This window comes from Neolamprologus brichardi, chromosome 1 (assembly GCF_056152115.1).
Source record: "Neolamprologus brichardi isolate AB-2024 chromosome 1, ASM5615211v1, whole genome shotgun sequence".
NCBI classification, from domain to species: Eukaryota; Metazoa; Chordata; class Actinopteri; order Cichliformes; family Cichlidae; genus Neolamprologus; species Neolamprologus brichardi.
This window is the reverse complement of record NC_142104.1, coordinates 22,615,599-22,903,956: the sequence shown is the minus strand read 5'-3', so window position 1 is coordinate 22,903,956 and position 288,358 is coordinate 22,615,599. Positions and strand designations below refer to the sequence as shown.

General features: G+C 40.5%; 6 protein-coding genes across 7 annotated transcripts; 4 read left to right on the top strand and 2 right to left on the bottom strand.

The window, feature by feature from the left end:
- Positions 1-31,810: 31,810 nt before the first annotated feature.
- On the top strand, positions 31,811-70,988 carry acsf3 (acyl-CoA synthetase family member 3). The gene is made up of 10 exons (XM_006780288.3): positions 31,811-31,863; positions 34,248-35,055; positions 38,190-38,345; positions 42,090-42,244; positions 43,748-43,893; positions 49,062-49,159; positions 49,654-49,780; positions 64,928-65,062; positions 65,297-65,408; positions 69,155-70,988. Exons 2-10 carry the CDS (start codon positions 34,336-34,338, stop codon positions 69,267-69,269), a joined length of 1,764 nt encoding a protein of 587 aa, XP_006780351.2. The 5' UTR covers positions 31,811-31,863; positions 34,248-34,335; the 3' UTR covers positions 69,270-70,988.
- A 32,538-nt stretch (positions 70,989-103,526) lies between these two features.
- Positions 103,527-120,855, top strand: cdh15 (cadherin 15, type 1, M-cadherin (myotubule)). The gene is made up of 14 exons (XM_087839548.1): positions 103,527-103,794; positions 112,179-112,346; positions 113,572-113,727; positions 114,360-114,504; positions 114,728-114,909; positions 114,984-115,112; positions 115,223-115,405; positions 116,508-116,752; positions 116,853-116,989; positions 117,120-117,350; positions 117,448-117,687; positions 118,062-118,210; positions 118,341-118,535; positions 119,980-120,855. The coding sequence occupies exons 1-14, from the start codon at positions 103,744-103,746 to the stop codon at positions 120,178-120,180; spliced, it is 2,412 nt and encodes an 803-aa protein (XP_087695674.1). The 5' UTR covers positions 103,527-103,743; the 3' UTR covers positions 120,181-120,855.
- A 65-nt stretch (positions 120,856-120,920) lies between these two features.
- Positions 120,921-129,513, bottom strand: spg7 (SPG7 matrix AAA peptidase subunit, paraplegin). The gene is made up of 17 exons (XM_006780286.3): positions 128,977-129,513; positions 127,605-127,707; positions 127,438-127,527; positions 127,085-127,326; positions 126,833-126,972; positions 126,180-126,282; positions 125,973-126,098; positions 125,657-125,819; positions 125,167-125,340; positions 124,968-125,092; positions 124,742-124,844; positions 124,259-124,369; positions 124,060-124,175; positions 123,409-123,565; positions 122,547-122,710; positions 122,141-122,218; positions 120,921-122,051 (listed from the first exon to the last, which is right to left on the bottom strand). Exons 1-17 carry the CDS (start codon positions 129,196-129,198, stop codon positions 121,842-121,844), a joined length of 2,427 nt encoding a protein of 808 aa, XP_006780349.2. The 5' UTR covers positions 129,199-129,513; the 3' UTR covers positions 120,921-121,841.
- A 1,723-nt stretch (positions 129,514-131,236) lies between these two features.
- On the top strand, positions 131,237-242,911 carry ankrd11 (ankyrin repeat domain 11). Of its 2 annotated transcripts, none has more exons than XM_006780284.3 (14): positions 131,237-131,657; positions 158,594-158,673; positions 213,634-213,779; positions 220,116-220,248; positions 226,860-227,033; positions 228,019-228,219; positions 228,328-228,470; positions 229,563-229,710; positions 229,836-234,282; positions 234,382-237,052; positions 237,140-237,238; positions 237,561-237,704; positions 237,796-237,888; positions 238,067-242,911. In XM_006780284.3, exons 3-14 carry the CDS (start codon positions 213,693-213,695, stop codon positions 238,250-238,252), a joined length of 8,526 nt encoding a protein of 2,841 aa, XP_006780347.1. In that variant the 5' UTR covers positions 131,237-131,657; positions 158,594-158,673; positions 213,634-213,692; the 3' UTR covers positions 238,253-242,911. The 2 variants fall into 2 exon arrangements, with proteins under 2 accessions (XP_006780347.1, XP_006780346.1); XM_006780283.3 differs by having other exon boundaries at positions 234,379-237,052.
- A 1,985-nt stretch (positions 242,912-244,896) lies between these two features.
- slc22a31 (solute carrier family 22 member 31) lies at positions 244,897-260,334 on the top strand. The gene is made up of 9 exons (XM_087839546.1): positions 244,897-245,337; positions 252,121-252,224; positions 252,394-252,548; positions 255,439-255,607; positions 257,208-257,353; positions 257,591-257,699; positions 258,635-258,849; positions 258,990-259,101; positions 259,281-260,334. Exons 1-9 carry the CDS (start codon positions 244,948-244,950, stop codon positions 259,714-259,716), a joined length of 1,836 nt encoding a protein of 611 aa, XP_087695672.1. The 5' UTR covers positions 244,897-244,947; the 3' UTR covers positions 259,717-260,334.
- Positions 260,335-261,468: 1,134 nt separating this feature from the next.
- Positions 261,469-270,377, bottom strand: dpep1 (dipeptidase 1). Its single transcript, XM_006780281.2, is given in 11 exon segments — positions 261,469-261,657; positions 263,336-263,471; positions 264,264-264,339; positions 264,464-264,548; positions 265,209-265,385; positions 266,469-266,538; positions 268,042-268,149; positions 268,151-268,187; positions 268,264-268,396; positions 269,963-270,089; positions 270,244-270,377. Coding segments are annotated over 11 exon segments (1,272 nt in total).
- Positions 270,378-288,358: the final 17,981 nt, after the last annotated feature.

The following is a 288,358-nucleotide window of genomic DNA, read 5'->3' as shown; positions in this document are numbered from 1 at the left end:
ACAGCAATTTTACACATATATTGTATATTACAGTAAATGCTGCCTTTAAAAAAAGCATTTTTAAAGTAACACACAGATACTAAATATTCTTTTTCTATGTCCAAAAATATTTTACAGTAGCCATATGTCTAGTTGGCCTGTATCAGAGGAGCTTATAGGCTCTGTCTCCTTGTTTAAATATTGTTTCGTTAGATTTTGATTTGTCTTTAACCTTCCACTTTTTGCTGGGTCACATACATGTGACCAGTGACTGACAAATTAATACACTGCTTTTATAGCATATAGCACGTCTTCTCCTATTGACTGAAACCACTTTAGCTTACAAGATGCGTTCATCCTTTCACACAAGGCATTTTCTATTGCATGAATGCACAGAGGGCAGTTTTTAGGTTTTGCATCTTGCATAATGACACGAACATGCAGGCTGTCATGGTTCCTTTTGTGCTGTCAGATCCTGACCCAACTTCTCTCTCTCTCTAGCATGTGTGCGCATGTGTGTTGGGTAACTATGCTTACCACGTCGCAGGTATGAGTGTGATTTCCACAGTGATTGCACTTACACTCACCTGCAGTGTATAACCTCTGATTTCCTCTCCATTCCTCACTGGATTGTTGAACTGCATTGACTGATTTTGTCTTGATGTGACAGCCTGGCTGACCCAATCTTGCCCATGAAGAGAAACTAAACCTGTTAAACCAGAGTTCACTCAAGTAAGCATTCAGTACTAGACTTAATATAGGCTTTGTATTTTCTTTTTTTTTCACTTTTACTTTTGAACTCAGTTTAGTTTCAGTCAGTTTCCTGAGTGGGTTTGCTCACTTCAGTTCATTTTAATTGTTTAAAAATAATTAGTTGATGTTAGTTTTAGTTATTTTAATAATGGGTTGCATTTATATAGCGCTTTTCTAGCCACCCAAAGCGCTTAACAATTCCACTATTCATTCACTCTCACATTCACACACTCGTGGAGGCAAGCTACAGTATTTTAAGTATTATTGTATACACGGCGTATGCCAATGGCAAGATCTAGGAAAATCAGTACAGTATTACAAAAATGTAGACAACTTTTTGAAACCAGCTGTCTTGTAGACAAAGCCCCAAGAAACATGTTCATCAAACCCTCGTCAGAGAAATTGTTATAAAAATTTTACCAATGAGAAAACACTAAAACTACTGTATCATATCCAAGTTCACAAATTTTTTTGTTTTAATTGTTTTCAAGGGTTTTTTTTATAAAAAAAATATGTCTTTCACATATTGAAATGTTTCACATATGTCCTTACCTGCGAGATACTATACAGTAAAAACTTACCTGAGACTACACCAGTGAAATCACTATCAACTTATTAGAGCTTTCACCCACTGTGAAAGCTGTGAACACTTACCTTCCAAACCATCTTGTGATTTATGGACCCATCTCTGCGACGAAATAGAGAACAGTATTACAAACACTCACCTTTGATTAATCTGAATTTGTTCATTAAAATCTTTGAACCTTTTCCAGCATGTTCGGCAGTTTATGTGGCACAGACTGCAGGAGCTGGGGATTTGTGGATGACCTGCTCTACCTCCTGAGCTACAGTCTTTCAAAGGAAGACTAATGAAATCAGCATGGTTAGATGCTGTCGGCCTCACGACCAAGTGAGGATAAAACACTCTGATTTGGCCTTATTTACTTCTTTCCTGTTCCTCTTACATTGACAAATTGGCTTTAAGCTTTTCTGAAGTTTACTGTCAGATCTATTGGATTTTCATTAGATCCATTTTCATGATGCATGTAATGTAGCATGCATCACGAAAAGCATTTGACGTATTGCGGTTTTCAGAGAGCATATAGAGAGCACACTACATGTCTGCTCTACAGCATGCAGGACTGATGGGAGTGGAGGAATCCTCTGGTCCAGTATTCACTGATGGATTGCCTGTTTGACCACCATATCTGCGGTGAGCGACCACATTAGCGCACCCCATCCATCACACACCATATTCACCTTGCCATCACTCCAACTCACATATTTACTTCTCCACCTGAGACCTTTGCACAGACAAACATCTGTCCCTAACCCTTCCTCCACAACAGAAGTGACCCCTCTGTCTTCACCTCTCCCCTTTATACACCCACACACAGCAGGACAAGCAGAATCAGGTCTGCTCCCCCGACCCCCGTGGTTTTGTCAGCGCTTCATAAAATGTGAGTGGTGCATGGCACTCGAGTGTAGTTGGGTGTAACCTTGAGCTATTCAGAACAAAGTCAAAACCATTTTGAGTCGTATAACTGTAAACAACAAAACTGTAAATTTGATTAAATTTTCCACAAAGCCACATTAAATGAAAGGATTTTCATAGAAACTATTCAATATTTTACCGTGGATGTTGCTCTTCATAGTTCATCGAAGCCAAAGTTCTACAAACATAGCGTGCAGCGAGTGATCAAATCGCTTTTGGTTAGCAGTCAAGTAGGGGCAAGAGAATACAGTGCAGTATTTATTCAGCTGCATACTTACAAAGGCAACTTTTCAGTATGTGGAATCGTCTTTGGGCATATTGCTCTTGCCTTTTGTAAGAATGTTATAAAAGAGATTGAAATGACTGGATTGTAGCCCAGCAGTGCGCAAACCTTCATCTGTTTTTGTAACACAACCCAAAGACATGCAGTCTTGTCTGTGTACTTTTGCCACAATAAGTGAAGTCACTTTTTATTTATATAGTGCATTCAGTCCATTTCACTTTCCTCAACTAAGGATTCAAGTGTACAGAAATACAATACAGAATAAGTGGTGCAAGGGACTGTTAAGAAAATACAAAAGACGATAACTATAAAACCAGAGAAACACAATCACATATAGATAATTAAATGGAAAAGAATAATAGTAAAAATAATGCAAGAAATAAATTCTCCATTCTGTTCAGGACAGTAGAGTAGCCTACCTTCACATTAATTCTCCAAGTGCAAATGGATGAAACCTTATTCTTCCAATTATATTCCCCCATACATTCTCAAATATATTCCCTTGATGATGGGTGGTTCTGTATAACATGTTGGTCACAACTGTCCCATAGGTGTTCACTTAGTGGCTGTGAAGGCTCTGGTATATAGAAAACATTATTTTTTAATGTTCATCAGACCATTCAGGGGTCTATCTATTCCTATTATGGGAACATTGTCATCTCATAAGAGAGCATCACCAGTGTAATATAAAGATTTAACCACTGAGAATGATCATTATGGTCACTCTTCCCTTTAGAGCAACCTCTTAGACCGAGACAATACCAGCAAAAAGTTTCCCACAGCATGATGAAGACATGTACATTTACATGTAACCATAACTTGGTTTTGAATTTTATAGCTGTTTCTACATTTGCTCCTTGCCTCTGTATTTAAAAATTCCTGGAATAATCTTTTAATGATTATAAACCAATTATTTACAACAACAAAAACAACAAATTTATGAATATCTGGATTATATGAATACATTTTAGTTGTGTAACCTCAGACTTTCAGCAATTTATTCCATGCAAAATATGTATTATTCATATTATGTGTACATTTCGGTACAGTGCATGCTCCCTGTATCGAATCAGCAATTTAGATAGAATGTTGGTCTGTTTTCACAGCAGACGCAAGAAGTAAATTAAAAGCAGTGGCTGACAGCGAACCATATGGTAGCGCTCTCTGCAAGAGAAAAACACTGCAAAGATTAATTGATAATAGCTGGCAATTCCACCACCTCCAACAGGGACATTAGTGTGTGTACGCGTGTGTGTGAAAGTGAATGTGTATATGCATTGCAGCACATGTGTGTACGCATCCTGATCGCAAACAGCATGCTTTTATTGAAAGGCCCAGGAGGGGGACCTGTCAGACAAGATGGTTTGTATTGTCTGTAGCGTCAACATGCCTACATTTTTAAACTTGCCATCTTGTAAGAGATGCTGAAGACTTAAACAAGCAACACATTACTCATGTATGAGAGCTTTTGGGGCACTGTGTGTGTGTATGTGTGTGTGTGTGTGTGTGTGCGTGTGCGTGTGTGTGGTTTTTCCCTTCTTTTTTTTCACTGTGTCTGTTTTTCTTCATGTAGCATGCAATTTATTCATCTAACAACTTGGTGTTTTCTCCTATGGTTGTTACAACAGGAGGCAAAAGATGCCATTTACTGAACTACTGGGAATGATTGAGAGCATTCGACCAGTGGTTTTCTTACTATAAACTTTTAAAAAAAAATTATTAAATGAAGAAGAGATCTCAATTATTTTCACGTGTCTGTTTGGTCAGTAACCCATCCAACTCAAGACTGTCTGAAATTAAATCTGAATGTCAGACAGCTGAAGCCCCCTGCAGAGGTGGAAAGAGCTGGAAGAGGAAGTGAGGGAGGAAGAGATTCTCTTTGATTGGGTGGACTGATGCAGAGAGAAAAGGAGAGAAAGAAGCAGAGTGAGAGGGAGAGAGGGGGGAAGAGGGAGAAAGACCACTCAGGGGAAATCAGCTCTCTCCACTCATAAACAAATTCATCATCAGCTCTGACAAACCACACGCCGCATAACGATGAGCTTAAGTGCACAGAGCAAGAGGAAGGGAGGATGTGTGTGTGTGTGTGTGTGTGTGTGTGTGTGTGTGTGAGAGAGAGAGAGAGAGAGAGAGAGAGGGAGGAAAGGGGAAGGATTTAAGGAAAAACACAAGGTATATGTATAGAGAGCAGTGGTAACCACCATGCATTTATCCTTGATGTGTTACTAACCCCTGCCTCCTGAAAACAGTTCACATATGTTATGCATGTGTCCTGTTTTGAATACATCCAACCATCCATTTTCTTAACCACAAATGCAACTGATCCATTTTAATATAAGGTGCGGAGCGTGCACGGGGGCCAGAAAGGCAGCACTGTTTACATTTACCTCTAGATCTTACCCTAAAATTAGTTTGAATGGCAAAGATTTTAGGTTAGCCTAATAGTCGATTGGGGATCATGTAGGTGTAAGTCACACTGATATATGTGAAAGTGATGGTAGTAAGTGATGGCAGTCTGGGTGTGGTGAAGCAGAGGGGAGGACATGGACCCATGAGATGGGAGAGCATAAAGGGTGCCAGGGTCTGGACTGACAGCCCATAATTACGGCTCATTTTCAGTCATTAAGCCATGGAGTGTGAGCAGCTCTCACACTTAGGGAAGGGCTCTGATTAATAATGAAGCCCCCCTCTATTTCTTCTAACACACACACAGATATAGTAACACGTGCATGCACACACACACACACACACGTGCTTATCTCGTGACGGGCACTAAAGTCTTTCTTTGGGTCTCTCTCTTTCTTAAATGGTTCAGAATATCCAGACAAAAAAAAACAGATTTCTGTTGAAGACCGAGGGAGCTGTCCAGGAAACTGGTGGTACTGAATCTAAACTGAGCACACAACAGTGCCTCCTTTCCTTACTCCCCTCTTCCCCTCACTTCTCTCACCCCACCTCTTGTCTTACCCCATTCTCTCCTCCTCCTCCTCCGCTCTGTTCTGGCTGGCTGTCAGAAGGCCCGCCGTCTCCTTTGAACTCTTACAGCAGCACCCTGCAACGATCAAACTTCGAGCTGCTCCCTGCCATGAAATATTTACCGCACAGAAGGGACATATTCAGTCAGTGTTGGTCGAGAGCTTGGTACAAAGGTGCAACATGAAAGATAGAGAGAATATGAAAGGAGGAGCAGAGCAGTTTGAAGCTGAAATCATCAAACCGAAAAGGAACATGACTACTCTGTTAGCATTTTATTTAATGATGTAATATTTTGGCAAGGGATAAATAATGCATCATTTTCCCAAAGAGCGGGAGGAAAAACAAGAAGAGGAGGAAGAAGGCGCAGATGAAATATGAAAGGTTCCTCACTGTCATCCAAACAAGACCCATACTCTATTACTTTGTTATCATCTATGTTTTTGATTAAAATCTACTCCACACTATGGAAAATTTAGAACAAAGCCCAACAGTATAATGATGCTCAAACAATGCTTCAGGCCTTGTTGTTGAATTTAAGCATCAAATGTGGGTGTTAATATAAAATTTTGAATCCTAAGACTTCAACTGTCCGTCTGAGAAAGGAACATTAGCTCACAAATCAGAATTCCCAACAGCAACTTTTCACATACTGAACAGAGACACAGTCTGTTTCTCCACTTCTGCAGCATCAGTATCCACCAATGGCGCTTCATCATTGTTATTTGCAGGTGTCACTGTCTCCCTGCCACCACACACATACCGTAAACGCACACACCCACACCAGCAGCACCAGCACGGAAAAGGCACGGGACAGAGCCGGCTGGTCCCAGCTGGTCCCTGCTAACACATTCCACTGCACCCTAATGACAGCAGGCCCCCCAGCTTCTGTGACCCTGGCCCTAACACCCCTTCATGGGCCCCCAGGGATCCCGCAGGGCCAGGAGGGGTGAGGAGGAGGAGGAAGGGTGAGGGAAAGAGGAGGGGGAAGTAGTGACACAGATGAGGGAGGACACTCCAGGTGGTTGGACAGCTCTGAGGGAATTGGAAGTCATGAATATATTAACTGACAGGAGGGGGAGTAATGAATTCAAATTAAATTATATGTGCTGAGCACCACACGAATACGAGCGAACACGCCGGGGATATTTCAAGGGGGTCGACATAATTACACCTTTCAGGAAATCTGATAAAAAGGAAATATGTGTAAGACAATCGGAGATGCCAAGCTTGTGCTACAGTCTTAGAAAGTAGATACTATCAAGCGGAGAAGTTTTACGGGGTACTGACTGCCTGGGTTTTGTTCATTTCTAATATCTAATTTCTTTCTCTAATCTTTTATGACCATCAAAGCTTTCCTTTCAGATTTTACACATTTGTATTCATTAAGTCGCATCAGTTATTGCCACTATAAACAGCACCGTGGCAGTCTTTGTACATACTCCAGTGACCTACGGGACTGTAATCCCTGATCACTCTGGGCTTTGGTAGAAGGCCTCTCTCTTGGCCAAGTCCTATAGGTTTTAGTCATGTTCTAAGCCGGGAACTTGGTCCTTATGGCTGTGGTAACAGGGCTGACCCCCACAAGCCAGGAGGTGAGAGGGAGTCCAGCTGTCTCCCAGGGCTGGAACTGACTGAGGCGGCTATGTAACCCCCCCACCCCTCTTCCCTCCACTTTGTCCATGAGTCTGTCTTCCCTTCGCCAGAGGCTAAACTGTCAGCCTGAAATCTCTTCTGCTGTGGTGTTGAGCCAGGTGACCAGAGGGCAAACAGAGCTGGGGGACGATTGGTCCAAAACAGCAAGCGGGACTTGAAATTGACTACAGAGGTGAAGGGGACAGATTGGAAAGAGTGCAAAAGGACAGGAACAGAGGGTGAAAAGGCAGGAAGGGAGATGTCAAGATGGGGAGCAGTGTTAGTTTGAAGGAGCAGAAGGACTGAAGCAGATAGGCCTGTCTTCCACAATGCCAGAGGCAAAATAGAGAGAGAAGAGGCAAGCTCCCCTGCCTATTGTTCAGCTGATCCTTTAACCGATATCCCAATCCTTGTTATCTGCTGCGTATTAGCCTGTCCATACGGGCCTCGCTCCTTAACACCAAGACAAACCAGCCAAAGTTAAAGATTTATAAAACCTTCTGGACATTTTGTTCTCCTTGCTGAAACCACTACATTCTTTTTTTTAATGCTTTCTTTACTTTAATTAATTCATTTTCCCCTTAAAGAATAGATGTTAAAATAGTTGTCTGATCAGTAAAGGCACTGAATAAATCATCTTTAAGCCTACGTTTGAGCAGAACAAAATGCAACTTTCATAAATTTCAGCAAAGTGTTACATGTGAAAATGTGAGAGCAAGTAATGGCAGCCAGTGTGTTGTTCTGCACATTAAGGAACTGTGTTAATTATGGATTCTGAAGACCAATTAAAAACCACAGTCACACTGGGCTTTGTTTCAAGGTTTCTATTATTTGGGAAGACAGCAAGATGAGGAGAGATACAGCTAGAGGCAGACGGAGATAAGCGTAGAGTGAGATGACGCAGGGATAACCAGTTATCTCAGCTTTCACACGCCTTCAGCTTTGTCCTTCCTTTACCCTCCTTCCCGCACTTTCTATCTCTGCATTTCTATCACTTTTCGATCTTTCACAAGTAATCTGTTTCATTTTCTCCAAACCCATGTCCTCGTGTCTTTCACTATAACATGCTTATTGGTATGTTGCGTCTAATAACCATATCTCACCATCGAAACATTTTAACACACCTATTTTTGCAGGGTATAGCTGGTTATAAATAATGTAGCTTTAGTTGTTTCCTGTCCTCTGGTCGTGTCTTCCTCAATTGCTTCTTGAAGTTAGAGAGAGACAAAGGGGGCGCAAATATATATATATATTGACAAGGATATTTGATTTATTATTATCATGTGTAATTAGTTACATTATTTGTAGTAGGAAACGCTGACCTGGACGTGGATAAGCTGAAGAAAATCAATGGATGGATGGATGGAAACACTCACACACACACTCACTGTGTGTGTGTGTGTGTGTGTGTGTGTGTGTGTGTGTGTGCAGCAGATTAGGAGGTGCGAGACAGCAGATGGATATGTCTACAAAAGCCCCAAGCTCCCCACACCAATCAGCAGTTGCAGGTTGGGATTGATGTTAAGGTGGCAAATTATTTAATTAGTGCAGATAAAAACTGATTACAAGATTATCAAAATCACACCACAGAAGTAAAATTTAGTAAAAAAAAATTTAAAATTTAAAATCTAAGGAAAGACAGCATGAAGACCAAAATCATTTATAATGAGGACTATGATTGGAATATTCTGAATTTTGTTTTTGCTTTAACGAGACAGCTGCTCATCCAGGTTCATCTTTCTTTCATAAAAAAGTATACCACTGTATTTTTGCTGTGCTTGTTCCATGTCTGTGTGTGTGCATGTGTGTGTGTGTGCATGTCTGACAGATGAACATGGACTAGTGTATGAGCACAGTGGCTGATGACAATGACAGGACTTGATGAGCAGAGATAGCCCGTTGCTGATGCCCTGACCATATGGACGGGTATTGTTGTGCCTCCCCCTCACCACCACAGATGGTGCCCGCAGGAACACAACACAACAAAACCTAAGCCATTGTTTTACCAGTAGCAATCATAATGAGGGGAAGGAGGGAGGAAGACAGGAAAAATAATTACTTCTGCAGCCAGGAAAAATCTGTCCTTCTCTCGGAGCTGGTGTCCAGAAGGACAGATTCCTGAGAGAAAGCAGCCAGAGTGGTTGTTGGTAATTGACTGATATGGTAATGAGTGCCTAATTATACCCGGTACACGGGCGCAGAGGGCCGCCTCCACAGTGACTGCCCCATGACCCGCTTTCTGACAAACTGTCACTTTATCTTGCCACATCACTCAAGGGCTTATCAAATATGACCCTAAAATAGACAAGCAGCAATATACACACAGGCGGAGTTGGACATATGCAAAACATACCCTAATATGTACAGTGTGCTTGCAGGCGTGGTTCACACAGACATATGATTGGATTGTCTCAGATTTAAGTACATGTGTGTACATACTTTGACAATCATTGGGTATACTGGCACTGAAAAAGCCCAAACCCTTGAAAAAAAAAGAGCAGTGTTTTTTAAGAAATAACCTATCCTAGGTTGAGCTTGGATCCTGATCTGGATACATCCGCCGGAAAATGGATGATTGCATATCTGTTAATGTTCCCGCTTAGATTCAGTATTCAGTGTGAATCAAAATATATGAAACCTTTTTCAGTCGTATAACATCCTGTCTCACCCCGATCAGCATATTCAGCCATATTATATCTGTGACACATTATAGTCTGTGATTGCAGAGTGATCCAACGTGGGCATGATTTACTGTTTTGATAAATAAAGCAGAGCCCAGAGATGCAGACTGTTATCGCTGTGCTTGTCACCTCTCCTGTAATGAATCAAAATACGTATGCCACATAATTACAAGCCTATCACATAATAAAACTCTCTTTACATGTGACTAATGGTTGCACCACTTCTTATTGAAACCTACTCTACAAAACATTAGCTGTTAAAAAAAAAAAAAAGAAAGAGAAAAAAGAGTAGAGCCGTGGCAGTTTTCAACATTCATTCAAATGGCTTGCTATTGTTCAGAAGGCATTCATGTAGCCTAACATCTGGTTTTATTTTTGACAGTGGTGTGAATGATATTCAAACATACACTGCAGGGGCTCTGAATTAAAAGCCCTCTTGACCAAAAGGGCTTTTAACTCAACAGAGTCCCCACAAGGCTGCCAACATTAGTTAAATTAAAGTTACGTTAAAATTTCATTGAGTTCCTTGAGAAGGTAAACGAGGTGGGGAATTATACTCATAAGGAGGAAAAACTAAAAATCAATCCTAATATTTAAACAATTAAAGATAAAACTGAAGATATAAAACTGAACATATGAGTACGTAGGCCTGTATATAGCTTTTTTGGATTAAAAAAAAATAGACTATAGTATTATCAGAGGTGAAAAAGCCTCAGCCTCGCTACAATCAATTAAAATCATTACAGTCATTATATTATTCCATTTTCTAAATCACTTCAGTCAATCAGCCAGTAATAAAATATATTTTCAAAAAGTTTAATAGAACTAGGTGCAGGTCTGGAGTATGCAAAATGTGCCATTAAAATCCACAGAGAGCATAAAAGATAAATGTAGCTATCGGGACGCCATCCACTGCTTTCGCTAGGTTCTGAAGCCTTGTGGTGAACATTTCTGCCATCTTGGTTGCAAAAAACACAAGTAAGTGTGACTAAGGGTCTGACTGTGGATCCGCCCGCCCATTGGCTGATAACTTGTGACTAGGAAGTCATTAGCCAATAAGTGTGAAGTGTCATACTGCAGGTAATCATTTTCAAACATATTATGACAAAGATGAATATATACAATACAAAGAGAACCTTGTAAATAACTCATGAATGAATAAAGTTACGTTGAAACCAAGCACACCATTGTTTTTCTTGTGACATTACCAATAGGTTTGATGTGTCACATGGACCTCTTCTTATTGAATAAACAAAAGTTGTATCCAAGATGGCCAACTTCTAAATGGCCACCATGGTCACCACCCATCTTGAGGAGTTTGCCCTCTCACATATACTAATGTGCCACAAACAGGACTTTAATATCACCAACCATTCCCATTTTATTACGGTGCATCCATATAAATGGCCCACCCTGTAAGAATTTATTTTTAAAAAATTGTCAGTGCATGTTAATTCACTTATATTGATCTCCTCCTTTACACTGCCATCATATTCATGCTTTTAGGCCCACAGTGTAATCAGCAGATCGCTTTGCATCCCACCACAGTCAGAACAGATGGTAGTCAGCACAGATTATACTTTCTTTTCTTTTTTTTAATTTACTTTCTGGAAAATGGTAACCTAGTACCTAGGCTTTTTTATGTGGAAGTATTTTGCCTGTCACGGTTGTTGACACAGACACACATTTTCACTCACTGCAAATATGGTACAATGGCAGCAGAAGCCTCAAGATGTTGTGGGAAACTGTGTTTATAGTCTTGCAGTGGGTAATGAATTCACAGTGAACAACCCGGCAACTGATCACAAAAATTGCAAGAAATGTTTATGATGACAGTCCTGAAATGCACAAGGAGATAACACTGAAATGGAGACGCAAGTCTTGAATAACAACACATCATATCCTAAAGACCTCATTGTCCCATTAGAGCACTTAGCTCTCAGACTACAGGCTTACTTGTGGTTTCTAGAGTATTTAAAAGTAGAATGGGAAGCAGAGCCTCATCTGTGGAACCAGATTCCAGTTTGGATTTAGTAGATGGATACTCTCTCTACTTGTAAGATTAACTTAAAACTTATAGTTAGGGCTGGATCAGGTGATGGTGACGCCTCTGCTAGTTACCCTGCAACTAGGTTCCTGGTGCTTCCCATTATGCACTGAACGTTTCTTCTTCACTCATCTTTTCTTTTAGACTCCATATAGTTTTTACACCACTATTGCATTTAATTATTAATAATTAATTAAAAATTCTGGCTCTGGCTCTCTGGTGTCTTTTGTCCTGTCTTTCTCTGCTCTCTTCTCTTTTCTCTCACTCCCCATCAGCAGATGGCTGCCCCTCCCTGACCCTGGTTCTGCCTGAGGTTTCTTCCTGTTGAAAAGGAGTTTTTCCTTCCCACTGTCATCAATTTATTGAAGGGTACTTACTTTGCAATGTAAAGTGCCTTTGGCAAACAGTTGTTGTTGGCTTTTGAATTTTGTCTAAAATATGAAACATTATTCTTGTATTAAATTTTACCGACCATATGTTATGTGTAAATAGCTGTAACTGTAAAAATGAACTTTTCTCCAACTACAACGGTTGCCTATAAATTGTCTTTGAATAACCAATGTGTAAAAGACAGTACAGTATGGTGTTTTTTCATTCCTATGTGCCTTTTCTCAGAGCTTCATTTTCTACTTCTATTTTTACTTCTATGTTTCTACTAAAACCAGCTGAAAAACAAAAAGTCTTTAATGTCAGCAAAACCCATTAACTACAACAGGGGCTTCAACACAAACACTACATATGCATTAAAAGCACACACACGCATAGCTGTCATGCAGTAGAGTCAAGCAGAATATGGAAATTTGGTCCTGCAGCAACATCAACTTGCAGGGCTGATTATAAGTGTTGATTGGCTAGCTTGCCACTTGCCAACTCCTTTATCAGTTAATTTTAAACAACTGGAAGTTTGTGTAGGTTACCACCTAATTGTTCGCCAGCAGTGCTGGGGAGTAACAGAATACATGTACCGGCGTTACTTATTTAAAATACAAAATATGAGTAACTGTATTCTGTTACAGTTACCACTTAAATAGTTGATAACTAAAATACAGTTACTTTGTTGAAACAAATGGATTACACAGTGATCTTTTCCTATTTCACATGTTAGGCTATCCCCTCTCTAATTTTGGTAATTCCACACATTGCCAGTGGACCCGGAGCCAGCACAACAGAGCCAGCAGTGCACGGGCAGGAATGCATTTCTTACTTGGAAATTCCAACACCAATTTACATTTAAAGAAGTAAGGGATGGGCGAAATCTGACCGTGCAATGCAAACTCCATTTGCCAGCAACCAAGCTGCTCTCAGCATCAAAAGACTCCACCTCCAACCTAAAGAAACATCTGGAAGTAAGTTCTTTTTAAAAACTAACATTAGCCTTCTGCAACTACCTTGTTTTAGTTGTGGTAGCTACCTGGGTTATGCGCCACTTCAGTATCTTCAATGCACTATTGCTGTGTGTTTTATTACTATTAATGAAGGCTACTCATCACCGAGCTAACATTGTTAGCTGGCATTAGCTGAGGTTAGCTCATAGGCTGCAGACTGTTATACTTGATGGATAGCATTAGCAACCTGCGAGCTGCAAATAATCATGTTCAGTTCAGTAATAGTAATAAATCACACAGCAATAGTACATGCATGTAGTTGTGAAAAGCATGACAATATATTAGTATAGTATATATTAGTATATATATAAGTGTTCAGAATAAGTTACTCGCATTGAGTAACGGAATAAGTAACCTTCCCAACACTGTTCACCAGTACACTATTCTGAGATCAGACAAATAACTTTGAGAGATATTCACTTCAGCCTCTGAACTCACTAACACCATCAAAACTCCAAAGTAAAATAATAGAGAGTATTGCAAACAGGTGTTTCATTATGCTGAGCAACTTTCCATTTTCTCTGCGTTAATTTTGACATAAAAAGAATTGAGCCCCTAGAAGGTGGGGGAAAACAAATGTGAAAATTACACCACCACTTGCGTTAACAGTAAATTGACTGTTGGGAATATGTATTGTAAACACACATTTTTGGAGTTACTGTGCACCACAGCTGGTTTATTAAATGCTGAAAAATGCTGGTGATTTTTTCCTTGCTGGACATAAATGTTTTCTCAGTTACAGTGTGTTACAACAGAGGTAAAGTGCTAACAGATGGAGATCTTAAAGCTGGTGCAGCCATCTAAGCACCTTTCGAATAGTGGGTCCATCACAGGCCACCAATCTGCCACCTGCCAATATTCACATGAAAATGCACTGAAAGGGAAAATATTGTTATATACCCCAGTTTAAAAAAAGAAAGAAAGAAAAGCTGGGACAGCATTTAAAATGTAAATCTCAATTGTGTCAGGCATGGTGAGGCTGGCAGGACAACTGATAGAGCCAGAGGGAAAATAAAAACAGCACAGAAAAGGTGAGAAGTCGCAGGTGAGGGGGAAGGGATGGAGAGAGAGAGACATCAAGTGTGTGAAATTAGGAGAAAGGTAACTAGTGTATGTGTGTGAGAGGGTGCTAAGTAACTTTTTGTTTAATAATAAAATGTGGCATTCTTAGTCTCTGCTGACACTGAAAACATTTAGTGAAATTTACTTTTCTGGACTTGAAAATGTGCAGATTAAATTAATTTAAAACTCTGGAATTATCATTCATTATCTTTGCAGTGATAAAAAACTTATTATTTATGGCATTTTATTTTATTTTTTATTAAAATGAGTAACACTGACTTGTCAGGTGTTGTTCCTGTGACAGCAATGAGGGAGATTTACCTTTTAATTTTCTTGTGATTTTGTTTTGTTTGTTTTTTTACATAATTCTTGGTTTCTTTTGTTGGCTTTTCATTTCTAGCTGGCGACTATCGATTTTGCTGCTAAGAAATTACTTGAAAATATTTGTATTATTGTTGTATTGATCTCAGTTGTCTTCATAGTAACACCAAATATTCAGCTGAAAGGAGACAACAGAAATAAAGGAGAATAAAGGAGACAGACAGACAGAAGGACTCAGACATGCAGAAAGTTCTGTGTGATCATCTGATCATCTATCGTTGGTCAGCATGCTGGGTCAGACCCTTGCAGGATCACACCAGAAAGAGATGGCCCACCCTCCAGATGGCCTCAGTCCAACAGGTGGTCCCATAGTGGGGGTGGGGCTGAGAGGTCTGACATCTGCCATCCTAGGCTAACCCTTCACACACACACACACACACACACTAGCACAGTTTGCAGCAACACATTTTCCTCACCGTTCAGCATATCTGCTGTGGTGAGATCTTGAGGCCTTGGGGCTCAGACTCTGACTGTCTGTCTGTTTCCTCTACAAGATTTCACACTCATCTCACACATCTCCGCTCAGTGTGAGCTCGGTTCCATGGCTCAGGCTTCAAACAATGACAACTCATTAGCATGTATTGTGTGATATTAGATTGCCATGAAGAATGAATATAGATTCAGTGTGCAGGGGCTTTTGCTTTATTCTCATTTGCTGTAGCTGCGCTCTGTCAGAGCTCTACCAGTTACTTTAATGATCTTCGTTAAATTGTAAATCATAAATAAAATATATATTATAAGACGGGTGCTACACACATGATACAACTGACTGGCACACAGTTTGTGTCACTGTGGAATATTTGTGATAAAAAAAAGTAACCCAGAGTCTTGCTGTGTGGATTTGTTGCCATATAAATTGCTGTTTTTGTTATATTTGGTTTTTTGTTTTTAATATTCATTTTCAGCATTCAAAATTCAGTATTCATTATTAAAACGTTTTATAGTTTTTAAATAAACTTGAAAGTAATGGCTGTATGTTATCAGTTTTCAGGATGATTAATATTCCCAAACAGGTTGATTAGTCATTGCTAAATTAGGCGATTTTAATTCAGCATTAAAACTTTAATGAAGCTTCAGATTTGCCTACAGAGATTAACAATATTTAGCTACCTATTATCATGCTTATTTGTAGTCTTTTTCTACTTTATTACTCGTTACAAGAGGTATTTTAACAGCTTAACAAATAAATAAATACTTAAATAACTAAATTTCCCCAGTAGCCTCCTATTTGCTAGTTATTGTTGGAAAGTAAAAAAGTGTGTTATGTGTTATGATCTTGCAGTACATAGTAGGTTAGTACCAAAAAGAGTAGTAATTCTCTAGTAATAATAAATAACTCTCAATAATGTGATAACTAACTAGGTAAATAATGTCCAAATAACCCCAAATTAAGTCTTTCTAACTCAGAATATGTTTCCCATCCAAAAGTGCAGCTTTGCAGAAGCAATCTGAAGCCTATTAACCTCCATTTTAGTAATAGTAAAGTCATCATAGCCCACTTTCTATTTATAAAATCTTCATTATTGGTTACACCATTAAAAAAAAAAGTCCAGTGCACATGTACTAGTTCCACTGAATGGTAGATGAAGATTATCAGCACATGTATTTCACCAGAGATTTTAGTACTTTAAATATTTTCTTTTCTGAGGCTCACCTAATCTTTCACAATAGACTAAACCTAAGCAACGAATGCACTGTCTGCAGAAATCTTGTCTGCAGGACGATTATGGCAAAGAATCAAAAAGAAAATGTTGTCTAAGGATACAGAAAAGTCCAGAAAATGTCACATATTGTGAACTCAAGCTGTGAAAGTTCAGGTGAACTTGCTGCTTAGGTTGAATTATTCATCAGATGTTGCCATTCTTTTCTACCTTCAACTGACTGGTGTCTACAAGTACATATGGCATGTGTGCCTGGATACACACACATACAAGTAGAGCTGAAGGTGCTCCGGGCTGAGAACAGATGATTGGTTCCATGTCATGAGTGTGTGTGTTTGTGTGGGTGTATGTGTTCACATTGTGGAGGTCTTGTTAGCACCACTAGTGCATGGCTAAATTAGTCTCCTCTATCCCATCGCACCTGCTCTCAGACCCTGCAGCTGTCACCATGCAATCCATCTATCTGTTGGGATATAACATATTACAGCTATATTTCTTTTAAATGCAATTGTAGGTAAACATTGAAACATTGCAGTTAAAGTTAAAATACTTGTTAACATACTGTAACAGTGAGGTTTGTATAGATTATGTAAATTAAGGTTACTTTAATTATTTACTGTCACTTGTTTTTTGTTGTTGTGTTTTGTTCGTTTTTTTGGGCACTTTAGGTACGACGTTTTGTTTTCATATTAGCATGAACATGCTCTATGCTACAGTGTTGTTGGGCTTATTTGTGCTGTTGAAAAACTGATATACTTAATCATATTTTAAAAAGTAAATTAAGAAAATGGACGTGATCGATCATAGATTATTGATCATTGAAGCTGGTGCATTGTGGTGGCAACCACCAAGCAATGGGGTAATGGAGTCAAATACAATCATGTATAATTTAGCTTTTGTGGATATAAATGCAACATTATTGTGGTGACATGAAAAAGACAAGATTGTTTTGCAGCGTGTTATAGGTTTATAAATGCTAAAACCTTTAGCTCTTTGCGAGGTGGTTACCAGAGAACATGATTACAGAATAATATCTGATATAGATGAAAACCTTCAGATGCCCGAGATGTACCTGTGTGCCAGCCTTGGTTGCTTAACTCTTGATGGTCTAGAAAGAGTTTGGGGACAAAGAAACAAACACAGAGACAGAGATTTCATGTGTAAAAATTAACCTCCTAGGACCGGGCGTCACATTTTGGGTTATGTAGACCACAATACTAAATCTTGCTCTACAAGGGCCTGATATCCACTTACGAAGACATTATACTGCCACTGTCCTATCGAAATTTAAACGAATATCCTCATATGTGGCTCTCATTTTTCTTAGAAACAAAAATCAGGTAAAACAAAAAACAAAAAAATCTGGTAATTCTTTGTTTTTGCATTCATCAGGTCCCAATCAGCCCAATTAGCAAAGAGAAATTAAAAATGCATGCCATGGAAGAGTTTGGGTCTTAGGAGGTTAAGGTACTGTGTTTTAGAAGTAACTATTACTCTATTTATTGTACTATATGTTTGATAGCTTTAATTCTGAGTCACTTTACAGATTAACTGAGTTAAGGTTTGTTTAACTTAATTAAACACCTAGCTTTGTGAAAAAAAAAAAACGAAATTCCAAATTTGTCGGATCCGAAGATGCCGTGTATCGTATATGCACACCGAATGCAGTATCCTCAAAAAATGCACTGTAAAAAAAATCATGATGAGGTCGTCCTGATGTTTCTGAACAAGAAAAATAAGAAACAGAGATTCTGGATTCATGCAATTCTCAAGAGAAGTCAGCAGCAGGGAGAATTGCATAAATTGATCTAGGAGTTGAAGTTTTATCACGTATTTCAGGATGTCAGTGGAACAGTTTGAACTTGTGTTGTTGTTGCGGAGTGAGCGCACATCGCACATCTGAGGAGGCAGAGAAATAATTTCAGAGAGCCGACTGACCAGCAGCACATGGCTGTGTGTTTGAGGTAAAATAGTTGTATTTTACTATTTCCGTTATTATTGTATACTCAGTACCTTTCAAGGTATAGCACACTTGTTGCCAAGTGCAGCGGTCTGATTGGTCAGATTGATTTATTCGGATCCAAAAAATTGAACTTGGTTTGAAAAAAATCATGCAAATTCTAAAAAATATATTTTTAACGCACAAAATATTAGCATGGATTCTACATGTCCGGGCCTTTAAATCTTATAAAATAATCCCACATGTCTTACATGTTAATGTATTAGCAATAAAAGAGGTTAGTAATTTAAAAAGTGTTTTTGTTGTTTCTCAATTCATATTAGGTTTGCAGGATTTTTACAGCCAGACACTGGAAGGTTAGGTAAGTAGCTACATCTGCTAATGTTGTTCAGACAGCTCTTACTGAAAGTCAAGAATAATTCAAGGTAAACAAGTCAGTAAGCACATTTTAAATATGTTATTTGTATAATGTAGGTCAAAGGAGAAACATTAATATCTATTCATGTTGTTACAGTCACGATAACAAATCATAACTTAATTTGTGACATCTATTTCATCTAACTCATTAGACTCTCAGTAGATGAGAAGAATTTTCCTGTGCTGGGTAACAACTGTCTCTGCTTCACAGTCCTGCTGTTTCTGACCTCAACAGCCCTTTTCTTTCTTTTCCTTGAAACATTAAATTGCTGTATCTTCTTGCTCAGGTCTTTAATGTCTCTTTTGCCTGTCATCTCATTAAAAAGAAATGTTATGCCTGGCCATGGTTCTTCATCCCCTCCCCATATTGTTCAATATTTGGAACAAAGAAAGAACAAAGAAGAGCAAATGCACTGGAATGAAAGTATACAATAGACCACTGAAGTAAAAGGTTAAAAGGTCGCATTGGTCATGACCTCTGTAGTCATTTAGTATCAATGTGGACTGTGCTGCCACCACCTCAGACGCTTGTTATTGCTAGTGAGGTCATCTCTCCCTCTCCTGTTATAGCAGCTTTACAACGTATGAGGAAAATGTTAGAATAGATATAGATCTTTAAATGTCTGAATGTAAAATTATGTTTTTTTGGTGACTTTTTGTATTTTGTGTTACTTTCTTTCTTAATGCCCAGGCAGGCTTGCTAATTGACATGGTGTGACCTCCCTCCAGTACACAAGCTGCCCCCCTAGAGTTTGCAGAGACCTTCACAATATTGCTTTTGAACAAGGTCCAATAAACAAACAATTACAAGAGAGGAAGATGTATCAGGCTGAATTGGTTCACGATGGTGAGGCGTTTAATTTCTGATTTCACAGTCCTTTGGAAGAGGGGACAGGGGGCCAAGCCAAACAGCAGTCACTTTCCCAGAGAAGCACACACACACACTTCTCAGTCTGTTAAGCACACACACACACAGTTATTTCCATTCCCTACTGTTCTTGAACGGCCTGTAATTATGTCTCATGGCCTAATGTCATGGTTCCCCATTTTCAATTTTATGTATAGATGTAATGCGCCGCGGCCTGAGGAAAACATTCATCTCTATCTGTTTTTTTTACATGCTGCTCATAACTGAATCACATATTGAATAATTCAATTTGCAGCCATATATAATCACTACACATTGTGGAGAGTGACCACAGTTTCAATATTCACCTAATGGATTGATTCAGTTATAACAGTGGGCTGGAGTAAGTAGTTTTTCCTACTGGCTTGTCTGACCGCAGTGTAGCCATAAAGACCAACATTAAGCTACACACAGATCAATATGTACCACTGGAAAGGGGGAGATCGTGAGTAAGGCCATGATTAAGCCTTTCCTTGGAGAAAGTTTAAATGTTATTCCACTATAAGAAATCTTTTAACACATTTGCCTCTTGTGTGAGTTTCGTTAATGTTGTGTAACATTAGCTACACCGTCCCTGAATCGAATGTTTGCTACAACAGTGGTCAAAACTCCCAAAGAGGTGACACAAAAAAAGAAAATAAGGACAGCTACATTATTTACTTATATTTTCTTTTATTGAAATGCCAGGTTTTTTTTTTATTCCCTGGGTGTTCCAAAATGACCCTAACAAAACAGTTTGTCAAGAAACTTTTGACTGTGTGCAACTTACACCACCGGTGTAGACTTTAATGGGTTACATGCAAACCACAAATCTACAGCAAATTCATAATATATTAGCCATAAATGCTTATCATCTGTAAAGTGGTGGGAAAAAAACATTCACATCCCAGGCTACTTAAGAAAAAGTGGCAGCACCACAATGTACAAACAGTCCATTAAAAACTCTTGCTTTCAAACTTTATTTGACGAAAATTGAGGAAGCATTAGCTGTAAATTTAACTAATGTATTATAATGACTCATGTAAAAGACCAGTTCCTTTCAAGTTGTTAAATATTAATGATTCTGAGTGTAAGCAGCATTGTAATGGTGTATTTCATCCACGTGCGGCCACATCTAAATAATGCACATCAGCCACTAGTGAGTAGCTGTCATTTTGTATCAAACCACTTTATAAAGGTAACAACTAAAAAAGAGGCTTTATGCACTCTTTTATAAAGTGCAGTGAAAAAGTCTCGAGCCAGATTTTCTTGTAAATTTTCAATTCAGACCATTCAGACCATTTTCAGAGGAACATTTTTTTAATTTGTTTAATTATTTAGCCACTTAACAATGGCCTGTGAATCATTCAAGCATGACAAATGCACCTTAACAAGTGTTGTGTCTACATATTACACAACAGCTGCACACTGTTGTGTTCTTACTTTCAATTGTATATTTCTCCACTTTGTTACTTGAAGCCTGTCCCGAAAAATAATTTGTTCCCCCGTTTTTAGTTGAATCTACAAAAAAGCCGCCAATGATGCAGTTTGATGCGCATGAAGTTGTTTTTACACCAACAAGGTGATTCTCAAGGAGTTATTAGCCAAAACTCTGGCACATCTCAGCATGGTATGCAATGTGTACTTAAAAATTTGAGGAAACTGGAGGACAAAAGAAGATGTGTCAGGCCTGAAAACTAATGAAGAGCACCTGAAAGTCATGTCCTTATGAAAAAGAAAGAATCCAGCAAAGACCTGACAAAAGATTTGAGAGATGAATCTCGCCCTTCAGTTTATCTATCAGTTCACTGAAGTCTCATCGGAAATGGTCTCAGTGGAAGGGTGGCTGTCAAGAAGCACTGGGTTGGCTTCCCCGGAGTCTGGACCTCAACATTATTGAAGCAATGTGACATCATCTTGACAGAGAACAGGACAGAAAGGAAGCCAACAGAGCTTTGAATGTCTTTCAAGAACCCTGAAGACTGCTTAAACAAATGATGAGAGTTCAGACTGTGTTGAAGGATAAAGGTACCAAAAAGGTACCAAATATTGACTTTAAGCTTGCTAGAACTGGTTCTTGTCTTACATTCTGCATTTCCATGTTTGTACATGTTTCAATAAGTCATTGCATTTATTTCAGATTTTCTTAACAACATGTAAGGAAATTAGGGGTGTCACTCATGTAATTTTAAAAACATATGATTTAATTTTAATAGCAGTATTCAAACTTTGCTAAATAACAGAATGTGTGTAACTTATAGACTTATGAGTCCCCTGATTTTTGTCTCTTCCTAGACACACACACACAAACACACATAGACTTGCCTTCCCCAATTATTTCTGCAGTATTGTTCTCAGTGGCTTTGTGCGTATCATTCAACTCCCCCCCTCTCCACAATACATCTGCCAGTCCTGATCCATTGTCCAGAAGCGTGCCACACAAACAGGCCTCAATTAAGCAAGCTGTGCCGCCTTTCTGTAGCAACATGATTGTTTTGATCTCATCTCCATTGCAGCACCTGTCTCGGACATGTTGGAGTCCTTTGATGGGCCGTAACTTAACCCCTGTTCAAATCAAACGGGGTTAAAAATAGCACGTGCCACGCAGGTCACATTCAGCTAATGACTTGCACAGCTGATATCTCTTTACTGTACAAATTATTACTGAAATAATACTAGCGCCATTTTTTTATTGACATCATCATACATGTCTGTTTGCACATATAAATTACTGCTGGTTTCAGGGCGCCTAATGAAAGCTATCATGTTATGGTCATACTCGATGTCCAATAGCTAATACCAGGCTAAAAATAATTATCACATAAGCCAGTCAATGTCCACAGCTTTAAAACAGAATCCTTAAGTAATCTGACCTCATTCCACTATTATTCATCATCTAATCAATCATTACTGCTATTTTAAACATTTGGCAGACAAGAAATGGAGCGAAAGAGAAATGCGGGGACTGGCGAATAGAAGACTGGGAGTAGCTAGTTTACCTTAGTTCAGTTCTTTTGTGGCGACTGATAGAGTCTGTGTACTGTTAGCATGTGTAATTTCAGCTACTAGACAGCAGGGAACCTGGAATTAATTTTATAATGTCAATCTGTTTAAATAACATGGTTTAGTGTCATGGCTTTTTAAGGATGTGTGGCTGACCTGTAGTAATGTTCTCTTTTATCAGTACTTTAGGGACACTTTATGTCTTTATTAGAGAGCCTCCAGAAGAGACATGACAGGAAAGGATGGAGAAAAAAGGACTCAAACCAGAAGAAAATTACAATTCACGATCATTGCTTTACACCTCAGAGGAACCCGTTTCTCTGTAGATCTTAACAGAGGTAGATTTACTCTTTACTTGTGTTCATTAAATTGGCCTGTAAAAGTGTCAAGTCCCAGAAAAGTACATCTACTTCAGGCGCCTATTGTATGACCTGTGTTTAACAAGTGTTATAATGAAATTCAGCGGAGAAGAAGAGAAAAGATTGCTGACAACTGATATCATGTTCTCTTTTTTTGCTGACAAAGCAAAAGATGATTTTAAATATCAGCAATATTTAAATCACAATATACCAAAACACAATTAATTCAAGAAACTCGTACCATTACAGTTAAACAACCTCCTCTTCTTTATGCCATGTGAACATCTATAAGTTTTATTTATATAACAACTTTTTGAGGCACCTTTCAAAGACAGACATGATGAAACAGACTGTAATAAAAGTTTCAAAATTATACATCATAGGGAGGGGGAAACTAGCAGCACAAGCAATAAATAGACACATTTAAAATTAAAAACAAATAAATTAAAAGCAACACGAAATAATTCAAAATAATCAGTAAGAAGAGATGATGAAACATAACAGGAGACAACATAAAAGTAGCTTAAACTAGAAGCACCAAGAAAACCGACTTTTAAAAATACGTCTTTTGGAGAGATATAAAAGATCACGGGGAACTTGTCGATGTGATCTCCCTGGGGAGCTCGTTTCAGAGAGTGGGTTCCCTAACAGAGAAGGCCGCTCACCCTTGATAACTGTCACCTGAATTATTTGGCCTAAACAGGACCATGCTATGTTACTTTGGGTTAATACATTTTCATTTTTTCTAAATTAATATTTGCACGTTTCCAACTCAGAAGGCAGAAAGTGGATGGAGTGATTATATAGACTGTAATAAAATACTGTCCTAAAATCCAGGAAAGTATGCTGCAACTCAAGGTTAAACTTTCACGAACACACGAAGCAATAAGAACTGCACTTCAGTTATTTCATGCCAGTATGTAAACCAGTCTCTAACCTGCACTTTGTTTTATTAATATGTATGTTTCTGTCTGTACCTGAATCAAAATAGTCTTTTTAAGCTGTAAAATGTCCACATTTTGATTTTGTTTGTAAACTCATTCAGGTAATTAAACCATACCTGAGTCTAGTTATTGCAAACCAGCATTTTAATATGAAAACATATGGAAATAAAAGTAAGAGAAAGAACAGACAGGAAACTAACTGAAACTGCTGTTTAAGTACTGTGGATCAAATGGCAGCTTGTGAGCATTTAATGCAAATTTCATGCAAAGCCACCCTGAAATACAGAAACACACAAATATAGAAATTATAGCAGCATCTTGGTGAAACAGAAGCCACTGCGTATTTCTCTTATGATTACATGAAAGAAGCACGAACACAAAATCAAATCTGTGTGTGTGTGTGTTTGTTTTTTATGTGTCAACATCTTCTGATGTGCATTTCATATATGCCTGCATAGATGGAGCACAAGTAAATATTATCTTGTGTACAAAAAGATACTGTTAATCTGTTCTCAAACTTCATGGTTTAAAAGAACCGCAGCTAATTAACCGCACACCAGAACAGGAATACATTTTAATATTGATCCCCTTATGTCCCTGGTGCTTTGTCTGTGTGCATACGTGTGTGTGTGTGTGTGTGCGCGCGCACGTGTGTGTATGCATGTGTGTGTGTATGTGAGTGCAGGCAAGAGTATGATTATGAATATTTTAAGAGCACATTTAACATGGCGAAGCCGGAGCAGGCTCGGTGAGGGATTTGCGCCTACTCTTCAGCTAATGACCCCAGGCGCTTCCAGCAAAGCTTCTTCATATTTTAAAGAAAGTCGATAGAGCTGCAGCCCAGTCAGCAGCATTAAGATTCATACAGACGCCACAGGGACCCTGAAAAAATTAATAACACGCGTGTCTAACAATCCTTCCTGCGATTTAGTGGAGCACCCAAGCTCTCTGCCTAAAATGCAAAGTAGTAATGAACACACAGATAAGATAAATTCTGAACACGCGTCCCCTACCCCTCAAGTCATTGCACAAACGCACTCTTACACCCACTCTTTCCTGCATCCCCTTTCAACAAACACACCCACCGCCACTTCTGACCAAAGGTATCCAAACACTCTTTCCACCGTGCTGCACTCTGTGATTTTACCATCTGTATTTCATCTGTCTCACCTTCACTCAGAAAGAGGAGAAAGCACAAATCCATTGGTTTTAAGAGACCCTGTGTGTCACAACTGAACTCTCTCAAGCTATAATGAATTTTCAAGACTTCTCATCTGCAGATGTGCAGAGGCATTGACAGGTGCTCTCACTTTAAGGTTAGTCATTGTCTAGACTCCATCTCAGCAGCTCTTTACCCCTAGAAGTGTTTGCTGTGCTGCTGCTAGCCCTTTTTATCATCCAGCAAGACAGAGACACACACATGTAATGTGTTTCTACAGAACCTACTCCTTTTTTATTGTAAAATTGTAAAAATTGTACAAATAAAAATTCTTGTTGACATTAGATTTTTGGTGGGCTCACCATATAGTTTTCTTAATTTTTACCCTGCTTTGTTTTGTTTTTGTAAGTGTAAAAAAAAAAGTAAAGGCAAGTATATAAAGTAAATAACTAAAATAAAAGAAATCTGAAGGCGTTGATTATTTCCACAAGTATCAGAAACAGACTTCAACAAAAGCTAATGAGGCTGCCCTGCGTGGATCTCTTTCTTCTGTATGTATCGTGTGAGTTCTTTTCTTTCTCATAAAGATTGTAACAAAAACAAGTAGAATTTTCAAAGACAAACAGTTACAGAGCACTGAACACAAAAAGACTAAAATAAATAACAACATTAAGTGCTATAACAGCTAATAAAAGGATACACTAAGACACAATGAAATAAATAAAAGGAACATTATACTTTGTAAAAGAGTGCATTTGTTGTTTTAAATCATTTTCCCCTGAGTAAACTCCATAAAATTAACAACAAAATAAAAATCTTCACATTTACTTTGGTTAAAAGAAAGAAAACAAATTTAGTCATTGAGATAAACTCTAACACAATATCTCACATTTGCAGTCTCTGTGTAGACTATAGCAAAATCTATTGAATGCACATAAATAGGCTGAGTTTCAGGACTACCAGTAGGTGAGGTGTTGCACTGCAGTGGGTTTCCCTAAGAGTCAGGACACACAGTACAGCGGCAGGCTCTGCCCTCCCTGGGAGGCTAGACAGCATATGGCACTGTCTCCCAGAGAACAACACACCACCCAAGCATCCTGGCAGCCTCCGTGTGTGCGTTTCTCCCTGTGTCTATGTTATGTGTGTAGGGCAAGTGAGGGTGTGTGTAGCTGCTTATGCTGTGCTATGGGCATGTTTGTAGGAGATGGAGCAAGACAGATGGCTGCCAAGTAGAAAAATAAATTCAAGGAAACTCTATTGGAAAGCATGTATTGGAAATCTTTCTCTTGCGTAGTCACTTAAACCACACAGATATCAACATGGCAAACATTTTACAGACTTTGGGAAACAATGCGAACAGCCACCTCCTGGTGTGAACTCTACTTTTATCCAAGTTTCCTTATCAGCATGTTTCTAAACAAAAAGGTGACTGAAGAGAAAATTATTTCAGTTTACATCTGGTTGTAATACAGCACAACAGCATCCTACGCTTGTTTGAATGAGATAATTTAACACTTTGAATGTTCGCAGGCAGCGTAATGTTGACGATGCAGGACAGAGGGAGTGAGGTGAATGAGAAAGCCGGGCTGAGGCCCTGATTCTCCGTCTAGCAGAATAGTTTCCATTTCCATATGAGAGAGTTAAAAGGGAAAGAGGAGAATCAATAAGGCATTAGTGGAAAGCTATCAAAAAATTCTTGAGCAGTCTAAAGCCTATTACAGCCAGTAGGTCAGGAAGTTAGATAGAATTTATTTAGAGGGTGAGTAAGCTTAAGACTACAGTTAAATCAACTTTATTCTGTCCATTTGACCGCGCCGTCTCCCTCGGTTATTCAGAGAACGTGTAAATTCCAGTTTCGGGCATTTTTATGTTCCCTTTTCTGTTCTACAGTGTTTGCCCCCCGGATGGAGCTCGATATTTTGAGTGAGAACATCTATGCAGACAAACATATCTGCTCTCCATGAGGCATGAGTCCAAGTCGTGGTGCCAAACCACACAATGCACATCCACCGCACACAGCCACTTTAAATCCTCTGGTGGAGATATCACTCTCTAAGGCCATGATGAGAGGCTCATATAAGCAGCTCATCAGCAGCCTGTTTGCCCATATGTGCCTCACACCCCTTAGTCCCCAGTGAGTCCTGGCTCTGTGCAATGAAACCATCTCATCTGCCAACATGGACAACTTGAAGGAAAAAAAACTATCCCTCTTCTACTTGGGCAATTTTGCCCTTAAATGGCTAGTGTTATAATCTGCATAGATAATGAAGTCAGTCCACCAAGTCAAGGGCCCACTCCAGAGCTGGCCAGCAGAAACAGAAGAAATATAAAACGTGCACATAGGGGTGGGCGGTATAAACAGTATACGGTAGAAACGATATAAATTTGGCCAACGGTAGAGATTTTGACTATACCGCTCTGCCATGTGATTGCATTTGCCCCTAACCACCAGAAACTCTCACGTTAACTTTCATCGAGTGGAAAAAAGTTAGCGCTCATCCTCCAGCTTCACTGTGCTAATGTAATGCTAACATAGCTGTGTAGCTAGCGATCACATAGCATCATTATATACCAGCTAGCCCAACTTCAGTAACCCTACAAACGTCACTGCTGTTTAGTTTTCTGTCTTCATTTATGTTGGAAGTGATAGCAAAGCTGTATGTTTGAATTTTTCAGAAATCTCTCAGTCAGAACATGCTATATATATTTAGGTGGAAACTAGCGAGCTAACTTCCTTCTAACTCTGTTAAATGTAATAAATTCTGTTTTCATGGATGCCTGGATGTTAAACTTAATTGTTACACCTGGTAAAGCAGCAACGCTGATCATTTTATTAAAGATGAAAGAATTTAGACAGTTTTTAACTCTCAGCAATGATGCCAAAGTGTTCGTTTGACTTTGGGAACTGAAGTTGACGGAGTTTTGGACCCAGATTACTCCGCGAGGCTCCTGACTACGGTAGCCGTAATGCTCCGACAATCCATCAAGCAGTGCGGCTTCGTAGATTACCAAAGTCATACTAAAACATTTTTGACAGATTTCTGCGTGCTGTGTAGCACATAAAATCGGTTCGAGGTCAGTACGCACAACCAGAATTCATACATAAGGCACGCTGTCGATTTTTGAGAAAATTAAAGGATTTTAAGTGTGCCATATAGTGTGTAAAATACATTATACAGAAGAAAAGAATATATCGCGGTATATATCGTTACCGCACATGCTTCAAATTATACTGTGATATGGATTTTAGGCCATATCGCCCAGCCCTAGGTGCACATTCAATAAAAATGAGTTAATGAGACAGATGTAGACTCAGGATGACAAACTGAGGCCAGTATAGAAAAGAAGGATGCACAAATTAATTTCACGTCATCAGATAATCAAATCTGATGAAACACGTCTGACTCAGGGGAGGAAAAGAAGCAGAAGAAGCAGTGATGACATATGCTATGGGAAGCAGACAGACAGGAGAGCAGGGTCCAGTGTCATATCTGCAGAGTGTGTCTGCAGGTCCCGCGCGGCGATGGTTCGCTTATCCCCCTGCCACCACACATATGTTTGGGACATGGAACAGTTGGATGTGGCCGAGGGCAAAAATGGGTCAGACTGACACAGATGGAGAAAAAAACTCCCACTGGGTCACTGTCAGATGACTAACACCCACAGAAAAAAAAAGTGAGAATGTGTGTGTGTGTTTATATGTGTTCAAGTGAGTGATTTATTCAACTTTTGACAGATTTTAACAGCTTGCCAACAACGTTGCTCTCGAAACAAGGATGAAAAAATACTAACACAACAAGTTTTGAATTCAAATTGGGTCAGGCAGTTCTCGAGTAGCCGAGAGAAGAACATGAACTCTGCAGAAAGCGAGGGGATAGCAAGAATTCCTCGTGTTTCATTTGGCCTTTTGCCGTCTTAATGTCTCTTCCCTTCTCTGCCTGCCTTCACTTTACCTAATGTATAAACATAAACAAAAAATATGTGATCGATAACTTGACTGGGTGCCCATAATGTCATTAAAACTCAACAAGGCTCGTTGTAAACACAATGTAATTTTTTTTTCTCCTTCTTCTTTTTGGATCACTACTAACAGCCTTGGATGGAAGAAGAGCTGACATTTGGGATAAACTGAAACATTTGGGGTTTTGCCACGACGTGTTCAGCGCAAGAAAAATCAATTGAGACTTCAGGAAATCCCCCAAACCTTTCTGGAATGATGGAGAAGAGCTGGCATTAAATGCAGCTCAGCTATGAAACAGCAGACGATATGATTTGTGACAAGAGTTTAAAAAAAATACAGAGCTTTAAACAAATTAACATCAGGGAATACTGTCTATCGGCTTTATGATCACATCACCCAAAGATTTTATCGAAAATTCTTCTTCCATTTGGAGGTAATCTTCCTAACCTTTGCCATCAATCCATGATGTCACAGCTGAAATGAATTCAAAAAACCTCAGATAAATGCCCTCAGTTGACAAAACCTCCATTAGAACTGGAATGTAAGGCGGTAATTGTAGAGTTGAAAGGTCCATTTGTTCATTATCAAAACGGTAGTGAGATTCCTTTCAGAGTAATCCTTGGCTTTTCGATTTGCCTATTCAACGCTATTTCCCAACACAATAAGACATGCTGATGCCGCTGTATGAAGATCACTAAGCTCAAATTCCTATGTCCTTCAGAAAGCTGTGTCGCTGCCTCTTAAATGTGTCTTTTTCTCAATTTGCTTTTTCTTATTTTGAAGCTTTCAAATCTGTTTTTGTCAAGCAAAAGCTTCCAGTTGCATCTGCTGTTTCTATCACAAGCCTTTAACTTTCCCTTAAAGTGAACCGCACCATCGCGAAAGGAAACCCAAGTCCCTTTGCGCAGGACACAAGCAACGTCGTCAACCGTGCATTAGCATGTGGATGGAATGTGCTCCGTGAGGCAGTCATATGTTTACATCCAATCTCTTGGATGAAAGTCAAGTTTGCAGCTGCAGCCTCGGAATAATTCATCGCTCGCCTTTTTTACCCAGGAGGAGCCACAGGTAGTTGATGAAGTGGCAGTGCCAAGACTCCCAACTGGCGAAGACGAAGCGCAGCTGCCAGGAGTCAGCGTGGCCAGATGCCGCTGCTGATGTACCATGTGTTCCAAGCAGGGCAACAGTGTGTTTGTGTGTGAGCTGGGGTGGGAGGGGAGAGAACGGCACGCTTGCCAAGACATTCTCACATTGATGCCAACCTGACACATGCCTGGGTACTCCCCACGGTTTGTGTTACCATCTCAGCCACTCTCACAGATCTGTGGGGGGTCCCCTCTTTTCTCTTTTCCTCTGATGCCGTCCCTTGCCAAGATGAGAGTTGGCGCCTGCTTGCGGCCATCCTGCCCATCAGTGGCGAGATCCTTTAAGGTGTTCTTTTTTGAATGGCGCGCTGGCAGGAGGCCACCACAGCAGAATGCCAGCCTCTGCTTACTATATACTGCATCTAACCCTCGTTTTTTGCAATATAGCCAAAACCGTAACTCCTTACGATAGCCGTGTCACGTCCTTACATGACAAGCGTGTCTTTATTATCCTCCCCTGTTCATCCATCCCTGCATGTCACAAGTAGCTGTAAATAAATCTCTGGCTCAGATTTCCGTCCCCACATAATGCACGTCGAAGACATGGCCAACTTCCAGGAAACAAATCCAAAAACACGGGTCTTCTGCGCCTTATTTCGTTACATCAGAGATGACATTCGGTCATTTTTGAGTTGAATCCTTCGAAAATCTGGCAGCGCCATCTGCGTCAGAAAAACACTGAAGACTCCAAATTCCCTACAAATAAAGAATTCTCTGGAAATTACATAGTTGCTGGGGTAGCATAGCATTCCCTTCAATAGCATTTTCCCCGCGAATGGGAACGAGTGGTCTTTGCCACTATTCCTGAGAGTGGAGGGGAGCACTGAGAAACAAAGGCTCCAGTTTTTAGGAACATGCCATCCTCGTTTGCAGTGTAGGGGGTTTGGGGAGGGAAGTGAAAACTTTTTGAACGTGTGCCATGTCTGTACCATTCTCTTATCTGAGGCCCGCGACTGCCAGCTGGCGGCTGAATGTGCCCACTTGCACTGTGATGATGAAGCCAGCCAAGCTAGTTGGCACACTGCGTGGTGGGACTGGCACGTGATCTAAAACACAGCACTGTGTGGAGCGGCTGCGTATACGTCCCGCTCTCCCCTCCTGTGTCCTCCTCTCTGGCGAGCAGCTTCTCCACTGGATCTGCAGGTCCTCAGTAAAGTGGGTGGAGGTTATGCCAACAACTGCCAAGCTGAGTTAATAACCACGGGATGACAGAAAAGCACAGCTCATGCTAGTTTGTTTATAATTAAGGATTTAGTTATCTGAAACTAGCTGTTTGTTGGCCCAATATTTAACTCATTTCTTATTATTGTTTTGCCACTTTAATCACCAAAATGGGAAAATTAATTGAGTTTTAAAGCAGCAGTACAGTGATAGGCAGAGACAAGATCATAGGTTTTGCGTTGCTATATCCAGACATGCTTTGAATGTGTGATTGTCATTTTATTTTATGTAAGTTTTTATTTTGTAGACTAATAAAGTAAGATCATTTAATCATTTAGATGATCTTAAATCATTTAAAACATTGTTCAAGGGTTATTAAAGCTGCGTATTTAAAGTGTCAACCACCCTGCAGAAACTGGCTTTGTGCTGTATACTTACGAGACGGGAACTGTTTAAACCACTATTGTTTCAAACCGGACGCTTAATGCCGTGGCACTGTCCTTCACTTCAAGAAATGCCGACTGTTATTGTAGGTAAGGTGAAAGTGAAATAGTTCATAGAGAAAGGTGTAGACAGTGAAACTGGGTGTTATTTTACGAGATATCGTTGTGTTTGTAGCCGTCAAACGCGGAGGTGTACCGTTCATGTCATGGCTGATGTCCGGTCACCTGTCCTCGGTGAATAAAGTGAAAGTCAGAGACGTTCAGAGTCACCTGGACTGAACACAGTGGCGTTAAGATGAAGAGGTTATTTCGGTCGGTGGTCATCCTCATCATCGTCCGTCCTCCTGTAACTTCACGGTGTTGCTGTTTAAAGCTGTTTAAGTCGACAAGTGACTGAAAGATGTTAATGCTATTAAAGAGTCACGCTGTTGTTCATCATTTATTAAAATAATGTTTAAAATAATATGTTAAGTAACTACTATAACAGTGAAAGCTTAATTGACCGATTTTTAGAATTTTAGAAAAATCCGCACCCTGGAGAAGTCATTTCTCAAGCTTTTTCTTTCTACTCGTTGGAGCCATTTCAAATAGATACATCTAGAGAATTCCTTGAGTAATTTTAAGTATTCGGTTAAATATCCGCTACTGTGACGGGAAATCTGTGAAATCTAGCAAATCTGTAGCAAAGTTCAATATAAAACACCCAGGCCTTGAAATTGGGAACACTGATTTCCACATATGAGGTGCACTCTGTACCATGAAACTATTCAAATCATAATTTCTTGAAGATCAAATCAAAATCAGTTCTTTATGCTAATATGTCATTATTGTTGATGAATTTTCAAGCATAGTTTTACAAAAAAAAAAATAGAAAAAAATATTGTTATTTTTAATTCCAGTTGTAGTTGTTATTTATTTGCGTTCCTGAAAAGAAAAAAATAGTTTTAGTGTGTGAATGTTCCATAATTTCTCTGACTTGGCTCATAGGAAAACATGAATTAGGTTTCGTATTGCCTGATTAATAATAATATATTTTTCGTCATGTTTTCTTGTTTTTATGACAAAAAAACAAGTTATTGTGGTATTCCATAAAACCACCTAAAAAAAATCTAGAAATGCTTTTGTCTTGTAGTCTAAAACTTGTGGTGGTGTTCAGTCCCCCTTCCCATAAATAATTTTTTAGAAAGAGTCATATGTTTAGTTTAATATTAGTTTAATTCATATGTTCAGGCAGCATTCATGATCCCAGAGTGTATAGTCTTGTAGTTTAAAGTATTCGGTCAGCTGACATGGAATGACCCATAAAGCATTAACTATATAGAGTACAAAGGTTATAATGTTCATTGTGTGTTTGTCTCAGACTGCTGTGTGAATGAGATAGATCCTTTATGAGTTATATTTTTTGCATTGCACATCCCAGTACAAGTCCCTGAGGATTAAAGGCCTCAGGACAAAAGTCATTCAGAGCTTTTTTTATAAGAGTGGTTGTGTTACTAGTCTCAGGTATTTGAAATTGTCCAGCATCTGCGGTTTCACAGCGTGTTTTTCAGTACTCTACTTATTTTTAAATAATACATTCAAAAATGTATCTCACAAAATGGGTCAAAACTTCTCAGTTAAAGCATTTTTTTGTTTATTCACAACATTTTACACGTCAAACCAACACCATTTGAAACTGTCTGATAGTGTCTGAGGCTCATGTCACTGTCACAGTTCTTGCACGCTACAATATTAAATAGCATTGTCTATGCTTAGATACTAAGGTTGCAGACACACTATCTAACACAGCGTGCTTGTTTACTGTAAATACCAGGCTGATAAAAAATCTCAGTGCAGCCAGTGTAAAAATGCCACGTTAAAATGTCAGCCAACACAGTGAAAAAAGGCCCGTTTCTCTGACAACAACCGATCCAACTGCCTAATTAATGATCTGAAGAAAATGTCGATGTCTCACTAAAAATTTCATTATCATCATTCACGGGTTCAATTTCTTATACGCTGGTGACAGATGTGCTAAAGTCCTGTGTGTTTTTTGAGTGATGCCACATGGTCTCACTCCCTTTCTTCCTCTATCCCAGATGTGTTCTGCTACCAAACTTTGGCACTGAGTGAAACGGTGCTCAGTAGTACTGATGTAATTCAGCCAGTGACTCTCTGCATTTCTGAGTGATTCCTGTAATTATTTTGGAAAAAATATATGAAAAATTGAAACACTGGTGGAACCAGATCATCTTCTTTGTTGCTTAATTAAACAGTTATTTATTTTATCAAGCTGACCACATCAGTGCGCTCGTTTTGTATTCGTAACCATCAACCAGCAGATCTACAAAAACCCAAAACTAGTGGTTAATCAGGTGGTTAATTGTCACAGAAAGAATCCCTGGTGATCAAAGTTAATCATACAGATTTGGCTTTATGACTTTGTGTGTTGCTTCATCAAACTAAGCGCAAATGTTTTTCACTTCAACCCACAGATATTCACTACGAGCAGATGTAAGATACTGATGATGGAGCCGTAATGAGCTTCTAACTGTGGAGAGTATAAACAACTAAAAGTCAAACATGCTGCCAGGATGTATAACCGCTGCTTGCCACTATTTGAAGTGGGCTTTGCCGCACTGGAAACCTGCCTTTTCCTTAACTTATTGTCCATTAGAGCCAGGGCAATGGATTTTAAGACAGGCAGGTCTGAGAAGGGCTCATAGCTGGACTACAGCACCTTCATCAAGGCTAAACCAGAAGCCGGTGTTTGCCAGAGCTCCAGTGTATGGAGAAAAGCTTGCAGTCATAGACAGCAATGGTAGCCACAGCTACAAGCAGCTGTACTGCCGTAGTTTAGGTCTTGCAAATAGAATCGGTACAGCTCTGAACTCAGACTTTGGAGGTCTGGAAGGAAAACGCATCTCCTTCCTGTGTGCTAATGACGCCTCCTATACAGTAGCACAGTGGGCCACTTGGATGAGTGGTGGGACGGCGGTGCCACTCTACCGAAAACACCCACCGGCAGAACTGGAGTACATCATTTCTGATTCCCAGACTTCGCTGCTGCTGGCAGCGGACTCCTACACTGAAACCCTCGAACCTCTGGCACAGAAGGTCGGGCTGCCGTGTCTGAAGCTGCCCCCTACTTCTGACCTGGATGCTTTATGTGAGGAAGATGCACAGGAGAAGGAGACAGCCATCACAGACTGGGCTGATCTACCAGCTATGATCATCTATACCAGTGGAACAACAGGGCGACCCAAAGGGGTTCTGCATACACACGGCAGCGTCCAAGCAATGGTAAATTATGTCTATTAATTACACTGGAGCCAAAGTAAATTAAGCTATTAGCTTTTTTTTTTTTTTATCATAGGGTTATGGGTCTCTTAAATTAGACCTTTAACAGTGCATTCATGGTTTGCTGTAAGCTATGTTAATGTACAACTAAAATCAGTTTATGTCAGTTATTTATTAAATGTTTAGATGGTTTTTAGTATTCAATAAAAAATAAGACCTATCTTATTGTAAGATTTCATAATTGTTGCTTGGAAAGATTATTTTTTTCTTTTGTAAATTCAGTTTTATTTATACAACTGAAAATTAGTCATTTTAAACAAAGAAAAGGTTAATTAAGCTTCATTTATTGGGGAAAAAATACATTTGACGGAAGGAAGGAATAATTTTGTTTGGCATTAAACTACAAAAGTGCATCTGTTTAAATCATTTGATGTTTTTGGCCATCAATGTGACTTCATAGAAAATAAAAGTTTCTTTGAGGTGGGGAGACGTGAAGGTAAATTTCTGTTTACGTTATTTTGTACAGGCAATCAGATTCAGTGTTCTACATGCATGTTGGTGATGCTCATGTACACAAATGTCAGAATTAATTTAATGATTCAAAGAGCCATAACACAAGCCAGCAGCCATGTACGACCGGGAGACGTCTTTTGTTTTTTGCCCTGATGGCATTTAGTTCTCTGACACTGTTCATGATGCTCATCTCTTTAAATACAATTATGCTCAATATGTTGGACACAGCGCACCTTAATGATCACATTCACTGCAGGCATTTTTTTAAAAATACCTGACGTTACCTCTCAAAAAAACAAAAAACCAGACAGACTCACTTAATCATTCACTCACTCAGTTTTCCAGACCGACCAGATTCAAGCGAAGTTCTGCCTCCTTTTAGAGTGATTTAATTTTCCACACTGCCAGGCATGTAGGTCAGTTTCACTTAAAATTGCACAGAAAAACTTCAGGAGATCTTTAATGGCATAAATTAGTGATTATTCAGGAAGCACAGTGGGGGAAAAACGAGGGTGATGCTAATCAGGGATTATGTCTCCTGGGGGTGTCTAAACAGTTCTTTAATTTAAGAAGAAAATCATAGATACAGTTTATAGATCTGTTAGTTTTGTGATGTTCTCACTGAGATTTGTGTCAATATAACCAATAATAGATAAGCTGAATATGAAGTTAGATGTTTTTCACCTTAAAGATATTTAAGTCCTGGTTTCACAAAGTTTAGACCTTGAAACATTTTAACAAAATTAATAAATAATAATACTTTTGGTGGCATAGTTTAAAAATTACGTGTGTGTATTGTTTACATGACTGTGGCCATTTCTATCTAATGCTAAGCCGGTCCTTAGTCTGATGGTTTCATTACTAGAGTGATTGTAGGAAATGTTTTTGCCTTTCAGTTAGGGCTGTGTGATATGACCAAAATCTCATATCCCGATATAAGAATTCTATCGTCCGATAACGATATAAATCACAAATATATAATATTTTCTGTAAGTTCTGTGAATCTCGGGCAGCTCGTCTTGCGGGAAGTGTTTCCAGCTGCGCGTCATGTAGCTGGAGTCGAGTGTTTTAACCGATGCATGAAACTATACATTTTTAGACATAAGTTGTAACGCCCGCCGTTTTCTTTGTGAGTATTTATTACACGGCGTGCTGCGGGGAAAAGCCTGTTCTAACGTTTGAGTCTAAGGTTTATTTTTTAGCACCTGGCGGCTCTTTTTACTTCTCCTCCGTAAATAATCTGCTGTTTCACGTGATTCAGTTTATTTTGAAAAGTCTCAACAGGATCTTGAGCTTTATTGTGAAAGGTTTATGTGGAACATAAGCGGACACGCGATGCTGTTACCGTCGTTGTTGCTACGACAACGCGTAAAAACAGGCGCTTGTCCGTCTGTTATGTGGTTATATTAAATATAAGAGAAAGAGAGAACTTTAAGAAATTAATATAGCCACTACAGTGACCATCAAAACGATGAAAAAATATTGCCGTAAACAGTTTATTTTGTGACACCACGAAACAAACTATAGCGTAAAATGAAACGATAGACGTTTTTATATCGTCATCCGATATATATGTTATATCAAACAGCCCTAGTTTCAGTGTTGAAGCATCATATAAGAAAAAGTTTCGTTCAAATGAAATGTTTTGAGCAAATCAAACTAAAAAGAGAATTATGGAAAGTAATAATCATTTTTATAATTAGCTAAAGTTAATAGACTAAAAAATAGATGCTTTTCCTTTTTTCAGAATTCAATATTAATAAAGCTCAACACGGTGTTATGTCTGTTTGTCCACTTATATTTGAGTCACTGAAAATGGGGGACAGCATTACATTTAACGATGAAAATCTGCACTTCAGTCTCATTTGTGGTCATCTGTGGTGATGTGAATAGACAAAAATTATAAAATTGTGTCAGTGTCAAAGAATTTATGGACTATGATAAACTTTAGAATATGTTGTTCTTTTTTGTGTTTTGTTTGCCCAGCACAGAGGGAGAAAATACTGTTGATGAGGTGTATACAGATTTCTACACCAGCAGCCACCTCAGTGGAGTGGAGTGGTGTTAGGTTATAATGATTTTTAGTATTATTGTGCTTTTTGGCTGTAACCAGGTTCACAGGGCTCTCTTGACTTTGTCAGACCTCATACGTGCACAAGTGGAAATTAGCTGGGTGCCAAAAGTTCAGCAAGTAAACAACATCACAAAAAATACAGTAAATCAGACACATAATTTTATGTTATTTTTAATAAAATGGCTTTTTAAAAGTTATTTTCCCCAATTTTAATGCAGTAAACAAAACAAATACAATAAAAGAGATCAAGATCAAGGTTGTTAAAACACAGGGATCCTGATACTCCTGTTACTAACAGCAACATGTATACTGAGGATAAAACCTTTTATTTGAAGCTCGCTGTTGTTGGTCTCCTCTCGTTTAGCACACTGTGACAATGGGGAAGAATTCAAATAAGTTACAAAAATCAATTTTGCCATCTGGAAGTGCACCAAATGACAGCTTAGGGGAGATCATTGTAACAAATGTCTGTAACAGTGAAAGCTGACTGAGGTAATTTATTGTAAAGACAATATGACATCTTAACAACCCGCTCCGGCCCACCCCTCAGGTCCAGTGTCTGGTTTCAGAATGGGCGTGGTCCAGAGATGATGTCATCCTGCACACCTTGCCTCTCCACCACGTTCATGGCGTCGTTAACAAGCTGCTGTGCCCACTCTGGGTGGGCGCCACCTGTGTCATGCTTCCCGAATTCCATCCTCAGAAGGTCAGAGATGCACTCTTCTTCTTCTTCTGTCTCTCGGCACAGTACACAGTATCTTTTATTATCCCCCGTGAACAAAAGTGGCTTTTTTTAGGGTTCCATCTAACTTAATCATAAGGCAAAGACAGTTTTCAGATTGAGAGGTCTTCTGCAGACAACCCTGATGGATTAAAAAAGACCATTACCTCTTTCCACATGAATCCCTCTTTCTCAGTTGGTGCTTCCCTTTCCCTTTGCTCTTTTGTTCTTGCTCCTCTCTTCTCGCTTCATCTCCCCTCCGTCTGCATCTCCCTCTCTTTCCCCCTCTCACACTGTCAAAACTAAGTGTTTGGGGCTCAGTGATGAATTGCCCTGTGTGGCTTTGTATCTGACCAATGCCGACACACGGCAGGGGCTTAAGCAGCAGATCAATCGATGAGCTGACATTGAAGGATGATAGTGCTTGTTTGGCCCTGAGAAGGGAGGGGAAGATGGGGTGCTAAGTGTGTGTATATAAGTGTAGCTGTATTGAAGTGTAAATGCACAATTTTTAATGTATGTGTGTGTGTGTGCCTTTCTGTTTTTTGCTCTCTTTGTTTGTACGTCAGGAAGTCTACCACTTCATGACACTTAAGGTGAATGAAAAAGAAACGACCTTAAAGAAAATGTGTATCTGTCAACATGGGTATTGCTAGACTAATATAGCTATCAGTATTCAACTGTTATCCCTGACCTTGTGTGCCAAACCACAAAACCCCTTCTCTCATCTTCAGAGAAAAAAGAGAGCCTTTATTCTCCTCCTCCTGAAGTTACAGTACATTGATGAAGTGATCGATCGTCTTCTATCCCCTAAGATCTCTGAAGGGTACCCTAGGCAGCAGAGGCCAGCATTGATTTCTTTTCTTCTGATTTTGCCTGGAGATAGTGTTGGGAATTTTCAGTGCAGGAATTGTGATCAAGTAAATCACAGATAAGTCTTTTTCAAGTATACTGTATTAGACTGACGGGAGCAGATAGCGTTCCTGGGTTTCAAACAGCATTGCTCGGATTTTTTTTTTCTTTTTTTAAATTTATTTGATTTCTTATTGACTGCTTCATCACAGCAACTACTCAAATGTAATATTACTGTCATTGTTTTTCCTCAAGAGGGATGGCTAAGGCATCAATTTTTAAATTCTAACAGGCAAGGGCATTTTTTTAAGTAGCCTGATTGATGGGAATGCTGCTTGGAAATACTCACAACTGCCTGTTCTGTAATTCAAAGTGAAATTGACTTTTTTGAAATAATGTTTCATGCACCAGTTGTCTAGTTCAGACAGATAAAGCATTTTGAAAGTGTTTGGCTGTAAGAATCCATATGCCACTCTGTATAGCAGGTTGCTCTCTGTTACAGTCAGCCTTCTCTAGGAAGAGTCAACTATTAGGATAAGTCTTATATAAGAACTGATACTACTTATCAATGTCAATAGCAGGAACTTTTATTATCTGCTAATTCAGACACACTGGCAACCTGAACACTGATGTTTTTCACCTCTGCTTCACATGAAGCATTTACGACACCGATAATGTGACACTGCTGTCAAGGACTGTGGTAATCTGCCTACAGCTGAAGCTATTATCCACGAGGAATATAAAAAAGCTGTCTGTTTGTAGGAACCTGCAAACACTAATTAAAAACTTAGCTAACTACATAGCTGATACTACTATGTTAATGACTTGGCTATTAAAACAAGGTCTGCTCCACTGTAAGGTCAGTGAAATGCTCGAACATTAAAATACGATGCAGTTGCTTCTCTAAGATCACTGCTGATGTCTTCCCACCTTGGCATTGTGTTAACACACACCTGAATGCTCCAGACCAGCAAGCTACCAAAATGTCTGCTTAATCAAGTGCATTTGATTAGCAGCATCTGGCTGCTACTTATGCTCTTAATTCCTGTGGTTTTGTAAGGCTGGGCTTAGTTTTTCGCACACTGATTCTGCTGTTTGGTTTTGTTTTGTTTTTTTTAAATGAAACAGTTGAAGATCATATATTGTTGCTCATCTGAGGTGAGTTTAGCCCCACTAAGGACCAGATTATTTAAAAAATTTTCCCAGTACGTAAAACTTTAAAACTGAAAGACATGTTCTTTACTGAGACAGACGAGCTGAGTGAACTTACCTGACAGTTTTTAGGAATCAGCACTGCTGGCACGTTGACATTCAACAATCGGGCCTTCTCGGGAAGAACTGTTTTCGGGTCTTACGTTGAGTGCAGGGCACATGAAGTTGTTTAGGATGCAGGCCATAGCTCTCGGTTCTCACCACATCCTGTCCCCTAGGTGGAGGCCAGCTCTTTGACGGACATAAATTGCCTTCCTCTCCCGCCTAGAGTGGGCTTGGTGGGAGCGCTTCACTGCACTTGATAGACACCACCCAGTATGGTCAGGGCACGCTCAGCTAATCATCCTTTTCTCTCTTCAAACTTTTATTCTGTATCTCTTTGCGTGAACCGCAGGTTGCTTGCAATTTTTAGATCGGCCTGTAACGTTATTCTGGGAGACTGGATTGGGATTTGATTAAATTGTACTGTTGACATATCTTAATCATCTTAGCTGTATTTGTCTGTGTGTTTGAATTGTGTTTTTATTAGAGGCAGAGGAAGTGATTGGAAGATAGTTTAGTAGATAATAGATTGGGTGAGTCTGTGATGTGAGGGTCACACAAAAGAGAAGTGGAAGGAAGAGTTTAGAAATTGCTGGCACATTAAGAAGGATGTGGTGTTACTCCAGGTGAGCGCAATGATGGGAGAGAGTGCATTTTTCTGTGTGTGAGTATGTGTCTAGGTGTGTATGTGTCTGAGAGAGAGAGAGACTGCAGAGGCAGTGAAGCAGGAAATTACGAAATGGAGAGAGAAGGTAAGTGAATGTGAGATAGGGGGGTGAGAGACGAGGAGGGGGGGGAGAGATGAAGGGAGGATGTGGGGTCAGAGATGAAAGTAGAGTGAAAACGGAGCACTTGGAAAATAGAGGCAGAATGAATGAAGAAGAAGTGAGATCGAGTAGCCTGAGAGGAGAGACAGCTTGGAGGGGGGCACTGGTGGTGGGCGGTGGTGCGGGGGGAGTGACTTAGAGAAGCCGTCGTTCACCTTCATTTAATTCATGCTGTCGTCCTATCCTTCTGCCGTCGACTGCAATGTGTGAGCGTGTGTGAGGAATGAGGTTGAGTGGGTGGGGCCGGGTGTGTAAAATGACTTTGTCCTTGAACAAGTGAGTTTATGTGATTTTCATACAGTATGTTTAGATGTGCATGTAGTTGGCGACACATGTTTGCGTCCATTAGTGCCTGCCTGTGTTGAAGGCGGCATGTCTGACACAGCTGAGGATGGGAGCGGCTCCTTTTGTGGCAGTCAAAAAGCACATTTGTCAAAAGTAGCTGCACACGAGGTCTTTTAACTGGCCGGCAATACCGCTCCAGTCCGGGGCAGCCGGCTATTTTCTTCCACCTGACCTTTACAAATCTGGGCATTTTTTGCTTGTCTTTTTTCTGCATTATGTTGACAGGTTTAATATGAGGCTGCTGTCTGGACTTTATTCTGCCATTTACATCAAATAAATGAAAAAATTTCACTTTTTTTCCCTCTAAAACTAATGGAATGAATCTGGATTTAATAATTTAGTCTGCAATGCCCCACTGTTAGATATACTGCTTTTATTTTCCTTATCTCTCCTCCTCCTTCCTTCTTCAGTTATGTGTTGTGCTTATCTCTCTCCCTCTCTCCCCCCACAGGTGTGGGAGATGCTGTTGAGCTCCAAGGCTCCCATGGTTAATGTGTTCATGGCTGTGCCAACTATTTACTCTAAGCTGATCCAGTACTATGATCAGCACTTCACACAGCCTCATGTGAAGGACTTTGTCAAAGCAGTCTGCAAAGAGAGAATAAGGTACTGGTTGTGCAATCTGTGCCACAAGATTTTACTCACAAGTAGCTGTATTTGTGAATACTTCCATGTATATATGAGTACATATTGATTGGTGGCAAAATGGTTAAGAACAGAGCAAATATAATGTAGCACTGAATGGTTTAATGCATGGTTTTTATGCAGTGTTTCCTAAATGTCCTTTTCACAGGGATGTATAGAGCTTAATTAAAGTTAATATTAATGCATTTTGTCATCAGTTGGGAGATTATCATCTTTTTTAATCACCCAATAGTTGGATGCTTTAGGCAATTTAAAGAGGAAATTTAATGTTGCTATGGAGTTCGTTCATTTTGGGCTCTTCATCATTCCTGTTAGTATTTATGTATGTGCAGACAGCCGTGTCCAGATGACTTTGATGGAGAATATTTTTGGTGAAAACTCCTTCAACTTGAAGTTGACTTTACCTGACAGAGCAGGATATGACAGCACAAACGTTTGGCTGTAAGCCAGTCCCTGGGCTCCAAACATCTGTATGTTAGTAGCTCAGCTAACTGACAGATGCATTAGTGATTAGCAATTGGGCCCATTGACCATCACCCTATCCTGGCAGTGTTTTCGGTTCACATTCAAAGAAGACAAAAAAGCAAAATTGGAAAATAAAGTTCATTTGTGAGACAAATTGAAGTTTTACAGTGCTTCAACTACCTCAGCAATTCTGTGTAACAATGACTGATGCAGCTGCAGCTGTTGACCGTGGAGGTGTCTAAACCAAATCTATGCATCAAACCACAGTTAACAATTTCGGCTGCTTTTGGAGCAACAGCAGGTACCTGTCCGACTCACCCCTCTTGCCATCTTTGCTCCTTTTACCGAGCTGAAAACCACATGAAGGTGTGGTTGACGTGCGTGTCAGACTGTGCACCTCCCCAGAAGTGTTGAAGTGTTCAAACCTGAAGCAAAGTCAGTCCCAAGAAGCATTAAGCCTGTTTTTAAAAGTTTATTTTGGCCCTGAGACACTTGTAGTTCTTTTCATTTGTAATTTATTTGTCACCTTTCTGTGTGTATGCACTCGTGGCATGCATTATTATTACATTATTATGTTTTCTTGCTACTTGATAATCTTTTGACCTTTGTGGATGGTGTATTAATGTCACACCACATTTCCAGTACATGTTTTGCTTCTTAATAATTTTCACTGCCACAGTTTCTTTTACAAGAGTGTGTAAAAACATCTGTGTTTTTACTTTGCTTCCTTTGTGCTGCCAATCATCTCTCCCATGCTGCACTCTGTATATTTTCCATAAACAGTCTGCAGTTTATAGAATACTGTGAGGCACAACCCTATGCTTACTGACTCTCACAAATCAGGTCCTTGGAGATGTGTAAGAAGATGCACAAAAATTGATGTTTCTAATTAGCAAACAATTAGCCATTTACATGTTTCACACAGGTTTTTCAGGCAAAATATAAACTGCAGATGTGTTTTTTGGCGTGTGTCCCTCATGCCCGTCCCTTTCTCTCCAGGCTGATGGTTTCAGGCTCGGCTGCTCTCCCGCTTCCCACTCTGCAGCGCTGGGAGGAGATTACCGGGCACACACTCCTCGAACGCTACGGCATGACTGAGATCGGCATGGCGCTGTCCAACCCTCTCAAGGGCCCACGCGTCCCAGGTTGAACTAAGTGGATGCACTTGTACTCTCACACCTTACACACATATGAGTAAAGAAAGAATATGTTTTTACATGTGTATGTGTGTTACTTATCTTAAAAAGGGAAGTCATGGGATCATTAGTTAACTTTCCGGCAAAGTATTTCACAAACAAGTCAGCAACTCGCTGCACGTTGCTTAACTTTGCACCACTATCTTCTTATCTGCCACGTGTCACTGTTTCAGAGTTTTGTAAACAATGGTTGGAGCCACTCAGCTAGATAAACTTGCATTGCACAATTTTAGCTTCATCCAAAAATCTGTATTCTGAATTATCTTCTAAAAAATTATCTAGAATGTCAAAGTCAGTACCGGATACATGTATAGTTTGGGTGCCAGCTGCATATGTTTTTTTTTCTCAAAGTCCTTTATCCCTTTGCATAATGATAAAGTTGTGAAACCTCAGGTGTCAAAATACTAACTTGATAATAAAATGCAGGTCTTGGTGCTCTTCCAAGCAGAATATGGTCAGATTACAAACCAGCTGCTGAAGCAATGGCAGGAAATGAGGCCATACAGATAACCTCTTAAAGATCGGTTTGGCATCTGATTATCAGCATTTTTCTCAGGCTTGAAAACCCTTAATGACAAACCAATGGCAGCGTTTTCTGCTCTCTTTTTAAATCAGGCCAAACCTCCACCAAAATTTGGTGCATTTATCTTTTGGTGCCAAATACTGAGATACTGTACAGCATAACTAGCCAAGCATACTGCCATCAGTGTGTCTGTCAGTCACAGTTTCATTGATGATGAATATTTGATTGGTTGGCAGTCAACCAAGGTTGCCTTTGTGGCTGTGGATGTTGTTCTCTTCTAAAACGAATGTCTCAGATTTGTAGGAAGGAGGGTAAATTATCTTTTTTTCCCTGTGTGTAGTAATTAAGCTCTACATTGAGTTGACATTGCTGTTTACAATTTGGTAACGTATGATTATCAATCAACAAACTTGCAATCACTCATTTCTGCCACTCTATGTTAAAATTATACACATATATATTAGAAATCTGTATCCTGGAAACATAGAAAGGCAGTGTGGTTTAACAGAACGACATAAAATAACAATAATTTAAAAAGCAAACCTTGCTTAATTGAGCCAGTGTTCCTGGTTTATACTACACTTTGAAAATGCTCTCAAAAATTGTGTTCTTCTTCACATATAATCCAAAAACCTCTGATGTTGCTCGACCCTCCCTCATCAGTTTGAGTGAGTACTTCAACTTCACGCGTTGTGCTTTAATCAAAGGTAGTTGTCTCTGGCGTGATGTCAGGTAAAACCCCATGATCCCAACTACACCTCCCTCACACACGCAAAAACAAAAGCAAGGTCTGGAAATGAGGTCAGAGTAGTGGCGGTTGCCATCTTCTCCTGTCATCCCCTCTTCCTCTGTCTCTCTCTCTCTCTTTCCCTCTCTTTCTCTTCCACCGTCTTCTTCCTTTCCTGTTCCCCAGACAACACTTCCTCTTACAGGTAGAGCTAATTAGCTTGCAAGTGGATTTGGTAATCCTCTGCCTGCCTGTTTTGTCAGGGTATTGTTTTGTTTGTTGCTCACTGAATGTTTGGCATGAACCGAGCAGGCTGCGTTCGACTCCTCTCAGGTGATTATTAAGAATGGCTTCAAGAGGTCTGTGTTTTTATTGATGTTTCCTCTCAGCATTTGTGTAAGTGTATGTGTATGTCTGCCTGTATGTGTGTATGACGGTGTGAGCACATGTAGGCACGAGGCTGCGCCTGTTTGAGTCGGCGTGTTCCTATCTTGCCTTTTAAGTAGGTTAAAATGGATCAATAGCAACCACAGGAAACACTCTCAGAAGAGCAGTGGAGTGGTATCTCTCTTTCACTCTCACCTTCTTCTCTCTCCCCCCCCCCCCCCCCCCCCCCCCCCCCCCCCCCGCCCCACAGCAGCTAAACAGATGACATTTCAGCTCTTAATACAACTTATTGACAGCAGTTTCATTAGTGATTCTCTCCTGTATTTAGGCCATGTAACTATCCTGATTTTGCTGTGGTGCTTACACTTTGGGAGCTCTTCATATTAACAAAGCTGAGTGTCTTTCTAGGTCATATTGCCCTTCCTGAGATGTAAACATATGAGATTAGTTCATCCTCATTTTTTTTTCCATCTTATTATTATCTCACGCTGCTGCCCCTTTCATCTCTTTGATTCTTTTTTGTCCCACTTTTCAGGCTTTTTTCCCTGTATTTTCACAGAGAAAGTGTAGATACAGCAGTCTTATAAAAGCAGTTGTTCATAGCTTTTTCCCCACCTTAAAAAGCCAAAACAAAAGCTCTCACATGCCAGCCTTTTTTATCAATCAAAAGGATCCATTTTCAGTTTTAGTGAATTAAGGGTAATCGTGCTAGCATCTGAAAACTGTTATTTTAATAAACTATTCCCAATGACCATAAATCGGATAAGTAGTTAGATAATGGATGAAGTGATGATAAATAGGATGTAGTAGGATTCTCATTCTACCTGTGTAAGAAGTACAGAGTTACTTCACTTGCAGACATTTTCAAGGACAAAACGGATCTTGAGATAAGGAATTAATTTTTACAGGATTTTTCTCCTGATGCCCAACATTTAGATGCTATTATTAGATACCGCTGCAGTGATGTGATTACATTTAATAGGTTCAAATGGTGCACTTTTTCAGTGTTATAATTGCCCTTGGTGGGGGACGGATTGCAAAGTGTGGCTTTTTCCAAGCCAAAGTTCATACAGTTTGAATTGATAGAATCCTTCAAAACCTGACGGTGTTTTTATTGGGCAAATGTTAGTCTGCAAAATGACATAAAATATTCCGTTTATTTCATTTATTTATATTAGAGATGGCACGATACCACTTTTTTATGTCCGATACTGATACCGATATCATAAATTTGGATATCTGCCAATACCGATATGAATCCGATATAGTGTGTTTTTTAATCAATAAAGCTGTTTTTTTTAATATCTTCCTGCATTTTGTATAAGTTTATACTCAAGTTTAAATAAATAACAACACTAAAGCTATTCTGTTATACCTGTATGTAAAAAATACACTGCGCCCAAAATATTTCATAGTTCAGCAATACTGATCAATCTAATAAACTTAAACCTACTCCATCCTCCCTATTCTGGTATTTTAAAGAGTACTTAGCAGAAATATTAAGCAACCTAACTAAAAGGGTTGCAAACTCCCAGCAAAAAAAAAAAAAAGGGAACCACCCTCCACCTCATGATGCTTAATCGTTGTAATCAAATTTAATTTGATGCAGGGGGGAAAATGCACAGAAATAAATTATTTTTCAAGAATAATTAAAGAGATTCAACATCTTTCTTAAACAGAATTGCAGACTGCACAGATGGTATCTTCCCAAAGGAAAAAGTAGTATAGCTTACTAGGGTATATTAGACTTAACAGTTACTATATACAGTAATGGACTTCTATATATTTTACATCAGATTAAAACTTTGGGTGTAAGAGTCAGATAATTATTTATTAAAAGCTAGAGATTTTAAATGAGAATAAGAAAGAAAAGTATGTCTTTGTGCCCCCTTTTCCCTGTTCATGCCCTATCGGCCCCCCTGGCTAAACTTTGCTAGATCCGCCCCTGCACAGTTACCAGCTGTCAGCTACATAGAAAGGGATCCAGGTGTTGAAAGTAATATTAAATAAATTCTAACAACAGCTTATCAAGCTTAAACGTGCTGCTGTTGTTCAGCCACTGGTTTCCTCTTTCTGGTGAGAAGTGGGCCAAAAACTAAGAAGAGAGACGGACTCACGACAGAAAAGCCGATCAGCTGATCATTGATCAGTTTCACGATTGAAGTAGCAGCAGGAGAGGGAGAGAGAGGCAGTCGCTCCATATATCGGTTACTAAGCTTAACGCGGGAATGCTTTACAAACATTCAGAGATGAACTTACACATTTGCTTTACTTCTCTCTGGGAAAACTTCCTCGGAGATGAAATGCTGGTTTGCTAGTGAGGCTACAAATACACACAGCCGCTCTATCACGTGACCACACTGCTCCGACTGCTACGGTTATGAGCCGAGTTACGCCGTGTAGCAAGTTTTGTGAGGTGCTTTTTTGATATTTAATGGATCGGATTACATTTTTTATTTCTCACCGATATCCGATCCAGTATTTTGGGTCAGTATCGGACCGATACCGATACGTAATATCGGATCGGTCCATCTCTAATTTATATAACACTAAATCACAACAACAGTTGCCTCAAGGAGCTTCCTTTTGTAAAGCGAAGACCCAACAATAATCCAGAGAAACCACAACAATCACACAACACCCAAGTACTTGGCCACAGTGGGAAGGAAAAACTCCCTTTTAGCAGGAAGAAACCTCCAGGCTATACAATAAAATATAGGTGCAAATATTAATGCATTATTTTTTTTGTGCTTTAATTATTTAACTCGCCACGTGTCACTTGCACACACACATACAGTATGTGGAGACAGCAGGTGATGTCAGGAAATGTGGAAATCCTTTTTTAGTAACACAGTTTTCTCTTAAACGTTACTGCACCTCACAGTTATGAACACTGGATTTTTTAACACAGACTTCTTACTGTATTTTAATACTTGTCAGCTCAGTTATAACATTTCATGCAGCTGTGCTTTATTAATAAAACATGTCAAGTGCTCAGCAGTAAATTAGACTGAAGGACTGAATCCTGCTGTACCCTTGAGTCCTTGTTTTTTCTTTGTTGTTTTTTTTTGGAGGCTTCAGAAACAGGTTGAAAGTGCAAACAAACGCCTAAAAACAGTTCTATTACTTGACGTTTACTTGAAGTTTGTGAAAACGGCTGCATCAGGCATTGCCCAGAAATCCCCATTACTGTCCGTGTAAGCTGGTTTGTGGTGACTGAGACGAATGGCTTTCAGTTTAGTGTTTTACAAGCTCAGCAAGCCAGTGGCCAGTTTTGGCCTGCAGATGGAGGCTAACGCTGTCTTGGAGAAGATGACTCTTGTGTTAAAAATCTCTCACTGAATGCTTTTGATGGCTTTTTCACTGATTATTGCCAGAATATGTGTTCCACTTCTGTAAAGGCCAAAAATCATCCCATTCTGCTTCGACACAGTGTGTTCTCTTCTCTCTGTGTTCATGGGCTTTCTTTGTGTTTGACAGGAGCTGTTGGGTTGCCGCTGCCTGGTGTGGAAGTTCGGATTGTTATGAATAACACAATTAATACAACCATTGTGGAAGGCACTCACAAAGACACTCGGGTAATCCATAAGTTCAATATATATAGGTTTCATCAGGAAAAATCATGTGAAAACAAAGGTTTAGCATCAGACTCAATGTAATCCTGTTCCTGTTGCTAATGAAATGCACTTGAATAACTGATGACCAACAAGTGTGACACCCAAGGTCAGACTGTATGACGGATAAAGAAAAAGTACATCTTAGACTTTGCAGGCCTGACTTAGCATGTTATATGTTAAAGTTCATGTCAGTAATATTAGGAAAAGACTGAACAAGTGTTCAGGAGAAAGCCACTTTTCTTTAAAAAGAACATGGCAGCACAGCTTATGTTACATCCAAGCAAATCATAACCCTTCTGGGAAAATGTCCTTTGGATAAACAAAATCAGTGTAGATTTTTAATGATAGTATATAAAACGAACACAGTATATCAGCACAAACATCTCATACCAGCTGTTAAGCACGGTGATGTATTTATCCTGATTTCTTCCTTTCTTTCCATGTATATGCATCAGGTACGACCCGGTCTGGAGGGGAAAGAGGGGGAGCTTCTGGTTCGAGGGCCATCTGTTTTTAAAGAGTACTTTAACAAACCTCAGGAGACCAGAGAGTCTTTCACTGATGATGGCTGGTTCAAGACAGGTACCAAACCCTCATCTTCCTCAGCAGTATGCATGCATAGCGAGTGCATTTCACTACCATTTATGGTTTGTGCTGTCAGAGGGATTCACAGGAGATGAAAGATGTCATAAGATTTTTTCATCAGTGTTGCACACTGTACTTTCGGGGCACGATGACATGATTTTAAACACTTAAAAACCAGGAGTCCAATGCTGGAAGCACACACATAGTCACACATTCAGACAGTGTGTGTGTGTGCGCGCGCACATTTTGGGGAACTATGAGGGAGTGATAAATGGACTATGTGTGTTTTTGGTGCTGCAGGGCATTTTTCCTCCTAAGTGGTTGTGACTGCTCCAGGTCCTGAAGAACCAACTATTGGTGTGTGTGTGTGTGTGTGTGTGTGTGTGTGTGTGTGTGTGTGTGTGTGTGCGTGTGTGTGTGTGCGTGTGTGTGTGTGTGCGGTAGCATAGAGGGAAGCTGTCATCAGAGGATGTTCCTCTCTCTAGCCGCCACTTCTCCCCTTGTGCGCCCCCCCCCCCCCCAAACAGACCCATACTTTACCAGCGGGAGAGGCAGGTATTCGGTTAGTTTTGAGGGGGGGGGCTGAGGAGTGCAGGAAGAAGGGCAGAAGCAATCAGAGCTTTGAATTGTCATGTAGACCACAGGAAATAAGAGGAAGAAGCAAAAGATTTGGGAAGGAGCTTGAAGTATTGAGCTTGGAGATGTGTTGGAGGGGGTTAGAAAAAGTCAGCTGCAAAGCTGAATCTGGGGACCAAGAAGGTAGCGATTGGGAGCTGCCGATGGTGGTGGAGGCGGGAGTGGGGAACAGCAAGGAAGGAGTGAGTGATGGAGAACGAAGCAGGGCAAGGCAGAGTGTGTTTAATTGGCTTTGCAGGCTGGAAGGACAGAGATCCAGAGCACAGCACGTTGCTGTCACACTCCATTACAGCCACTGGCCACATAATGAGAGCCTGTGCAATCAGCTCCCCACAGACCAGTCCCTCAAGCCACACACACACTGTGGACTACTCTGTTGGAAGCTATCAAACACCTTACCTGCCCTGCCTGTGTTCGCTGATGCCAGTTTCAACACACATGCAGCTTTTTTTCCTTCGAATTTCAAGTTCAGATTTTCTTCAATTCTCCGGTGAATCGATGATTCAAACAGGAGCAACTGTGTCGGAAATTCACATTGTTTTGTTTTGCTTTCTTTGTTTTTTTTAACTCAGCTCGAAAACAAGCTCAAGTACCTTTTTTTAAAAATCCAGATTTTACCAATCAGTGTGTTCACAGGTCTTTGGCAGTAGAGCAGGACGATATGACCAAAGTATTTATCATGATATGCATTTGAAAATTTGCGATAACGATATAACTGACGATATAATTGAGACTAGACAAAATACTTTACAACTTCTCAACTTTATTAATGCAAAAAAAAAAAAACTGTATTGTATTGTGTTGTAAAAATGTATTTTCACTCTAACAAGCAGCTTTTTATCTGCATTAAAATTTAACAGCACAAATGCAAATTCCTTGCTGGCAGTTTAACCAAAAGGCATTTCCAGTGAAAATTGGCTGACATATCCTCAGCATAACCATGTATAATATCCACAAAACTTAAAAAGAGGTTATACACACACAATATGGTAATATTATGTTTAAGCACAGTACGTATCACTCCGCTAGGCTCCTGCCTACGATAGTCGTAATGTTCCTACAATCCATCAAGTGGTGCGACTTTGTAGCTTAGCAAAGTCGTACTAAAACATTTGACAGGTTTTTGAGCGCCGTGTACCACATAAAATCGTTTCGAAGTCAGTAAACACAACCAGAATTTATACATAAGGCACACGGGATTATAAGGGGCACTGTCGATTTTCAGAAAAATCAAGGGATTGATTTTAAGTGTGCCGTATTTTCCAAAAAACATGGTAATAACAACGGCCCGATAGCACGCTCTACCAAAAATAGTGCTTTGTTGTGTATCTGACGGATGAAAGCTAAACCAGTTCCACACCACTGAAGTTGCAGCATTTTTACAAACCAATTCTGGCTCATCCGTTTCATTCAACGATCTGCTTTCGCCCTTCTCATTCTGCGTCACCGCCATGCTTTTTCCGCCATGTGCGTATGAAAACAAAGGCACTGCGCATGCGCGTTTTACCCATATTCTATTGCGATATTTCATTTTCTTATCGTTGCCCAACATTATACTGGTATTACCGTGAACGGTATGATATGGCCCAGCCCTATTTGGCATGCATGACAAATGCCTTTGAAGCATTTTGTGGTTCCAGAGCTGATTGAAATCTGCAATATTAAAACAAGTCAAAAAATTAAAACATTATAGATTTGTGTTTATTAGTGGGAATTAAATACTGGTAGGTTTATTATGAGCTTTAGATTGAAACAGGCTTACCATTTTATCCTGGTGCCTGCTCAACTTAGGTGAATATTTATTGAATCGATTTGAATCCCCTCATCGGTCATTAAGAGGTGTGCATTTAAAATGTTGGACAGTAACATTTTGTCTGTTTACATCGAAATGATTGTGAATGTTAGATCAGTTCGGTAATTATTCCCACTCACGCTTTTGCTTCTTTTCTGTTCTTCTCTTTAGTACTGAGGAATTTATTTAACACACCAAAGTGACATAAAAACATAAACTTATAATAGTGTTACTCTGTCTTGTGTTTATTTGTTTTCTTTTGGAACATTTGAAATATCAATGATAGAAATCTTTGAAATATGAATTTTTAGTAAGTAAAACTATATCCAAGGTTTGGGTTTACTGAGCAGGTTTGAGGTCATACACATGCAGGCAGGGAGAAGTGGGAAAGACAAAGTCCAAAAATTTGATGCAGACCTTGTGCACTTCATCTTCCTTCCCAGCTTCTTAACTCATTTCTCACGCTGTCTCCTTTTTTACTCTTACACCTGCTCCACGTTTCACACAGCAACTTTTTTCTTTCACAGTTTCAATCTCACGCTCCATCTTTCACTTGCTAACAGTGGGCTGATCTCTTGCGGCCTTCACATGGAGATTTCTGTATCTCACTTTTTCTATATGCTCTGGGATTTAACTGCCTGGTTGGGGGAAAAGGTGGCTGCTTACCAAAATTTCTTTTCAAGATTTTCTTAATGGAGTTGGGCTGTAAAAACGTGGATGTACAAACTTTTAAAGTGGATTGCAAATGGCAAATTTTAGAAGATGCAATCTGAGTAATCTGCTGCAGACAAAAAAGGAACAGAAAACCAGATGTTTTATTTCGTCCTGTGAAATTTTCTTGCAAATGAAATGTGCACGCTACTTTTACACATCCGGTGTGTGAAAGCCTTCATGCCTAAACTAATAAAAACGTATAAAAAATTAAATATTTTTCAAACAAAAACGAAAATCCACTCTGGCAGCTAACTGAACCTGAACTGAAAATGTAATAAAAATGAATAAGAAAATAGAAAATGATAATAACTTTGCATTAGACTTTGTGTAGGTGAAAGGCAATAGAGTTAATGTACAGTGTTTTGTTGGGTTCATTATTTTTAGATTAAATGTATCTCATTAGGAAAACTGTTAGGAAAAATACGCACACCAGCCCTCAATATTCATAATGAAAAAATGCGGTTTTTAGATTAGCCACAATTGCTTTGTGCAAGAGGAGAAAATGTCTTTAAAAAAAATTCTGTTTGAACTTTGCAAAACCAATGCCAACAGGGGAGACTGACAAAAGCAAAGAGAGATGGGGAAAGAAATGTGAAATCTGAGAAGCAGAGAACGCGTGGGAGTTTAGATCAATAGGTTCTCAGCTGGCCAAAGGTGTCTTCTCCAGAGTTAACAGGTGCTGTGTAGCGTGATTGACAGCTCGATAGGGAAGCTGTCACCTAAGCGTTCTCTCTTTCCACTCATCTTCACAAACATCTCTGAGCACATTGATCCCTTCTCACTTTTTTTTTAGCCCTCCTTTTGTGCTCTACAATACAGTCTGTCTGCTGTCCAGAGCTAAAAAGAAAGCTCATCTTGACCCAGTAAGCCTGTAAGAGCATTTGTTGTTCCATCTATTGTACACATATAGATACAGCAAGGCAATGGAAGCAGTGAGAAGAGAGACTGAAGGCGTTGCTTCAGATTTGCTCGTTAGTTGTTAGTTGATGCCAACAAACAAAACCCAGAACTCCTCCAAGAGTAATTTATGAATCCATAAATTAGTCAGAACTCATGGGAAGAAAGAGAAGCTTAAGCATTAGCTGTTTTTGAATTTTTTATTTCACTAATAAGAAGTTTGGCTGTGCTGCAGAGAGCAGTTGGGATAAAACTGAGCCTGGAATCTGACTATTAGCCCCAGAGAGGTTAAATTATTTAATTACATAACTGTGTGAAAGGTGTTTATTAGGGCAACTTTCATGAGCTCCCAGCAGCTTTTCAGAGCTTTTTTGTCGTTTTAAACATTGTGACAGAAAACAAACACGCAAACTAGTCAGCTGCCATATCTAACCCAAATAGTAAAATAAAAACATCCAATTTAAAAAAAAACTGTTGACTGAGCCCCTGGGCTGGATGAGATTTAGGTTTCTTCAGGCTCTGGATGCTGTGGGGCTGTCTTGGCTGACACACTGGAAAAGTGTGGCGTGCCCACTCGGGGTTGGGAATGAGTTGATGCCTCAGTGGAAGAGCGTCATAGGGTCTTGTTGACAAGTGAAACATCCACGAAGCAAGAATCTAACAGACAGATTGATGTGGCATCTGTAGTAACATGGGTGATGTACCAGCCTGTTGCGGTGATCTGGATACGAGCTCTGAGTAGTGACCAAAAGAACAAGACCACAGATACAAACGGTGGAAAGGAATTTAATCTAAAAGGTGTCTGGGCTCTCCCTTATAGATTGGGTCAGGAGCTTTGTCATGTGGGAAGGACTCAGTGTAGAGCCTCCACAAAAGGAAAGGAGACAATTAAGGTGTCTCAGGTTTCTGACTAGGATGCTTTGTAGGTGAGGTATTTCAGGCATATCCTGCTGGGAAGAAATCCCGGGGCAGTCCCAGGACACGCTGCAAAGATTGTATCTCTCAGCTGGCTTGGGAACACCTTAAAGACAGGCATGAAGAGATGAATGGTTGAATGAATAAATGAGTCTATTCTGTTATTGATATGTTTTAGTGACTTTGACCCACCATATAGCAAGTTGATCATTCAGTCCAGCAGGTCTTTGTTTATTCCACTGTGATTTCTGAGGAGCTGAAACATTCAGTTTATCAAAGCTGTTTTTGTTCACAAGACTGGATTACTTGGAGATTTTCCAAGTCTGCCATCAGCAGGTTCCACTTTTTGCAGCAAAGATTTTCCACCTCAAAATTAGCAGCTGAAGAATAACTGCAGAAACATCAGGGGGGTTTTTGAGAGAGGCTTTCTTTCATGATGGTCCTGTTGTGTTACTGCCTCTCAATCCTTTCATGAAGTCTGGTCTTTCATTTGGCAACATTAATGTGAAATTGCTTGAAACGAATGGTTTTAATGTGAGGTAAATGGCTCTTTTAAAAGCTGCAAATGTGGTTAAAATATGAATTTGGACTTGGTTGGGTTTTTTTGGCTTCTACCATATTTGTATTATGATGCAGGGCTTCATTTTTCAGAATCTCATTTCACCAAACATGAGTGTTAGGACACATTTGATTGAGTATGCGTGTGCGTTTGTGTGTGCTTGTGTGTGCTTGTGTGCAACCAAGAGAGATGTAACCTCAGCTTTAAAGGTGAGCTTTAGATCTGCGGGGGAAATTCTCAGCAGACAGACAAACAGGAGTGTGGCTCATATCCTGCAGAGCCTTCACTAGTCATTTGTGCATTGGTCTTTTGCTTCCAGCTGTTCTCTCCTCTTCCCTGCCTCCATCCCTCTCTGTGTTCCCAATGTCATATTTCACCCCAAGTTACATCGTGTCCTCCTAACTCCAATGTCAGTGCTCCCTACGGGATTCATCCAACGCCCCGCTCCCCGCAGCACTTTGATCAAACAGCCATCCGTGCAACTTTACAGCTGAGACGTCGACGCATGTTGGCCATTGTTTTATTAATACTAGTTGCAGGTAAATAAACACCATATCGTGTACAGGATGGGTTTTTTTCTGGGGTTTTTGGTAAACTGAAGATGCATAAAATATTTTTAAAGTTCCCTCCTGATTCTTTTTCTCACCTCGTTCACCTGTCTGTTCTGGGGAAAGGCAAAGAGGCAAGAGTTGGTATGAATCCAAAGTGGCAAAGGCAAAACTGTGTCTTGAATGAGACTAGATTTGTGTGACTCTGTGGCGTGTGGATGCTTGTAAACAGCGGTTAAATTTCCTTGATGAACGTGGCAGATCTGAGACAGACATCAATCCTCGACTTCAGCCTGTTATCTTCTTTGAGAAAGGCAGTCCAGCCAGGAATATAATCAGTAACATTAACATAAAGCAATTCAAGCTCTTTTAATTGCATTATATTAAACAAATTAGATCACTCATCCAAGTGCAAAGTGCTTTCTTGTATGATATTAATTACTAAAAAAGGAGCTGTGACAAAAGTTAAGGATGATAAATAATGTCAGAGCTGAGATTTCGGTGCTTGGCTGTCTGTTATTTATCCTCATTAAGACTTCCATCTAGGCATCGGGGCTTTAATGTGGAACATTAATATTCATATATGCTAAGTGTTTACAGTCACTCTCTGAAGAGGCATGACACATTTAGACCTGTCTCATCTTGTGCAGATAAGGCTCTCCTCTCCACGGTGATGGAGGGCGCTTAGTTTTGACCCGCAGTGTGAGAGTTTAGGTTGTGCTGAATGGGTTGAAAGACCCTGACTCCACTTGTACCTTCCCGCAGAGGAGAAGCGTCTCCTCGTCAGGCTCATGTTCAGCACTTCAGCAATGCTCATGTAGAGGCATGTATAAACACTCTATGTCTGACAAATAACAGCTCTACAAAAAAAATGTCAGAAGGAAAAACACTTTTGGGTTTTGGAGTCTTTTTTGAAATTTTATATCTGTTTTTTGTTTTTGTTTTTTTTAAGTTTGCATCCACCTACATTGGTGTATTCAGAATTGATATACAAAGGACGGGACTATGCTGTAGATTGAAGGCACTCAATTAAAATTAATTAGGTGTAACGCCTACAGAGCAGCCTGTCTAGTGGCTATTGGTGGCTGTAAATAGTGAAGATAGAAGGTCAAAGAGAGGGCAGCTAAAGACGTCACCTTTACAGCATGTGGAATTTTCAGCCATGAGGACATCGAGGTGAAATGTAAGTATTCTTATCACCTTAAACATCAGACTTGAATCGGAGTTCATATCACTTACAGCATTAACTATCCCAACGGTTCACTTCTATATTTTGCGTAAATCTGGAATTACTGCCAAGATTTCTTAAAGCTGATAGGAACAAAACCATAACTCAAATAACGAGTTGTTGCTACCACGGTATGAAGAAGAGCACCTCTGAACCTTAAAAAAAAGCAGCAGAAAAACAGGAAACTAAGAGTACAATTTGCACAAAGAAACCAGTAATTGGACAACAGAAGACTGGAAAAGATTTTCCTTTTTCTGATGAGTCTGTCTGCTTTGACATTCAGATGATAGGCTCCGCATTTGAGCGTCATTTAAATGCTACAGTGTGCCTGAGTATTGCCGCTGGCCATGTCCATCCATTTATGACTTGGATGTTTATATTTAACATGACTCAAGTTTTTAATGTTGAAGTCAGTATTATGTTTACAAGTAAGTCCCTATCAGCCAGAAACTCAGGCTGTTTGAGAGTGTGAATGTCTATAAGATTTATTTATTTATTCCATACCCTTCCCAAGGCTCACGTTCTGTTGTTGTTGTGTTTTTATACCTTTTTTAAAGCATAAACTACAAGCCAGAATGGGCTCAAATGTGAATGTGAACACATTTTCATCTTATCACTGAAAGTGTACACTTACTTACAGGAAGTGAAATGCCAGCCACATCTCCAGGGTTGAGTGGGGCATGCACACAAACACAAGTGCATGGTACTTAGATCAAGGTCGCACTCAAACCACACTGAATTACAAACACTTGTTTCTGTGTGTTCCTGTAGCAGCAGAAATCTCTTATGGTGCTAGAAGGTGCTGGCAAGCTAAGAGATGACTTCTGTCACCTCTACAGAAACTGTTTTTGTGAAATTTTTGTTGTCTCTCTCTTTCATTCTTTCACTCCCCGGCACCTCTCGCAGTGAAGCTAGTGGCAGCAGACTGAACTGTTTCTGCAGTGTTGGCCTTTGTCATATGTCACACTCTGACCTTTTCTTTCGCACGTTTTTTGTCTTAGAAAAGTAACACGTCTAGACTTTGTCTGTATGTCTTTGTATTGTTCTGGATTGTTGTGTGGAAAAAATGGGCGTAATACAAGTGCATCATTTTTAAGGCACAGGCAGCATCGATGAAGGGGATTAATAATAATTTAGGACAAGTTTTAAAAATAGAAGAGACTGTTGAATCTTGTCACATTTCCTGATGTAAGGAAGATGAGTGTGGAGCCCCTTTTCTGCTTCCCTGTCATCACTGAGTGTTTGTTGAGTGGGTACTCTGCAAGAGAGGCAAACAGTTTGTTCGATGGGTTGAGACAACAACCCTGTGCAGGAGGGCCTTTCCTGTCCTTCCTGGACCAAAATTTAAGCTCCAGGCTGAGTAAACTGCATTAACTTCATTTTTAGTGAAACATAACTACTAGGGGTGCAACGATGCACAAAATTCACGGTTCGGTTCGGTTTGATACTTTGGTGTCACGGTTCGATATTTTTTCAATACAAAAAAGTGTTCATGCTTTTTTAATTTGTCATTTATTAAAATTTTAAATATATATTTTAACTCAAAAGTACAGTTTTTAAATTTAATGTTGCTGAAACAACAAAGGGATAAAAAAAAAAATCACTCATCTTTGGAAAAGAGAGTTTATTACAGAGAAATGGCTCTTAGCAGCTTAGAAGCTATACTATACGCTTCTTCTGGGCTATATTCTCAGCAGCATATTAAACATATCAGGTCCCCATAAGGAGAATCATGTGCTAACGGCTGTCTAAATGACTCGGGTAAAGTTTGTAGCATGCGTGCTTGTTGTTTTTGTCTGCTTCCACTTGTCTTTGCACTAGGATGATGTTGGAGTAAATGTGCAGTCATATTCGTTGTGTTCCCACTAGTGCTGTCAGCGTTAATCTGAAATGAGGCTAACGCCACAACGCGGCAAATTTCCGTTAACGAGCTACCGCGGGTGGGGCTGGACGGCCAACACGTTAACAAACTAACTGCGCTAAGGCACTAGTTCCCACCAATGTAATTGAGCATTGCGTGGCACATCTGACATACTGTTTTACTTTAGTCCATGACGCGCTTACCTTCAGGGTCATACGTCACATGAAGACCAAAATAGTTCCAAAGGCCAGATCTGAATGAGGGTGGGGGAAGTTCAATTTGCCATGTTGCAAGGAGCTTAGCTTCTGTCTTGCTAGCTTGCGCTGCGCTCAGTGGATCTGCACTCGACAGTGCAGCCTAGGCGGAGTAGTCGAACGCAGATCCACTGAGCGCTCAACACAGACAGCATCGTCAGAAGAAAAGTTGATAAAATAAATAAAAAATGTTATATTGTTCGATACATATGCGTACCGAACCGAAAGCACTGTATCGAACGGTTCAATATTGATACGAGTATCGTTGCACCCCTAATAACTACATGTCCTTGTGAATGTGCCCTTAATTTACTGCTTTGTCTTTCTTGAACTATAACAACATACAAAAAATATTTAGCCACCTACAGCAGCTTTTATGGCATCCCAATCTAAATTCATAGGCAAATTTGGATGTGACCCCCCTCCTCCTTTTGGATCTGTAACAGCTTCCCAATTCTGGGACACCATCCTGCTGGATTTTTTGAAATTTTCACAATGGCCTGGCTTGCATTCGCCATTCTAGCCCCTTCCAAAGATGTTCGGTGCAGTTGCACAAGAGTCTGTGTGGGGCAGTAAAGTTCATCTTCTCCACCACACTCCAACCATACCTTTAAGGATTTTGCTTTGTGCACTGGGGCACACACTGTGTTCCAAATACCTCGGATTTCAGATGTTGAGACTTGGGAGTGACATCACTCCCAATTTAGCATGTTCCAGAAAAAGGAAGTAAAAGTAGGATTATAAAATCCTATATAGAAATAGGATCATAATACTTGTTTCTGTTCATACTTTTAATTTAAAAACTGCTGCAGCACATTATGGATGGAGGCTGGTCGGTGCGCTGTTTATTGCTTATTTAGGCAGTCATAAATACACAACGCTGGCAGTGCAGATGAACAGTTGTATAGTTTTATGACTGTTCAGTGCCGGCATCTTGGATTGTTAACTCAGGGTTGCTGGGTCTTCTCCGACTTTCCTGGTGGGAAATCCGAGTCGAAGGGGAATTCCAGATTTCAGCTCTGACTGAGAACTCAGAAATTCCAACTTCCAACTTTTTTAGGAACACACCAACAGTCATACTGAGACAGAGAAGGGTAAACTGTTCTCATGAAGTTAGATACACAGAATTGTTTCGAATATCGTGGTAAGGCGTCAGGTAAGAGCTGTTGGCAACCACAACAGAAAAATGTGAATTCCCTAACAGGTTTGTAAGTGGCAGCCAGCGGTTACTGGCAGCTCTGTGAGATCATTCATAAAGGTCTAAACAGATGTCAGTGAATCCCTGATTACTGCGGTTTATTAGTGAAACTGTGCTTTGAAACTGCTTTGTTCGGTAGCACATGATCACCTGCAGTTTGCATGGAAGATACCAACTGGTCTCAGTTTCATTACCACATAGTGCGTGGTAGTGAGAGTCTGAAAAGTGTGAGAATGCTTGCCTTCAAAGTGAAAGTTGCAGCTTTTCGCATGTGTTGGTTGTAGTGGTGAGGCACAACTTTTACTCTGAAGACAAAAACTTTCTCTGTTTTGGTGTAATACACACTTTGCAGCCAATCACCTGGGAACAGCGAGCAGTCTCCAGGAAACACTTGCCAGCCAATCTCAGAATACACATTTTTCCCTAGCAACTGCAGGCCTATGTGACTGAACTAATGGGCCCCGACCAACCCCAGCCTGTCCATACAGTGTAGATCAGCTCCTTCAACTGTATCATACCGTCAAAAACATACACCAGCTTTTTTTAAGTTAACTTCACAAATGTTTGTTTCCCTTCATTTCTCCACTTTTTTTCCTACAGTTTGTTCAGTATAATATGTTTGGTTTTCCTGCATATGTCAAGGATATCACCGACAAAAGCTTATTTTTATTGTGCAAAAATATCACAGCAAGAGTGAAAGCAATTCATTTTTGTTAAAATAAATGAGTCACCTTCCAAAGGCAATTTCTGCTTTACTGTAATCTTGGTTAAATAGTTGGAAATATTGCAGCTGCTCGTAGCTCACCTCTCCTCACGATGCTGTTTTTCTTGTTATTGGTTTGAAATAATTTGATGTTTTCTTTTCTGCTTTTGCAAACCCCTCTAATGTCATTTTCCTGGTTTTCTGAAAGACACTGTGGAAGTTTCCTCTGACCCTCCATCCTCAGTTAAATTCTTGATCTATTTTTATTTCTTTTTTTCACACTGTGTGCCTTCACTTTCTTTAATGCCTCAGAATGAGATGAAAGCCCAGTGCAATTAGGCTTCTTATCGTTTTAATTAGGAAAGCCATTCGGCCATATCTGCCTCAGACGCCATAACACATAATGGCGGAGAGTCTCTGATGCCTGAAGTAGTGATTGTGTGCGTGTGTGTGCGTACGCATGTGTTGTGTGTGAGTACATACAGTACTCACACACAATTGTGTATATTTGTGTGTGTAAATGTACGTCCTAGTAACACAGTTCCCTTCTTTCCTCTTTTATCAGTCTGTGTTCTCCAATCGCTATTCCCACTTGTGCGTCTCTCCAAACATGTTGTTCTATCCCTCGTTACTTCCTTCCCCTCAAAGAGACAAGGTCAAAGAGTCCTGTATAAGTACTTGAAACTCAATTCAACTATGTTGTCTGAGCGTTCCTTTTCAAACCCTTTTGTCAGGGTTTGCTTCGTTAATGCAGCTTTTCTTCCTTGACGCTACAGCTAGATGTACTGATTTTACTGTATGTTTTTATCTGTTTCAATTTGCGCACATACACACGCCCACGTAGGATACACAAACAGTTCATCAGTGTGCATGTAAACTGCTCATTTCTCCATATCTGTTTGCATAAGATGAGAGAGCTACATGGCTGAAACCAAATTATTTCTGCATTTTTTTCTTCTTCTTTTGCCCCTCATCTTAAAGAGGGGAAACTGTAACTACCCTGATAGTGGTGTTAACACCAAACCAGCTCCTCTGCTCGCCTCTCTTCTTTCTCCCCCTCTCCCTCCATCCTCCCTTTCCTCCCTCCTGTTACCCTAGCCTATCAGTGCGGAGCAGTGGTCTGTGAAGAAATTCCCAATATCTAAATTTACACACTGTATCAATCTTGTTTAATAGACTGGAAAGCTTATAGCCGCCGTGGCAAGCCGGCAGAGAGGGCAGCGGTGATAAATTGTCGGTGTGCAGGCGACAGCCGCCCGTGATGTATAATGAAATATTTATGATTTATCCCAGCTAATAAACTGAAATGAAGTGCATGATGTATGGGAACAGATGGGCCCTCTATTGATGCTGAGGTGGAGAGGCAAGAGGGGGGAAGAGGAGACAGGAAGAGAGGTGGAGAGAAGGAAACAGAAGATGTGATGAGAGATGTTTGAGAGGTAGTTGGAAAAAAAATGAAGCATAAAAATAGAATTGAAAACGTAAGAAAACATAGTTTGTTTGTGTTTGTGTGGCACTGGAGCTGGAGAAGCTGAAAACATGGACGTATAGGTAAGACGGATGGAGGGATATGGGGTTAGCAGTACAGACTAAATGATGGAATAGAGGACAGGTGGAAGATGGCAGTAAAAACAGACCACCATCAAAATGTAATCCCTCTCCTACAATGCTTTGTGTTGATTCCAGGTGAGGCAGGTGCAGTTGTTTTCTTTTATTGACTCCATATTTTTTAGCTACAGTCTGCAAACATGCACAGCTTTACCTTAAATGTTCTTAACTGAGCAACACTGAGGTTTTTTGCAATGCTGAGGGGTGCTGTGTAAAGCTTACAAGTGCAACTATGTCCCTCAGAATTGTTCAGCATTTTGGGGAATAAACGTCCAACCATGCCTTTAAGGATTTTGCTTTGTGCACTTTTTTACTGAAAGTTAAACTGCTGACACAATTTTAATCAATATGAAGCTCCAGCCAGCAACCAGTTACTTTAACAGGAACAAAAGGAAAGGCTAACGTGTGATATCATGTGCAGTAACATCATATATGATTTGTGTGGCATCTTTAGGATAGGTTTATACTAACTTGCAAGCTGTGTACACAGATGCTGTGGAGACTGAACAACTGGTGTCCAAGTTGTGTTTTTCCTAAGTCTCGGGTGCAGAGTACACCGGAAGGACACGTGTGTAGCGGGTATATCGTAGTATAGTATGCACAGAAAAGTAACACAAAAAAGCAATCACATGCAGGTTTTCAAGGCATGGCTGTATTACCTCTTTGTGATCAAATGTACCTGTAGATTCTTCCCTAACAACCTGTGGATGTTGGAGGGTTCACTGACCAAGCCCTGTGTGACTGAGGCTTTTGAAATTGGTTTCACAACAACTGCCAGCAACCACTTGCCAACCAGATGGAAACTACAGTTTTTTCCTTAGCAACCCTGGTAGTTGCCAAGGTGTTCCCAGCCAAGTGTGACTAGGACACTAAACACATGAAAAGTAAATTAAAGATTTCTGTGGCCATCATAATAATGTCCTTATAGAGAATTCTTTTGGTCATAATAATTATGTAGTGAAAATCTGAGCTCATGACATCCTCCGGACAAAGTGCTAAATCTGTTTATAAGCACCTCTAAAACTCACTAATGAATATGCTAATAGAAAAAATACGAATAAAATCAAGAGTGTAGCATTTTTACAGAGCATTTACTGAGAGGACTGTTTCTTGGCAGAAAGTAGAAAATTCCCAGAGTTTCTGTTTGCTTAGAAACTTCACAGGGACAGTTTTGAAATTATGAGATATTCAAGTAGTCACGTCAGTCAGTAGTGTGTTTAATGGAAGGCTGAGTGTATACATGGGTCTTTGTGTCTTTGGTTTGGAAGAGCAAACCAAAGACACGCGAGGAAAAGAGGCCAGGAGCCCAAAGAGAGAGAGAAATAACCCAGATGGCAGTCCTTTATGCACTTTGCTCTCTGCTCAGCCCAGATCTTGCTGGTTCATGCAAACAAGCTTCCCAACTCCACCTACCAACTTCCTGGATAGAGAAAAAACCCAGCTGAGCACGATGAAAACTGGAAGATGTGAAAAGTTGTCATAATAAATGGGTGAAAAAGAGTCAGATTTTCTAACATCACAGCTGGCTTTAAGACTTAAAGGTTCACTTTGCATATTTGAACAGTCCCTGACCTTCGCTGACCTTTTAACCTATTCATCCAACCTTAACTGCTATGCTTCACTTCATCACAGTGTCTCACACACTTACGTCCACTCTCTGTTTCAGCTGTGGACAGCCCCAATGTAATTCTGCTAAAGAATATATTCCTGATCCTTATTTTCAGGCTTCCTCTCCTTCCCTCCTCCGTCCATTTTTCTCTCCCTAATCTCTCCCCACTGATCCATACTGACCCATTTCCCCAGCTCGTCATACACGAGCGCAGCTGCGCCCCTCATCCCACGTACTGTACTCGCCTTCCCCCACACCTGTCCCCCAGAAACGTATGTATGAGTGTGCGTGGGTCTGTGGAGGATGTATGTCTGGAGGATGGGGCAACTTAAACACTCATCTATCCACTGTTATCTGACTTTCTGTGTCTCAAACACACACGCTCTCTTACACACAGATACAAGTTTGCATACCCTACATTCCCTATTCTTAGCTATAAAAAAATATTACTTAATTTTTTAATTGAGTTCATTATCAGCCTTGTTTTTAGGTGTATATATTGTAATTGGGCTTAATAACTTCTTGTTATAGAAATGGTGTTCCAGAAAATTATGACTGTATTTTTCCCTGTGTTTCCCTTACATCACATTGTCCTCCTTGTATGGGCCTGTCTGTATTCTAGGAGACACCGCTGTGTATAAAGACGGCGTATATTGGATCATGGGTCGCACCAGTGTCGACATCATCAAGAGTGGTGGCTACAAGATCAGCGCACTCGATGTGGAGCGTCACCTTCTGGCTCATCCAGACATCACGGGTAAGTGGAATGAAGTAATGTCACCACTGTAAGACACATGTAATTAAAGCCCTGAATCAGCACCTCAACCATTTGATCACTGTTAATATCCAGCAGTTATGTGCTGAAGGTAACTCATCAAAAATGAGTTTGGTGTCCTTTTGCTGTTGTAGAAAGACAAAAATAAAGGAGTAGCTGAATCTTACCTGCAGCTTGTCTGATTTTTATTATTATTATTATTATTTAATCTTGTAGATGTTGCTGTGATTGGAGCCCCAGATGCCACGTGGGGTCAAAAAGTCACTGCTGTAGTGCAGCTGAAGAGGGGCAAGAGTATGACTTTGCCAGAATTGAAGACCTGGGCAAGGTACTGTGACTTTCAGCTGAATAACCTTTGCTTTGTGCACTGTTTTTGGAGCTTTCTAATGAATTTTGTCTCTTATTATGCACATACCAACCGGTGTAGTGGTTTATTCACCTAGCAAGTGAGCAAGCTCCGGTGAGGAGATACTGACACCTTTGAGCTTGAGTCAAGAAGGCATCCAGTTTAAAAAGTCTGCCAAACAAACATGTAAGGCAGACAAAAGTAAGCATTATGTGCATAAAATCCATCCACTCTCTTACCCACTTATCCAATTCAGGTCACGGGGGGGGAGACTGGAACCTATCCCAGCTGTCACAGGGTGAAAGTCACTGTGTGTATACCTGCTTTTATTTTGATATTTGATATATTTTCCACATTTTTGCATAAACCTGTACTATTCTATCAGGCTATGCTGATATTAACATCCACACTGCGTGAAAATCCCTGCTGTATTTTCTTTCAGGCAAATATGTGAACTGTCAGAAAAGTTTAAGGTGACTCTGCTTTTGGAGGAATGCACTCTGTTCACCAGATAAACACGTCCAAGTGGAAGCAGACTTTATTAAAACATGGACTTTGCATTGTGAATATTCTAATTGTGCAGTTTTCTTTAGCACTTGTTGAGACTGGTCTATTCAGGGTGATGATTTTTTTTTTCTCACAGCATTATAAATCACTGGGAAATGTGTTTTAGTGTCTAATAGAGCAAAATAATTCTATTCTGTTTTTTATACATATATCGAGATCCAGTTCACAGTAGCAGTTCAGTCTTACAATGTTTATATTGTAACACTGACACTGCAGTATTACAGAGAGAAACCCAGTCATATGAGAAAAAACATGGATTTATTGCTTTAAACTGGTGTTTCAACTGGTGTTGGACTTTAAACAGCAAAGCTTTGGGGTTTTTTTAAGCAAAGTGTTGCTTTTGAAAAAAACAGACAATCCCACTACTAGCCACTGGACCACCTGCCACCTTTAAAAGTGCTTTGCAGCCCAGGGGGACTCCAAGCTCATACCACCAGTGGAGATTGTGACCTGAATAACTTACAACTAATCCATCATCCCGAATCCACAAAAACAAACTCCAAAAAGAGCATCGTATCCCATTATTATTACAGGACTGTGTTTTTGTTAAGTCTTCTTAAGCTGATTTAAAAGGACAATCTTCACAGCTCTTTGTCAGTTCTGCTCAGTGCTGGGGAAACTACTTTAAAGGCATAGCTTTGCAATTAACCTATTACTTCATACTAGAAGTAATAGATCTAAAATAAAACTACCCAATGAATAAGTCTAGTTTTATAAAGCTGCTTTGAAGAAATAGTTCAAATAGAAAATATATAAAATATAACATTACAGTAACATTGTAGCAATAAAATCCTCCTAATCGGGCCTTCTCAGCTGAGGTAGTCAGTGTTATGCATTTGTGTGGCCATGGTGATTTGAGATTCGGGATGTTTTATGCATGATGACTTTGTCACTGTGTGAGCATAAGCAGTGCTAACGAATTAATCACCGTGCCTTTGCAGGAGATGAATAAACAGTGGGTGGGGCTTGTAAAAGGAGGTCCAATTACAGTAGAACAGCAATGTTAAAATAAAAGGTAAAAAATCCTTCATTTAAATAGAGAAAAGAATTGAACTGCTTGAATCACTCCTAAACTACAAGGGACCTCCTTAAAAAAAGAAGAACGGTTAGCATAAATGTTAACATTCATGACAGTACAATTAGGAGCAAACTCAACAAGTATGGCACTGAGTCAACCATGAAAGTATGCTCGAGTCAAATGTGAGGCCATCTGTCTGACAGCTTGGCCCATCCTGAGTCATGCAACAGGACAGGGATCCGGGCTCAGCAGCAAATCTGCAACAGAATGACTGAAAAGATCAAAGAAAGCATTGCAATGGTCCAACGTCCATACTTCGACCTGGTTTAAATACTGGGGTGGGAACTTAAGAGAGCTGTGCATGAATGAATGCTCACTGACCTCAATAAACTGAAGCAGCATTGTAAAGATGAGGGCTATGAGTTCTCCCACAATAATGTGAGAGGCTGATAAAGTCATACAGAAAACCATTGCTTCAGGGTATTGCACTTTATTTTTGCTAAATAAATAATGTCATGGTGTAATATGTCATGTTTTGTTCTTCATCTGACATTGTCATTACCTAATTTCAGGACCTGGAAAGGGCTGGATTTTTGTCTTGACTTGTAAGACCTTAGAACTGAAAGCTAAACTACTAGTTCAATTATATGTAGTTTAGTGGACCAAATAGAGGCACCTAATTCAGACTGTGTGGGTCTCTGAGCAGCACACACATCCCCAGTGACTGGCCTTCAAGTCCCCAGATCGATAGCAAAGGATGTGAGAGAAAGAAAGGCCAGAGATGGACTAATGAGGGAGATGAAAAAGAAGAAGATGTGGAGGAAGCGAACAAATGATTATTACAGAGGACTTTGTCCTGCTACCTAACAGTTTGGTTTTTTTCACCTCGCTTCCTAAATGTCAGCAGAGTTTATTTTGCCTGCTAGAGACAGTTACTGGTGACATTCACCCTCCACATTGCAGTGACACAAACAGTCTTTTTTTATCTCCTCCAGTCTGTTTTCATAAAAAATCTGCTCTCACTCTCTTTTACACCCTTTTCTTCACTTTCCAACCATCTGTTTTTGTCCTCCACACTTTCTACAACCCACCAGTGTCATTTATTTACATCACTGAATTCTTGTAGAGCGCAGTGTGTGTGTGAGTGTGTGTACTGCTGTGAGCTCCATATGGTGTATGGATGTTAGATCCCACTGCTATCGCCTGCTGGTCCAGTATGGTAGATTACAACTACTGCCTGTGACTCAGGTTAACACACACAGACACACACACACACACACACACACACAGTGTTTGCAGCCAGGGGTCCTCCCAGAAGACAGACAGTTCCAGCACACAGCCCTCTGCTGAGGCCTGGGTGTAGGGGAGAGAGAGAAAAAGATAAAATGAGACATAAACAAGTAGATGGATGCTCACTCTTCAGTGCCCTGGCTTCAGCTGTCAGTCTGAATCTCTGTCTCACCCTCACTGCCTCACACTGCCTCGAACGCTCAGGCTTATGCGCGCGCACCCGTGCACGGAGACACACAGGAACACGTTGCCCTGGAGAAATCGGCGACACAAGCACGCAAGCCCCCGTTACAGAGACGTGTACGTATCCGTGTATATTCACACTTCACTCACTCAGTCAGAAACACGCGGACATCTGCTGAAAGGAGTATTTGATGGCGGTCATATCAGTCATTATGCTCGCACACACGCACAACTGGATTGCACACCAAAGCACGCGCACGTCCGCACAAACAAACAAACTAGGTTAGAAGATAATAAAAAAAGCTCCGGGCTTCAAGACTTGACGTAACAACCAGGCATTCAAAACAGAAAAAAATAAAACACTTTTAATTATCACAGCCTTCTGTTTTCCCTTTTTATTATTTGTTTATTTTTATTTTTTTATTTCATCTTGCAGTGATTATATTGTTTTTGTACGAAGGGGGATTGTCTGTGTCTGGAAGGCGAATTGGGGATATTAAGGGAGAAGAACAGCAGAGTGTATGAAGGACGTTTCCTTATCTCGACTACTCCGCCACAGGGCTAGCCTTTGTTTTGCAGTTGTTTGCTGTTTTTTCTTTTTTCTTTTTTTGTTGTTGTTGTTGTTGCGTATTTGTGTGTGCATCCATATTAACAGTGGTGTTTATTGCAGGGAGCACATGGCACCCTACACCATACCTACAGGCCTGGTGGTGGTAGAGGAAATGCCGAGGAATCAGATGGGCAAGGTCAACAAGAAGGACCTCCTGCGACTATTCTTTTCATGACTGGAAAACTTGCATGACAACATACAGGTGCCTGGATAAAGAACTGCAGATGTACATCAGAAACACGGCTGTTTCTCTCTGCACACAGGTAGACAGAGAGGAGGCAGAAAAGTAGATGAAGACATCATGGAACATCGTGGAAGCTAACATTTGAGGAAACTTATTCGCAACTATAAATACACTATAAATATAATTTATATGTAAAATGTAATACACAGCGGAGGGCACATCATAATCAAAGGTTTTGCGACTGTGTGCAATGAACTTGTGACCTCGTGACCTTGAACGGGTATGTAACCACTGCCATCTTCAAAACAACATTGGTGCATCAAGACTGATAAAATGGCAAATAAAAAGGAGGCAGCCAGTTTCACAGTTTGCGAGTGAATGGGGTCAAGTTGGCAAATAAATGCAAAAATCAGATATATCAGGAAAAATTGTAAATACATTGCTGTCTTCAAACACAGAAAGCCAGATTACAGAAATTCACATTAACTTCTTACGTTAAGAAGTTAGCAGAACCTCGCAGGTTTGAAACAGAAATTCCTCCACAAAGTAGTTGTTGCTACGGTGATTTAACTATGTAACCAGAATACAGCCAGCTGGCAACCAGGCGACTCAAGTCCCCAGTTACAAAGAGTTTGTGCCCATTGGTGGAAACTGATGCCGATTGATTGCAATATGTTTGCACCCTGTTATTAATTATTTGCCAAGCTCTCTGAGAGTGAGTGCAGTCAGTCTATGATTGCTGGGAGACAGGTTTCCTCCCATTAGGAGGTCACCTGTGGAGTCACATTGCAATCTGTAACTAACTAAATGCAAGTAGTTGCAGTGAGCAAGTAGTACCATCGTTCAATCACTGGGCAAACATGTTTACTGTCTACCACTTTTTACTCTTCTGTGACAATGAAAAACTGTGGAAATCATCAGTCTGATATTTGTTTAGGGCAGTATTAAACAGAACTTCTGCAAGGAGACACAGTGTTAGCGACACAAAATTAGCCATATTAGCTTCAAAAAGGTGTGGTATAAACAGTGTTTCTGTACATGTTTGCTGTTATCCAGGTCATGACTTAGGTCCAAGAGATTTGATTCAAACTTGAGGGAACTTCTTGTCTTCAGGAATCAAAAAGAAGACCCTTTGTCTTCTACTGAAGTACTTATCATATAAAAAAACCAAACACTTCAATTGTGAGTGTGCTTTCAAATGATGCTACTTTCCCACAATGAAAGGTGCGTAGAGGACCTTTTTAGAGCTAAAAAAAAAAAAGTGAATCGGTTGCAAATGTTTGTGGCAGCTCTTGTTAAACAAAAAATAAATATGAAATTTCAAACACTTTGTGAAGTGTTTTGCACCCAGCGAAACTGAGGGGTCCGCTCTTCAATCTGCATTAATGAGAGGGGAACAGCTAGCTGTGGTGTGCATGCATCGTGATGACTAGGATTTTCAAATGCTCCACTAAAAAAATGCTCAAACCCAGAAGCAGCGTTTGGTAAATGTGCTCTTATTGAAATATTCTGATGTTTGATTAGTGAAAATGGTGTGATCAGAGAATGCACAATGACAGCTTTTTGTGGTAGAGTGGTGTAACCAGAATCAAGGATCATGGTTAATTAAACCTGCACTAAACAAAATGAAAGCCGGTGCAGTGGTAAATCAGGAGAAAGACGATGAACACTGTTGGGTTGATTTAGTTTTGTAAACACACTGATGCACTTGGAATAACAGTTTTCATATGAAAATTAAAAAGTTTTGGAAAATTTTAATTAAAAAGTGTTTTGGAAGTTATTTTTTTCCCAAAGAGTGTTACACTGTGTCTGTGCAGCTGTGGCTATGCAGGTGCAATGAGAGCCTGAAGGCGGATTCTCTAGCAAGGCACAACACCACAGCTGGATGCCCCGCACTCCATCTGACTAACCCTCTCGCTCCGCTCGCTCTTCTCACCTCTCATCGGTTCTCCTCTCCATTCCTGCAATGTCTAACCTCTTCTGTCTTCATCACGAGTTACGACAAATTGCAGTGGTACCGGGACCGACTCGGCTGTGAGACTCTTCTCGGATGAACCCTGGCGTGCCGCTAGAGTGTGCAGAGAGCGTGTGAAGAGATGTAAGTAAAGCCAGGAAAAGAAGACAAAAATACGATGCAGGACTGTCACAGTGATTGGATTCCTAACAACAGCTGTGAAAATGTGGGTGAAAGAAATTAATATGCAAAAAATAAGGTCAGCAAAGGGCATGAAGTAAGTGATACGGCCGGGGCAATAAGCAACGAGGAGAATGAGCCAAGGCGATACGGTTGAGATAAACAGTCGTGGTGAAGAGTCGGAGGACTGAAGATAGAAAGAAATACAAGTGCAGCCCCCAGCTGATACAACCTTCTGTCCACACACAGAAACACACACGCACTCGTCCGCCCACAGTCACCAGAGACCTGATTAAGAGAGCAGAGCTATCGATCTGTGGGCTGGCAGGCTAGGATGGATGAGCAGGCAGGGCTGCAAGAGCACCAGAGGACAGCTTCAGTGCCCCCAAATCCCCACGCCACCCCACCCAACCACCCACGCCAGAGCCGGGAGTCAGCTGGGGCCACGTGCAAGAAGGCTGGGGCTGCCACACGGAGGCTGCAGCGAAGCAGCAGAGGGTCAAATTCAAACTGAAGAGCGTGTGTGGTGTGAAGTAATCAGTGCACCGTACTGTGTGTATTCAGGCAAGCACCAAGGACAGGTCTCGGTGCTCACCTGGTGCACACACGGGAGGGGCCGGGGAAGGTGGTGGCTATTCCCTGGACTCAACTTGATGGAGTACTCGTGCCCTTGAACTGTCTCTACCTCCCCTTTTTGCCTCTCTCTCTCACACACACAAACACAAACGCACTCGCCCATGTTTGCCGAAGCGTGGTGGAAGAGGTTGTCTGCAGATGGCTGCTTATTGGGCCCCAGGGTCCTGGAAGGTGGGTTATGGGGGACACCGATGAGACCGTTTGTGTATTTGAGATACAAACAGTGTTTGTGGCAAAGGTGATGGTACAAAGAAGCTAACACAGAGTTCAAGTTATGCTGATTGTACCCTTTTTTTCACAGTTTCACTTTTTTATGTAAACCTATCTGCACATTTAGCTTCCTTTTCCTATTAACAGTAACTTTTCTTATTGCATCAGGTACACTAATCAAATGCCAAATGATTGAATCACTGCGTCATTTTCTGTGCTGGCCTTTCAGAAACCTATCCCAGCATGGGTCTCGTTGATGGCAGACAGTGTTAGCTTCACTTCAGGGTGGATGGAGACCTTTAAGCAATCAGTTGTGTCTTCTAAACCAAATCAAAAAACATAATCATGTATATTGAGACTTTCAAATTAAAAGTGACAAAGCTTTTCTTTTTCCAGAATTATAGCCATACTATGCTATAGCAGGTCAACATCAACTGCTCTCCATCATCTCACCTTTTAAGAGGGAATGTAACTGTTTTCATTCATAGAGGTGCTAAGTTAGTTTTTATCAAAACAGAGTGCAGCTCCAGCACATCACTGCTGATTTACTCCACTGTAATCTGTTAGAAACAGCAGATCATCTGCCTTCATCTTGAGCGTCGTCCTCCGTCACACCAACTCTCTGCATGTCCTGCTTCGCAGCATCCACAAACCCTGTGGTCTTCTCTTCTACCAGCAATATATTGTCCAATATATCCACTAATCCTTATTTACACATGTCCAAACCATCTCAGCCTTACCTCTCAAACTTTGTCCCTCTAATGTATTCATTTCTAGTCTTGCCCATCTTGTCCACTTGTTATGAAAGTCTTAACATCTTCAACTCTGCCACCTCCAGTCTTTTTGTTATTTAATGTCACGATCTCTAGACCTTTCCTTTCAATCCATTAGAAAGTGTTTGGGAAATGGGCTGATATGTGTTTGATATGATATGTGTTTGTTCCTAAGTCTAAGGTCAAAAGACAACGGCCATTTCCATGTCTGTCTGCTCAGAATATAGACTGGAAAGAGAAGGAAACAGCTTCCCAGGATGTTGGTCAAGGCCGAGAAACAAGGTCTTTTTTATGCTTTTGGGCAGATCAAACATTATGTGATTACTTTATCCCCTCCGCTACCCCTCAAAACATGACTATCCAGAGTTGGGACCAGGAAGCAGAGTTGCAGTCTTACACGCCTCTCTGCAGCTTCTCTCCTCCTGCTACCCCCCCAAAAACCCATCTCCATAGAGACTGTGTCTGCTTCCAAAAAGACAAAAAACAAACTAAAAACCAGCAACAAACAACTTAAACATTTACAAAGAAAGAACAATACAGTATCCACATCTGAACCAAAGAGTAAAACAGTGAAATGTGGATTATTAAATATTAGGTCTCTCTCCTCCAAGTCTCTGTTAATACATGACTTAATAATTGATCAACAAATTGATTTACTCTGCCTTACAGAAACCTGGTTGCAGCAGGATGATTATGTTAGTTTAAATGAATCAACACCCCCGAGTCATTCTAACTACCAGAAATCTCGAAGCACAGGTCGAGGGGGCGGTGTGGCAGCAATTTTTCACACCAGTCTATTAATTAATGAAAGACCAAGACAGACTGTTAATTCATTTGAAAGCCTGATGCTTAGCATTGTCCACCCCAGCTGTGAAACTCAGAAACCAGTCTTACTTGTTATCATCTATCGTCCACCTGGGCCTTACACAGGGTTTCTGTATGATTTCTCAGACTTTATATCTGATTTAGTTCTGAGCTCAGATAGAATAATTATTGTGGGTGATTTTAACATCCATGTTGATGCTAAAAATGACAGCCTCAACATGGCATTTAATCTGTTGTTAGACTCAATTGGTTTCTCTCAAAATGTAACAGAACCCACCCACCACTTTAATCACACTCTAGATCTTGTTTTAACATATGGCATAGAAACTGAACATTTAACAGTGTTTCCTGAAAACCCTCTCCTGTCTGATCATTTCTTGATAACATTTACATTTACAATAATTGATTACGCAGCAGTGGAGAGTGGACTTTATCAAAGTAGATGTTTTTCTGAAAGCGCTGTAACTAAGTTTAAGAATATAATCCAGCCACTGTTATCATCGTCAATGCCCTGTACCAACACAGAGCAGAGCAGCTATCTGAACGCTACCCCAACAGAGGTCGATTATCTTGTTAATAATTTCACCTCCTCACTACGTACGACTCTGGATACTGTAGCTCCAGTGAAAACTAAGGTCTCTAATCAGAAGTACCTGACCCCGTGGTATAATTCTCAAACACGTAGCCTAAAGCAGATGACTCGTAATCTGGAGAGGAAATGGCGTGTCACAAATTTAGAGGATCATCATTTAGCCTGGAGAAATAGTTTGTTGCTTTATAAGAAAGCCCTCCGCAAAGCCAGAACAGCTTACTACTCATCACTGATTGAAGAAAATAAGAACAACCCCAGGTTTCTCTTCAGCACTGTAGCCAGGCTGACAAAAAGTCAGAGCTCTTTTGAGCCAACCATCCCTTTAACGTTAACTAGTGATGACTTCATGAACTTCTTCACAAATAAAATTTTTATCATTAGAGAAAAAATTACCAATAATCATCCCACAGATGTAATATTATCTACAGCTACTCTTAGTTCCATTGATGTTAAGTTAGACTCTTTTTCTCCAATTAATCTTTCTGAGTTAACTTCAATAATTACTTCCTCCAAACCATCAACGTGTCTTTTAGACCCCATTCCTACAAAACTGCTCAAAGAAGTCCTGCCATTGATTAATTCTTCGATCTTATATATGATCAACCTATCTCTAATAATCGGCTATGTACCACAGGCCTTCAAGGTGGCTGCAGTTAAACCTTTACTCAAAAAGCCATCTCTAGACCCAGCAGTCTTAGCTAATTATAGGCCAATCTCCAACCTTCCTTTCATATCAAAAATCCTTGAAAGAGTAGTTGTCAAACAGCTAACAGATCATCTGCAGAGGAATGGTTTATTTGAAGAGTTTCAGTCAGGTTTCAGAGTTCATCACAGCACAGAAACAGCTTTAGTGAAGGTTACAAATGATCTTCTTATGGCCTCTGACAGTGGACTCATCTCTGTGCTTGTCCTTCTTGACCTTAGTGCAGCATTCGATACTGTTGACCATAATATCCTATTAGAGCGATTAGAACATGCTGTAGGTATTACAGATATTGCACTGCAGTGGTTTGTATCATATCTATCTAATAGACTCCAATTTGTGCATGTAAATGGAGAGTCCTCTTCACACACTGAGGTTAATTATGGAGTTCCACAGGGTTCAGTGCTAGGACCAATTCTGTTTACATTATACATGCTTCCCCTAGGCAGCATCATTAGAAGACATAGCATACATTTTCACTGCTATGCAGATGACACCCAGCTCTATCTGTCCATGAAGCCAGATAACACACACCAATTAGTTAAACTGCAGGAATGTCTCAAAGACATAAAGACTTGGATGGCCACTAACTTTCTGCTTCTTAACTCAGATAAAACTGAGGTCATTGTACTCGGCGCTGAAAAGCTTAGAAATATGGTATCTAACCAGATTCTTACTCTGGATGGCATTACCTTGGCCTCCAGTAACACTGTGAGGAACCTTGGAGTCATTTTTGACCAGGATATGTCCTTCAACGCACATATTAAACAAATATGTAAGACTGCGTTCTTCCATTTGCGCAACATCTCTAAAATTAGAAATATCCTGTCTCAGAGTGACGCTGAAAAACTAGTTCATGCATTTATTACTTCCAGGCTGGACTACTGCAATTCATTATTATCAGGATGTCCAAAAAACTCACTGAAAAGCCTTCAGTTAATCCAAAATGCTGCAGCAAGAGTACTGACAGGGACTAGAAAGAGAGAGCATATTTCTCCTGTTTTGGCTTCCCTTCATTGGCTTCCTGTTAAATCCAGAATTGAATTCAAAATCCTGCTCCTCACATACAAGGTCTTAAATAATCAGGCCCCATCTTATCTTAATGACCTTGTAGTACCATATCACCCTATTAGAGCACTTCGCTCCCGCTCTGCAGGCCTACTTGTTGTTCCTAGAGTATTTAAAAGTAGAATGGGAGGGAGAGCCTTCAGTTTTCAGGCCCCTCTTCTGTGGAACCAGCTTCCAGTTTGGATTCGGGAGACAGACACTATCTCTACTTTTAAGATTAGGCTTAAAACTTTCCTTTTTGCTAAAGCATATAGTTAGGGCTGGACCAGGTGACCCTGAATCCTCCCTTAGTTATGCTGCAATAGATGTAGGCTGCCGGGGGATTCCCATGATGCATTGAGTTTTTCCTTTCCAGTCACCTTTCTCACTCACTATGTGTTAACAGACCTCTCTGTATTGAATCGTATCTGTTATTAATCTCTGTCTCTCTTCCACAGCATGTCTTTTATCCTGTCTTCCTTCTCTCACCCCAACCGGTCGCAGCAGATGGCCGCCCCTCCCTGAGCCTGGTTCTGCCGGAGGTTTCTTCCTGTTAAAAGGGAGTTTTTCCTTCCCACTGTCGCCAAAGTGCTTGCTCATAGGGGGTCATATGATTGTTGGGCTTTTCTCTGTATCTATGAAGCGCCTTGAGGCGACATTTGTTGTGATTTGGCGCTATATAAATAAAATTGAATTGAATTGAATTGAATTTATTCCAGATACAACTGTATCATATTTCTTTAAACATATTTCCGCAATATAAAACTATCATGATAGGCTGTGGCTCCTTGGTAAGATACTGAGCCCCATGTTGCTCCTTATGCATCCACTGGAGTTTGGAGTTTAAAGGCATAGAATAAAGTGCTATTTGAATGTGTGTGGGGAAAGCCACTTTATCAACAAAAATAATAAAAGCAAAGTAATGTGAGTATACAGAAGTTAAAATTTTATATGAAAGATACTATAGAAAATTGTTCCAAAGTTTACTGGCAATGGCAGCAAATATACAGGGTGGGCCATTTATATGGCTACACCGTAATAACATGGGAATGGTTTGTGATATTAAAGTCCTGTTTGTGGCACATTAGTATATGTGAGGGGGCAAACTCCTCAAGATGGGTGGTGACCATGGTGGCCATTTAGAAGTCGGCCATCTTGGATACAACTTTTGTTTTTTCAATAGGAAGAGGGCCATGTGACACATCAAACTTATTGGTAATGTCACAAGAAAAACAATGATGTGCTTGGTTTCAACGTAATTTTATTCTTTCATGAGTTATTTACAAGTTTCTGACCACTTATAAAATGTGTTCAATGTGCTGCCCATTGTGTTGGATTGTCAATGCAACCCTCTTCTCCCACTCTTCACACACTGATAGCAACACCACAGGAGAAATGCCAGCACAGGCATCCAGTATCCGTAGTTTCAGGTGCTGCACATCTCATATCTTCACACCATAGACAATTGCCTTCAGATGTCCCCAAAGATAAAAGTCTAAAGGGGTCAGATCGGGAGACCTTGGGGGCCATTCAACTGGCCCACGACGACAAATCCACTTTCCAGGAAACTGTTCATCTAGGAAACCTGGCACCCATAATGTGGTGGTGCACCATCTTGCTGGAAAAACTCAGGGAACGTGCCAGCTTCAGTGCATAAAGAGGGAAACACATCATCATGTAGCAAATATCCAGTGGCCTTGAGGTTTCCATTGATGAAGAATGGACCCACTATCGTTGTACCCCATATACCACACCAAACCATCACTTTTGTTGTTCCAACAGTCTTGGAGGGATCCATCCAATGTGGGTTAGTGTCAGACCAATAGGCGGTGGTTTTGTTTGTTAACTTCACCATTCACATAAAAGTTTGCCTCATCACTGAACAAAATCTTCTGCGTGAACTGAGGGTCCTGTTCCAATTTTTGTTTTGCCCATTCTGCAAATTCTGTGCGCCGATCTGGGTCATCCTCATTGAGATGCTGCAGTAGCTGGAGTTTGTAAGGGTGCCATTTGTGAGTAGCTAATATCCGCCGAAGGGATGTTTGACTAATGCCACTCTCCAGTGACATGCGGCGAGTTCTACGCTGTGGGCTCTTGCTGAATGAAGCTACGTCAGCCACTGATGTTTCTTCATTAGTGACAGTTTTCTTGCATCCACATTTTGGCAAATCCAACACTGAACCAGTTTCACAAAACTTAGCAAGCAGTTTGCTAACTGAAGCATGGGAGATGGGTGGTCTCGTAGGGTGTTTTGCATTGAAATCTGCTGCAATGATCCGGTTACTGCATTCACCAGCATCAACGCAATTTCGATCCGCTCCTCACGTGTTAACCTCTTTGACATGTCAATGGCTGTGAACAAAGAGAAACTTGTAAATAACTCATGAAATAATAAAGTTACGTTGAAACCAAGCACACCATTGTTTTTCTTGTGACATTACCAATAAGTTTGATGTGTCACATGGCCCTCTTCCTATTGAAAAAACAAAAGTTGTATCCAAGATGGCCGACTTCTAAATTGCCACCATGGGCACCACCCATCTTGAGGAGTTTGCCCCCTCACATATACTAATGTGCCACAAATAGGACTTTAATATCACCAACCATTCCCATGTTATTACGGTGTATCCATATAAATGGCCCATCCTGTACTATAATATATATATATAGCTTAACTTTATTAATTGTGTTGATAGTCTGAATCAGAGCGTTGGCATGCCAGATTTTTACAATAAGCAATGGATATTTGCTCTTTCTGACGCAACGCAGCATTTGCACATTGGTCAACACCGTATGCGCTCCGTGTACTTTGAGGATTGTGCATATGGTATCCTACTTTGACACATATCCTCTGTCACTCCGACTCCACAGAAGTCTCAGCCGCCATGCTGCTCTGAACATGAAAGCCATTCATCATGAATAAATCTGGAGGAGAAAGAAGTTCCTCCTTCTTCTCTCTCAACTCTGACTGCATAATAAACAGGTCAGACTGAAGCAGTGAGTCACACAAACACAATAGCCTCTGAATTCAAGGTAAAGTTGTTGTTTTTTTTGTTTAATTCGCTGCTCTTCTGTTCTGTACGCTGCAGACACAGACTGAAAATCGGGTTATAATTATACAGTCAAACATTCACGTGCACACTTTTGACAGTCACAAAAGGCTCTGGGCCTGCGGCTACTTGATCAACATGACAGGCTTATGGATGTAAGTGGGTAGAGAGACGAGTGATGGGAGGATGACAGGCAAGGCTTTCAGCCCCAGGGACGCCCAAATGTTCGCTACACACACATGAAAACACACATCAGTGAATCCAGAACCCCACCAGGCCTGTGTGGGTGCGTATCCGACGCTTGTAGTGGCAGGTTGTTGTTTACATGGAGCTCATGTTTATTCTGAAGCTACTTACACCTCACTGGCTCGGCCTCGGGCTTTGCTCCTGTGAAACTCCTGCCAACTTGCTGTTTTCTCTTTGCCCTTTTCTCTGCTGCCCTTTTCCGCCCCTCTTTCTTATTCCGTTACAGTCACTTCCTTTCTATTCTTCTCTGCCCATCGTTACTATCTGTTAATTATCTTAGTCTCACTGTGATGTTCCACAACATGTTTTCAGCCATACTGGCAGCGTGACTCAAGGGATTGTCTGTCCATCACGTCATTGACTGAATTATCCCAACAACTATTAAGTAGACTGTAATTTGTGAAGAACCAGGGGAGCTGATTTTCTGATTCTCCCACCAGCAAGACAAATCCCCTCCTCTGAAACAGGCCTTACTCCTCAAAAGAAGGATTTCCATCAGGTTATGTCCACAAACTCATTCTTTCCAGATGAAGAGAAATATGTTAATGTTCCAGCTGGCCACCTCCAACCACTAGCAATAGTCAGGTGTAGCGATAGCCCATGTGCACAGCTCCCTCAAGCTCACACTCTTCTGGTTAAATGAACACAAAACCACCTGTTTTGAATTATTTATACCACATAAATATGAAAAGCCAAGTGAACTCTTCTCTACATAAACAAACAGGTAGGGATAACTGTAATAAATGGTCAGGGTAACAAACCAGTAATGTTGAGGTGCATGTGAAGGTCAGCTAGCTTACCTAGCATGGGCTCCACAACACAGTTGTCTAATTAACACCGCCTATACAGTGCCAGATCTCCACTGCACTATATTTACTAATGTAGAAGTAGAAAAACTAAGTACATCTTTACAACTTCCATATGAATTAAGAGGGTAAGCAGCAGTCAGGTGCTGCTAATCAAATACACTTGATTAAATTATCATTAGCAAGTGTGAGTACCTCTATAAAACTAGAAGTTTGGGGATTTTTGCTGGTCAGGTGTGTGATGAGCAATGATCTTAGCGAAACAGTAGTTGCTGCTCATCCGTCTGGTAAAGGTTTTTAGGCCATTGCCTCACAGCAAGAAGGTCCTGAGTTCCATTCGACCATTAGGCCGAGGTCTTTCTGTGTGGAGTTTGCATGTTCTCCCTGTGTTTGCGTGGGTTCCCTCCGGGTATCCCGGCTTCCTCCCACCGTCCAAAAACATGCAATTTGTGGGGATAGGTTAATTGATTAATCTAAATTGTCCATAGGTGTGAATGCAGGAGTGAATGCAGGAGTGAATGTGAGTGCGAATGGTTGTCTGTCTCTGTGTTAGCCCTGCAACAGACTGGCGACCTGTCCAGGGTATACACTGCCTCTCGTCCTATGACAGCTGGGATAGGCTCCAGCGCCCCCCGCATCCCTGAAAAGGATAAGCGGAAGGGAATGGATGTATGGAAGGTGTGTGATGAGCAATGATCTTAGCGAAACAGTTGTTGCTGCTCATCCTTCTGGTAAAGGTTTTTAGGCCATTTCCAAACAATTTGAATTCTGTCATTCTATAAGTAGAAAACAGTCAGGATAGATGCCAATCTTCCAAGGAGTGAACATCCCACCAAACATACCCTAAAGTCAGACTACGCAATGCTCAGAGAAACTGCAAAAAAGAGCTATAACTCCGTCTCTGCAGACTTCAGTTAGCATGCTAAATATAAAAGTTAATGATGGTGCAATTAGAAAATAACTAAACAAGTATGATGTGTTTTGCAGCCTCCAGAACTGGGCACCTTGCAGTCATTGAATCAACAATAGCAGTATAGCTTAGGGTTGTAATGTTACATTTGACCAAACCACAAGACTTCTGGTAGTGGAGATAGTCGGTTGTGATGCACATTGCCACGTTTTGGAGAAAACCTAAGCTTGGCCTAACCTGGGTCATACAACAGGACAGATATCCCAAGCACAGCAGCAAATCTCTAACAGCATGGTCAAGGTCAATGCAATGACCTCAGTGTGATTCAAATGATGTGGATAAACAAACCTCAATGATAAAAAAGCAAAAGCAAAAGACTCATACACATACACATACAGTCACATATACTTCTTGTTATTGCTGCTAAAGGTGGTTCTACAAGTTCATGGGATGAACTCAGTTTTTCACAGTCTTGCATAGAGTCCTGTAAAACTTTTTCCTCATACATGATCAGAATCTCTGTCATTGTCTTTATATGTTTCTAAAGTCAAGACAACAAAAGGAAGAAGGAACAACACAATTCACAAATTGTGTTTTTTTATTTATTGAAACAAATTCCAAACGCAGTACCCCAAAAATGATTTATCCAATCAATTAACTTCAACCTTATTTGTACTCTATGTGCCCAGCTAGCTTAGTTAACTAAACACGTTTTGACACATCTTAACTTTACCAGTAATGTGTTAGCATGTAGATATTAGCAGCTTGTTTTGGAGTGAATATTTGTGTGTAGATTGCTTCACCACTTTTTTGCTTTAAAAAAAAGTTTTTTTGGTTAAAAAAAAAAAGAAAAAAGAAAAAATACAGAATCAATAGTGAATTATGTTCTGGCGCTCATAACTCGGCCCACTCAACAATGGAGAGAGACAAGGTCATGAGAGAATAAATAGCAGGCAGACTAGCTAATGATCTATCATTCTGGACAAGCGGCTGCACCCGAGAGCGGGCTGGCTGACAAGATCATTAATAAAAGCTGCTGGGAGAGTGATCGATCGGCTTGATGGATGATCAGAGCCACAAATACTATAAAACACCTGGATGTCAAGCCTCGTCTCTTTGAAGAGAGGGAGGGGAAGGAGATTTGGAAATATATATATAAATATAAATCACCACCCCAACAGGGCGTCGCAAGAGGGGGATCAAACCCTGATGCTGAACCTCTGAATGAAATCAGCATTGCAGCCGCATGTGGGATTTTATGCATGTGTCCGTGGATATGAATGTTGGGTATCTGTCTATGTGTTTGATACAGCCAGTGGATGTTGTAGTTCACAGAAGCTCAGTGTGAGAGCATCATTGTAATTTGAGGTAGATCAGGGAGTCAGCAGGTGTCGTGCCGTACAGGCTGCGGCAGCAGTCCACCGCGCTGCAACGGGAGGTATTTTTTTATTGACGTGCTGCCCTTACACACTATTACTGAGCTGTGTGGTGGTAATCTGTGTCTCTTCTATGTATCTCGACTCCCTTTCTCTCCTATCCTCTCCCTCCCTGCTCTATCTGTAGTATCTGCCAGCACGCTACAGTGTCTCTTTTGTCATCTACACACACAAATACACCCGCAAACCTTACTCAGCAGTTCATCTCGATTCCTAATCTTTTCACAGGGAGAGAGCGAGAGAGAGAGTGAATGAGTTCAGAAGGAGTATAGTCTCCTTGCATGGCTGCGTTTATCAATATCTGTACATTGATCTGGCCTTGCCTCTCCTCCTCCATTCATCCAGATATAGATTGGTTTTCCCAGCAGGTATCTGTGCCTAGAATCTGACTGATGGGTGGAGTGCATAAGGGAGGGTGTATTGAACCAGGGTGTCCCGCGTGCCACTAGAGTGTGTTAGGCCACTGAGCAAAAAGAGCAGACGCTCGTTCCCAGAAGACACTGAGCAGAGAAGTGACGCTCTTATCAGTTTGTGAATCGATGTAGTGGTAAAGATTAAAGTGTGCAGGCCTGCAACGATCATTTTTATTATCAGTTACACTCTTGATTGCTTCTAGATTTATTAACTTTTCATTCTATAAAATTCCTCATATTAAAGCTTTTTATCACAAGCTTTCCTTTGCACATTGCTCTTTTCCCCTTTAGCCACAGTGGAAATTCCATAGGATTAAATTCAGAATAGCAAACAGCAAATCAATAAATTTAGTGCTTCATGGAGGATTTTAAACACTAATCATTGACGTAAGATGTGAGCTCATTTTCTCTTGATTAGTGGATCAATTGATTGATTTATTGTCTCAGCACTAATGGTGTGTAAACACAATGCGGGCAGGCATTTTTTTAATGAGCATTTGCTCTGGTGTTTTCTCACACATTTCCATGACACACACAGCTCAGGTGAAATTTACCTTAAATAGAAATAACACTGGGCTGTTTTCCTGTGTGTCAATAACAACATAACTCAACAAAATAAATGATTAGCAGTGGCAGTTTGTGCACTTGTAAAGGCATCATTATCACCTGTAATATCTTGTCTGTACAGTACATAGATTTAACTTTGGTATATTTAACTTTAATTTAACATTTCACTTTGAGTGCCTTGGTTTTACTCTTTTTTTAATAGAGTTTACATTTTCTACCTTTCATGTTTATATTGTAAGTGAAATTCCCTATATGTTAACAATAATATAATTCTAACTATTATTAATAACAAAGTATTCTAATTCTGAATACTGCCATAGAGTATATACAGACTTTGGAGCAACAACCAGACATTACTTATTCCTTTCTTTTCTTGTGTTTTGCAGTTCAAACCCAAATGTTCTGTTAAAGATTGTTTTAGATTCAAGATTGTTGTTTACAAATGAGATGAAGTAACACAGTTCCATACAGCGCTGAGCACTGAGGCACTCACACACTACACCTACAGGCTGAGCCACTTGCCACCAGGCAAGGGAGGCAACTGTTTGGGGCCCCGGGCCAGTCTGAAGCCCCCTGAGGCCTGACCAACTTTAAACTATTGTATTGTAAACTATTGTAGAAGAGACTTAACTTCCTTGAGGGGCCCCCTCCTGACTCCACTTACTCCCCTTGCAAATGTTCTTCATTATTTTGTCAAGTCAAACTTAATGACAACAGTTTCAGGAGGAGTTATCCTTCTGGGAGTGTGAAAAGTTTGGTGACTTTTATGGACTCCTGGTGATTATGTCGCTTCCACGCTGCAATAGTACCACTTACAGGTGACCGTGGAATAACTAGGAGGGGAGAAATTTCATAAAGTGACTTGTAGGAATAGTGGCATCCTTTTATAGTACTGCACTTAAATTCAGTGAGCCCCTTTTTTTCACCTTTTTCTGGACTGAATAAAGAGCTGAATTCAAAGATATGGCTTTTTGTCCATGAAGTGTAGGCTGTATTTTTATTACCGTATACCGATTATAAGGCGTATTAAGCAAAATAAAACAGTCAGGTAAGTCCAATTTTACTTAACTCATTCTTCTTGCTTCCTCCACTTCTGTACCATTGATTCATTCATGCTGGATTCTCTCGCAGCTGCTCTATTCCCATGTTGTTGCAGTATATTAATGACTAACCTCGTATTGTGGATGGATTATCTCAGTTGTTCTCCTGACTGAAGTTTGGCCCATTCACAGCATCCTGCCATGCAATTGCATTTGTCCCCAACCATCGGGAACCCTCACGCTAACTTTCACTGCTGTTTAGTTTTCTGTCTTCATTTATGTTGGCAGTGATATCAGAGCTGTACGTTTGAATTTTTCAGAAATCTCTCAGTCAGAACATGGCACGTCATGTTTAGGCAGAAGCTAACTAGCGAGCTAACTTCCTGCTAACTTCTAACTTTGTTAAATGTAATAAATTCTGTTTTCATGGATGCCTGGATGAACTTAATTGTTACACCTGGTAAAGCAGCAATGCTGATCATTTTATTAAAGATGAAAGAATTTAGACAGTTTTTAACTCTCAGTGATGCCTCAGTGTTCGTTTGAGTTTTGGACCCAGATTACTCCGCGAGGCTCCTGACTACAGTAGCTGTAATGCTCCGACAATCCATCAAGCGCTGCGGCTTCGTTGCTTAGTCGTACTAAAACATTTTTTTGACAGATCTTTGAGCACCGTGTACAACATAAAATCGGTTTGAGGTCAGTAAGGACAACTAGAATTCATACATAAGGTGCACCGGATTATAAGGCGCATTGTCAATTTTTGAGAAAATTAAAGGATTTTAAGTGTGCCTTATAGTGCGGAAAATATGGTATTTGTAATAAGTGTAGGTTTGAAATAATTCGTAGATTGATGCAGTCAGTCTTTGTTCACATTGTAGTAGCAAGATTTCTGGATTAACAGTTTAGGTTTGTTAATTTTTTCCCCCTATAAACAGAGCAGTGCACGGTCTGCACTCACTATATTTTTACTATAACAGATTAACTCTGTACAGTAAATAAAAAAGGCGTGTGAGACGAGTTACGTTTGATGTGTGTAAGGATGTGAATGCATTTTGTCTGTGTTGTTGCCATCAGCGCCTGACTATAAATCAGCGGCCCTCAGGCGGTGGGATTGCCCAGCTCGTGGCTCCATGTGTAATTACAAAGCTGACATTTAAACAGCAGCAGCAATATTTCACTCTCGCCAGTGCTGGACGCAGAGTGGTCTACGGATGGAGTAAAAGTTTTCCAAAAAAAAAAAAAGACAGGAGAAAATCAATAAGAGATAGAATGCATTCTAATGTCGTGTTAATGGACCCACATATTAATTATTCAGCAGAGGCCATTTTGTCTGCTCATTAAAGTGGCAGCTGAGATGGGAGAAGAGGAGAAATGTGCAGCATTACTCTGCCCTGCTCTGCTCCAGCAGCATTATTACTACTTCCTGATATCTGCACGTCGCTAGAAACACAACATCTCTGTGTGTTTGTGCCGCTTGTCTTCTCCTAACACTGATTTGTATCATATCACTAATGGGTCTGTTTTACTTATGTCATATACTGTTTCTTTGGGATGGTTTTTTTCTCCATGTGTATGCGAAAAAACGTTTTTAGATGAATAGCTGAATGGCATTATACACCAATCAGGCACGACATTATGACCACTGACAGGTGAAGCGAATAACACTAATGATCTCTTAGTCACGGCACCTGCTTGTGGGTGGGATATATTTCTCACTAGTGATGGGATTTCCGGCTCTTTTTAGAGAACCGGCTCTTTCGGCTCCGAACCGGCTCTTCAGGTTGTTTTGTTGCTTTAATTAATGTATTATTAACAACAATATAAAATTATGCACAAAAGGAATTACTAATATAAAAGAAAACGTGGTTTTATTTATATATGTTTATATATAAATATATGCGATGGTCCCTTGAGACAAAGCACGTACAAACTTGGTACTTGCTGGCTTGTGTGGCCCCTAGGTAACAAAAGCTCAACACTGCGCCTAGCATAAAACAAAATAGTGTTTTGGAGTTTGTCTCTAGGTTACCGTAAATATACTTTTATTTATTCACTCCACATAAAATGTAATAAATAAATCATATAATACAAAAACCAACTATTCACAGTTCAACTTTTAAATATTTACATTTTCAGCTTTTTCCTTTTAAACAAATTTAAAGTGAAACAACACAAAACACTGCAAATCACAACACAATTAAATATAAATTAAAATATGAAAACAAAAAGAAGATGCACATTCTCTGTCATATGGGCCCGCATGAATAAACTTTCTGAATCCTTTATCATCTGCAACTGAAAATAGTTGTGGATGATTACTATACCTTTCTAATGTGACGTTTTTGTCTCTGGGTCTTTCTCTGTCTCTCCCTCCTGCTCTGTTCCTGTGCTACTGCCTGTGTAACTACCGGGCGGTCCCCCCTCTTCCCAGTGCAAAGCACAAGACTCGCATGCGGAGTGAAGCGGAAAAAAAGTGCGAGAGAGAGGGTGAGAGAAAGGGGAAAAAAAACCCACAGCTCGTGATAAGGAGCCGGCTCGCGTCGTTCACTTCAAAGATCCGGCTCTAAGAGCCGTTTCGTTCGCGACCGACACATCACTATTTCTCACTGATGCATGTGGGGAGTGAAGGCTGGCTTGTGTGGTCTGATCCAAAAGACTAGCTGCTGTAGCTCAAACTGCAGAAAACCTTAGGGTGAAGTTTGCTGGTTGTGATTGAATGGTGTCAGAATACTGAGTGCATAGGAAATCTCAGGTCTGGTGCTATATGGCTGCAGACTGGTCAGTCTTCAGCCCATTGCTGCAGAATTGCCAGTAATGGGCAGGTGAGCGTCAGAACTGCACCACAGAGCAATGGAATAAGGTGGCCTGATATGATAGATCATGTTTTCTTTTACATCACGGGGATGGCCTGCTTGTTGCAGGTGTAGCGCTTACCTGGGGAACACCTGGCACCAGGATGCACTATAGCAGGGATGTCAAACACAAGTCCTGGGGGTCAGAATTGGCCCGGCAAGGATTCTAACCAGATGGTAAATGTGAAAGAGGGCATGAACTTTGGACTTTTAACTTCCTTAGACTGACAGAAAGGGGGGTTTCTTTGATACAGTTCACTTAACATCAAAGTGGGCGTAACATGGCTCGTGATGTAACATGAGTTTGACATCCATCAAATGTTCTGTTTGGAAACCTTGGGTCTTGCTATCCACGTGGATGTTGCTTTGCCACATACCACCTACCTAAGTGTTGTTGCAGAACATGCAGACCCTTTCATGGAAACAGTAATCCCTAACGGCTGGGGTCTCTTTCAGTATGATAATGTGTCCTGCCACAAAACCAAAATTGTTCATAAGGGGTTTGAGGACCACAACAGCAAGTTTGAGATCTTGACCTGGCCTCCAAATTCCCCCGATCTTAATCAAATCGAGCATCTGTGGGATGCACTACACGTCATAGAGGACTTAAAGGATCTGTTGCAAACGTCTTGGTGCCAGATACCACAGCACACCTTGGGGGTCTAGTGAAGTCCAAGCAAAAGGGTGACCAACACAATACTAGGCAAGTGGTCGTTATGATGTATGTATGATGTAACTGTAACGTAATGTAACATTTCATCTCAGTCTTAATACTTTGAATTATTTGTGTGAGAATGTTTTTGGTGAAAGGGCTCATTGTTTCAGTTTTTTCCAGCTTAAAAAGGTGCTTTCTTCAGTTGCTACTGCACCACATTGCTGACAGTTTCATTATGTTACTCGGTTAACTCTTACATTTCAAATCTGTAGAAAGAAACGTGCACCATGTCAGGGTCGTTTTTGAGAAGTGTTGAACGGCCATAGATAAATGGCTGAGGCAAAGTGAGTAAAACTATAAACTAACACAAGTTCTGTGTCAGGCGTCATGCCCACTAGAAATACTAGATTAGGTAGAACTAATCAGGTAAATTATGTGTGCGTGTGTCAATATCTGACAAATATCGATCCGGAAGTTTTGTGTGAATCAAGTTTGATCTGTAACTGAAATGTACAGGCTGCAATTGTAATATTGCGAGCACATTTAATGCAAGGATGCAAGTGGTTGATGAGTATGAAGGGTACTATTGACAGGGTGGGTCAATAGTTAGAAAATGTATGTGAGGCTGGAGTTGTGAGACAGGGGGTAAAATTAAAATTCCTCTTTGGCCTGCTGTCAACCTGCGTCTGCTGACTGCTCAAAGGAGCTGCTGCGTGACAAGATTCCTAATGACACTGCAGCAGCCGTTTGCCACCAATGGCTTTGAGTTGATTTATTTCTCCTTTTACAAGCACCCCCCCCCCCCCCCCCCCCCCCCGACACCTTCGCAACCCACCCATCGCTGATCCTCCTTCTTCCTCCCGACATCGCCATCCAACCATTCAGTTTCTTTCTCCATCTTCCTCTCCCTCTGCTATCAAAGACACACATATATACTGTGTCCCCATGGGATCCTGTCCCCTTTTCAGCACCATGCCAGTGGCAGGGAACATCTGTCTTTAGGTCTCCCCTGCCACACAGTGTTAGGCTCAGGGTAGGTCGCTCACTCGACTGGCCAGTCTGGAAAGGCCTATGGGCAGAGCAGGGCAGGGCAGGGCTTGGAAATGAGGGCACTCAGGCGGAAACTTGTCCCCAGGTCTATCCGGCTTTGCCTGCCTCGTGCCATTTGTATCTGTTTGTGTGCAAGATTTTGCAAGCATGGAGCGTGATTTTGTAGGTCAGAGGGCACCAAGGCATCAAAAAACAACTACGGGCTGCTTCTGTGTGGCCTCTTGCTTTGTGTGCCTTTGCCTGACCGTCTCTGGTGCTTGTGTCTTTCTCTTTTACTTTTTGAAATACGCGTGTGTGTGTGTGTGTGTGTGTGTGTGTGTGTGTGTGTGTGTGTGTGTGTGTGCCACACGCAAGCCTGCATGTGTGTTCCCCATTCTCGCGGCACTGCATTACTAGCTGTGATGCATCCCCATGCTCAACCACTGTTTGACCAGTTTTAATCTCCTTACATTTAGACTGTTTAAACTGTCTCAGTTCAGTTAAGTTCCTATTTACCTAACCAAAGTGGAATGCTATCAGAGGCAGCAGGCAGCAGTCTGCCAGTCACACAGCAGATAGCTCCTTCATGCAGCGACAGCTCAGATAAGGGGGGGGGGGGGGAGAGTACTGTTTAATCAAACAGTGGAGGGAGTGGAGAATGAGCGCAGGGAGCCTGGAAGGTTTGTACCATATATTCATAAATCCATCACTAGGTTTGTTTGCAAATGCTTTCTTAAGTTCTTGCAAACTACCAGCTAGCTTCAAACTAGTGATTGACTAAATGAAAATCAACCTTAAATAGCACCTTAAATGTTCACTGGTTCAAGTATTTGTGGCACTGCTCTGTTAAAGAGAGTAAAAACAAAGTCAGCTCTAAAAACGGGAAGTTACTACTGAGTCACAGGCTGTAACTGCTAAATATAATATTATTATGGGTGAGCAATATAGTGTAAAAAAAAAAAAGATATTTCAAGAAAATTTGTGATAAAGATATTTCTGCCTGTATACTTTAAAAATACTTGATGTTTTACTGATGCTTGCAGCCTGCAGGCAGCATTATTTATAAATATAAGTAAACGATGAGCGTTTTCCATCCTTCTTCTCTAATGAGCTGCTGTCACAGATGACACACTTCCTAATTTGAAGTCTAAATCTCCTGTAACAAGTAGAGATGGCACGATACCACTTTTTTATGTCCGATACCGATACCGATATCATAAATTTGGATATCTGCCGATACCGATATGAATCCGATATAGTGTGTTTTTTAATCAATTAAACTTTTAATATCTTGCTGCTTTTTGTATATAAGTTCATACTCAAGTTAAAAAACAAACAAACAAACACTAAAGCTATTCTGTTATACCTGTATGCAGAAAATACACCGCACCCAAAATATTTCATAGTTCAGCAATACTGATCAATCTAATAAAGTTAAACCTACTCCATCCTCCCTATTCTGGTATTTTAAAGAGTAAGCAACCTAACTAATAGGGTTCTAAAACTCCCAGCAAAAAAAAAAAAAAGTATGGGAACCACTGACGTAATCAACTTTAATTTGATGCAGTGTGGGAAAAAAATGCACAGAAATCAATTAATTTTGAAGAATAATTAAATATATTCAACATCTTTCTTCTACAGAACTGCAGACTGCACAGATGGTATCTTCCCAAAGGAAAAAGTACTTACTTACTAGGGTATATTAGACTTAACAGTTACTATATACAGTAATGGACTTCTATACATTTTACATCAGATTAAAACTTTGGGTGTAAGATTCGGATAATTATTTATTAAAAGCTAGACATTTTAAATGAGAATAAGAAAGAAAAGTATGTCTTTGTGCCCCCTTTTCCCTGTTAATGCCCTATCGGCCCCCCTGGCTAAACTCAGCTACGACATGCTACCGCTATGAGCCGAGTTGCCATGTCACAAGTTTTGTGAGGTGCTTTTTTGATATTTAATGGATTGGATTACATTTTTTATTTCCCTCTAATATCCGATCCAGTAATTTACGTCAGTATCGGACCGATACCAATACGTAATATCGGATTGGTCCATCTTCAGCTAGCGAGTCCTCCATCGATGCTCGGTGGGGGTCATTTGTTCACGTTTGGGTTGCCAGCTGCTAGTATTTCCTCCTTCACAGCCTGGTTCTACTTAACTGTGTTTATATTTAGGTCAAGTAATAAAATAAGCATGTCAGTGCTGTGCTATGTTGGTTGTCTTTGTTGGGTGGACCAATGGAATTATTCATAGTATCAATACCAACGCTGGTATTAAATATTATTATTATTAAATCAAAACTAGTGCGATCCTGCGGTTCTATCCTGTAGCTCTGAATTCTGTTAAATTAATATTATTTTGTAACGAAAAAATTCTAATTCAAACATGCACTATGTTGTATTAACTAATTATTGTGGAAAATATAAATCACAATGATCATTTAAATGTGGTCAGAACTTGTAAATTAATGATTGTTAATCAGTCATGACACATTGCTCCCAAAACATGAGCTGCCTATATAGGTTAAAAGTACCAGTACTGGTATCTGCCCCTGCATTTACTTGATATCCGATCGATACCAGTATTTGTAGGCTGACACACGGCTCTCGCTCTCAGACATGTTCGGGCTCCTCTCATTATGTTCACTAGGGAACTTGAATGGATGACATTGCTGTAGCAATGTTATGGTGATGTAACTGTTTTATATCCCATAAAAATTTATACCAGTGGTAGTGTGAATGATGTGATATGGCAGTATAACTGCATGTGTTCTTTTTGTCTGTAGTTGAATAAATATGCTTTGGTTGTAGCTGTACTCAAAGCACTTTACATTGCTGAGACACTACACTATGTTTTACACAATTCTGATGTGTAATTTCACTTAATTTATTTTGAAATTTTATTTGAAATTCTTCCCAGTTTACATGTTTTTTGTCAGGTCAGTTGCTTCTTGTTGTTTAACAGAGTCAGTGTTAGTGTCGTGAGCTGCACCAAATAGCTCTCTAACTCCTCCCTCAGTCTCTCCATTTCGATATCTGTAACCGTCTCTCTCTTTCCACATCCATCCGTCTCCCCCCCCCCCTCCCCCCCCCCTGCCCTTTTCCAGAGGTGGGGGTATTTATCATCTTTATACCTGGAGGTTTGAGGGCCGTGCATTGGCCTGATAGATGGGCCAGCCACTGATGTGCAGCCACCTCAGGAGACACAAACCAGACAGCTATTTAGTAGCTGAGCAAGACACATCGCTTTTCTTTTATTGTTTTCAAACTGCACGGATGTGTCTGTGTTTGTGTTTGTGTTAGTGTGGGCGGACAGAGGGAGCTTTAACAGGGAGGAGGAAGAAAAAAAAATACAACAACAGATGCTTCTTAGCTGTCCAGAAAAGTGCAGCACAAGATGGGCCATTATCCATCTACAGTGTCTCACTATGTTGTTGACAAATCAATGGCTCTGTCGGTGATGATTCTGTGTTACAGCAAACATAAAGCACTCAGACAGTCTCCCTGCCTGCTATGGAGACTGCAACAAGGGAGCACTTGGGGCAAGGGTACTCATAGCCAGGAGGGAGGTGTGTGTGTGTGTGTGTGTGTGTGTGTGTGTGTGTGTGAGAGAGAGAGAGAGAGAGAGAGAGCACATGCAGTCAGCTCGTGTGTTTGTGTCAGTGCTGGCAGAGATGGGTTTGGTTCAGCACATTTGTGTTTTCTTTGCTCGTGTGCAGGTGTGAGAGTGAAAGTTTAATGTTGATGCACGCAGGAGCCGCTCATGAAAGCTTCATGCCATTGATCACATTTCATGAATCATACATATTATTGCTAAGGCAAAATATTAACATTAATTAGAACATGTCTCTCTGGCTGACATTTTTCTGGTTTCTAGAAGCACTTAGGGAACCACAGCGCTCTAATTTTAATTTTATTTCTACGAATCACTCTTTTCAAAAGCCGTCTGCACGTCTTTAATGTCAGACTTGACCTCTTCCTGATTAAAGCGTTCTAAGTCATTATCCTACAGACTAGACATCTTCAGATGGGGCTACATCTCAGGAACCACGGCTACAAACTGCAGCTGAATGCGCTACAGCATAATAATCATGTCTTCCAGGCATATGGTACATGGCATTTATGGTTAACATGCAACATGCATGCTGAGACGAGGAGGCAGTGTGCTCCAGTGGGCTCATATAAAGATATCATCTTTGTGTGGTAAACTGGGGGTCAGAGATGGAGGGATGCGATGTAATGAGTTAGCTAAGATGTGCGCCATGACTCCTAAGAAAGGGGGAGGAGGGGGAGGCTGGATTTGATTGACAGGTAGTCTCAAAGCCCCTTGTGGCAGGTGCCAAGGCCAGGTCACTGGGGCGAGAGCACTGTTACCCATATAGATTTAAACGCCTGACTGCTGTTTTCATATGCCTCGCTTGCTCCTCGGTGCACATTCCCAGTGGGTTCTGATCTGAAAAAGGAATAAAGAAATAAAATAATTTTTTTTTTTTTTTTTTAAAAAGCTGACAGAATTCAAAAGAGAAGAGAGGCTGCTTTATTATTATATTTTCAGGGACAGTTCAGATTGATCAGTGCAGAAACTGTAACTGTTTCTCATCTGTTGTCTTTGCTTGGATGTTAAAAGGCTCCACAGACACAAAACTCATTCGTCAAAGCTGCAAAATTATACAAAACTGTGCAGTTATGTTAAAAATCAAAGCAATAATAATAATGCAGAGTACAGACACATGTGGGCTACAGTAAAAAGCAGCTGAGCCTACAGCAAAGATGTTGGATAAAGTGTTCAGCTGCGTGTCCAGTAAGTGCTACAGAGGGTGGTCACAGCTATTCGTCACGGTCAGGAAGGAGACCCCCGGTGGAACTGTGAAGAAGTGATGGTGGTAAGCTATCAGTTAAAGCTTAGTAAAGATGATCTTCTCTAAACCCTGTACCATGGACTCACAACACCTGATAATGGGCATTCAATGGACCAATCTCGCAGAGCAATGCTAACGTAAACTTCTTAAAGAAGTAGTTTAGCCTCATTGCATCAAAAACTCCTCCATCCCAACTCTTGCTATCTGGAAAGATGGACAGTGCTCCCAATTGTTAGCTGATAACGTAAAGGCCCTGTGATACCATGATACAGTTTCAGCCTTTTGTGTGTTTCCCAAGGCTCTCATCTTTTCTAAATGCTTGAGTGCAAGTTCCTTTGGGTTTTTTTAATTAGCTTAATTCCTAAACTGTCTACAGCTCTACAGCCTTTTATTAGCAATAATCAGGGACAGCACACCGTTAGGATCAGCATTTAAAACATTGCTGTGTACACTGGAGTCTTCAGACAATCACTGTTTTAATGCTTCAGAAATGCTAAACCAGCCAAGATTCATTAATGGGATTAAGCTCAACATTATGACTGTTTAACACATGTGTTGCTTACCATTACTGGTCTCATGTTTTGGATGGGGTCACCACAGATATACTCGCCTTCTCCTACCTGCATTATGATGACTCCTACAGTAAGTACTGCCATCAGGCATTGCGGGTGCTGGAGTTCACTTACTGACATTATTTTATTATGTATTAACCCTAGCACTAACATTACAGACAGCTTAGCCACAGAGTGACTATTAAATGTCAGTTAGCTTAACTTCACCAGCATTTTTAGTTCTCACTGGTATTTCATCTTCATTTATGTGTTTTTTTATTGGATCCTTGGAACTACACTTGAGTGCAAGACGTGGGAGAACAACTACACTGATTTTTTTGTCTTTTTTCTTTAGTTAAAAGAACATCAAGCCCTTTTAACTCTCAGCGGTGCCTTTTGGATTATTTGCTTTGAAAAGTCAAGGAGCGTTTACTCAAAAACTTAGAAAGCGGACGCCATAGAAATGCCTTTGTCCAGATTTTTTTGTCTCCATCATGTTTTGAAAAAAAAAAAAATACTGAAGCCAGGTGAATTTTGCTTGGGAAGTTAAAAGCACTGAACAGTAAGCAGTCTAAACAAACAGAGTTAACAACACTTCTGCAGAACAGTATCACTGTTGGATATAAATTCTCTGAAGTCTCCGTCCTCAAACCATTACCCTGCTGCCCAAATTACAGAGGCCGCAAAGTGCATTGTAACATTAAGTAAAAAGAGACCAGCAGGGACAGGAAGTCGTGCTTAAGTAAAAGCCCCCTGAGAGTAAATCTGAACTCAGCAGCCCAGAGAGGGGAGGGAGGACGGGAGGGAGCTGAAGGGGTTAAAGGGAACACCATCAGCAGAGGCACACAAGCAAGAAGTCAAGTGTCAACGGCGACAGGAAAAAGACGGAGGCTGCCCATGTGCCTATGTCTCCTCCACCCAACCCAACAACCCCCACTCTACTGCAGACAAGCATATGTGGGCTGACAAAATGACATTGCCAGGGAAGAGAGGGAGGGACAGAGAGAGAGAGAGGGAGGACCAGAAGCCTCGAGTAGGCCTGACATCCAAAACTCTTGACAGTTGATGGAGGCAGACTAGGCTCTCGCGCACACACACACACACACACACACACACACACACACACACACACACACACACACACACACAACTGCCAGCCACTTCCCACCCTCGCATCCATACACATCCACCCCCTCTCCTTGCTTCTACCCCTCCATCCAAAACACCATGCAGAAGCCTTTTTCCTCTCCCCCTCCACTCCTCAACTGCTTCTCCCCATCCTTCCTCCCCCTGGCAGCACTGAAAGCAGCATTGAATCTCAGACACCCCCATCCCCATTAGTCCTGTTAGTGCATACATGCAAAATTACAGAGGACTACCCCCCAAATAATAATAGTGGTAATAATAATATCACTACAGAGCCAGCGCTAAGAGGAAAAAAGTGTGAATTTGTACCGATGCAGTGTTTATGCTTTTGTTTGGCCAGCTCTGTAGTGAAAAAAAGTCTAAAAAAAAACAAACCGAGATTCAAGTCAGAAACTATAATGTTGAGACACAGCTACTGAGATCAAACTCGCACAAATCTGCACAACAGATATCCACTGCCGTGATGTTTTTAAGCCAGGATCTGTCGTGTGGAGTAAACTAGACAAGTAATGGATAATAAGGGTCCGTTTTTCTAGTTGGAAGTCATTGGTAAAAAAAAAAAAGAAAAAAAAAAGCATAGGACAGGATAGCCTTTGTCTGTGTGCTGCTTGTATTTTTCTGTGTAAGAAACACAAAGCTGACATTTTACTCTCTAGCACGTAAGAGGAGAAGAGGTGAGGAAGACAGCGAGCACATATGTGTTGGCTGTAATATGTGTACAGTGAGGCAGACATCCACCCTGGGACAGTATGTCATCGATTGAGCTGCAGGAAGAGGCCTATTATCTCCAGCCATGGTTCAAGCGGGGGAGTCAAGTGTGTCATATATGTTGCCTCTAATTGGCAACCTGCCCTGGTGGAGGTTGACTGGTGCGAAGGCAGAGCTGCAGTAACCCAAACACCTAACGCTCTCATGCGCTCTCCTCTTTCACTGCTGCCTTTGCAGATGTTATATATTGTGCCGTTTGAAGCTTTTGAGTCACACATATTGTCTGCACTGGTGGAGAATTTACACATTTATAAAGAGGTTGGATGCAGATGTATTTTCAGAGCAGCAAGCAAGGTGACGAGCCCACTTTAATGCCGTTATTATTTTAGTGTACAGACGCACATCTTAGAAGGCTTTTGTGCCCGTGATTGTGTTATTTTGATTAGTAGACTGCACTTTGCATTCAAGCTGCACAATGTGAGGCTGCTGTTTTTTTCTGCTTTATAGTTTGCTCTCCATCCCCAGGGTCGTTATTTGTTCTGTTTTTCAGACAGATCTTAACTATCTCAAGTTTCCTACCTCGTCTCTCCAGTTCACTGATTATGTGATGCAACACTGCCCTCTACAGGCGCGCAGAGACAAAACACTTTGGCACAAAGGAGAAAATAAGCCCATAAAGCAAAATAAGACATATTTGGCTGGTCATAGCACGATATGTAGATGGATGACAAAGGTGGAGAAATTTAGAGAGCTCAACAGGCACTTATTTACAGATTGGCGTTTTTATATGAATATATGATTTTCCACTTTTTTGGGGGGTTTTTTCACCTGCGTGGCCTTCACACTACACTCTGGTTGCTCTCTTATGCTGTAGGGACTCATTTTACTTGCATGGTTTGGGTCCACTTGTCCCCTCAAAGGGAAGGGTCACTGTGAATCAGTTTAAAGGTATTCCAAAAGATCATTTTTATCTGAGGATGAACCATTTGCATCCTCATAGGGGCGGTCACTGCCAAGATGACAATGTCTCCATCCATAGAGCACAAGCAGGTCAATATTAGGGCAGCAGAGCTCCTATGGAGTGTAAATGGTGAAATATCGTTACTTTACTTTACTTTAATTTACTTTACTTTGCTTTACTTTATTTATATAGCACATTTAATACAACAAAATGTTGGCCAACGTGCTGTATAAAGATTTTAAAAAAGACACAGTAACAAATAACTTCTCTGCAGTGTTGTTGTAAGGACCTGAAGATCAGGGTAAAGGCACACTGAAGCTGTGGCTCACGGTGGCCCAAAACCTTACTGATACATTTGATCTTTGTTTGCCATTTAACTTGTCATTTGTCAGTAGGTAGTATCTGTATTTTTGTAAGTGCAGGAATATAATATGCTTCTGGGGTTTTGTTTGTTTTTTTTTTGCTTTAAAATTATTCTAATGGGTAAAATGTGTCATAGAGGAGTAAGTTTGTTTTTTTTAATCTAATCTCCAACTTTTTTGAAAAACTGCAATCTTTGTAAATGTTTCGTTGGCTGATCAGTGACTCACAGTGAAGGTGGCACTTCCACTCCTACATTATACATGCAGAAATTATATTAGTGCTTTGCAAGGCAATTTTAAAAGTGTTAGGGCTTTTGGCTTAATTGGCTGCTTACTTAGAGGCTGTTATACTTTCTAGGCTTTGGAATTGATTTCCCGTCGAGAAGGCAAGCAAGCCAGATGATCCTGATTATAATACAAGACCCCACATTATAGTAACAAGTACTTAGCTTCTCTGTAGAGGGACCGTTCACATTTTTGTCATGGTTGAACAAAATTAGGAGACTAAAATCGACCAGTGGATTATCAGTGCTGGGTTTACAGTGCTGTGCAAACGTTTTGAGGCACCCTTCTTTATATTTTCCTTGTAAAATGAAAAATAGATGGAGCAGTTTGTTGACACACATACAAATATACATGGGAATAGATAGGGCAGAAACTCTCTCAGGCAAGCTTTCTTGTCATTTCCTTTGAGTAGTCTTCAGGAATAGTTTTCCAGGTTTCTTGATGGTTTGTGATCATAGTCATGGTGAAAAATGAAGCCAATTAGATGTTTTCCAGATAGTGTTAGTGGATCAAAATCTGTTCCAGCCAGTGTGTTTATGCTTGTTTGTTTTTTTATCCTCTATTTGTCCAGTTTCCTCAAATATTTGCCAAGATTCCTCTTTGAAAATCATCTTTTTGGTGGAAAAAAATATTATTTTGTGTTTGTTAAACTGTGCCATCTTTGGCATTTTTCATAGATTTGACTGAAAAAATGGGAACAAATGTTGAGTTTGCAACAGGCTGCAAATAAAAGAGTGTCTAAAGATAAAACTGGTTCTTTGCTACGTTGTCTGTTATCAGTATACACAGCACTGTTTCATCCCTTAAGTTAGTTGCTTTTTTTATGCCTAAATAATTCAGACGAGACTTAAAACAAAGAAAAAAGCAGCCAGTCTTCCAAAGCCACAAAAATGAAATTCAAAGTTAAAGATTTTCACCTTAAAAAGCTCAAAATGAAAACACACAACTGAAACAATATCTCTATGGCAACTACGGAAGACCAGAAACCATCAAACTGTGCAAATGTTTCGCTACAATACATGTCACTGACATCCACGATGTAGCGTGAAAACCAAGAACAGGTTTCATATGCCTCCTTCCAATATTCATTATTAATGGTGTTACTGTCTGCCAGGTGAGCCAGGCAGTACCAGGTTGGGTTCTTATTTCCTGATCAGTGGGGCTCCTAGCCACCTGCGTGCTCACAAGAATATTGTATCGTGACCTGACTCCAGCTTCAAGAGCACCACAGGTCTTCTTTGCTATTATCACCTCAGTGGGATCCTGTGCGAACAAGCCTTTGAAGCTAATAATGTCTTCTGCTTGGTCTGATATATATTTATTTTGATTTTTTTTTTAGTAATTCAAAACTGACAATGTCACACACTTCACAAAGGCAAAGATGCCACCACCATGAACAACTTGTCCATTCCTTTAAGTCCCGAATAAATGATTTCATAGAGTGTCTGCTTTTAATTTGTTAACTGAGCACCTAAACTCAGAAAATTAAGTACCTTGTAATTTCTCCAAAGCCTTTCCATCAAGGTAAAGTATTATTTTATAACTGATTATGATGTGTAAAAATGGTACAACTTTAAAAAAATAAAAAATACTAATAAGTTACCGATCTTTGCATTTCAATGTGAACAGTTATTTGTGCCAACAGTGGGCAGCAGCAAACTGTATCTGAATTTGAAAATTGTTACAATTGGTTCAACTCTTAAACTTTAGCACCACTTCTGCTCTCATTCATAAGAATCACTCTTGTACACAAAACATCAATCTATGCTACCTGATAGATGAGCGTTTGTCTTCTATACCTGAAATTTCTCTTATGAACGCTTGTTGTAAGCGTGTGTGGGGGGCAGGGGAAGTGAAGGAAGTGAAACATCAGGGTGGCTCCTTCCAACTGCCTCTGGATGAAATGACAGAGACAGGTGCTGTAAAATCGCCCCTTTATACCAGACCCCTCTCTCACACACACATATTCATGAACACAGTGACACATGAAAGCATGCAGACACCCACTCAGCACACACAGCCTGCCAATTCACTCGGTTATTTCACTGCTCTACTTTCTAGCATGAGAGTTTCATGGCTGTGGTATCAACAGTATCTCTGTCGCAAGTGTGGCTCTGCATTCATAACCCGTTTTTTCATTTTACCCACGTTTGATGTCCGAGTTTGTCTTCAATTTCGATTTTGAGTAAAGCAGTCTTTGTGGCGAAGGAGCAGTTGTTGTGGTCCGAAGCTGTTTGCTTTCCAAAGATCCGTGTCGACCTTTGACCTGTGAACAAACTTGCTGAGAGGGTTGCAAATACTCCATTATCCCCATTGAGCCATCCCATAAACTTTCTCACTCTCAATTTTCCCTCCACGCCTCTACCTTGAACAACAATAGCCCCTTCTTAAGGCCAACACGGTCGGCTGGAACACACTTTGCAGCCTTTCAGTCGCACTTAAAATGACAGAAACGATATCACCCAGAGAGCCTCATAGTTTTTTTTGTCTTCTGCTTTGATAGAAAGAGAGGCTTAGAGAAGAATGAAAGAGACGTGTGGTGCTGTCAGTGGAGACGCTGCTAAAATATTTACCTCTGTTTATGCAGCAGTCAGTGAAGTCATCAAGTGTTTACCATGAAGTATGGAGAGCATTTAGATGAACTGCTGGTTTTTGTGTATTTACTTTTACACAGGAAAAATGATAGTAACCTGCTGATATAATTTACCACCACGGGCGTGTGATTATGCATATTTTTATCCAAATCATCAATTCAGTTCAGTTTTATTTATAAAGCACTGAATCATAACAACAGTCACCTCAAGGTGCTTTATATTGTAAGATAAAGACGCTACAATAATATGAAAGAAAACCACAACAATCAAACGAGCCCCTTAGAGCAAGCACTTAACTATAAGCTGTAGAAGAAAGAAATGTTTAAAGCCTGATCTCACAAGTAGAGAGGGTGTCTGTCTCCTGAGTCCAAACTGGGAGCTGAAGCTGAAGGCTCTGCCTCCCATTCTACTTTTAAAAACTCTAGGATTCACAAGTAAGCCTGCAGTCTGAGAGAGAAGAGCTCTATTAGATTGATATGGAAATTAGAGATCATCCAGGCTTTTTTGTACTTAAGACATTTTCTTTGGTGTAACTATTTGCTGTGAATGTAAAGAAAACAGTCTGAAAGAATGCATGTGTGTAGAATATTTTGAATAACACCTCTTTATTTTCATGTAGTGATTTATATCAGGTTAATACGACATTGCTATCTTGCTGCTCGCTTTAAGGCTAAAGTCAATACAACCAGTTAAAGGTTGAAAGTAGCTCACCTGCTCTGCCTGAAGGTAGTTACAATTCTAAACAACTTGAATCTGCAGTTCAACAAAAAGTTATTTAATACAAAAGTTATTTAAAAGCGCAATTTTATATTTCAGTACTACAGATTAACAGTAAAATGCATATCGTGGGTGCTGAGACATGTATTACACACCATCTAAATAATGTGCTTTATTCAGCTCTCTGGGATTTCTTCAGCAGTTTGTCTTTAGAGATGTCCTGATGTAACAAGTGTATGAGTTAATGCAGTAATACTGTCTCACTGTTACAATGGAGTGATCCTTGCTTGCTGGCATGAGACATGTGATGCTGTAGCACCAGTTTAGAGTTTGAAGCCTGACAAACTGCAAAAGTTTTTCATTTTATCCACAATCGAAACCTGTTCAGCTGAAGAAGTTCCACGAAAACGCTGCACATATCAGACGCGCTCTTTGTACTGAACCGCAAAGCAGCGAATTGTCTTCAGTTTTAAACAGCTCATCTTCTAACATAAATAGTTATAAATGTTTATGAATGCAACATTTGTGCGTGTGTGTTTATTATTGCCGAAACCTGGCTCTGAAAAGCAATTTATAAATTGCTCAATCCTCCCTGTGAGATACTTTTTTGAAAAATGAGCCAAGCTTTTAAGAGTTATGTGATATTTTTAAGAATTAGTTGGTGGACAAGATTAATGGGTATATCAGAAGGACAACTCAGGTAGAGCGATTTGGAGATGAAGTTAGAGGCAAGGCTGAGATGGTTTTGACATGTACAGAGGAGGGATGGTGGATATATCGGACAGCTGCCAGGCAGGAGGAAAAGAGGAAGACAGGAAGTGAAGGAGGACATGCAGAGTTTGGTTTTTTTTATGTATTTGTAAGTGGAGCAATACTGGTTTTGAAACAATATTTGAGTCTGAGCTTTTGAGCAGTTGAGAGCCTAAAATCTTTACGGCATCATCATCCATGAAATGCCTCCTCATGAGCTCATTAAGGTGAGAAACAGATCTGACTGGAGTTGCATCTGCCCGCACGCAGCGCTGGTGCTGTCATAGCTCCGCAGTGTCCATCACAGTTTTTCCAGATGCTATATCACTGCACACATATGACAACACATTTGTTTTACATTCTGAAGAAATCCTCCACTAAAGTCATCTGTTCACTTGCCCTTTATAGCCGTTTTATTTTGCACTGTGGGCCACATCCGGCCCACTTTGACCTGAAGTGTGCCAGACTAATGAAATTAGTTTACACTGACAGGATAGAGTCCTGTCAGTGTAAAGAAGCTTAAGGTCTCATTTAATCCCTGAAATATCTGAGCATAAGAAAAAGGAGTGCACTTTTAACAGTGCGCCTCGGTTATTTTAATTATAAAACTGTTTTTTAATAGATTTATTTATTTATTTGTTTGGGGGTTTTTTTTACTGTGGAGACATTGTAAAAAAAACCCTGACATTTCTATGGTAGTTCATGAAAAAACATTTGCCATTTAATTGCTTATCTATTGCTTAATTACACTGGTGTTGCATGAATGGCAGTGGAGGAGGTCTTCATCAGTAGGAAAAGCTATAGTTAAAAATCTAAAATCTCAGCCCTCCTTCACATTTTCCAAAACCTTCCAGTGGGCCAGTTTGGAGTCTTTGGCATGCTGATTCTGGCCCCCGAGCCTTATGTTTGACACCCTTGCTTTATAAAATTGAGGTGTGGATTTGCAGGTGTTACATTAGATTGATTAACTGGAAATGGTTCAACTTTCTCTCTCCTATAGGCTCACTCTTTTCCAAGCTGTAATCACTAAAAAGACTTTTAGAGGAGAAATCAGCTTAAAAAGAATCAACATAGCGATTAGTTCTGCAGTTTAATGCAACAGAACTAATAATGCATTTTTAATTGTTTTACATCCCGTCTGGTCTTTCTTTCATTCACTTCTTTTGCTTTGTGTCTCTGAAGTGTTTAAAACTCATTCACTGGTGAAGACACAGTGTCTGTCTGCACCGCTAACAGCTGCCCTGGCTCTCTCTCCCTCTCCCTCTCTCTCTCTCTCACTGGACTTGTGAGTGACAGCACATGTGCTGGGATACATGGGAGGCCTGCTTCTGAAATTCTAACTCGATGACTGTGAGACATACCCCAGCTATGGACAGGGTGGAGCTGTGAGAGACAGATGCTGGGAGAGGAAAAGGGGGAGAGAGAGACAGTCTGAGAGAGGTTGGAGAGAAGGGAAGAGAGGGACGAGTTTCAGGGTTGGAGAGTCAGGCCTGTTTTGTTCAGGGGAGCCGCTCAGCAGCCCGGTTCTTTGTGTGGACCCTCAGATTTTTCAGTCATCAGAGATCTGTCTGTGCTGAGTTTCTGAGTGTAGGAATTGAGGATGGCGGTCCGGATGTTGATGGTGTGCGCGCTCGCTACGTTGGTTTGCCGGGTAAGAAAAAATCTTTGTCTCCTCATACCACCTGTTGACTGAGATGAACAAAATGTCATGATTTATTGAAGCTTTAGGCTATGTGTGTGTGTGTGTGTGTGTGTGTGTGTGTGTGTGTGTGTGTGTGTGTGTGTGTGTGTGTGTGTGTGTGTGTGTGTGTGTAGTTGATTGAAAAGGCAGCCAGTTTTAAAAACATCCAAACTGGTCGCACTGACTTATAGCAGTTTTGTAGCAGATGCTGAGAGGTGAATATTGAACTCAGTGCACAGGTGCCTGAGCTATTGGAGGGAGTACATGTGCTCCACTTTCTGCATGCTATAAAAATATCAGCGAGAAGTAACTGAACGCATGTATTAGACTGGCTGCGACCGTGTAAATCTGTACGGATCTACACTGGGCCAGCTTCCAAGAACCTCTCTGCTTCCTGCTCGTGCTCTTGTTTAGAGGACGACCTTTAGCTGCTCTGCTCTTTAAATATACAGTTTATGTTTTTACCTGAAACATGTCCTTGGCCAAGCAGTAACTCATTTTCATCAATAGACGCACCATTCACCGGCTCTGCAATCAGAGATCGGGCCTGATATAAACATTACATCCAAGTCTGGGGAGGATGATGGAGTGTTTTGAGGAACAGGAGACTCCAGATGTGTACAGAGGGCTCATGGCATCATTAGTAGCCCCTGTCAGCAGACACCATTATGAAATTTATAATGGAGGACAATGTAAACTGACTTATTGCCCACAGCCCTTCCAACCACCATCAGTCCTCTTCTCTGTTTGGAGTAGTAATGCAGCCCAGGTTTCGTGAGGGAAGTCTTTGCATGATGTTTTATAACTCACTATAAATGTGGCTGATCCTATAAAGCTATTAAAATGTTTTCCGCCGGTTTCTCTGATCTGCTGCTCGGATCATTTGGGTATTCGGTAACTAATAATAATGAGATAATATACATTGTCTCTTTTGGTCACGCGTGTGATAAATCACTGACACCGGCTACGGAGGAAGCTATTTTGTCACAGGACATCAGTAACCATTTTATTTATAACTCTTCATATGCGCATAAATAAATAATCCTGTAAATGATTTGAAAGCTCAGTAAACACTGAAGTGACCTTTACAGTTCAGGATCCCAGTCCTCAGGTCTGATATCAGACAGCTGCTTAGGCTCTGTGTGTGGAGGGTGATAGGGGATCACATTGCTCCTTCAAACACTGGAGGTGTTACAAGTCCCAGAGTGAGAGTAATACATCCATATAATACAGTAGAACCTAAAAAAAAAAGCAATCATTTATGGCTCTTCTGAAAACTGTCTTTTAGCACACATAGAGCAGCAGATTTATGGTAGGTACAGTGGTCGGTGTCCAATGCTAAAATCATTCTTTCATGGTCTTCAGCTTATCCTTACCATGGTCACGCGGGGGCTGGAGCCTGTCCCATCTACCATAGCCGAGAGGCAGGGTACACCCTGGACTGGTTGCCAGTATAACGCAGGGCTAACACAGAGAGACATTCACACCAATGGCCAATTTAGAATGACCAATAACCCTAACCTCATGTCTTTGGACTGTACTGTGTGAGTGAGTGAATTCGACTTTTGGTAGAATTTCCTTTGAGTTAAGTAGAAGGGTGCTATATAAGTATTGGTCCAATTACAACGTAAGCAATTGTTGTTCACATATGAGAACTTCCCAAATACCTGTTGCCTTATTTCGGATTTGATATATGTTGTGGTTTGCCATGCAGCTTCGCAAAACTCACACACTTCCAACACTGGACCAAAGCCTTCATACGTGTCACAATCTCCTCATGTCACCAATCCAGTTCAGTAAAACGTTTAAGAAGATTGCAGATACAGATTTCTGTTCTGGCTGCCACTTCCTGTGTAGACCTCTACACCAGCCCAGCATCCACTTCAAAACTCTAGGGAGTTGTTTCCTCATCAATCCCTAATTTTTATTTGTATCATACTTTTGGGGAGTGATGAGCTTAGAGTCTAGAAACTCTAAGTATATTATTCTTCTGCACTGCTGTAATGACGGATTTTTGATTGAGATTGGTTTAAATGCCCAAACACAATAGAAATGTACCGTATGAACCCTTCAACCAAAGCAAACAAGATGAAACTGATGCAAAGCCCATGTGTGGAGTAAACCGTTCCATAAACCAATCAGAAGAAGAGTACGTAAACAAATCAAACTGATTACTCTTTAGCTGCGTTCTCCCTGAGTATGTCTGCCTGTCTGTGCATAAAACCTATAAAAAGGGCTGTAAAAATGCAAATGTGTAATTGGACACACACTTCTGCCCTTTCCACAAATACCTGCTTCAAAGTTTAGGCAGTTTTCCGGAGACAGCTTGTTTTTAATACAAAATCTTTTAATACAAATCTTACAGCAGCGATTGAGCTGAACAGACATCCATCTTCTAGGATGAATGAGTCAAAGGTGTAAAATAAAAGAAGGGAAGGAAGGAAGACAAATGCATCTTGTATTCATTATTTTTGCACATGCCAAACGGTTCTATTTTAGCGAGTCGCCACGTGTATACAACAGACCGAATTAACACACATAGCATATAAACAACTTACCCCAAATCTTCAATCTGAATGAAAAAGAAATGTGTTCAAAGTAATCCCAGCCAGTGGTCCTAAGACGTTACAGATGGACACGCTGGGCAAATGCACAAACATTTTGGGCATTGTTTCTCTTCTGTGTACACTTCATAAGTGAAAGAAATTTGTCAAGGTCTCTGCTACATAAATAATCAGAGTAAAATTAATTGAACCATCAGCGGTTGTCAGGCCACTCCAAAGGCTTTCACTAGTGTCACCTGATAGCTTTCAGTTGTGTTTTAATTTTTCAGTAAGCTGTTTGAACTCGAGTGTTGGTGCGGTGTTTGGGTACGCTGTGGCGAAGAGAGGGCAACAGCCGCAGCTGTTCCCAGATGCATATGTGATGCCATTTGTCCCGCTCTGTAATCCCCCCTTGCGGAAAGAGGAGTGCGTCGCATCTGGACCATGAAATCGGGTACAAATCAAGAGTGTGGAGCGGCTGGCCAGCTGGCGCTGAGGTCTCACTCATCGGAAACAATCAGTCAGAGGGTCTGAATCACAGGTCCTGCTGGGTGTGGATACCTGCAGGCTGTTTGCGCTAGCTAGAGTTTCAGAAAGAGCAAAGGGTACAAAATACAACTTCAATTTCATAAAAAAAAGATTCAGCTAAGCAGTAAAGTCAATTTCCTTTTCTTTGTGTTGCCTCTTTCTTACAGACTGAGACGTGGAAAGCCATGTGGTGACAGTTGGTGATTTAGAGGTCATACATATACTCACGGACCCTCAAGAATAACTCAGCAGCAGTGCTGTGATGGGTTTCTACCATGGACCATTTGTATCCCTGGTGAAATCGTAAATTAACACATGCAGAGATGTTAAAAGGACATCCAAATGACTTGGACGCATACAGCATTTCTTGAAAACTGCTAAAGACTTTACTACTGAGTAGTTTGTTAAATACTGTCATAACTTCTTTTTCATGAGAACTATTACTTTGAGTTTCCTTGTTTTGATGTTCCTGAATTTAGTGGCTGTTATATTGTGAATAATTCAAGCCCAAGACTATTATCTTGCATAATGTTTTTTTATTCCTGGAAACTTTAAATTTCCACTAAGTAGGTTTTAATCACATATTTCCCAACAGTATGAGCTTACAGTGATGCTTCCACCTCCAATGAGTCTAAGAGGTCTTGAGGATGAATAGACTGTTTTTGTTGTTTTATATATTCCAGTTAATAGAATTTGTACAATGCATTTTCTTTACTAAAGGCCTCAAGGTGCTTTATATTAAAGGTAAAGACTGTGATCACACAACCCCCTATGAGCAAGGATTGGCAAGAGTGGGAAGGAAAAACTCCCTTTTAACAGGGTCAGGGAGGGGCTGAGAGGAGGAGCACAGGACAAAAGACATGCTGTGGTCAAGCCTGAGATTATTAATAACTAATGATTAAATGCAGAGTGGTTCCTAGCAGCCTGGACCTGATGCAGCATAACTCAGGGAGGATTCTTGGTCATCTGATTGAGCCCTAACTATAAGCTTTATCAGAGTGGAAAGTTTTAAGTCTAATCTTAAAAGTAGAGAGGATGTTTGTTTCCTGAATCTCCTGAATCCAACCTGGGAGCTGGGTCCACGGCTGAAAGCTCTGCCTCCTATTCTACTTTTATCTTAGGAACCACAAGTAAGGCTGCAGTCTGAGTGTGAAGTTCTGTGTGGATGATTGTAAAGTGACCAGTACAATAATTGTACTGGTCACTTTAATATAACCCAACACTTCACAGATCACGTTGTTTAATTTTATTATTTAGTAACTCCATGCTTATTTTTGCCCCTAACAAATCTACTTTTAGCTGAATTTGACAGCCTTGCATTGCATTCCTAAAGCTCAGACATCTGTTCTAAGGGGGAGGCACACTTGTTGTGCCACCATAAATAGGGTGTATATGCCCATGTCAGGCAATCATGACTTAGCAAAGAGTGGAGCTGTGGGATCAGTACTGCTGGTGGCTGAGCGGTCGAGAGTCTCTGCTTGAGGTCCGGTAACAGAAGTGACCTGAGGGACACCTGTGTGACCTCTAGCCTGTGGCCGGGGTGACTCCCTGGTATGCTGCAGGCGTGGCTTCTCAAACACTCAGTGTTTTCTTGAGCTATTTGTGCGACTGTTACACAAACGCATGCGGAAAGAAGACACTCGGGCTGATTGAGATTTAGTACATGGATAAACAGAGGTGCAGACTTCACTACAGACACAGTGAATTGTCAGGGACAAGACTTCATCAATAAAAAGCCTTACTTTTGCTTTTAATCTCTCCCTGTTATCCTTCACTATTTTACACCTTGTAACTTCTCTCTCTCTACTTTACAGAATATTTCAGATGACTCCCATATTGTGGGAAAAAACATTGTTTTGCAACCTGTGGCATACATTTCCATTGCCTTTTTTGTAACAGGCATGCCTTGCAGAGAGTGGCTCATGTCCAACAAATAATGCATTTGTAACAGTAACAGTACTTGAAAGGTGGACAGCTCAGAGGGCTCTGTGAAGGAATGTCTCAGATTGAGTGCATTTGCAGGGTTGACAATAGTGGCAGTAGTTTTACAGTAATCATGATGAATTGCTGGTATGCATATCTGACATTGTGTTTGGATGGAACAGATATGTGTCTGCGTATCTTTTCTTTTAATACTAAGTAAGTATTAAAGTAATTTAAGAAAGTTAGTTTTTACTGCAAATTACATCACTTAGAAAACGTTATGTGCAACAGAAAACCTAATAGATTTTTCCCCCAGTGGAACTTACCACATGCAACATAACACATATCCATCTCTTGCTTCGCAGTATTTCAGTACTCTTCACAGTGTGATGCTATGCTTTTTTCTCCGAAGCCGGCATCAGTGAGTTAGAGTCAAATTTTCTCGAACCTGTTAAAGACTCCTTAGAGTGCTTAATGGTTCTTGCTGTGAAGGCACGTCGTCCCCAAACCAGGCGTCCGTGGTCCTGTGAGGGTCCGAGGTGAAAGGCCAAGCTGTAAAAGTATCTGGGAAAAGCCTCTAAAAACAGTTAATCTGTGTGTGGTGTCGTCGCTCAGCCTGTCAGGAGAGGCACTCGCCGGTCTAATTGGTAACACGACACTTTGGTGCTGCCGCATTTCAGTCTGGTAAAAGCATTTCAACAGTGCTGATGGAGACACTGTCTTCCAAAACACAGCGTCATCTTAAGTTGAAGCAAGGGGACAAGTCAGTGATTCAGAGTGTTTAAAAAGAGAAACAAAGAAAGAAAAAGTTAACTGTCGATTTGTTATCAGGTGTGGTTAACTGTCTTTCAGGGGTTCATGTTTGAAAACCTCTTGTTGCTGATGTTGTGATGGTGTTTTCTTCACCATGGAAATAACCCCATCATCATCCACTTTAACTGTCTTCTCTGATTTGTCTGGCGTTTTTGTGTTGCTGAGCTTCTCAGTGCATTCATTTTTTTAAAAGAATGAATCAGTCGCTTTTTCTATAGATTTTTTTTGTTTTTTTAGTTGTTGTTGGGGGGGGTTTTTTTAGCCTATGACATGCATTACTTACACATCTCATCTATGGGCCTCATATTTTAAAATTTCAAGCCTCTGAAAGGGAAATGGAAGATACGGTATTAAATGGCTGTAAGTCCTACTCATTTACATCATGGGCCACCTACAGCCAACTTAGATCTTCAGTGGGTCGGCCCACTGACACGCCCCTTTCTGTCAGTCAAGAAGCTTAACTAACATACTAACTGTACTTCTAATACTATAGGTATTTAAGTAACTAAAAATTTTACCTTAATTACTTTGGTTTAGTGTAAAAGGCCATGGAGAAGATTTTTATCAGCTGGAAAAGTTGTAAAACTTGTTAAAAGTACAGTTAAAAGTCCTCCTTCACATTTTCCACTGCCATCCAGCAGGCCAGATTGGAGTCTTTGGCGGGACAATTTTGGCCCTTAGGCCTTATCTTTGATAACCCTCTCCTACACAGTTAATAAGTTCATTCATCTGGTCAAGGCTTTTCTTTGTTGCGTTTGCAAGCTCTTCCTGAGAGTGCATTCTCTTCAGTTTTTGCATTTAAGCGGAAGAAAATGGATGGTTGATGAATAAATTTAAACCCCTTGAATCAAAGCTGGAAGTCTGCACTTCAATCACAGACCACCACCACCATAGTGGAGTGTTAGAGAAAAGTAAGCAGGTTCCTGACAGAGGAAAAGCTACAAAAATCACTTCTTTGTCCAACAAACCTGTTTTCAGTCTTTTAAATAAAGCAGACGAGATGAGCTCTGCAAAGTTTTTCAGTTGCATGAACTTGCATTGTTACTGACTTCACTGCAGCTGGCTGTGTGTGAATTCTTAAATGTGACCAATTCGGACAAAATTAGAAATTTCTGTATTTGGAGAGGAGGGGAGCAACTGTGATGCAGCTGTTGTTGATTTTAAGATTAACCAACAATGCAGTATGTGTGCTATAGAAGTTTGTGAGTTCGTATATCGCAAGTCTTTAGTATGAAAGGAGATAACTATCAAAGCGATTTGGTGTGGGTGACACGCACTGCTGGAATCTGAGTGTAAACATCTTTGCCAGTGTGTAGATGTCAATGGCTACGAAAAGTTAAATAGGTATCCAGGCGTTGGGAATATAGAACGTCTAAGATTAGCCTGCCCTCTGACTCGACCTGCAGATGCCAGCAGTGGCTGCCATTCCTCCATTCACTGTCCCAGCAGCATACCAGAGGATCAGTATAGCAGATCACTCACCCTAGAGACAGGATGGGCTCACAGCCTGTTTAAAAAATATTCACAATTTTTTTTATCCATTACTCAGCATATTTACACACCCTATAAAACTTTCATGAAATAGGTTAACAATTATTAGTCAGAAAGGTGCTGCATGTGTGTAAATGCAAAGAGAGATATATGAGAAAGCCTTTTGCATAGCTGATAGATCTGCATTTATTTCTGGTCTTGTGGGTCGAGCCTCTGAGCTCTTAAACATATGAGGAGTAATCCTGAGAACAGTCAAATCCCAGAGAGAAGCAGGAAGCAACTTACGGAAATGTGTATATAAGCTTATGCGGGGGTGGGTGTTTGGTCTCTGCACATGCATGTATGTCAGTCTCTCTGTGTGTGCATATATGAGTGGGGGGGAATCATGTATATGAGCGTGTCTGTGGAATTCCTACAGCCGAACAGATCCGTAAGGTGACCCCAAACTCCCAGTCAGGTGCAGAGCTGAGCATAAAGGGGAATTTGTGAGTGTGAGCGGGAATGCGGGTGGGAAAGCACAGGATCTAAATCCATAGTCGACAGCTGTTGTGTGAGTGGGCTGCTCGCATGTAATGTGTGTGTGGGTGTTTTGGGGCGTACACAATCAGGACGAGCAATGTGCTGAAGGAGAGCCTGTGAAATGAGCAGGACTGTTTTTGTTTCCTCGTCCTGAGATGAATTTGCACCCAGATCAAAGGACGATGACATGTTAGTGGATGTAACCTGAATCTGCGGCCCTGCTCCCCTTCAGCCCCCAGACAATCCCACAGACTCTACATCACAGATGGCCTCGGCTCTACGCTGCCATTCCATCAGGCCACAGGGAGCGTTAGAGCTCTGAGGAAGACTCTCAACATTGATTTAAACAGCTGCAAATGTAATGATATAATGTGTGTATTCCATGAAGGTGACTTACATGTGATCTCACTGACTGCTGCACATTATAACTCCATTACAGCTCAGTAGTAGGAAGCAGTGTGTCTGTGTGTGTGTGTGGTTAATGTCTAACTTCATTTTCCAGTGAGTTTCATGCTGTAATTTTTTTTCCTCCTCCAGGTGTGCAGCTCTGCAGAACCTCGCCATAGTGAGAAAGAGTTGCATCCTCAGGTCCTTCACCCATGGAGAAGTCGAGGCAAAGGGCTGATCAGAGTAAAGAGGGACTGGATCATTCCTCCAATCAGAGTGTCAGAGAATAGCAAGCAGATTCCTGAAGACCTTGTCCAGGTAAATGCCAAATTAAAACATTTCACATCGATTCATCACCGCATTCTTTTTCTTCTTCATCTTCTCTCGTGGGTTGCCAGGTCTGTGGTTTTCATGTAAAATCAAGCACCAGACCACTTTTCATGTTTTTGTTACAGGCCTATTTGGCATGGTCATTAATAAATATAAATCCATATTCCATATAAAAAATCTATTTTTACTAACTATACACTGAATATAAAACATCCAGGTAGTAACCATGGTGACATCACACATTGGGTGGTAAAGTCCAGTTCAATAAGGAGAGAGCATTTGAAGAACTCAACATGATTTGTGATTTATTGAAATATAAAGTTTGAGTAATAAACCTTTTGATGATCAGAAGTGAACATAGCAAAGCAGTGCCGTGTTAGGAAGTAGAACAGAACCCTCCAGAGTCCAGACACTGGTGTTAGCAGAGGTGAAGCAGGTGGAGATTTGAACGAGAATCTCTATCTGGCACGGAAGCGGTGGATTGGGGGAGGATGGGGGTTGCACGGATGAGAGTGAGGTTTAAAGCACATGGGACTGAGGCTGACTGGCTTGCAAAAGGCAGACAAGAAAATGATTGGGCCAGGATGATGACAACACCGTGGGAAAAGCAGGGGGGAAGTAAAAAAGAGACTAGGAGCCCAAGGAACCCCCACCACACCCAGCAATGCAATGCAGATGAGGGGATACAGAGCTTCTTGACTGAATTTATATATAAGCTTCATTCATGAAGACATTTGTTTATTGTTTTGAAACCAGGCATAATGACATCTGAGAAACTGAGGGGCACTGCACACTCATAGGCTTTGTACAAATTTCCCAACAAGGTGCTAACTTTTGCAGGTGCAGTAAATAAAGAGTTTGGTGACTTCCTTCTAAAGACTAAGTCCACACCATGCTAATTGTGTTAATTAGTGAGGACTGAATCCTATTACGCCGATTTCTTTAATATTGAACAACACTGATTGTAAATTTCATTCAAATATATTAAACACAACATAGAGCGGTTGTTGCAGACTTCCCATGACCTAAATGTACAAATCATACCTTACACTGAGAAATAGCCATTTTATAGAAAAATTATTCCATTAAAAAAAAAATACAAACTTGTTGTATTCATTAGTTTAAATGTCAGCTCTCACGGTCCTAATTGTCCACAAAGTGACTCATTTGAAGTTTTTGATGATCATCAGCTTTCTCTAATCTTTCTGTCCAGATCAAATCTGACAAAATCTTCACCGGTGAGGTAATCTACAAGTTAGAGGGACAGGGGGTTGACCAGGAGCCCAAGAACCTGTTTGAGATTGATGACAAGACAGGGGTGATCAGGAGCAAGCGGCCACTGGACAGAGAGAAGTACAGCAGCTTCACGGTAAGACTGTGTTTATGGGAGTTAGGTTTTAAAGCACAGGTCGCTAGAAGTGCTCACTTACACAAGCTACAACGTGCTGTTTAAGAGCTCCCGTGTGTTCCAGAGCGTGTTTCTGCCTTAAAGCAGACAGGAAAAAGCAAAACAAAGCAAAGCCAGAGGTCAGCTTTCCAGGGATCTTTATGAGCATCTCGGGAAGGACTCCTGAATGTTTGAGATTATATGACTTGTGATGTAACCCTGACCCAAACATCCTGCTCTTTTCTTTCTGCCAACACATGTTGTGTTCAGATAATGTAAAAGTCTAAAGACACCTTGAGGGGATTGCTGGATATGGAAGATTGTTTCTGCCACTGGAAAAAAAACCAACCATGTATAAGTCAAAATTTAAAACTTCTGAGAAAATAAGTTCAATTCAAGTTCAATTTTCAACTTTGCTCTGCCGATCATGCCTCCATAGTTGGATGTTTGTGGCAAGCACAGTGATATTTGATTCTAACACATTTTCTGTTGTATTTGTTGTGTGTGTGTGTGTGTGTGTGTGTGTGTGTGTGTGTGTGTGTGTGTGTGTGTGTGTGTGTGTGTGTGTGTGTGTGTGTGTGTGTGTGTGTGTGTGTGTGTGTGTGTGTGTGTAGCTTAAAGCCTTCGCGTTGTCCCCCAGTGGAGAGCGACTGGAGAATCCGACCACCATAGAGATATTAGTATTGGATCAGAATGACAATAGACCTGTCTTCATTCACAGCCAGTTTGTGGGCACTGTCTCTGAGTTCTCAGTCCCAGGTACGCACATATATGACCCATTTAGACAATAACAAGCAAACTATTTTTTTTCACCTAATAGTCGATTTTAAAGGCACAGTGTTTTGTAAAGTTGGACATTTTCTCAATGAAGTCCTGCAGTCTCAGCACCATCGCCACACATCCGTGATCCACTCTGATGGATCTTTTGACGGACTTTATGAGATCTGTCCCGCTGACCTGAGCTCTCAATCATTCACGACAGGCACATCAGTAATGACAGTGACAGCCACAGATGCAGACGACCCAATGACAGAAAACGCTGTTCTGAGCTACTCCATCATTGGCCAGGAGAGCATTCCTCCCAACGCCATTACCAAGATCATGTTTGGCATCAACAACGAGACAGGTGCCATCTACACAAGAGATGTAGGCCTGGACAGAGAGGTAAACAGGAGGAGGGCTTTTGCAGAGCTTTATAATGCTTTTATTTCACTAACGTGCTGTATTGTGTCCCGTAGGTGGTGAAAGAATTCAGGTTAAAACTACAGGTGGCTGATATGGGGGGCATGGGACTAACAAGTGAAGGTGTGGCAACCATACATGTTTCTGACATCAACAACCACGCACCGCAGTTCAGCCCTGACTCAGTAAGCCTCAGAAGTCTCAGGAAAATACTTTCCGTAATTTTAGGATCTAACCTGTCACTTCAATTTGTTATCATGATCGGTGATTTCTTTTCTGTTTGTGGCGCGTGTAGTACAGCATGACAGCGGTGGAGAACAGGAACGACTATGAGCTCGGACGAGTGAATGTGACAGACAGAGACGATACTGGAACGAAAAACTGGAAGGCCAAATACTTCATTTTAAATGACTACAGAGGAAACTTTGCTGTCCGTACTGATCCCATCACCAACCAGGGGGTCCTCACAGTGGTGAAGGTGAAGCCAGGGAGGGGGAGGGAGGAGGGAATGTTTCCGAAGCATTCACAGAAACAGGGACAACAATGTGGTTCTTTATTAAATATTGAACATTATTAAACAGGTAAAAGTTGGGGACTTACATAAATTTGATAATTTAATCATTAATAATTTATACAGCAATAGCCATAGAAAAAAATGACATGACGAGACAAGAAGATCTTTCTGTGTCCAGAATTGTGGTAAATCGCATGTTCAAAAAATACTGACATAAACAAGTGACATCACCCTTTAAATCTACATGGCCATTGAGACCGTCATACACAATTAAACACCACCATCTAGTGGCTCGTATTCAAACGACATTGTGCTCAGATCCACCCACCCTTTAAAGCAGAGATGTCATTTTACATTGAGACTCGATCTGAAGTGGGCCAGAGAAGTCAAACTCTACTCTGTATAAGTGTAAAGACATTTAGGTACACATTTAGTCTCTGAGAAGTCTTAACATGAAGAAAAGAAGAACAGTTTTATCAATAAGCCTCTGTTTTTCTACATGATAAATGTGGAAAATTATGCTAAAAATTCTGATAGTTCATTGCCTAGACAAATGTTTCAGTTGATGGTTTAAAACGGGAATTTTTCCGTCATTTAATTGTTTATCTTTTAGTTCACTTTCCTATGCTATGAATGGTGATGGAGAGGTCTACAGGGGAAAAAAGTGAAAATCTATGCATTTCCTCCACATTTTCTGAAGCCTTTCAGTGGGTCAGTTTGGAGTGTTGCCAGACTGATTCTGGCCCCCGGGCCTTGTGTTGACACCCCTGCTTTAAAGCCTGAACCATGAAATAATTTCCAGAAAATTTAATATATTTACTGAACCTTCTGACAAATTAAAGAAAAAATTCATATGAATTTTCCACATATGAGTTTTAATTTGAATTTGCTACATTCACGTACATTTGTGTGTGTTTTGTTTTTCATTTTTCTTAAAAAACATACTTTGTAAATATAGACCTGTGTTTCCCATCAGATGCTAAATCCTGTTTCAGATTACATGACATGACTGAATTTGTTGTTTTAGTTTATTTATACTTTAAGTCTCTGCTGTTCTGTATTGCAGCCCCTGGATTATGAAGCGCAGAGCGAATACCGCCTAGTTTTGACCGTGGAAAATCTTAATCCTCCGAGCAGCAAGGCTTCCAGGCTGACTTTGAGCACTGCCACAGTTACGGTCACCGTTGTGAATGAGAATGAAGCCCCACGTTTCAGAGAGGACCCCATACATATTGAAGTCCCCGAGTCTGTGAAACCTGGCACATTACTGAAAAGCAATATTGCCTTTGACCCTGATAATTCTGATCTGAGGTATGATATGGCAGTGAAACAAGAGATGTTTTCCTATTTCCAAAAATAAATAAATAAATATGCGACCATGGGATAATTTCCTCTGCTGTCTGTATGATAGGTATGAGATTAGCAAAGATCCTGAGAGTTGGCTGGACATCAACAGAGATACAGGAGACATTACAGCAAAGAGGAAGTTTAACATGAGATCTCCACATGTGAAAAACAGTATCTACACTGCTGCTGTGAAGGTTATAGGTCAGCACGTCTACTCATTCTAGACTTTTAGCATAAAAAAAAAAAATCAATGTACATTCAAAGCTGATTCATAAAATGCAAAATTGTTTTGCTATTAATTTACACATTGTGTTTATCTTTTCTTGCATAGATGCTGGTGGCGTTTCAGCCACTGCTACAGTGGCCATCACACTCAAAGAGACGAATGACTTCCCTCCTCAGGTTTCCCCCCTGATTGGCTTTGTATGCAGAAGCGGCAGCAGGTCACGTAATGGTTTGCTTCTGACTGCTGTAGATGAAGACCTTCCTCCGCAAGCTGCACCCTTCCTCTTTCAAATACCTGATGATCTGTCAGCCAACTGGACCATCACTCAAGTAAATGGTAAAGAGCAACAAGAAGCAGAATTAATGGTCGTTCACTTAGGAGCTTGCTATTCTTATTTCTTCTCATTTTCTTTTTAAATTTTCTTTTATTTTAGATACTCATGCCATGCTTCAGCCGCTTGTAGACCTGGAGGTCAGAGACTATGCCGTCATGGTGCTGGTATCGGACTCCGGCAGCCCAGCTCTGAGTGCTGAGGCTCAGGTCAATGTCACTGTTTGTCTCTGTGACTCCTTCAGAGACTGCAAGTCTGAGGCAGGGGCAATCTTAGGCTCCAGTGTGGGAATCAACTTCATCGCACTCATTATCATTGCAGCGAGCACTGCACTCCTGCTGTGTAAGTAATTTCAGCCTTTCAATACATGTTTAAAGCAAAAAGGTTTAGCAAGATGGATGGGTTATTTGTGCAAAATAATCCATATCCATATTGCTGCTTTAGTGAAAACGTTTGCCACAATAGGTTAAAACCTGCAATTGACTTGCTTTGCATGCAATTTAGTACACACATAATGGCAAAGACTTATGATCCAGCCATGAGAATAACAGGCAAAACATGTATCCAAATCCCAGCATGAATTAACAAAATAAAGCTGCAATAATTAGATTAGTTAACTGACCATTTATGTTTGAAGCAAAATGTAAGAAAAAAGTAGAAACAAAAAACACTGATAATGAATTATCAGATAAACATTAATACAATCATTTTTGCAGTGCTTCTCCTCCTGGCTGTGGCTCTGACCGCCTGTGGAAGACGCCACCACATCAAGAAAGGAACAGGACTGCTCATCGGGGAATCTGAAGACGACATACGTGACAATGTCTTCAACTATGATGAGCAAGGTGGAGGCGAGGAGGATGAGGTAAGGCTAAAACACGGGTTTGAACATGAACAGAAGACAGTCTTACTCTTTGTAATGTAATTGAATGTTAATAATATTTCATTGTAACTGATGGTTTGAGTGTGTCTGACTTCTTTCTCTCACAATGCAGAACGCCTTTAATATTGACCTGCTGTGGAATCCCCATGATGCACCCCCCGCCCCGGGGTCCTTTTACCCAGGGTCTGGAATTCCTCCTCGAGGGAAGCAGCCCCTTAGAAAGGACGCCCCACATAACCTTCCATCGCCCACCTACCCACGGAGGCCTCCTGCAGATCCTACTGAAATTGAGGACTACATTAACGATGTGAGAGGCTCCTACCATTTATTTATTTAACACAATAAATAAAAGAAAAACTTGCTCTTGAAGCAAAAACTCAATCCAAATCTACATAAAATAAAACATACATCATTAGATTTCAAAACTCTCACTAATGAAGTTACTAAGAGGTATTCTAAATGACAACCAAACACAGCACAACTAAATTTGGATTGTGTTTTCTTATGTTTACATGTGTAATCATAAAGGCATGCCCATATTTTAAATGGAGGACAGCACAGAAAGACTCACACACTCAAGGGTGAATTTCACGAGTTTTAAAGTAAGTTTCAAGTTTAAAGTAGATAATTATTATCTACTTTATAGTTATGTTTTTTTCCTTTGAGAGTGTTCCTGTATAGGAACCTGCTTTTCACCCTGCTTCTCATCTCTGCTTAAGGCTAATGCTTTTCCCCCAAAACCCTTTATTGTCTGACCATTTCTTAATAACATTTAATTTTACACTAATGGATTACACTGGAAAAATAATTTCAGTACAGCAGATATCTGTCTGAAATTGCTGTAATGAAATTTTAAGTGCTTCCTTCTTCATTGTTTTCTTCACTGCCATGTGCCAACACAATGCAGACACTGGATATTGCTGCTCATCTGAAAGAGAAAACAACAAATTCGAGAGGTTTGACAGGGTTAGCTAGGACGTCTTACTTTTTTGTCACTAATTGCCAAGGGCTTGCTTATAGGGGGTCGTCTGATTGTTGGGGTTTTTGTCTATTATTGTAGCGTCTTTACCAAACAGTGTAAAGTGTCTTGAGGTAACTGTTGTACTCAATTGGTGCTATATACATAAAACTAAATTGAAATCTGCAGGCTTTAAAGTGTCTGTAAATAAACCACTAAAATAAACCACATAAAGCCTTTACTTGGCCTAACTATAGTAGCTGATTATAAACCAACTAATCTCCAACTATGCTGCTATTTCAAACATTCTTGAAAGCGTAGTTGTAAAACGACTACATGATCATCTGCAGAGGAACGGTTTATTTAAAGGGTTAAAACCAGGATTTACAGTGCATCACTACTGAAGGTGACAAATGATCTTCTTATGGACTCTGACATTGGCTCCATTTCTGTGCTTGTTTCATTAGACCTCAGTGCATCATTTTACACTGTTGACACAATCATTTACAGCAGAGATTAGAACACACTGTTGGTATTAAATGAAATGTCCTGCAGTGGTTTGAGCTATATCCATCTAATAGATTCCAATTTGAGAACGTAAATGGGAAGTCTTTGTCACACAGGGTTCTGTAGTAGCACCAATACTATTTATTTCTAATTTACTATTAGAAAACACTGCACTTCTATGCAGATGATACCCAGCTATATATATCTCCCATTTACAGGTTAAACAGCATTCCCATAGCCTTTTTTTATTTACCCTAATCAGCTAAGAAACATTTTCTTTCCTCAGGGCCTGGAAGCTGCTGACCATGATCCAAATGTGCCTCCATACGACACCGCCCTCATATATGACTATGAAGGAGATGGCTCACTTGCAGGAAGCCTCAGCTCTATTGCTTCGGGTAGCTCTGATGGAGATCAGGATTACGACTACCTTAATGACTGGGGACCACGCTTTAAGAAACTTGCCAACATGTATGACCCACGTTAGGGTGAACAGTATGCCACAGAAAGGATGCCTGTGTGATTCACAAGCAGTTCAGGACACAGATCATGCCTTTGGAGGCTTGTTTGTTTTTTTTTCCCTTTCTGGGCACATTTGAAATGTCCAGAACAAGATTTAAAGTTTGTCCGGGTAAAACGAATGCTGTAAAAGCACAGGCCTTAGATCTAATGTGCCTCATGTTTTAGTGGACATGCTAACAAAAGGGCTCACTGCTAAGTTTTGTGGTTAGCTCAGGAAAAGAAAGTGAGACAGTGAGAAATTTGAGTTGAAATGATCAGTCACGAGGAAACGAGGTGTGCATGCTACAGGGCAGAAAATGTGTTAAAATGTGTGTCCATGTCTGGTGTTGTTTGCTCTCATTCTTGGATGGCTCAGTAATGACTCATACAAGCCTGAGATTTTAAATATGTTCTTGTTTTTGTATACATGATTATTTTATAAGACTAATTTTCTTGCATATTAATTTGCCTTTTTTGGTGACTGATCCTTCATTCCAGCATCTGTTAATCTTTTTGGAAGCCATGTCAACACAAAACATACTGAACCATAAAATATTCTGTAATTACTCTTTTTGGCAGTGAAGATTTCTTTTTTACATATATGCTGATTGAATTAGATTCTACCCGTGTCTAATGAATAAATCAGAACCTTTTTACTGTGTTTCTTGTCATTATCATCATCAATACATAGCATTAATATTAGATGTTCCACAAAGAACAACACAATGTTTAAATAAAACTTTATTTAAATATTTGGCAAAACCATTCTTTGGAACTTTATATTCACTTCTAGCAATAAAACCAATGTGCAGTCCCTGACAAACATCGTTTCTCAAAAAAGAAACACCTTCTAATCTACTCCTACTTAATTACTGATTCGTGATGAGAGAAGGACCAAAGTGTGTGGTGGAAAATCTGCTGCTTCATCACCAGCATGACATACATTTTGAAATCTCAGCTTTAAAGGTGTTTTACAAAATGCAGAATGTGGTTTCCTCAGAACAGTTATTCCTCACCGCCTCTGTTTCAGGTCTAAGCGGTCTAACTGCAGCTCACTACAGACTAATGCACACCTTGATGAGTTTTTAAAACCCCAGTCACAGACATCAGTGCCAATATATTTTGTGCATGTGACCTAACAGTACAGATTATTTCAGTAAAGAAAAACTCCAGTTACAAATGCTCAAGCAGCTTCACTGCTCCCATCTAAAATATCACAAATTCTTCAAAGAAATATCTGAAGCTAAACCTGAAAATGATTTATTATATTTTTTAAATTAAAAAGATCACATCCACTGGAGCCATTAACACCTATGTTGGCATAAACCTGAATACTGTTCAGAGGTTTTTTCTAAACTGTTAGCACTTGTATTTGTTAGAGTAATCCTGTTTAAAAACACTTGTTTTTATTGTCACCATTGCATATTCATATGTCTCGGCAGCAAGCACACGAGAGAAATGATGGAATTCCCAAAAAATATTAATTCTGAAAGTTGCAGATTATCACACACATTAGCTAAGTGGAGACAAGTGCAAATGTTCATTTGCACGAAAGGATATAATGGACTGCAGAGTTTTTTATAAACCTTGACTGTTAGAAATATAAAGCACTAAAGAAGGGACTAAATACACTGTACATTTCTAAGATCACACCAGCTGAGGGTTCATGTCCTCGTCTGTCTGCTTGTGGGGTGGAGGCGGCTGAGGCTCGTCTTCTCCTGTGTCTTGTTTGTCCCTCTCGGCCTCCACCCAGCTCTGTGGGAGGATCATCTTCTTGGGCCCATGGGGTGGTGGACCCAGCAAGGCTTCAATGTCATCGTAGTTCACGACTTCACGCTCAAGCAGCGCATTGGCCAACTGGAAAGACAGACCCAGCGACATTTTAAAGGTAATACAGAAGAAATGGCCTCACATGATTAAAACGCATAAAGAAGAAAACAACCGACCAGTGTTAGTTTGTCTCTGTTGTCCAGGAGCAGCTTCTCCGTTTGTCTGTATGCACGAGCTATCATTATCTTAGCCTCCTGCAAATACAGAAAGATGTATTCAAATTTACCAATTCACTTTTAAAACAAATGTCAATGATTTGCAACTGCTTTTAAGATTACATTTGAATGAATACAAATAACATATTACTGAGAAAACTGAGAAATATTATGATTATGAAAAAAATATTATTTTTAATAGGATGCTTGTAGCAAAGCATCCAAACCTTTCAGAAAATGTCCCGTACATACTCTAACAGCTGCAAGAGCTAAAAATTGATACTTTAGCATAATAATATTAGCTTATCACTTCAACATTCACAGTGCTAATCTGACAACAGAGGACTAATCCGATTTTTGAACCCACATGGTCCATCTGCTGCTGCAGGCCCTGACTGAAAGGACGGCGCCCAATGGCACCTTGCTCTTCTGTTTCTGGGAACGAGACCTGCCCGACTCTGTCGCACATGCCGTACTGCTTCACCATGGAGTAGGCCACACGCGTCACCTTGCGCAAGTCATCTTGAGCTCCTGGGGACACAGAAAAAAATACGCTTAATGTTTAAAATTTAATTAAAGCCCACTCCCACACCATTCAGGTTTAACCAAACTTGCCAAAAGGGAGAATATTTATTTGGCTGCCCAGCAATTAGATATTTGACTGATAATAGAAAATGTATTTAAAGTATACCTGTTCACTGGTAGGTTGTGATTACAGGAAATAGAAACCCTAAACATGGGTGTAAATCATCAGTCATGATAATGTAACAATTTGCTCTCTGACCTTGGATCCTGGCTTTCTTCTGTGTGTTAGTTTGTCACACACCACTCATTTAAGCAATGTTGGAGACTAATCGCACTAAACACCAATAGCAACATTTCCTCCTGACAATAACAGTCTACTCCAGGAGGACAATGCACCTCTCTACACCACAAAAACGGCTCGGTAAGAATATCCAGGTGTACAGGAACAACCTTGATACACAGATCCCTACAACAGAGTGCCAACCAGTTTTACCCTATGATAGCTGGGTTAGCCTCCCACAAGACCCGAAAGATCCTCTAAAATTACCCTGGAGCAGACCCCACAGGACACCTGCAAAGAAGGCCTGACTGTAAGCTCCAACAGGCCAGAGCTGGTTTAGTGTTAGAAAAAGAGAACCTTAAAGATATCAAGCAGGTGGTTTTAACATTGCAGTTGATTCGTGTGAAGATTAGTTGGAGGGTACCTGTAGTAACCTTGTTAAAGGTGATTGCTTCAGCAGCTCTTCCTCCTAGAGCCATACACATCCGCTCAAACAGCTGCTCCTTGGTGAAGAGATACTGGTCACGGGGTAAGATCTGGGCAAATCCTAGCGCTGCGTTTGTACGTGGAGCAATGGAAACCTGAAACACATCACATGATCTGTCAGTTTATGAAAGGTGAATTGTACAGATTAAGGGTTAACCATTTGTACTGTTGCCTTTTTAGTGTATTTACATTTGTATCATAGCCTATTAAACTGTATGCTTTTCTAGATCAACAATATAACCTCCACGGTCCTTGTTCATAGTTGTGTCTTGTGTGGGACATGCGGCATATCCATTTGGGTTTTTATACACAGATGTATGAAAGTCTAATACAGCAAATGGTATAAGAGGCAGAAAAGGAGCAACTGAAGAGAGACCCAGGATTATGTGAGATAATGAATAATCCAGGCATCTGTATAAACTGCCAAAACACTTATCAGTGGTTAAGTGGAAAAACAAGTGCTCCTCTGAAATGAAACCCTACTCTCAACACGCTCTGTGGAACGCTTTGGACTTATCTGATTAAAGCTAAACATGACAATTAGATCTGGAAAGATTTACTTATATAGAATTCGTCACATTTCAAGTACCTTCATAACTGCTTCTGTGTGCTCAAGGAGCCATCCCACTAAGGCATGTCCAGACTCATGGAAGGCAATGACCCTCTGCTCCTCTTTAGACAGGATCTTACTCTTCTTTACGCTTCCTGATGACACACATTTCTCAGATTTTGCCACCGACACATGAGAAATATTTATTTCCCAGAACTTAGCATGTGCATTATTGTACCTGCTATAACTCTCTCCACCGCATACTCAAAGTTAAAGGTATCGATGGATTTGTACCCTTCTCTGGCAGCATGCAGAGCAGCTTCGTTACAAATGTTTGCAATGTCTGCACCTGCAGAGACACCATGAGATAACAAACGTTAGAATAACACTTCAACATCAGCAGTGTTGAGATGTTTTATCCTTTTTGATTTAGAACTTCTCTTTCTTCATGGAGGCAGATCAGACCAGTACTTTAGTATGCCCAAAGATGTTCATAGACTTCAGTTAGGACTAGGGATGATGCTCTTTAAATGATACCAATGCCAAGAGGGGGTCTACTTATTAAACCAATACTGATTATTTTATTGATTCCTGATTTGTTGTCTGAGCAAGCCTACACAGAAGATAAGCTAACAAGCTTGATGATTACGATTGACTGGACAGTTGGTTTTTTTTGATTCTTGATCCCTATCCCTAAGGAGAACCATAAATGTGCACGTACCACTGAAGCCTGGGGTGAGCTCTGCCAGACGCAGGGAGTAGAAATTCGCTGGCTGAGTCAGCTTCAAGATCTTCAGATGCTGCTCAAAGATCTCCTTCCTCTCCTGGAAAACAATCGAAATGAAACAAACCAATCCAAATCTCCTGCACAGCAGCAAGGTTAAGTTGTTATTAAATGCTCAGCAACATATGACAAGGATACCCATTTGGAAGATACCCAATGATACCTGCAGTGTTGGCAGATCTATAAAGATGTGTCTGTCCAGTCTGCCTGGTCTCATCAGAGCATTATCCAAAATATCTGCTCTGTTAGTGGAAGCAAGAACAATGACATGGTCTGTTGTTCCCATGCCTGCAAAAGAAGAGGAGGTTAGTATTCTGCCTGAAAAGCGAATGGGATGCTCTGAAACCAGATGTTTTACTCACCATCCATTTCTACTAGCAGCTGGTTGAGAGTCTGCTCCTCCTCAGTGTTGGAGAAACCTGACATGTTGGTGGAGCGCTTCTTTCCCACAGCATCGATCTCATCGATGTAGACGATGCAGGGTGCTCGAGTGCGAGCCTCCTTGAATAAACTCCTGACCCGAGCAGCACCCAGGCCTACAAACAAACACATTGTTGTACATGATCTGGTTCTGCTGGAGGTTTCCTCCTGAAAAAGGGGACTGTCGCAAAGTGCTTGTTCACAGCTGGTCATGTGATTGTTGGGATTTTTTATGTATCACTGTAGGATCTTTACTTTACAGCGCATATACATATAAAAAATAGGGCACTCTCTCTTACAGGCTCAAGTAAATCAGATATCTTTCACTACAGTAAAACCCAATACTGTATCTATATGATGATCATAAACAACATCATCAACTCACACAGTGAATATTAGAATCATGTTGATGCTCATGCTGTGTGTCCATACCTCCAATGACCTCCACAAACTCAGAGCCAGCCATAGCCAGAAACGGCACCTTGGCTTCCGTAGCTACAGCCTTAGCAAGCAGGGTCTTCCCACATCCTGGAGGGCCAAGCAACAATGCACCCTTGGGAACCTTGGCGCCAAGCTGGAGGTATCGTTCAGGACTCTATGAAAAGGTAATGGTAGTGCTGTGAGTATTAAGCCACAGAGGAGGTTTGAGGATTCAGTTGATGAAGGCTTTCTTAATTAAAACTCAAATATTTAATGTGCTTCACTTGTGCAAAATGAACATATTTTAACTTTTGAGTATGTTTCTTACCTTGAGGTAGTCAACAAATTCCTTTACTTCCAATTTAGCCTCATGCATGCCTGCCACATCTTTGAAGCTCACACCTTTACCCGACTTCCCATCCACGATGGTGAACTTGGCCATCTTCAGCTGATTCTGTTGGGCACGTTGGAATGTGGAGTTAGTCCACAGAACAAACAACATAGATATCAGTTTACTAAAATGTGTTTCATTTACAAAAGCGCTGAAGCCGCCATCTCTGCCACCCATGCCAGCAAGTCGAAAGATATACCAGAGAATCGCCACACCGATCGCAGCCATGCCCAGAGCATAGACTGCACTGAAACAAGAATAGAGGGAGAAAAAAGGCTGTTTTTAACTTTAAATTACGACAAACCTGTAGTTCAAATATTAAAATTTATGACCACGTTGATTGCATGCATACGCCCATAGTCTGAGAAACAATAATGAAGTTCAATTGGATTTGAAAAGAAGCGCTTCTTGGATTCAAACAACTTCTACTGGAAGTGCTGTTTGGCAGGGATACACGTAGCATAAAATATGAAAAAGAGAAAAAAACAAACAAACTCCAAGGCATTTTCTTTTCAAAATAAAATTAAAATGCTTTTATTTTCACAACAAAAAGCTCCCAACATGTTTCTGGCACACAGGCATTCATAAGGAGAAAATAAATAAATGAATACTGCTGAACTTGTGTTTTTATGAAAAACAAAAAGCAAAATAAGCCATAATTTTGTTTTTGTTGTCGTATCTGCTCTGTATGATTTTAGCAGTGCCTTGAATTATTTCTTAATCTTCACAAAAGATTAGGAAGGCACCTCATAAAAGATTTCTTATAATGTCTGCTCTGATAACAGTTGTTTTCTTACTTCCCAAAAAATCCAGTGCGCTTGTAGGACACTGGTATTCTGTCCTTGCTGTCAATATTTAGCTCCTCCTCGGCAGCTCTCAGCTTCTCCTCGAACTTGTCAATGTTGGCAACCTGCATTCTGTACATAAGCGCCAGCCTCTGCGAAGCATGAGACGTAACAGGAAATTAGAATTAAGCATGAGGGTCTCCTGCGCTACTTCAAGTGTGTTAACTGTGTGTGTGTGTGCAGAAAAAATCATGTACAACATACAGGCCTTCCGAAGATGACTGCTCCGGGATGAAGGTATATTTCCACAATGTCACTCTCGGGAACGACCTGCACACGTGACACCTCCCCCTTGGCAAGCATCTCGTTCACAAAGTCGTTCCAAGAGATGTTACCGCCACTGGTGTTAATGGAGTTCAGCAGGCTCATGATGAGCGCTATGATGAAGAGGGTTCGTAGGCGTTCCCGGTACATCTGATCCTCCTGTTCACGACGTTTCTTCTCCTCTGAAAGGTGAGGCCGAAAATAAAAAATAAAGTAAATGATGTGACAAAGAAACCAGGTGTGGTGCAGGTATTTATCAGTTGCATCAAGTAGCAAAACTATGCATCGCTTACCTTCATCTTCCTCTGGCGCCTTCCCCTTTGGCCCATTCTTTTTATCTTTGTTTTGATTAGACTGAGATGTACTGAAGAGATTTGTTGCCCCTGAAATCAAACAGTTTAATTTAAAGCAGCTATAAGTGAATTTTTAAACAACTTATGAAGGTAAACTAAGTATTTACCGAGTAAATTTGCCAAACCAACAGGGTTCCTGAGCAGGTTGTTCCTAATTAGCTCTTTTCTAAGTCCCACCAAGCTAGGCCCCAAAGGTCGGTGGAGAAGACTCTGTTATGGGAATATTGGAGAAAAAAAATGGAAAGAAATCAGAATCAAAATCAGAACTAGAAAACCAAGTTAAATCAAAAATTGTGTAAATTTATTATCAACAAATGTGTTTACAACTTAAGGAAAAACAACAGACAATGTCACAATCTCAAATTGAAGACTTTCCAGAGTAGAATAAAAATAAGTGATTAGGGCATCTGTGACAGTTCTCAGTCATCCAGGTCATCATAGTCTAAGGAGAAAAGCCTCTGGACTTTTTTAAGTTTCCTTGAAGAAACTTGAAAAATTCCAGACTTTTTTCTTTCCACGCTCCTTAGACAAGTGATTAAGGCGATCGTATTTGACACTTTCAAATTTAACAAGTTAAATCATTATAATAAAACTATAGTAAGTAGGAGTAAATCTCAGTAACAACAGTGCAGAGAGATTAATATTTTCTTACATGAAGTTAGAATGACATGTGAGAAGGAAATTTGACTAGAGCCATGGATACTTCTGATTGTTTTATTATTAGATATCAACCTCAGTTGATGCCAAAAAAGCTATTAGCACTGTTTTGGGAGGTAAAATTACTTATAGATCAAGTATTGAAAAATCAATCATGTTGAGCCTTCTGCTAAAAAGATATTTCCGGGCCATTTCTTTAGGTACACCTTGTCCTCAGACCTGCCTTAATCCTTTGAGACATAGATCCAATAAGGTGCTGGACAAATTCCTCTGAGATTTTGGTCCAGATCGACATGATAGCAACACAGCTGAGTCATGGACGGATCAGGATAGATTCATGCTCTCGTGTTGTTTATGCCAAATTCTGGCCATGCCATCTGAATGTGACAGAAGAAATCAACTCAACAGACCACGCAATGTTTTTCCAATCTTCTATTGTCCAATTTTGATGAACCTGTGTGAAATTTCGACTCAGTTTTCTGTTCTTATCTGACAGGAGTGGTCTTCTGCTGCTATAGCCCATCTGCTTCAAAGTTCAGCTGCTCAGAGATGCTCTTCTGCTCAAAGCAATCTGGGAATTTTCCTCTGACCTCTAGCATCAACAAGGCATTTTAATCCAGAGAACCATATGTCACCGGATATTTTCTTTTTTGGATCATTCTCGGTAAACAAGAAGAACCCCCCCCCCCCCCCCCCCCGCAGAACAGCAGTTTCTGAAATACTCCTGTCTGGCATCAACAACCGTCAGTCATTTAAACCACCTTTTCTCCGAATGAAGTGGCCATCCATGGCCACTCATCCTATTAGTTACTTCACCCTTACCTGTATGAGTTTCTGTTGCTGCTGATCTGTAAGAGTCCGCTCTGACTTTGTAAGAAGCGTCTTCCTCACGTGATCACACCTAGATGGGACATTTTGAACACCGCGGCTGGATAATGGCTTGCTCTCCAATACATAACAATTTCGCTTCAGCAGCGTCCACAATAAACCTCTGCTGTATTTGCGACAAACACCAGCACTTTGCTGCAACAACAAAGCTGACATAGTGGCTGTCGTTAGTCTAAAGCGAACATTTAACGGAGCTAATGCACCGACATAGCTGTCTCCGTCTCCTCGGGGGTTTAGAGCTAGAGCTCGTCGTTATTCAACCGCTCAGCCGGGCAAAGACGTCAGCCCTGCGGGGACCTACTTCCGCGCCGGAAACTCACAAAGACTGTTTAATTAAAAAAAAAGAAAAAAAAATCGGATTTCATCATTATTTACCAATCCTCGTTAGAGATACATTGTGTGTTCAGTATGTGCAGAATGCTAAATAATACAGTTAAACGCATCCCGGAAGTCGAACTTTGAACTTTAACCTTTCTTTGTTGATCTTTAAGGACCTGCAAGCTGCGCATATGTTTGCGCAGGAATTACGCAAAACAGCTTTAAAGCAGCGCATTTACGACACATCAGAGAGTACAGTTACCTTTACCCCCTCTTTATTGTTGCGAAATTAACCGCAATTTTCAAAGAATTGAAAAAAGTAAAAATGTGTGTAATGTATGTAAACGGTTTAAATTAGCAATTTTACTGCTTCCCGTGAAGCCTGCAGTAAAGCGTTGTGGGTGTTTGTTTACTTGATTTTTCAGTCAAAGATGTATCACTGGTCCACCAGAGAGCGCCGTTGGTTAAGATGATTGAGCTGTTTTGGTACGGTGCGATTTAGCTAAATGAATGCATATGAAAACAGACAATGTTGGTTACATGGGGTTAGATTGAGAGCAGGGTGCTTTTTGTGTTTCAGTTCAGTTTAATAATAATAATAATAATAGTACCCGGTAGTATTAATGTGAATGAGCTTCAGTCAAGTAAGAAGAAAGAAGAAAGGCTTTTGTGGATAATTAATACAATGTCGTAGAAACGCAGACTGTATGGAACTTTATGTGCAGGTCTGATTGAATGGCATTAAAGTGACCCAATGAGAGTTTGGAGTTTTCCTTTCGGCCAATAGGAGCATTCGTATCATCCGTTCACGTATCAGTTTAACCACGGGTCTGTCAGGTTTGTTCACCAGCACGCTCCGGTTTCTTCACAGTCTCATCAGCCGAAAGCTGCACTTAGATCACGTCATTAGACATATAAAAGGCCGTGAAACATGCATATCTTAAGAATTATAATAAAAGTTTTCCAAAGCGTTTTTCACGAGGATAGTAATTTACCATTTCAAAGTATCAACCCCAAACCGCCGATAGTGTTGTTTAAATTATTTTACATTCATTAATACATTCTTAAATACTAAAAAATATGCCAGCGAGTATGATGTATGTATAACTACTATGACTTGTGATGATACAAAATGTTTTCTTGCGGGTTACCAGGCCCAATGGTATCAGGAAGGTCAGTATAGCTAGGGTAAAAAGATTTAGACGGAATAACTTATTCTAATTATTGAAGCTACTGCTCTTGTACTAAATGAGTGGTAAATGGACTTAAACGGATTGGTTATAGAATAGCAGTGTGCATAGAGGCACACACCGAGGTCCTGTAGGTAATTATGTGAAGCTGCAGGTGTTTAATTATTACAGGGATTTCCCCCCCTCTCAATAAGTGTCGCAAAATAGCTCACATCAGGGTCAGGCAACACAAACTCGCGAGTGTCTTTAATGTATAGTAGACGTATGTGCGCCTGCGCGACAAAGTCTGTCTGAACTATTTTGTCATAAACAAGTGCTTCCACTTACTGACGCGAGCCAACCGGCGTAAACGTGTCTAGGAACATGTACCACGCGAGCTGGCAATGCGTTTTTATAAAGATAGAAAAACGAGTGCACCCAACGCCCGTACTCCATTTCCTTTTCGTGGTCCTCCAACTATATAATGGAGCGTTGTCTCAGGTGTTTGAAACTGTGACACATGGGCCGCCACGTTGGGGAACGTCTCAAGCTTGGACAGAAGGGTGGATAGGGTGGTTGTGCTGATCCAAAATGGCGTCTTTTTCAAAGTGCACTGCAAAGGTATCCGCCTACAGCATCGGAGCCAATCAGAGCTCGCGTTTCATCCGCGACTCGTTTCCGTGCCGAGAGTCCCCGCACACTGTACGCTAAGGCCGCTCGAAAACCGCTCGAATGGTTTGGCGGAGAGGATTAAAGCGAAACAAAAATAACATCTTTTGATGGCTTATATTTACCCAAGCTAGCCTCGAGCTACATAGGTGGACCGTTAAAGGTTCGTAGTTTTTGGAGAAGATGAAATAGCAACGCTGTAAACGAATTCTCGTGGATATTTTAGTGTTTTTTCTGTGGACGTCTGTTTGTTGGTCTATACGATTTTAACAAGCTAGCGCTAGCCTCGACTCGAATGAGCTGCGATGGTCGTCGCAAATTTATGCGGATGTCTCCGGAGCAGTGTATAGTGAACCGACGGCGACAAATGGGACCATCCAGCATCGGCGGAAAACACCACGGCGTAGACTAAACGTTAAAGATTCAGTAACTGGTTGAAATTGTGGGAATCAGACAGAGGTAGGTGTGCTTTTACGCTCCCTGCAAAGCTAACATGGCAACAACAACAAACTGACTCCTGCTGTCCCCGAGATTAACCAGTTTTTATGGTGTGAATGTGCAATGTTTTCGTGCATTTACTCTTTTTAAGCAGCGTTATGACGTTGTATCGCCATTGAACTACATGTACTTTTTTTAAAATCATAAATATTAAGAATTACTTCTCAAGTGCAGCTTTATTGAGGGGTTATCCTCTTCACCCCCCCCCCCCCCCCAAGTGATCCGAGTTTGAAAGAAGGAATCCCTTCTCTTAGATACACATTGAGAAATCGTCTGCACTCTGAAGCAAAATTTATTTAGTTGTGGTGAATCATTTTTTGAGCTTGATGTGATTGTCAGTGTGTTGACTCTTTAAAATTAAGTCTAAATAGCTTAGTCAGCAGCCAATACTGCAAACATTGGTACCCCATGCCCACGTGTGGCATTACTAACAGAGTAGCGCTGTGCGTGTGTTTTTGAAAGGTTTTTGCAAGCAAAGGTGGTTTGATGTAAACTGTCCGCGGTCTTTAGGCTAATAATTGGCTTATTTGTATATTTATGCTTAAGACTAAGGGGCACCTTTATATCCCAGACAATAATTAACATGACATTACTCAAGAGAGTGCACCAGTAACATCCAAATGTTGACCTATTTTCAAAAGGCACAGTAGCATTGCTCATTTAGCTGGTGACCTAACGCAATACTGGTCTTCCAGCTTTTCCAGTTAGACTAGCGTCTTAATTCTCTAGTTCTTATGCATTTGTATATGCTTTGGATTTGTACAACCCTGTGTGTAAACAAAGCAATGAAATACATAGTCAAAGCTGAAACCAGTGAAGAGGATTTGTTTATGCATTGCGGGTCCACGGGCTGTCCTATCACTGCGTGCTTGCATACAGTTTGGAGCCTAACTGTATGAATGGATAACTATCTAAATTGGTAGTGTCGGTTCAGTGGAACACTCCCCCTCCCACCTCCTTTAAAAAATATGAAGGAAAGACACAACATGGTGGGGTTTGAGGAAATTGAATATGGAGGAGAAGCTTGCCACTTTGGTGCAGTACCAGTGCTGAGGAAAACACTGCAGTGCCGTTGGTGGTGTTTTATACCAAGATACCGAGAGTGTTGAAGCTTGTTGGGGCGTTCATGTTGACTACACTGCAGAGGCAGTGATGCATATCTCTGTCTCCCTTGAGCTTGCGTAGGTTCTGTTTGTCTGTGCTATAGTTAAAGCCTCAGTTCATTCGCTGTTATAGCACAGACTGTTCATGTCCACATGAAGATGGTGATGTGCAGGATTTATGTGTGAAATTTGTGCCTTAGCAGAAATGTAAACAAATTTGGTCTTCAGTGGAGCTGGGCAATAAAGATCATTGAAATCTCTTTCTCTCAATAGAAATACGAGCAATAGAAATCACGGACAACATGAAAAGCCAGGGACAATGCTGAACCAGTCATGTGGCTGAAATAGAGTTACGTCCACATCAGGTTAGGTTGACACACAGAGCATAGGATGTGCAGCGAGCAGCAACTCATGTGCTATTGTTTGGGCTACTGCACCTATACACACTAGCACATTAGGAGCGCTTGGCGAGATAAAATGCAAAATTATTACAGAAAACTGTTAATGAAAACCCAGTTAACAGTGTTACTGAAGTGGCACCCCGATGGACATAGTCCAACGGTCAAAAGATGAGGGTACGATTGAAAAGAAGAGTCAGAACAAACTGCCAGCTGCGTTGTTTCCACAAAGGCAGTTAACACAAGCGATTGCTTTTACCCTCTGAAGCATTGCCATCCTTCAGAGTACGCACAATACACTCCAGACCATTACTTCCATACCATTTCTGTCATATCATGAATGCTTACTTTATTGTAAAAGACGCAATGACAAAAAGTGCAGTTGAAAATGTTGGATTTAAGTAGCTGATTCAATTAACTAACCCTAGTTAACATTTCTCTTGAGCAGCACTTTACCAGCTCTACACGGAGTGCAGAGCTGGTAAAGTGAATGTTGAATGAGTCATACTTTGCTAACATGTTGGAAATTTGGTCACGTTGCACATCTGATCCATGTATGAGCCTCACTGCCCATTTCATTGAGACACTATTGCACTTCTCGTGCCTTTAAGAAATGTATGTGTATATGTTTTTGCCTTGGAGCATAGGCAGACCATCATTCAGTGACTTTGTCAGTTTTGTGTATGTTCTCCTTTGTTTCCTTGTGAACTTTGATTTGTATTTGAATTTTTTGTTCAAAGATATTATTGATAACTGCCATCCTGGTTGAATTCAGCTGAATTGCATGTCCCTTCTGGTTCCCCTTACTGATGCCTCTGTTTCTAAAATTGCTACCAAGGAAACAAGACACATACTCTCACTGTAACAGGAAGTGGAGTTTTGCTGGGCTTTGATAGGTTATGAGCTCTTAAAGCCTGGATTCAGGCAGGCTGACTTCTATGATTTTGCTCTTCTGCTGCCCAACAGCAGTTTTCATGTCTGAGAAAAATCTCAAGGGTCCCCCAAAATGTTGAAAATAATTTTGCCTGTGTGTCCATCCCCACTAATCCATTTTCATTTTAAGCCCTAGGTTGTTGCTTGTTTTCCGCTAGCATTCTCATTACTGTGGCGTTTTGGGACCAATAAAATGGAGCTTTCTGCTGACCCAGTTTTAAAACTCTGGGTTTGTGTTTTGGTCTGGACAGACAGATACTTAAACTTGTGAAAAGACCACCACAGATGAGCACCTTCCCTTCTTGACAGCGATTTATCAAAGTCATCCTAGAAGCAAGTCTCGCCACTCAACAGCCATCTTGTTGACAAATTTGGGCAGTTATTTTGATGCCCCTTTTTATAATTGTAGAACAAGTCTGAGCTCTTATTTTCAGTAGTCACTGGAACAAAATCAGAATGTACAGAATCCCTGCTCATACAGATTTCAATTCACTCTAAAATAAGAATTGAAGAGCTGTTCCTTTTTTCCCCCTCGCGTAAGATATGCATGTACTTGGTGTATGCAGTTTCTCAGTCAGTATCTCTGGCTAATCCCATTAGAGCACTTGAACCACATGCCTTGATTCTTTCTGGTTACAGATTTAATTGATCAAGTGATAAGGGCACTCTGTTATATCTTTATGATGAGTAGATGTGGCCTCCAACACATAGCTGACACTTGTAAATCTCTGCTGTGCGTAACTGCAAGTTTATCAACTGGAATTGGCTCGTGTGGTTTCCAGCTTGGATGCTGATTGGCTCTTTTCCTGTTACAGAATTCTCCTATAGAGTCATGAATGTTTGCGTGCCATGTCTCTGATGCTGTCAATTACAAATTTAAGTTAAACTGAAGCCATCTCATACATACACATTTAATAGCTTTATCTTCTTGGTGTGGTTACTTTTCACATTGTTAATAATAATACTGTCACTACCATTATTTCCATTAGGCATGCACCAGTTCAACCTCTTTCATTTCCAGTATGACACTAAAACATTGACTTAGAGCATCTGCTGATTTGAAGAGTTAAATAGTAAGCTGTGGTCTTCATTGTGGGGAACAGACTGGTAATTGATCTTTTATGTTTCACAGGGTGTCAGTATAAAATGTACCAGATAAATACATCCAAGAATACATTTATTCATTTGGTATTTATTTGTAAAATAATAAATAACACAGTGACAAAAGCAAAAACAAAACCTAAAGTATCTAACATTTAAGACGAGTGTGTATTTAGGATATTGTGCTTTTTTTATAGTTCTGTTAGTGAGTTGCTGTGAATGCACCTCGCACAATAATGTAACACAAACTTGCACAACATGCTCACGATGCATGTTGGCAGGAGAAGAGTGAAGTGAATTAATTCCATGTTATTTTATCATAATTGTAAAAACATCTTTTTAACAAGTATCACACAAAGAGCATAATGAGTGAGAGAAGCCAGCAACCTATACATCAACATCATCTTCACTTTTCAGTCATTGCAGCGCACTTGAATAGTGCGGTTATATCAAACAACAATGCAAACATAAAGAGTTGCTGCTGGCATACCATCTTGAAAGTGACAAAGCTTTTACCTTCCCCCATGCTAGCAGCTTATCCACCACTGCTGACAAGAATGTTGCATGAACATGAATATCTATCTCAGCTTTTTTGGTCTGGTTTGGCCCAATACCTGCTCCAAATTACTACGTCCCTAGTTGCTTCAGAAGCTCATGTTGTGTTCTGACAGCACGATTGCCTTAAATTCGTGTGTTACCTGATTTATAAAAACACTCATGCACAGTGTTTGCGATTAATCGTGTGTTGTGTTTTCACGGGCAGTTTGTGTAGACAGAGATTATCTGAAACTTTGCTTAAACACTTGTCTGGACAGAGATTAGTGTCGATGCAGCCTTACTCAACCTCTGAGGTGTACGGATATCGGCCACCTGTTAAGCATGTTGTAAACCTTAGTGCTCTGTTTTTCCTCTTCTGTCTCATTCAAAGATGGACTACCTTTGTTTTGTTTAGGTTTTTTGTTTTGTTTTGTTTTTTGTTAATGATGAAAAGCTGGTATGAAGGTGAACAAGTTGAAGTATTATGCACAAACACAACAGAATGGCAAGGAAGAGAACAAGACCTGCTTGATTGCTCTGTTTGGCTGGCTTGACAGTAGCTGTTGCACAGGACAGACAACCAGGCTATTATTGTTAGCAAATCAAGTGATAACCCGTCAGAAGTACCGAATAATGAATTATGCTTAGTTATCAAGAAAACCCAAACTAAGTAAAGGTAAAATGCATATTTGTGTCTTAACAAGAGTCTTTGTGAAAGGAGAGCGCAGCAACAGTTGTTCAGTAGCCCTTATGCTTAAAAATATGACTGAGTACTAATAACTATTCAGCAACATGCTTTACTATATTCCTTTAAATGACTGCGGTGGTTTGCAGGTTGTTATTGTGCCTGTTTACTAATTGACCCTGCAAATCTATTTAACTGCTCAATTTCAGTTTTGTCTTTTTAGAGAAGCTGTACTGAACATGTACTTATTGAAATTAATTTTGTGTGTATACCGTGCATTTTTTTTTTATGTGGGTTTTTTTGTTTTGTTTGGGGGGGGGGTTGTAGGAGTTTTTGTGTGTGTGTTTTTTTTTTTTGTTTTGTTTTTTTTTAACATTTGACAAAATTTGACCTATAGTTTTGGGTAGAGTGATTATAGTACACTTTAAATTTATAGGATTATGTTGTGTACAGCAGTATAAGTTTGTGGCGCTGATTCTATTTTTTGTAGAAAAAGGTGTATGGCTGTTATTTCAATAGAATATATGGATAAATTTCACATTTGTTTATGTAAGGGGTTGTCTTAAAAAAATGTTGTGATATTTACACCGTTGCCAACATTTATGTGTGCAGTCCCTGTTATACATTGAGGGGAAAAAAGTGTTCGTGTGTTTTCTGCTCTCATGTGTTATATAATAATGCAATCCAAAGGTGCCTGGCGCAGTGTTGCAGTACTGTTTGCAGATTCATCTTTAGCTGAAATGGAAGGATAAAACAGTTGTGTTGGTCGTAAGAGAGAAAAGAAGCCTTTAGCTGCAACTCGAGCACTCACTCTGCCTGCCTTCTGTCAATGCAGCGTCTCCCCTCCCCCTCTTGTACTGAGAGTGTGGTCCTTTTAGGTAAACAAGCATGGCTACTCCTATTTCTTGCATCTGCCTGTCTGGCCCCCCCTTTCTTCATGTTTAGTTTTTTTCTCTTCCTCCCTGTTTGAGTTGTGTAAATCTTTTATAGCCGCTCTGTTCTAACAGTACAATCTCAGTGGATACTCAAATGGCATCGGAAGCCCTTTGAAATTCAGTCTAGTCCTTTGCCCCCTCCTCTGTCCTCGAAGCGAAATGGAACAAAATGGCGGGCCCCAATGCTGCTGTTTCCCTCAGGGACTGTAGAGCCTCGTTTCAGGTTTTAGAAGGTCCTGATGGTTGATGGAGTCTTTAACTCGTGTTAGATTCTGCTTACTTGCTAGCCTTCCGCTGCAGCACTTTTGATAATATTTTCTCTTCCCTGAGTCTCCGCACATCAAAGGGAAAAGGTTTCTACTCTGGCATGCTGCTACTTCTCCAGAAATGTTTTTTTTTCCTTCTTTTTTTTTCCCCACCGACTTGGCTTTTGATCTTTCTGATCGAAGCTTGAAAAAGGAATATTTTGCAGTCTTATTTTCCAGGGAAACCTATTGATATGCTCAATTATAATTTTTAGACATGCAGAAAATGTCAAAACTTAGATCACACAGTAGTATACTCCAGGGTTCGATTTATTTAGAGGTCATAAATGCCGTATGGCGTGGGCTGACCTATGCCCTGGATAGTTTGCCTTCTGGCTAAGATATCTGTAGGTGCGTAGGCCAATGTTTAGTCACACTTTTAGTTTCATTCTGATTGACTCCAAAGAGGCTCAGGCACAGACAAAGTAAACCTAATGTTTGTACGAGCATGTCTTCATAGTTTCATTTTTATGTTTTTCTAGATATGCTATTGTTCACATTCTACATATGACTCCACGTGTGTCTTAAGGAATAATTAATAGTTGAAAGTCTTGGCTATAAAAAGCTTCATCTCATTTGTCCATTCAAACTGAAAGTGTCTGAATTGGTAACACTATTAGGCAAATGGCTGCATTCTTCAATCTGGGCAGGCATGAATTAGGGGTGTTGCAAATCTGGAGACAACAGTTGGTGTTTGAGTGTACTGCTGAGCAGTAGACTGCATGGAATGATGCATTATCCATATGTGGGGTTGGAAATGTCCTGAGGTTAGTCGGCCAGGTCTCTAAGCTAATGGCGCAGACAGTCTGTGTGATGCGTCCCTCTGGGCACCGCTGTCCCGGTCTGTTCAGATTGTCTCTGACACACGGGGAAAAGACATGACAGGGTGCTTATCTGATCTCTCACCTTCTGTGTTTCTCCCTTCTAATTTACAGATTATTTTAAATGGCTTTTCCATGTCCTTCCAGATCTTAAATGATGCATTTGTGGTTTTAAACCCTCTGAAAAGCTGTGTTTTCTCAGTCAGAGGCTTTTGTGAATGCCATTAGCTCTTTAAATGGCTTTTGTGTAAATCACTGTTTTAAAGATGATTTGTCAGAGCCGTTGTTGCTGCCTGTAATGTGGTTCTTCTGTACAGATGTACACTTGGAAGTTGGTGGCTTCTGCATAGACAAGCCAGTGTGGTCATAGCAAATTGGCAGGCATGCAGCCGTCTGCACGAAGCCTAATGTGGACCTTCTTAAGAGTTATGTTACCCAGACCAAAGTGGAACCTTTCATACTTAGAAACGTATAATACACCACTGTACTGCTGAGCTTGCAATATACCAGTGTAAGCACAGTGGAACAGAGAAGAGGAGAGAAACTATTTGGATTTGCTGTGCAAATTCCCATCAGTGTTCAGTGCTCTTTCTACATGACATATTAATAGAAGAATCATGCCACACTGATTGTAAGCACTCTATATGAAAGACATTTTGGGTCTGTTCTTTTCTGTTCACTGCAGTGATCTTGTTTTTTGTCTGTTACTTACCTTTGTCATCTTCTGATAAAATAAAATATGTTTTGGTTTTATTGCCGAGTTGAGAAATGGTTTCATTCTGACAACAATTATGCTCAGAGGCCCACAGCTATATCAGCTTTCTGCTGTCCTGTAGTGCCTTCTTTATTTTGGGACTAAGCTATAAGCTTAGACTTGGGTAAGGGGGTTAGGACAATGTGCTGAGTGGGGGAGGGTAGAGTGGGGTGGCCTGGCTGAATCTCAATCACAGAGACCCTTTCGCGGGAGCAGTGCTGGCCTTTTGATGGGCCAGCTGCAGCCATTCATGCACCCATTTACATTGAAATGCAACAACAGGAAGGGGGGAGGGGATGGCTGTAGGGAGATGGGCCTCTGCGCCTGTGCCGGTGGGATGTGAATGAAAAGTAAAGGCAAACCTAAATACCAGAGAGACAAGATCTGCACGTATACATGCATCCATTATTCCCCACCCCTACCCCCAATGCTGCGGGGTAGTATATGTAACACAAAGGGTCTGAGCACCCTTTTTGACTAGTACAAGCATTTTCACAACTCTGCGGTTTTCTGTCTTTACAATCAGGCTGGTTGCTATAAAGAGCTTGTGATTCTCGCCACTGTCCATGTTAACAGTACTCTTCTCTTCACCTATTGTTAATGTTGTTGTACTTTGCCTTCTTCATTTTTTTTTTTTTTGGTAATTGCCTTCCGTTGTGTGACATATTTTGTCAAAGCTTATTTATGGATCCTGCATGGGCCATGAAGTTTCAAGTTCTTGTTTCTGGCTTGCTGTAATGGAGGTCATTGCTCTATTGGTAGAAGAGGCCTGGTCCATTATTCATTAGGGGCTTCAGACATAAACTGTAGTTCAGACAAATGAGGCCACTGTGTCATTTTTCTGAGTTCCTCTAGCTTTCCAGGGTAACTTGGATGTCCTCGTAGTTGTGCATGTGACACTGTTGAAGGATATTGGGGGAATGCGTTAAAGCCATGCTTAGACTGGCCGTAGCATTGCATCAAAAGCTGCAGGCTTTTCAGTCTGAAACATGAAAAAAAACACAGATGAAAGCTTGAACTCTTTCTCACAGCGCACTGTAACATCCTCTAATAAATATACATCATTGGCCTTTCATATATGTTTAACTGCACATTTATTGGCGAGAGACCTACTCATGATTATTCAAATGAATAAATTATATGCATTTGTACAATGGTTCTGTTATTTACAAAAGAGTTACTTATCCGTATTTAAGGTACTCTGCTAATTTTACACCCGAGACCAAATTTAGAACATTTTATGGACATTTCCTGTTCAGTAAAACCTTTATTGTGACTTTGTTGAACTGGTATGTGAAGGATGTTAGTGAAGCTCTTAACAGTTAACAGCTAGGACAAGTGAGAAGAGGTCACGTGTACGGGACAGTACATAAACTACATATGTCTGGAGCTTATCATGAAAGTTTGGGGAGGTAGAACGATAACACAACTTCGTCACTTTCTGTTTTGTGCAGTCTCACATAACCACATTTCTATTGTCCACGTGTTTGCAGCTGAAGGTGCGCCCACAGGGTTTGTAAACCATACATGACACACAGGCTGGGGAGAAGGAAAAAGGACAAAGCTGCTGCTGTAGACAGAGTCACTTTTTATGATGACTTAATTCTAAAATATACCAGAATTGCAAGTTATTTTTGTCAGTATTGACATTCACAAGGAGGACAAGGAGGCAGGTCCTCCGTACTGGTAATTTTTTTGTTGAGGTTTGTTGGTTTGTCTCTGTTAGTTGCTGGATAAATGGAAAAGCTAGCAGACCCATTGATACGTAACCTAGTGTAGAGGTTAAACATGAGAAATAAAAGAACCCCATTAAACCGTGGTAAGGATCCAGATTACTTTCATTATAATTAGGACATAATGTGCTGGGCAGACATAGCCATTTTTTAATGTTTGACAAAGGCCTTTTGTCCTTGATTAATTATTTGGTCTGTAGGACAGATTTAGGGTGACTGTAGGTGGTTCAAAACTGCTTCCATTTGAAAATGATTGAGGCTGCTGCGCACCGCTCTTCAAGTGCTGCAGAATATTTTTTTTTAATCCTTCCTGAGATCTGTATGTTGAGACCACCCAGTCTCACAGGAACATTTCTCTCAACCTCATGGCTTCATTCTTAGCCTGACATATGCCATAAACTCTGGGACCATATCTAGACAACCTTTCCAGAGTATTTTAGTCAAACACAGTCCACTCAAGTTGTAGAAGTATCTCAAGTCCTATTTGCAAAAGTAGGATGCACTGTAATGGTCACAACAAAGAGCAAATTTTAATCCACGTGATATAGTTGCTTATGTACTGAGTTTCATTTAACATAAACTCAAATTCCCCCAAATCCCATTTCTCTGTTATCAGCCAATCCTGACATTAATGCCCTGCAGTTTGGCAAAAAAACTGAAACTGTTGCTCATTCTCCAGTAGTGAATTAAGTAGCAAGGGGTTTTCCTGCCTTAAAATGTCCCTTTGGGGGGAGGAGTGACTGGCTACTGTAGTTAACATGATTGTCTATTATGCTGCAGACACAGAGCACAAAAATATTATGGAACATGTATTTGTAACCTGATTGATATAAAGCTGTGCACTTTTAGGGGGTTTACATTTTAACATATTCTAAACAAATGTCAATTATACTGAAGTACATAACAAATCTGATTCATTTTTTTATTTCAACATTTTAAGTGTAGAGGGAATTATCTTTTGGGGCTAACAAAAAAATTCCCTGAAACCAGTAGCTAATGTGTTTAACCCAGCTGTCATCATGCAATGGAAAATCACATCATCTCAGTCAGCCTGCAACAGGGACTTTCCCTGCTGAATATGTGGCAGCTCAGAGCAGTTTCTTAAAGCTACAGGCTAACATGTGTTTGGCTCTCAGACTGGGCTTGTACGTCCGCATTGTATTCCTGTGTCACACACTGTGACGATACTTCACAGATGTTTGTTTTTTGCCCAAAAAGGAAGCAGTCTAAATGAGAAGTGGAAAACAGGAGAACAGGAAATGTATAAGGCATTTGAAGTTGGTCTGGAGCAGCCATTAATCTTTCCAGCATTCGCTGTGTTTGTCTTCCAAAGCCTGAAACAGTCGCAGATCTGTGATTGGATGACTGCAGTTAACCAGAGACTGATCCTTTTTTTTGATGCTAAAACCTTCTGTCCTATAAATATACTACCTTGTTTTTGTGCCCATCTGTGTGTTTGTGTGTGTGTGTGTGTGTGTGTGTGTGTGTGTGTGTGTGTGTGTGTGTGTGTGTGTGTGTGTGTGTGTGTGTGTGTGTGTGTGTGTGTGTGTGTGTGTGTGTGTGTGTGTGTGTGTGTGTGTGTGTGTGTGTGTGTGTGTGTGTCACTCATACTCCCTGCATTGAATCTTTTTATAGAAACGGCAGCTAGCAGTGTAATCTCTGGTGTGGATGTAGGACAGTCTTTTATTCCTCCTCATTACTTATGCAAAGCCAGTTTTCACCCACAATTAGAGCATAGCCTGTTTTGAATGTACAGTTTTTTTTAGAGAAAGGTGTTGGAGGAGGACCACATTAGTGCTTTAAAGTTTCAGCACTTGTACTAGAAATTGTGCATGTGTGCGATCTTGTTGCTTCTCCCTTTAATATAATTCTAAAACCTATTGCCTTATTTTCCAATGCATAATTATCTTACAGGATTCTGTTTACATTAGTTTTGTGAGCACAGCACAGTTTTGTGGGTTTTTGAACTGCAACCCCCCCCCCCCTCCCCCCCATTACGTTCATCCTCCAACAAGCACCTCTAAGACATGTAGCAAAATATGTTTTTTATTATTTAGCAAGCGAGCTCTCAAGGCTTTGATGTTGGTGCCAAACCCTTAATTGTTACCCCTTAAAGAACTTCTAATGTGCTTCTATTTTAAAGTGCCTGTTTAATTTCCTGCAATTTTTGTCAGAAACTATTGATACTTCAGATGTCATTAGAACCGGTAAGCTTTTGGGATCATTAGGTGTTGTTATATATGTTAAAAGAGTGTTTGCAGAAGGATATAAAAAATAAACTTATCAAAACAGACCTGTTTTGCTCATATCCTGCGGCATATTTTTATTTTTGGAATCTAGCTTTGCATACTTGTTCAAAATCATGCTTAAAGGTAGAGGCCCTCTGTTCATCCTTTGTCTGAAACAAAACATCTTAGCTTCCTTTAAGCTGTCTATCTTCTGATTGGTTGCACCTTGCAAACAAAAGGTTTGAACAGTGAATGGATGGAGCTGCTGTGCTTAGAGAGAGCTGTGTGCTTTTGTCATTAGGGATATCCTGTCTTACTGGTATTAAATCAAAGAGTAGAAAGAGAAACTCTGAAAGTAAGGGTTTAGATTAGTCTAAACCATGAGATTTATGATTTATAACTTGTACATACACACACCTTACTATTTGACACTGGCAATTTAATTGCATGTAAATAATGACAGAAAATAATGAAAAGCATAGTAAATTCATTTTAAAGCTAGTGAGTTTTTTTTTTATGGTCCCTTCTCCGGGGTGTTGGTCCTTCAGAATAAATAAAGGTTTAATAATGTCTCGCTTGCGTCCTTTGCCATGCCAGTGCAACGTAATTTTCCTCAATTCGATTGTTGATTTGTACTTGTATGGATATGCTCTTCATGTAGCCATTTGCCACAAATGCATGCTTGTCATACTCACGTGCAACATATCTGTTTAATTTCATCATATTGCCCTCTGTGATTCCTGGATAGATGATATTGTCTGCTGAACTCAGCCCCGCTGTGCGCTGTTATGCTGCTCTCTCACACATTTGGCTCGACTCCACTCATGTCCTCTTGCTTTCCACATCCCAGCCCTCTGTTCTCTCCCCTCTCTCCTGCTTCCACTTTGCCTCAGCCACCATTTCCTTCGCATTTCAGAGCCCAGAAATATGCTTGCACGCTGCATCCTCACATGCTCATCTACCCTCTCTCTGACAGTCTCCTCCCCCATCTCCACCTCTATGCAGTAGCCTTGGTTCCTCAGGAAGCACTGTGCAGGAGGCTGAGGGTGTTGAACCTAACTGTTTGCCTTGTTTCCTACCATGACAACAGTTGATAGTAAATTATAAGCACACACCAACAGGATTAATGTACAGTAGAGCTGGGCGATATATCGAGTTTTTAAAAAATATCGATATATTTTTATACGAGATATAAGATGTGACAATATCCTTTATATCGATATAGTCTATGTTACGTTATAACTATACTTGTGGAGCCGCAAGTTTACCTCTATTTTGTCCACTTTTGTCTTTACGCAACATTACTCGACCTCGCCCCTCCTTCACTGAACACAACTCCCCCTCCTCCCCCATCGCTTCACCTGCAGCGACAAGATGGACACGGCAAATCTCCGTTAGCGAGTTACTGCGCATCGCCCCGTGCGGGGCTGGACGCCGTCAACGTGTTAGCTAGCTAACCACGCTAACGCCATGCAGCCCAGAGGCGCTGCACAGCCTAAAATCCTTTCATTTTCTCAAAAGTTGACAGCCGCCTTATGTATGAATTCTGGTTGTGCTTGATGGCCGCGAACCTATTTTATGTGGTACACGGCGCTCAGCAATCTGTCAAAAAATGTTTTAGTACCACTTTGCTAAGCTACGGAGCTGCACCGGCTTGATGGATTGTCGGAGCATTACGGCTACCGAGGAGCCTCGCGGAGTGATACGTACTGTGCTTCAATGTAATATTACCGTATTGTGTGTAAGGACCATAAATGGCACCTGTTAAGAGACGTGGTTACGAAGAGGATTTCAAACTCAATGCTGTCAGTCACGCAGTAGAAGTTGGGAACAGAGCAGGTGAAATCTTTGTTATTATGCTCAGCGTCTTTTAGTTTACATTTTGACTGCACAATTGTGAGCTTTTTGTTACGCACAAAAACAACATTGTTTTCTTTTATTTATGGAGCATTATTATTTAATAAATGCTGATAATTTATTTTTGAGTAAATTTTGTGTACATCTATGCTCTATGTAAATAAAAATGCCTGTGTGACATCTGGGACACAGCTTTGACTAAGAACTCTCTTTTTGTTCTTACTTTATGGCTAAAAAAAAAAAAAAATCGAGATATATATCTTGTATCGCCGTCCAGGTAAAAAATATCGAGATATGAATTTTGGGTCATATCGCCCAGCCCTATGTACAGGAATGCAAGTCAAAAGGCTGGTGGATTTTGATGTCGAAGCATAGGCACTATATAAAACTTAGGGTAAAACTGACTGTTTCCTTTTTACTGAGCATAATATAATCAGAATGTAAGTATAAAGAGTTGCCCAAGAGCAGTTAAAGGTTTCTGCATTTCTGGATTTTTATATTTCTACAGGATGAGTATGTGTCTTGTTTTCTTAAATTCAGTTACCTTTGCTTCATATAGGGAGCTTTAGGTAGAAAGATTTGTGCGAAGTGAGGGGAACAATTTTCACTCGCGTACAAGTGCACCTTGATAAATAAAATCAGTGCTGTGTTGTAATACTGCCGTTGCTGTTCTCTTGGTGATGTATTAATAGTTTTTTTTTGAGTATTAAATGGCCACTATCCAGACTGCTGTGTTTTTCTGCTCTAGTGAGTGCATGGCAGTCATACCTCCACAGAAAGAGTGGAGAGAGTTAGTAGCTTGGTTTTCATCCATGAGATTAAAGTGCTCTGCAGCAACCTCGTGTGCAATTTGTCTTCTTGCGTCTTAGGAGTAAGAGAAGAAGAAAAAAATACACAATGCTCGTGGGGTGTATGTGTTCATGATCAATATCTTTTATTCGGGATACTGCATGTTGTCATAGCATTTTTAGCTTCAGCGACAGATCTTTAGAGGGTAGTATTTGCTTAACAGAAGCATATATAGCCAGAGACTAATGTAGCTGTTTCTTCCATGCTTTCCAGTAGTTTCCCTGCTTTAACGCATACACACTGTGTGTTGGTGCTTAGACAGCTTCCTAATGGGAACGAAATGGGAAATCTAAGAGAAACACAGTGTTTGTGTGTGGCTGCATAGGGTTGCTACCAGTAAACTCAACAGAACATGTTGAAAGTCTGAAATGGCTTCTTGTGAATTGTGTGGTTTCGTGCAGTTACTCTTACCAGTATATAAACTAGGACGTGTCTTCATACCTGTTTTCACTCATGATTCTTGTTTTACTCACATGTAGCACACAACAGGAGATGTTTCCTATCAGACCTAATCTGATATCTAATACTGAAAATGCTCCGTGATGAGTGTTCATCTTCTAACTTTCAATAACCTGGGTTACTGGGCATTCATTGAAATGCATGTTGGTCTAATCCTGATTCATAAATCTGACTGGGTATTGCCAGTAATGTGGGCCAGTCTGTTGACTCAAGTTCTATGTCGTTCCTTGTTTACTTTGTCACATGTCAGATGCAGCTCACGGGAGGGCTAATGAAGCATAGAGGAAGCTAACAGCAAAGAGGCAGCAGATTGGAGATATTTTGTTCCTGCTTCACTAACTTTTATTTCTGTGTTTGCAAAAGTTTTTTACTTAACTGCAAACTGTGGGGACGTCAAGGGGGTCATGAATGAAAAGCTCCAGCGATGATGCCTTGGCTTCTCTTAGTCTCTTCAGTCAGATATTTTAATAGGCAGATGCTTTTAGAACTAATTGGGAAGCTTTTATTAATAGTATAGTGTTAATATAATGTGTATGTTTTGTTTGTTTTTTAAGTAAAAGATGTAGAGAATTGCTGTACATTTTAAAATACATGTCTAATTATAAAGTTTAACTTACAAAACTTACAGCGTTCCCATATGCTGTGGCCCTTTGGATGTACTCGGTATGTCCATACGATATTCAGACTCTTTTACTACATTTTCAAGCATGTTTGGAGTCTATGTAGCCAATGCTGTTATGCTACATACTGTCAAACTCAGAAATCCCTTCTTTCTACTAGCACATATATCTGATGAAAGGCTGCAGAATTAAAGCACTTCTAAATGGGATGATTCTTTTTGATACACCCCTTAATCTCACTATTGCAGTATTTTAGCTCCACAAATTTTTTTGTGTGTCTGTGTAAGTACTTGATGACTATGACTTGTAGAGTTGTTTTGACTTTTGACTGTGTTCTGATGTATTATTTTACTAATAAATACAAATTTAGTTCTTGCGTATTTTTTGGATGTCTTTATTTGCTACAGACTTTTGCGTTTAAGTCAAGCCTGATGTTATCTTAAGGCACTTTCACATAGGATGCGGCCATTTAAGGCTGTGCGATATGACCAAAATCTCATATCCCGATATAAAACCTCTATTGTCCCAATAACGATATAAATCACAGAAAATGTAGTATTTTCTGTAAATTCTGTGAATCTCGGGTAGGTGAAGTGTTTCCAGCTGGGTGTTGTGTACCTGTAGTCAAGTGTTTTACCGATGCATGAAACTACACATTTTTAGACATAGGTTGTAACCGCCGCCGTTTTCTTTGAGTATTTATTACACGGCGTGCTCTGGGGAAAAGCCTGTTCTAACGTTTGAGTCTAAGGTTTATTTTTTAGCACCTGACGTAGGGCTGGGTGATATGCCCTAAAATTCATATCACGATATAATTTGAAGCATGTGCGGTAATGATATATATCGCAATATATTCTTTTCTTCTGTATAACGTATTAAATGAAGACAGAAAACTAAACAGCAGTGGCGTTTGCAGGGTTACTGAAGTTGGATTACCTGGTATATAATGTTGTGCTACGTGATTGCTAGCAACACAGCTATGTTAGCATAACATTAGCACAGTAAAGCTGGAGGATGAACGCCAACTTTTTTTCCACTCTATAAAAGTTAACGTGAGGGATTCTGGTGGTCAGGGACAAATGCAATCGCATAGCAGGATGCTATACACGGGGCAAACTTCAGTCAGGAGAACAACTGAGATCATTCATCCACAACCACACGATGAAGGAAAACATTCTGTGCGTATCAGAGTTCGGTGAACTCTTTTGACACAAGTTTACGTGCAAACATGGTAACCCCAAGAGCCTTTGAGTAAGTGATTCCTTTCAACAGCTCTCGGGACCTCGGGAGGAAAGCAGTGTTGTGGAAATGACACACTATTCACTAGTAGGGATAGTTACAAAGCTTTCTTCTTTTTGAATGCGAGATACATGTTGTTTGTCTTGTTTTGTAATAATTAAAAAGAATTGCTCGACTTCAAGGCTCGCAAAATTTCAAAATCTCTGGTAGCCCTTCGGGCAGGCATTCTTCAGTTTTTGGTAGCCCAAAATAAATTTAAGTAGCCCAAATAAAAAAAGCAATTTTTTATGTTTTGTTTCCTTTATTGTACTTTAAAGTATAATATTGTAACGGAAACAAAAATTAATCAAAAAATCGTTAAAATACAAATCACAACAACTGTCTAGAAATTACAACCATCAACTCAAATACTTGGTTCAAATTGAACAGAAATTTTTGTTTGAATAGTAAGCTAACGATTGATAAGTCGATGTCAGAGGAATTGGTGCGCAAGTAATCGTCACTCACCAATCAGTGCTGCCGCTCTCTACACACCTTTCCGCGATCGCAAAATGAAAGTGAAAGTAAAAAGCAAGCGCAAATTCAAACGCGATTTCAATATGTCACATATTGACAGTGGCTCATGATGCCAATGACATAATTACCCAGCTACATTGGCGAAAGAATGCAAAAGCATAGACATATATTTTCCTTCCTATGACAGCCCGACGGGCAGGGCAGAGATAGATTTTGGTAGCCCGACTGGAAAAATTGCTAGCCCCGGGACGTCGGGCTAGCGATTTTGCGAGCCCTGGACTTAAAAAAAAATGTACAAGCAGAGCGCAGTGGTCAGCACAACACAAATTTTGGGCCATTTAGTCTAGCTAGCATTTAGACCATGCCGCAACCTATGTGAAAGAGCGTTTAGACATAAAAGAATAATCATCAGTCTCTTACCACCATATAAAATGCAGTATTATTTTACTATGCTATTGTGTCCATATTCTGTATCAGCAGATACCTGAAGTCAAATTTGTCTAGTTAGACTGGTGCCTCCCTAACTTTTACATTCGCCATTCTTAAAACCAACCCAAATCAGCTATGTTGATCATCAAATGGACTCTGTTAGCAGGGATAAATATCTACTCCCCCTGCGTTGGACATTGGCATTTTTACATGCTCTGTTGTCAGTTAATGTGTAGGTTTTAGTGCATTTGACAATGGCTCATGTCAGCTATGTGGATAATAATAATATTCTATCACACATCAATGCTGCAGATCTGTACTGTCCAATAATTGTTCTTATCATGTTATCTGTATCTTCTAGAGAGGCATGCTGTTTTATGGAGAACAGACTGTGTGTTTAAAGAAATCCATTTCATAACCGTGTGTAGAACTGGCAAGCAGGCTTTGTAGCTGGATATTTGATTTAGTGTATGTGTTGAGACAATGTGTGTCAGCTGGAGATATTTATTTAAATGCCTGCTTTTTTACTGGCTAAGAAATGTGTGGGTGAGCGGATGGCTGCAGGCTTTTAGAACCAGCACAGTTGACTCGTTCTGTGGTGTTAGAGCATGTGCGGGTGTTTATGTACCATGTGCTGCTACTCCTCCATTTCCAATATTCATAGAGCTCTGTCTTTCACTGAAACCATGGCAACAGAAAATGACAAATGGCAGAACTGTGGAAATGCTCAGGTTGTGTGCGAGGCTTAATGGCAGCGCAAGCTTTCTCGGTTTAAACATTTTTTTTTTTGTGTGTAAACTGCATCAGTGAACACCATGGCTGGTCTTTTCTTACTCTACAATCCTATTGTTTAACACGAGCGGCACAATAATTCCATTTTTCATTTTGCAGTCCCATATCTTAGCTTTTAGTTTAGTATGTTTGCAGACAGCAGTGTGTGTAGTCCATCAGACATTGCAGTGCAATTTTCGGCTTTGTGCGTCTTTTAAAAAAGGCAAGCAGGAAATATTTGTGTGAAACTAGCCTACAGCTTTAAGTGAAGAAAAGCCATTTCTAATAAATGGAACAAAAATATTTCAGATGAACAAATAGTAAAATGCTGGTTTTCCTATTACAGACAATAGATGTAATGTGATCTTATTGTATGTGTTTGCAATAGGATCCTAAGAAAGAGACTAAAGGTGTGTGTGTGTGTGTGTACCTGAAATTTTAAGCTTAAGGAAGTTGGTCCTATGAAAACCCACTTTTAAATGACATTCCATATCAATCCCATGATATGAAGAGAAGAAACAAGCATAGCGTAGCAGGAATGTACTGATGGAGAGACTGGGTCTGAAAGCCACTGCTGTTTTTGGCAGTTTTTTCTGGAACATCAACCAGTGCCTCTGCTGTAAAATAGGACAGTGGCAGGCCAGCAAATCCACCCACTCCAGCCCACACCATGTTGACACCGATGTGCAGGTTTATATTGCAAAATATAGCAAGGGTTCTTAGAAGAAAACGTGTTTTGGATTTAACGTATTTGAAATCAGTCACTGTGTGAAATGGATATATGTGACCATGACTCCCTACAGCACCTGTTTGCAATGTTGTTATGATTTTGGCAGCTGTATATTAAGAAATTATTAGGAACATAAGATTTTCCTTGCTCCTCATTTTCATGTCTTTAACTACTGAACTCTAGTAATGTTTAGTATTCATTCTGACTGCAAAAAGTGGCTATTTTTAGCTTTAGATTGGACAAATCTTGCTCAGTCTACTTTTCTCACACCCACACTTGTAACATATGAGCACAAGTTGCATGCTCTTTTATTTTTCTCCTTTGTTTATATGGATGCCTGTGATGATTAACCAGTTGGAATCCCATGGGTGTTTCACCTAGTGAGATAAGATTGTCCTCTGCCGTAATCTTTGCTCTCGTGACGAGACCTTGGATTCAAATTTTAATTTTTAAAAAGCACCTCTGAAATATGAATTTCCCAGCTCTAGTGCTTTCATTGCGGTCCTTCATTTTAATTCTGTCTATATTGGATAAAAGGCTCTCTGGAAATGATCGTTTTTACAGTAAAACGAGAAGCATTCTTTTTCTGAAGACCACCCTGTATATGCCCTAGCTGTATATTGACAACACATGCAAGCTTCATCTCGAGTTCAGCATTTGAAAAGATGTATTTTGAATGTGAGGATTTTTTTTCCCCCTCAGTCCAGAGAGCTTGTTACCTTGACAACAGCAGTGGAGCCGTAGTGAAGGGAGCTGAGCGTGCGAGCTGAGCTTGCCGCGGCATGGCTGTGCCGAACAAACAAGCGCTGTCGCTAACTGTGTCACGAGTGCTGCTGCTGCCTTCTCATTGCAGCCCTTCTCCCCCTCCCCTCACTCCTCTTCTTTCTTTTGATATCAGGCTTTTATATAGCTGGTTTGTTGTTCAGCTGGTATCCACCCTTCACAGCCCTCCAACAGACTCTCCTTCTTATGTTTTCTAAAGAAGCAGTTTGTCCCAACTCCCTGCTTCTTTATTCACCCACTTATTCTGTTTATTTTTCCTCCGTTCTTCCATGCTGAAGCATGAGTGTATGTGGTGTTTATATTTTTTTTTATTTATTCATTTATTTTTTAAATAAAGCTTCAAATGATGGCATATGCATTGGTGGCTCGTGCTGGAGATGTGTAGGATCGCTGTGCTCTGGTCCCTCCCTGCAGAAACCAGCCTTTATCAATAATGTAGATGTTTTTGAAGAGGAGATGTGCGGTGTGCATCTCTTTTTCTCTCTCCTCCCCTTGGCCCATCCTCCCTTCCCACAGCTGTCTACCCACACCCTTCCAGTATCAGGTTTCCCCTCCAGTGTTTGCGCATAGAGGAGCAGATGACTGAATCTAATTAGTTAAAATATTACAATAAGGCCTGATACCTGATCCTTTGACATACTGCAGGCTGAACCCAGGCTGTTCTGCTGAGCTGCTGTTGCTTCATATTGTTTATCTCAGACTCAATATAACCATGGGTTTATCATCAACACCAGGCACCCTTCAGATGCTATTAATGGTTTACATGTGATGTTACGTCCATATGGGGACCCCCACCTCAAGGGCAAAGCAAGACTTTATTTCAGTACAAGCCCATTTTTTTCAGTGTGTTTTGGCAAAATGGTGGTTGCAGATAGTTATTCCAGGGTTTCCACCAGAAAAGGCATTAAGGCTTGGTGGCTGTGACTGGGAATCAGGGGAGGGTGGGTTGCAATTTAATGTAACATTCAATTACTGTGGCTTTATCCACCCGTGAAACAGTAATTGTGTGCCACAGACGAAACAGCAGACACAGTGGGTGAGAGGGTGACAGAGTTTGTTTGTTTGTTTGTTTTTTACCCTTTTCCTGAACTTTGTGCAGTGTGGAATTTGTGGACGTACGTGAGCAGATGTCTGTTGAACAGGTAAAACTATATTAGGTTACTAAGTGAAGAGGCTCATCTAATTCTGGCTTTGATTTAAAAAATATTTATATACATGATGCTTAATCATAGTACTTAGTACTTTCAGTTAAATGTACTGACTTGCCATTTAGTTTGATCACAGCTCCCTGCGAACAGAGTATTGCAGTTAAAAGCTAACCCACCCTTATGAACCCTCCTTCTTCGTGAATGGTGGATCATCTAAAGCTGCGAGAATATTTTGGGGGTAACTGAAAATAAGGTTTAATTAGATTTACAACATAGGGTAGTTAGTCTAAATATTACTGCTTATATACAGGCCATTTACCATTTGTCTCTACTGCTCTGTTATTCTCTCTGCAGTGATCCTGAAAATAACCTCACATGAATCTATGTAAAGTACCTACCTAATGTTGGCTTAGCATAACGGTTCTAGTGTAAGTGGAGTGATTATCCACAAGACGTATGTAAATAAGTGGCCCTCTGGAATCCTGCTGGGCCATATTCCAGAGGGCGTTCATGGTAATACCGGTATAATGTTGGGCAATGATAAGAAAATGAAATATCGCGATAGAATATGTGCCTTTGTTTACATATGCACATGGCAGAAAAAGCATGGCGGTGACAACAGCGAATGAGAAGGGCGAAAGTGGATCGGTGAATGAAACGGATGAACCAGAATTGGTTTGTAAAAATGCTGCAACTTCAGTGGTGTGGAACTGGTTTAGCGTTTGTCCGTCAGATACACAACAAAGCACTATTTTTGGTAGAGCGTGCTAGCGGGCCGTCGTTATTACCGTGTTTTTTGGAAAATACGACTCACTTAAAATCAATCCTTTGATTTGTCTGAAAATCGACAGTGCCCCTTATAATCCCGTGTGCCTTATGTATGAATTCTGGTTGTGTTTACTGACCTCGAAATGATTTTATGTGGTACACGGCGCTCGAACATCTGTCAAATGTTTTAGTATGACTTTGCTAAGCTACGAACCCGCACCGCTTGATGGATTGTCGGAGGATTATGGCTATCGTAGGCAGGAGTCTGGGGGAGTGATATGTACTGTACTTCAATATAATATTACCACATTGTGTGTGTGTGTGTGTATAACCTCTTTTTAAGTTTTGTGGATATTATACATGGTTATGCTGAGGATATGTCGGCCAATTTCCACTGGAAATGCCTTTTGGTTAAACTGTCAGCAAGGAATTTGCATTTGTGCTGTTAAATTTTTATATCACTTTAATGCAGATAAAAACAGCTGCTTGTTTACGTGAAAATACATTGATGGTGGGGGGGGGTTTACACTAATAAAGTTGTGGAGTTGTAAAGTATTTTGTCTAGTGTCAATTATATCGTCAGTTACATTGTTATCGCAAATTTTCAAATGCATATTGTGATAAATATTTTTGGTCATATCGCCCTGCTCTACTCTGGAAGGACCTTGCTGTTTTTAGTGATTGAAATATTGATCGCATATACCTAGGGATGGGTATTGATAAGATTTTCACGATTCCGATTCCATTTTCGATTCTGTTTAACGATTCGATTCTTTATCGATTCTCTTATCGATTCTTTTTAAAAAAGGAGAACACTAAGGTCGAATAGCTTAGAACTTTGTTTTATATCGTCTCTTTGAACAAGATAGAAATTTAGGAGTAACATGGCCTTACAAACCCAACAGTGAGATCTTAAGAGATCCACAGCCTACGGCTCTTCAAGGGGGTGTCACAGTGTCCCCAGGAAAAAAAAATGTAAATGTAAAATAATAAAATAAATATTCTTCTGTAGCAATAACAAAGTATAACATAAATTATTCTGTAGCAATTACACAAGAATATCCAGTAATGATCCTGCCTACAATTAAACACATTCACTTACCGAAAATTGGGGGCATCTGCTGTGGCAAATGGGTGCAAGGCTTTGACCACAAACTTAGTCACTGCTCGGTGACATTAGTCTATCCTGGCCTGAAAGGAGACGCTACCGGTAGACTGCAGCGAGAACTGCCAGCATCTGAGCCAGCCAGACTCTGTGTCTCTCATCATGGTCACCTAAATGCACAGTAATGGCAGGTTTTGGCAGATCGCGCTAACATAATATGCACTGTTAGTTGATTATTTACCTGCCGCATTAACGGGAGAGGACATGCAAACGTTACCGCTGCTGCTGGGTTGAGGTTCACGAGTCCGGAGCGGAATTAAAAATGCAAAAATGGCAAACAATTCCAAGGAATTGAAACAGTGGGAACCGGTTCTCAACAAGAACCGGTTTTCGATACCTATCCCTACATATACCCAAAAATTGTTCGTTGAGTTCTCTTTTTTTGAGACATGAAATGACAGATGGACAAACTGACCTGTTGTTTGTTGGCCATTGTGCTGGAGTTGTTTTGATGTGCAGGTCTCTATACCCAGGGATGCACATAAGTGGTCAGCAGGTGCACATTCGCTGTCAAAATTAAAGACGCGCACCAGATAAGAAGTTGCAACGTGTGTTTGCGTACATAAGATTTTCAGGAGGAGGACAGAGATTTGTTTAGAACTCTTAAAGATGTCAAAGAAGCAAGCTCCTTTAAGCAATTACTTTGGTGTTCCTCCACCTCCAAAGAGTCCAATCCGCAAAAGAAGCGCGTATGGTTGCAGGAGGTGAGCTGGCTTCAAACAAATGATGAACGCAAAGAGATGTGGTGCAGAATATGCCGTGAAAATCCCACTTTAGCGGACAAAAACAGTGCCTTTTATATGTACGCAAACACGCGTTGCAACTTCTTATTTGGTCCACTTATGTGCACCCCAGTCTATACCGCATTGGTTCACCCCATTCCATGTGTTCATTATTTCTAGTTTTTGCAGTACAGCTTTGTGATATCAAAGAAAAACACAACTTTTTGTTTCAGTTTCTTACCTCAGTAAAGTCCTGCAGTATTTCTGGTCTGAATGCCCTTGCACGATGCCGATGTGGCCTGTGACACTCTTTATGAAATCAGACAAGGTCCTGAGCTGTTGTTCCAGGTTGGCTTTCAGCTGCCTCTGATCTGCTCTATGATAGGACAGCCAGACACAGAGCTGACTGAAGAGGTGCGCTATAGCCTTGGGGAGCACTGTCGAGTTTGTGTTTTATGGTCCAGACTTCTGATGGAAAACAAATAGTGATTCAGGTTTGCAGAAAGTGAAGCAAAAAGATATCTGTGCCCTGAAACCTGTGTTAAATCTTGCCTGTCCTCCTTAATCCCAGAACATCCAGAGAAGGCCTTTCTCTTTACACAAAGAGAACACGCACTTCAGGTGCCATTAGTGGTCATTCACATGGAACTGTTGGTCTCTGTCCTCACTGCACACAGTGAGTCTAGTCTTAAGTTTAAACGGCAGGACATTTGCAGTGTTGATACAGCTGACGAGATGGTTAGGTAAGTAAAGCTCTCTAAATTATGCCTCCGTCTTTTTTCTTTTTTTTGTTTGCTGCAACCAAATGTTTGAGTCAGTCTAGGCGCAGTTCTATTCTCCAAGCTTCAGTGAAGAGATTTATCTCTTTCATCAGTCATAGTCTGTCAGCATCAAAGACGGGCTCTGATTCTTGTTGAAGGTCACCATTAAAACCAGGGCTGGTCTCACTAGCTCGCTCACCTTAGAGCAGGGTTTAGAAAGGCTTGTAGAAGTGCACACATGTTGTAGCTTATTGCACCGTGCCTCACATATTCTTCTGTTCCTCGCTGACATGTGACCTGCAGTGCTGCAATAAAGTTGGTGAAGCAATCTGAAAAACACTGCTGATATTTCAGCAGCTTGATAATGGTGACAGTGAAGATGCAGAAGTGAATATGCAGGCCTGTTGTCATGGTGATGCAGAGCTAGAAATGTCTTCTAATTATGCATGATCATGTTAAATGTTTGAAGTCAGCTCTGCATAGTTTGAAGGCGAGGCTTTTTACTAAGAGGAGTTAAGTGGAGCCACACTTTAAGCAGGTGTTTCAACCTGTTGATCTGCATTAGTATAGAAACAAATCGTACACAGTTGTATAGAAAACATAGAAACGTGTCAGCGTTTGGAGACTTCTACAGTCAAAAGTTAGGCTTTTATGGGACTCATGTCAGTCGGGTTAATGTTTTGTCTAAATTTGCCTGTTCAGTAGATTTTGTGCATGTGCAGCACATATGTGTCACTCTCTCATGCTCTCCTGGTGTAGCTTAGTCAACGCTCTTTATCTAAGAAGAAACCATCAGTAAGTTCCACCTTGGTGTTAGTTGGCTTTTGTTTCCTGAGCAATGCACACATATTTTGTGATTCTCACCGCAGATTTCATGTGATGATCCATTTTTCTTTCTTGCTTATTTCATTGGCACCTGTTTGATTATCTCCCTGAAGATGGATATCTGTCATCTGTTCTGCACGGTAGTTGAACTTCTTATGTCCCTCGTATTTCCTTAGCAGTTACTTCTAAAAGAATTTGTGCAAAGGGACAGGTCGGCTGTCTTTTTTTTCCGTTTAACAGAGTATAATTAAAATATAAAACACTGCTCTCTTTGATATACTCTGCAATACAGGCTGAGCAGAATCAAATATGCATGTCCAGATACAGTCAGTCCTTTTTTTAAGCAATGTATGTGTCTGCAGAAGCATTTTGTAGAAAGCTGACAAAAAAAATCTCAAATCCTGCAAAGTTCTCTGGAGAAGGTAGTAGTGCTTGAATCACGCTCAAAACAAGTTATTTGTGCAACATGTTGTCTGAGTTGTCATGCTGAAGGGGAAAGGAATGGGGATATTATTTTTATTTTTTAATTTATTTTTTAACAATAAGGGAACATATTTTCACTGTCTCTGGAGTGACACAATGCAGTGTTTTACTATATTGTACAGATAACAGTTGTTAAATTTCAAACACTTTTATTCTTAGTAATATGGTGTGTTAAGCACTATAATGCGACTCGACCGATTAACCTTATCTACCAAAGTTGGCTTTGGTTTCATCGTTATGGTCTTTGTCAGTTGGTTTTTTGTTGGCGTTTTTTTTTGTGTGTGATCAATAAGATGGATTGTCCTTATCCTGTATTACAAACTCTGGGAGGGTAGTGTTGTACTCCCTGTCTGGATTGTAACAATCCATCAATCCTGTACTTCCCACTGGGAAAGCCCCCACAGGTTCCACTCCAGTACAAACACAAATGCACATCTAACCATCATCCTCCTTACCACTCAGGCCCTCCTAGGGAGGTCTGACCTTAATCCTGTCTTGCATTCACACTTGCCACCCTGCCTGTGCTAAAAGTGAAAACAAGATGCTATTGAATTTTCCCTTTTAGCCCTGTTATAATGCATTAAAGCATATGAAATGATGAAATACGTGTGGGTTCAGATTGGAGTTTTGTCCCAAAATCACCGGAATGCCAAACCCAACACTGGGCCCCTGTTAAATACCCTCCCATGTCCCGCTGCCTAAATCCTGATAAACCCTTGTCCTCATTGTGTGGTTGGACTGGGGGCAGGGCCAACAGCAGTACACTGACTTCAGGATTTCTCTTTATGCCATTACTTGTTGACCTGTCTCTGACCTATTTCATATAGTCACTTGTTGTTCAGAGGTTGAATATTTTTTTCCAGACTATACAGTCATAAAAAGGATACTGGTGTATGGAAATTCAAATTGTGTGGACATGACATGTCCAGACGCGGAAGGTTAAGGATAAGGAAAAGTTTATCTTTGTAACATATTGAAATCACTTTGAAGCACATGAGGTAACATGTTTTGGATAAGACAAAGATATGAGTATCTAGTGTTCAGTTGGTGGAGCAAATGTGGGGACAAAATGCTTCACTGCTTTTCTCAGTTATTTAACTAAGAGATCCTTTGAGGATACATTTTACCCTCTCCGTCCATCTGAGTGTGTTGCATAAAAATATGAGACTGCTTGTGTTTTGCTGTTCAATCATTTTATATATATTATATATATATATTTTTTTTGTTATCCTTTTTCAGAATTCGTGGATTCTGCAGCAGCAGGTGTACTTTCTATTTGGATTTTAGCCCACTGACATTCTCCTACAGCCATGGAATCGGTATGTTGACAAATATAATTTTTTACTTGGTTTTTTTTAGGCCTCTTTCACTGAACCTCTACTAGCAAGAAGTTTCTTCTTAAAAAGATGTTTTATGGCTGTTTGTTTCTTTTGAGGGCTTTTTGGGATTGGGATGCATGTTGTGTGCAAATACGTTCTTTACGAGGAGAGCAGAGGAATCAAATGATATTCACATGGAGAAGTTTTCAGGTGTTTGCTATGAATTGGAGAGTTAGCTCTGAATTGACCTCTCTTTAGTTTAGGTGACCCTGTATTCATAGCTTGTTCTCCTGAAGTTCTTGACTAATTTGATTGTGATATATTTGTAGAGCCCACCAAGCATTAGATAGATTTGGATATTTTGCAAGTAAACTTGTTTTCTAGCATGAAAAGCATTCAGATGGGTTTGTTGTTAGTCCCCCTTCAACGTTGTTAGCTCTCCTTACAGGAAAATTGAAGCTTACTGCTGACACATAATGCAAACCTAAAATAACATAGAATTTAATCAAGTAGATTGGCTTAACTGTTGCATATGGCTTTTCTTGCTGTTTGAGTGTCATTCATTTTTAATATTACTGCATCAGTTTTTTAGTTTTTAACAGCTTTAAAGGTAGTCAGATGATATGATCTTGTGTAAAACCAGTTTCTATTAAAGAAAAATGAAAAAATGGATAACTCCAGCTCTGGTGCGGTGTGACAGTCTCTCCGTGTTATTCCCAACATGCCCTTTACTATCGAACATCCATTTTCAAATCCAGGTGTAACCAAATAAGCTAGAGTAATAATTCTTTTGGCATCTAAAACCAGACAAATTGGACTTGGATATACCGGATTTAACATGTCCCAGACCACTGTTTTCTTCCAATTGGGGGTAGGGCTGGGCCATATCATACCGTTCACAGTAATACCGGTGTAATGTCGGGCAATGATAGGAAAATGAAATATCGCAATAGAATATGGGTAAAACACGCATGCGCAGTGCCTTTGTTTTCATACGCACATGGCGGAAAAAGCGTGCCGGCGACAGAGAATGAGAAAGGCGAAAGCGGATTGTTGAATGAAACGGATGAACCACATTTGGTTTGTAAAAATGCTGCAACTTCAGTGGTGTGGAACTGGTTTAGCTTTCGTCCGTCAGATACACAACAAAGCACTATTTTTGGTAGCGCATGCTAGCGGGCCGTCGTTATTACCGTGTTTTTTGGAAAATACGGCACACTTAAAATCAATCCTTTGATTTTTCTGAAAATCGACAGTGCCCCTTATAATCCCGTGTGTCTTATGTATGAATTCTGGTTGTGTTTACTGACCTCGAAACGATTTTATGTGGTACACGGCGCTCGAAAATCTGTCAGATGTTTTAGTACAACTTTGCTAAGCCACGAACCCGCACCGCTTGATGGATTGTTGGAGCATTGCGGCTATCATCGGCAGGAGCCTCGCGGAGTGATACGTACTGTGCTTCAGCATAGTATTACGGTATTGTGTGTGTGTATAACCTCTTTTTAAGTTTTGTGGATATTATACATGGTTATGCTGAGGATATGTCAGCCAATTTCCACTGGAAATGCCTTTTGGTTAAACTGTCAGCAAGGAATTTGCATTTGTGCTGTTGAATTTTTATATAACTTGAATGCACTTAAAAAACAGCTGCTCGTTTAAGTGAAAATACATTGATTTTTTTTTAAATATTTTTTTGCACGAATAAAGTTGTGGAGTTGTAAAGTATTTTGTCTAGTGTCAATTATATCGTCAGTTATATCGTCAGTTATATCGTTATCGCAAATTTTCAAATCTATATCGTGATAAATATTTTTGGTCATATCACCATGCTCTAATTGGGGGTTTGCAAAAATCACGTAAAAAGTGCATGGAACAGCAAAAACATAATCCAAACAGTTTATCGATCTGATCAGCTGTTCAGAGCACCTCCTACATTGGCATATACGGCATCAAGTTGTCAGCATGAACCTCCATGTGGTTTCATGCTCACCGCTAACTACAAAAATAGGAAAAGATGTCATTTTCAAGGGATTTGCAGTTTTTTATTTCCCCCAAAGCCTATCAAAGCTCCACTGGTGCTATGGCATCATCATATGGTATGTTTTAATGCATTACTGACTAAATTGAAATAAACATCACAATTGTGTTTAGTGTTTCTATGAGGGCAAACATGTTTTGTTGCAGTGCAGCTTATATACTTACCAATGGTTTGTTTTATTTTTAAAAAGCAAACTTTGTTATTCAGAATTTTCACTTTTGCTGCAAATATATATCAGTTATAAAATGCTCTTTTTTTCTACTTATCATTAGACCCTTTACATGCACATATGTGCTTAAATGCTACAAGTAGTCGGATTTACTCTGTATTGTTAGGCATGCATGAGACTGTGCAGGAGATGCTTGTACCAACAGGCAGGCTGAAAGCTCAGCAGCCCCTGAGCTCTATCCATTGGAATGCATGTATTAAGAATAGGGCTTAGTGCAAGCCTAACCTCTGCTTTCCTGTCCCATTGTCAAAGGCTGTGTGTGTTTGTGTGTGTGAGACTGTAAAAAAGTAGGTCACAGCTCATGTAGTGCAGAACTAGCATGTGTCCAACAAAAGCCCTCCGTTACCCTCTATCTGTCTCACTCACACATGCATTGCACACGCACAAACACATCTTTATGTTTGATTAATGCGACTAGCTGAGAGCACAACCCATTTTAATGTACTTCTATCAACAAACGCGCACTGCCTTGTGGCAGGAAATGCAGTAAAGTTGGTAGCAGTTAAATATAATTCACAGATGAGATTGAAATGAAAGGGCAAAAAATAGTTGAATGTGTTGTTGTTTGGTCTTTTTTTTGTTTGGTTTTTTTAAATCAGCTGCTGAAGGTTCAGCGTCTGGACTGTCTGCACTGCCCGACACCCAACAGCTGCGAGGCTGCCTATGCACCTCTTCTTCTGCACAAATTCATCTCTCTCTGTTTTTGACTCGCTTGCGCTTCCTCCCCATCCGCCTCTCTCGCGTCTCTGCGCCTGTGGCCGTGCACTAGCAAGAGCAGCTTCTGTTTACCTCTCCGAGCTGCCTATATCTGCTTACTGTCAGTGGAAACCAAGGAAACTGATCACAAAGCTTATTATGGTGCCAGGAGTGGAGCACATTGTGTGTGTGTGTGTGTGTGTGTGTGTGTGTGTGTGTGTGTGTGTGTGCGTGTGCGCTTTGCCACTCTCCTCCTCCCTCTCCTCATGTGATGCTGGTCACATGGTTTCCAGGCAAGCAGCTCAGTAAATCAGAATCAGACTTTTATTTTTAACCGCTTTAAATCCTCCACCTGGTCTCCGTGGTTAGCAGAATTGACTGAGGTTCCTGGTGATTACTTGTTCTTTTCTCTGCCATGTGTGTTTATTATTACCAACATGACTGTTTTGGTGTCATGTCTGCATGAGTTGTCTGCGTGAGTTTTATGTGAGGTTAACAGTGATCTGCTCGTACAAATGGTGCAGACATCATTTTAGCGTTATCTTTTCTCACATTCATTTTTCTCGGCCTGAAGTAGAGATTCCTGATCAAGATCGTGTAGCTGAATGGGTTGCATAATGAGCACAGATTTTTTATAACATGACTGAAAGAAGAGGTTCTACTACAGTGCACCAAAGCCCCTACGCCGACTTCTTTATTAATCAGCATCCATACTGCGTTTTGACAGAAATGTTTAGCAAATATGTTTGTAGAACTACGTTTATGAGCTTGTGTCTTGTGTGAACTATGACCACCATTTGTCTGTCCTCACTAGTAACCACCAGAAATACCAGCTAGTTAATATAATTTTCTGTTTGCTTGTTTGTTTGTTTGTTTTATTATATGCAATTCCAGTTTTCTGTTGGTTGATGCCACCCACCACTAGCAGCCTCAACAGACGGCTGCGCCCCTCTTTCCTTCTGTGTCTGGAAATTGTAAACAAGCAAGGTGAAAAGTAAGCAGATGACAGCTGAGTGAAGCAGCCAGTTCTGCAGCACTTTGTTGTAGAAAATGAGCGGTTGTATATTGGCTGTGTCCGAGTAAACTGACACATGCGTAGCAGCATTCTGCACAGGCAGTGTGGACACTAACCTGTAACAACGAAAGGCTGCTGGCACACTAGATAAATAAATCTGAAGTTGTGTAGCTGAAGCCCCATCCACATATGAAGTGATAGACTTGTCATGTCTATCCAGTGGCAGTTCCAGGTTTGATTACTGATTAACCATTATCAGAGGTATTCTTTGATATGCCTTTTGTCGCCTAAAGTCAGGTTTGACTTTATGGTCTCTGGCCAGTATGTTGCCATTAACCACGTTCTGTGTGGACAGGAAGAACCACACAGATCTGCAGCATTTAAAATATGATTTGACTATCGAAGGATTCTAAATTCACATGTAGCACATGATTGTATCCTGTTTTCTTGTTTTTAGTCTTTCTCTGCTTTAAACAACTGATAAATTAGTCATCAGAAAGATTCCTAAGTGATGGGAACGTGTCTTTACTTCATGGCTTCTGTCTCAGTCTATGCTGTAGCCAGCCATCAGCAGTGCTGATATAATTCTTTTATCTTTCAAAAGAGGAGCTGAGAGGGGAGATGTCTGGGTGTTCGATTTGGTGCAGATGAAAGGGAAAAATTCTTGTAATCACACCTCCTCCACTGGCTCCCTCACAACTCCCCTTCTATCTCCTCTTCCTTCTCTAAAGCAGGGCTTGTTCCTCAGTGGGGATTAGTGTGAGCGGCAGCTCTGAACAGGGAAGTGGGCCCTGCCAGTCACATTACATAACTCGCCCCCGCTACTGCGGCTCGGCATGGCCCGGCTGGAGAGACGACCATAGAGGCTTTGTTTTCCCAGCCTTCCCTTTTCCTCTCCTGTGCTACTGCTCCTCCTCCCCCTGAAGCAAACTGCATACTGATGCTGTATAGAAGGAGCCTGTTTACAGGGAACAGGCAAAGCACTGTGGTATAGAGTTTGCAGAAATACGCTAATAGCCACACTGAATGGCAGAGAGCTCACATCTTAGGCATAGGAATTTGAGGTCCGCTATAGATTGTTGAGATTCAGGAAAATGGGAAGACGGGGAATGCAGTACTAAGCTTAGCTTCCTACCCAGCGGCTCCATAACAGCGTGTTGGACTTTGACTTGCATTTGATGTGAAATATTTCAAGGATCACAGGCTGTGAGAGAGTTTAACTACTCCCTCATTGTTTTTGTGTCATTGTCCTGTGCTTTTTTAGCACACTCACACAGACACCCTCTTCCCCATGTGGCAGAATGCCATTTCTAGTGGGTAGTGAGTGGGAGGCCAGTCTTCTCCGTGTAATGAAGGTTCAGACCATTTAGCACTATGAGTGAGTGGAAGTAACTCGTAGGTGTGAGAGTGAAAAGAATACAAAGCATTGCATGGCGGCAGGCACATAAACACATCTTGCAGCATTGAGCTTGCTCCTTATTAATGCTGTTTTTTCTGCCATGAATTTGGGATAGTTAACAGATTATTTCAGTGGTGAAAAGTGGTTTAAGTAATTTGGCAGAACATGATTGAGTCTTAGAAGCCATGGACATTGCAAATCCATTTATTCTGTTTGTAAGAATTTAATAGCATGTATTTAGAGACAGTTGACACCATATTTGCGAACCAACACATAATTGGGGGTGAAGAAGTTCAACTGTTATTACCTCTTTTCATAGATCATCGTTTTTGTTTTTTTGGGGTTTTTTCATAATTTCTAACTTAATTTTTGTGTCACTATATCAAGCAGTCTAGCTATGCCAGTAGGTTTTATTGAGTGTTCATTTATGCATGTGATTTTCAAACCACGTGCAATTACACTTGGTTTTCAAAAAAGGACTCTTATGAATTCCTAGGAGAGCAGAGTTCACATCAGCTCGTGGCACCAATTTCAGCCATTTTGGAAGGTATTAAATCAACATGTAGTCCAGTTTTTGTTTTTGTTTTGTTTTTTTATTTTTCAATCCTCACAGAAAAATTGACACAGTTGGTTTTTTGTTAAAATTAAATTCTACAAATCTGTATTTGAACTCTGTTGGAAGCTACAAGAGAAATGTGGTCTTTTGTTTGATAACATGCCACCTTGACTTTACAATTGGGTGATTGGGTTATATTCACAGACCACAGGCACCCCCCCCCCCCCCCCCAAAAAAAAAAAAAAAAACAAAAAAAACAAAAAAAAACCATTCCATTAAGAATGACCAAGGGGTACTGCAAAAAGGGGAAATAAATACTTTTTTCTTTTCAGCGCTTTTAACACTATTCAGATCTGGTTGCCATGGTGACTGTAACCTGCTGAACTGCTTGGCCCCCTCATCACTGCATGCTGCTATATTTCATACTGCATTTGTGCACAATCAGATTGGACATTTCTCTAATTTATTATTCTTTAGGGTTTTCTCTCTGTCTTTTTATTGTATATTTTTGTTAAAGAATGCATGCGTATACAAAATGTTATACACCTAGAGAGAGGGAGAGAGTGTGAGTGGCCAACGCATTCAATACTGTAAACATAGCATTTATATCTAATCCCGCTCCTATATTTGCTTAAAAACACACAAAATAGTGGTATCACTGCATAGTTATGAACAAAGGATGTTGGTCTGCTTTCATCTATTTAAAAAAAAAAAAAAAAAAAAAAAAAAAACATTAAATCTGCTCTTGCTGGGAGGTCATGGTTGTTTCTCAGGCAGTGTTTTCCTCAAGCTAAAATACATGTTAATACACGCACGCACAAAGAGGAAGTGTACCTGATGGTTAGACTGATTTAGGCTCACTGCTGCTTCATGATGTTGGTGGTCTATGAATTGCCAGCTACTTATTCTATCATCATCTGGAACCCTGTATTTAAAAAAAACAAAGTCTCCTTGCTGAGTCACATTTTTCTTCTTTCATTTCTTGTTTTTCGAACTGATCTTAAACATCACATCACGGCTCACTTTCATTTTTGTCATGTGGCAGTATAATTATTGTTGGATTTATTTATTGTTAGAAGATGCTTGTCATTTTGTAAAATTACAATTGTTACATTACATTACATTCTTTCTTTAAGGGGAAATCAGTTAAAATAATAACTTCCTCCATATTCTTCTAGATTATTTGTAAAAATTGAGAGGGCTATGCTCGTCTGGTTTGTATTTGTGTACTATCTCGGCTTCATCTCTACATTTTGAGACAGGCTTGAGTGCGCTTTCAGTGTGTCAGCCATGAGCCAAGTTCCCATCAAAGAGTAGCTGCTACACCAAAGACTGTGTTTAGATGTGACGGCTAATTTTAGAGCTGCTAGGCCGTTGTCCAAGGTGGGGGAGGATAAGATAACATTGAAGTAGTCCTCCCTTCCCTACACAGTTTGGTTTTGTTTGTCCATCCAATAACCCTCTTTCAGCCCCTGTGGCTGTTGTGCATAAATAGAAATGCTGGGTGGTGGTGATAGTGTGTGCAGGCCTAAATCGTATTCATATTTTCAAGCTCTCAAATGTTGTCTTAGATCTTACTGACAAGTGCACAAGCAATGACACATGCTGTCGCGTGCCAACATTGTTTGATAGATTAAATAAGTGTTTGTATAATTGGTTAAGCGAACTTCAAAATTGGTGCTAAAAAAGAGGTTTTGGTTTTCCACCAAAAGGAAGCTTTTTGTAAGTGGGATTTAATATACTTAAAAAGTACTTACTAAATGGCCGAACAGGAAAAAGCATCAACTGCTTTTATGTCGGGTAACACAGACACATTTCCTTAATGGCGTGGACTAATCATGCAGATATGCATGGTCACCCTCCAAACGCCCATTGTGAGCAGAAATAACCCTTATTATTTATTATTGAAAGTGAGGACAGTGGAAAGATAACAAAGCGATTCATGTTGTCTTGTTTTCAGTTTCATGCTTCTGTGTCAGTTGCAATGGCTTAACCTGGATTAAGAGTTGGTATAAATTGCAAAACTTAACCATATGTTTTACTGTGTTTAGAATCTGTGCTACTCAGTAAATCTCCTCTCCTAGAACAGCAGTTTAAAAAAAAAAAAAAAAAAAGGCAAGCAAAGGGCCATTAAATGTTGAATGAGTGCAGAGAGCGGCTAAGATCCGTACTCTACAGTTTCTAGCCATAATAGCACCGATAATGGACTGTGTTCTGATTTGTTTATGTCAGAAAAGCATCTGGTTTCAGGAAATTTAGCCCTGAGTGGGTGTAGATATGTTATTTGTTCTTTTATTTATTTATTTTCTGCCACTGATCTAAATTTCATCCATTCAAGCCATGCTCACACACAAACAGACCTACGAAATCCCAGTTACTCACTCACTGAGGCTGCACAACATATGTGGCAAAGCTGTCCCTGTCTGGCCCCACTCTCCAGTCCCTCTCGCAGCCACAGAGCAGTGACCTTGGTTTCAAGTAGCTATGCTCTGTTAGAAAGCCAACACCTCTCCGGGGATGGGCTGACCTTGTTGTCTGACACAGTGTAAGTCTGCACGCCCCTCTCTCTATCTCTCTCTTGTCTTTTCTCCTATTCACTCTCCCACACCTCAGTGTCAACAGCCTAAACAGAGTCCTTCTGTGTTAACTTCACCTTTGCAAATGCAGAATAGTATACTGCACAGGAGTAGCCCTCTATTGTGTTGTTTCAGTGCAAATGCAGCAAGACTGCGAAGGTTCAGCAGGTTTGGGCCTCTCCCTAGCCAGGTGTTCCTTCATCAGACAGCCTGTCCCTCTCAGTGACAACGTATGCTTTTTATAAGGGTGCGTGCAGCAGTGCACACCGGTGTCCCCTTCCTTTATGCCTCTGCCTTTGATTTCCTGCAGCTGTTCGGCTGTGTATGTGGCATGGATGGGTCTGAACATGAACACAACTGAAAGAGTTTTTATAGGTGGAGATTTTTTTTTTGTATGCTTCTCTACTAAGCTTATTTCTCTACTTCAGCCTTCTTGCTTTATATTGACTCTTTCTGTGCTTTTGGTGTTTAGTGTTATTGTTGACACTAAAAATCCCCTAGTTTTCACTTGTGGATACAAAAAAATGGGGATCAGTGTTTACGTGCACTCTAATTGTGATTATAATCATGAGCTCTGTGTGACTGACCATTCATCTAGTTCACATTAACGTCCTTAACTTCACTGTGCTGTGTTTTGAATATTGTTGGAGATGTTTTAGAAAGGCTTCTTTAGCTTCAAGGCTTCTGAGTGGGTGTATCATTGTAGATACTTTACTGACAGCACAGTGAAAGAAAAAATAAAATGCTGGCCTTTATAACTGTAACTTCTCAGCCAAGGACAGATTTTAAACATGGTCCTCAGAATCACTTCTTAGATAAAAATTCAGGCCACTAGTTTAGTTCAGTGATTGAGCGGAAGACAAATGCTATATGGCTGAAATGCAGGGGGCACCAGGTTTGAGTCCAACCAAAATGGGCAAAAATGCCCATTTAATAACGATGAACATTCTGTGACAGGCTAACTTTGGGTGTAGTGATGGATGCAGACCTAAACTTAGAAAAACACATTAAGACAATAACAAAATCAGCTTACTATCACCTCAAGAATATTTCAAGGATAAAAGATCTGATGTCTCAACAGGACCTGGAAAAACTAGTCCATGCATTCATCTTTAGTAGGCTTGATTACTGTAACAGCATCTTTACAGGTCTACCTAAAAAATCAGTCAGACAACTACAGCTCATTCAGAACTCTGCTGCTCGAGTCCTCACTAAGACCAAAAAAGTGGACCACATCAGTCCAGCTCTGAGGTCTTTACACTGGCTGCCTGTCCGTCAGAGGATAGACATTAAAGTTCTGATGCTGGTCTATAAAGCTCTGAATGGTTTAGGACCAAAATACATCAGTGACCTCCTGACCCAGTATGAACCTTCCAGATCCCTCAGGTCATCTGGATCCGGTCTTTTATCAGTTCCCAGAGTCAGAACCAGACACGGAGAAGCTGCATTCAGCTTTTATGCTCCTTATATCTGGAACAAACTCCCAGAAAGCCTCAGATCAGCTGAAACACTCAGTTTATTTAAATCCAGGTTGAAGACTCACTTATTCTCAGCTGCATTTGAATAAAGCACCAAATCCACACTTTTAAGCTTAAATTTCAAAACTTACATTTTAACTACTGATTTTATCTACTGTTCTGATTTTATCTGTTTTGATTTTATATACTGTTTTGTTTGTTTGTTAATTAGTTTGTTTGCTTGTTTTAATCAATTTTAAATCATGCTTTTTATTTGTTTTTGTTTCTAATGTCTCTGTAAAGCATTTTGAATCACCTTGCTGTTGAATTGTGCTATACAAATAAACTTGCCTTGCCTTGCCTTTACTGTTCTAAACATTAAACATTTTTAAAATATAGTTATAAAAATATAGTAAATAGGTCTGGAGTTTTTCTTGTAGCTGTCTTTTTGTATGTTCTGAGTGAATTTAGTGAAACTAAAGATATTTTCAAATGTTGAATAAAAAGGGACAGAAAAAAGAGCATTAGTATCTTGTTTATTGCTATCTGGAAAACATTTCCCCCTGTAAATCACAAAGTGCTTTGCAAAAATACTCATACCTGTCAGCATGGTGGCTTTTGATGTGTGCAGTCCAGTTGTGTCTGTTTGTGTATGCTTTGCGTCAGGCTTCAAACTGTGTAAAAGCTGGGCTGGGGCCAGCAGCCAGCCAGGAGGACAGACGAGGAAGCAGATGGATCTGTTTGGACTTAACCCTTCCCACGCCACTTCATCCTCTGGGCCTCGCCAAACCTGCACGTCTCTCTGCAGAGCAGAAGGAAGGGAGCGGAGTAGCTGACTGTGGGTGTGCATGGAGTTCGGGGGGATGGGATGCACACTGATGCTAATACCAGCAAGCAAAGAAGATGGACACAAATCAGAGTGAAAAGAGAGACTGTGCCTTTGCAGACTTTTAGTTACACAGTTTGTGTGTCATGAACTGTGCTAACACATGGCTCCTGCCTCCATGTTGGTCCACTGCTGTCTCCCTCCAGCTCTTTCCCCTCCCTGGTGCACTTTGCTGTCTGCTTTCTCAGCCAAACCAGCACTTAGCTTGTTTGTCCTGGGACTATTTTGCTTTTTCTGGGATATAAAGTCATCATAACTTGTGAGATCCCTCTGCTCTCTGCCAACTGTTTTAGTCTGTGTTATTGCTCAGGCCGTCTTTCATTGATGGCGATTTCACCTGCAATTATATAATTACTGACACTTGTGTATTAAAACCCATTTGCCGCAGACAGGCATCCATCTCTATCTCCTGTAAGCTTGACTTGTTCAGCACTTGTAAGCAGGAGTATGTCCTTAAAGTGGTTTCAGTGTGACCATACCGCATTGGCCTGTCCAATTTGTCTACAAGCATAACCATAGAGGGTTTGCATGTGACCTGAGCTTTTGTCTACTTTCCCGCAGTTATTCCAAAAACTACAGCAAATGTCCAAAATTTATTATAAGCTATCAATACAAATACTCTCAAAATAGTCATTTAAAAAAGCAGACATCTACTGATATGCACCAAGGAATGTAATGCCTTTTCTGCCTGTGTAGTAACACCCAAGCAAGTAGACAGTTGTTGGTCTTAGATTAAACCTTCAGAAAAGACTATCAGTTCTATTAGACTCACTATTGCTCTTTAGACTGGTAATTTGTTATTGTACACATCCATACACTGCAATATGATTTTAATTTTAAGCTTTGTTTACTACACTGTGTGTGACGTCAACTGAAGAATAAACATTGTTTTTGAAAGCACTTTCATTTTCTTTTAGTTCCAGAAAAACTCCCAACAGCAGCATGTTACTAAAAATGTTCCTTAGGTTGTTTTGATAAAACAGGAAACACTTTCTTTCACTTTGCCCACTCCATTGTGTTTAGGGTGTAAAGTCATGTCAAAATATGGGACCACATGCCCTTTGTTTTAGTTGTTTTGGACTCACAAATTTGATGAAGGAATGTGAGGTCCTGGTTTAATGGCAAATCGATGGTTGCTGAGTAAAGTTTCTGGAAGACTCCCTTCCTGCTCTCTGTGTTAACCAGCGGACTGTAAATAGAAAACCCCAGGGGAGGATCAATACCACGTCTGCCTGTTGATAAGGAGGGAAGCTCACTCTGTGAAAGAGATGTTTTTTCTTGTAGGGTGTTTGTGTGCGTGTGTGTGTGTGTGTCATATTGAATCTAAAAACATGCCACCAGCACTTTTTGTCACGTTGGAGTGGTTGGGCAGGTTGGTTGACTTTGTCTTTTTGCCTGTCAAGCTGTGCCACAGGTTTTGAAGGACAACACACAGTTGTCTTAAGTATTATCTTGGCTTCTCTGTAACATAGTGTCATTTTTTTCTTTAAAGGAACACATTTGTTAACAATAGCTTTGGTACCCCTTTAGCAGGCCTACCAACTACGCACCTTTTGCCACCACAACAACCTTTGTTAAGCTACACTGTGTCCTCCCCCTTTCTCCTCCCCTTTGTCATCTACCAATAGAAGCGAGAGCTGAGTGTGGCATGGGGGTGGGTGGCGGGACAGACATCTGTGGCCCTTCCTCTTCAGCTCTCTTTGGGCTTCACTGAGTCAATGTTATTGTTCTCAGAGATGTAGATAACCATAACAGAAGGAGAGCAGGAGACCCACGGTCAACTAGAAAAAGGGGTGGAGCACTGAGGTTTTTGTTTGAAAGCTGTCAAGTCTATAGTGTGGGTGTTTTATGGGGTCATGAGTGGTGGGGGTTGGGAAGGCATGGTCTTTAAGGCCCTGACCTCTGATCTAAAAGATATATTCAGGACTTTTGCAAGACAGCTAGCTGTGCTTTATATTTCTTTTTATACTATTTTACTTGTTTCACCCAAAGAAGGGTTGTGTACTGATCTCTTTATTTAGCAGCCATCAAAACTGTTCTGTTCATGCAAGTTATTTTGTACCTCTTTCATCTTGTGACACTACTGATATTTTTTTTTAATCTCTGTCAGAGTCAGTTGGGGCTTAGTATTGCTTTTGTTCAGTGTTTTATTTAGTTTCGTAGTAGTGTAAGTGCATATATATGTAGGTTTGAATATGTGTAGGTTTTCCCTTCTTTCTTTTTTTCTTTTTCTTTTTTAATAGAAATGCCATCTGATTAATTAGACATGGTTTTTTGCGTAGGTCCTCCAAAGATGACCTTCCAGTTATGTCAATTTGTGTCTGTATGTATGGTACACCACTTGTATTGGATAGTATTTACCAACTGTGCTTCTCTTCATTTGCCTCCATGCCCTTTGGGTTGGAGAAAATTAAGTAGTGTATGTTGATGTATCAGGTGTTTTAGAGACCTAGAGGACCAGTATGATTTATACTTTTGCTATTTGGCTTCAAAGGAGAACATAGGAATCTTAGGTGTGTCACATGGCAGATTAAGGTTTCCATGTGTTTGGCTGGGACCCTTGAAAGGGGAAAAAGTGAATTATTTCATTTAAATTTGTGGGTTTGTTTTTTTTCTTTTTCCCGGCAATGTATTCCTTTTCCACTTCATTATTCAACATTTGCTCCAGTTGTGAGGGTTATATTTAGAAGTGTTGTTGGGGAAACCAACACTCTGTTTATCAAAGATAGTCGATGGCCTATTCCTTTGGTTTTAATGAACTGCAGCTCAGGGCAACTAAAAAATTATTTACAGAAACCCGTGGACATAATCCCTCTGGTCCTGCCACCTTTTCCCTGAGACTGTGATTATGTGTTACCTCATTAATACTTCCTTGTCTTCAACCTCTAAATGCACCCATCTTGTGAAGCTAGTAAATTAATGTAAACACAGTTTTGTTCAGTCTGTTTTTAATGAATTAATTTGGTTAGCGTTTATAAAATATTGTGCCTTAAATGATGAAACACTAAAAATACGGTGAGTCAAAAGCCAGAAAGATCAAAAGACCTTCCAATTATAGGCTTTGTCATGTCTTTACCCATTTTGGTGTTACGTACAGCAAACACAATTACTTTAATTTGTTTGTTATTTCCTGCTCATATTCCCAAATCCCCATACTTTACCTGTGATTGGCTCTTACCCTGACATTTTTGTCTCACTCTATCTATTCAGCCCTAACCTCACCAAGCTATGAGGATTAGCCAGTCAAAGGTAAAGTTGGGGCTGAATATCATAGAACATGTGAAATTGAGAGTGATTAGTCTGATGAGAAAGCTTTAGGCTGATTAACACGACTTAACAGGTGTTACATTTACAAAAGCTACAAATTGACCTATCTTTGCTCTTGAAGTACATTTTACACTTTGTATCTATTGAAAGCAAACTGGTTAAAACCTTGTCTGAGCCACAGATTGCCGTTTTGTTTGGGTTTTGTTTGATTTTTGCTTTTGTTTTGTTTTTTCCCCCCATGGCCAGAAGGGAGAGTGACTCACTTCATCCACCCTCACATTGAGAGGGTTTGTGTGCTTATGAGGAGCTAGTGCCGTGTGTGTGTGTGTGTGTGTGTGTGTGTGTGTGTGTGTGTGTGTGTGTGTATACGTGTGACAGTGATGTGTTCAGATAAGACATCAGAGGTGTGGTTACTGTCTATTTTCTGTCCTCCACCTTTATCTGTTGCTCCTGGCCACATCACAGAGCTTACTCAGCCACAGAACATGTAAGGTTGTTTTGTCAGTCAGCTATGACCTGCTGTGTACCCTTAAATCCTAAGTGAGAAGGAAAATAATAAAATAATGTAAATAACGAACAGTCCAAGCTGCTACCTCTGTACACAATTTTTTATATTCTTTCCAGGTACCATTATGCCATTGCAAAGAGCTGGTGACGCTTAGTGAATTTAGCCAGTTGTGCAGTATTCAAGTCTTTGCTGCTGAAAAAAGAAAAGAGGAAGATGAGCTTGTCATAACCTGATGGGGATGACTGACAGATGTGTAATGTCTTTTCAAGAGACATCATCGATGATCTGCAAATCAACAACAACATTGTTGACCTCAAAGAACAGAGGACTGTTCTTTGAACTCCTTTGCATAGCAGAAACTGGAAAGAAGATTGTGAATTGAGTAAAAGTTGAGCTAAATTTACATATGTATTTGCAAAACCTATTGTATCAATTCTTAGAAATTTACCACAGAAGATGGCTGTGCTGTTCCAGGTCCAGAATTAAATACCATGCATTCTGCACAGTCTGCTATATGGATATTGACATTGAAATGGCAAAAAATCATTGCATTTTAACCACAGTGTTTGTAGACTGGCAAGTGTTGAATTATATGCACAAAATCACAACAACAATAGCTATTTTATATCTCTTAGTCCCATGCACAAAACCGCTGTCTGTGTCCGTGTGTCCCCTCCTCTTGGACCGTGAAGAGTTGAGCAACCATAGTTGATGCACAGGTTCAGCTTATCCCCCCGACCATTTTTACCTATATTAGATATATTGTAGTGTTGCCTAGCAGACATATAGTAATGGAATAAAATGAGCCATTGTTTGCATTTGTACACCTACACTTTATAAAAGCATTTTGGTCCATAAAAGTTGAATTACGCATGATACATTATACCACTATTGTGTTGCCTGGCAAGCCACTTACCAATGGGCTAAAATGACCTGTTTTGACACAGAACTTTTTGACTTTTTTTCCCAGTGTGATTAAGTATATCTAACATTAGCACAGTAATGGTATAGGCATATATGTGTAGCACAAATTCAGAGGTCCCAGAGTGAAAATAACATGAAGTGGTCATCATGGAGTGTTTTGAAAACCACCACGCACATACTTGAAGTTGTTTGGGGTTTTTTGTGTACAAGAGCACTGTGACAAATGTTTGTGAATGTGTCAGTTATGAAATTCTGAAACAATCCAGATGTTTTGAATAACAAATGACCGATACCAGTGTTTTTGTTTGCTTGGTTGGTTTTATTTTTGTTAATTACTTAACCTGTTTGTGTCAGGGGAAACAAGGATATCTTGATTCTAAAAGTAACAGCAGTTTTAAGTGCGATGAAGAGCTGAAATATCTTTAAATGTTCAGTCCCTGCAGAATTGAAACGACACACCAGCTACTGCCATACATGGATGTCATCTGAGTCACCAAAGTCTAAATAAGGTGAAACTGCGTTTGAATCTGTAGTTTTTGTAGCTGATGTCATGGTATCATCTTTAGTACTCAGTAATCTTGACTATAGTGGCCTCCATGTGAAATATAGTACATATTATATGAGTATATAAGAAAATAAATATAGTATAGACTATTGCATTGCAGACTATAATGTTGATTTCAGATGGCTTCTTTTTTGTAGGTAGCACTTTAATGTTCATATGAAACCTGTATGCCGTTGTATGAAAATACTAATGTAAAAGCTCCAATTTCGCACTTGGTGCAGTAGTTTGTATCTGTGTGTTGATGCTGAAAACAACAAATAAAGTGCCAACATTGCAAAGCTTATGACGTGCACTTCTGTTATGACTGTGTCTCAAAGGAGTTGATTCAGATCTATGGTGACTTTGAAGTGCTCCTTTGTGGTCCTGAAGTTTTGTTTTTCACTGACAGAAATGTAAAAAAATAATTAAAGAAAATATATTCCTTTGTCACACAGGAATAAGGGCATTTAGTTGTAAGTGTAGAATAATCTTGCCAAAGAAGCACGAAGAGGCTTTGTTTTTAAAGTGAGCTCTTGTGTCAAAAAACAACGATGCACTGATTCACTCTGAATTGGCATTGCTGGTACAGAACTTTTTATGTATTATTTGTGTAATTAATAACATCACGGTATAAATAAATGGGAATGATTATGAACAGAGTGTTGGTGTCTGTAGTTTGATTGGTCAGTAGTTGATTAAATGTTGTATTTTATTTTCTCTTTCTGTGTTTCATTTAGTGAAATGGGTTCAAGTGTTCCTTCCTCTTAAAATGGTGAATTACAACTGTTTGTATGCTACTGGATTGGTCATAGAAGCATGACTGTGAGTGTGTGTCGTAAACGCAGTGTTTTTATTTTCATTTTATTTTTAGATTATTAATCATATTCGGGGAAGTCATCACATCAGCTTTGTTTGGTATCTATTGCAGTTTTTTTGAGAAGTCCTTCAGATTTCCTCTTTTTTTTCTTTTTCTTTTTTTTAACAAACGTGTTTTATAGTTCAAGCCTCTAATGACACGCAACTCCAGCCTGATATAGAAATTTCAATTTGAAGTATGGATTTATGCTGCTTTTCTGTCAGAATCCAGTAGTTATCGATGCCGCTCACAGTGTCCTCTGATGTGGCTGAATACCAGAACTGGAACAGTAAATTATTCTGCTCATGCCTGTCACACACAGTAAAAAGCCAGGAAGGAAATTTATGCTCTCGCATAAATAAACAAGTGACTTGACAGATGTGGAAATGGATGGATCTGTGCTCAATTTCCAGAAAATGATAAAGACAGAATTTATTTTTTAGCCATTAGGGCTGCACCTTGTTCTTATAATGGAAAATATTTCTGCTGTCTGGGTTCACTGGGTTTTAAACTATTTTAAGGAGATTTTAAGTTGTTTTTAAGTTTTCTTCCCACATTGTTTTTGTTACCCTTGCCATATTTGGTAAAGAATGCTGGGAATACTTATTCTACTTATAGTCAAGTCTATTATTTCACCAATAACATGTTTGACCCAGAGCCAGCCCCGGACTTCCTTGGGCCCCTAAGCAAAATTCTGCTTAGAGGCCCTGCTGTCTGACCTGTGAGCCATGTAAAACATTTGCCATTGCCACACAGTCACACCTGACACCACACTGCTCCCACTACAATCTTCCCTCCTTCAAAAGCTTTGCTGTCACATTCTTGCTCTAAGAATAAGTAGACCTACTTAGAACTGATTGATGTATAAAAGAAATCAATATTTACTGAATCGCATGTTCTTGCTGCTGCTTTTTTGCCCCACTTGGCACTCTTATTTATGTTGCTTTCTTTTGCTTTGTGTCTAGCAGTTTATTTTATTGACGTGATTCGCCATGTTTCCCAGGTGCTGCTGAATTTGTGTATTGAGCATAGCTGGGTGCTCTGTCACTTTTGTTTTAAATTATGATAAGATTAAATCAGCCCTTTAAAGCCCTTTTATGTTCAATCGGGACACCTTATCCTTGATATTGGCATCTGTTGGCATTTTTCGTCCATAGCCTTGTGTGTTTCACTACCATACTTCGGTCTTATTCGCTTCAAGTTTGGTACAGCGTTCACTGGAAGATTAACTAGTTGGATTTTGGTCGACAAATTTCAGGTTCATTGCTCTTTTTTTGTTTGTCACATGTTTCGTGAACACCTGGAGGGACTTGAGGCAGAAATATCCTCTCAGGTTTAATGACAAACTGATTGGTTTTAGTGATCTTTTAGTATCTTTTATCTTTTTTAGATTTTAGTGATTAGTGAAGGTTAAGGTCACTGTGACATCTCAAAATAGTTTTTGACTGCAGGTCAGTCATTCATACACTAACAACATTTTACACAAATGTCTTTAAACAAATATAATGAATTAAGCAAAAGGTAAAATGATCATGTCTGTGTTTTAATGCCATAAGTCCATAACATCGCTATAACAAATAAATTTCTAACCATATTTTATATTTTTAGGTACCAAAATTAACAATAATCATTGGTGTCTGTGTTGATTGTATACCTCCTCTTATCTGAATTTGTTCACAGCACAACACATTAAACTTAACAAGATGTATTTTTGTAATTCCAGCTGATCTTCTGGTACAAATTTAGTCAGTGTAAGTATATGCGAAGTGGCCGCATGTTTCATATTATTTTCCTTGGTGTTTGTTGCTTTTAACAACAGCCATAATGTTACTGAGCACTGAACCATGGGAATCCCCTGCATAAACAAACAGTACAAACACCTACTTGTCTTTAGTAATCTCCAGTTCCCATTCATATTGTAACGTCCTAAAGAGGGTGTGTAACGGAAGGGAAGTTCCAGGATTATCGTGTCAGAGGATTGCCTAAATGTTAAGTGTACACTTCCATTATGAGTTTTGTGTTTGTTTCGTTATGTCTAAAGTTCGTTCACTCAGTGTGTTTGATTTACCTTCATGTTTGATTACCAAGGCTGTGACACTGAGTGCAGTGGGTTGATGGCTAGCATCTAAATCAAAATGTTACTCCCAACAGCTAAACTGGAAATATAAAATATTAAGCAGACTTCAAATTAAAGTAGACATCTGAAACTGTAAAGTAGATCACACGCTGTTGTATATTGCATGAACATATTTTGTCTGCCCCTGTAGTATTGGGTGATATGGCTGGACCTAAAAAGGCTGAAATAAGAAGTGCATTTTCTTCCTTCTTTCTCTCCCCGAGTTACATTGTTTCATCTTTTGCTCAGAGCAAGGTGAAATGCAAAGTTTTGGCATTTGTAACATAGTTGCCAACACTGTGTCATTAATTAACAAGGGAAAGCTGCTAGTCTTATGTTTGTCTGTGCATTTCCTCCCACACAGTTGAGTTCAGCCAAGGTGCAGGTATCACACAGTTACACCAGGCTATTGTTTTTCTTTCAGACCAGTTAAGTTCCAGTTTCATCATTGGTCTGCCATTTTATTTGATTTATTTTTTTTCCTGCACAAATGTTTATGACCTCATGCTCAGTTCACCTGTGCCCCAGTTGGCACTGGTTTTGCCAACTTTCCAGGGCGGGGCCTCACACAGCCAACATTGACGCTACAGAGAAATTAGGTCCTGTATAGTGTTGGAAAAAATCCTCAGCACCTGTCACAGATGCCTGAGTGACAAAAGAGGACAATACTTTACCAGCAGTGTTTTGTCTACATGTATCTCTGGTTAATTGTGTATCATGTATCGTGTGTATTCTTTTATTTAGCAGGCAGAGCTGCACAATTTACCCAGGTTTTGATAATGTGATTTTAAACTCCACAGTTAGGGGTTATCCTGACTCAGAATGAGCATTTGGGATTTGGCTGGCCATACATTTAAAGAGGACTGATCTGCATACAGTGTGGATTTTTTTTTTGTTCTTTGGCCCTTTGATTGGTTGGTTGATTAAGAAAAGTGTATTTTAAGCTCAGGTAAATTAATCTATTACAAAAAAACAAAGTGTTGTTGTTGTTTTGGTAGGATTAAACTGACATTACTCCAAGTTGGACCTGAGCTACAGCTGCTATAGATAATCTCAATACCTGCAAAATTTCTCTACAGGGTTCTGGATTGTTGCCATTCCTAATATAGCTAGACAATTTTGTGCCTTTATTTATTGGTTCAAGTGATCATCTTTTTTACTGTTTGTACAGAAGTTCAGAGAAATAATGTTTGTCTATATATGCCAGAGATGCATGTGTTTGGCTTAGAGAGGAAAAAACAACCTTTCTCGCCAAGATAGAGGTTTATGCGTTGAGAGATGTGACTCAACACATGCACAAACATTGTTGTGTCAAGGATAGAGAAAATATCAACTTTGTGAAAGGATTTGAAAGTTAAGTGCAAACCATTTGTTTAAAAGCAGAGATGATGACAGACATCCCCATCCTGTGCATGAATAATAGTTATTTATATTTTTGGTCCTTGGCTATCGAAACCCACTACTGATGTAGGAGCACTCTTTACCCAATTCTCTAGTCTCATGTTTTTCTAGTGTTGTGTAATTTGTTATAGCTGCAGAAATATTATTTACACATTCTGATCCTGGTCATGTCACTGACAGCCAACTCCAAGGTAAAGTTCTTGTGGTTCCAAGTCAGAAGTATTGAAACTACTGTGTTTTTGGTAACCCTCAAATATATAGAAGTAGTTTGATACCTGTGCCCTGATAGAGGCCTTTCCATAATTTTGTTGGCCTGTAGAGAATTTTTGGACATCATAGATAATTTTTGACTTACTGTGTGGGTTGTGAGACCTGTATTTTATTTGCAAGGATGTCACTTTCTATTCTATTTTGGATTATTTCAGTTTGGCACAAGTGGACTACAATCATGTTCTATTTCAGAGATAATTGAGGCTAGCAGGATGCACCTGACTACAATCTCGAGTGCCATAGCAACTTTATTTTAATCTAAATATTTGATAAATTTGACAAAAAATGTCCACTTTGTCATAGTGTGGGTTTTGTGCATGTTCAGGCACAAAAAATGTCTACAATGCACAGCGCAAAATGAGCAGGTGAGTAATTTCATAATGCCCTAAACGTAACATTAAAATATAAAACTTTGCAATGTTTGAGAAAATTCAGGTGAAAAGTGTTCACAGGTTTCCTTAAAGACAGGAAAATTCACTTTGTGTACAGACAGTTAGTATAAAAGCAAAACTTTACACTAGTGCACTTGGAAGGAAACAAAGTGAAAACCACCTGCCTTGTATTGGAGTGGGAGGCTGTACTTGCACATCTGTCTTTGTGAGAGGGAGTTTTATAACTTGGGAGTGAGTACATTTATGGAAAGTGAAGACATTTTGGATGACCGTCCCTGTTTAACACAGCTGTGAAGGACTACATAAGAAATAAGACTTGATTTGAGGGGTGATGTTAGAAATGGGTTTATCTGTGATGGCTAAGGTTAGCAAAAGGACCTAGGGAATGCATTATGTGAATGAGGGTCCTCACAAAGCTAGTAGGAGTATAGATGTGTTTGTGTATATGTGAGTAAGCGAGTGGGTGGGCGGATGGATGGATTGAGGGGGGAGTGGGGTCTTAATGGAGCTAGATCTGTACGTGAGCAGGAATGAGATGAGGCAGATCTGCTCCTCACCTGTCCTGTAGAGAGAGAGAGAGACACACACACACACACACACACACACAGTGTATCAAGGCAAGCCTGCCCTGAGTGCTGGTCGGATAATCTGATGAATCTTCCTAGCAGCATGTGTGCCCACCTGTTAGTACAGCCTCTCGTTCCCACTTCAATCACTACCACATTACTGAGTAGGGGAATAGTGTGTGTATGTGTGGATGAGTGTGATTCTAGGAATGTAAAGCAGCTAACGGGTTACTGGACAGGACAACAATTAAATGATACGTGTGTGCATTGCTGATTGCATTCAGATGTTTGCTGTATTGCACTCTAAAAGACATGTTTGTGTTAGGGAGTCAAACCTCATATTTACTATTACTTAACCAGTCACTCTTTTTATCCACAAAAATAATTTTCTTAACACCACCTAGGATATTTTACTCTTATTGGCAGGGTTTGAACACTCCCAGACCCACAGCAGTTGTATAAATTAATCATCATGGTGGTCAGTAAGGATGGCTGACAGGTTTTGAGCGTAGACTATGCTTGCTGACCAGCTGATTTCCCTCCATATAAGAGTGAGCACCAATATTTCTGTTCTTGAAAACGTTCTCAATAGGGTTGTTGTCTGTTAGTATTAAACTTCCGGTCCACAAGCGTTTGACAGTGCACTTATGTCCAGGTGTGACTTTTCCCATCAGTTGTCATGTGCAGTGCTGTACGTGGTATCTGTTTGCTTGCCTTTATTCATTTTTGGTCTTTAAGACACCACACTACAATGCGCCAACTCCACATACATCCTCTACTGGGATTTGAAAAATGTGTAACAGGAATGACTACTCGTCCGTGGTGTCCGCAGCTGTCCATGTCTACATCCGCAGCAGGGTATAGTCCCTGCCTAAAGAGCAAGGAATTGAGCAGCAATGTGTGTAACAATACAAGCAGTGAGCTGAAAATTGCACAGCACTGAAGCTATTGAGTGAGGTGCTGAATATCGAAGAATAAATGAGATGAAGCAGTGTCGTCCTCTTTCTGTGTGGTTGCTGAAGCCGCTGGCTGGGTGTTGCTTGGCAGACGTAACGAGCAGTCATTGGTCTCCCGCACTTCCCCTGTATCGCTCGGTGGCTTTCACACTCTGCAGAAACGTGAGCCTGAATAAATTGTCACACGCTCACAGATTATCTTCCCAGGATGTTATTTTGTGCTGGGAGGATGTTTGAAATGCCAGTCACAGCCTCACTGCAACCTCCCCCATCTCCTTTCAAACACACTGTCTCTTTCAGTGTACTGTTGAGAAGGAGTGGAAGAGTGCAGTCTAGTATTGCAGAGCTCAGAGTGGCTTTTTGTTGTTGTTGCTTTGTTTTTGTTTTCTTTCTCTTTTTTTATAAAGTGTGTGAGTGTGCCAGCACACAATTGTGAGAGCGTGGCAGAACGAGGCAACACGTGAGCTGTTCTCACACAGAGATTTTATGGAGGCTGATTTACAGCACAGCTATTCACACTATTCTGCTTGTACCTCTAAACCCATCCCCTCTGTCTTTCTCAGTGAGCATCTTCCTCTTTATCTTCTTTCACTCCCGTTCTAGCCCTTTCTCCACATCTCTAGTCTTGTCCCCACCCCCATTCCCTTTTAGAGAAAAATAAGCACCAAGCCTCTCCAGCTAACAGGGAAGATTTCAGGCATAGAGGGGAGGGAGCTTGAGCTCGGCCGAGGCATTGACAGAGTAGTGAGGCACAGCAGGGGTGTGAGCAGCTAAATATAGAGCGGCTCTTTGGAGCGGTGATGATGTCACAGGCCGTGGAATCAAAGAGAGGAAAACAGGGAAAAGGTAAAACTGCAAGGCTTAGAGAGACAGCACTCAGTACTGGTTTGATAGCCATGGCCTGGCTCTCCCACAATTCAACTAAAGACAAATGCAAAGAGCTCTCTTTAGATAATACTCTAGCTATAGATAATGTAGCTGTCTTCCTTTTGAGGCTATTACAGAATTATACTGAACCAAAATTTAAAATAATTTCTTTGAAATTACTTTAGTGGCCTTCCTGTCAGTGTTGAGATGACAGGTACCTTGATTTTTTTTTCTAATTCTTGAATGTATGCAGGGAAAAACTAATTCTGTGTCATGTTGACTTTTCATTCATTCAAATTTCATTCAAATTTATCACAATTTTGTTGCTTTAGGTAATCTTTATAAAAACAGACGCTGATAAATTGCTTGACTGAACTGTCCTGCTTGGTCGTCTTGCACAGCAGGATGATATGCGAAAAAGCTTTTAAATAATTTACATAAGGACCTGAAACTGTTCAAGCTGGTTATTATAGGGCAGTCGAAGTCTGTGTTAAGGGGTAGAGAAAATTGCTTTTGGTGATGTGGTTGCTCTAAAAATTTGCGTTAAAATAGTTTTTGACTTTGATCTTTCAGTGCATATGAAATGAATGTGTGTGCTTGTAGTGTGTTGCATTTGTCTGTCTGTGTTGTTTGTTTATTGCAGTAATATCCTTATACTTATAAATAATGATAAAAGCAAACTAGAGGCCATCTTTGCAGACTCATGAGTACCTAGTGCTCATGTGATAAAGTAAGAACGATTACCGGGTCAGACCACACTCATATTCTGCCTTCCTTTTGATCGTAACTGCGCGCTTGTAAATTGTTTTTGGCTGCATCTGTTGACAAAATCTACACCAAACCTTCTTTGTGGTAGTTCTCGCTATAGCATGTGTCTATAGGCCCTCATCTCGCTCAGCCACAGACTCACAAGGTGAAAACAATATCCGCTGTGCTATCATAGCTGGTAATAAAGATGACGCTTACATAGATGGTGACAGTTACACTCACACACACACATATGCACACACTCCTGATCTGTATTATCAGGAAGCTTATTTTTGTTGCACAGTGCTAATATGTGATTTTTCTCAGCTCTTTATCAAGAGGAATATGAGGAAATGTTAAAAGAAATTTTGATGTAGTGCATGCACAAATACAACTCTGCTTCTTCTTTCTCTGCTAGAACTGTAGTATATTGTAGATAGGTGGTGTGTACAAGGTAGGTGAGCAGCAGGTGACTGAAATTTACAGTTAAGGTGAGCTAAGTGAGGGGAATAGAGGAAAGGGTTTTCCAGTAATCCAACACGGCCTCTTTATCAGTGTTAGCTTTTGCCAGGTCAGGCCCAGTGAGGGTTTTATTGCAATGCGGCAGCTGCAGCACAAAGCCGAGGCCTATTCCTATTGATCGCTTAGCCTGATGGATTCTTAAGTACAGAAGGTTGGCTAGCCTAGTTGGAGCTGTCTGACATCATCTGCATTGAGTCAACCTGCTCATGCTTTCAGAGAATCACTAATGCAAGTCTGCCGGCAGCAGGCGATGAGGGGGAGAAAGAAAAAAATGTAGCCGAAAGGTTATGTGTGAAAGTGTACAGTTGAAATTGAAAGGATGTAAATGACATGTGGTGAAGCTGAGCATGGCTGAACTGGACTATGCACTGAACCTTTTTGTGTTGGTAAACATGCCAGCTGTAAAAGTGTAAAGCTGCCCCTCTTTATGACCCGTCTTTAAACTAATGAGGGTCTGCCTTCCTCAGTGCTGTTCTCACCATATCTCTCTGTTGTCGTTCACCTAGCAACATGCTTTAGTACAACAGTTATCTGGGCCAAATAACAGCATTTTCTATGGACTTACAATAGCTCAGCCTTGAAAACTGTGGTTGCCACTTTTCATAGGCAGATTTGGGAGAGTCCAAAATAAGCATTATCTTTGCCCTTGACCTAGATATAATTATCTTTTTACTCTGTTATCGAAATAGAAAATATTCAAGTGTTTCTTCTTTTTTCAGTCATTTTTCCATCTTTCTCCAGGGAAGCATCAGCCCCATATTGTTGCGTACGTGGGTGTGCGTGCACATACACATGCCCCTCATGTGATCTGATGTAGTGTGGCTTTCTTGTATAGGTTGCTAGGCAACGTGCAGTAGAATTCTCAGTCATAATCTTTGATTTTTAGCTCAGAGAGACGGAGAGGAGAGAGTGGAGGAGGAAGCAAGAATGAGCAAGTGTTTCACAGTGCACGGCTAAGCCCTCTGCAAAAAAACATTCGGGTCCTTAACAAGCTGCAGTACTGTCACCGAAGCTGCACTGAATTAATGGCTGCTTTTATTATCCTCACACTTTCATTTGTTTAGGTTTTTTTTGCAAAAGCAGTTTTGTATCCCATACTTGTGACTTAGTTCTGCTTGTGTGTTGTTGTTCTCTCTCTCTCTCTCTCTCTCTCACACACTCTCTCACACACACACACACACACACACACACACACACACACTTATTTTTAGTCATGAATGCAAAGTGTACAGAGGAGTGTAACAGTGTTGAATTTGGCTGTCTGCCTGCTGCTTATGTGAAGAAAACCAGTCATTCCGTTTTATGGAATTTGAAATGGGAATAATGTTCATCAAGCACATAAACAGTATTCAAGCAATTTGTTGTGACTGTCTCTGGGTGTACTACAGAGAGAGAGTGCAGTATGAAGAAATAAAGCAAACTCATTCTGGGCTTGGCATTTACATTAAGTGGTAGAAAGGGTTTTTTTGCCTTTGGTCAAAGGAGCCATGCCAAAAAGGTGACTTTGAAGTTGTTTAACTCAGTGGATACAGTTGATTTGTCTTGTAGTATGACTTTGCCCCCATCATAAACCCTGCACTCAAATAGACAGTCTCCTCCTACATCACATGCCAAAATGGGCTTTTTCCAATTAAAGCATACATCATTGAGCAATACAAGAGACAAGTTGGAGGGAATAAAATGGTAAATGGCCTGTATTTGTATAGCGCTTTACTAGTCCCTAAGGACCCCAAAGTGCTTTACACGTCCAGTCACCCACCCATTCACACACTGGTGATGGTAAGCTACATTGTAGCCACAGCCACCCTGGGGCGCACTGACAGAGGCGAGGCTGCCGGACACTGGTGCCACCAGGCCTTCTGACCACCACCAGTAGGCAACGGGTCAAGTGTCTTGCCCAAGGACACAACGACCGAGACTGTCGGAGCCAGGGCTTGAACCGGCAACCTTCCAATTACAAGGCGAACTCCCAACTCTTGAGCCACGATCGCCCCATAAGGTTGGGGAAGCAGCTGAGTGACGACACAGAGGTACTGTGCGTCTAGGCCAACCCTGGGCAACCCTGGGCAACCCTGGGCACGCGTGCCACAGCTGGCATGCGAAGGGTTAACTGATGGCACATCCATAGCTGGACTGGCTGATTTTTTGTTTTTATGGGCCGATGTTTTTTTTGTTTTTTTTACGGTATAAACAATGAAAGATGGTGGATTGGCTAGATGCTGGCAGATGTGTAAAAATAACTCAGTTGTTTAGTGGTGGCAATGGCGGACCTTCCACGGAGGCCAGCAGGTGGCCGAGGGAAAGGGGAGGCAGGAGGAGGAGAGACCCAAGGCGGCCGCCGGTCCGAGTGTCAGATGAACTGAACTTCAGATAAGAAGTTATGACCTACAGTTTATCTGGGTCAGATATAAACCAAGTTTAGGTGTAGTTTATTTTTGTTTAGGTTGCTAGTTGGCAGTTTTTTCAAGTGATGTTGAAATTTCCACATTCCGACACTTCAAATGCTTCAGGAGCTTTCTGCTCAGCACAGCATCAGCACCACGGAAATACACGGATACATCCGTAAACTCAAGACAGAATTCACTATGCGTTTTCAGGGCTTTCAAGTGTATGGACCAATGTTTTCTTTTCTGATCAAACCAGAAAGGTTAAATGAGCAGCTGGGTTTGTCTCGCATTAACTGGCTGGACACAGAGGACATCAAAATGCAGCCGATTGAACTGAAAACCTCGACTCTGTGGGGGTCAAAGTTTGCAGAACTAGAGACGCAGCTGGAATCCACAGCTGTGCGTGTTCATGGAGCTTGCATTTTCACCTGCTGGACATCACTACCTGACAAGTTTAACTGTCTTCAGAACATTGCAAAGGCCTTTATTGACAGTATTTGGCTCTACATATCTGTGTAAGCAGGTTTTCTGTCACATGAGTGTCCTCAGGTAGCCGTCTGAACGCTGGACGCTCGGAGACCTGTGTCTCTGAGTGGGAGACCAGAGATCACATTAACATGTGTATCTCTGTATTAACAAACATGCCATATTGGCCCAGTTTATTTTTCTTATCATTGTCATAAATAGCATTTGCATTGTCTGTTGTACAGTTCATTTGCTGTTATGGAGTTCTTGGTATGGATAAAAAGGGTATTTTTTTTGTTTCAAAATAGCTGATAACTATTCGCTGATAGCTGCCAACATCTGCGAACAAATATAATTCTATAAGGTTGTTCTATATAGTGTGTAACTGTTAATATAGAGCGTTATTAAATTTATTGCTAATACAATCATATGGCACATTGACTTCTGAGGAAATTTTAGATAGCACTCATCATCAGAAAGGTTGCCTACCCCTGGTCTAGGCTGATGAGCTAGCTAGCACCCAAGCTGAAATGAAAAGCTTTTGTGTCCTTAATAAGAGTGCTGGCATCGGTCCAGCAGTTCTGGCTAGTGTGGGATTAGGCTTGGACAATCAGGACTGCAGGATCAAAACAAGGGGCAGGAACACCAGGGTCATTCTGCTTGCTAGGATACCATCTGCCCCGCATCCCTGCCTGCCGCAGTCAGGGGGAGGGGAAAGAAAGAGACGGAGAGAGAGAGCAAGCAGTAAGAGACAGTGGAGTGGGGGAAGGGCAGACCAGAGCTCCACAGGCAACAACAACATCGAAGCAGAGCTAGGCAGCTCTGTATGCAGCTCAGCTTTGCTCTCTTTGGTTCAGCATGTACTGCTGTATTTGCATGTGCATGTACAAAACCCTAAAATATATGCCTGTGCACCAGTATCAGCTGTGAATGTTTACAGTCAGTAAAGACTGCCTGTCTGCCTTACATTAGCTTGCATAATGACAACAATAACATTCATCGTCGTGAAGAATTTTGAGAAATTTCTGTAAGACAGGACTTTGGCATGATTTAGGATTTGCCTTTTTTTCTTTATTTATAAAAAATACTCCTGTCATTAAATTATGATAATAAATGTAAGAGCTGCCATTATCAGTTTAAAAGTTAATATTTTGAAGTGCCTAACCTCATCATTTTGCATGGATACAGATTTTCCAAGATTGTGAATGCAATTGTTGCTTTTTTGGTACCTCTGTACTATTGGCAGAGTGTGATTCATACATGACAAATGTTCTTGTCTTGTACTTTGCAGACTGAGATAGAGGGGTCTCTTAAATGACTGAGCCGATTACTGCGGCTCTCCTGGGATCTAGTTTTAATATTCCGACTACATCACGCTGTGGGGGGGGGGCTACTGCCTTCATTTTATGACAAGTACAGAAAATGGAGCAGACTAAACAAGGCTTATCACTTCTCATGCCTTATTTTTCCCTGTTTTCTTCATTTCTCCTTACCTCTTTAAATGGCCTTACGCCTTCCTTCGCTTTCCAGTCACAGACACAACATTTCCTGCAGGCCTCATGACACACTCTCCCTCTCTTTCTATTCTCTCACGTACACCGAGACACAGAGAGCTGGGAGTAGGGGTGGTGCTCAGATTGGTTCAGTCCTCTTCCCCCCCCCCCCCCTTTTGTGTCTGTGAGGAATGGATTTGTCCAGCAGCATTGTATTGTGCTTGGCCTGTAAGAGTTGTTAAGGGGGGGACTCTGCATGGCTCCTAGCCTCTACATGAACTCAGATCTTGAGGTCTTCACGTTGCAAAGTGTGTACCGTGGATATCGACACACATGTGTGAATTATTTTTAATTGATAGACATCATTTGCTTGGTTTATGATTTTCGTAATAGAAGTAATCGCTTAGATAAAGTCCAATAGCATTCAGTATGTGGGAGGGGTTTGTAATGGGGGTGGTGTGATGGAGGACAGGAGAGAGGCTAAGGGAAAGGGACAAGAGGACAGAGGGCTAAATTGAGGATGAGGTTGTCTGTGATGGCTGGAGAAAGGAGGAAGAGATGGGAGGAGGCATGGCTGATGTAATGTGAAACAATATCCGTGCTCTGTGTAAATGCTTGTGTACACCGTTAGTGTGTGTGTGTGTGTGTGCGCGCGCGCATTAGTACTAAGGGCCAGCCTTCTGGCTCTCATCAATAATTCACCAGTCCTTTTAGTGCGTCTCCCCGCCTCCTTACATCACCTCCCATTTACCATTTACCCCTTCTGTCCTCTTGTCTTTTCCTTAACCTCATCTCCCCCTTCCTAGTCTCCAAGACACCCCCTGAAAGCACACACACCTCATTCTTCATTCTTCCCTGTTTTCAACCCGTTTTACAGCATCCCCAGCCAAGATAGGCTATTGTCCATCTCCATACTTGCAGACATTTCTGTAGTTTATATTATCAGGATTCATAATAGAGACATATCCCAAGATAATTAATAGTTTGTATGTGTGTGAGAGAGAGAGAGAGAGAGAGAAGAAGAAAGGGCTAGTGGACGGAAATGTGTTCAGACAGATGACGTAGCTGGTTGTTTTGGTTGCAACCATTCTCTTGCGGATGGCAGTCTTACAGCTCTTTGGCAGAGCTCCCATGGCCGCATTTAACAGTGATGCAGCACAAAACAGAAAGGAAAAGAAGAAAGATGTCGGAGGGAGAGGAGACCTACTGTTCCCTTCCCTTTCAGTAATTGAGTTCTTGAAATTGTACTTTGTCTGTATGAATCTCTAGAAAAGTATTTATTTAAAAGCTAGTTAATCTTGTTTCCCCAAACCATGAATTATAAAATTTTACAGCCAAACTTACTAAAATATCTGCTGCTTAAATTCACTAACTACTTCTAATATATATGATATAGCACTGTGGCATGGTGGTTAGCACTGTTGCCGCACAGCAAGAAGGTCCTGAGTTCAATTCCAACATCAGGCCGGGGTCTTTCTGTGTGGAGTTTGCATGTTCTCCCCGTGTTTGTGTGGCTTCCCTCCAGGTACTCCGGCTTCCTCCCACCGTCCAAAGACATGCAGCTTGTGGGGATAGGTTAATTGGAAGATCCAAATTGCCACTAGGTGTGAATGTGCGAGTGAATGTGAGCGCGAATGGTTGTTTGTCCCTGTGTGTTGGCCCTGCGACAGACTGGCGACCTGTCCAGGGTGTACCCCGCCTCTCGCCCTATGACAGCTGGGATAGGCTCCAGCGCCCCCCGCGACCCTGAAAAGGAGAAGCGGAAGCGAATGGATGGATTATTATTAAGATATAAAATAAGTTACTTTAAGGCATGATTATTGCGTAATAATTGTGTAGTTGCTTTAAGACATCCAAAGGCTTATTCTACCTAGTTTGAAGTAAGGGGCTCAGACATATAATATATAATCTTAAAGATATATTGGCTACACATAATGCAGACTGTGATAGCCCTCGCCTCTGTGCTTACCATTTTTCCTTGTTCTCCTTTGCCTTCCCTCTGTGCCTCTCCGTAAAGTGCCTGCTCCCCCTTCGCTTCTCCCAAACAGGCTGACCCAGCTCGGGCCCACATGCAGTGTGAAAACTGCTCCATTGTATTGGAAAGTCTGTGGGAGGGACAAAAGAGGAGGAGGAACAGGGTGCAGTGGTGGAGGTGATTAGGAAACCAGATCCATGGCTTGCCTTCAAAGGGAACTGGATCTCTCTGCAGTGCTTATTGATCAGCCAGGAATGTGGCTGGTCTCCTTGGTGTTGTAGTGAATTTCTAGCTGAGATATCATGGAGAAGCTGCAGTTCCCTAAATCTCGGTGCTTATCAGTTTCATGTAAGACAACGCTCGTGTCCCAGCATGCATTAGATACATGCTGGGCTGTCATTTGATATCTTTTTTTCCCCTGTGTATTCACACCATAAGGATGTACAGCATGAAATTTGTGTGTTTGCTTGTCCAGCTTTCTGTATATTTCTCTTCAATGGTAAATTTAGGAAAAATATCTTCTCTGGGCTTTCCAAAACAAAGTCGTGTATTGCACAGTTGAAGGGAGACAATAACATTGTGGCAGCCATTGTATTATTTAACTACCTCTTTCCTGTCCTCTCATTTTCTTTTCCATCCTAGCGTTATCTACCCCCTCTTGCTTTTCTTTTTTCCCTTCCCTCCCTCCCAGAGAGAGGCGCTTACAGAACCAAGTAAACACTTTGATATGCGGAAGGAATCTCTCCCACCCCCACCTCCTTCTCTTTCTCTCTCACTCTCCTCACAGCCTATGTAGGTCATCATGACTCACTCCTTTATGCTTCAAAAGCCGGATCCCTGCTCAGTTCAGCTCTATCTTGAGCCCTCTCACGTTCATGGTTGTGTAAGAGAAGTGTGTTTGACAGAGTGTGCAGGCAGGAGAGTTGCAGATGGCCGTTCTAAGTTTGACATTGTTTTTCTCTCTCTCTCTCTCTCTCTCTTTTTTTTTTTTCAATCTCCGTAGTGTTATCATTGGTAATGATCTTGTTTTGTTGTTTTCTCTGTTAGCATTCTAGCTTTTTTTGTTGTGGTTATTTTGTTTGTTTGTTTGGGGTTTTTTTTGCCAGCACCGTAGTGATTTCTAGAGAGAAGTCTATGCAAGTACATATTAAAACACCCAATCCTGCTTGCCTCGGTTCTTGTCTGTATAATGCATTGACTGTGACCTAGATGTAGAATCCATCAGCTGCAGCAAGCAGATTTAGTATTGCGTCAGAATTAAAATGCTTAGGCCTATTTCCAGATTTAAGTTAGCTGTCAAAGTGATAGGTTGACATTGTCTTGTCTTTCTTTGTATTCTTTCATGCTATTGGCCAGGTTTCACCATTTTATACTATTTAACCTTCTAGCCACTTTCAGGGCATGCTGTATTACATTAATATTGCATATCCTTACTCTTTTTTTTTGTTTTGTTTTGTTAAATCCCAGACCCGTTGAGGACATGCGTGACTATGTTAACAATCCATTAGGGTCAAATCTAGGCCAGTGCACACTGCACATCTGTTTGTGGCTGATTGCTTTTGCTTGTCCTCTGTCCTGCTACCTGTTGGCTGGAAAGCTCACTGTTTGTTTGAGCCTATGTTACTTGTCCTTATGAGGGATTGTTCAACCTCGTTATGATAAGGAGGGAAGCCCTTTCTTCTGTGCTCCTTGCACACATGGCAGGATATCTGCATATGAATGCTGCCTTCTGCTTCGATGCTCTGACACTGAAGAACCCTCGATGTTAAGCACAGGGGTCCTTCGACGTGCATGCGCACATGTATGTGCACTCATGCATTCATATGTGTGCAAAATGTACTCTTTAATATTTTCAGTTGGAGGTGGCAGGAGAGATTAAGGTTTAGTTGCTGAAGTTTATGGAATTACTTGGATTTGTGTATTAAATACTGGTAAAAAATATGGTCTAATCGTCATCTAAATCACATTTGTAATCACTCAATGTTGTGCAAGTCTCATAAGCAGCTACAGGAAACGTCTTGAGGTTGCTGCTGCATTGGAGTTTCTACAGGTTACTAAATTCAAAACTTCACCTGCACATCTACCCTGAATACTTAAGCAGTGTGTTAAATAATGACACGCAAAATACATCTGCGTGTGTTAATAGTGTTGTCACATTGTGTCTTTATATGACAGAAGTTAGAGAGCAATGATTAGAAAACATTAGACAACGTTTTATGAGGTATCAGTACAGAAGTCATCATAGTTCACAGGCGTTAACTAACAGTTTTTTGCAACTGTGAACTACCAGCACTGGTGTTTGTGTGAGAGAGAGAAATGGAAGGGAATAGCGAAACCACTAGGAGCTGCAAAGGTGTTCACTGGTGAGAGCGTGGCTTTGATGACTACTCACGCTCCTGACCCAGATCTCGAAAGGCCTTAGTGTGTCACATGTGTGTCCTTTGTCCTCCAATCTCCAGCGCTGCTTTCATATTGGCTAGACCTTGGAGGGAGGAAAAGAGCGTACAGGAGCTTTTTTTGATGAGTCACTCAACCGAACAAAAACAGGAGGAGGGGTGAAGGGGGAAAAAATACAATGCTCTGCAACCCTGGTCCCCCCCCGCAGTGCTCCCTGAAAACACTACAATATTACATCACATGCATGGAGGATTGGCAGTTATTAGTGTACATACTGGTTCTTAAAGTAGTCATCTGTTGTTTGCTGCGTTATGCCATAACATAAAGGACTAAGCTGAGCGCCAGTTTAAATTGGCAGGGATATACAATAAGGAAAGGGCAGAGGAGGGATGTGCATCTGTTTGCAAGATGGGGGGGAGGGGTGCCATGGTAAAATGGAAGCTTTGTGGAGGAAACCCGGCTTGGTTTTGGGGCTGTACATTCACAAGCCTGTATCATCTATCCTTTTTCCCTAACCTCAATGCACCCCTTGTCTTACGAACTGCCCAACCACAAGGACCTCCATGCAGCCCCTCTTGTATGAGTATTACCAGAAAACTTGACGAGACTAGGACAACTTTTAGCTTTTAGGTTGGTTTAATCCTCTGTTCTGCAGCCCACCTTTGGACTTTCTGGCCAGTATCATCTATGACATGGTCACCAGATTCAGATTTTCTTTTATTTGTATGTTCTTTACCAGTGTTCATGTGTGATTTTTAGCAGTAGCCTGACTCTCTGACATGGATAAATAAAAAGTGCGCCAGCTGCTTTTTTTCTTCTTCTTTTCCCCCCCCAGAAGGCACTATTATAACACAGAGTTTTCTATTCTTTACTTTTTGCGTTCATTTGTCTCTCCTGTTCATCTTCAAAGTAAGTTTTCCATAAGAGAGTGGGCGTTTGCACTGGGCCATCAACAGGAAATTCCAGCCTTGGAACGTGGGGGTAGGGGGATGGCTGAGAGTGAAGTGAGGAAGATCAGGATTCTGTTTGCCAGCTTTATGAGAGCACCCAACAGCTTCTGACTGGTTTGGTTTGTATATGAGCTCCCTCTGGCCCATTGAGTTAAAAACACAAAACACTACTATACTCTAATAGCTGCGTGTTTTACATCTGGGTACTCCAGCTTCTTCTCACAGTCCAATGACATAACCATGAATTGGTTATCCTGAATTGGCCATGTTGTGATTCCAGGTTAAATGTGTGTGTGTGTGTGTGTGTGTGTGTGTGTGTGTGTGTGTGTGTGTGTGTGTGTGTGTGTGTGTGTGTGTGTGTGTGTGTGTGTGTGTGTGTGTGTGTGTGTGTGTGTGTGTGTGTCTGTCTGTCTGTCTGTCTGTCTGTCTGTCTGTCTGTCTGTCTGTCTGTCTGTCTGTCTGTCTGTCTGTCTGTCTGTCTGTCTGTCTGTCTGTCTGTCTGTCTGTCTGTCTGTCTGTCTGTCTGTTTGTGGGGAAAAGGTATAATATGGGTTGAGGTGTAAAATGTGTTCAGTGGTCCGTAAAGACCAGCAAAGTGCTATTTAAATGCCAGCCCAGTCTTCAATACTATTTTTTGCATCAAATGACTGCTCAAACCTTTCTTCACACTGGGAGGTTGTTTTTTTTTTCTGAGGGGGGGTGCCAACCAGTTTAACCTCAGCGCTCATTCTACACTTGGCCTCCTTATTTTCCACAGAACGTCCTTGTGTTGTTTGTGGTCATATTCCTTGCTTAGCTTCATCACTGCTACAGAGAGGACAAACCTTCATCACCCACTACTGCTCTTAAGTTTCTAAATACTTTTCTCCAGATAATTTGTTCAGATAGCTGTATTTCCCAGAGGTTTTTTTTTTTTAATTGCTTTTATCTCTGTAAGTCATTTACTGAATCAGTTAAGGACCATGTTAACAATTATTAATCATCTTTAATCATTAATCATTCTATATTTTCTCAATGAAAATCTGTTAAAAATTAATCAGATATTTTGCAGAACAGCTCAGGAAAATTGGATGCTTTGATAATAATAAAAGTAAACAGCCTAGACTATGAAGTAATTAGCCAAAGTAATGTAAATGGACATACAACGTTTAACAGATAAACCTTTTGTGTACTTTTTTCTGTAAGCTTCACTGATTGACACATTAGAGGAGGTAAACCGTGGTGGGAAGATACTACTTTGCTTAACACATTAGCATGTTAACAGATAGCCATAAACTAGATTACAGCCACACGTGTCGACTGCTCCTTAAGTTATTTGGCTCAGAATACTCTACAGCTATTAGAGGGGAAAAAACTGAACTTATTAACTTTTTATCTGTTATCTTCCAAATTCCAGCATAAACACTTGTCCAAAAGCATTGACTTCAAGTGTGTTTTATATCCTAGCAAAAGTATATGAAAAGTGCTGTGAAAATGATGACATGGGTACATCCAGCCCAAAAAACAGTTATTGAACCTCTTTCATTCCCCCACCTACGTGAAGAAATGAACCTTGTGGCTAGTTTGTAAGCAGTTTCTTTTCGAGTTGGTGAAACCTGCTCCCCAGTGTGAACAATTGCTACTTTCAGCATATTTTCCACATTTCTGTACAGCTAAGATGACTGTTACACTTGCTGCAGTGCATTCTTTGATGTTGGAGTTAGTAGTAGAGCATTAGCATGAGCTTGAGCACCGCTAGTTAACCTGAGTTGCATTTTGTTTGCTCTCCATCTGGAATTTTCATGATGTTGCTCTGTTTGCAATCAAGTGCATTACATAATCTGTTCATATGGGAGCGGTGAAATAAATGGATATTACACTTCACTACAAGAAATACCTAGGTTGTTTTATTGACTAATTAATGAAATTCCTGACAGATACAGTACCTTTTTTGTGCCATTAATCTTTGGGAAATATCACAATAAAATACAAGTATGTCCTTCACATAATCTGCATGATATGCATTGGTTTTAAAAACTGGGGTATCATAAATTTCATATAACGGCACAAAGAACACGTCACTGAGCAAACAGTAGGCGCTGACACCATGTGACGTTACCATTAAAGGATGGCATTGGTGCTTAAATTTCTATCAAAGTTATGTGTACGTACTTGGCCTCATGAAATGGGGAATTGAAAAGGGAAATGGCCCAAGAAGTGAAAACCACTGCTGTTTTCTAATGATATATGCCTCACCTTTGTGTGTGTGTGTGTGTGTGTCTGTGTGGTTTCTGTTTTTTTATTTTTATTCATTGTCTTTTCTCTTCTCATATGAAAACAGTTTGTGTTACTGCTGTGGTAGGGCTCCAGAGGGTTTTAAGCTAAAACTATAATTGGCTAAATTGCATACATATGTTGATAACTATTTTCTGGAAGTGTGTGTGTGTGTGTGTTTGAGCGCATCTGTGTGCAAGCTTAGATGAGAAGAAGTGATACCTTGTGAACACCGGAAGAACAATTCCCCCAGGCGTGCTTCTTTCAATTATTGTAGTTTCTGTTCTGGCCAAACATGGAGATCTTGTATGTATACACATGCACACACACACACACACACACACACACACACACACACACTCACACACTTAGAAACAAAACACTTACCCTAAGATCTAAACAGATGCTGATTCAAAACTGCATCCGGCTGGTTGTATTTTTGCTCTTTGGCTCTAGTTTTTTAGTAAATGGGAGCCGTAGTTACCTAGCCAAGGTGCTGTTCTGCACATTGAGTGCTTACTTGTAGGGTAACATCCTATTGTTGTAGGGTTTTGTTTTCTTTGTTTTTGTTTTAATAATACAAAGTACCTCGAGACCACTTACATGAACTGGTACTACATAAATATCACTGAACTGAAATGAAAGTCACAGAAGAGAATCATAGGATTGAGTATTTGACTGGAGGAACCTTGTGATGTGTCATCACAAGTGGTGGGCGAAAAACTCGATTGTCAAACATCTTCTATTAATACATTTAAAAATGCAACAAAAAGGGGAGGGGTAGTTATGTTAAGTGTTATGTGATCCCAGGGAAAGAGAAAATTAATCGCAATGTTTGCAATGCACAGATAGCAGTTGTCTTGTAGTAAAAGTATTTTGTGACTCAGACAGTTATTGATGGAGCACCAAACTCCAGCACTAAAACATGAGAGTTGCCAACCAGCAGGCACTCCCCACATCGTAGAGCTGCTACTTTTTGCCATCAAGAAAAGGAGCCAACTGAAGTAATTCAGTCATTGTATCCATAGTTTAAGTCCTTAGGAGTGTGACTACACTTGCCAATAAGCAAGATCAATAAAGACAGTTAATCAGTGTTACCTTATAGGGCTGGGCCATATCGTACTGTTCACTGTAATACTGGTATAATGTTGGGCAATGATAAGAAAATGAAATATCACAATAGAATATGGGTAAAACGCACATGCGCAGTGCCTTTGTTTTCACATGCACATAGCGGAAAAAGCGTGCCGGCGACGGAGAATGAGAAGGGCGAAAGTGGATCTTTGAATGAAACGGATGAACCACATTTGGTTTGTAAAAATGCTGCAACTTCAGTGGTGTGGAACTGGTTTAGCTTTCGTCCGTCAGATACACAACAAAGCACTATTTTTGATGGAGCATGCTAGCGTGCCGTCGTTATTACCATGTTTTATTTTTGGAAAATACGGCACACTTAAAATTAATCCTTTGATTTTTCTGAAAATCGACAGTGCCCCTTATAATCCCGTGTGCCTTATGTATGAATTCTGGTTGTGTTTACTGACCTCAAAACGATTTTATGTACACGGCGCTCGAAAAGCTGTCAAATGTATTAGTACGACTTTGCTAAGCTACGAACCCGCACCACTTGATGGATTGTCGGAGCATTACGGCTATTGTAGGCAGGAGCCTCGCGGAGTGATACGTACTGTGCTTCAGCATAGTATTACCGTATTGTGTGTGTATAACCTCTTTTTAAGTTTTGTGGATATTATACATGGTTATGCTGAGGATATGTCGGCCAATTTCCACTGGAAATGCCTTTTGGTTAAACTGTCAGCAAGGAATTTGCATTTGTACTGTTAAATTTTTATATAACTTTAATGCACATAAAAAACAGCTGCTCGTTTAAGTGAAAATACATTGATGTTTTTTTTTGGGGGGGGGGGGGGGGGGGGAGTTTGCACTAATAAAGTTGTGGAGTTGTAAAGTATTTTATCTAGTGTCAATTATATTGGCAGTTATATCATTATCGCAAATTTTCAAATGTATATCGTGATAAATATTTTTGGTCATATCGCCCTGCTCTATTACCTTATTTCAGATAAATCTGTACTGCTATTCGCACATAGATTGCATTTCTTCTATGTTAAAAAAGGATTTAACACTGATGCAAAAGCGAATGTTGATGATGAAAAGGATTTAACAGTTAAAGAAAAGATGCAGACAAAATATGAAAAGGTGGTCTTCATTAAAAACAAAAACTTACATAATAAATAAATAAAGCATTTAGACAGTACTGCAGTCACAATCAGTCAGCATTACATACATACAGCTGTGTTATTAAAATGAACAGCTCTATAACTAATGAATTGAAATCATTCGCGTTCCACAGCAAGAATTAATGGTATACAAGCATAAATGGTTGTGGCGTGAGGAATGTAGCTGGATGTGTTCTCGCAAAGCTTTCCATGAAAGAGATTTCATCTGGATGGCAGCATATGTCGGTTTAACCCTTGTGTATATTGTTCAGCATTAATATAGCCTTTACAGATGTGCAAGTTACCCATGCCATGTGCATTAGTGCACCCCATGCCATCACGAATTCTGGCTTTTGAACTTTGCATGGATAATGAGACAGATGGTCCCTCTTCTCTTTCGTGCTAAGGGCACGACATAATATAAAAAATAATTTTTGATTTTTGATTTGTCAGGGCTTTAACTTGTTTCTGTGGATAAAACATTAAACTCTGTTCACTGACTGTAAGTCTCAGAGTTACTTCGAAGTCCACGTTCTGCCCATTCCTATTATTGAATTGTCAGTTTTTAATGCAGTGCAGCCTTAAGGCTTGAAGATGTCGGTCATTCATCGTTGTTTTAGCGTTATCCCTTGTGTACAGACACTTCTCCGGATTCTCTGAAACTTGACTTATAATCTACTACAGATAGTGACATCAGCAGTTTTTTTGTTTTGTTTTTTGCTATATAGGAATAACTTGAATAACTTAAATTGTTGATCTCCTCCCCATCTTAACTTCTAAAAGACTGCCCGCTGGTCTGCTAAAGTTACATTACTGTACAGAGTACAGAGTTTGGAGAACGTATAGGGCCCCAGCAAAAGTGCTCTTTGGTGCAAGGATATAAACATGTGGCTGTTCTGTGGCCCCAGTGATGGCCTCCTGAGCAGCACTCGCTTAAACCGCTAATTGGAACCTCTGTGTCTAATCTGATGAGTTTATTGATCAACCCATTATGAGTGAGTGTGGGTTGCTACTGACCTTATATGCTTGGTTGTTTGTGTGCTTACCTGTTGGATGTGTTTAATCTAAATCAGTATTCACTCCACTGTGGTAGAGTTTAGGGTTTGTCGGCCATGCTTAAGCCAGAGTAACAAACTGTTTCATTGTGTAGTCCCACATGTATTAAGCACGTGACAGCTACCTAACATCAGCTTGTTGTACGCTGAATCCTAGGGCAAAACACGTAACATATGACTTGTCTAATACCTGCAAGGCGCATACAGCTCGTTACATAGTTTAAGTTTGACTGTATTGTGTGATGAATTGCCAAGTAATTTGCACAACGCCTTAGATTAATGTATAGCAAATAGTACTTGCAGTGTTCCCATGTGTCCGTAGGCTGTTTAAAATGAGACATTTAGGTATTTGAAAGTGTTTGAAGAGCTGATAAGTAGGCTGTATGGATGTGTGTGTATATTGATGCTTTTGCTTCCTCTTTGTCTAACTTTACTAAACATGGATTAAGTAAATTATTTAGAGAGTATGTTATCATTGTAGTTGCACTGCTGTTACTGTTACAAGTGTACAAGTCAATACAACCTGCGAAATGTTAAGTTCCCTACTTATAAAATCACAGGAAAACTCTACTCTACTATGTCTTGCTTTGTCAGAACAATTAGGTATTTGGATGAGAGTGGGGAAAAAAATACAGAAAAGCTTACACTGAAATGTGAAGCCAGAGAATGCGTTCTACAGTTTTTAATTTAAATGTCTTCTTAAATATTATCTTAACTACATTATTTGAAAAACTCTGAATGATGACAGTGTAGGGTACCATGAAAGATTGTTTTAAGTGGCATAGGCCACACTTTTCAGTTCTAGTACTCGTATCCAAATGTAAACAGATGCACAAAGTTGCACAGCAAAATCTGCATGTGCATAGTAAGAAGCTGTGATTTTGAGCATACTCATGAAGAATATGCACATGCCCTCACCACTGCTTCAGTGTGGCATCAGTTTCCTTCCCCACTCTTTAAGCAGGCACCGCCCCACCCCTCAGCTGGCTGTGCTCTGCAGTAGCAGGCCTTTCATCCCTCCATCCTTCCATCCCTCTATCCGGCCCTGCCCAGTGATTTATAATTCATCTGGGATCCTGCCTCCCTCCAACACTCTGCACCAGGACAGCATTAGCATTCTGTTTGGTCCCCAGCTACGCTGCACCCACGTGTGTGTTATGAATCTGAGGAATGATTCTTAGGCCTAGCCAGTGGGGCTGTACTTGGAACGGCTATTATTGTAGCTGTATGTGCTTGTTTGTCTGTGGCTTTGCTACTGTCCTCTGTCATTGTGGGAATCAAGTTGAGCTGTCTGTCTCTGCTCTTTTCTGTTAGTACTCCATTTCCTCTGTCTTCATACGTACTAATTCGGATGGTGGTCCACATTCTGATCGCTGTAGAAAACAGTGCAGCTCATTGGTTAAAAAACAGTTAGTCGTTTTGTGTCAGAAGGTTTTTTTCCCAGTACTATATAACCTCTCATACCTTTACGACAAAACCAAAGCACGACAAGTCACCTATGAATTTTAGACAAGCCTATTAATGTGTCACCATCGCTTCCAGTTACCCTATTTCACAAGAAGCTCTGGTGCCATTAGAAATTTACTTCTCATAGAATCTGTTCTCTGCATCTTTTTAGTGTCTTTCAGGTGGCTATAATGTAAACTTACCAGGTGTAGCTGTACTGTAGCAGTTAAGCTTTTGGCTCTTAAGCTTAGGTTTGCTTGTCTTGCTGCGTGCCAAAACTGAAAGGACGCATACACCACATACACCGAATAGCAAAGCAGCTAATTTACAGTTTAACTGACATGTTGAGGTAGTGATCATTATTTTAACAAGCTAATATTTTAAAGAGTAGGTCTGAAAAATGCTGCATTCAATTGCTAACATATGCAGCATAACATCTGATTATTTCAGTGCAATATTGGATGTTTAAGCACAGCTTGAGAACATCTTGAATGATTACCTTGTGAATTTAATGCTGTGGAGACCTGGCATTGAATGGTTGATGTTAAATGTTGTGGAACAAACCATGTCTAAGAAAAGCCTCAATTCTTGTGCCAAAGAAATTTGTAAGATTAAAAAAGCTGTCCAGCTATATTTGATTTATTAGTTTTTTTAGCAGCTCACAATACAGGCTGTGTACTCTGATAACTTGATAGTTAAATAGCAATTCACAGCTTTTTTTTTTTCATGTAGGAGCTTATTTTAGGGTTTAAAAATAAATTAGTAAACAGTCTAATGGGTGCTGACGCACTAAATACTCCAAAAATATTAATTAGATTGTCAGCTCTCTCAAATGTATATAATGCTTCAGAAATTGCATTGCAGCAGAATGAAAATTACATGTTTCAGGCTGTAGCCTTCTTCAGCTTGGTTTAAAAAGTATTTAGGCCAAATAGGAGGTTTTGTATTCGTTTTGCAACAAACAAGCTTGTGCGCATGCATGTTTAGAGGGAGAAATCTGCAGTTGTTTGTTGCTCGGCTGACAGAGGCTTGTTGGAGTATTTTTACATGTGACATAAACACATTTTAACCCTGGTGTCCAGTTCAAGTGTAGAAAACAAAATTAATTTCACTTAAATCAATGAGGATTGATTCCTTTTGGCGCTTTATGTTAAGAAAACATGAAACAGTGAAGTTGTGATGTAAAAAGGCACACTTGGAAAAAAACAAACAAAAAAAAAACATCTCAAGCGCAAAAAATAAAGAACGCGCAGTGAAACTGTTACTGTTGTAATCATCTACAGTCCTACAGCAGACAGATCCAGTAGCTGCCAAAAACACAGTCACATGTCTGTGTAATCTGCCCCGTAGCTGCTTCTTCAATAATTTTATCACAGTTGCATTGCGGCATTCAGACCGCTTTAAATTGGGAACACTTTTCAGATGACAGTTTATACATTTGTGTGTGTGTGAGACATAATGATGCTCATCTGTGGAAAGGTCATATCCACCCTCTGTGCCTCTACTCCCTTTCCTTTCTCCCACTCTGTTCATTATCTATCCAGGCTTGCTCCCTCTCCTCTGCATTTATTTTTACCTCCTCACGTAATCCTTAATTAATGTAGATCCAGTCACCATGCCTCACATTTACTATCGTACACTCTTACTTGTGTACATATACACTCATTCATTCATGTGCTCTCACGCAGGCACACGGCAGACATAAATTCAGTCACGCACATCTTAATGTGCTGCGCGTTTTATAAGAATAAATCCTGGTGGCTGCATTTCTCTTAGAGCTAAATTTTATATCGCACAGCCATCATGTCATGGGTTCCAATCTGGCTTGGGATACCTCAATCATCACCTTCCTCATTTTCCAGATGGCCCAAGCTAACAAATAATCAACAGCGGACACTTTATGTGGTACCATCGTGGCTTTTCGTGGACACAAATTGAATAACCGTAGAATAAGTCTGCATTGATCTTATCAATGTTGGAATTAAAATGTCACTATTCTTTTTCCCTTGCAGTCTAGGTTATGTGACCTGGCCCTTTTGTTATTTAGTAGTAAAACTGCTTTGAGTAAGAGAAGATTAATTAACATTTTTCTACACTGATACTCAGGAAATCCATTAGAAAGCAGACTTCATTAAATTCATCTGACTTTAAACCAAGCTGGCATTTACACGTCATTATAGCACATCTGCAGCAAATCTTCGGTTTTAGTGGTTTCATGATAAGTTTAACAGGAATCATATACTTCAAACGATACTTGCAGAAGTTGTTTCCTTTGAGAAACGCGTGCAGCCAACATTGCCAATTTATTATTGATGCTGTGGTGTAGGACAACCATTCCATGTGCTTAAAAAAAAAAAAAAAAAGAAAGAAAGAAATTGAGCATCCCCAACATGAAGTAACCACCCTAAGCAATGTACATTAAACCCATGCAGTTTTAAACTGATGAAGGGAATGCAAAACGCTGTGCATTATGTATGAGGGAGGGGCTGCACTTCAGCATGTGGTCTTAACCCCCGGTGCTTGCTGTGATGCTTTAAATTAAATCTAAAGAAACTACACTCATGAATAGGACTTTTGAGTTGCTTGGTCATAGTTTCCTGTTTTACTGGCATCTCTTGTGTTATTTTCAGTCAGTGTTCATGTTACTATAGCTCTGTGTAGCACAGTGAGGATTTTTTTGTTTACATGTGATATGTTGCACAGTAGTTTCACTTAACATATTGTTTTACTTCTGCCTACACACTTCTGCTTATCAGATGTTGTTTTTATTGAATCTTGTGCTGTTCATTACTTTGTTTGTAACTGAAACATTGCCTCATTTCCATGCTCAGGAATAGGGTGACCTTCATTCAAGGAATACTGTACATACACTGCTAGCTGACGTAGCTCGACTTTGCTGTGAACTTTGTAGCGGTCACCAGTAGATTAAAGATTTGATAGAAATCAAACTGACAGTATAGTTGGCATGCTGTCAGTCTGTTGTATGAATTCATTACAGGAGCAGACTTTCTGAAAGATTAAAGGTGTTTCTTGATACTTTAACGTTGGAAATTTGTTTTGTTTTTTTTGGTTTTCTTATTAGGGCCCATTTTTGACCAGTAATTAAACTCGGCAGATAAATGGGTTTGTATTTGGTTTTGAAAGACAGACTGTGTTGCATGAATTATTGTTAACTGGGAGGGCTTACATTGTAAAATATTTAGCGCTTGTGTTGGCTGGTGTGTGTCTGTGTGTGTGCAATTGTCCAGACATTGATGGGTAATTCACAGCCCTTTCTCAAAGACTACATCTAAAATGTTCAACGTCAAAAACATGGAATAGCAGGTATACTGGGCTTCTCTTGCTTGTGTTTGTGCTATCTTTCTCACAAAGTGGAGTGGACAGAAGTAATATCAAAATAATATAATTAAAACAGCCATTGTGATTTCTTTCAGTTTGTAGCGTACTCTATGGTAGGGCTGCCACGATTAGTCGACTAGTCACGATTACGTTGACTATCAAAATCGTCAACAACTAATTTAGTAGTCGACGCGTCGTTTGAAGCTTTGTAAGATCCCAAAAGACGCAGGAATAAGTAGTAGGATTTAAGAGTTTAATAACGGACTGAAACAGAAGATGGTAGCTGTGTCCAAATTCAGGAACCGCATCCTCCTGTGCCCGCATTTGTAGGCCAATTACGTTACAGCGACACAACGAAGATTGTCCAAATTCAAAGTCTCCGACAAATTCCGCCGACAAATGCGTCCTTTATTTCCCCAGATTTGAAAGATGGGTCGGGTGTATACTTCGTGGCCCAACCTATCCCAGAATTCATAGCGCGGCACAGCTCAGTTTCCAACAATGGCGGCAGCTAGTTAGTTTTAATATTATTCTTTCTGGGTCACAAAATAAACTTTTAATATATTTTCAGGCAAGAATGTAGCTGTTTAAACTTCAAATATCTGCTTGGTTTATCAAGACACCACATATTTTCAAAAGCGCTCCGACGTTTTCGGAGACGTCTGTAACCCACCAGCTCGATAGCTAGCTGGAGTTTAAGGCTCACTGGAGCCAGTGAGAACACCGGACTCCCGGCAAATCGTTTTCAAACCCTACTCAGGTTAAACATGATATATAAGTCACTTAGATAACTTAAAATGCTATTGTTTGGCTTTTTTCAGTATTTTATTTGTTCCTGAGTAAATCGGTTTGGCTGAGATTAAAGTGATATTTTTTTACAGCTGAATAAATGTCAAGCAGACAATTGATTATCAGAAGTGTGAGATGCTCGAGAATATCCTCCGGTGTCCTGTTATATTTTAGAAAGCAAGGAGCAGATGGCTGAGTATATTTAAACTCCACCGAAACAATCTGCAAATTTCATTAAAATTTAATAAACTAATAAACTATCATCTTGTCTTTATTTTTAGTTAGCACATACCTTAAACACTTAAAGCTGTAAGCTAATGATAGTTATATAAGAGCAGATGCTGCTGGTGCAATAAGCTGTACGTTTTACGTCCAATTGATACATGATCTGATTAGTCGACTAATCGCAAAAATAATCGGTGACTAGTCGACTATCAAAATAAACGTTTGTGGCAGCCCTACTCTATGGTCTTTCCCTGTCTTGTTCAAGAAAACTATTCAGACCAAACCTATACATGCCATCATTGCTTTTTAGCAACACACCATTGGCTTTTTCCAGGGCTCCACATTAGACTCTTGGTAGCCTCTGCATTGATTGAATTTACACAACACCTCTTTATCCATAGACTGAGAACTACGCAAACAGACTTCAATGCGGGACAGTAAATCTGACATTTGACCACTGCTGTCTTGAGTTTTAAGTTCAATGAACTGTTACACTATGGTTGTAGCATCAGACTCTGATTTTATTTACACACAGACGACTGTGGGGCATTGTCTAGTTGGTTTTTTGTTGTTGTTGTTGTTGTTGTTGTTGTTGTTGCTGTCATTGGGGGGGGTTTCAACCCCACTTGGAGGACGCATGTAGCTGTGTAGATGGCGTGTGGATGCCCAATGCAGAGCCTAGTGTTTACGCTCTGGAGACAAAATCCCTTCCACACAAGCAGACATCCATATACATATACCTTGAAGTGGTAAATATTTTGCTGCTTCATATTGGTTGTGTGTGAAATTGCCTTCATAGTGTAAGTAGTTTGATAAGTAGGAGGACTTTAATATGGATTGTTGTTGTTTTAGCCTCGTTTAATGGGAGCATGGGATTCCCAAACACACTGGTATTTTCATCCATCCTGCTTAACAACCTCTCAGTCAGAGGTTTGACATGTGAAAATAAATAATGCCATGCTATATTGATAATTTTGTGCCACTTTTGTGGGTGTTTGTCGTTGTTGTGATAGATCTGCAAATGTATATTGATTATATTGATAGGTAATGCATTAATGTTTTCCCTATTTCTCCCCCTTCTTTTATTCTCCAGACTATTTTGCAGTGTTCAAACTAGGGCTGCAACTAGCGATTATTTTGATAGTCATCTAATCGGCCTAATTTTTCTTTGATTGGTCAATTATTCAATGATTATTTCAGTAACTCTTATCTCAGCTTCCTGCACGCATACCTCCTGTTCTAGGGTCCAGTATATCACCTGCTCAAGCCTGCCCACTTGTGAATATTACCCTGCTGCTCTGTCCCACAGCAAATTATGAATAAAGACCTAGGAAACGTATGAATTTGAAAATAATCAAATGTATTTTTAACATTACTCAATAGGACTGTCAGAATAAAAATGAAATGAATTAAAATGTTAGGTTATACAAATTAAATTGCTAGTAGTATCTAAACAATCCACATCTAAATAATGTGGAAATGGGAAACTAAAAATGGCTTATGTCCATCATTTCAAATAAAGCTTCAAATTAAATCGAAAAGATTTTATTTTCCAGTCCAAAATAACAAGTCAACAAAGTTTACAGATGACTCATTTTGTGAATTCACAATTGCAGAGGACATGTGGACAAAAAACAAACAGGAGACAGTGTAGCTACTCCTGTTTAACTATCGCATTTCAATCATTAGCTAATAAAACTGAAATGCTGAACTGCTTAGCAAGCATTCTGAGAAGCTTCCGACAAGTGAGCTAACATAAATATTACTGTCTAGATATCAAGGCCACACACGAACTTAACTCTCTAAAACGGATCCATTCAGAGTCAACATCACAGCTCCAAGGTGCCGGCGTTTTAAATGCTCGTGGACTGCAGTAGAGCTGTCATGGACGCAAAGCTTGTCTGTATTTAGCTTTGTTTGTTTTCTGTGAAATGCTTTCGCGTTTTTTTAAATCTCAGTTTTCTTCCATCCTCTCGGTTTGCTGTTCGTGCTACGTTCTTCTTTGTTACTATTGAGTGCAGTCTTGGCAGACGACAAAGGCGATCCTTCCCCTATAGTTTGTGTACTGCAGTCACAAAAATGCATTTACGTGGTTTTAGAGTATACCGCGTTGACAATGAAATTCTGCGTCGACTAATTTTTATAGTCCACGTCATGGATTATGGCGCCGAATCATTGCAGCCCTAGTTCAAATGTCAATGTAATATACAATATCTAATATAATATCTAATATATACAACTAATTGCTAGAAGAGGCATTGGTCAGCACATATCAGTCTGAGTGAAACATCTCTTTTTGATCAAATGGGGATCCAAAGGTCAGGGAGGGATTGAAACCTCGTTGCTTGAGGTTGATATGCAGAGGCACTCTTCTATCAATAGGCTTCCTCTCTCGGTCTACAGCTCTTTCACTGGCTTCTCTGATAGGCCTGCATCTGTCTCATTTGTTAGTTGCTAGGCAACAGGCCTTCTGTGTGTGTGCGCGTGTGCATGTGTGCTCACACGTTGCTGTGGCAATGTCAGGCTTTAGAGAGGGGGGGGGGGAGGGAGAGAAAGGGAGATGTTGAAAATAGAGAGAAAGGCAGATGAGAGAGAAGTACTCAGAGAGGTGAGAGGAAAGAAATGAGAATGAGTCAGAGCGCTGATGAAGCTGAGGGACTGGAGAGGAGAGAGCCAAAATGCACTAGATTGTCACTGGCCTTTCCTGCAGCCGAGCTGCATATATATACAGGCCTGCCACTATCTTAGCGAGGTCACTGGCAAAGACAGCGTGATTTACCAGACTGGCAGGCAGGCAGCAAGCCCTGAGCTGTTATTGGATGGAACAGAGAGGTGTAAGGGAGAGTGGACGTGCTCAGAATAGAAAATCAGACAGTGATTGGATTCCTCCCCACATCTCACTCCTCTCTTGCTCCCTGGCTCTCTCTCCTCCTAGATAATAGGACCACTCCCACTCACATTTCAGATATATTTTGTCATATCCAGATGTGGTCGTCCTCATATCAGCATTTAAGCATAACATTGACTTTAAAGTAAAGAAGCCACGAAAGATTCACATCTCATAATGTCGTATTTTACCAGAAACTTTTTTTTTTGCTGAAAATGCAAAGTAGTTTTAAGGAAAATAGCATATCTCATGTGTGATTTTCAATTTTTCTTTTTTAATAAAACTGTAGAAGCTTGGCCTCCACCCGCAGAAGCAGAGATAATCACAGTTCTTTAATACAGCACTATGCACACAGTAATTCTGCGCCTTTTGTAGGCATGTATTTTCTTTTTTAGCATAATGCATCTTCTCTCTGTGCTTGTTTTTGCATTAGCACATATTTGTGCGTGTGTGTGTGTGTGTGTGTGCGTGTGTGTGTGTGCATGTGTCATTCTCTTCTTCTCTACACAGGTTTATAATGAAGTGAATGGGCCCAGGTCAGGGACTGAGCAGCCAAGCTGGGCTTTGGTTGCCAGGATACAGCAGCCGAGCCAGGCTGGTTTTATTTGCACACCAAACAGGCTAGCTAGCTGCTGCTGTTGCTGTCTTTCTGTAGACTTATCTGCTGCATAGCATGTCAATAGACTGCAGGGTAAACACATACACAAACTAGGGCACAATGATTTGGTACAGTTTTGTTTTTGTTTTGTTTTTTGTTTTTTATTTGGGGGGGGGGGGGGGGGTTGTTTTTTTGCTTGTTCTTTAACTATAATTTGAAGATTTTATAATCCTTTAAAAATATAAATAATGGGAAGCAAGACAGAATAAATATGATTATTTGGTGTTAAATTTTAACTTAAATTCCTATTGCACCCTCAAAATTAATAAGAACATAAAGTTCTTCATTATAAACAAACATAGATGCTTTCTCCTTGTACTCAAAATTAAGTTGTCTGTTTTTTACCAAGTACCAAGTGTGGAAAAACTAAAACGAATCACAGTATTTAGGGGTGAGTCATGCTAAATCAAGGCTGTGTCAGTATCTGTTCTTAGGCATTATTTTGAACTGGTGTCTTTGGTTGAGTACACTTGAAAGGCCTTGATCTTACTAGAGCTCTAGATCCAGAATGCAAAGAATCACAACTGCAACTCCTGAGCATCTCTGCTATGAGGACATAACACTTGTTTCACCATTTATGATACAATGGAGAAGTCATGGCACATCTGTTAGCCAACATCAAGATACGAGTTGACTGCTTGGCAGTTTGTGTGTGTGTGTTTGTGTGCGCGGTGCTGATTCGTATCTGATTGTGCAATATGCAGCGAGGTCGATACACGCACGACGCACACAAACACGAGCACAGGCAGACACAGCAACATGCCCATCCCTGTGTGCAGCTGCTGCACTGTTCAGCTGTCAGAGTGGAAAATTTGAGGTGTGTTTTTGTGTGTACATTGAGAGTTGGGAGTGGCGCGGGGCTGGGGCAAACAATTGCTTTTCAAATCTGCACCTGTACCTTCACTTTTTCCTCTGCTATAGTTGTTTGTGTCTTTATGTCTCTGTTTTCCCCATACATAATCAAAATTGTCTGTCTGTGTTAGAGCAGCTGCTTGGTTGTGCTGGCTATGGTAGAGTTTGGTCTGTGAGCCTTTGAGGTTGAGGTGTTTTGCAGTTTTATTGCAGCAGATGTATGCAATAGCATTTTCATTTATATAACGGCACTTCTTATTAGGGGTGGGGGAAAAAATCGATACTGTGTAGTATCGTGATATTTTGTTTGCTAATAATGTATCGATACAGGGACAGCAGAAATCGATATTTTGTTACAAAAAAGGTTTTTGCGCTCTGACTTCAGAGCATGTTGATCCTTTTTCTGAGCAAGAATCCTGACATTCCTTCACTGTCCAAATTTGTTTAACTTTTTTTTTTTTGGCAGCAATAAACATGACAGTTTACTTATTTTAATTTAAGACATGTTTTATTTTAATTAAGTTTGAAAACTGTTTTATTTAATGTGAAATTATATTTTGTTTTAATTTACTTTGAAATTCTTCAGTTGCTGAATGGGCTGCATAGTTTTGATAAATTGCTTAGTTTAGAATAGCTATAATTGTACCAGATGGTAGCATTCAGTTAAGTTGGACTAGACTGTAATACAAACCGTTCAAGTTTGTCAACAATAAAACTGAAATGAGAGAAAGACTGAGTGTGAGACTTTGATATTAGATAAAATGAATATTGATAAAATTTACCTTTATGTACAGAATCTGAATATCGCAAAATATTTTAAAAAATTGCAATAATATCGTATCGTGCATTAAGTATTGTGATAATATCGTATCGTGGGATGTACGGTGATTCCCACCTCTACTTCTTATATGCTCGATAAGAAAACTCCATGTGCGTCACTGTACACATTATCTTTAAATAGAACATTAATTTTGTATGAGCGGGGCACACTAATGTCCCTTGTGCTTTAAAAGAAATAAATTCACAGCTGTGTGCCCTTTTATTAAATGATACTGCATTTATGTCCATTCTTCTATTTTATCTGCCTTGTAGGCTTTGAAACCATTGTAAACTAACTCTTGAAGTTGACCTCATGCCAGTGCAAGTGTGCTTGTGATGTGTCCCAGTGCTTCTGCAAGTATGCACATGGTATGCTGCAATATGCTGAAGTGTTGGCCTCCATCTGACCGCAGAGGGAGTGGCTCGGGATAGAGAGGATGCTACAGGAGGATGAAGAGAGAGAGGGACAGGGGGCATAGAAAGAATGGTGTGTGTGTTTATTCAGCGGTGAGAGAAGCTTGGAGAGTAGTACTGGCAGGTCCTGTCCTTCATTTAGAAGAGATTGCTTCTCTGGCTCAACACTCACCACTCCTTTCTGCAGTTATCTCCATGGCCACGTCTAACTTGGCTGACGTCATGCATAAAACATTAAAACTCAACAGTGCAGTGCGTGGTTTTTTTGTTTCTTTCTCCCTACCCCTGATGTCAGAGAGCGAGTCAGCAGGCAACAGTTAATTGGTTGCTTATAAACTTAAAATGTATTGTCCCGTTGATTAAAAATGTAACTACAGATGATTTGTCTCTGAAATGCATATTTTATATATCTACTTTGCAAACCCAAAAGTTGTGAAGAGAAGAGAATTGAAATGGGACACCGTTACAACAAACACATTTGACAAAACTTTGTAAAACACAAACAAAAGCTAGGCTGAAAAATGTAAATGAACTGTTGAATTTAGTAACTCATGGAGCCACAACAAAAACCCTCAGATTATCCTGCAGCTACTTATGAGTAACAGGACAGAGATGAGGAAGATGTGAGGACGGTTCCTCACTACAAATCGAGTGCGTTAATTAATAATTCTGGGATGTTTTGGTTGAACAGCCCTCTTCATGTTATGTCACAAGTAGCTGAGGGATTTGTTCTAAAATTAACTTTCTTGTGTGCTCTGTAACCCTGTCTTTCGTTGCCTTAAACTCTTCTAAGCTTCAGGTCGTGGTCTTGTGTCGTGACATTCCATTGAAAAACAATTTCTTCTTGCAGTTTGGAAGTCCCTTAGGTTTTTGCCAGAAAGTTTAACTTTGATCTCACATGTCCACAGAATATTATCTAGCAACATTATCCAGCAAGTCTTGTGAAATATCTGGAGAGTCTTTTCAGATGTGCTGCAATGTCCTGGTATGAACACCATTCATATTCAGTGTTTTTCTTATTGTGGACAAGTTGTCGAGATTTGTGCAATTGTTCTGCTGTTACCTTTTGGTCTTTTTTCACCTACTTTGGGATTATTTTTGGTGCCCATTCCCAGGTAGTGGACCTGAATTCTAGCCATTTGTAAATGCATCTAGCCTGTAAATGTAGTAGAAATCTTGTCATGGTTCTCATCAACTGATCTTTCTCGAAAAGACATGGCTTTGACAGTAATCAGACTTTGTATGCCTTTATTTATAGGGAGTGACACCTCTTAAGCCACACTTACAATCCCATCTCCTTAATTGGAACACCTGACACCAAGTAGGTTTAGGCAAAGTCAGTGGCACAAAAGTGTACCGTGTGGAATTTCTCAGTGTGTTTTATCATATTGCATTAGTCTCCGGTTTGAAGGCCGCGTTTTCTGACTAATCAATGTAGAAATCCTGATCATTCCTTATGGGTCACCAATGTTTCTGGCACCTTAAAGCTAGCAAATGCTTAAACTTCTTTTCAACCGTTAACACCTCAAAACATCTGAAAGTTGTTTTGTTCGCTGGCCTAGATTACTATTCAGCACCACTTTAACGCACTCCCACTATATGCAAGCTCATGATCACTTACATTTCTGAATATGTAGATAAAACCCACCAAGTAATTGAGTGGGAGTAGTTTTTGCAGTGGTTGCCAAGTTAGTAATGTCTGGTTTCCATTACACATCATCTTATAAAGGCTGAAATTAAACTAAATAGTGTAATGTTAATCAAACACTCATTTTCTTTAGTAATGTTGAATGAATTTGCAGTTTGTTCTTGGAGAAAATGAGTTTGTCTGTGGGTTGTAAAACATCCCAATGTGACATTTTGTAGAAATCTTGTATGTACACTCATAAACGGACATATGAAATTAATCAACTGTTCAGCGGCGAAACACAGACACACTGTCAGCAGATATTGGGTGTCTTGTTATTGGCATGAAATTACACAGGAAATGATGCCCCTTGGTTTTGAACAGGGTTTCCTCTCCATGTGTGCCTTTGTGTGACTGCAAGCTTGCAAACAGCATTTTCTTGTGTTTCACATATCAGCGAAAGGCTCGGTTGCTATTATCATCTATCATAGTAGTCCCAAAATAGTGCAGATTATTGTTCTAGAAGCCTCGCTGACCCAGTTTAATGTGTGTGTCTGTGCGTGGCTGCAGTGTTTGTTTATTTCTGAGAGCGGTCGACCTTCCTGTCACTTTGTTTGGTGTGGTGAGAGGTGGGAGTTGAGGGAGATTGCAGCAAGTGCCTACCAGTAGCAAAGAGGGACTAACAATGAACTGTGCGAGTGAGGAAGGAGCCTGTGGTTTGCTGTGTTTCTCATGTCTTATTCTTTACAGCTGTAAAGGGGTCAGTACGTCCACTGCAGTTGTGTGCCTATCTGGTTGGCTGGCTGGCTGTCTTGACTTGACTGACTTGCCTGGAAGGATATAAATAGCAGTCTTTGAATAGGATAACTGCAGAGCGAAGGGAAGAAGGGTGGGGGGAGGGGAGTGGAGTGGAGATGGAAGTGGCGCCAGGGAAGATAGGAGTGCCAGTGTCTCAAAGTAGAGGGAAAAAATAATGCAGCCATGGCCTCATCTGTTCACTCACTCAGTCAGTCACAGGGATGATCACATTTGGACGCACTCTTTAGAGAAAGTACATTACAGAGGAGAGAATTGAGGAAAGGAATGTATGATTAATTCATGGCCCTGTGAAGCAGGCGGCCATGAAGGAAAGGCAGTGGATAGTAATGCACATATTGTTGTGTACTTGCACGTAAGGCAAAGTAGACTTTAAGAGCACAGAGGACAATGAACTGTACAGAACTCTCATGGTTTATTGTGAATTTACAGTAAAACCACTTATACCAGAGATGATTGTTTTTGTTGTTGTTGCTGTAATACAATGGATCACCTTCCTTAGTCACTATGGCAAGGATGCCATAAATTAGTACAGGGTAAAGCCCACAATTACAAGGGCTGGCTAGCTTTGGCGGTAAGTAGCTGTTTGGGTTTTTGTTGAGACGTGCCGGTTAAATTTCTAAAGACATTCCTCAGCTGTTCCAAGGCCCACAACATGTGCGTTATGCAATATCTTGGACATAGTCTGCCCTGTTGTCATTCCCAAATTCTAGTATGTCAGCACTTAAGATGTAGCTGATATAAATAGCATGCCTCTGTTAAAAGTAATTGTATTTTGATTGGGTTTACACTTAACAGAGATTTCTAACAACTTTTTTTTAGTATTCAGGTGGCTCTTACTGCTCTTTGGGTTCTGCCTGGTGAACAGATAAGCCTTTTGCCTGCCACAGCTGCAGCTCTCCTCCCTCTTTAAATGCTCTTCCTCCAGAGCCAGGGGTGTAATGGTTGAAAGTGGAGTGGTTGATGTACCACTAATGGCTGCATCGTCTGGCAGTGTGTAAATGTGTTTTCAATGACACGTCAGGTGCTAAGCTCCCCCTCCCCTCCATCCACACACCATTTTGTTTTTCTCTTTGTTCCAGACGGTTGATGACGATGCAATGGCAGCGTGAATGAAGCTTGGCGTGGGGAGAGCTGAACGATGCCCAAAGGTGGGGGTTCTAAAACCCCCCAGCTGGACCACTTCCCACTCAACACCGACATGGTGGAAAAGCAAGGTGGGAAAAAGGTAAGATTGAAAGGCATACAGTAAACACAGTGCACAGCAACAAAACCTGTTTCACTTGGTGGAGAAACATGAGTTAAAGTAATGACAAAATTAGTTTTAGATTGGGGTTTAGATCATCATTGAACTGAATGACCAAGACACGTGCTCTTCAGCAGAAATCATTTACTCCCTTTAAACAGCATTTTCTGACCTTTTGGTCGTAAACCTGAGACACTCACATCAGTTTAGTTATTCAGTAAATACCAGTTTACCTCCGTAAGCTTGACAGTTCCTTACGCATCATCAAAAAGCTTTCTGTCCCAAACTAATGTTGTTGTTTACCAGTCACACCATGCTTTGCATTGGCTCTGTGGACCAGCTGGAGGCAAGTTCTGACTTGTCAGCTTACAGAGCTCATCTCAGATGTACTGTGGAGTAGAGCAATGTATGTGTTGCATCACTCTGCAATTTATAGGTATTTACTTCTAGTTTAACAACCAAAGTAATGAGTAGAATGTAGTGTGTAAATAAAATAATTAAAAGGAGTAAGATTCTTCTTTGCACATTTGATTGTATTGTAAGCTCTGTCCCAGCTCATTCCATGGAAATATAAATATTGATGTATGTTTCTAGGGGTGTGCTGTTCCCATATTTCAGATTGGATTTTGGTGATCTTTGGTGGTCTTGTTCAGGCTTTGCTTTGCCTCACCTCAGCTGTAGCGTGTTGGTTGCTAGCCAGAATGAATTTAAAAGCAAAGCAATGTGGTTTAGAAGTATTTTACACTTGCTACACCAATAGTTGTTGTTGTTTTTGGGGGGGGTTTTTTATAAATGTTTGCAAAAGTTTTTTAGTTAACCACAAATGGGTCAAGTGAGTTGATGCAGCTAAAAACTTATCTTTAGTTCAATCAAAGAGACATCATAAAAATTGTTTCATTTAAGCCTTATCCTGTCAGCTTCATGGTAAGCGCATGTATGTGCAGGAAGACGACCAACTAGTGCAGCTGTAAGAGCATTATGCAGCAACCTAATGAGATTAGTGCAAAAAATGTAAAAGAACGACCCAAATACATTTTTATTTTTCATTTGATTTATCTCTTTGCTGTTTTACTGTTGTTGTTTGTTATTTCACTAAAAACAGCCAATTCAGCTAATTTATAGTTGCGGATGTATTTATTTGTTGCATTTAAGTCGGAAAAGATAGCGTTGAGTCAAGACTGATGTTGCCTTACACATAAAGATCCCCAGTTGTTTCCCAAGTATAAAAATACAGTGTAATAATTCAGCACACTCACTGGATCATGACTAGGTATCAGCAGATACCCAAAGCCAGGGTACTGTAGAAGAACGTAAGATATCTGATTGGTTTTTATTCTGTTTTTTGCAAATGTCATTTGACTTCATGACATGGAAATGGGGCAAAAGTGAAACCTGTGCATAGTTATGCACTGTCCCCTCTCTGACAACATGGGCTATCAAAATAGGTATGTCCAAATCACATGAATGTATAAGTACTGGTATGTGCAAAAGTTAAATCAAACAGAAAATGGGAATGAAGCAGATTTTTTTTAATTTGAAAAGTTCATGTGATGCAATTCTGGACTTCAGACTTCTCTCTAACCTTTCTGTGCATACATTATAATGTATGTTAATAAGGTGATGCTCTTTAGGTTGAGCTTTTCCCATCAGTGCAGTGTTTTACATCTTGAGCTTGTTAGAACACTAAAGTCAGTCTGGGATGACATAAATGGGATGTCCTAAATCCACTGAGGAACGGTTGCAGGTTTTTCAAGAAAAACCTCCCTGACGGGTACCTTTTAAAAAACTAAAATAAAATAAAAATTCTTTCTCAAACTCACTTTAGCTTACTGCCTAAAATGTTTAAGCGTTACTATATATCAGTCGTAGGAAGCTTACTATAAGGCATCAGATCTCTGTCTGTCTTCTTTTGCACAATCAGGAGTTCAGCAACGAAACCTGCATCACAGATGCACGTTAATCTGCATCCACACTGTTCACTAAAACTTTGAAATTGGTGCTTAGCTCCCTTGATAACCCTATATGTTTTTACTACCAGGTCATATGTTAAACACCTGTTTGTTTTACTCTCATTAGTAGTTGCTTGACTCACTTGCCTTGAAGTTGAAAAAAGTTTATCTCAGGTCCCTGCCAGTAGTTATTTCTATATTGCATATTATGACATTAACATGCTTCCTAGTAACCACTTACCAACAGGCTAAAACAACCCTTTTTAAGATAATATGTAACACCTAATAAAAGTATCCCATTATTTTTAATTTCATAACGGTAACATCTAATTTATAGCCACAAAGCATTACACTCATGTTACTTGGTTTGGCAACCAAACAACAGACTAAAATCACAGACCAAACCATACTGTAGCTTGGGCACCAGCATGTACTAGTCATCAACTCATGATAGGTTGTGATTCCCCCTCCCTAACTTCTCTATACTTGACTTGCACAGATTTTATAAGTGTCACCATGATAAGTGGTGTAAAGTTGTGATTTAGTAGGGGAATCTATATAGACTGCATGCATACTTTTAATAAAAATATTTGCATTTGGTATGTGTACTGTATTGCAAGACAAGTGATACAATATATTGTGGTATGAATACTTTATTCCACCAGTCCTGCATATTTGCTATATTTTGTTTTCTTCTTGCCACATCTTCGACTGAGCTATTATTTAATACAACATACCTGCGCAGGTCTTTGTACTTGCGGAATCTTCTTACTCTCAGTTGTATCTTGTAGTTATTAGTGATTGATAAACAGCTCGACGGAGATTCCTTTTAATTAAACTATAGTTCTTGCATTTGACTTCAGCATAAATGCTTAATTAAATAATGGACTATTGCATAATAGACTTGGGTTCAGTGTTTGTTGTCTTAAAAAGCCCTAAGTCACATGTCTGAAGTGCTTTTGAATGGTGTCACCTTATTGCCCAGTTATGACGTATTCACTACCTTGAATTTGACACAGATACTGTCGTCACTGTTTGTGTTGGAACAAAGTTTTGGGCGCAGCTTGATGATGTCATGGTGTGTACTAACTGTTCAGCTACCAGCAGCAGCTCTGAGAGGTGTAGAAAGCAGAGGTACAGCTTATGCAGGCATGGATTTACAACCCTCTGCAAAGGATTGCATCAGACTCTGGTATGGAGGGAGGGAGGGAGGGAAAGAAGCGAACAGGGGTGGGTGGAAAACTGAGTGAGACGAAAAGAGCACGCATTGCTAGGAGACCACTAAACAGGGTGTCGTGTGAAGGCAGATCAGAGGAAAGTCTTGAGTTGTCAAAGCTTTGCTTACACTTAATTCTCCAAAAACAACCTAGTTGAACTTTAGAGATTTGAGTTGGTGAATTGACCATTTTCCCCAGTCCAGTTAACCAGAGCTATATGATGATTCTTTTGTTTTTTTGTTTGTTTGCTTTAAGAAATAATTCACATACTGTTTTCCATGCTTAAGATGTACTGTAGCTTCAAACGTGTGCATCATAATTTCGCTCAAATGGTGTGTTCTGTCTTTGTGGGAGTGAGCGGGGATGCAGACGGGCAGACAGAAAGATCAGCTCATTGTAGCTGACACTGTTTGTCTCTACTGTACCATGACATCATGGTCTTATGACTGGGGCAGGGCAGGGGGAGGAGTTCAAAGAGTTGATACATAATAGAAAACCTGCCCTCAGGATAGAGATAGATGAGCAGGCTACAGAAGATAGGACAGAGAAATTAGGTGAATTAAAGCGTCTGTTTGTACGTTATCTCACCTCTGTCTTGCATCTTACGTCATGAGTCTTTAAACCTGTGTAGTTAACAGAGAGTCGTCAAATGATTATATCCTTCCTGTAGAAGTTTTGCTTGAGCATTTGTACCGTTATAGGGAGCTATATTGGACTGATCTTTTTTATTTTTCACTCTGTGCTGAATCCTGTGTATGCTTTTTGTTTTTGAACGCTTAATCACAGATGGTGTCGTCTGAATCATACATGGAGTCATTGCTGAAATTCCAGTATTGACTACTGTATTGCAAGAGAGTACATTTACACTTTCACGATACTGACCAGAACCTTACACGACAAATAATGTAATTATGAAAAACACTTTTCTTTTTAGGTAATATCATTTATTTATTTATTTATTTTTTAAAAAACCTTTAAAAGCATGGTATCCTTTTAATGCCGCAACAGTAACTAATTTTTATCCACAAAAGTTGAAGTATAATGTATTTTGATGCCATAGCATTATCTAGCAACCATATAGCAATGGGCGGAAATGTCCCATTTTTAGCATATAAACAGTATCAGCTCTCTTTTGTTTCATTTTATTTTTGTTGTTGTTTATGGACTGATTCTTATATAGCGCTTTTCTACTCTCCTGGAGTACTCAAAGTGCTCTGTACAACACGCTGCATTCACCCATACACACCCTTTCACACAAGCACTGTAATCTATACTGTCAGTGCATTACTGTCCTTCATACGCGTTCATACTCCGATGGATGCATTGGAGAGCAAGTCGGGGTTAGTATCTTGCCCAAGGATATTTGGCATGCATACTGGGGGAGCCAGGGATCGAACCACCAACCTTCCAATCAGCAGCTGACTTCCTCTACCTCCTTAGCATAAGCATGTAGTACATTAAATATAGAAACCTAAATACATGAGTCATGGCTTAAATCCCTGATAAAACCCACCAGTGGTCGCAATGATCACGGCCCCAGTCTTGTCTCACAGTCGCTCACATTTATACCCACCGTTAAGGCGCAGGAAACCACTGCAGTATTCTCCTGAGTGATAGGTGTCACCACTCAGACAATATCGCCACAGAAGAAGAAGTCATTGACTTTGTCGGGTGTTGTTTTGCAAAGTTTTTTCCATAAACTTAAGTTTTCAAACTGTTCCAACACCCTCTGTATATCTGCACTTCTCTGAGCTTCTGTACTGGAATATTATTAAAACGGTGGTAAAAACCGTCACAATCGTACACTCGTGTCTTCAACCCAGCTGCAGCAGCCACGGCACAACGTGCCAGGTTACAAAGATCTTGAGGTGCGCAAATGGCCAAAGCGCTACAAAGTGTCACACAACACACTATGTGATGTCAAAATCAGCACGCATAATATCAAGCATAATAGGGCCATTACTGGGGGACACGTTAAAAACATTTTTTGTTACACAGATGCAACACTTGTCTTTTAATATTGTGTTTTTGTCAAATATTCACATTATCTACAAATATCTCTAAATGTCCACTTTAAATTGATTCCTAATGTATTGCAATTAGTAATGCAGTGTATGGCTTTGTATAGCTTTGACTTTATATATTTGCTCAGTGAGAAGCTACTGCTTTCCTCTTTAAAAATAATTCTGTGTTGAATTCTGTGTATTCTAGTCAAAAAATGTATATAAATTAATAATGAATAATTGTTAGTAGCTCGTTGTAAGAGATACAAACCCAGCTTCAGTTCCATTCCCAAGCCTGGATAATTGAAACTGCTGCATTAGGAAGGGCATCCGGCGTAAAATCTGTGCCAAATCACATATGTGCATCCATCAGCTGTGGCGACTCCTTAAGAAAGGGACCAAACTAAAGTAGCTTTAATAATGAATAATTATTTACTGCTACCACACAAGAAACTATTATGAAGATGACATCATAAAAAACTTGTAGACATCTTCCACTGTTTGTGGTCTGTGGGGGTTTTTTTGTTGTTTTTTTAAAAAGGTATTCTGGATAAATTAGTTTGCATGAGCACCCAAACACAGAACAACCGTTAAGTTAAGCTGGGCAAACACATAAGTATTTACATCTGTTGATAGCAGATACACATGGGCTTGTGATTGTTTCCAGCAGCTGTAGACCACAGAGCCAAGCCGGCGTCAGCTTAGCCTCCTCTCCCTGTGCCTGGCTCTTTTACTGTGGCCAGGAATCTAGGAGGAAACTCTGGAAAAAATTTTGCTTTGAGAAGCCCTTAATAGCTAGAAGAGTCAGGCCAGTGAATTCAGTGGGAAGGTATAGCCAGAGACATTATGAAAGAGGGACATGGCGACTTAAAAAGATGGTGGTAGATGTATAACCTCCAGGGGGAAAAAGCTTTTTATAAACTCAGTTTGCGGTCAGCAAACTTGTGCAGTCTTTTATCAGATGTTATTTCCTGGTGACCATTGAAATTAAAGTTAATTTAATTAATGCTTCAAAATGTGCCTGAGGGTGTTTTCAAGGTGGCAGCCGAGTCAGGAATTGCTTCTAGGACTTTAAAGTAAAGTAGACAAATAAAGTGCACTGCTCTGATGAAGACACTTGCTCACCCCAGTGTTTTGTTGCTTTCACAGGATAAGGTGTTATCAAACAAGACTCCCAAATTGGATCGCAATGATGGGGTCAAAGAGATGAAAGAAAAGGCCTCTAAAAGGAAGCTGCCCTTCACTGCTGGAGCAAATGGAGACCAGAAAGATTCTGACTCAGGTAAGGCTGTATTGCTGTGTGTTTACGCTCATGTTTTTGCATCTCGATCACCTTGTGACTTTGAATAGACTCAACTGGTTCTTATATAGCGCTTTTCTACTCTACCTGAGGACTCAGTGCGGAAATCAAAGAGGACGGAGAGTAGTTAGCAGTGCTGTGCGAACAGGGCTTGACCTATGTGAAGTGAAAGTGCTCCCAACTTTGAATTAGCTGGTTGTTTGAGAATCAAGGAGTTTGTACCTACAATCATAGTCTAAAAGGAGAGGAAGACCACACAAAATCATGATCCAATTAAGTGGGGATTTGGGCAACATACAAGCCTGACCAGGCCTGGGTTTGGTAAGGCTCCAGCTGTTTTCTTTTAATTAGGGAGAGAAGGACTAGTCCTCACGCTTGTTTGACTTTGGGCTTTAAGGGTTCAGGATTTAGTTTGTTGATAATGGTCCAGCTTAGAGGCTTTGGTAACAGTCTTCATCAGCACTGGGTGAGTTGCTAAATTGGTTCATGTTCAGTGTTTACACTTGGGGAAAAAACCTTTCCTCTCCACACACAAGAGGAAAACTACAAGTATGCAACAGATGACTGTTAGGGCATGAGGATGTGTTTAGCAAGATTGGACAAGTATTTTGTAAACACATAATGTTGTATGTGATTACTGCTTAACTTAAGCAAATTATAAATAAATTAAAAAGTTTGAGAGGCTGTAATATGTCTTAAATCTCTGGACCGTTTGTGTATGTGTGTTCTTCACTTCCATTTAAGTTGCAAGATTATTTCATGTTCTTCTTCACAAATGTTTACTTGTTGTGTATTAATATTTTAATCTCTTCTGCTGAATTCATTTTATTTATCCATTAGGTTTTTTTTATCTTGAGATAATCTTCACCCTACCTCAATCACACGAGATGCAAAATCTAAAGACGGGAACATTAGCTGGAAATTCTTTTAGTATACTAATAGTTTCATGTTGTCTTCCAGCACCTTGCCTTTCTTTGTCTCTGATCTGAGCTATATTGTGTTAGTTTCTAAGATTTACACACTGTACAAGCTTTGAAGATTAGCTGGCTCCTGGCATTGCACACTTTCCAGTCACGTGAGAAGTTTATTAGGTTGCATTGTGTCATAGCGACAGACCTATTTTTGTTAGCGGTAGCTACCCATGTAGTATATGGGGGCAGTAAAATGTGTGTTGTTAACCTGGACTTCCACCTGCATGAAAATTGGCGTTTTTACATATGTGTGTTTTGTAGTCTGTGGCCTTTCAATTGTGACCCTACTGGGACTGTTTTTAACCTCTCTGCAAAATTTTACACCTCGGACACGTCACAGCCCCCCACCCTTCTAATCTGTGCCTCTCTTCCAATGCTCATTTCCTTTGTGGCTTGCACACTGGTGACGGATAAATATAGCTGTTTAGAGAGCACAATTAATACGTTTTTTTAAAATTCATACAGTATATCCTTCTATTATATTCCAATCAAAATTATATCACCCAGTATGGGTCTTTTTTGTTTCTTTGTTTATTTTTTTTATTCAGGCACGGTGTGTCTTATGTGTATCCCATCTCTTCTTTGCTTTTATAATCATCAGTATTAACCATTACCATCATCATCCGATAGTATACTGTATGATGGCATTCTGTCAGTTAGACCAGTTTTACATGAACTTTCCTCACGGCTCAGCTGCTGTTGAGTGTCTTTTCACTGCAGGCATTTTCAACGTTGTGTAAATACACAGACCTTCTATTCCAAACAATTTGAAATATGACATCATTTGGGGGTGGAGTTCTTGTGGATACACCCACTAAACACAGGCTCTGTCAGTGTGTTTTGGGGGCAGAATGCTGCAGCTACGCCTACGTCTTTCAGTTAGTCCGCACACGTCTCTCGTGGATTGCAAATACAATAACTGCATCATCTGCCTGTGCGTGTCTGAAAGAGCGTTATTATTCTGGCCCTTGATAGCATATATGCCACCTAAGTAAACTCTTTATATTTAAACTCTGCACTGTGCCATACTAGTCAAGTTAAGATGTTGTGTGAAATTGTGCTAGTGTTACTGGGAACGGCTGAAAAATTCAGGTTTTGGTGACGATGCAACCTGGGTGGATGAGTCGGGTAACGCAATGCTGTCATTCTCACTGTGATTTCAGTTGATAGTTGGGGATTTGCATGACTCCTCAAGTCAACAATAGAAATAGTTGTTTAAATAAATGAATCATGTTCAGAATTTTAAAAACAACAAAGTTCTTCAGTTTTGTTTTTACTTTTGTGTGCGCAGCCATCACTACCAAAAATGGGGGGGGGGGGGGGGAGGTAATGGGCAGGCAGGAAAATACCAAATTTCTTCTTGCTGCTGCTCTTTTTACTGGAAAACAATTTGTATCTTCTGATGTTTAATTTCTTCTTCTGCTGTAAACCTCTGTAGAGTCCACGATGTAACCAACAAAAGTGCTTGACGCGGTTGTGTCTGGGCAACGAGTTCTAGCCCTTTTCAATTAGTACCTACTCTGCTGGGCTTGGCTCCATTAGGTGGTAGTGTCTGGTACCAGGCACTAAGCCCAGGTTCCAGGCGATCTGAGTTGAGCTGAAAATATGACATGAGAGCGACTCCTTCACAAAAATTAAAACTGCAATTTTTTTTAAACCCAACGAGGGAATTGGCAGCACTAAGCCCAACACCATGGTCTCCGAGTCTGGGGGAAAAAAGCTGTAGGCAGAGCAGCAGGTATACCATCACCTCGACGCCCTACAGTGTTGTGTTGTGTTGTGTTGTGTTGTGTCACATAAGAATGACAACTTTTGGCTGAGTTGCTATAATTACCCCACGCGCATCAGTTACATGACTTGAGTTGTGTCACGTCAAGCCAAGTAGGTACTAATGAAAAAGGGATATTAGTATACGCAGCTACTGGCAGATGCAAAAAAGAGCAACTACCAATTTTATTTTATTTTATTTTTCTGTTTTCCCCTCCACCTAGTTGCAAGACATTAACAACCAATGGTTTGACATCATTCAGAGTCAGTGGTAGAAAAACACTCTAGGAAACAAAGTGATCCATTTTCTCTGCTGGAGCATTTTTATATGAGTTATAACTGAATGTATAAATGCAGTTTTGTTAGGAAGGAGAACCATTATGTGTTGGTTCGATTAATGCATATTAACATTCAGAATAAATTATATTTACTTTTATGTTATACGCTATAGATATGTTATGTATTCTACAGTGAAAAGTATTTTGGGGATGTAAAAAGGGGCAGACTTAAAGGACGCAGATATGTGACTGGGTGGTTGGCATTATCTAAATCAGCTGTTCTGTTTGTGTTTTTGTAATTTCAGCTCACCTTACTCTTTTCAAACTGAGTCATTTTGTCCTCTTTGGCAGCCTTCTAAGATATTAATTATTGCCATGTCTTAGAAGCTTTGACTGAGACATAGGTCATAAAAACAGATAGTGGTGTGCAAGGATCCTCAGTGCACACATGTATTCTCGCTAATTGGTTATAACGCATAGATTATCTTCCCAGAGTCACGATGTTTATGAGTAAAAACAAAAGACAGAAGGCGCACTCACTGACTGCATCTGTTTGACAGACAAACAGAGCGTCCTGCACCACATGATGTTCTTTCTATACATTTCTGACTTTCTCTTGCTCAGTGCGAATCATTGAGAAAACATCCTGTTGGCCACTTCCTGCCTCTTCTCCCTTAGCTTCCTGTTTATGCGACTTTTTGGGTCCTTAAACAGAACATTGCTCCATGCTCCCGAGTTACGGTCAGACCTGGTCAGGCTGGTTGGAGCGGTTCTTCTTGTCATGGTGTCTGTTGGCTAAGTGAAGCAGACAGTCTCTTTGTTTTGGCGTTAGCTCACACCGTCATATTGTCTGTCTACCATATCAGAATCTGCCCCCATTATATCCCGACATTTGTGTTTGATGTGGTTCCCCCCCTCCTGGCTCAGGTAGGCAGGCCAGTCATGGGGTGATAGTCCCTACCCAGCTTTCCTTCCTTTTTCAGTCTCCTCCTCCTTTATCTTGTTAGCCAAGTTTCAGGCAGTAAGGAGAGTAAGGTTTCAACCCTGTCTTTAAGCTGAGTAATATCATTTTACTAAGCCACATAAAAGCCCTGCAGTTTTGCCTAAATAGACATCCAGCAGACAGACATACTGTGTTTAATTTCTTTAATTCAGAAATCCACATGTGACATGTTAATTTGATTTGTGTGGTGATAATTTAACACAGTTGAATTTTACCAAGCTTTTTTTCTTCAAATATTTTGATCTGTATCTTTCCTTAAAATTCCCACGATGATTAACCAGACAAAATGTAGTGAAAGCAAAGTCACATTCCTTCCTTCATGAACAGAAAGAGCATATGCTCATATTTCTCACAATATAATTATTGCTGCTTAGCTAGTGTTTCTTTTGTAGTTTTCCCTTTAACATGGTGATCATACCTCCTGCAACTGCTGTATTTGATTATAATTGTGCAGCACGGATTTATAGAAAGTGCTTCTTTTCTATTTAGAGTGGTCGCCTAGAGTCTGATCCGTATCGCAGAAGGACAGTTTTCTGCCACTGGTGATGAAGGTTGTATTAGAGACTTGGGTCTTGTATGTTTAGCAGCAGATCTCTTTAAGTGCAGCTGGGTAATAACTGCCTTCCTGCTTCTCAGTCTAATAAACATAGCTTGGAAAAGCTAGCTTAGCTCTTTCTCTGTTCTGCTGCTGAAAAAAACATGTTTGGGCTGTTTCTGTGGTCCCTGCTGTTAAAGGCTTAGCAGAAGGAATGTGTCTAAATGGCAAATGCTTTGGGGAACGTGAGACTGTATCAAAGAGGGGTGGAGGGTACATTAGCTTTAAGTATTCACAGATGTTAGTGAAAGTTCATCAGCCCTGTACTTGCGAGTGGAAAAATATTTTCCTGGAAAGTTTCTAGACACCGGAAGGCTGCGCTGCCATGCTTCCTTCTTGCCTTATTTACTTGTGTTTGTGGCCTGCAGTGCTTCCAGTCTGGAAGTGAGAGAAGTTGCTCAGAAATCAGACTCAGACACATCTACTGGTCCACAGCGTCTTTGTACATGCACGTCTGAATTTGCTTCTTCCTCCCTATGACCGGAGGCCTGTATTGTTGCTTGAATTATAACTGTGAGGTTTGATCCCCCTCGGTAATGAAGCGCTGCAGTCATGTGTAGCGTTACCCTCTGTATGGGTCATCAGATGGTATGCTGCCACTGAAAATAATTGCTGGGTGTGTCTTTGTGGAGCAGCTGCTTTTGTCCAGTAGCACTGTGTCTCCAGTAATCCTGGCAGGCAGGCAGGCATGTGGTGACCTTGGCAAGGCCATGTTGAATTGAAATGTACACCAGCTATTTCGTAATAACTATGGTTGTGCCAAGTCACACCCTCTTTCCTTTTTCCTCCATTCTGGCTGATTGGCTTGGAGACAGACAGACATAAACACACTGCCTGTTGGCCCCTCCCTTCTTTAAGGGCAGCTGGGTAATAACACAAAAGTCGCCCACTGGTGCCAACAAACCTCGCACACATACGGCTGCATTTACAGAATGCAGTAACCGAGCAAGTCTTTGTTTTCTTTTTGTTTTTGTTTCACAGAGGCCTGTTTAGGTCATGGAGAGTAGCAAAGGGTTTGCTATGGAAATTCAAAAAGAGGATAAAATGTGTGAACTAAATAGGGAGAAACCCATTGATTATTGATAAAAATGAATACTTTTTGGTTTTGTTTTTTGGTTTGACAAAGCAAGCAGATTAAGAGCACTGCTTGTGAAATGCTTTTGTTGTCGTTGCTCATTTGGTGACTGAAAGATTGCCCCTGGTATATAGAAATGCCTCCCTGTGGGGAAAATAAAGTACCTTCTATCGCTCTGTAAATCTCTATTCACACGTAGCAGTGCAGCCCTGAACTTTCCTCAGAATTACCTGGCAGCCAGTCTTGACCAGTCTAGTGCTTGTGAGAATAGATCAGGTAGTTTTTCTTTTTTTTAAATGAGTGAATTCAATGGGAGTGTGTGGGCGTCGTGTGTGCCGCCTCCTGCTTTCTGTACACTGGTGCCAGTCCTTGCCAAAACTAAGCAGGGTATTTCCAGTTTGACCATGTCACAAAGGACAACTTCAGATAATGCCCACATCTGATTCCCTCGGTCAGATTATGTTGACATTGTCTGAATTTCATTTATGAAAGCAGCTGTTCTCACATATACATGACACTTACTTGATTGATGCCAACAGTAAAGAAGCTGTTTGGACTCAGTGCTGATCTACAGTACTCTATACTTGATCTGGAAAGTCATAAAACACCTTTGGAGATGTGTCATAGTGAATGTTTACTAGTTATTTATTGATTTATGAACTTTAATAATCTGTCTTTTAGAAACATTTGAAAGCGGTGTTAGTGCTGTGAGCCTTTAGTGTTCTTTTAAAAATTGCTAATTCATAACAGTTAATGTCTTCTACTGTTGTAGCACTAATAAGGCTCCCGTTACTCTCCCTGACCACATGGATCAGTAGATTAGATTTGTGTGTGTCTGTGTATGAATGATCATGCAGCTTTTTGCACATGCAGCGATATTAACCTTGCTTCTCTCTCGTTACAGAGAAACCAGGTCCAGAGCGGAAACGCATTAAAAAAGAGCCCACCAACACCCGGAAGGCAAGCTTGCCGTTTGGAATGGGGATGCCAGGGATCCGGGCCGGGTACCCCCTCTCCGAGCGGCAGCAGGTGGCCTTGCTCATGCAAATGACAGCTGAGGAGTCCGTCAACAGTCCAGGTGCGTGTTTATCATTTAGGCCACGTCTTCTGTGGACGGACAGCCGACATTGAAAAAAAGGATCGGAGGGAGCTTTATATGTAGAATCCATGCATGGCAGACCAGTGAGGGTGGGCTGTAGGCTGGAGCTGATTGTTTTTGTGCATTTTCTCAGTCATACTGTCCCTCTAAACAGAACCACTTTGTTAAAATTATTTCACATTTTAGCTGGAATCTAAACCTCTGATGTCAGTGTCAGTGATATGTGTTTTGTTTTAGCTGCTTTAATGGTTGCATATTCGTGCCGCCACAGTAGTGGAGTTGTTTTTATAAAATTCCGTACATAAGGAAATGAAACCAGCTTTTCTGTTTGTACTGCATCTAGAGCTGATGCCGTAATCTCACTATTTGGGCTAAATGACAACAGAGAAAGTGTTGAGTTATCCTTTCTGGTGTTAGATGATTATTTTTCTTATTATAAGTTTACTACCTTCCCATTTCTGCAAAAATTGTACTTTATGTTTTTTCGACAGTAATTTAGCTGGATGTTTTTCATACTTGTGAAATATAACTATTGTTACAAGTTTGTACTTTTTCCCCTTATTGTTGACATTTGAGACTGAATTAGTTTGATCCTACCTTATAACTGCTTTTATTTGTATGTTAATTTCTTTGTTGCCTGCCTGTGGGCATGGACATAGATTAAGCGAGTGTGTTTCAAATATCATTTGGGACAATAGCTGTACAAACTCAATAATGTAAATGTGATTAAGGATTGGGTTTAATCTTGTAAATGTGATGAAATAAGCTCAAGTAAAGTAGGTTCAGCAATTGTGCTGTTTATTGCTAGAGTTTGATTGCCCCCTTCTGGCTGTAAGCAGTTATAGCACCTTGTTGTTCACATTAGAAGTAGTAAACAAAACAAAAACAGTTAGAGTAAATTCTCCCAGAAGAGTGTGACTGACTCTTGCAGCACTGAAGTGAAATATGCATGTCTTACCTACAGATACAACACCAAAGCATCAGTCACAGTCCAGTCTGGGTCAGAAGGGAACGCCAAACTCTGCATCTAAAACCAAAGACAAAGTGAATAAACGGAATGAGAGAGGAGAGACTCGACTGCACAGAGCAGCAATCCGTGGAGAGGTACGCCGCATCAAGGAGCTCATCAGCGAGGGAGCTGATGTGAATGTAAAAGACTTTGCAGGTAAGGGCATCTTTGTTTTATGCTTGCCTTTGCTTTGTGTGTGTAGCAGTGTACCATTGATTCATTTAGAGCTTACACTTCTCTGACTATAATTCTTCTTGTGTTCAGGCTGGACTGCATTGCATGAAGCATGCAACAGGGGGTATTATGATGTGGCGAAACAGCTGCTGGCAGCCGGAGCAGAGGTCAACACCAAGGGGCTGGATGATGACACCCCTCTACATGATGCATCGAACAATGGACATTTCAAGGTAAAAATAAATCCGCCAAAGGTGTCTTGTGTCATTGTTGCTAACAGTAAAGAACAAAATAGGTTTTCAGGCTTCAGAAGGCTGATTATCGCAAGTCTCTCAAAATGAAAATAATGATCAGTGGCCCATTTGTGATCCATCAAAACAAGTTTGTCAGATTAAAACCAGAAGTTTTAAAAGTGAGAAGATAGCTACAGAGTGAGTTTAGATGTGGTTTTGTTTAAATACTAGGTTAAATTGAATTGTACCACTAGTCTTTTTTTCTTGACCTGTCCTCAAATTTACTACCCTTTCAACACCTTCATTGCAAAAAGGTACATGCACCAGTGGAATACTGTAAAAATGTCAAATCTCACTACTTTTCTTCAAAATCAAATGCTGGCAGTGCATGGTTTTATACTGTAATGGCATTGAAATGAGATGTAGGTGTTGTTTTAATAGAAGTCAATGAGACATTTTTGGCCACAAAGGTGTCCACAGGGAGCATCTGGCAGTAATGGTGTAATCAGATTTATAATCAAATTAATTTTGCTGCTGATCTTTGACATATCCAAGACTAATCACCACCAGTATCAATAAAGTGTTCCTGCCTGTCTGCAGCAGTGTTGTGTGAGGTTAAGATGGCACTGTTGGTATCAATGCTGTCGCAAATTGAGCCAATTAAACATTTAGTATTGATTAGCATCTGAGAATCTTTTTTAGACAACCCTACTGAGAAAACATCTTTGAAGACCACCCCTTACTTTGTGCTATTTTGCACATTTTAGAATTTGTCTCACTCTGATTCTCCTGGCCTGAAAGCAGCTTCAGACCATCATACTTTCTCACCTCTACACGGCTTTTGGCATTTTACTAAAATTGGTTGCAGAGACGCCACATCACCCAGTCTGCTGTCAGTAAAGTCTGGAGGTCTTGGTGTGGAAAAGTTCTGTCCATCAAAAATCCCGCTCTAGCTTCGTCGTAACTAAATAACAACTTTGAAGTGGAAGATTAATTCTGTACTCTTTATCCTATTAAGCTTTGAACCACTTGAGAAGTTGCTGATATTACCTTTAAAATTGCAAAAAATCATTAAAGTTTTATCCTTTTCAGGTGGTTAAGCTACTTTTACGGTATGGAGGGGACCCGCGTCAAAGCAACAGGAGAGGGGAAACCCCACTGAAGGTTGCCAACTCTCCAACTATGCTCAATCTGTTGCTGGGGAAAGGCACTTACACCTCAAGTGAAGAAAGTTCATCAGGTATGATTTTCAATCTTAAATCTTTGAGTCACCTAATTGCACGACTGTTACAAAAGTTAGTCAAATACATGAGGCTATAAGTAGTAAATTAATTGTGTCCTCTTTGTGCTCTTTATGTTCTACAGAATCTTCAGAGGAGGAAGACGCCCCCTCGTTTGCCCCGTCCAGCTCTGTTGATGGCAATAACACAGACTCAGATGTTGAGAAGGGCCCGAAGTTAAAAGGGAAAACCGCAGACCCTCCTAAATCTGCCGTCACACCTGTCAAAGATGAATACGAATTTGATGAGGACGACGAGGAGGAACGCGTCCCTCCCGTAGACGATAAACACCTCTTGAAAAAAGACTTCCGCAAGGACTCAGTAAGCAAGACCAACAGCTTCATCTCTATACCCAAGATGGAGGTTAAAACCTATTCCAAAAGCAACTCGCTCACACCAAAGAAACCTGGCAGGCGGATCATCTCTGACAGTAATAGTTCAGACGAGGATGATAGGACGTTGTGTTTCACGCCAGCGCCTACGCCACGGCAACAAGCCCAGCAAACAAATACTAAGACTAGAGACTCTGGCAGCATGAGCTCTAAACAACAAAAAGATAAGAATAAAGTCAAGAAGAAGCGAAAGAAGGACAGTAAAAATAGTGTCAGTAAAGAAGTCCGGTTTGGTAAAGTCAACGACAAATTCTGTACGTCTGACTCCGATTGCGCGGATTTGGAGAGTGAGGACGATAAGGGCTCAAATAGCATAAAAGACTCTTCTGCAGCAAACCTGAAAGACTCTCCAGGCTTTAATGCTTCCTCCTCCTCCTCCCATGGAAACTTGAACTCTCAGAAACAGACGCCGTCTTTAGCAGAACAGCATCCAAAGCAGTGGAGGACGGATAACTGGAAGACCGTGTCATCTCCCACATGGTCAGACGTCAGTTCGCTCTCAGATTCGGTCAGAACTAGACTGTCCAGTGAGTCTGACTACTCCTCTGCAGATTCCAGCGTGGAGTCGATAAAACAAGTAAAGAGGAAAGCGCAGGAAAACAAAAAGAAGAATAACAACGTGCACAGTAACACTGTGGAAAAGAAAAACTCAGAGCTCTACAAAAATACAGAGAGCACCATCTCTAAAACTGACGTGGATGGCAAAGTGGTGAAAAAGCATAAAGTGAAGCACAAGCACAAAAATAAGGAGAAGGACAAAGCTCCTAGTCTAGTGCTTAATCAAGATATGAATGAGAAATTTGTTAAGAGCTATTCTTTTGATTTTGATGATTCGAGGCAAAAGTCCCTAATTGTTGAGTCAGAATCACCAGCTGAGAGCAAAGTCAAATTATCCAAACACGAAAAAGACCATTCGAAAAAGGAGGACAGGTTTTCGAAAACAAAGTCTGAGGATAAGGATTGGTCCTCGGGAAAAGACCTGCACAGAACAACAAAAGAGGAGAAAAACAAGAAAACAAAGGACTCCACCAAGGACAAGTTAAATAAGGAGGAGAGGGAAAAGCCTATAAAATCTGACAAGGAGAGGAACGTCAAAGAGAAGGAGAAACCCAAGGAAGATAAACAAAAAGCTCACAAAGAGGAGAAAAAGAAAAAGTCTAAGGAGAAGTCCTCCTCAAAGACAGACAGGAAAAGTGAGCAGAAAGAGGAAAAACATCTGAAGGCGGACAAGGACAAAAATGCCAAGGAGGATAAGGAGAAGTGTAAAAAAGACAAAGTACAGAAAGAGGAGTCTGAGTACGAAAGTTATGACGTTAATCGTTTCCTCAACTTGGAGGACACAAAACTCAGTGCCTCCGATGACCATCATGACAGATGGGGCTCTGAGATGTCCTCTGACTCCTCCCTCTATGGCGACGACAGCTGGGATGCTCCTGTCAAAGAGTACAAGGACTACAAAGCCAATAATTCTGTCAAACTTATTGTTGAGACTGTTAAGGAGGAGACGAGGAGGAAAGAAAACAAAGTCAAGGATAAGAAATCAGACCACAATGAGAAGAGATCAGAAAAGGAGGCTACTTCTAAGAAAAAAGACAAGGACCCTTCGGAAAAGACAAACGAAAAGAAGAAAGACTGGTCAGAAAAACAAAAATTAAACTCCAGCCACTCAGTTGAGAAAGAAAAGAAGAGGAAAGAGTCCACAGAGGCAGCCAAGGACAAAAAAGACAAGGATTCTCTGGACAGCAGTCGAGACCGTAAAGACTCATATGAGTTCATGAAAGAAAGAAAGGATATCAAAATCAAGCAGGAATCGATAAGAGATGAATATGGCAATGATACTTTCTTCAAAGACATTGATCCTGTCAGTAAATCATGTGATATCAGAGAAAGGAACCACTCTGGGAAGGAGAAAGAAAAGAAGGGTGAGGGAATGGAGAAACGAGAAAAGACAAAAGCTGACAAGCACAAAGAGAAAACAAAAGACAGAGGAGCTGATCAGGAGAAGGACAAGAGTGATAAAAGCTCCACAGAAAAAACTGTCAAGGATAAAGATGCTGACCGGAGTACCAAAGACAAGAAGGAGGGGGCCAAAGACAAACATAAAGACTCTCATGGCAAAGACAAAGATCGAAAGATGTCTTCAGAACAGACAAAGGAAAAGAAAGAGAAGGCCTCTCAAGACAAACATTCAGATCGGGAGAAAGATTTCTTGGAGGTAAAGAAAGAGGAAAGAAAAACTGAGAAGATCCGGGAGAAAACGTGGTACAAAATAGCCGACATATTCACTGATGAAAGCGATGATGACGACGACAGCTACAACGGTGGGGTACTGGTGTCTGATTCCATCAGAAAAGATTCGACACCCGATCAAGATGAGCTGGATCACTTCCCTTCAGAAAAAAGAAAATCTTCTGCAGATAGTAAACATAACACAGAAAAGGCAAAAGACAAAGAGCACAAAGATAAGAAGAAGGATAAGGCCACATTTGACACAGGTAAAGAGAGGAAAGGCTCCCAGGAGAAACACGGCAAGGACAGGAAAGACCCGGTAGATACAAAACATAAGGAGAGGAAAGACAGGATGTCAGTGGACTCAAACCAAGAGAAGAAAAACAAGCAGAAGCTTCTGGACAAAAGGGACACGAGCGAGGAAAAAACCAAGAGCAAATATAAAGACAAGCAGGACCATTCCAAGGAAAGAAAGCCCTCGAAAGGAAGCGGGGAGAATGAGAAGTCCCTCTTAGAAAAACTGGAGGAGGAGGCTATGAATGACTACAAGGATGACTCCAATGACAAGAACAGTGAAATCTCCTCCGACAGTTTCACTGACAGAGGTCACGATCCGGTCCTCACCAGTTACTATGACTCAATCAGCCTGCCTGATATGGCCGAGGACAGACGAGACTCCCTGTCCATATCTACGCCACAAGACAAGTTCAGAGAGAAAGAGAGGCATCGGCACTCCTCTTCGTCCTCATCCAAGAAAAGCCATGACAAGGAGAAGGAAAAGACAAAAAAAGACAAAGGAGACAAACGTGACAAAACAGAAGAAATTAGAGAGTCCTACGGCCGCAGAGAGAGCCTGCCTTTTGAGAAAGAGCCTATGCCTCTAGAGGCAGACCCTTACACATTCCCATACGGAGGTAAGGGAGACGGAGAGGACGACTTTGATAAGACATTAGAATTTGAGAAGGAGATGTCCAAAAAGGACAAAGACAAAGGAACTGGTGTCATAAGTGACAGAATGAAAGACAAAAAGAAAAAGGAGAAGCATAAAGAAAAAATTAAGGAAGAGAAGAATAAATATATCGATGGCTTTGGGTCATTTAAGCACTCCAAAGATGACGCAAAGTCAGGGTTGAAAGACAGCCCACAGGTCACTGTTCTGAAGGACCGGTCAAAGGAAGACAGTCCTAAATTTGACATGAAAAAAGACAGAAATCGGGATACGCTAGACAAAGACAACAGACTGGACCACAATAAATCTAAGGCTAAGGATGAAAATGAAAAGCTCTCTCAGCCCAAAGACAATGCAAGGAAAGATAATCGACCACGTGAAAAACTGTTGGTTGATGGGGATTCTCAGATGACAAGTTTTGGTCAGATGTTGAGCCAGAAAGACCAAGAGAATGAAGAGCGTCTCAAGAAATACAGAGAAAAAATGAAGCAGATGGAGAAGCTTAGACCCAAGTCTGGCGACCCGAAACTAAAAGACAAAACCAAGTCTACAGAGGAAATACGGAAAAGCCGCAGTGAGCTATCATCCAAGAAATCTAACAGCCTTGAGTCTGGTCTTAAAGAGAAGAAGCTGAAGGATGTTGGTCTCCCAGCCCAAATGATGTCTCCAGGCAGAAAGTTCCAGCCTACTGATAATCAGAACTCAAAGGATTGGCTCCCTGGCCACCAAATCAAGGACAACCTCCCTGCTTCTCCCAGGCCAGATCAAAGCAGGCCAACTGGTGTTCCCACACCTACACCTGTCATGTCATGCCCCAGCTTCGAGGACGTAATGCAAACTCCACGTACACCATCCTGTAGTGCAGAGGATTACCCTGACATTATGCTGGATCCGCTGGACTGTCAGAACTCGTCTGCAATGACTATGTCAATGAATGCCTGCTCCCCATCCTTCTTTGAAAGGTATTTTAATACTCAAACACACTGCATGTTACTAATGTTATAGTTTGATTGTTTTGGACTGAGGCTTAATGTTTTGTTTTTCTCTTTGTCCACTAGCAGGTACTCTAACCCCCAGACTTTTCCGGAAGGCACATGTCCTACCCCTGCGAAGAACCTCCAGCTCCCCCTTGTCAGTCGTTCTGCATCCTCTGATGTCCGCCGCCCTCTAGAAGATGAGTTCAAGGCAGAGGCAAACAAGTTTCTTCGACAGCAGAATGATCCAGGGGCGGAATTTGATCAGACGTCTGCCTGCCAGCCTCTCGAGGACAAATCTGCAACTCTGGATAGATTGGAGTTGATGTCTACGTATTTTCCCCCAATAAGGGTACCGTCGCCTCGGCGAGAGCCATCCTATCAAACACCAGATGCAGCAACACCAACTCTTGCTGGCAACGACGGTAATGAACACCTTCCTGAAAGTGTGTACAACAATTTCTTGCCCAAACCGTCGACACCAGTTCACAGGCCAGACCCCCAGGAGCCATGCTTTGACATTGCAGCACCACCAACTCCAGCTCCAGCTGCCTTGCCACCCTTGGATATCGACGACATCACGGAGCACCACCACAGCGAGCCTAATCTGGTCGTTTCAAATCTTCCATCTGTCACAGAAGAACAAGAACAGGAAGAAGAGGAGGAAGAGGAGGAGGAAGAGGAGGAGGAAGAGGGCGACATGGATGAGAGACTTGATGGAGAGCACTGTGCAGTGGATGAGCCGGACCAAACAAGGGAGCCATGCTCATTTTCTCCTCAAGTTGAGGATCCTTTGCAGAAGAGCTGGCCTGCAGAGTCTCCAGACCAGCATGAGCCAGAAGTCCACCAACTGTCCCCCACACATCCTGCAGCTGACCACGGAGAGAACTGTTTCGATCACAACATGGGTTGGAACAATGACATGGATATGAAATCTCCCCACAGGACATATGGAGAAATAGAGGCTGCTGTCTCCAAAATAACCAGCCCTTACTCCCATTCTGATAATGACATGCAGCCCTTGTCTGGACACCCCTCTGTCACTTCCCCTTATGCTACCTGGACCAGGTGGCACAAAGATGACCCAGAGGACTTTGATGAGGAGAAGGACGCTGTGGCTGATATACCCTCTCCAGAGAGGCCAGACACTGCTATGGATGAGGACCCCAACTATTTAAACAATTCTTCTTCCTCCAATAGGCTGGAGTCCTTCTTTCCGGACTGCAACAAGCCGAGCATCGAAGAGGGACACCAGATGGAGACAGAGACAACATGTGTGGAACCAGACAGCAGACAGAGCACACACAGTTTCAGTGCTACCACTGAAACTCACATGGCTCCAGCTGTGGGCCCTGAGCCTGTGGTTCCCTGGGAAGATCCATTTTCAGCTGATGAAGACGACCTGGGACCTTTCTCCTTGCCTGACCTTCCACTGCCAGACAAGTCAGAAGAAGCTGAGTCTGGGGAACCTGAACTTGCTGATCACAACAAGAGTGTGTCGACCCACATTAGACACACTATTACAGACAGAGAGGATCTGGACATCATGGAAGTAGACCTGCCAACCCTAGCAAAGACCTCACGCTCTGCTGGAGACTTAGGCTTAGGGGAATCTGCTAGACAGGACTTTGTTGTGCCATCACCACGTGCCCCTTTCCAGCAGGAATTGGACCCTGAGCCTCAAAGTGTGCCTGTCAACTGCTCAGTGGGACTTAACCAACAACAGACCAGCATTTTGGAAAGAAAACTACCTTATGGGGGATCGGATGAGTCTGATCCCAGCATGTTGTATACATCTGTAAAATCAGATGCCAGTCAGCAACCACATATACAGATGCATTCGCACTCTGAGTCATTGCATATAACCCTGGACTCTGTGCCTGCTGTCAAGCCAGACACGAGACAGGAGGAGATGCCTGAGGCTGTACCAGAGCCTGTGTCCTGCAGTCCTCTTCCTCAGATCCCAGAAGTGGTCACCCTCTCCACCTCCGTGGAGCCACAGGACACTCAGGACACATCCAAGCAAACACTGGTGACCTTGACCACAGTGTCCGCCCCTGTAGATGTTCCCAAGAAAGTGGATGAAATCCCGCAAAGGATGACCCGAAATCGCGCCAAGAACAATCCAGCTGCTGCTTTTGCCGTTGCCACCCCTCCTACCTCTAGCATAATAACCTCGTCTACCGCTGCCACCTCAGTGACAACCAGTCCGGTGGTGAGCATTAACCCAGTTCCTACTAGAACCCCAACACCCACCTCAGCATCTTCCTTTACAGCTCTGAAGAAAGAGAAAGACTCTGGGCTTAGTGTCCCGTCTACTGCTTCTAATTTGACCCCAGCAGTATCTGTGACGACTTCTACAGTGGTTCTCAGCAAGACAACAAAAGGTCGTCCTCTTCCTGTCGACGAAGAGGAATCTCAAACCCAACACCCACGGAAGAGGAAGTTTCCACGTTCTACAGGGCAGCAAGTCCAGGTTCAGCTGGTAAATACAGCCATGCAGCAGACCAGGGAGATGATACAGCAGACTTTAGCTGTAGTGGTCAATGCCATCAAGCTAGACGACATTGAACCCTACCGCAGCGAACGTTCCAACCCGTACTTTGACTATCTGCAGATTAGGAAGAAGATTGAGGAAAAGAGGAAGATTCTCTGCTACATCACACCTCAGGCTCCACAGTGTTACGCTGAATATGTAACCTACACTGGCTCCTACCTGCTTGATGGCAAGCCTCTCAGCAAGTTGCACATCCCTGTGGTAAGTTCTGGTGTCTTTGCACCATTTCAAAATAATCTTATCCTGCAATGTAATGGTATTAATGCTGTGCTGTGTTTTGCTTATCAGATTGCTCCACCTCCATCACTGTCAGAACCTCTGAAGGAGCTCTTTAGGCAACAAGAGGCAGTAAGGGGCAAGCTTAGGTTGCAACACAGCATAGAACGGGTAAGAAAGTGTCATTTATACTTCAGGATCATTCACTGTCCTAAATTCACTCATTCCTCACTCCTTCCCTGCTTTTTATACATTCAGCAATACACATGTGCACCAAACGCTGGGAGCACTTCTTTGATAAAAGATCAAAGCCTTTTTTAAATGGAAATGCAAGTGAAATCGGCATAGTCCCCACGCCTTGGTGAAGCCAAAGTGAACAAATCTGTTTCATATATCTCACTTACTTGAATGACAGCCATTTGTTTGACGCAATGATATTCCTCTTCATATCATCAATGTTTTTTTCTTTCTGTGTTGTGTTTGCTGTTCACAGGAGAAGCTGATTGTTTCATGTGAACAGGAGGTTTTAAGGGTCCACTGCAGGGCAGCCAGGACAATAGCCAATCAGGCTGTGCCGTTCAGCGCCTGCACCATGCTGTTGGACTCTGAAGTGTACAATATGCCATCGGAGAGCCAGGTGGGAAATGTATCGGTATCCCTAAAACCATCAGTTAAGTATTTCTATGTCCATCATTTAGTCCACATTCATACTTTTTCTGCATTCTTAGGGTGATGAGAACAAATCTGTGAGAGATCGCTTCAATGCGCGGCAGTTCATTTCCTGGATCCAGGACGTGGATGATAAATACGACCGCATGAAGGTAAATACTGGCACTTTGCACAAAATAACCGATAATAAAAGCACAAAGTAACAACCACTGACTTTGCTAAATGCCATCTTGAATCCGATATTACATATTTAATGGTACATCTCTACATATGAGAACCATGACCTGTGTGCATAGTCACTATATTCATGCTATGCTTTTCCTTCCCCAGACGTGTTTGTTGATGCGACAGCAGCACGAGGCAGCAGCTCTCAATGCGGTGCAAAGAATGGAGTGGCAGCTGAAAGTCCAAGAACTGGACCCAGCGGGGCACAAATCCCTGTGCGTCAACGAAGTGCCGTCCTTCTACGTGCCAATGGTCGATGTCAACGACGACTTTGTCCTGCTGCCCGCGTGACATACCGCTTCCCACAGAGAGAAAACTTAGTCTCAATCACTTCTTATCAAGGAGACTTCGTTGAACCGAACGAATGGAAAGGGCTAGCAAGTTTGAGAGAGGACCATAGAGGGGGAAAAAATTTATTCTCTAGAAAAAGAATAAAGCTGAAAAACTTGCTCTCGATTCCCTTCCATGAAGAAAGAAAAAAATGTTTTTAATGGGGGAAAAGAAAATACACAACTTGCACTTTCATCCTCAAAGTTTTTATGCGTTTGTTTGATCAGAGCGAGAGAAGCAGAAACAGTTTTTGCTTTGAGGCTCTGGCACTGGGACACACCTCCTCATCGCTTAGTTTTGGTGAGACGGAGGACAGATTTATTTTCTGCATTCGTTTGTGGTTCCTGCTTCAGTACCCACCACCACCGCTGCTACTGTGGGATCTACCAGAGAAGAGCTCTCCCAACAGAGTGGTGCCTGTCCTGGGGGGAGGACTGAGGAGACGCCTCCTTCTTTTTGACACGAGTCTCCACATGGGCCAGGAGGTCTTGACAGAGTCCAGCGCTGACCCAGATGCAGTCAGTGGAGTCGTGGTGAATTGTGTGGATCCTTAAATTGATCCAGGAGGTTAGAAGCAGCCACTTTCAGGGCTGTGAGACCCAGATACCCAGAGGACGCTCTCTCTGTTCACACTGCACCGGGCCTGGCTAAACAGTAGTGAAACAAAGGCTGCAGCAGGTTGGAACAAAGCAAGAGAGGGTGGGGGTCACGATGTGTGTGCACGTCAGGGCCCAGTGTCTGAGAGGAAGAGACCGTTCGTGCAGCCTCTCAGCCTGGCTTAACAAAAGAGGACATGAACGGATCTCTGAGGACAGACCGGAGTGTTCCTCAGTGATCCCGCTCGTTCCACCACAAAACACATCAGACCGCCATGGACTGCAAAAAAAGGAAAAAAAAAAAAAAAAAAAAAAAGAAACCACCACACACACACACACGACAGGACAACCAGAAGAAACAAACACAACGAATGTTGAGATTTCAAAGAGACTATTTGAGAAATTGTGGTTTTTGGCAGGAGGAGAGAAATATTGTTTTTGTCTATTTCTTTACTTGGGCATTTCATTGTTTCTGAGGAAGTGACTTGAAACACTACAGAGCCAATATTAGTTTAATGGAAAAAACAAACAAAAGAAAACTGAAAAAAAGTTGTATTCCGTAAATGATGTACAGTTTTTATATTCGTTAACCAATGTATTCTTGCTGCCTTCTAGATAATTTATTTTGCCACACATTACTGCACAGTTGTAAATAACCTATGTACTGTAATATCACTCAGTTAAGTGTAAAGAAAAAAAAACATAAAAGAAATAAAAATTATCTTTTTATGTACAGTTCACTTTTGGGCAGCACTTTCCCCCTTCATATCCATGGGCCAAAACATGTACACGATTCTGTCAGTATTGAAAGACTCCAGTGCACAGTTGTATAATCCCATCTTTCGACTCAATCCAGGGTTAGGTGAGGCGGCTCGCCTGGACCCGAGTCACCGCAACACAAGCAGCTGACAGAGAACACTTCTGCATTCAAATGGGCCTCTCACGGGCCGACAACCATACAGCCCCCTCAGATGTAGCAGAATAGTTGTTGAGGATTTATTTAAAGAATAGACAGAGGATTATTATTCATTGCTTTACTACACAATTATATCTGAAAATTTTCGAACCAAGAAAATGCCTTTTTCAGTGAAAAAAAATGTACTCATTGTTGGGCAAAGTCACACAGAAGTATATAAATAAATATATATATATGGGTGGGATGGAAGAGAGATGTCATTCACAAGCAAAACCATATGAGTGTAGAACTGTTTGAAATTATTATTTCGCTTGTTTTTAATTTAAAGAAAAAAAATTGGATTTTTTTTTAATTTTTTTATGAATCATCGCACAACGTCACCGTCTAAAACCAACAAGACACGGGTCTTTCAGCGCTTCACTACTCGTCCTGTCCTCCCAGTGTCTGACTTCACATTGAACTGACTGAAGAGTTGTAACAGCCGCAGAGACATTTTCATTCCTCACAGACTCCTAAAAACACTGTCAGTCTGTCAGCCCCTTAAGTCACAGTACTGGTGAGCAGCTTATTTTCATGGTGCTGTTACAACTTTTACTCACTAGGTGGTGCCAGTGTGTCAGAAAGAAAAACACTTATTCATGGCTCAGCAGACCTGAGGCCTTCCACTTAGACGGGTGTTTTTAAAGTAGATTTTAAAGGTGTTAATTTCCATGTTAGGACTCCAGTACAACACCCACTTAAAATCACGGGAATAGGCTCAACAACCAAGTCACGTTGTCCTCCTTTTTATTTTTTATCCTACAAGGGGCTGGGGCTAGTGTGGTCAGGGATTTTAAATGTTTCGGTTACTTCCTGTTATTATTCAGTTGTGTGGTGTCTTGTGTCAGGCCCGAGGAGACAGGTTACCAGACTCAAATCTTCTCAGAACAAACCAAAAAGTGAACAGACGTCAACACAAGCAGTGGAGGGGGGAAGAAATAGGTTAATGCTGAATAGACTGACTTTTAAAAACTAAAGGATCCCATTGAACCGTTGATTTGTGATGACTTGTATTGGTTCTCTGTTTTTAGTGGGTTTTGAAAAGCTTTCCCGACCTGCCCCACGCACACGGTCTCGTGTGTGAAAGCTGCTCACGTATCCTGATGGCAATATTCTGATCCTAAACTTTTAAGTTATTTACACACTGTCAGTCAGCATAGCTGTGTATGGTATGTCTAGTCAAGTGCAATGGTTGTTGCTATTACACTGTGCAGACAAGGTGGCTAGATGTATTGTCCTGGGTATTATTTTTTTTCTTTTAATTTTGAGACAAACACACACACCCTGGTTTGGTATATGTTTGGAAACAAAAAGTCTAAAAAATTGTTTTTTAAAACTCATGTTTTTATTTTACTGTTGGTTTCTTACAGTTTTGGGGACGAGGGTCAGGGGTGTCTTTCGTTCAAGAATCCTTGTGTGTTTTTTAGCAAAAAGTGTATGTAGCTTTGAATGTTGTTGTGTTTTATCTTTGGGGGAGGGAGGGGGAGGGGTTCTGTTCTGTATAAAAACCAGTGGCATGTCAATCACGTTGCTTATTGAGCAGAATGTATACCGCTACAACGCCCTGACCGACACCCTCTCACTATTGTTTACAACACATCGAGAGCGTTTCCGTTTTGAGTGGCACCTTTCTTTCTTTTTTTTCCTTTTTTACATTTTTTTTTCTTTTTAAAAACAAAACATAAAAACAGTTTTATAGCCCTGCCTTTGTTCGTACTTCTGCCATCGTTCGTATGTTTAACAACCTACAAAGGCTTGAAATGGTGATGGTCGACACAGCCGACAGGTGATCTCCCTCCCCCCCTTCCGTTCCCCAGCTGCACAGAGCAATAGACCAAACACACATCCATTCACTTTGATCATCCGGCGTGAATATTCGGCTAAGATACAGAGACACACAGCAGATGCATAGTAGAGCTCTTGGCCGTGGTGATACAGATGCTAGCCTGACACCACCTCAGTCAGCAACATATTACCTCTACTCTAATCACATTCGCTCATAAAGTTTGTTTTTAGACTTGTTGTGTTTTCTTACTGGACATAAAAATATACATGATTTAGTTTCATTATGTAAAATCACGATTTCAAGCCTTTTTGTTTTTTCTAGTTTTGTTTTGTTTTTGTTTTTTTAAATTCTTTGTTCCTTTTTATTTTATTTTTTAGAATGGATTATGACTAATAAAAAGCATGGAGAACTACTCTTTTAAATGGTGAGAAATAACCTATTTATTATCATTTATTTTGTTTTCTTTTTGTTTTGTTTTTTTTCTGGCACCTGTGGTATGTTTTGAGTTGAAGTTGGTCTCCGCTGTGTAAATTTTCCTCCTTGTAATGCGTGAAAGAGACATACTGTACATAGCTCTGTAAATAAAACCTCCCAGGACGTTTTGCACCCTCCTCTTTGTACTAGTCTGAAAAATTGCGTAGAATGTGGGGTTCTAACAGCAACGGGCCGTGTCGCGCTCGCTGCAGGTGATTATGATGTAACAATGTAACATTTTTTTTTCTTTTTTTTTTCTTTTTTTATTTGTACAATGTAGTTTATTTGTGTACATATTGATGGAGCAGCTAAAGGGGGGAGGGTTGGTTCACGATGGGTTTGTTGATGCTATCGTCAGTGCTGTAACAGAAATCCAGTACTTTCACCTCTAGCTGTTGTTGATTTCCTGCAAAAAAAAAAAAATGAAAAAAGTGACAAAAAAAAATTAAACGTGGAAAAAAAAGACACAAAAAATTTAATAAAAAAGCAAAAACAAAAAAGAGAGAAACTGAAAATGAGTATGGACGGGGGGGGGAAAAAGACTAAAACTGAAAAGTAAAAATTCTAAATTGTTATTTTCTACAGTTGCATGTACAGAGAGCGCGAGAACTGCTGTTGTTCCTCAGAGATTATGTTCGTTAATAAAATTTTGAAATATTACCAGCCGTTCTCTGCATTTTGGTTTTTGTGTTTGCATAGAGCTGCCCAGGGATATTGTAGTTTTGTGTTGTTTTTTTCCTTTTTGTTTCATTTTGGACTATTTCAGTTCATGTTTTTATTCTTTGAAAATAATGAGTTTCAGTTTTTTATTTTTCAGTGTTAGATTGTTCATTTAATTATTATTTGAATTCATATATTTAATTATTCTGTGGAGGATGTCAGAGGCAGGATTTTGTAAAATCTTTGTTGTCCACTCACAGACTTGGAGACATGCAAAATGTCAAATATGTCCATCAAAGCTTCATCAGGCAGATTGCATCTTTATCAGCCTCATCGTTACTAAATTAACAAATGCTAAGGTCAAATAATATCTATAATATCATTTTTATTATAATGACATTTTCCAAGATCACAAAATTTTTAGTTTTTACTTATTTCTAAAGCTTTTAGTTAACTAAAATGGTTTGTCACATCTAGTTTTTAACATTTACATTGAAATATATAAATAATATCCTTTCATATTTGAATAGCTCCAGTTAAGTACAGAATAATATCAGCATTTTTTAAAAAATATTTTAAAAAATGGCAGTTTTTAAATTTCCATTAAAAAAATTTAACAGGAAAGTGTTTAAGGTAACAAGTATGTCTGTTTTCTTTAAGGCAGAGCAGTTGCACAAACAACCCAAAAGGCCGGTTTAGAGTCCTGGTTAGCCGCTCGTCTTCACTCCAAAGATGTGTTTCTATTGATAGCAGGATGACGTGTTTGGTGTCTAATCTTTGTAGCGTTTCACAATCTAAATGTCTGAATTATCTAGTGGTGGATTTCGTGATTTAGTTAAACTCATAGTCTGGAAGAGTCCACAGAGTCAACTTTAATATTTCTGTGTAAATCGGATTTTTTACCTTAATTACCAGCCCTCCTTTAACTCATGCCCAGAGGACTTCTGTCTGCTAACAGATTACATAACACTGCCTCACCTATTTATGGATTTCATTGCAGCTGATAAGGTGAGCTGCACAGTCACAAGGCAAAAAAGCCTATTTGTCTTATGAGTCACCAGACTAAATCAATACAGATGTTTCTCCCACATGTTACTCCTGCTGTTCAGATAACAGTAAACAACTGAAGTAACAAAAGAAGAATTTCCCAACTATAGGATCAATGATGTTTGTGTTAATTTATCCCATCTAAGAAGTGCAAGGCATTTCTAAATGTGCCTCACTGCAGGCATCAAAGTGCAGTTTTGTGTTTTATGGGTTCAAAGAAATATTAACATTTCAGATCTTACGAACTTTAAATCAGTTCATTGTGTAACCCAGCATAATCTTATGTTTTTGTGTAGGAACAAATCATTTTCCTTTGATGTCACAAACACTGCTTGGTGTATAAAAGAATGCAGAGGACCACTCCAATGCAGTTGACTTAGCCATATGCCAATTTAAATCCATAGTCTCAGAACTGATCTTAAAAACAAAACAATATATATAATATCTATATTATTTAAAAATAAATAAATAAAAACAGAAAAAAATACATTAAAAAAACTACCAGAAAACCTGTACAACAGGGAAACAACATAGCAATAGCAGAATAAAGCCAATGCTGGCAAAACTAATTATGAATCTTTTTAACTGAGGTTTGAAAGTATTACATATATTCTGTTCTACTGTTGCACAGCAAGTTCAGGCTGAAAAAATAAGCCCGCTTCCAATGCAGTCCTGTCTAATAATACACTAAGTGGTTAAGGAGCCATATTGTGTAAAATTGTATAAATAGCACAAATATTGATGATTTTCAAAGTGGAGTAAAGTGTACCTCTGTAAAATTAAACAGTCAATTCGAAATAGCTGTGAGTTAAGCGTTTCGATGAAATTACAGAGGTTTAAATTTGTAAATTAATGTGAGCTTTCCACCAGGGTAGCTGTCTTCATGTCAAGTCCAGCTGTGAGTCACATGGAGACATCAAAAGACTGTTACTGACAGCTCCCTGGACTCCCGCTGTCTGGGGATTACCCTGAAATTAGTCACAGTCTCCAAGTAGCAGGTGTGTCACAAAAGTCGATCCCCGGGGCTGTGTTACCCTAAGATCCGCCCCCTGCCTGCCTGCTTCAGCGTCGTGCGGCTGTGCGCTCTCACTGCGTAAAAGTCTTCGGACCGTCCGTTGCCACGAGCTGTCGACTTCAAATGGATTATGAAACTAAGGTTTTCCCTCACACCGGCGGCTATGGGCGCTATAACCGAATCGTGGTCGTGTTCAGCTGGTTCCCCAGTTTCGCCGTCACGCTGAATCTGTTCAGCGACGTGTTTTACACACTCATCCCGGACTGGTACCACTGCAAGCCAGACCCGACGCTGCTGCCCTCCGCGTTCCTTCTAAGCAACTTCTCCACACAAGGATACCTCAACCTCACCATCCCCTGGGTGAACGGCTCCGGTCGGAGCCACTGTGAACTTTATAAGTACCCCCCCAACTCCTCGGACCTCTCCGAGAACGTGCCCAGAGAGAGGGTGCCCTGCACCACAGGGTGGGAGTACTCTCATGTAGCGGGCCTCCAGAGCAACTTTGTCACTGAGGTAAGACGCACGTTTAGCCCTGGTGTTAATATACAGATCTGTGGGGGAGTTAGGAGGCAGAGATACAACAGGTTGTGGGTTTGGGTTACATTTTCTTACCCGGTGAAGCCGTTTCCTTTCACGCGCTCATTTCTGGCCTTGTGTCGATGAGCTGCTCTGTCTGCTTAAAGGCACGCTGTGTCATGAACACGGCTGTTGGGCAGCTTTCAGTCAACTGCTCAACTTGAGTCAATATTAACACTTTCTTGTTGGCTTGAGTCTTACTGACTGTCGTTTATCTGCCGTGGCTTCTCGGGAACGAAGATGAGAGGCCAGCCAGCCAGGGAACAAATACCTGCTTCATAGTTCATATAAGAAGTGTATAATGATAATTTGCCTCCAAGAAAGCAGGTTGGCACTTAAATATGCAGTCCTACATGCACTTTTGCTTTTAAGCAGGGTTTAACTGTCTTTTAACCCAGTGCGTGAACTCTGACTTTGACCTCCTAACACCTGAACTCTTTCATGGCATGCATTTTTAGTTTCTCTTTGCTAATTGGGCTGATTGGGACCTGATTAATGTAAAAACAAAGAATTACCAGATTTTTGTTTTGTTTTGTTTTGTTTTAACCCAATTTTTGTTTCTGAGAAAAATGAGATCCACATGAGGACATTGCAGTTCAATGGAACAGTGGCAGTATAATGTCCTCGTAAGTGGATATCAGGCCCTTGTTGAGCAAAATTTAGTGTTTTGGTCTAGACAACCCAAAATGTTATGTCCACACATGTGGACGCCAGGTCCTAGGAGGTTAAGCTTAAATTTAATGTATTTTTCTTAGTTTCCTTTATCTGTCAAGGTGTTTTGTTTGTTTGTTTGTTTGTTTTTTCCAAGGAGAATTCGTAAGCCTCTGTTAAAGGCGTTGAGCTTAATGTCAAATGTGATCCTAAATCTATCAGAACGACCCACGCATGAGAAACTGGGACTGTTGTGGAGGACCACATCTATAAGCTGAACTCACTTCTGCTCATTATTAATTTGACCTCTTTATAAACCTGTTGCTGTGGATCTCCACAGCAGTCCCAGTTTCTTCCTTTACCACCATTGAGTCCTAGCACAATTTAACAGCATGAAACGTGCAGTCCTTAATTTCAGAAACAGCTGGAGAGAGCACAGCAGCAGCAGGCAGTGCTTTTTACAAATCATGTAATACAAGCTGAGCTTATATGGCTCAGAGCTCAGCAACACTAATTTGCTTTGTTGTATGTTGGACAAGTGGTTCTTAACCAGTGTGCCACGAGGTAAGCAGGACACTTTAAGGAAGCTACGTTGTTTCAAGCTGATGACGTGGCATCTTAAAATCCCACAGTGACGCTGCTTTAAATAAAATAATTAAACGTAAGCTTGCAGGTAGGTGGATGACAATGGATGCATTCATTTAGCTTTTGCTACTTCTGCTGAAGCACTGTGAGGCAGGCTGCCAACACCCATGTTTTGGCACGACTCTCAAATGTTTTCATCTGTTGTAAATCATCCAGACTTGTCTGCTGTATGTCCTGCTGTATAACTTCACCAAAGGAACACCAACAAACCTCATGTTACATAATGATATGATGATAATATACAGGCACAATTTCATTAAAACAAATGCAAAACAACTTAAATGAACACCTGGACCACAGTAATGCGTCCTAAATCAACAAAAAATCATTCAGGTGCACAGAGACTCATTAACATTGAACAAATGACGTACCAATCAAATACATTATTTCAAAATAGAATTGCATAAACTGATTAATTTACAGATGAGTGCAGGTGCACAATTTCCAGGTGCACAAACACCTTCTGCTTTCCTTTTAGCTGTGTGCGTTAGTCTTTCCAGACCAGCACCAAGTCCCTTTATCCACTGTTTCATAGAATGAGCAAACATACCCTTCCAGTATGGTGCAATTCCAGTATGGTGCTCGGAGAGATGCCCAAGCCCTATAATTTGTTTGTTTCTGTGTTAGCGTGAAGCCCACTGGGTAAATTCCCAGCACACGTGGTTTGTATTTTAGAAGGACACCTCTGACAGAATGTATTACTGTACGATCTTGGTGATCTGGCTTGAGGTGCCTTATCAACAGGCAGGTTGAAAACGGTGTGAGGCTCACGTCAGTCCTGTGTGAGCAAGAGAATGTGATGAGGAAGTAAAGGGAGAGAGGATAATGGGAAGACGTAGCATTTTAGAAAAGTGTTACAAAACTAGGATTGCATTTGTTTTTTCTTTTGTCCTGGAATAATAAATACTTTAATAAAAAAAAAAAAAAGAAAACGACACACTCTAGAGCTTAGTACTCCAAGGAAAAACAAATTTTAATTGCAGATTTCCGTATGTTAAGACATCTGGGTTGACATGGGAGATTTCAAACTACGCAGACGTATGGACACGTCATAGATGTTTTTAGCTAACTGTGGTTCATGGACAGTTCACTATTAGCATCCTAATGAACAGATTGTTGTTTACAGCTCAATCATTTGTTAAAAAACTCATATGCGTGACAGATATGGATCTGGGAAGGAAAAGAGGCCCACAGAGTTCTGTGCTACACCCCTACACAATCACACTACATCTGTTTTGTGCTGTAGTATCTTAAAACAAATATCAAAATGTGGACAGTTGTAGCAGCTGATTGGGGGGGGGGGGGGGTATACGAGCAGGACACAGTCATTATGGGTAATTGCCCATGAGCTTGTTCTCAGATTATCATCTGTGTATCGTACCTTATCATGAGACAAACTACCAGTGATGAGGCCTGTTTGACAAACTGTGGCAGTGGGAAATTAGAAGTCCCCCCCCCCCCCCCCCCCCCCCCCCCCCCCCAGTTCCTTCCTGAGACCCTGAACACAACGGCTTCCTCCACTCATGTCGTCATTCGCTAAGACAAAGGACCCCTCCAGTAACGGAAAAACTGAGCAGAGTACAACACAGGCGCTGGGTGGAATAACAGTCACTAACCATAGCTGTCCAGCACTCTCCTCTATAAACCAACTTGATAAAGTTTAGAGACAGATGTTCATGTTTGTGGCCACTAATGTTTGTGGGGAGCTTACCCTGCAGGGTCCAGGCTTCCAAAGGGCCCTTAATTTGTATGCAACTTTTTTGCAATCACACTGATTATTTAGTGCATATTTCAAAATGAGTTTGCGTTTGTTCAAATGACCATGCAGCAAATATGGCACCAGATGATATTCCTATATAAAATAATGCACAGGGAGCAGTTTAGTTTTTACCTTCTGTAGGCAGCTGGAAGTCGGTGAGGAGACCGACTGATCAAAAGGTTCAAGCAGTTCATGTTTGCTCCAGTAACCTGGATTAAGTAAATCGGATCACATGTCTAATTCACATCATTGTTCCTTCTTTGTCTTCTCATGTGCCGTTAGTCGGCATTGCATGCCTTGAAATAAGTGACGGTAAGTTCAACTGGAAAATAAGTCTGCCTAGGAAATCCTAACAACAAGAGCCAGTGGGAAGAAAAACATTAGCAAAGAGAGACAATCGTGTCCCGTATACCCTCAAAATGTAATTTTATTTTGACTGAAAAACTCCAGGAGAAGGTTGAAACCTTGATAGAAATTATCTGTGTTGTGGATTCCTCCTTTGGGGAAAAAAATATATGTGCTACTGCGATTACCTTAGTTTCAGCACATATATTGACATAATGGCTTTACTTTTAATAGAAGAGTCCTCTTTTTAACTTAGCAAGATAAAGCTCATCTAAAATTGCTAAAAAGTAAATCGTAAGATTAAGTAAAGCCTAAGTAAATTTTATAAACCAGCATTTGGTACACTGTTTTCACTACTACCATTTCACGCAGTCATGTGAAAAAGAACAGAGAAGAGGAAAAACTATGTATACCTCATAATTCAATAGCTTGAGGAACCACCTTTAACTCAAAGTAATACAAAAAAGGCATTACTTCATCAGCCTCTCGTATCACTGTGGGGGAATTTTGGCCCACTCTTCCTTACAGAGTTGCTTTGGCTCATTGAGGTTTGTAGGTGTTCAGTTATGCACAGCTGTCTTACAGTTGACGTCAGTACTCTGACTGGATCTTGATTCTTTTCATTTTTTTTGTCTTAGTCATTCAGTTGTCCTGTTGCATGGCCCAGTTTCCTTCAAGCTTTAGCTTTTGCACTAATGGCCTCACATTTGACTCTAGAATACTTTGGTGTACAGAGGAATTCATGGTCGACTGCCGTGTGCCCGTCCTGTGCAGTACCTGTGCAGCGCTGATTGTTTTAGACGAAAGAGACTTTCTTCTGGTAACACTTCCAAACAAACCACGCTTGTTCAGTCTTTTTCTAACTGTACTGTCATGAAATTTAATATTAACATGTTAACTGAGGCCTGTAGAGTCTCAGATGTAGCTCTTGGGCTTTTCTGTTTTTGTTTTTTGTTTTTCAGTCTCTCTGAATATTGAATGGTCAGACCTTGTGGTGAATTTGCTGGGATGTCCATTCCTGGGAAGATTGTTGCATCATATTAACGCACACTTTGACGCTTCAGACCTGCAACTGCTACAACTCTCACTTACTGATGATCAGTTAATCAAGTGCATTTGATTATCAGCACCTGGTTGCTACGTAGACTCTTCGTTTCTATGGAAGGGGTGCGGGTGCACTTTATCGCGGGTCTGCATAGAATTACTCATGATTCTAAGGCCAGGTGCAATTGGACACCACTGACACTGCATGAAATTTGTAAATCTTTACCAAATATTTACAAAAAACTTGATCACACCTAAAGATCTTATTGTTAAAGAGCAAGAAACTATGAACTGGAACCATGAATGGTGGAACCTGATTAAACTGGTTTACAACAAAACCGTATCACTTACTCAGCTGACAGATTAACAAAAATGATCAGCTGTTAATGATCAAATGTCCTATCACCTTCAGTTGAATGACCCTCCTGGCCCCTGTTTTAAATGTGATTCACTCCACATGATGTTGGTCAAGCGATCCAGTCACACCTGAGCGCATCTTTGTACCACGTCTAAACTGAATTATTTTCAAAATAACAACAAACGCACTGATCAGAAGAACCGATATTTGTTGGCTTGTTGATTTAAGTGAATAAATACTCAAGATGATCAGATTTCTTAACTACTTGTTAAGTGTGGGTGGGGGTCTGAAGTCTGTCCCAGGAGATGGGACAGAAGGCATCGTATCTGTATTAGCCATTTGATGCCACTTACCAGTCTATCTCAGCCGTATTTACAATTTTGATCCCCCCAGGAACCTCCTAGGCAAACCCTAAAATGTGATCGGCACATTGGAAAGTGACCTCACGTAGTCAGTCGTTTTCATTTAGCTCCTTTCTGAGCTCTTCTCATTTTCTTCACTGTTTCCTTTGATGCTTTGACTTTACACTGTGCAGCTGGATCCATCTGTAAAATACAGTAAACATGACTGGTGTCTGTAGGAAAGTAGAGGAGATGAGGCCGGAGGGAAAGTAGATGAGAATCTTTCTGATACTAACCTGGCGTAAAGCTGCTGGCACTTTAGTCTAATGTAATAACACTGTCAGCAGGCATCTTAACTCGATTACAAACAACATGATCTACATTCCTGATTCCCCCACAGACGGCTCTCTGTGCGTTTGACTCAACTGCTATTCTCGGCATGCTACATAGTCAGGTTATGATGTATGCAGCATGTTGGGAGCATCTTTAATTTGTGCCTTTTAAGTCTTTGATAGAATAATGTTTTATACATAAAGTATAATTGCATTGGTATGACTGAAAGCTTTTGTGCTGAGGTTCTGTGGTGTAGGCATTTAGCTTGATTTCTTACCTTTTTAGTTGGTCACTTTTCATTTTTCATCCAATTGAAACCTCTGGAAAACTGGCTTGCAAATGCTCATCAGAACTGGAGCATAAACATGTTGGAAGCACAGCTGCTAGAATTAACTACACATTAAATATCATTACCAAACCTTTTAAAAGGCACCAACACTACAAACAGTAGATGGACCTGGTTAGCCAGAAAATGGCTCGCTGTCAGGACCCATGAGCACCTTTATAATCATGCATAGTACCACGTTGGGCCCCTTTAGCCTTGAGATCTGTCCTTGACAAGGTGGTGGAAACACTCCTTGAGATTTTAGTCCAAGGTGAAGTGATGTCTGCACATCCATGATGTGAATCTGCTGTTCCACCACATCCCAAAAACGCTTCATCAGATTGAGATCTGGTGACTGTGGAGGCCATTTGAGCACGGGGAACTCACTGTCATGTACAAGAAACCAGTTTGAGAAGATTTGACTTTTGTGGCATGGTGCATTATCGGATGGACGTAAACGACAGTACTCACTTAGGCTCTGCCGTTTAAACCATGATCAGTTGATTATAAGAGCTCAAATGTGCCCCCACACCATTTCATCACCATCACCAGTGTGAACTCGTAGGGGCTGGATGGATCCTTGCTTTCATGCTTTTAAAAAACCATCATATTGCAACAGAAATCAAGACTCATCACAGCCTCAGAACAGTTCCCTCTTCTTCTTTTTTTAATTTTTTTTTTAATTTTTATTTTTTATTTTGACTATGACTATGCAATGGATTGCTGCCATGTGATTGGCTGATTTAGATATTTGTGCTAACAAGCAGTTAAACTTGTGTACCTAAAATGGTTTGTCTATACCTACAGTGTTGTTCAAGAACTCTGACATTAGAGCACTGAAATATTGAATTATTGTCTCACAATTCCTTTTAAACTCATGACATTCATCAGTGTTTGTGCTGCTTTTCCTCCCCTGCAGTGGAACCTGGTCTGCAGTGACTATTGGAAAATCCCCGTGCAGCATATCTGTTTCATGACTGGATGGATTCTGGGATACATATTTCTAGGCACCCTGTGTGACTGGTGAGTAATAACCTCAGTTGGTATGAAACTCTAAATAACATATTAAGAACATAAACACCAGAATAAATGTGTTTAAAACGGTTGCATTAGATCATCATTTTTGTGTGTGTGTGTTGACTGTTTAGGCTGTGAAGATTCACTCGTACATGTTTTACGTCTGTGTCTTCAGGTTGGGTCGTCGGCGAGGTTTCCTCCTGTCCGTCAGTCTGTCCAGTCTGTTGGGTGTAGTTCTGTTTTTGTCCAGGAGTGTGGTGGTGTTTCTGCTGCTGCGTCTGTCTCAAGGCGCCTCGCTCGCTGGGCTGTTTGTGTCCTCCTACATCGCCCGTAAGTAATCTGGATCCACATTTTAAAGCTGATGTCTGGCAGTTGAGCTTTCTCACTGATCGGCAGCGGAAGTAGAAAAAGGTTTTATGGACTGGTCACATGTTCACATTTTACTTACACACATAATAAGAGGCCAGAGGGTAAATAACAAGTGGCACATGATCGTTACTGTGCATCTGTCATGGCGTGCTGTGTGCTGTGTCATTGAGGGGAAAATCCCTCAGCCTGACACGCTCTCCGGGGTTTTGATTTCAACTTTAAAGTGTGCTCATCAGCTTGCTGTCTCTTTCTCTTTTTTGTTTTCCTTCTTAAATCATTGAACAAGAGATTGCGATGATACCTGATACTATGTCTTTCTATTGAAAAAAATCTGATGTCGTGTAAAAGTTAAATAATGTTAATGTATTTGCCCAGCTAATTATCTGTACACCGTGCTGTGCTGAACTAATCTTATCAGTGGAAAAGATAGAAGTCCTTATCATCCCCACAGAAGCAGGTCAATCTTTATTTGTGGAGAGTCCTGAAATCAGACTTGATACCTTCATAGTAAAGTCTGAAATTCATGCATTAAAGGATATACTGCAGCATTGCATTAAACTAAATCTCCTCACCTTCAGTCTAAAGCAGTATCTTTGATAGATCACCGTTTGCAGTGCTTCATGTTTGATTCTCCAGACAAATTAGTTAAGATGCGTTCATGCTTCAAACTCTATGCTAAACTTGACAGCATTTTATTTTGAAAGTTGTTTGGGAGCATCTGCGTCACTGTTATTGAGCTCATTTCTAATATCCGTATTCATTAAACTGTGTAGTTTGCAAAGAGAGGCTGTAGATAAATATAACCACCGAGTGTATCTAATCAGTTCAGCTTCCATCATGAAGCCTCTGATAACATAAGGAATAATTAAATAACCTTCATGAAATCACATCATCCGTCAGACAAACTTCCACATTTGTCTGGCCATATAATTTCATTAGGAGACTAAAATATTGAAGTCGTGCAGAGACATTACGTATTGTGGTCATAATTCCCTTTCTTTTTTCCTCTTTTGGCTGCTCCATTCAGGTCGCCCACAGCAGATCTGCTGCTGCATGTCCTCCTTCACTACATTCATGAATCTCCTCTTGAGGTCTTCTTCTTTTCCTCCTGCCTACATATCTAGTTGATTCTTTTGTTGTTAAATGTTACTGTGTTCACCAGCTAGTTGTGGACTTTCTCCTGCTCACAAGTTGTGGCAGGAGACTGTCATTAATCAGATTGAGCAAAGTTGATTTGTTGACAGTGTAAGGGATAATGCACAGAGACATGTCAATATCTAAATGTAATAAATAGCTGAGCAGTGACCGTGGTCCACTTGGTCCAGTCACTACAGTTCTTTAACATGACTATGAGTTCACTGAACTCAGATGGCCTCAGAGTACCTTTGGGATGTGGTGGATCTGCAGTATCTGTGATGCCATCATGTCAGCCTGGACCAAAGTCTCTGAGAAATATTTCCAGCATCTTGTTGAATCTGTCATGAAGCCTTAAAACAGTCCTGAAGGCAAAAGTGGGCGCAACCCTAGTACCAGTCACAGGCTTACCCAGTGACTGGTAGGTGTACAAATATGCTACCATTCAAGACTATTGGGGGGGAGCAGGATATTTTTCTATTATTAGAATTATAGCGTCAGTTGTTTGTAGCAGGCACACTGGAGATGGATATTATATTGGTAACTAAAGAAACCAGGCTGGTGACTGGAGCTAAGCTAAGAGGTGTGAAGGTCGGTCATACTTCAGCTGTTCTCTCTCTGTGGGGCAAACAGCACAAGTGAGCCACCCCACTATGAAAAGTCCTCAGCTTTCAGTCTTCAGCAGGAGTTTCAGCAAAACTTCTCTGCTTGGTAGTGATTCGCAGTAAGCGAAGGTGGAGATTGTAGATGCATATGAGAAATGGGAGGAATGTGGGAGGCGTACTCCCACATTCCTGCAAGGTCAGGTCGAAATTCACTCCAGGGTTTGTTTTGGGGTTGTTTTTCTTTTGTTTGTTTGTTTGTTTTCTTTTCTTTTCTTGGACTGTCTGATTATGTTGCTGTGTGGGGTTAGGCCGAGAGGGGAAAATATTTTGTTGTTGTTTTTGTTTGGGTTTTTTTGTGGGGGGTGCTATGGGGAGGAGGAAATAATAGCAGGACAGGACTGAAGGCAGGGCAACCAGGAAGTGAGCTCCTCACTACCCTAACGACCACCTCCACACTGAAAACCGTTCCACCTCATCCTTCTTGCTTTTAAAAAAAAAAAAAAAATTATAAACTTAATATGTGGAAATTTTATTTTGACAATTCGAGAGCAGATTCTATGTTTTGATGCTGGTTTTCATGTTTTTGCACGAGGGTGGACTGCAGGTCTCCCCTATTGGGAGCTCAGGTCTTTGATGGCAGGAGTCACTTGAGATAAGCCACTTCCTTTTCTGCCTATGAGGGTTTAAAAGCAGTCTTAATGGTGGTACAGAAGTTAAACCGATTAAACCCTGGATGAGTGGGTGACTGTATCAAAGATTTAGAAAGTGATAAGTGTAAATAAAAACTAAACAAAGGAGAGATGATGAGGAATTAACTTTAAATTAGGAAAACAAGACTGATTCTTATTGAAATCACCTAAAATAGGACTTTTAAATTTCCTGGCTGTTCCATTTGGTATTTCCTTTTCTCTTAAACCAAACAGGTGAAGGTAAGGCGGGGCTTTCACCCTTACATGCTACATGACCTGTGCTGACATGAAGTTTGAGGACGTGCCGCAGCGTGCTTTAGGCACGAGGTGGTTGCCATAGCAACGGGATGAATAGGTTTGCTTTCCTTCAGCTGTGCTCTGATGCTTTTTTTTTTTTTTTAAATTTATTTTTTATCCCCTCAGGGTTGGAGCTGTGCGACCCTCCCCATCGTCTGATGGTTGCTATGGTCAGTGGTTTCTTCGGCGTGCTGGCAGAACTGCTGTTGCCAGGCATTGCGGTTCTGTCCCGCGATTGGCCCGTCCTCCAGGCGGTGGCCACTTTGCCTTTAGTCCTTCTGCTGTCCTATTGGTGGTGAGTCAGCTGGTAGCGTTATTGGAGGTGCACAGGTGGACACGCTGTTTGTTTTTTTTCCAGCGGTTCTCTATGTGCCATCCTCACGCCATAACATAATGCGATCTTCGTTCCTGCATGTTGAGCTGCTCCTGTCTCAAGCCTCTTCAAACAAGCCACACCCGAGTTCACAAGAATCTCCATGTTTGTTTAATTATTATCTGGGATATTTTAGTAGATAACACCCAGTTCTCACTCAAACTGTTTTTACATGAGACCCTATAACAACAAGTGTTATCACTCACTCAGCTGCTCTGAAACATTGCCAGGTAACAGCTTAAAGGCCTCAGGAGAGGCTGTGTCATTTTATTTTGGGGAATCTACAAAACTAATATTGTGTGCTCTGGGCTTAAAATTGTTCATGCATTTGTGTCATCATGGCTAGACGGCTGAAATGCCATATTTACCAGCTTAGATTTGAAAATAAAACTATCAGTATTCCAAGCAATACAAAATGCCTGCAGCATTTTGTATTTTTATTCACCTTACTTTGACTTTCAGATCAAAACTTTAAAATTCTCGTGCTTGGATGCAGAGTAAATGGATAAACTCCAAACAAGCTCAGATCTATTAGTCGTCTCTCGTACTGAAGGCTGAGGAGGATGGAGCCTTTCGGTCTGTGGCAGCAAGACTGAAGCAGTTTACCAATCCAGCTCCATTTAGCCGTCTGTGGAGTCTTTTATGTCTGGCACCATAAGCATACTTTATACATGTATTTGCATTTATATGCACTTTGCTTTGGGAGCTGACACTTTTTTTTTTTTTTTTTTTTTTTTTTTTCCTTAGCTATACCAGAACATATTATAGCTATATGATATAAATAAACACTTAAGACTTTCAGCTTATATTTGAGGGGCTGATCAAAAATATTGTATTTACTGTTGACAAATTAAAGTATTTTAGACACGGCATCAAAATTGTTTAGATCTTGTTTCTGCTCTTTAATTATTTGATTTTTTTTTTCCTCCCAGAAGATGGAGACTATTTCACTTCCACCATGTTGTTGTCACAGCAACAGCTTCCAACTACAAATACAATAATTGAATCATCTCAAGTCTTATTGAATTTCTGAGCACATGATGTGGACCACACACGTCCTTGAAATCTGTCTAATTACACTCGAACCTCAGGTGGAGGGGGGAACTGTATATAAACGTGTCTGTAATTCTCAGCTGTAAACAGTGTACTGTATTTTAAAGATGGATGGAGCTTTCAGGCTGGAAAGTGAAGCCAATGCAAAAAACTTTAAACATGCATGTTTCTCTAATGCCCAGCAGGGGGCAACTCCTACCTCGTACACTGCTTAGAAGGCAATGGGGAAGAAAAATAACCCCAATGTCTATATTTTGTCTATAAAGCAGAGTATGCCTACCTTATGATTTCTCATTTTTACCCACTCATAAGATCAAGTTTAAAAAACACTTTAATACAGATTTTTACTTACTTGGCCATAACATGGTGACTAGAGCACTTATGATGTTGCTGCTTGAGATGTCAAAGCCTTTTGACTTGCTATTGATATTTGTGATGGATAATAAGTTTTTTTTTTTTTTTTCTTCAGCTGTGCATCAGTATTTCCAGAGTCTCCTCGCTGGCTGCTGGCCACAGTTCAGATTCCTCAAGCGAAGAGGAGCCTTCAGCAGTTCTCTAAAAGAAATTGTGTTTTTCTACAAGACGACCTCTACCCTGGCGAAACCCTGCTGTCAGGTACACACACACACCTCTAGGATTTCTCTGCAGGCGTGTACAGTTTTCTCCTGGTTGTTGGAGCACAGGCGCTAAACCTTAAACGTGATGCATTAAGAGAAGAAAAATGTGGACCTCACCAATTTCTAAACCCTGGTATTTCCTTGGTAGAAGCAACACGTATTTACAACTCAAACTCAGTGGGTTTTAACTTTGTTGGGACATCAGTTAAAATGATTTCCCTGTTTGTGGTTACAGAGATCGATTCAGTGTACGGCGAGGACAGTCAGCCACGATACCACTCTGCTCTGGAGCTGCGTCAGTCTCGCGTCATCTGGAAGAACTGCCTCATACTCGGCTTCACCTTGTGAGTTTTCTCTCTTCATGAAATCAGCGGTCCCGAGTCAGGGGCGCTACAGTGAAGTCCATAAATATTTGGACAATTTTGGTTCTGTGCATCACCAGAATTAATTTTAAATGAAACAACTCAGATGGAGTTGAAGTGCAGACTTTCAGCTTTAATTCAGTGGGTTAAACAAAAACGAACAAGAACTGCAGGCAAGTGTTTGATAACTGATACTGAGTTTTTCTTAACACTGAGGAGAAGTGAGACAAACCTTTTTGTGGTGTTTTTGATCAGTAGTGTTTTTTTTCCCTTGGATCTCTCCCATGGTGCCATGTTTTGCCAAGTCTCTTATTGTTGAATCATGAACTCTGAACTTCAAATGAGGACTCGAGTTCCCGTTTAAGCGATATCGAGATCCAACTGGCAGTAATCAGACCTGAGTGTGGCTGGTGAAATTGAACTGAGCTTTCTAAACCAAAACAAAGTATGAGTTAGTTCATGATTTAGCAAGGAGGGCATCTACTTTCCACACAGGAAAGGCATGTTTTGTTAGCTTTTTCCTCCTTGTTGGGTTGTCTTTGTCTAATATAAAAAAAAAATTTGACCTGAAAATTTGAAATCCTGGAAATATGTCAAAGTAAAAAATGAGGAAGGGGGGAAATACTTTGTCATCAGCTGTACACGTCAGTGGTTTGTTACTTTGTTACAGAAGAGGTCAAATTAAAGGGGAAACAATTCATTTGTTTTTGTTTGTGTTGCTATGGCATCAACCATGAGGGCAGGTAATGTACAACATGCTTTCAATATCTGCTGCGCTTAAACCACAAAACGGATTACCAAGTGCCACGACAGGTCCACAGAGCTAGATGAACTGAGATATTCCCTAACGGGTAATTTTTAGGATTTGAGGTACCCGCTTTCAACCTGATTATTTTATTTTTTCCTTTGCCATCCAGATTCATTGGAACAGGCATCCAGTACTGCTTCACCAAAAACCTGCACACTTTCTCCAACAAGTTCTACTTCAGCTACTTCCTCCGGGTGGTAACTGGAGCGCTCGCCTGCATCTTCCTGTGTTTGTCCATCAATCACTTTGGCCGACGTGGCATGCTTCTCCTCTCTGCCATCATCACTGGACTGTCTTCACTCCTGCTGCTGGCCCTTACACCATGTATGTAACATCCACACAGGCCCATAAGATCTACTGTAAATTCCCTTCAGAGTTTCCTTGAAAAAGTTTTGGATCACATCCCAGAAGGTTTTTCACTCTCTGGTTTTAATGACGCTTTTATTGACGTTTGTGTTTGACAGACCTGCAGGGTGGCCTGGTGCTGGTGCTCTCTGTTGTGGGTTTGTTGTTCTCTCAGGCTCTCGCCATGCTCAGTGCATTCTTCGCCTGTGAGGTGATGCCAACTGTAGTTCGGTAAATGTCTCTTTGTTCTTGATTAAACTGAAAATGGGACGTATTGATCCCATTTGCTGCAAAGTCAAAAGGAAGTTTTAAAGTACAAAGGAAAAAAACAGGTTCAAACAAAGTACCGTGCGATCTTTTCACCTTGGTGATTTATTCTCCTTTTCCTGTGCTTCCTCTCTCTCGTCCAGAGGTGGCTGCCTTGGCCTGGTGCTGGCATTGGGTTGCGTTGGCAGGGCCGCCTCCTCCCTGATGGAGCTCCAGAACAATGGTGGCTATTTCCTCCATCATGTTGTCTTTGCCTCCTTCGCTGTCCTCTCCGTCCTCTGCATAATGCTCCTACCTGAAAGCAAACGGAAACCGCTCCCAGATTCCATGAAGGACGGCGAGAACCAGAGGCGACCACCCCTCTTCCTGTCGCAGCCCACCAGAGACAGCCTCCCTCTACTGCACACGCGTACCCCTTTGTCGGAGTACAACCCGGATAACTACTCCCTCCTGGTGTCTGCCACCAGGAAGATGTTGACTAAAGATTCTTTGCCTTACAGGATTGCTGTTCCTGCTCATCCCCCTCTGCTGTCAAACAATGAAACACAGGAACCAGAAACCCTGAGAGATGTGTCTTAAATTTAACCCTTCTCCTCCTCTTTACACTCTAGCTTGAGGGGATGAGCCGAAATGTTACCTCTGACAGGCTATGATAAGTCTTCAGTGGAAGGGTCAGTGACTAGCTCTTCATAACTCATCTGGAGAGCTGGATGCACTTTAGAGCAATGGCTCCAACTCAGTCAGTTTTCATCAATATTTCCATCGGGTCTCTTTACATTTTGTTACTATGCAGTGGCGTCTTCACGCATGGATGCGGTCCACCGCTGTGGGACGATGGCCTCCTTTTGCTGTATTTTGTCAGCCTTTTCTGAGATGTAGGAATGTGTTGGTACATTGCCAGTGCAGCTGCGGTCACACTGCTCATGTCTGTGGTAGGCATTCAAAGCAAACTGACACACTCCAGTGTTACCAGAGGAGCTCTCTGTCATGTAAAACTCTTTGATTGCATTTCTCAGTAACACAGGAGTTCTTCATTAAGTCTGTCTGCCTGACTCACCAGCAGTTAGCAGAGCTGAGTGGGCTACAGATCACCAGAGCATGCAATACTATACTTGTGAAGCACAGCAGGGGGTGCTGATGATGCACTAAAAAAATATAAATTATAGTTTGTTTGTTTTTTGTTTTGTTTTTTTGTTTTGTTTTGTTTTTAAGGCTTTTTGTTTCCTGTGCAACTAACAAGCTTCATTTGTCCTTTTTCTGATGTTAGGATGTGATCAGTGTGGATAAACACAACCATTTCTTTACCATTACGTTTTTCTGTCTTCATGCTCCCTCTATAAACCACATCTATTACCAACTATTGCATTTAAAAACTGTCTTGTTGTTTTCTACTTAAACTGGAAGTGGCTAAATTTCAAGATGCACTAACCACAGCAGCTGCTGAGCAAAAAGTGTGTCTGTGTCTGGAATGCTTCAGCTAAAACGCAACAACGTTGTGGAACCAGTAGACATATATCTTTACATTTTTCTTTTCTTTTTAAAAAACTTTTGTTTAATGTTCTTTTATGTTTACTAGTGCGGATGTTTTACGTGTTTAAAGCCTTTAGTTTTAACTGTGAAATGAGATCATATCTTCAGCCGTCAGTGTCGTTGTGTGATAGTTTACTGTTTGAATACATAACTTTACCTTCAGTGAGGAAACAAAGGTGCTTGTGTTGGAACTACAGTTGGTGATGTATGCTTTTAAAACCTAATGTTTTATTGTTTCATTGTAAAGTAAAATGTACAAAAGCTGAGTGTTAACTTTTTAAGGAAAATAATCTAAATCTTTCTTTTCCCCACTTCTCTGTAAACCAAACTCAAATCGACATTTGTTTTAAAAATGTTCAGTGATGGTGTTTCTCTCTCTGAACACTAGATGGCCCTGTTCACTTTACAAAACAAAGAAATGTACTGCTTGGAGTGAAAATGTTCAGGTGTGCGTACTCAGATTATAGTTGTGTGACTTCATTATTCAACTAAACCCCCCCCCCCCCCCCCCACCCCCCGTTTACAGTCCTGCCCATAAAAAGGCACCTTTACTACTTTTTGTTTTTGTTTTAAATGAGATAAAATGGATGAATTGAAACTCTGACTCAGGTCTAAATAAACTTTAATAACATAATTTGTTTGTCCATCTTTTATACCATTTTACAGTTAATATAATTGAGTCTTAAAGCTTTAAAAACTGCATGAGGGGAGAAAGTTGTGCAGTAGTTTCTCTCAGCGGTATAGCATTACAGTTCAGGATTTAACTCATGACTTACATACCGTAGGTTCTACAGCTACCCATTAAACAGTTGATGTAATCCAAGCCTGGAGAGCCAGAGTAATCAGAAGCACCAGTGTACTGAGTGAATGGGCTGATCCGTTGGATCCGCCAGTGCTGGGGTATCCGAAGCTTGTTCTGCACGGGTTCTGCACATCTTCTTTTGGAATGGGAACATCATCCGGCATCTCGTTGCTCATGCTGTCGCGGACCTGACACACAAAGATGACATCATCAGGCAGCAGACAAAAACGCAAATGGGGTGTATTCACTGTGAGCCCATCTGCTATTCAAAGACTTTGTTTAAAACCTTCTGATGTAGCCACGGAATAGCTGTCAACACCAACATTACTTATACACACATTTTTAAAAAAGCTCAGTGGTCTTTAGATGATCATTGATAGTTTAGAGATTGTATTCAGGCATATGTCCCAGTGATCCACATGAGGGTTCATCTGTTTATCTATAGTGCTGTTAAATTTGAGTCTACTTAATCAAAGAAAAAACGATAATGCAGAGAAACTGGTAGAAGGTGTGGTTTCTGGGGATGAGGAACAATGACTCACAATAGTTAAATGTTATAACCCCCCCCCCAGTCATCATGCAGATGCTTATCTGGTGCTGTAAAGTCAGCTGAGATGCAGATATAATTCATCAAGTCATTACCTAACTGTAAACATCTAAGTTTTCGGTTAGGTAATGACTTTGTGAATTGCTACTTGTCGCAAAGGACATTTGTCACAAGACAACCTGCAGAAACCAGCTAGTGCAAAACATTTTGTGATGGATGTGATTGGAGGAATTATTATTAAACACCTTGCATTCAGAGCCCTTTTAGAGGAAACCAACATGATGACTCTGATCCCCACAGCAGCTCTTTGAGTGGCCTCACACATGCAAAGAACTCACTCACTCCTTATCTTTTTCACTTCTGATCAACTTCCCTTGAATATGCACAGTAATGCACCGTTTTAAGTTGTTACAGATAAACATCCAGTCTAGTTTTTGTTGCAGGCATTAACTTGGAGGAGTGTTGCTCTTGAATTGATGATATATCCCACGATATTGATGGTCAGAGTTTGATATCATGGATTTTGGTTCTTAAGACATTTGCAGCTGGTATAAAATTGATTTAGTTGAAATGATTTTTTTTTCTTCAGCCTTGACGATGTCATGCAGCTGGTCTCTGTGGTGCTCAAAAATAGTGGAAAAATCTGTGACTTAAAAAGACCCAAATTTCAGCCCAACCTTGTGCACTTTTGGTCCTGTAACAAAGAAAATGTCCATTTTATGATTTCGCAGTTGGTGCAGAATAAAAACCTGACTTTGAGGGGTTAGGTGGGAAACACTCATTTGGTGGTTTTTAATGGAATAACAGATCTACTAGTGTCACTCCATCAACCAGCTCAGAATTACAATCCGGAAACAACTGCTATATCAGATTTTATTGCTTTAAGGTGTGCTGAGTATCTTATTCTTTCTTATTGTTGCAGATCCTCAGATAAGGAGGCTGATATCTCTGTCATGCTGGTTTAAATGGATGGCGTGAGGAAACGTCTTAACAGGTACTTTTGGTTGCTCTCTCTAATTTCCCAAGGGGAAACAGATCTGTATGTTTGATTTGGCCAGGTGCCCTTCCTCCTCACATTTATCCAGGCTTGGGATCAGCACAGGGAGTACGCTAGCTTTTGTCCTCTACTCTCAAACCGAAGATCTTTTGCATCTAAGGTAAATATGTTTACCACTAAACAAGTCAATCAATCAAACGTGTGCAACCAACTTGACCAAGCTTCTTCACACAGCTCTCCAAATGATACATGAACCCATGAAGTGCATCAAGCTTTAGGTTACTTGTGTGTGTGTGTTTGTGTGTGTGCATTTATTCCTTACCTTCTCAACCTCGCTCATGACACGGAGCAGGTTATTTCCAAGAGCAGCTTTGACTTCCTCATCAGTCCATCCTCTCCTGAGCAGTTCAGCCACCAAATTGGGGACCTTGGACACATCCTCCAAACCCTCAGGTACTCTAAAAGGACAAATTTACAACCAGTGAGTTACATGTGATGTAACATTGAGTGGATTTTTTTTATACAGCACTTCCAAAAAGCAGTACTATATTTAAAACAAACAAACAAACGAACACAATTTTATTTTATCAAGAAAAATTACAAGAAAATCCAGCTAATTGGAAGAAAAATGTAAAGAAAAGTGTTGGTGTTTTGTTTTTTTTTCCCCATCAAGACAATTTTGAATATGACACAAGTCTAACTACCCAACGGGCAAAGTTACAGTACTGTGGAAAAATCCTGAACCACTCCTCATTTCATCATATTTTCCTTCCAATGACTCACACTTTCTTGCAATATTTTAAAGTGGTCTTGACCAGCAGTTCTCCAGGCTTTGTGAATGTTTTTCAAAGTGTTTCTTTGGACACTGGCTGCTTTTTCCATGCGTCTTCAGTCCAGTCCTTGTACCTAACCATTTTCAGATGAATATTCTTTGCTTTTTTTTTTTTTTTAAAAAAGCCATGTATAACGCAGACCTTTCAATCATTCAAGAATAAAAGGCACATAAAAGGATGATCCAGTGTAGACACTTAAAAACAAGTCTTTGTTAGTAGCACAAAAACACATCATTTGTTGTAATTTCTTTAGATGAATCTCTGAAAAATACCCAAGATAATAGTTTGACAGGAGAAGAAAGTGTTTTTGCACCAACAAGGTGATTCCCAAAGAGCTATTAGCAAAAAAAACTTTGGTGCATCCCTCCACGGTGTGCCAATGTCTTCACATTTCAGTGAGTTTATGGGGGAACCCACCTGGGAACGCCATCATAATCTCCACCAAAGCCGATGATGTCTGCCCCGGCCACTTTCTTTATATGGTCGAAATGATCTATAATGAAAGCAACAAACTTGAGAATGAAGTGAATGGACAGAAGACAGCTTTGAGAATAAAAAGATAAATGTTAATGTTTGACTGGTTTACAGCAGATGTCATGGTCACAGCAGTAATTTACCTGCAACATCAGACAATTTAGCCGTATTGCTGCAGGTCACATAGTCATTGTAGAAGTTGACCATCACAATTCCTTTAGTTTCATTCTGGAGAGACAGACTGGTGTTAAATGGCTCTGATCTACTGCAGAGAATGACAGAAAGTCAAGAAAAGCATCAACCGGGCCACGAAACGCACGTCCCAATGATCCGCATGAGTGCACTGACCTCTGCTACGTTTCCTGGTTATAACTTTACGTGTATCATTTTACAGTGCTGTACAATAACTTTCTTGTTTTTATCTTATTTTATTGACTTTAAGAGGGAAGTTGTCATTACGCATCATTTAACTTGATCCATTTACAGCCATTTGCAGCTCATCTGTTGCATAAAGAGCTTTTATGGATGCGTTATCTAAGACCCCAAGCAGCAGTTCAATGTCAGCTGGCTGCGTGTTTTACTGTGATCAGGTGATCTGTTGATGCATTTTGCTCCCCCACATCCAGATCACTTACAACATCTGTGGTGCACTTGGGCCCAGTTTTGTGTTATTTCTAAGAGCCTCTATTTGCATTGTGACTCCTTGCTTTTACTCCCACTTTTCAGATGGTTTCAACTATTTGAGGAGCAAACACCAAAGACGATGCAATAATAGAGAGAATAAAATAATAAACATGTGAACTATTCATATACTACTGCTGATCTTCACGAGGTCCTCAGCCTTTAGGTTGACCTGCTGTTTCTTTCGGTTGTGTCTCGTGAACTCACCACTCGTCTCAGGACGTCATCTGGGACGTTCCTCTTATGTGGACAGATGGCGTATGCGGAGGAGTGGCTGAAGATAACCGGAGCTTTAGACAGGGTCAGCACCTGGTTCATCACCTCCTCAGAAACATGAGCCAGGTCGATCAGCATCCCCAGGCGGTTCATTTCCGCAATTACTTGCTGTAATGAGAACGCACTTTGGTTACTACTGTGGTTGTTATAGTTTTGTATTTTCTGATTACTCCTTATTTATATATTAGTTTCAGTTAGTTTCAGTGAGGATGTGCACAGTGTTTCAGCTTTGATCTTTTTAAGTATTATTTTATTCAGCACATATGCTAAGAGGTAAGATTTATGAAAATCTGTAAAGCTTTTCTCTGGCTTTTTTTTTTCTCAAAAATTCAGCGATACATTAATTTGTTTATGTAATCATGCGTCAGCAATTTATTTTTATTAGTCTGCCGTTATCTAACTCCATCACAAACAGCTCCAACACTCCCTCCACCTCACCTCACTAAGCTCATGTGCATGTGCGTGTTATCAACAGCAGAGTTTTTAAGCTATAAAAAATAATAACGGAATACTTTTTTATTGATACTCTGTCAGTGTTTTCTGATGCTGCTTTTCTGAGTTAATGAGGTCATGGTTTTTACAAATGGCTGTCAGCAGTCCGAGTTGTAGCTCTCTCCTGATCACTTGTGTATAAAACAACAATTTGAACTTCCAATCTCTCCTTCAGGCCTGCTGTCACTTATTTTCAGTCCAGTTCTTGTGTAAAAGGCCTCTGAAATAGTTAACATAAAGAGATTCTTAAACGTTTGAAAAGTAGTGATTTACCATATACACAAGAAGGTCAGCTTTAACCTCCTAAGACCCAAACTCTTTCACGACATGCATTTTTAATTTCTCTTTGATATTTGGGCATATTGGGGCCCGATGCATGAAAAAACAAAAAATTACCTGATTTTTTTTTAACCTTATTTTTGTTTTTAAGAAAAATAAGAGCCACATATGAGGATATTTGTTTAAAGGTTTGATAGAACAAAAGCAGTATAATGTCCTCGTAAGTGGATATCAGGCCCATGTAGAGCAAAATTGAGTATTTTAGTCTAAATAACCCAAAATGTGATGTCCACATATGTGGACACAGGGTCCTAGGAGGTTAAATAAAAAAAGAGGAATAGGAATAAAGCTACACAAAAGATGTTAATGTGTAACATAGTACTTCCAGAAATAATGATTTCCCACGTTTGCATCACTGACTTTGCCAAAAGAAGAGAGGCCATTATGCTCAGATGACTCTGATCCAGTGTCCACGAGCCAGTTATCTACCCTGTGAATGAAAAAGCAAGTGTTAGTAAACATGCAAAACTTAAGACAACGAATAATCTGGAACTCATTTAAAGTAAACTGAAGTGTTCATTAACATTTTATGAAACACTGAGAAAGATGGTAAATGGTAAATGGCCTGTATTTATATAGCACTTTACTAGTCCCTAAGGACCGCAAAGCGCTTTACACATCCAGTCATCCACCCATTCACACACACATTCACACACTGGTGATGGCAAGCTACATTGTAGCCACAGCCGCCCTGGGGCGCACTGACAGAGGCGAAGATGTACAAAGATATTTTAAGGTCTTTCTCCATGATTTCAAACGTAGCAGATTATATAAAGTTCGCTGTTTTTCCCAATTCTAAAAACAAAAATAAAAGAACTGGTAAAAGAATTTAGTAATATAGTTTAACATCTTCCTGGAGGCCGATGTTCACATGGTGAGGTGCAGACCTCCCTTTCTTTCATACATGTCTCCACAAAACCTTTACAAAAACAAACAAACAAACAACCTTTATTTGTCACATACACAAGCATACAGATTACAACATGTAGTGAAATCCTTGTGTCCAAGCTGCAGACGTAACCACGCCATTCCAGAGCTTGATTTTTTTTAGCATGGGGGGGGTCTAGCCAGGACCCTTACTGGATCCTCAGCTACACATGTATCGTGACACAAAAGGCATTCTATTCTCTTTCTATTTCCTAAATGTAACCAGCTGCTGGTTGCACCTGGTTGGTTCACTGTTGAGGTAAAGCATATCAGTACAGATTCACCTGCCAGTGAATGTGATACTGCTGCCTGAGTGGGCCTGCAGGAATCCCCCGTGCTCTCCACAGCTCTAATGCAACATCTGAACCTTACTGTCGGCTCAGTTAATGAATGGAAACAGTGCAAACATGATCCAGAGGAAGTTATTCTTCACATAAGACGTCTCTTGATTCTTTTTCACATGAATTTATTATTGAAACCGTCACACAGTGACATAGCCCCTACCTCTGCATTTTCTGTTTAATGTTGTGTAGTTGTAATTTGGATAAACATTCATCTGAATGGGGAAGTGAAGCCATGTGACTGAGCATATTTAACTCAGCTGAAAATACAGAACTAGAACTAATAGCTACTATATTTTCTGCCTGGAAAACACATGTCATATAAATATAGAGGCTCGGTTTTCCAGACTAATTCTCAAAAACACTTTTCAGTGAAGATGTTGATTGAATTTGTCATTGCGATTGATTTTTGTCTGTGACCAGGCTCGATTCATGCCTTGCAAATCACTACGGCTATTTTCAATTTTCTTAGCAAAATATAACGAAACAATGTGTTTATCAAGACTTTTGAGCATCATTATAGTCAATCAATAGAAACGTGAAAATAACCTACTCATTGTTTGTATTATTCTGAAAATTCAAACACATTTCTTTATATAAGTAACAGCAAATTCATTGATCTTTGAGGTCTGACCGATGCCTTAAAATGTGGTGGTGGCTCTTACCAAGGTGTGTTGCAGGAGTGGGTAAGTGTTAGGTAGCGCACCCCCAGCTGGTACATGGTGCGCAGGGTCCCCAGACTGCTGTCGAGTGAGTGACCACCCTCAACCCCAACTGGCGGTCTTATTCATATTAAAGGCCTCCAAGATGTCTGTGCAGACATGACAGTTGATGTGTGATACAGCCAGGAGAAAGATAGCTATGAACTGTCGTAGTCAGTGTCTCACCTTGGCTACTGGTGGCAAACATGAAGATTTCAGGGTATTTCTGACACATCCTGTGAATCACGTCTATCTGCTCCAGCGTTTGTCTGACAGCATCTTTGTACTGAGTGTCACAGGGGACGTATGCTGCCCAGAACTGAGGACCAGAGCAAAGATTATACTATGTATAATTAACTTTCAAAGTTAAACAAAGATGAATAAAATACAATCATACTCTCAAACACATATGCACAATAACGTAAAAAAGGTATTTGCCCCACTCATGATTCTCTGATTCAGCAGGGTGTAGCTAATTCATCATTTAATTTGTGGGTGTGTGTGGAGGGGCTTAGTGTTTCTTTTTCATGGCATTGATTGTGAGTGGTTGCTGGAAGCTAATGACTGTCACTGGGAAAGTGATTGCTAAAGCCCAAGTCATCCAAGCCTACAGATCAGTAACCACCTGTTGCTAGTGAAAAGTGTGCACATCCTAACCAGTTGGTTAAAATTTCCTTGTGATTGGTTTGGTCGCTATGATATTGCTGCGGTCCTCTGTAGTTTGCATGGAAGTGACAGACTTGTGTACGTTCTGAGTCAGCAACATCCCGAGACCACAACAACCCAGTCAGTGAATACATGTTTTCCTAGCAACGACTGTTTGTATCACGCCCCATGTAGCCAACACCTCTTGCGCACATGACATCATTCAAGAAACTTTAATAGAAATAGAAACTATGACAAAAATAAATAAAAAAATAAAACAAAAAAAAGTTTCATGGTCCAATGTTTTTTTTTATTGTTTTGGGGGATTTGAATTCTTTGAGTGTTTCAAATGCTTGGCTTCTGTTGGCTTTTCTGAATTTCTGTCTTGATTTCATTTTCATTCTAGTGATAGTTGCCTGAAAGGAGTATTATTGAATCTTTAATTTAGATTCTTATTTTCTGGGCTTTCTTGGAATGAGTGCCAGCTCTTCCACTCTGTATCAATATAAGTGCCCTTCGTTTTCCCCGTTTCCTTCCCCTCCATGTGGTGTAACACCTTCCTTCTGTTTTTTGTTTCCCTCCTTAATCACTTAAGTAATAATTCGTTTTTAGCTTCATATTTCGTGTCTATTTGTTTCAGTTATGGTAGTTTCAACATCTTCTGTTCCTTTTGCAAAAAACAGTTCCCATTAGTGATTTATTTTCATTATATTATTTTATTTTATTTTATTGTTTTGTTTTATTTTCCCTGTGAGTATCTTAATTATGTTCAGCTGTTTTTGCTATACCCTTCTCTGTCCAAACCCAAATAAAGCCGTCGATGTGAACATGTACAGCCCCAGTCTTCCTCCTGGTGTCCTGTGTGTGTTTTGTGTGTAGACTTTTTAGAGATTAGAAATTAACTATCAATATTTGCCTTTTAGTTTTGGACTCAGTCTCCTGTGCACTCCTTGTACAACTCTGTACAACTGCAATTAAAAACAAAATGTATTGACAGATATAGATTTTTTGAGATGTTTTTAATCTCTTGAAGAAATGGCTGACTTCTCTGCTAATAATATGTTTAAAATGAGAGTGTAACATGACTTTTTAAAATGATCAGTCTGATTCAGTTGTTGTGTTATTTTGTGAGATATCTCCAGTGAGGAGGGTTTGTAGATAAGCTGTGGGAGCCCATGAATAAGGAGCACATTGACACTGAAAGTATGTTTTTCTTTAATAATTCTTCCATCGTGTGTACCTGAGCACCCAGTCGTCCATCCTTGATCTTAGGGATGTTGGTGTGAGTGTTTGCCAGTGTGTTAAGATCCACTTTGTTCAGCTGATTGTTGAATTGTGACCGAAGCTGCCAAGGCAAGTCATTATGACTGGAACAAAGCACAGGAGAAAGATCATATCAGGAAAGAAGTGAACTTGTTTTATTGGGTCAGCATTATGAATTTAATTTGTAACTAGACTTCAATCGCAGATATTTACACACTAATCACAAATAAATAAATAAACAAATAAAATTTCACTTACCCATCAATGAGTGGCGTCTCTGACATTAACTGCAAGGCTCTGGCCATGTAATCGTTGGGATCCACAGCCAAGGTGATGGCGCAGGAAGTGATCCAGAGCACCAAGCATGAAGCCAAATTTACCCTGTGCAGCATTTCCTAAAGTTTAAACGCACTAAATAGATTCCTATCTTACTCTTTGTTTGTCTGGTTTTATCCTGATAACCAAATCAAAAGTTGCAGTGTCTGAGCCTCTCTTTGACCTTTGTAGTAATCTTAATCCTTGAAAAACGTCCTTGAGCAGATTTCTTACTTAAATGTCCTTCAGTCCTTTGTCTGTTGGGATCTTTACAGATTTTCGCTCCAGATTCTTTCTGTTTTCAGTTGTTTACATGGTGCCAAATCATTACAAAGGCTGCCTCGAAGTACCTTTATTGCAGGACTACCCTTTGCTCCTCCTATGTGCTGAGTAAGTTTACAGCGCCAGCTATAATAAATGCAGCTCAGTAGCTTATTAATCTCTGGCTCTCTTCCGCAGTGTGTCTTTGTCCTGTCTTCCTCCTCTACATGTCATTAAGTGTATGTAAACCACAAAGGGGGAAATTACATTCTAAGCATAGACAATCCCTACTCATTTAAACAAAGGTACAGTACACAATACTATTATCAAGATGTATAGCGTAACCCAATATGGGTGAGAAATGACAACATATGGCCACCCCTTCCTGAGCCTATAACTGGTGAAGGATTCTTTTTGGTAAAAAAGGAGTTTCTTCTGTTACGGATTCAAATATTGGGAATGGATACAAGAGGAAAACCAAAATAACAACACTGGTCCGGCCGGGTCAAGTCAAACGATGATTTAATGAACACACGCGTGGGAGATGGACACCATACAACAGACAGCATCAGATCTCAAAATGGTGGAGCCTTGATCAAACTCTTATAGCCTCTAGTGGCCCCCTCCTAATCATCAGAGCCTAAACATTCTTTCTCACACAGCGCCTAAGCTACGACCTTGGCTCCCTGTTTATCTGCTCCTGATGAAATGGGGCAGTATGCTCTGTTCTCTTCTAATCAGACAAATGAGACGATGACTTTCTGTGAACAGTATTTCTTATAACTCAGCAGTATAATGCATCATAAAACAATATCATTCATTCACAATAAATCAACAGTCTAATGTATTGCAAATCAGTTTACCAAATGTAATAATTATCACCTTCTTCTAGTTCAGGAGCATAATGCAAACTGAAACTACATAATAATTCACAATCTTTAATTAGGGGTCTAACATGGCATAAAATAATATCATAATCCCACAATTCCCCCTGATGAGCTCTTTAGACATAAAGAGCTCACTTACACCCTGCAATCCAGTGTTGCCGGGTTCATTTCTCCTTACTCCTGAGGCCTTTTGTCCCCCTGTTGGGTGAACCATATGTGAGATGACCTCTGTGTTTACGCAGTTCAGATGCAAGAAAAACTTTTATTACAACAACAACAGTAGGTACAGATGATACTCCTATCACTCCCCAGTTCTCCCACAGCTTTATTTCGGTGCTACCTTATACCCTCCAAACGTACTCAGACTAGAACCTCTGTCCGAGGAGCTTTTAACCTTTATTTTATTGCTGTAGGCACCAGTGTCTTCTAGTCGGGTGATCCTCTGCTCTTGTTTCCTTCAACCTCAGGGGTTAGACAACCCTTCAGTCGTTGCACAGATCAGGGGATTATTCTGCCCCGATTTCAAACAATGATCTGTGTATTCTGGGATCACAGCTGTGTTCCCCAGGAAAAGGAACAGAAAGGTGTTCTCCTTATGACCAACAGCCTCTCGAACGTCGTTGGTGTGGTGTTCCTGGATTTCCGTTAACCCCTTCATGATTATTGCTGTGTTTATTGGATCCATCCTTTTTAGGTGACTAGCTGGAGCCCAAAATGCCATGACACTTGAACCCAGTTGATGTTTCCGCAGTCACCGTATCTGTCTCTGCTGCCAAGGATCCTCGTATATCTGTGACCTCGTCCGGTGTCTGTTCCTTCCTCTGTAAGAGACAGAAAACCAAAACACCTCCCTTCCCAGCTCTAACAATCTAATGTTGCTGTCTACTGATCTTTTGGTGATTCAGAATTTGTTTAAAATATTCAGAATGTCCCAAGGACTTATCCTAATTTAGTGTATGTGTGTGTAAGCGTGTTTGCATGTAACCCGCTGCACTCAAGGCATTTCTTACACTTTATCAGTCCGGACTATCGCCGAACGAAGCTTATGACCTTCAAAAGACCGAGTGCCAACTCATTATAAGCACATTTGCAAGATATGTATGAAAATGATTAAAACCACTCATTCTAATAAAAGACATCAAAGACAAAGCAGCCATTTCTAATTCTAACATGTGTCCATTCAATGAAGCTAGAAAATTAAAAGAACAGGTTAGTGACCTCATATCTTAGAAAGTATCAGACTTTCTCCTATCCAGTGTCGTTGCTCCAATCTTGTTATCCTGTGTTAGGGAATGAAATCAATTTAATTGTCATGTTAGATCTGTTCAACTCCTGGCTCCGCCCAGAGCCTGCGTCTTCCCAATTGTCTACAAACAAAACCTGTATTAATATGAACTTCACTTCAACATGAACTTGTTGACTACTTTTGACACCTGTAAATAGAAGATTATCATCAGGTTATAACAATCACTGTAATACAAATGTTAATATGTCAATAGCTTCAATAAATGTTCAATGCAATGCTTGTTATATGATTCTGATGTAACAATAATGCTGATGCTAAAATAACAGTAAAACACACCCTTTTTATCCCTTACTGACCACAGCAGGGGCCTCTATGTTTTGATTCAGCCATGAAGCTCACCTGATTCATCACTGAGCCACACCGGCACTGGCATTTGACAGGGTGGCGCTGCATATTCTTCCTTTAATGTCACTATTTTCAATCTGTTAATTAGAGTACTTAAACATGAAGTAGACTACGTCCACTACAAGTCAATACAACTGTGAATGTGGCCAATTATCAATCTATTACCAATCAATAACAAAATATAGCTTTTATTTTATGCATGCTTTTAGTCAACCACTCACCCACAGGATCTCCAATCCCAGAAAATTCCTTCTCCTCATTTAATGAGTCTGTCCTCCTTCCATGCCCTGGTAACTGGTCCATCCAGAGCTGTATCATTATGAAATATACATACAACAAGCCAAACCACACCTTGGTCACACCAACCCTTTTCCGCCCTGAAGATGTCCAACGCCATCTTAGTCTGGACTGTCAAAGGTGATTTTAACGCTGATTGTTCCGACAATCCATTTATAACATTTCCTGGTCAGATTAACCAATCCCTGCACACTGGAATAAACATAATCAACATGATCAACATTTTTCCTGCGTGTTTTTTCACCATCTTATTAATTCCAACGCTCCATCCTTATGTGGTTTGTTGCATTATGTTTATCTAGAAGTCCACTCTGTCTCTAAATGTTTGAAGAATTTTTCATGTTTGGGGTCAAGTTTTAAGAATTTGACCATACGTGAAATTAATGGTGTTATTGTAACATGGTAGACTAGTGTGCCTGTGTTAATTCAGCTCCATATTATTGTGTGAAGTTGCACTGGGTTGGGAGTGGTTTTTTGTGTGTGTGTCACATTTTTGGTTAGCCAATGGCTGGAATTGGGTTCGACTAATTAGAGGCAGGTGTACTTGATTGCACTGATACACTGGTCTACTTATAGCCCACACTACAAACACTGCTGTGTCATTTTGTCTCTCTGTTCAGGCCAGGGCCTATTATATGCCACAGCCTAAAGGCAGCAGAGTTGCACAGGTTCGAGTGATCACTGGCTATATGCTTTCAGGGTAGTGGGTCTCCAAGGACAACTTCTACCCCTGTTAAAGGCAACATGTTGAGTGCAACTGGCCGTGTGGCATAGCTGGCTCTGGCCTTGGGACTGTGTGTTTTTATTTGATTCATGAATGGGACACTGGACTGTTTTATCTTTTATCTCTTGATATTTTTTGTCACTAAATTATCTTTTAGAATTTTATTGACTGTCATCGTTTTGCCCACGACTGAGACGGTTGGTCAGACCTAAAATCTTTCTTTGGGTGTGTTACATTATCACCCCCATCCGGGCTTACCTTTCCCACTTCTGATGATATTCCTCCCTATTCTTTGCAAGTACCCGCTTTTGGTGGCGAGAAACTGTTGGTGTGGTCAAGTGGGTGCTGTAAAAACAAAAGCTCAGGACAGAACAGTTATCAGTCATGTACTTCATACAAAATTAGCATATATTGAATTTCATATTGATCCTCTGAGTGTAATGGTACATTTTAATTTTAATTTATCAAAGCTAAACACAATAATTTTTCTTTATTTTGCTCTTGTTCTTGTGCAGCACCACATGCCCCTGTCGGTTCTATCTTACTTTTCTAAATTATTGACTATTTCAATGGAGAACCTAAATGACGTGGACCAATGTTTGTCATTACATATCTCTATTTTGAATGTGACAAGTCTATCATTCCCCTGTTATTCATACACAGCAAATTCAAAAGTGTTAAATGTTTTGGTGTTAGTAGTCTTAGAGTTAATTTTACTCTAAGTAGAGTCACATTCTTTTAATGTAACTCTCAGGTATAAAATTATACTAGTTAAAATCGAGTGTTAAAAATGAGTGTTTCTATTTCAAATCTGTATGTGTTACAATGGAAACATTAACTCTTGACCTCTTAACTCTGAACTCCTACAGGGGCTATGACACCAATAGAGTAAATTCACAGACTCCGCCCCCAGCACGGCTCCAATCGAAGCTGAAGTGAAGCCGTTTCAGAACATTTTGCTCTACATATTTGAGTTGTTTGCCATGCTTGGTAAGTCATGTTTTCAAAGATTGTTTCAATTATTGTTATTAGCTTTTACTTCTGTGGCTCTTTGGAGTTGAGACAAAGCTGTGTGAAAGGCATTAGCCATGTTGCTCGCTGATAGCATAATATTCTGTTTTAGCTAGCTGAAAGGTATTGTTTGCGGGCAAATACCACAGCCTTGAAAAAAGCTTGCATGTGAATTTTCAGTCAAATTTCTTGGTCAAATACACTTAAAACAATGTCTAGAATGTGAAATGTTGATATAATGGTGCTACTTGAAGCCTGAAAACGATCTCCCATAAAAACGAGCAAACAGCAGTAGCAGATGTCCCAAGTCCCGACTGAGTTCTACGTTAGCATTTAGATTCCTCCAGAGTTTTGTGCACACGGTTTTAGGTAAAAAAGAAAAAGGTTTAGGTTTTACATTTAGTTCAGTATTACCTGTTGTCTGTGTCCTTGTCGTTTGGGAAAATACTTTACACAAGTAACGGCTCAAAAAGGATTCCTTTTTTTTTTTTTTTTTTTTACTGTGCTGCAATTGATTTGTGCCCTTAATTAGTGTCAACTAATTTTTATTCAATCTCCACATAGGATATGCTTGTTAAGATCGAATATGTGGGAGAGCACAAGTGCGTTGAAGTTCCACAAAGTGATGAATGAAGGACATGCATATTGTATTTTGTATTTATTGAAATAAGTGATGAGAATGCTGTTATTTGCATTTACCAGCTCACCTATGTCAGACCTTTTGATAAACGAAATTCTAATGAAAGTGAGAACATGTACACTGTTACATCTTTCAGAAAATGTTTTGAAATTGTGGTGCACAGTTCAGAATAAATGTTTTTCAAAAACCATTGCGTCTTTTTAGTAAATGTTTATTTCCAAAAGAAATTTCTAGAAGTTCAGAACAGTAAAATTCCCGCTTTTTAGAATTAATTAGAAGATAACTCCTACGTAGCTAAACTAAAATACTCTTTGAGAGTTAATATATAAACTCTTAACACCAAGTGCCAAATTATCAACTCCAGAGAGATTTGGTGTTTAACACTAAATCAGAGTTAACGTACCAACTCTCCAAAAAGAGTCAAATTAACACTCTCTGGTGTGGACCCATATAGACACTTTAAAAGTGTTGAAATCAAATCTGACAGTGTTAATTTGGACATGCTGGATTTGCTGTGTAGGTATCAATAGAGTTTTTCTTGCTTTTTCTATCAAAATTGATTGACTTTTTACAGTGGCCCGCTATGGTTAATAATAACATGTTCAGTCATGAGTGAAATCAAAGCTTCTCTTCACTTTAGCATTTAACATTCCCAACAATATAATGTGCTGCATTAATCGAAACACAGCTAATAAAACACAATTTTCTTGATGGAAACATCAGTAGCTCAAAATTAGCAACCAAAGGGTTAAGTCTGCAGTTCACACTCATGTGAAGCTACAGCCTCCCCCCCTAGTCTCTGTCCTCCTACTACTCCTGCAAAAACAAAACAAAGCGAGACAAAACATCCACCCTTCTTTTACAGGCTGGGTGAATTGTTTGTGGACATTTACTAATCCTAAAGTCGGTATCGTTTTTGTCTCAGTGTCAAGTCAGTTTAAACATTTAGTCGTCAGTCCATCACAGTCCAGTCACATGCATACATTCACACACATTCATACCAGATATTGCTGATAATGGAGTCTCACACGCAACCTATTCGAGGCTCCATCACCAGCAAGATGACGTCATCATTTTAAAGGAAAACAGTTCCTTGTTTTTTTGACTGGATTGACTCGCTGCAATCCTTTTAGGCTCAGGACTTCTCATGTGATCAATGTCCCATATAAGTGAATTTCTCCAGAGCCCATTATAATTATGGAGAAAAATACTTTGCGACTGTTTCTAGTAATCATGTTTTATAGCGCTTTAAAGTTCAATCTCTCAGGCCTGGATTAAAGAGCTGATTTGTTAAATCAGGAACTCACAAAATACCAAAATATCACCACCGGTGGATCACTCCTCTCAGATGTTCTTATTTCAGTGCACTGTAACAAAAGCAAAGACAAACGTAACCAATAAAATACTCATATAATAACAAATACTGGGGCCCGTTGGAAACATGTCCAAGCATAAAACCATCTTTCTCTCTCTTAGAGAAAGAAAACAATCCAAACCTCACTGATAAAATCAACCTAGTGTTAAGCAAAACCCAAAATCAACCAAAACTTCACCAGAAAGTTTTTCTCTGTCCAGGGACAGTATTGTGTAGGAATACAGGTACCGTAACTTCTTTTGCACTGACAAAAACGTGTTAGACTTATTTGATTCAATAGTGGACACTGGTTGCACACAAATGTTTTGCTTTGGTAGAAACTTAAACAACTGAGTTACATCAACACAACCTTTTCATATTCAGTAAACCTGTGCATTTTGAGTTCAGATTACACGATTAAGACATGTTCAGATGGAGTAAGTTAAGCTCCTGGAATATTTTAATCCTTCACAATTCTGTCATTTTATTTCAACACTATTCAATAACTTTTATCCAAATTCTACTTGGTCCCTTAAATACTACATGTTGTCTTCATATTGCCTACGGTTCAACAAAGTCTAAATTCTGGTTACCATAAAAATTGAATGGGTCTACAACAACTACCATCCTCCTATCTTTATCCTAATTGCACGAGGGCTGGGAAATAACTCTAAAGTGATAGGTTACGAGGCAGGGTGCACCCCGAACCGGTCACCAGTCTATCACCTAGAAACAAACAACCATTTACACTTACATTCACGGATAATTTAGAATCATCAATTAACCTAGCTCTAACAGCTGCATGACTTTTCACTGTGGCAGGAAACCAGAATACCCAGAGAGAAACCACTGCAAACTAGCCAGACTGTGGACTTGCACCCAGGACCTTCTTACTGTGGAGCAACAGCACTCACCAGCATGCCAACAATGTAGGAAATACAGGGAAGCTATGATTTCCTGTTGAATTTTATACAAATCTTTAAAGCCTGAGGCAATTGTGTTAAATACATGTAGGATGCTTACGTAATTCCGAGGGCTGGCCCCCTTTTCTTCTTTTTATTTTATATTTTATTATTGTTATTATTTTTATTTTATTTTATTTTTTTATTTTTAGTGTGTTCCTCCTTCAATTAAATCTCAATCACAAAAATGTGGCGCTCCGAAATAAGGCTCACACCGTTAGTTCATGATTTTCACTCTGTAACACTGCTCCTTATCAGGTTGTGTGAAGCACAGTAAACAATTCAGTCGAGGCCTTGAGCCATAAACAGACATCACTCACAGACATTGTTTTCATAACCAAACTGCTCCAGACCCTGTCCCCTAAATCTACACAAATGCCCTCTGGGTGACATGAAATGCATTTAACCAATTAACAATCAATGGCTTCTTGTTGCTGTAACAAATTCTGTATTTGGACGTTTGTGTGCAGCATTTTGCGTATCAGCATAGCATTTGTTAGTAAAGCATTCTTCATTGCATCAGCGTGTGTGTATCACTCTTCATTGCACAAACACGTGTATGTGTATGTGTGTATGTGAGTGTGTGTGTGGATCACTTCTCAATGAATTGAATCAGCATTTTGATTTGTGTGCGTGTGTGTGTGTCATTTCTCAGTCAATCAACAAGTGCATATGTGTTCATATGTGTGTTTCTCTTGATTCTGAGTCAGTGTATGTAGATGTGTGTGTGTGTGTGTGTTTGTGTTCATCACTTTCCTGTTCTGGTGTTCTGGGTAAACCAGGGCCTGAAGCGTGCTCTGGGGTCCTGCCCTCCCCCTTTTCAGTCCGTTTGGGTCCATTGGTGCTGCTGCCCAAAGTTCTCTCCATACTGGTTCTGACCCCAATTGAGCCAGTCCTTTTCTCCAGTGTCCTGCATCTTCTCCTTGTCCAGCTCCTCCTTAACTTGACCCTTTTTGCTTCTGTAGGTCTTTCAGGGTTTGCTCCTGCTGTTGGAGCTTCTCGTCAGGTTTGGCAACCTCCTGCTCCAGCAAGCTCCGGCCTGATTTAAAGTCCTGTATCTGGGACTCCAAGCCTGACTGATGGGTTCGATTAGCAGCCAGCTCCTCCTGAGCCATGCTCAGTTTCTGCTCTGATGTCTCCAGCTCTCACTGAGGACAGAAACCTCAGAGTCTTTTCCGTACACGTCAGATTGAAGTTTATTGATGTTTTCCTTGCTTTGCTCCACGGCCTTCTGCAGCCCTGCTGTCCGGCTCTTCTCAGAGGTCAGCTCCTGGCTGAGCCCCGACACCTGTGCCTTCAGCTTATGTTCTTCTGCTGCTTTTGTCCAATCTGAGGTGCCTTCTGACCTCAGTTACTCCTCGTGTCTCTGGCACGCCCTTTTTGCTGCCCGATCCTCCATGTTGGTCCGTCACTGTCCTGCACAGGTTTAATGCAGTGTTGTTAAGGTCAGCATTTTTTGCTCGGCCTCACTTTTCATCCGGGCTTAATAGGCGTCTCGTCACAGCTCTGTCAGCTGAAGCTGTCTGGAAATCTCCCCCGTGTAGTGAAACGGGCCTTGGATTTAACGTTCTCCGTCTCCGCTGCATGAGATCTTATTCCTGCAGCACTGTTGACATTCTCAGGCTGTTGTTGTGAGTCCAGCTGCTGTAGCATTTGGTCAGGGTCACATCAAAGATGGTAGAAGGGAGAGCCAAGATGGTAGAGGGGAGAGCAGGAGTCCAGGTCAGCCTCGGCTTTCCGGGCCGACAAAGCAGCCTGTAATTAAGCATAAAGAGAAAAAACAAAAACAAAACAAAAACAGACGAACAGGAAAATGATGTTGTTTGAAAATAATGTTGTTTTGGCTATGTTATTCAGAGAGGGGCCAGGCCCTGTGTCAGCCTTCTCCCCCCCTTTTTTTTGTTTTTTCTCACTATATAATCAACTCATAACCCACCAAGTTGACAGGACAACACAGGTACACGTTAAAATTCTTAAGATCATGTTTAATAATTCAAAAAAGGAATTTTATTTCATTCAGTAATCTCTTGTATTATTCAATCAGAAAAAAAAAACATGTCACAATTCGACTCTTTTAACCACTAAATTTATTATTTCATCACTGGTTTGTGATTTACCAGTGTCTGTCATTTTGAAGTCAAGTTGTTGTCCTGCAACCCAGAGAGTTTAATTGTTAGTAGTAGATAGACTTTATCATTTAACATCAGGTGTATGTTAAGTTTCGCTGCTTTAAACTTGCTGGAAAATCTTCACGTGTTCATGAATGTAAGCTGTTTCTTCATTGCGTGTATGTGCGTTTGTGGGTGGGATATTTTAACTTTTTTCTCAAACAAGGCATTTCTCTAATTGTGTATGTTTTTAATTTTGTTTCCCAAATTTTGATTTCCCACCTTAAATAACAGCATTCCATGTCTTCAGCCAGGAATTAGAGCTTGCTTGTGAGATTCAGGGACACATGGTGCCAAAAACAATTCAGTGAAAAACTTGCCTGAAAATTTCCAGTGATGGTAGCCGATAACTGGAGGAGAAGATGTCCTTTAAGCTTCTTTTTCGGGTGGGGACAAAGTGATAGGTCAACCTGTAAAATTTTGAGCCAGAGCTTGGCCTGTCTGTCGTCCCAATTTTATTAATCTATCCTTTTGCTGCTGTACTCAGGTCTCCTGGTTGAGAGAAATCCACCTGTATTAAGAGACTAAAACATTCATTTACTATTTTTCTTACAACATCCATTTAATTCATCCACCTAGATTTTATTCTCTCTCTTGGTGCATAGTTCACACAGTCAGGCAGTTGCCTTTTATGGGCATGCAAGTTTCCGGTCACTTACCCCCAACAGCTGCGAAGCCGTCTCTCCCATATCAAAACTCAGCCAAACATCAAACATTCACCGTAGTCATTCAAAACTTTATTTGTAATATTATAATCAGCAAAATCAGCGTTTTAATTACAGGCATGTATCATTATTTGCAAATTATACTTATAAAACTCAATAACACGCTAAACAGGAAGTCCTCTGTGGGCTTCACAGCAGCCACCTCATTTGCATGTTCACACACTATCTAAAAATAGCTTGCAGCGCTGCAGCGCGCTGTCGTCACACACAGCCTCGTTTCACACTCAACTCTCTATCTTATTTTACAAAGACGTCTTATATTTACAATCACTCTCAGGCCTGAAAGTTTTAGCGCCTACACAATTTTGACAAATTTAAGATAACGGGTCCAACCGAAGAAAGTCCAACTTTTTTATAATCAATTAACCAGTATCAGCCTCTAACTGTATCTGGCCTCATCTCTAAAATCCCTAACTCAATTTAAAGTGTCCAAAAAAGCGCAGATACCGTTCAACACGGTAAGTGGTGCAACCACTAGTTATTCTGGAGTGCCCCAAGCTCCACAGTGACCAACTGACTATCCCTCAAAGAGGACAAGGCCTAGGCGTCCCTGGCCTTGGCAAGCGTTACCTCTGAGCACTGCGCCTCCTAGTGGCCTCTAACCACCGTTCTCACAAAATTTATAATACTTTTAAACCGCCGTCAACTCTCTAAAACAAGAGTATGACTGACGCAGATGCAACGTTATGAACAATGGAGCCTCTAACTCTCAACATGGCCAACACAGATGCAATCCTTTAAACCAATGGAGCCTCTAACTCACAAAATGACCAATTCCCTATCAAACTACCTGAGCCTCTAACTCAGTATTATTTTCCTTTACCTTGAGCCTCTAACTCAGTATTATTTTCCTTTACATTGGGCCTCTAACCCAGTATTATTACTTTTAAGCTTATTTCAAGTTTCAAAACTCATGAGATTTTTCATCAAAATCAAAACAGGCCTTCACCAGTAATTTCAGTGAGTAGACTTTTAATTTATACAGTCCAATTTGGCACAGTTTGGATTTACATTCAACAGGTTGTGCCTCACCTTTAAATGTGCCGGCTTGCCCACTCACGTCAGACCACTGGCTCGTGCCTGCCCGTTCAACCACCTCGGACCGTCCAAACCTCCAAAACTTCCATCCCAATACCACAGGACGAGCCCCCAAAACTGTTACGGATTCAAATATTGGGAATGGATACAAGAGGAAAACCAAAATAACAACACTGGTCCGGCCGGGTCAAGTCAAACGATGATTTAATGAACACACGCGTGGGAGATGGACACCATACACAGACAGCATCAGATCTCAAAATGGTGGAGCCTTGATCAAACTCTTATAGCCTCTAGTGGCCCCCACCTAATCATCAGAGCCTAAACATTCTTTCTCACACAGCGCCTAAGCTACGACCTTGGCTCCCTGTTTATCTGCTCCTGATGAAATGGGGCAGTATGCTCTGTTCTCTTCTAATCAGACAAATGAGACGATGACTTTCTGTGAACAGTATTTCTTATAACTCAGCAGTATAATGCATCATAAAACAATATCATTCATTCACAATAAATCAACAGTCTAATGTATTGCAAATCAGTTTACCAAATGTAATAATTATCACCTTCTTCTAGTTCAGGAGCATAATGCAAACTGAAACTACATAATAATTCACAATCTTTAATTAGGGGTCTAACATGGCATAAAATAATATCATAATCCCACACTTCCCACTGTTGTTGTTTGGTCATAAGGGGGTCACACGACTGTTGAAGCTTGACAGCTGAAAAAAACTGGTTTCAATTGGTGTTTTACTTTTCCCTTTGAGTGTCTTAATTATCTTCAGCTGCTTTTGTTATTCGTCTCTGTCCAAACCCAAATAACACCTCTGTGTAACATATACGGCCTCAGTCTATCTCCTTGTGTCCTTTGTGTATGTGTGTTTAGACTTTTCAGAAATTAGAAATTAACTATAAAGATTGTCTTTTGGTACTGAATGCTGGGTCGGTGTCAGCTATAATGAATGCTGTTCAATGACTCTATAATAAGCCCCTTGAACTGGAGAGAACCCGGCTTTATTTAACAAAATTCAATTAGTTAAACTAAAAGCTTATTTTAAAGACAAACATGACTAAATTAAGACAAAACTGAGGTTACTACATTTGGCTTAAATTTTCTTTGAAACATTGTATCTAACCAGATGCTTACTCTAGATACCATTATCTCCTTTAACACTGTGAGAAATCTGGGATTCCAGTAGTGTGCACATTACACAAATATGTAGGACTGCTTTCTTGCATTTGAGCAATACAGAGATTCTTGATGATCCAAAATGGTGCAGCAAGTATACTGACAGGGGCTAGAAAGAGAAAGCATGTCATATAATTGGTGGGGTTTTCTCTGTATTCTTGTCGGGTCTTTATCTTAAAGTGCATTGAGGCAACTACTATTGTGATTCCCCGCTATAAAAGTAATTCTGAATTGAAAATTCTCCATCGTTATTGTGCACATTTTGAGCAACAAAACCTTTTGACAGCAGTCTTTTTTGCATCAGCATGTGGAATAAATAAAAGGATAAAAGGTTACAAGAACTACGAAATTGGCTTGATTGAGTTTGAAATTTCAGTTATAAATAAATAAATAATAAAACAAACAAATTAAGACTAATTAAGAGCTTCCTTGTGAGCTCCTCTTCATTGGCTGACCGCTGAATCCAGAACGGAATTTAAAATCCATCTCTCCACATTATTATACCTTGAAGACATAATAGTACTTTACTCTCAGACTGCCTGCTTTTGTGTAGAGTTTCTAAAAGCAGATTGGGAGGGAGAGCCTTCAGCTATTCGGTCCCTCTAGTAGGTATGGAACGCCAGGACTGCCATAATGAATTAATTAAATACACCATTAAATAATTAATTGAAAAATGTTTTTGACACATTTAATTAATTAATTATTGCCACATTTAAATAATTATTTAATGGTGTATTTAATTAATTCATTTTGGCACAGTTGACTCCTTCAGGTCTCACCATGAATTTATTTTATCTGTCAAACTCACCCATCAAACTCCGGGGGCGGGGTTACCGCTGATCGAGTCAAAACCTTTGCTTTGGCCTGGTGGTAATTGTTTTTAGCACACAACAACCAGCAGGTGGTATACAGCTGTAATAACCTCTGCTGACACTGACTTCTTTTACTGACGTTATATTTATCGGCTTTTTATTTCCCGATGTTCTTATGTGTCCTACGTGTTTCAGTCGCCAAATAAATTCGATTAACTGCTGATCTTTGGGTTTTTGTTCAGTAATCAGCGTGACCTGTATAAACGCAGAAAACAGATAACGTTGGTGTTTCCGCCATGTAGTAACTGCTGGCTTTAACGGTACAAAGGTTGTTCGACACTATGAAACACATACAGACTTCATGATGTTCGGCTAATATTTTAATTGTGAATATCAATCATGAGGGTAAACGGCCCCGTACACCACAGAGCGAGGTCAGCATATCCACGATATCTTCAGCTCTCTGAGTTAACACAGTTTCCCGGCTGACTAATCTGTCATCTACATATAATTCACGGGTCATATCAATATGATTTTACAGAAAATCATCCTTATTACTGCCAACTATTCCAGAGACGTGAAAATCTACAGCATAAAGAACAAAAAAATATAGCAGTCTAACGCAACACTGTAACAGAGATGAACGCATCAGTTTGTCGCAGATCAAAGTGGAATGAAAGTGATTGGTTGAACAGGTGTTCGTGATCTGTGCTATCTGCGTTTTCATCGGCGTAAGAGACTCAGCAGCAGATTAGAATAACAGTTATACATTTAATAAACCACCAAATGAATCCACGCAAGAAACGAGCAAACCTGTTCCGACAATTTGAGTTTGTGTTCCCTCAGCTGCAGACTCGCTGCTGTTTAAATGTTTGAGAGGAAGATTAGATATAAAGCAAACGTCAAACATAGACTCAGTCTGCGTTCACATTTGATATGAGCTCAGGACGGATAATGGCTGTGTCCTGTTTTAAGATCATATATGTAAAATTGTTGTCTGACCTGCATCGATCCAGTCGCTCATAGTCCGTGATTACCATGGTTACTGCATAATCAGCTGTAATTTAAACAGCTGGCACAGCGGAAACCTACCGGCGACATGAGTGTTTATGTTTGTCATTGCAAAAGAACTGTCTGAATGGTTAACTTGGATAAATTATAGTTAAAGAGTATCACACATAACACCCACGTGAGCTGTGTGACTGTTCACCACTACACTGAAATCAGTAGGCTATTACTTAAATACGTGTGCTGTGTCATAAACTATGATATAAATAGAGAGGTCCTTTAACATGTTTAGTTTTAAAGGACACCTTCCTGCCTTTAGTGTCATTCATGAGCAGTATTAGTTTTCTTCTAACATCCAGAAGTCTGCACAATGTGTTTTATAGTTTCTAACAAGCCTTTGGCAGTTAAACATAACATGACCGAAACACCAAAAAACAAACAAACAAACAAACAAACAAACAAACAAACAAACAAACAAAAAACTACACACAAATTATATGTTAACCGCATTTATTTTTAGTTAAGTAAACTCTAAAAATTCTAACAGATTGCTGGTGCTCAGAATACAGTTGAATAACTATTAAAAAACAGATATAATATTTCTGTCCAGGTTGCAGTCTCCATGATGAAACTGTTGCAAACTCTGCTCCTCTTGGTGGAAATGCGCCTTCTCTTTCCTCTTTGTATAAAACATTTTAAAAGTCAGTTTAGTCTCAAAATTCACCGTTAAATCCAAAACACACCAGATAAAGAAAAGCGAACGGTTCAGTCTAACACATGTGCCAATGAACCATTAAACTTCAATAAAACTATGCAGTTATGAACAGTGGCGGTCCTAGCCTGTTAGGCGCCCTGGGCGAACACCCCCTCTGGCGCCCCCCCCCCCCCCCCCCCCCACACACACACACACACAAAGGGTTTTGACTGTGAGTTCATCCAAACACTTCAGATGACCACGCTGACTGCACAGTGAGCATAACAGAGCTGTTAACAAATACGTCCTATAAAGGACACAGTTACATTTCTGGACATGGCTTGACAGGGAGGAGAGCAAGGGACACACCCTGGACATGCTAAGAGATCATGTCACTGGCTTAGTATTGTCTGGCCAGCTGTCCTTACACAGTCTGTCCTCCTGTCATGGTCCATTTTATTGTTTATTTTGGTTTTGTGATTCATTCTTTTGTTTGAAGAGATTTTCTTATTCTAGTTCTGTATTATCAAGTCTTAAGTTTTGTCTCAGTGTGCATTATTTCCTGTTTTATTTCAATAGTGTCATGCCTCGTTTGCATCATGTTCAGTTTTAATCTATGATCAGTCTCAGCTGTGTTCCTACTTGTGGCATGTTCCCTTGTTATCCATGCAGTCGCACTTTTTCTCCTCTCCCTTATCTTCCCTGCTTAGCTCCTCATGTCCTTGTCAGTGGCGGTCCTAGCCTGTTAGGCGCCCTGGGCGAACACCCCCTCTGGCGCCCCCCCCCCCCCCCCCCCCCCCACACACACACACACACACATACACACATACATATGAAGAGGGAGAGAGTATGCATAGTATGCAAACGGCTACTAAACAGACATCATACTTCGTCATACAATGAGAACAGGACAAATCAACAATTGACACTGACTAATTAATTTTATATTATTGTATATATTGTTTGGAGTTTAGTCTGTTACTATTTGTACCATTTCTTCTTGGAGGAACTGTAACCCACATAATTTCCTTAGGGATTAAGAAAGTATTCTGATTCTTAATGTTTTAGGATACATGACCTGCCATTATCCAATGACACATCTGCTTACCTGTGTCTTTTGCTCGTTCCTCCTTGTAGGAGCCATAATTAAATGTATTGAATTTTAAGGATCACTGGGTTTTTATTTGTTTGGTTGCTATGGTAATGTGTAACAGGAGTCACGTGGGTGCTAGCGGCGACATTAAGAGGGCGTTGTCAGTCTGTCATTCACTGGTTTGCTTTTGACAGAGAGGAGGGCTGGGTAGCCGTAGTTTTTGTTGACCGCAGCACAACGAGTTTCCCCTTGTTGCATTAGAGCCTGTGATGTTTTAAGAGTTTGAATCGCGAGCCGATCACATTGCTCTGTAAACTTTTCAAGCACTTTAATAAACAAGCAAGCAATTCCACCTCTGGCATTACTGCGTAAAGTTGACAGCGCGTCAGGCAAATAGGCAGGCTCCATCCCCGGCCTCTAGCGACTGTGGAAGTCGCTACACTCCTCCTCTTTTCTCTTTTTTTAAACTTTAAAAACGGGTTGTGTGTGAGACTTTAAATAAACAAAATATATAATATACATTTTAAATTGTTATTGATCCCTTTACCCCGAGTCCTAAAGTGTATATTTATTTTTTTTACTCTTAAATATTTATTGTTTGTTTTCTTGCACTGCTGTAACTGGAGCCTCGTCGTCTCGTCTCTCTATATACTGGACTGTATGTAGCGGAGATGACAATAAAGTTTACTTTGACTTCAGCAGCAAGCAGGCGCACCGAGGGCTCTCTCGCTCACTTGCATACAGAATTTCGAAAAAAACATCGGTGCAAATTATAAGTCTGTATCATGATGTCTGGTGTTTTCGTGTTTGTTAGTTTGTTTTTATTTAGTTTTATTTTGCGAGGTGGTTATTAGATGCTGCTCCAGCCAGCCAGAGAATCCCCCGTCGCCCCGCCCTCTCCTCCCTGTGCCGCAAGCAGCAGGCGCACCTCGCAAAGGAGGGCGCCCTTACTCCCATGGGCGATAGAAAATCGATCGGTGCCTGTGCCATTCCCAATATGGGCACGCATGATGTCGGGGCAGCATGAGTACAGGCATTTTTTTTTTTTTTAACGATGCCCATGATGCCGCCCCCCACCACGATGCCGCCCCGGGCAACTGCCCGTGTCGCCCGTATCTAAAACCGCTACTGGTCCTTGTCTTTTATTACTTTTCCCTGGAACATTCTCTCACAGTCTGTTCTCTAAAACCTAAAAGAGGAATTATGGATTGGATCAACTGGTCCCTAAATGCAATTGACACCACTTTCTCAACGAGAAGTCTGGGCTTGGGTGAGCCTGAGTGCTGAAGATATCTACCTATTCGGAACCATGGTAACAGGGTTCTGGCGGATCGGAGCTGGCTTGGCCCTGACTTATCGAAGAATTAAGAAAGCGGAAACGGCTGTTCAAACCCCCACAAAGCTTCCCGCTGGGATTGGAATGATGGGAGAGGCGTGAGTTTCTCAAAATGGGCTCATTGAGTCAGCACGGATAAGATCTTGGAGAGGCTACGGCTGCTGTGAATACTCAGAATAAGATCTCTGATTGCAGACTGGATGACATC

What these genes read in the sequence shown, in the direction of transcription:
- slc22a31 (XM_087839546.1), top strand. Translation starts at nt 244,948, where the DNA reads ATGGATTATGAAACTAAGGTTTTCCCTCACACCGGCGGCTATGGGCGC. An exon ending in TGTGTCCTCCTACATCGCCC is followed by an intron (nt 252,549 to 255,438) that starts GTAAGTAATCTG and finishes TTATCCCCTCAG; the next exon opens with GGTTGGAGCTGTGCGACCCT. An exon ending in CTCATACTCGGCTTCACCTT is followed by an intron (nt 257,700 to 258,634) that starts GTGAGTTTTCTC and finishes TTTGCCATCCAG; the next exon opens with ATTCATTGGAACAGGCATCC.
- spg7 (XM_006780286.3), bottom strand. Translation starts at nt 129,198, where the DNA reads ATGTCAGCTTTGTTGTTGCAGCAAAGTGCTGGTGTTTGTCGCAAATAC. An exon ending in CAGTCATCTTCGGAAGGCCT is followed by an intron (nt 126,973 to 127,084) that starts GTATGTTGTACA and finishes CATGCTTCGCAG; the next exon opens with AGGCTGGCGCTTATGTACAG. An exon ending in TGCAGCAGCAGATGGACCAT is followed by an intron (nt 122,219 to 122,546) that starts GTGGGTTCAAAA and finishes CTGTATTTGCAG; the next exon opens with GAGGCTAAGATAATGATAGC.
- cdh15 (XM_087839548.1), top strand. Translation starts at nt 103,744, where the DNA reads ATGGCGGTCCGGATGTTGATGGTGTGCGCGCTCGCTACGTTGGTTTGC. An exon ending in TCGCTACGTTGGTTTGCCGG is followed by an intron (nt 103,795 to 112,178) that starts GTAAGAAAAAAT and finishes TTCCTCCTCCAG; the next exon opens with GTGTGCAGCTCTGCAGAACC. An exon ending in GACCATCACTCAAGTAAATG is followed by an intron (nt 117,351 to 117,447) that starts GTAAAGAGCAAC and finishes CTTTTATTTTAG; the next exon opens with ATACTCATGCCATGCTTCAG.
- acsf3 (XM_006780288.3), top strand. Translation starts at nt 34,336, where the DNA reads ATGCTGCCAGGATGTATAACCGCTGCTTGCCACTATTTGAAGTGGGCT. An exon ending in ACGGCAGCGTCCAAGCAATG is followed by an intron (nt 35,056 to 38,189) that starts GTAAATTATGTC and finishes CCCACCCCTCAG; the next exon opens with GTCCAGTGTCTGGTTTCAGA. An exon ending in GCACTCACAAAGACACTCGG is followed by an intron (nt 49,160 to 49,653) that starts GTAATCCATAAG and finishes TATATGCATCAG; the next exon opens with GTACGACCCGGTCTGGAGGG.
- ankrd11 (XM_006780283.3), top strand. Translation starts at nt 213,693, where the DNA reads ATGCCCAAAGGTGGGGGTTCTAAAACCCCCCAGCTGGACCACTTCCCA. An exon ending in AAAAGCAAGGTGGGAAAAAG is followed by an intron (nt 213,780 to 220,115) that starts GTAAGATTGAAA and finishes TTGCTTTCACAG; the next exon opens with GATAAGGTGTTATCAAACAA. An exon ending in ATATGCCATCGGAGAGCCAG is followed by an intron (nt 237,705 to 237,795) that starts GTGGGAAATGTA and finishes CTGCATTCTTAG; the next exon opens with GGTGATGAGAACAAATCTGT.